This window comes from Rhipicephalus microplus, chromosome 4, assembly GCF_043290135.1.
Source record: "Rhipicephalus microplus isolate Deutch F79 chromosome 4, USDA_Rmic, whole genome shotgun sequence".
NCBI classification, from domain to species: domain Eukaryota; kingdom Metazoa; phylum Arthropoda; class Arachnida; order Ixodida; family Ixodidae; genus Rhipicephalus; species Rhipicephalus microplus.
The window spans coordinates 193,426,084-193,714,441 of NC_134703.1; the positions used below are offsets into that span (position 1 = coordinate 193,426,084).

The 288,358-nt window shown below is 45.2% G+C and overlaps 1 protein-coding gene and 1 long non-coding RNA gene across 2 annotated transcripts; one reads left to right on the top strand and one right to left on the bottom strand.

Moving 5' to 3' along the window:
- Positions 1-15,070: 15,070 nt before the first annotated feature.
- LOC119173000 (uncharacterized) lies at positions 15,071-181,874 on the bottom strand. The gene is made up of 3 exons (XM_037424133.2): positions 181,496-181,874; positions 128,131-128,440; positions 15,071-15,427 (listed from the first exon to the last, which is right to left on the bottom strand). The coding sequence occupies exons 1-3, from the start codon at positions 181,738-181,740 to the stop codon at positions 15,194-15,196; spliced, it is 789 nt and encodes a 262-aa protein (XP_037280030.2). The 5' UTR covers positions 181,741-181,874; the 3' UTR covers positions 15,071-15,193.
- LOC142814707 (uncharacterized) lies at positions 99,727-103,484 on the top strand. The gene is made up of 2 exons (XR_012895033.1): positions 99,727-99,974; positions 100,578-103,484. It is a non-coding gene; the product is annotated as an uncharacterized LOC142814707 (long non-coding RNA).
- Positions 181,875-288,358: the final 106,484 nt, after the last annotated feature.

Below are 288,358 nucleotides of genomic sequence, written 5' to 3' on the forward strand. Positions count from 1 at the left end.
TGAAGTCGTCCCGGTGTCTGGCGTAGTGTGCATGTCGCAGGCTTTTCAACAGGCTTTTAACAGTAAATGTTCTTTGTGCGACAGCTGACAGCAATTAGTGATCATGATGGTGACGATATATGATGTTTAAAAGCGCTAAGGCCGTGTGATGGCCAAAGAGCGCCATGAACAATTATGAGGGAAAAGCAATGTTGTGGTATTGAAGTAATATGAACAGAATAAGAACAATGATAGTGTTGTAGAACAGTAAAGGGGTATAAAGTTCATGCCGTGGGGCGGGTTAAAGCTAAAAAGTATTAAAAACTTGGCGGTGATGAGAAACGCACGGAGGTGTAATAAATTACAATTTTGGTGTAGAGGGCCGTCGCAGCTGCGACCTCTATAGAGAGGTCGAGTTACGGATCTACCTCGAAATGTGGGGTGCAAACTACGGACTTCTTTCAAAAACCTGAAAAGTGAATGAAGATTGAAAAGTGGATTTTTACCGATGTGCATCACAGGGTGTAGCGGAAGGTGCTATTTGTAGGGCAGTGAAACGTGCTTCTTCCTTGGGGCATCTAACGGGTTACATTGAACAAGAATGTGAAGAATATTAGGTTGTTCTCCAAGTTCCTCACACAATGGTGGATCACTGGCAGACAAAATAAAGAATATGAAGAGTGTGTGTGCCCTGTTCTTAGAATTCTAAGTGTTACTTCTGTGTATTTTCATTTTTATAGCGGCGGTCAATTACCGAGTAGCGGCTTAATAGCATGAGGTTTCTTGTCTGTTTGTCTATCCCTTGTGCTGTGTCAATGGCCCCTGAGCTTTCGTTACACAAAAGGTTTTATGTGAAGCACAAGAATCGGTATTGAAGCAATTCAAGTGGTGTCGTTGGTGGATGCAGCCATTCTGTCCCCTAAAACGTTTCCTCGTATATGACGGTGCCCAGGCACTAAGCAGACAACAAAATGCTGTTTTGATGTGTATAGAGTGCATAAAAGTGAGTAAAGCTTCACTAGAATGGTGTTTTGTGTTTTTTTAAATTTTTCGAGAGATTCTAACACCCTTATAAAATCTGTGTATGTTACCGCCTTTTGCAGTTTATCTGTTTTATATTCTCACGATCGCCAGTATTGCGTAAGCTTCTCCTGTAAATTTACTTGCATACAGATTGGCCTACCTCTGCATATGTCACCAAAGTGTTGGACTTTAAGGCATCGGTAAAAAACTGAAGCATTATGTTGTAGTTCGAGGAAGTACGCTTGAATGTGTGCAAATGGCGTGTGCTTTGTCAGTTCTCTGAAAGAAACATCGCGTCGATAAGCTGCCACTGCCATGGCGAGAGATATCTAACAGAAGCCATTGAACTGTGTTCGAGAATTCGCACGGCTGTTTTTTTGGCGATGCCCCTCACGCGGAGCGAGTAGGGCTGCCTCAACGAAGGACGGTTCTGGAACAAGCCAGAATGAGACAAATCATAAATGGGGAAAAGAGAGGGCTGTTGCTTGTCTGCCTTCACCTTGAAAAATTACACAAAAGACACGTAACATCTTTGTAGGTGCAGCGACCATTCATTGGATTCCAAATAAAGGCTCTCCAAAGGGCTAGGGCGAAAAGCACCTGTAGAAAGGCGGATGCCTAAATGGTGCACAGAATCCAGCATATTTAAAGCGCTTGGTGTTTCAGATTGAAAAACGACGGCCCATAGTCTAAGCGAGTCCGAATGAGGCTTTGTAGAGGTTCAGCAAGCACTTATTGTCACTACCCCATGTAGTTCAAGATAAGACGTCCAGAATATCGATGGTGTTTAGACTCCTAATTTGTATATGCCTAATGCGTAATGTGGAGGTTCGGTTTTAGTTCAATAGAACGCCCAGCAGTACGTTCACTCTTTAGAACCTGACACTGACCAGGTTTGGGATGAAGGACCCTGTTTCTGGAAGATAGGACGCAAGTGCTCTTTGTGCGTTCAGTTTAAACCCATTTTCATACGCCCATTCCGATAACTTGTTCAAACCTAATCAGACCTGGAATTCACACATCGAGAGGTTACACAATTTAAAACTGACCTGTACATCATCAATGTATGTGCAGTGAAACATATTTCGTGGGATAGTGAGGCGTAAGAACTTCGTTTCGACTCTAAATAGTGTTAAACTGAATTTGCGGCACTCCTGTTTCTTGGACAAATTTACGGCATAAAACAGCGCCCACTCGGACAAAAATCTGGTCGGCCAGGTAGCTTTCAATGATTGTTAATATTCTATCTCGCTCAATTAGGTGTGACTAGTCTGGATGGATGGATGGATGGATATGACTGTACCCTTTAGATCGGGCGGTGGCTTGCACCAACAAGCTGTATTACTTAATGAACCAGAAACTACATTTTCCTCTTAAAAAGTGACGTGGAGGATTCGTACTTTGTTGTGAATGGTTTGATTTTCACTCATGCCTAGCCTTTGGCCACCAATCAAATAACCTCCTTCTAGCTAATTCTACCCGCTTAAAGTCTATTTTGCCTTCCCTGCTCCTAAACCCCAGTGCTTTGAAAAACTCTGCGCCATCATCCTGAACTATAGAGTGAAGCCCTTTAAAGAACATTATCAAGTGTTCGGCAGTTTCTTCTTCCTCTCCACACGCACTGCACACCGTGTCTACCCCTTTGTATTTGGCCCGATATGTCTTGCTTCGCAATGCTCCCGTCCTGGCCTCAAACAGTAGAGAACTACCCTAAATATTATCGTAGACCCTTTCCTTGGCAATTTCCTGCTTAAAAGTTCGATAGATCTCTAGTGCGGACTTCTTAATCATGCCAATTTACTACATATCGGTCTCAGCTTCCTTCACCTTCTTCTTAACCAATAATTTTTTTTCGGTTTAGCCCCCTGCTGTTTTCCAAGTATTTACCAGTCAGTTTTCTGGTTCGCTTCCTCCATTTCGTTTCGACATTCTTCATGAACAAGTAGCTGAATACCTTCCTACACAACGCTCCTTCCCCATTTCTCTCAATCGTTCTCAAATTTTATCTTGCTGCTAGCTTCTCTGCCCTCAAATGATGTCCATCCCATATCACCTTGTACTCCCTGATTTGATGTATTCCCGTGAGCTCCTAAGGTAGGCCTACTTTTTCCACGTTGCTTGATTTCTAATCCTGCTTGAACTTCTGATCTCATGCACAAGACCGCATTGCCGAACGTCAGACCAAGAACCATGACCCCTTTCCATGTTCCTCTCACAACATCATACCTACTGTATTTCCACAGTGCCCCATTGCTTCATTGCTTATTCATACGCCCAGATATTTGTATTCATCTGTTATCTCTAGCGTGACCTGTATTCTAAGCTCACTACCTTCATTGTCATTAAAAATCAAGACTGCTGATTTTTCCTTACTGAATCTGAAATCTAACCTATCTCCCTCGTTACAGCAGATGGCCACCAATCTCTGCAAATATTCCTTGTTGTGGGCCATTAGCACTATATCAACTGCGTAGATCAATGCTGGTAGTGCCTGTTGAATGAATTTCCCTTGTTTGACGAAAGAGAGGTTGAAGCCCAGTTCGCTTCCCTCTAATTTGGCTTCTAATCCTTGTTGGTACATCACGAATAAAAAGGGTGACAGGGGACACCCTCGCCTAAGCCCATTTTTTACCTCTGCAGGCTTGGATACCTGTTTTCACACTTTATAATTACCTTGTTACCTTTATAGATATCTTTTGAAGGATTAGTGACTACACCTTCCCCGCCTAGTGTGTCCAGTATTCCCCACAATTCCTCTTGAACCACGCAATGGTACGCTCCCTTCATATCCAAAAATGCTAGCCACAGGGGCCTGTGTTCCTTCTCTGCTATTACGATGCACTGCGTAAGTGAGAACAGATTGTCTTCCAACCTCGTGTGTTTCCGAAACCAATATTGCAGTTCCCCCAGCACCCCCTCATCCTCTATCCATGCCGACAGTCTTTCCTTCATAATCTGCATCGCCAGCCTGTAGGCCACTGATGTCACTCTTATAGGACGGTGGTTAATTATGTCAGCTTTGTCCCCCTTTCTTTTATCGATCATGCTCATCCTGCTAAGTTTCCACCATCCATCGGGAACTTCTCCTTTGATTATTATTTTGCTCACTGCTTCTCTCAAAGCCTGCTTAGACTTCGCACCTAATGCCTTTATCAGCATAATTGGAATGCCATCTGGGCCTGTTCATGTACTATTAGGAACCCTTGTCTCAGTTCTTTCCCACAATTGTTGTGAAAATAAAGCCAATGCGCCACTTTATTCATCCTGGTATATTGTGGTGCATAAAGCAATTCTTTGTTGAAAGTTTTCTGTGACGCTTGTTTTTATATATTCAATAGCTTCGTCCTCGTCTAGCCTAGCACATTGAGCTGCAGTTATAAACCTCTGCTCTAGGCTCGTCTGATTTCTTAGGGAGTTTAGATGGTTCCAAAATTTCGCAGCTGCCTTTCTATCTTTTTATGTACTTCTGCCAGCCACTGAGCTCCCTTTCTTCTAATCTTTTCATTGATCAGAAGGGATCCATTCCTTCGACAGCTTAGAAAGATTTTCCATTTTCTCTTTAACATCATGTGTTGTTTCACCCCGCTGCTTAGCATGTTTGTGTTCGCTAGAGGCCTTCTGACGTTTTGCTATAGCTTTCTTAACTTCCTCATCCCACCAACTTTTGGGTTTGTGTCTTCTTTTCCGGGGTGACTTGTCACGTGCCTTAGCAAGCTCTAACTCAAGTCTAAGTAGAATCGTGTTAGTCCACACTGTTTCGTTATCCTCAGTGATTACTTTCTCAATTTGTTTAGTGGCTATTTCAATTTGCCTTTCTGAATAAAAATTTTTCTGTAGTTGCTCATCTTGTCTCCTTCCCACTTTCACTGCTCTTCCAAAACTTAGCTTGATACGTTTGTGATCACTACCCAGACTTCTGGAGCCACCTTCATTTATGTGCATTCCCCTGAGCTTATCATACATCCTATGTGACACCAGTGCGTAATCTATCGTTGACTGCAGCCTTCCTACCCCCCATGTTATTTGCCTTTCACACTTCTCGGTACTGTTGCAAATGATCAAATCAAGCCTTTCAGACATATCCATGATAATTTTGCCTGTCGGATCGGTATACCCATGTATATCTTCTATGTGTGCATTCATATCTCCTAGTATAACTATCTCGCACTCTCCACCTAACTACTGAATGTCATAAGATATACACTCTACCATTGCCCGGTTTTCGTCTCGGGCCTTTGCTCCCGTCCACAAGTACACGAAAGCAAGGAGTGTCATTTGCCCTGCCACTTTCCCTTTTAGCCATAAATATTCCTTGCACTCCTGCTTGACCCTTAGCCAGTCTGTACGTTTATGAATGAATGCTCCAATACCACCCCCTTTCTGCTGCCTTCTGTTCTATTACAATATTCCCACGCGTAGTCCGCATTGTTAGGAGGTTGTTGCATGTCCCTGAGATGTGTTTCTACAAATCCATATACCATCGGCCTCTCCTCCCTTAGCTGTTCTTTTGTCTCTTCCAACTTCAGCCTGTTCCTACCACCCTGCATGTTAAAGTACCTTATGTCTGAATCGGCTGAGCGCTCGTGGCTACGTTTATTTCTGCCCTCGACTCTACCTATCTTAGATAGTGTTGCCACTTTGAAATCGTATCTGTCCATACCATCTGTCAAAGTGTCTCCCTGGTTGTTTTCTTCGTTACTAGCTATCCTGTACCACGAAGGGCCCGCTTGCCCACCAAAAAAGCTACTGCGCGTCCTGCAAGTCACCAACCCACCTCATGACCTAGCCGCCCATCGAAGTGAATTCTCTCTCGTTGAAAACCACCCAATCTATGCACCTCTCTGTTTATTTACACCACCTCAAATACTTTCTCTTGACTCATTCGCCATATCTCTTGGTTTGCGTTGACAACCACTCCTTGCAGGTTGCTATCTCGCACTGGTACCTCCGATGTCGTGCATATTGCTACCTGTACCTGAGGAGAAGTGGCGCGCATGTCATCGACGCCTTTCGCCGGTGTGCTTTTTAGTCCTGTTGTATTTTTGTTTAAGACATCGTTTAAACCACCTGAAATTATCACGAGATTTCGTCTAGCAGGTGTAGTTTTGAATTTTGTGCTCGCTTCCCTCATGACTGGTTCCAGCTTGCGTCCTCGGAACGCCCCCACTGCAACCCTCTTGTCACCTCTTACCCTCTCTTTGATGGCTTCTGTGCATCAATTTAAATTCGAGTCCCCAGCGATTATAACATGCTGTGACTTTTCAGCTGGAGCATCCTGCACCGGGGGGTTACTTGCACCTGTGACGCCGGCTGCTTTGTCCCCTCCCAGCCACACCAATACTTCGCTGAAGCTGGGCCTTGCAACAATTGAACCGGCTGAACCTGTTTTTTCCAAACTTGTTTGCTCTTACTTCTCCGCAATTCTGGTTGCCAGTTTCCTACTGTTCTTTCCGTAGGCCGCTCCTCTGTTCACCTGGGCTAGTGCTTCCTGGGTGGACTTCAGCCTTTCTCCCATAGCCCTTGTTTTCTCTTGCTCTGTCGCCAACGCAGTCTCGAGCTCGGTCACTCTCATCAGCAGGTCACTCCGGGTAACCACCATTTTTTCCATTTTTTCCTCAACCTCACATTGGCTACGTTTTGCGCCAGCCTCTACTGGTTCCGCTTCTACACTTGGGTTTTTTTTCAAACCAGCCCCGCATCTTTTTAACCATGTCTTTCCGACACAAATTGTCCCTATGACTCGTCTCACTCGATAATTAAAAAACTCGAGCCCTGCCCTACAAAACAGGGAAAGTCTAAGCTCTACTACAAAAATTTGCGTGTTCAATGTACGTGCACTTCCCCCACGGGGTGACAAAAGGAAAAAAAACAAATAAAACAAAAAATTCACACACATACACACACACGCACAAACTAATAAATACCTAGTGACTGACCCCCGAAAACGCCGTACAATAAAATAAGCGCTACAGGGATTTTAAATGCTACCTTATAATTAAAAAGGCAAGCTCAAAACATGCAAAACAACTTATCTGCGCAGTCGATCGGGAGTGCTCAAATAACACGTCCATGCACCGTGACAGTCCGAACCAAACCTCATAGTACGCCAAAGCGCCACGTAGTAGTGTCATAGGCCTTCTCTATATTGACGAACACAGAAAGACAGAATTGATTATGAACGAAGTCATCGCTAATTGGTGCCTCAATAGGAACAAGGTGGTCTGTGGTCGATGTAGCCTCTCGATACCCACAATTCTTTAGGTCGAGTAGGCCATTAGTTTCAAGGAAGTGCACCCATCGCCTATTTATCGTTTTCTCAAAGACTGCGGAGATACTATTTAACGCTTTTGGCCTGTAGCAGGACACTGAAGACAGGTCATTGCCCTGTTTAAGATATGGAACGATGAAGGGTTCTCTCCAAATGTAAGGAATCTCACCGGAAAGCCAAATGACATTGCACAAAAAAGCAGTGCTTTTTGAGTTTCAGGGGGAAGATGTTTCAGTATTTTGTATACTACATGGCTGGAGCCTGGAGCGGTTTTGTTGCAGCAGCCTAATGACGCTTTTAGCTTAGCTAAGACAAATGCTTTATTTGATGCCTCATTGTTCGTGAATTTCCGTTCTAATTTTTGTTTTTTTATACTCTTTCTGTATCATTGGAATACTGCACTGTAATGGGATGAGTCGGAGATCCGTTCGAAGTGTGCCCTGAAAGAGAGTTCGCCTGGTCTTCCAAACTCTCCGCTTGTGTGTTCATTAGAGGAAGTGAGTAGGCTAGTCGACCAACCACTTTACCAACTATGTTCCAGACTCTTGCCTCATCTGAGTAAGAATTATTGCCCAATAAAAATTTATGCAAACTTCTTCTTCTGGCTTGTCGGCGCGTTGTCCTGCGTTGCGACTTAATGTTCTCAAATTTTATGACATTTTCGGCTGTCGGTTACTTTCGAAGTAATTTCCTAGCCTTATTTTTTTGCGTGCATTATGGCACTCAGTACCCTATCATGCGAGTTTTTGTTGCAGCATCAATAAAGAAACTGTAATGTAGACCACAGCAGCCATTATGCTTAACATCTCTACGTCCATCCAAGGTAAAAGTCACTTTTCAAAACTGCTCCAATTCGGCTTTGTTGGTAAGCCACTTGAGAACCTCTGGAGTACATGCATTTGCTATCGATGAGCTGAGAACTATAGAAAAAGGGACACTTCCGTATGAACTAATATTAACTTCCCATTTCAATAGAGACGGGAGAGATGGAGATGGTATGGTGAGGTTCATTGTTGAATACATATTCTTAGCGATGTTGTTATAGGCTGGCTCTTTTCAATTCAGGAGACACGCGCCGGAAGAGAAAAAGAACTGTTCAATCAGGCGATCTCGCGCATCACAGCGAGAGTTCCAAGTTTTCTAAAACAAGATAGGGTTCAGCAAGTTCGTCTATGAAGGACTGGAATTCACGTTTTTTCAAGAAGTTGAAAGAGAGCAGATGGCACGAGGCTATTCAAAACAACTGTTCGAACAGCCATCGCCTCTAGAGATGTTTATAGTGGTAGGTGCTTACATGAATTCCCTTGATTGACTATAATGGCAACACCACTAGATGACGCCACAGCACCATCTCCATCCTTTCAAAAAGTAACGTAACGACGTAAAATGTTTGTGTTTTTAGGTTTCAGATGTGTTTCTTGTACGCACAGGACTTTTGGTGCATGTTTGTGTAAAATTTCTTGGATATCGTCGAGGTTCCTCAGCAGTCCTCTGAAGTTCTACTGTCATACTTGTGTCATTCTAATGTTGTAAGCTGCTGTGTATACAAAAAAGTTGCCTTAAGAGACAGCGCCTTTCGGGAGCTCTGTAATTCGGGGGTTTTCTTTCTTGGCACGCTCCAGAGTTCCGCTTAACCTTCGGTGACTGGGGCGCTGGAGGAGTGGTACTTGTATTCATCACCTCTCGTGAGTTGGTGAATCGTGCCCACTGCACAGACTTATTCACAAAATTTTCAGGCCTAACTGCGCTTGCAGTGGTCCAAGGTCTAGCAGACACGAGGTTTTGCCGACCCGGTTTGTCAGGTGGCGGAGCAGGACAGGCTGCTCCCGCTGGGAGCACTGCTGGCGCTACCGCGGCCACACCCTGTGTGACATTCGCGGGTGCAGAAACATGTGGTGCGGCGCCCTGGCGTGTCATAATGGCGAAAGAGGGAACCAACGGGTTCTGTAGAATGGAACGGTGACGTGCCTCTTGGAACGACAGATGGAATTTGACCTGAAGTTCTACTATTTATCTTTTTTTTTCTGTTGGGGCATGATCGTGAGTAGGCAGGGTGATTTCCTTCACAGTTTGAACAATGAGGTGCTTTTGAGGTGCAGTTGTCGGATATGTGTTGAATTGATGCACATTTTGCGCAAGTGCAAAACTGCAACTCTGCTATCCATGCCCGAATTGTTGACACTAAACATCGGCGAGGATCAAAAATGTATGGTCTTACACGGAGCTTACAACAGCCGGTTCAATTCATTCTGGTAGGTTACGGGTTCCCAAGGTAATTATTATGTGTTTTCTACGGATCTGTTTGTGGTTTCGGCTTATTGTTATTTGTTGGACCTTGACCATGTTCTGGTCCTGCCAACCTTGGTGCGGTTCACTTTCGCGCGGCTCAATAAGATTCTCATCGGAAATCACGCCGCGAACGTTGTTCATTGTCCTGTATGGGCACAGCGAAACAGGGGTTCTGCCAAATGCTACATGTTTTGAGAGCTTCTCATGCTGAGCTTTTTGACAGCCCCCAGAAAAATATTGCCACATCCCATCTTTGTCACTTTAAAATCTGGATCTATTGCTTTTGTGAGAGTTCTCAACGCAAGAAAAGCTGAAATTTCTGGGAATGTCTTTTTTCGTTTTGGCTATGAATAACATGAAATGTGGTATTTTGGGAAGGTCGGCTTTCGTTCTTTGAGCATGAATAAGTGCTAGGTGCGCCACTTTTTCATGGAGCGATCAGAAAGGGGGTGAAAAAGTGTTTAGTATGAATAGACTCTAAAGTTCGGCAGTGGTGCCAGCCGCTAACCACCGAGCCCAACCAGGGCACGTGGCAGTAGATGCTAGGCTAGTCCTGTCGACGCCAGCTGTACAGCGCTGCTAGAAACTACTATGGAATAGCCAAGACAGGGCATCCACACAAGGTTAATACTTGCCGCTAGGAAATTTGGAAGTAAATAAAAAAGACAAGATGACAGTGACAGGGCAGACAAAAAGTGTGAGAGGAAGGCAAAGATGTAGGGAGGGAGAGACAGGAAAAGGCGACTGCCGATTTTCCCTGGGTGGGTCAGGCTAAGGGTACCGTCTACGTGAAGCTGGGACCAAAGTGGTGTGTTTCTTTTGTCGGCAGCCTCAAAGGTCCAATTGACCAGCGTACACTCAACCCCCAGGATCCATTTTTCCCCGGACACGGCAAGGCCACACACGGCTAGGCGTGGGAGCCGAAACCCGCCTGTAATCTTAGGTCTGTGGCGTCGCTACACTCCAAACGCCTGCTTAGGCAGACGCCCAAGCGGAGGACAGCTATAGGTTCCAGGTGGTTGCAAAAGAAACATCGTTGTTGTGCCCTTCGTTTGTTTATCGGCACCTGGCCTTGAGTCTCTAACTCCACTGTCATAGTATTGTCCCAATTCCCATTTCCGAAATTTTTTTAGCCCTTGGACCTTCAGGAACTGGTGAGCGTGTTTTGCCGTTTCTTTCACTGTGCCCACCTATCTCTCTTTTAAAAATATTACCAGATTACTGCTGCAATAGTTAAGGAACGGTTTGCCAACTGTTTTGTCATGGACACCTTCGTATGTTTTCTGAATGTCTGAAAGCTCCATTCTGCGGTCAAAATAGTTGTTAAGGCAGCACAAAAAGCGCTTGCCAGTATCAAAGTTCTCAGGCTTACACGATCGAAACTTCTCGCGAAACTTTTCTGCTGCTAGTCAAAAACTCTCCAATAAAGTTTTCTCAGCAAGGTCAAAGTCGAAAGACTAGTACTGGCATGCAGCCGAACACTCTCACTGCCTCCACCACGAAGCACAAACTGAAGGCATTGGCCCACTTGCTGATCTCCCAACTTTGCTCGATTGCGATCTTCTCGAGCAGATGCAAATAAGCATGGAGGCCATTAGTTCGCCCCTAAAAAGAATGAATTTGTCACTTTCTATACATTAGTACGCCAATGGCCACGGCTGTCAACTTCTTCCAGTATATTCTGCAACCCCTGACGATATGCTGCTGGGCCGAAAAGATGCAAAAATTGCTGGAAAGTTCACCCATTTGTCACAGTGGTATCTGCAGCACTTGCAACCAGTTTTATTGAGCGAGATGGGAGACGGGTGTTGCAAACACCCTTTATCACACAAAAACTGAGAAAAGCGAAAATTCAAAAGCAAAAAAGAAACACTCGCGAGCGCATAAAATACCCCAATAGCCGCTTGTACATAGCCAAGCAAAATACAACCGACTAGAGGCCAGCGTAAGTCCGACCCTAGTCCCATCCACTATTACCAAGACAATATGACATCTTCATTATCAAACTTTCTTGCGGTTTACGTCACCTGCTCTGTTTTGCCGGGTAGCCTCTTTGTCGGGTACGTCATCGACGTTCTCTACGGTCGCCTCGGATGCTTCCGCCGAATGAGCCACTTGTTCACATCGCTGGTATGCTGGTCTTCGTCACCGTCTTCAGTATCACTAAGTTAGTCTTAGCTTGCCATAGACTCTCTTGCTGACGAGTCGACTACCTTGCTGACTGGTGTGGGCATCTACATTTCTGGCGTAATGTGGGACAGCTTCAAGTCCAGCAGGAACTGCTGTGCAAGGGTGCGGCAAGAACTGTACCACTTCCCGAAACTTCTGAGGTCGACGGCCACTTTCCGAGCCTCTCACTGTTATAACCTTCAGAACCAGGTTATACTGCTTGCGTCGCTGTAGTGACGCTGGTTTTCCACGTCTTCGCAGTTCGAAGCCCCGACACCTAGTGCTTGCTTATCCTCTGGGATTTTTCATCAGAGTTCGGCTCGCGTTCCATGAACCTCTGTGTCCAATCTCGTACGTCAACGTGGCGTGTATGCGCAACATCGGGGCCTCGCGCACCACCAGAGCTTTCCCATTCCCGGCTCGCACCTTGCGTTCTGTTTCTCATGACAGTCTGCATCCGCACGCATTAGTGGCGGTAATGAGTCATTGGTTGCTTCCGGCGATAGGCTTCACAACGTTCACTGTGCAGTGTCATGTGCCCATAACACTCAAAAATTAGTTCAAAAAAGGACATCAGATGCATGGGCACTCAATTTTAAGCAACGGCGTTGTGAAGTTCGCACTTTGTAAACTATCAAATATTTATATATCTCACTAATTCTTGGATCACGGTGAATAACGCCTATAACGTCTGCTAGCCCATTCATTTATCAAACAATATTAGCAAATTGGCAGTATTGAGCCGGCTGCAAACTGCTGATGCCTGCTCGCTCCAATTTAGAAAAGTAAGAAATGGTGGTTAGTTTGTGGGGCCCCTATTGCGATGTCGGCCGAAGTGGGAAGAGAAACGCAAAGAAAAGGCAGGATGGTTAAGAAGAGGTTATATACACATGGCTATGAGAGAGACAGAGAAAGAATATATATTTACAGAAAGGTAGGGAGGACAGCATGAGCCAGAGCTTGCTCTGATCTGCTATTCTACACAGGGGAAGGGTGACTGGGGAGGGAAAGAGTGATGATTCACGATGGTAAAGTAAGGAGTTCAGAACATGGTCTTGTTATGCTAGGGTTACTCCTCAGACGTGCATCCAGTTCAGTGCCTTCTAACAAGTCGACAACGGCTCCAGGCACTATATCCGTGCTGCCGGCGCCATGCCGAGGACCTAATACAACTTAACCGGTTAGAGGTCGACTAATATATCGTCAAATTGAAGAATCAGTTGCTGGCGTTCACTTGCACTTGGCTATGGTGTGCTGCGCAATGGTACGAAGGCCTGAAAGTGAGCAAGAGCACTTGAAAGTGTTATTAGATCAATATGCATATGGTAACATAACACTAAAAGAGGGGAATTGTGCATACAGATGTCATCTGCCTGCACAAGGCTTTAGTCACTAGAATCGCAAGTAGAAACATTGCATTTTGCGTGGGCATAATATAACGATTTATTGACACGAAGATGTTTTATGCCAGAATCCACTAAGTCATCACTGACACATTTTTGTCAAGAAATTGACGTCGAAAATGCATACAATAAGACGGCAAAACAGAAAACATCCATCAAAGGGTGCCAAACCGATGACTTCTTGGTCCGCGACAACAGATTTTGGACTTAATATCCAAAGCCCTACTGTCAGGCACGCCAGAACCTTTTAAATAGCCCTTCATATGTCCCACTTTCCTCTAGTAGTGTTGTTGCTCGGCGGGGTGGTGTAACCATCTGAGCCTGATGATATGTGGGGCCTAACGTCCCAAAACCACCATATGATTATGAGAGATGCCATAGTGGAGGGCTCCGGGGATTTGCACCACCGGGGGTTTTAACGTGCACCCAAATCTTAGCACACGGGCCTACAAAATTTCCGCCTCCATCGGAAATGCGGCCGCCGCCGCCGGGATTCGATTCAACGAACTGCGGGTCAGCAGCTGACTACCTTAGCCACTAGACCAGCACGGCAGGGCAACCATATGAGCCTAGTCAAGCTCCTGTAATGCGTCGCTGCTACGCGTACGTATAATTCGGCTCATTTTGAATAGAAGTGCAATTTTGTCAATGTCTTTGCACACTGTGAGGGGTGACCTAAGGCCTATTATGAGCCTCACTGATACCATTCATTCGCACTCAAAATATCACTTCGACGCCTGCCTACCCCACCTGGCTGTAACACCAAGGTCCCCACATAGGCTCACCACAAAATAGCGACTCGATTTGCGCTTTTCTCGGCTCCAGACTAATAGATTTTAATATGCAACGAGATGGCGATCGTGACCCAAGTTTGACGCCTAAATTGCGACGCTGTTCTGGGTATCACACCGGTTTTACGGGCGAAGCTCCTTAAGAAGTTGGTCGTGCGCCTTATAAGTATGTAGTTGTAATAGTAGAAGTAGTAGTAGGTAGCCACCTGTCATTTTGTCTTTGGAATGTCCACTGAATGGTGGTACTTGTATGTGGTGAATATATGATGAAAAGATGCGAGATGGCGTTACCTGAAGTGTTTACTTGGTAAATGGACAGACGGACGGACACTAGGATGAAAGCATGAGCGGACTTATGGGCGTTTCACCCCACTCATCGTGATTCACTTCGTGGATATGCTTTGATATTTTTTTAATTACGCTGTCACCACTAGCTACAACAGCTGCCTCAAGGATTTGTCGAATCTTTCGTCATAGACGTCACTCGTCGGGATAAAGATGAGCCACCAAGAGTTAACGAGGGTGCATCTACGGTAAATGTTAATGTCGAAGCGAAACGCCATTAGAGATTGTGCAATCATTCTTGTTAGACTATGCAGTAAACATGCCACTACATCTGTACAACCACAGCTTGTTTTTGTTTTGTGCCGATTTGTATGACAGAGGGATCAACCATGCTTAGGGGCGAAGCTCCTTCAGCCGTGCGTCATACATCCACGATGTAGTAGTAGTTGTAGTAGTAGTAGTAGTTGTAGTAGTAGTAGTAGTAGTAGTAGTAGTAGTAGTAGTAGTAGTAGCTGGGCACCTCTCGCTTAGTCCTTGAAATGTCTGCTGGATCACGGTCAGACAGACAGACAGACAGACAGACAGACAGACAGACAGACAGACCGACAGACAGAAAGGCGGACGGACTGATAGCGGATGTACGCTTCGCCCCTCATCATGATTCACTCTGAATATGCTGCGAGTTTATTATTCAACGTGTTCAAACGAAGATGTACACATTTCATACAAAGGACGTTTTCCTAATCATAAACCGTATCATCATTGTTCTCATCACTACCGCGGCACTTGTAACAGGGTAGGAGAAATGAACTCGAAAAAGGGCACAACGCACAAACTACCATTGCAAGGTTTTCATTGCGAGTACGTTTATTGGCTACTGCTACCATAAAAACACCACAGTATTATTTTGTTGGCCGCTGGAGACTTTTGTTTTCAGCGGTAATCATCGCCTCCTGTGTCCATGGTTGCACACCGCCATGCCGTCTTCAAACGAGCTCGCAGACTTCAGCCCTGGCTAGGCGACGCCGCGGGTCGCAGAAAAAAGCTGCGTGGAAGAGAGGGGTGTTGCGGACGGCCAGGTTGCAGCGAAGTCGGGGTGGTAGCTCCCCCGACGCTGGGGCCTGGTCAGGAGTGCGTGAGCATGTGAGAAAGCACACACGCTGAAAAAATGTCTGGCGATCAAAACGGCTTCGCAGTGGCCGCGGCGACGCTTCCACGGCCTGCGAACATTTTTCAGAAAAAAAAGATATATTTGGCAACTTGATACCCTCAACTACTACAAATTAAAATCGTCCCTAAAATTCTGGCTTCATCTTTATGGGCAGTTTTACAAATAAACTGCGCATAAAATATTGATTACTAGTCGGCGTTCATGCATGCTACACGGGTTCACGATTGATCGATTGATATGTGGCGTTTTAACATCCCGAAACAGCCATATGAATATGAAAGACGCTGCACGGGAGGGCACCAAAAATTTCGACCAGGTGGGGTTCTTTAAAGTGGATCCAAATCTGAGCACGCGGGTATAAAGCGTTTTCGCCTGCATTGAAAATGCAGCCGCCACAGCCGGGATTCAATCCCGCGACCTGCGGGTTGCTAGCATAGGTTCACAAAGGCTGCTGTCCAAATGGCACCGAGCAGTACAACTGAATAAGAGGACATGATGGACTACTGGGTTTCCAACTATGATGTGATAATAACAAGTTGAAAAGTGGACCAGATACAGAAATACTGGCAAGCGAACACTTACTCTACACTCTTAGTCAAATCCTGTCTAGAATACACGCTTGCAGAGATTAAATCCGGTGTTCTTTTCCCCGCTTCTATTGAGTTCTCACCGCGGCCCTGTAGCCGTGTTCAAGAGAAATCAGTACTACGATAACGGCCTTTGAAATAGCCGTGACAAAGATTATGCGGGAATTTATGTAAAAATTTTTGGGCTAAAGCTACGGCTTCTCCTAACTCGAAAAAGCCCGTAGGCTGCCTCTCTTTAGGCGGCTCAAAAGAGGACGCAGAATAAAGATTTTTTTAAAGACGATAATCTTTCTTGGAAACCTTCGACGCAAAAAGTTTGGTCTGCCTGCCTGTCTGTCTGTCTGTCTGTCTGTTTGTCCATTTGTTTGTTTGTTTGTTAGTTTGTCCTTTCTTAACGGTACCGGGCACTTCAAACGGCACCAGGGGATACTCTGAACGGTCGACCACATCCGCAGCGCCCACCAATGTTGCTCAAGGTTTAACGTTCATAATTTTGCAATTTTCAATTAAAAAGCAATTATCACGCATAACTTATACACCATAACAACGCGTATAAATTCTCAATGAGCCTCTTTTACTAGAAAAAGCATACGTAAGTTATTCTAAGGATTGTAGCGTTTACCACGTGGCGCTGACCATGCACTGCTTGCACGAAAAGGGAAGTGTTTCGAACGCTTTAATGAGACGACACGGTGGTGGCACCTGACAGCTGCCTTACGTTCTGCACCTTATCGCCAATGAGGCGGGTGCACACGCTCGTCTCAAAGCCGCGCATTTGTATTTCGTTTTCCAAGATAACTGCCAGATAGCACTCATGTCTCACGTGTGACGTGAATTGGTGCGCTCGTTCGCCTCCGTTGCACTCTCGAGACACTCGAACGCAGCGCCTCCAGAATACCATTCGCCGATTTTCTTGCACAGAACATCAAATCAGCGTTTTGTTCAATCTCTCCAGACGCAAGACTATCGTCTTTCGACGACATTTGCAGATAAACATGCAGATACGGCACCAATTTTTAGGGGTGAAGCTCCTTAAAGCGGCACCTGTTCTTGCCTCGTAGTAGTGCCTAACATGTCTTACGCTTTGACCTGCAAGGTGGTGCCGGTGGGAGATTTCTTCTGTGCGTTGTTGAAACTTAAAAAATTTGCATCGTGAGTGTTAACCCAAAGCCAAATTCCCCTGTCTCTCATTGCCCATTAGCAGCTATTGGCCTGCACACTGAGCGCTATCTGACGAGAAAGGGTTGCTACGTTATACTCGCTGGGTGTAACCACCTTGGTTTTAGAAAGGTTTAGCGAGCGTTGGTCCATAGTACCGTGAATACACTGAACTATTATATACCATGAACTCGAGGTGGTTAAAGGTGAGAAGTAGACACGAGGCGCAAGCTGTAATAAAGTGTGCGTGTGCCACCTCTCGTTTAGTCCTTGGAATTTCCGCTGGATGGCAGTGCTTCTACATGCGGAATAAATGATGAAAAATGCTAGATAGTGGTACTTGTAGTGACTAGGTGGACGAATGGACACACATACAGATGCATGGACGGACGCACGGATGGCCGCAAGGACGGATGGACGCATGAACGGACGCAGGGGCGGATGCATGAATGAACGCAGGGATAGACGCACGGATGGACGTGCGGATGCATGAACAGAGGCACGCACGGACGGGCGGATGGACGCATCGACGTTTACACAGACGGACGCATGGACGGACGGAAGCAAGAACGAATGGACGGAGAAAGGTTTAGCGAGCGTTAGGCCGCAGTGCCATCAATAAATTTAACTTGTATACACCATGAAATCGAGGTGGTTAAAGGTGGGAAGTAGACACGAAGCTCAAGCCGTAAGAAAGTGTGTGTGTGCTACCTATCATTTAGTCCTTGGAATGTCCGCAGGATGGTGGTGCTTCTATATGCAAAATATATGATGAAAAGATGCGAGATGTGGTACTTGGAGTGTTGACTAGATGGACAAATGGGCACTCACACAGATGCATGGACGGATGCACGGATGGCTGCACGGACTGATTGACGCATGGACGAACGCAGGGATCGACGCATGGACGCACGAACAGAAGCACGCACAGACGCGCGGATGTACGCATGGTCAGTTGCACAGATGGATGCATGGACGTACGGAAGCAAGAACGAATAGAGGGATGGATGCTTCACCCCGCTCTCTTTCATTTACCCCGTGAATATGGTGCCATTTTTTTCTTGTGCTCTGAGTGCTCTGCGTCACCACTTTTAATGTGTCTGTAACTAGTAGTTAGAAATTGTACGGTAGCACACTCATTCTAGTCTTTGACATTAACACACAACTTACACGCAGCTCTGGAATCGAACACGGGGCCTCATGCAGTCGAAGCCGAAACCTTACACATTGCGCCGCAGCGCTACCTCATGGAAGCTCGTTCTTTTGCGGGGTATATATCTATGAAGTGCTTTGCAAACGGTCTGCAGAATATACCTCTTTTTGTGCCATATGCATATGTGTGAGCGTGTATTGGGTCGGCGAATCGTTTTCGAGGCTTCATGAACTTGAGACAACCACGCCAAGGGACTGCTACTTCGGTACATAGTGCGCCATAACGTGAGAATAATTTACATGTGTTTATGCATCAATTTCGTGCTTCTCCGTCGAACGTGAATGTCTTGCTCAGCATATTTGAAAAAGTGAAAATAATAAAAAATGTTAGCCCATGGATTACTATGCCAGTTGTTTGTTTGGGGCGAAAGGCAAACAGGATAAGAAAACGGCATCGTCAGAACCCCACTCCATCGACCATGCTTAAACTCAGTAACGTGCGTAAAAAATTAAAAGACAGTATCAAGAAAGCAAAAGATCAGTACTATAACGTCAATTTAGAAAACTTCTTGCTGTCATCCCCAGCGAAATTCTGGCAGCATTTCGCCCCAAACAAGAAGCGTTTTCTTAATATATGTGTTATTGGGACTATCGCAACTAATAAAAAAACTATTGCAGAATCTTTTAACACGTTTTTTGTTCAGTGTTTACTGATGACGATGGAAGTAAACCATGTTCAAAAACGCTTCATGATATCCCACCAATGTGCGACCTTACAATATCTGAGGAAGGAATCTTGTCTCTACTTCTTAACATAGATCCCAAAAAGACGCCTGGTATTGATAGCATACCTAACGCGTTCCTTGTGAGGTATGCTGAATGATGCTCGAAGTTTTTGTGCATCATTTTTCAAAAGTCACTGTCACAGCGCGTGCTTCCAGATGACTGGAAATTCGGAAAAGTTATCCCTATACCCAAATCACCTAACACTTCTCTCGTCTCCGCCTATAGACCAGTTTCTCTGCTTTGCTCATGTGCGAAGGTATTAGAACATATTATATTCAAGCATCTCTCAGTTTTTCTCGAGGAAAATAATTTAATCAATGACTGACAACACGGCTTTCGAAAAGGATTCTCAACCGTCACACAACTGTTGGAAACCGTTCATGACATTGCAGCTATTCTAGATAGGCAAGGCCAAGTTGACATGATTTTCCTAGACTTCAAAAAAGCATTTGATCGCGTGTCGCACTCAAAAACTTCTCGCAAAACTTAAACCTATCCTAAAAAACAGTACATTAGCTTCATGGATTGAGGCCTACCTTTCTTATCGAAATCAAATAGTTTCTATAAATAACGTTCAGTCTGATTCAAGACAAGTGAATTCGGGAATCCATCAGGGCTCTGTGCTTGGGACATTTCTTTTTTTAATTTTTATAGATGACATTGCCAATGATATCACGGTTTCTATTAAGGGATTTGCAGACGATCACATTCTTTATCCGGAAATACGTAGTGCAGACGACCAGGTTCTTTTAAACGCAGCGTTAACAAAAATATCTTCTTGGTGTGCAGTGTGGCAAATGAAGATTAATGAAAAGAAAACGGTAGCTATGACCGTTACGCGAAAGCTGCTTCCTTTCAAACACTCATATTCCATCAATGGTCAAAAACTATCGTTTGTTGACACTTATGAAGATTTGGGGATTGTATTAAGTGCAGATTTTAGGTGGAATGAGCATGTTGCCTACATTGAAAAGAAAGCTTTACAGAAACTAGCATTTCTAAGACGTTCTTTGCGCAAATCTACCCCCAAATTAAAATAATTGCGTATAAAACTTTTATCCGCCCGATCCTCGAGTATTAATCTGTAGTTTGGGACCCTCATAGCCAAGTAAATATTAAAACACTTGAAATGATTAAAAAAAGCAATCCGATTTGTATATAATCGCTACAGCGCTCTGACGTCACCCAGTGAACTGTTAAAAAAAGCTGACTTCGATACCTTGCAGGCAAAACGGCAACACGATCGATTGAAGTACATGTTTCTACTTTACCACGACAAGTTACGCATAGACAAGCACGCGTACATAAAAACGGTTCAACGACGATCAACTCGTTCCGAGCATACAAAAAACTGAAGGAATATTCCTGTCAAACAAAAGCCTTTAAAACACTTTTTTTCCGCGCACTGTCACTAATAGGAATGCTATTTCTGCCAATCTGGTGAACTGCGAAACCGTTCAGTCGTTCATGGAGAAACTTAAACACCAGCAACCCACTTGACTTTGATCTTTCTTTGCGCTTCGCCCTCTATTTTTCCACTTCGTATCCTGTACAGGCTTCTATTTATGTACCACTTTTTATCACTTTTTTCATATCCATGCATTGTATCTTTAAAATGTTGCGATTTTTGAACCGTTATATGATATTTGTTTCTTAGTTCTGTATGATCAGATGTTTGTCATCTAGTTTTTTTGTATGTGTACGCGTAAATCACTACAATTGTGTAAGTACTGGCGTTTTACTTTGATGTACTAGTTCTTCATGGTGTAAGCTCTACGTGACGTGCTTCCTTTCCTGTTGTATCTTCATAATTGTTTCCTTTTTTGTATCACCTACCCCTGCCTAAGGACTCATGTGTGAGGCTGGCAGTACTTCTGAAACAAACAAACAAAAAATAAATAAATAAATAAATATTTACTTCTGACTCTACCATATTTACTTCTGACAAATGCATTTCACTTCTCGTCAACAAGCTAAGCACTGACTTGAAAAAAGTTTCAAGTTGGTGCAGTGCTAACTTGTTAACTATTAACGGAACCAAGACTAAATTTGTAGTATTTTCAACGCATCAAAAATATTCAGCATCCTTTCCTTCAATGACTTTTGGCTCGCACTGTATTTTTCCCAGTCCCTTTGCTTCTTTTCTCGGAATTTTGCTCGATTCTAGGTTGAAATGCATAGGTTATATTTCTGACATCAAAAAGAAAATAGCATACGGCGTCCGCGCTCTGATTAAACTCGTCCATACTTCACACGTTTCACTTTAGTGTCACTCTACTATTCCTTCGTTCATTCTCATAATAATTATGGCAAAATGTGCTGGGGTAACACCTATAACACTCGTTTAGCTTCCCTTCAAGTACTATAGAACCAATCTATAGGAATCATTGCTAACAGTTGACGTTTTTCAAGCGGTAAATGCCTACTTTATGATAACAACATTTTGACCATTTCAGAGCTCCTCAACTACAACTTAGGTATCATATTCTATAAATACATAACCAAGACACTACCTCCTATCTGCTTCTCATCTTCCGACCTTGTTTCTCATAGTAATACTAGATTTGCACGTAACAATAACGTCCTTTTGCCTAAGGTACGTACTAATTCTGGCAAACTAACTGCTGAATTTTCATCTGTAGCATTTTGGAACGCAATACAATCTGTTAATAAAATTCCTAGAAACTTCCATCACTACAAGAAAAAACTAAAATCACACATTATGCATGCATAGTCTTACTGTTTCTTACCACAGCGCTACAATGTGTGAATGTCCACATTTTATGTATTACAACTTTTTGTATTCTTTTTCAGTTATACTCTTCACATTAGTCATTGATTCATTTGGTTTTCTTTTATGTTTGTTTTCCTTTGCTATGTATATGTTGTATGTGTATGTATGTATGTATGTATGTATGTATGTATGTATGTATGTATGTATGTATGTATGTATGTATTTTCGTGTATATATGTGTATATATATATCTGTATATGTATCTATATATATAATGATTTTATAGTTCTGTTGCAATTATGCTTAGTTTATAATTTTTGATTATTGCTTATGTTGCCGCTAACGGTGTTTTACCTCAATTTGCCCTTAACAGGAGGTTCCGATACAGTCTTTGACTTTGGGACTTCCTTTTGTATGCTAAACACATGTCACAATCTTGTATTCGTACCAATAAAAAATCTGAAATCTGAAAATCTGCATGCAGTAAAATGAAGCGAGCACACGTTTTCCAGTCTAATAATGCTCGGCACGCCCGGGCGTGTGTTCTAGAATACTACGTAGAGTGTTTTTGTGCAGGAGCACAGAAAGCACGTGCCGTAATCAAAATCATTCAGCAGCTGCATCATCGTATTCGAACCCACCCGGCAGTGACTTACGCATTCCGCTCACCGTAAGGCCTTGTTTTCTTTTTTTTTGTAGCCAGAACTTCGAATCTACGGGATGATTAGCAGTTCTTTCCTCGTTTATATGATGTCAGCGTGGCAATTTACAATTTTAAGAGCTTGTTTCAGGGCTATAACGTGCATAGCCAACCTAGTACTTGATGATGTTTATAAATTGGTTCTCTAAAAACCATCTTATGATTACCAGACACGCCGTAGTGGAGGGCTCTGGAAATTTCGATCACCAGAATTTTTTTATCGTGCACCCCAATTTGAGACGAGCTTAGGCCTGATACAGTATTTGACGTAACTTCACGTCGAAAAGAAGACACCGCTGTATTGTATACGCAGTCGAGCACATAAAGGGTGTAATTTCTGTGCGCACACAACCAATACGAAGCGAGCGCACTCTGCACAATACGTACAGACTTAGTCCGATAACAAAAAAAAACCTGATCGCCATTTCGTATGAACTACACAACTTCTAAATACACGATACGATGTCTACACCACCAAAAAAAAAGGCACTTCCCACGTACAGTGAGAATCGATGATATGCGAAGCATGAAGGAGGAAGGGTGATAGGTCACCTTAAAATCAACACAACCGTTAAAGGCGGAAGTAAACTATGCCGCACATGACTTCCACGTCATGATTATTATGTTTGGACAATTCATTTACCTTCGTCATCTAATATTGTCACCTGATTCCAACTTTTGTATATATGGAGCTAGCGATACGGCCGCGAGCGTGCTATGAGCGTTTGTAGTTTTACATAAAATCTATATCATGATTATCATATCGGCAAGTGACATTCAAATTCATCGTCCATTCACGTCGTGTAATACCAAATTGGGTATATGTGTAACTAGTGAAATGGCCGCGAGAACGCTATGAATGTAGCATGTAGTCATGTTTTACATGAAACGCATATTATCCTTACCAGGTTTGCACGTGCCCTTTACTTTCGTCGTCTATTCACTTCCCGTGTTACCAAATTTGGTACATGTGGAGCTAGTGCAACGGTGGTTTGCGCGTAATGAAGGGACCAATATACTCCGATGCAATGTTGACGCACGCACAGGCTGGGCGCAGTGACGCCACGCTAGCAAAATACGAGCACTCTATAGTGCTACGCCAGGCGCAACTGGTGGCAACCGGAGTGAATTGCGACAAGCTGCATTTCGCGCCGACGACGTTACTCAGACAGAACCACGTGTGCCTCTCTTCGTGACGGAGGGACGCCGTGTGCTCTCGAAACGCGCCCGTCAGAGCAACGAAGCGCGGTGCGCGCCTGCAAGCATATGTCATGCAGATTCACAATGAAGGTCAGTGAGCATATTTTTTATCACTATTGCGCCTGGCGTGGCATCGCTGGTGTGGCGCGATAAAACGAACGCTGGCACGAACGTGCGCTGGCTTAAGTCCAAGTGTACTGGTGCCTTGAATGCGGCATGTATTATTGTTCTTATCTCACATGGCACGCATCTCATAATTGTGATGTTTGCACCATTCACATACCTTCGTCATCCATTCACGTGACGTATTATCAAAGTTCGGCATATGTGAAGGTAGCGAAACGGCCGCGAGCACATCATGAGTGCGGGACGTAGTCATGTCGTTACATGACTACTTCATGTAACAGATGGGTTACATGACATATGGGTTACATGACACGCATGTCATGATCATCATGTTTGGACATGTCATTTACCTTCGTGGTTCGTTCCCGTCACGTAATACTAAACAGGGTACATGTGAAGCTAGCGAAACAGCCGCGAGCTCATCATGAGCGTAGCATGTAGTCAGGCTTTTATATTACACACATCTCATGATTATCATATTTGCCCCAGTCACAGACCTTCGCGTTCATTGACGTCCCATAATGCCGAATTTGGTTCATGAGAAGCTAGTCAAATGACCGCAAGCACATCATGAATGTGGCATGTAGTCTGTTACATCACAAGCATGTCTTGAGTTTCATGTTAGGGTCTGTCGCCTGTGTTCACCATGCAGTCATGTCACACCATACCAGTGTTGCAATATTGTAAGACAGTAGCAGCGTTGGATTCTCGACCGCGTTTATTAGGCCGAATCGCCTGATCAACTCTTCGAACGAAGACGACGCTTTTTGTGATGATGATTATATACAGATGAAGAAGATGAAGGTCAAACGTTGTCAATATTGTGCTTACACTTATTTCCCCCTCGCGCAAAAGCGGCCAATTAGGCCGCTGTTTATGACGGTGGTGTACGGCGCACGAATGGTTTTAAGCGCGACACCTGAACAACCTCTGTACCATGAAAACGACCGTCGGGAGGCATGACAACCGGGGTTACTCGATAGTTAACAGGAGACGTCTGCTCAACTATAGCGTAGGGGCCGATGAAACGTGAGTGAAACTTATCACAGAGGCCGGGAACCCGCGTTGGGGTCCACAACAGTACTTCGTCTCACGTATTGAAGTGAACTACGCGGTGGACGCCATCATAGCGAGTCTTCCGCTCTTGTTGGCTTGCCTGTGTATTGAGGTGGGCGCGTCGGCGACAATCGGCCAGGCGAGAGATTAAGTGCTCCCTCGATGACGATGACGAGTTCACAGGGACGTCAAAAAAGGAGATGTCGAGTGGAGATGTTGCTTGACGGCCATAGACGAGAAAGAATGGGGAATAGCCCGTGGTGTTCTGCGTAGCGGTATCGTATGAAAAAGTCACGAATGGCAGGATGGTATCCCAGTTGGTGTGGTCGGCGTTGATATACATAGATATTATGTCGGTCAAAGTTTGATAGAAGCGCTCAGTGAGGCAGTTAGTCTGGGGATGGTAGCTGGATGTCGTCTTATGAATCGTATTACATGCGTGAAGGACTTGTTCGAGTAGTTTCGAGAGAAACGCCTTGCCACGATCGCTCAATAAGATGGGTAGTGCACCATGTCTCAGAAAGATTGCCTCCAGAAAAACTGTGGCAATGTCCTCTGCTGATCCTGAAGGAAGTGCAGCTGTTTCAGCGTACCTTGTTAAGTGGTCAACTGCTGTGACGATCCAGCGCCTGCCGCTAGCTGATATTGGTAGTGGTCCGTAGAGGTCAATGCCAATGACATCGAAGGGAGCGTCAGGACACGGAAGAGGTTGTAGAAGACCGGCCGGGGAGGAAGTTTGCGCTTGCGGCGTTGGCATAGCGAGCATGACGCAACATATCGCGCTACGCAGTTGGAAAGGTCCGGCCAGGCAAAACGACTGCGGATGCGTTCATAGGTTTTTTGAAAACCGAGATAACCAGCCTTGGAGTCATCGTGAAACGCCTCCAAAATCTGCGCCCTTAGGGAACGAGGAGCAACAAGAACCCAGCGCTGTCCTTCGGGGTGGAAGACAAAGCAGTAAATGATTGAGTTTTCAGTCTTTAAGTTCCGCAGCTGTCGATGGCTGCGAGCGTTGGGAGGACGAGAGGAGCCTTGAAGGCACTGCATTATAGAGTGACAGTAAGAGTCGCTGCGTTGGTGGGATGCAAGCGTGTCGTTGTTGAAGGTGGAAAAAAAATCGACAGCAGCGAGTGAATGAACTGATGGAGACACTTTAATGGGTGCACTCACAGTTGGCGACGGGCCAGGAGTGCCTATTGAGGATTGTAAAGGACAGCGCCTAAGGGCATCGGCATCGTTGTGTTTCGTGCCAAATTTGTAGATAACGACAAACTCGTATTCTTGAAGACGAAGTATCCAGCGACCGAGGTGTCCAGACAAATTCTTCAACGTCGACAGCCAGCACAAAGCGTGGTGGTCAGTGACGACGGTAAAGTGGCGGCCGTGAAGATATGGTCGAAACTTCTGGATGTCCCAGACAACGGCGAGACACTCCTTCTCGGTGATGGTGTAGTTTTTCTCTGCTGCTGTGAGGGTGTGACTTGCGTATGCGATCAAACGTTTTTCATAACGCTCTGTTCGTTGCAGAAGTACAGCGCCGAGTCCTTGTTCGCTGGCATCAGTATGGAGGAGAGTGAGTGCGGCGTTATCGAAATAACAAAGCACTGGCTCAGACGTGAGGGCACGTTTCAAGGTGTCAAAAGCCATTTAGCATTCGTCCGACTATACGTATGACGCTCCCGAAGAAAGGAGTTGGTGAAGTGGCGCAGCAATGGTGGCGAAGACTCAAATAAAGCGCCGGAAGTACGACCCAAGGCCAAGAAAGCTTCGGAGCTCTTTGACCCGTTGAGGCACCGGGGAGTGAAGAATCGGCGGTAATCTTGTCGGGATCAAGCCGGATTCCATCTTTGCTGACGAGATGTCCGAGTACTTTAACACTTTTGCTAGCAAAGTGGCACTTCTCGCTGTTGAGCTGAAGGGCAGCAGCTGCGAGACACATCAGAACTTCATCTAGGCGCTGCAAGTGCTGTTCGAATGTTGAAGAAAATATGACGATATCGTCAAGGTAACATAAGCATGTTTTTCAGTTAAAGCCCCGCAATACAGTGTCTATCAGTCGTTCAAACGTTGCTGGCGCATTGCAGAGGCCGAAAGCATGACGTTAAATTCGCAAAGCCCATCGGGTGTGGCAAATGCAGTTTTTTTTTGTCATCCTCGTGCATTGAAATTTGCCAATAACCGGAGCGCAGGTCAAGGCTCGAAAAATATTCCGCTCCTTTTAAGAAATCTAAGGCATCATCAATGCGAGGCAAGGAATATATGTATTTTCTGGTTACTTTGTGTAATGCGCGGTAGTCAACGCAGAATTGCACCAAACCGTCTTTTTTTCTTACGAGAACGACAGGTGACGACCAAGGGCTCGAGGAGGGGCGGATGATGTTTTGCTTGAGCATATCAGCAACGTGCTTGTCGATGATCTCGCGTTCGCTGGAAGAAACATGGTATGGTCGACGACGGACAATATAAGTTCCGTCGGTGTGTATGCAATGAGCCACCGCAGAAGTCTGGCTTAGAGCAGTGGAATGTACGTCGAAAGAAAATTTATGCTTAGACAACAACGCCAGTAGTTCGTCTGCTTGCGGGGGAGTGAGATCCGTGCTGATGGTATTGACGAGAGCCGTAGTGGGTGGAGCATCTGTTAGTATTGAACGTGATTCCATCAGACTAGTATCCGAAGCCACTACAGAGATAGGTTGTGTGTCCACGCCGGAAACTACAGCAGTCTCTCGGTCAGCAGAATTAGCTCATTGGTGATATTCAGTACTGCGAGAAATGCGGTGCCGTTGGAGAAGCGGAGAAGACTCGATGAAAGTGAAATCCCTCTGGATAGACAATGGGCTGATGGACTGACTAGGACGTCACCGTGGTCAATGAAGTCAGACATAACCGTGATAACGTGCTCGTGGTTAGGCGGCACAAGGAAGTCACTGGCTGTTCGTAGCCGGTCACGTGATAGTTTCGGGGAAATATCATCCATCTCTCACATATGTATGAGTCGTTGTCGACAAGAGATGGAAGCAGCAGCATTAAAAAGGAAGTCCCATCCTAAAATAAGCATAAAAGCACAAGACTCCAGCACGGCAAACTGAATATGATGCCGGATCCCATCAATGAGAACTCTAACGGTGCACTGTGCTGATGGGCGTATCTGCGAGTCATTTGCGCTACGTAAGAAAGTGCTAGTATAAGGTGTGGTAACCTTACGTAGAGGAGTACACAAATCCGCATGAATGACAGAAATAGCAGCCCCCGTGTCCACCAATGTCTGAACTGATACTCCTTCCGCATACACTAATAACAAGTTGGCTGGGCCCTCTGGAGCTCTTGGTGTTTGTTCGAGCGATGCAGCTTTTCCTCCAAAAACTGCACCAGCTAGTTTTACGAGTGGTAGTCAGAAGTGGGTACAGCCGGTCTCAGAGGAGATGCTGAGCGTCGTAGAGGTGAAGGGGACCGGCGGCGTCCGGGATAGCAGGGGCGAGGTGCGGCGAGTGGAGAAGTCGGAAGAAGGAACGTGTCGTAGGGCGTCGCTGGTACTGGTTCGGGGGTGGCTCCGAATTCCCTTCGTAAACATCATAGCCACGGCGTTCATCCTGATGGCGCTTGCGGCAAAATCGTGAAATATGACCCCGAATGCCACAATAGTAACATATTGGGCGAGCCGAGCGCCAGGGGGCGTAGTGTGCTGGAGCTGTCACAGGCGCTGGTACTGGCGCTGGGACAGGCGAGTGTGGTGCAAATGCTGCTAGGTTGGACTGCGCAGGAACAAGATGCGCGTGCTGAACCAAGGCAGGTGGCATGGCAGCGACCTGCGCATACGTCATGGGTGGTGTTGGTGGCACCGTAGTGTTCAATGGGAGAGCGCCAGCCATGGATGAGAGCTCCTTTTTGATGATGTCGCGCAGACCAGCAGATTGAGAGTGAGGCCGAGGGGCGGGTGCACATGGCAACCCTTGCGCTTGAAGTTCCTCGCGAATCAGAGTGCGAATCAGCGCGCGCAAATCTGCACCCGAGGAAGGCCGGCTGTCATTGGCGTCTGGGTAGTCTGGGTGCAATCGAATGGCTTGGAGTTCATTAAGATGCTGACATGTCGTAATGACGTCCTCAACGGTGGTGGGGTTTTTAACAGCCAGAGCGTTAAACGCGACATGGCCTATCCCTTACATGATGTGGCGAACACGATCAGCTTCTGTCATCGCCGAGTTCACGCGGTGGCGAAGGGCAAGGACGTCTTCAATGTACGAAGTGTACGTCTCCCCGGGAAGTTGGGCACGCCCATCGAGCTTTTGTTTCGACACTTCGAAATAGATGTTCGGTTTTCCGAAAATCCTACGGACTTCTTGAGCAAAAGTAGGCCAATCCGGGAACCTGTTCTTGTGGTTAAAAAACCAAGTTTTCGCGACATCGGAGAGATAGAAAGCGACGTGACGAACTTTTTGAGGCTCATCCCATTGATTATAAACACTGGTCATGTCGTATTTTTTTAGCCATACATCGACGTCGTCGCGTGGAAGACCACAGAAGATGGGTGGGTTGCGCTGCCGGGCGTTGACGATCCACGCAGAAATGATTTTTTGGACAGGGATGCTGGATGTTCCGGGCAGCGGTTCTTGAGCCATGACAGCGGACGGGGGAAGCAAGCGGCGACCCGAACGAAGCTCCAGGGAAACGTGACGTCGGAGAGGACTTGGGGATCAAAGCACTTCCACCACTCTGTAAGACAGTAGCAGCTTTGGAGTCTCGACCGCGTTTATTAGGCCGAATCGCCTGATCAATCCTTCGAACGAAGACGACGTATTTTCATGATGATGATCATATACAGATGAAGAAGATGAAGGTCAAACGTTGTCAATATTGTGATTATAATGTATTCGATATATATATATATGAATGAAACCACCGCAAGAGCAGCAATACCTTGGGAAGACAATCATGACATTTATGACAATAAATTTCATGATTTACATGTTATGACTAGTCACTTATGTTTGTCATACAGTCATGTTATAGCATACCAAGTTTGGTATCGATATCATTGTCTAGACAGCCAGGAGAGTTAATGTCGTACGCGGCTAGATAGATAGATACGCTCAAAATCGCCGAAGTTTGCCAAGAAATGCGTCGCATTTAAAACAAAAGTTCGCGTGTTATCATTTGACTAAATGAGTAAGAACCAACGGAGTGCACAGGCGAGAGCTCCGAATGCAAATATCATGCATTGTTCAGCCGTAAAGCGAACGTACTTGAAAAGTAACACCAGGTACTTCCTGCCATGCACGCGATTCGTAACGAGTATACAGAACAGCTGAGATTTGCGCAGCTTTCGTAGAAAAAGTTACAGCATTGCCGTAAAGGTGAAGAAATGAACGCGATAGCAACAAACTGGAAAGTCACGCGTAGAATGGAAAGCAGATCGAAACGTGCCCCGCATTTCTCACACAGAAATAACGCACGAAGCATACTCACAGGCACGAATGGACGGTCATTAACCGCGAAGCGTTTCTTAGCGAACTTCGGTGGTTTTGAGCGTGTCTATCTATCTATCTATCTATCTATCTATCTATCTATCTATCTATCTATCTATCTATCTATCTATCTATCTATCTATCTATCTATCTATCTATCTATCTATCTATCTATCTATCTATCTATCTATCTATCTATTTATCTATCTATCTATCTATCTATTTATCTATCTATCTATCTATCTATCTATCAATCAATCAATCAATCAATCAATCTATCTATCTATCTATCTATCTATCTATCTATCTATCTAGCCTCCTACGACATTTAGCTCTCATGGCCGTGTTGATAATGGTATCAATACCAAACTTCCTATGCCATAACATGACTGTATGAAAAACATATTTGACTAGTTTTGAAATGTAAATCAAGATATGTATGTCATGAATGTCAGGATTTACATGTCATAATCCTGCCGCTGTTGCGGCGGTTTCATTCACATGGCATGTTGCAAAACTGGTATGATATGACATGATTGCGTGGCGAACACAAGTGTCAGACCTTAGCATATAAAATTGGCAGATCCCACATACAGTGGGAATCGATCATATGCCCAGCACGAATGAGAAGTGTTGATATGTCACTTTGAAGTCAACACAACGTTACGAAATGGAAGTAATTGATACCGTACTTGAATTTCGTGTCATGATTATCATGTTTGGATGTGTCATTTACTTTCTTGATCTATTCACTTCACGTGATAACAAATTTAGTGTATGTGGAGCTAGCAAAACCGCCGCGAGCACGCAATGAGCGTGGTATGTTGTAATGTTCCTACATGATACGCGTGCCAGGACTATAATGTTTGCACCATTCATATATTTTGTGATCTATTGACATCACCTACAACCAAATTCCGTTTATGTGGAGCTAGTAAAAGGGCCGCGAGGGCATTAATAAGGGCCCAATATACTCCAATGTAGCGTTGACGCGCGCGCACGCAGGGCACAGCGACGCTTCGTAAGTAAAACGCGAGCACTTAGATTCTGACGCAAGGCACGACCAGCACCCGTCGGTGTAGCCTGTCGGCAACCGGCGCGAAATGCGACATGCTGCATTTCGCACCGATGCGTTACCCAGACAACCCTGCGACTCCCTCTTTTGTGACGGAGGGACGCCGAACACGCTGAAACGAGCATGTGTCAAACCAACGCAACGTCGTGGAGCCTGCGAGTATTTGGTAGGACCAGCGCCTGGCGTGGCAGCGCCGGCGTGACGCGACTTCATCGCCGGCGAGAGGGGCATCACGTCACGTTGAAATGTATTGGCGAAGTCAGTTCTTACAAGACATGTAGTCATGTTCTCAGATGACACGCACCTCATTATCATCATGTTTGCACCAGTCATATACCTTCGTCATCCACTGGCGTCGCGTAATACCGAATTTGGTACATGTGAAGCTAGCGAAACAGCCGCGAGTGCATTATGACCGTAGCATGTAGTCATGTTACAAGACGCGCATCTCATCTTTATCACGTTTGCACCAGTATCATACCTTCGTCATCCATTCACGTCCCGTAATACCACATTTAGTATAAGTGAAGCTAGCGAACGGCCACCAGCGCATCACGAGGGTGGCATGTAGCCGTGTTATACATGACACGCATCTCATGATTATCAAGTTGGCACCAGCCACATACCTTCATCATACATTCACGTACCGTAATACCAAATTTGGTATATGTGACGCTAGCAAAACGGCCGCGATTGCATCATGAGCGTGGAACGTAGTCATCTTGTTACATGATTGCATGTCATGAATTTATGTTAGGGGCTGTCGTTTGTGTTCTACAAGCAACCATGTCATACCATACTAGTATCACAACATGTCATACGAACGAAACCACTACAACAGCTGCAGGATTAAGAAACGTAAATCATGACAATTATTACATAAATTTATGATTTTTATGTTATGACCGATCAATTATGTTCTTCATGCGGTTATGCTACGCCATACGAAGTTTGGTATTGATACCAATATCGCAACTACAAGGAGAGCTGAAAGTCGTACGTAGGCGGATAGATAGATAGATAGATAGATAGATAGATAGATAGATAGATAGATAGATAGATAGATAGATAGATAGATAGATAGATAGATAGATAGATAGATAGATAGATAGATAGATAGATAGATACGCTCAAAGTCGCCGAAAGTAAATAAGAAACGCTTTACCTTTAAAATAATGATCTTGCGCGTCATGTAAGAACATGACCTCATGCCACGCTCATGATGCGCTCATGACTGTTTCGCTAGCTTCATTTATACCAAATTTTGTACGACGTGATTAAGTGATGAAGGTATGTGACTAGTGCAAACATGATAATCATGCATTGCGTGTCATGAAACAACATGACTGCAAGCCAGGCTCATGATGCGAAGGTGGCTGTTTGCTAGGTTCAGTTATACCAAATTTGTTAATACGAGACGTGGATGGATGACAAAGCTATGATACTGGTGCAAACACAACAAACATTACTTGCTTCTCATGTAACAACATGACTACATGCTACGCTCCTGAAGCGCTCGCGGCCGTTTCACTAGCTTCACATGTACCAAACTCGGCATGACGTGGCGCTACCGGACGACATAAGTAAATGATACATCGAAACATGATAATCAGGACATGAGTGTCATGCAACAACATAACTACATGCCACTCTCATGATGCGCTCGCGGCTGATTTGCTAGCTTCCCATGTGCCAAATTTGGTATTACGTGAGGCCAATGAATGACGAAGGTATGTGACTGGTGAAAACATGATAATCATGAGATGCATGTCATGTGAGATCACGACTACATGCCACAGTCAAGGTGCCAATACATTTTGACGTGACGCGGTGCGCGTGCTCGCCGGCGTTCATTTCGTTGCGTCACGCCGGCGTTGCCACGCCTGGTGCCAGTTCTGCCCTACACTCACAGGCGCTCGCTGCGCTACGATGCTTTGACGCATGCGCCTTTCAGCGCGTCTGGCGTCCCTCCATTACGAAAAGAGGGAGACGTAGTGCTGTCTGGGTAGCGCATCGGCGTCAAATGCAGCACATCGCATTTCGCGCCCAATGCTATCGCGCCAAGCCGACGGACGCTGGTCCCGCCTGGCATCAGACTTTAGAGTGCTCGCGTTTTGCCAACGTAGCGTCGCTGTGCCCAGCGTGCGTGCACGTCTGCGCTACATTGGAGTATATTGGGCCCTTCATGATGTGCTCGCGTTCATTTTGCTAACTCCACATAAACTAAATTTGGTGTTACGTGACGTCAATGGATGACGAAAGTATATGACTGGCGCAATCATGATAATGCTGACAAGCGTGTCATTTTTGAAAATGACAACATACCACGCTCATAGCGTGCTCGCGGCCGCTTCACTAGCTCCACATATAAAAAGTTCGGTATCACGTCACGTGAATAGATGACGAAGGTAAACGACACATGCACGTGATAGTCATGACATGTGAGTCATGTACCGCATCATTTACCTCCACCTCGTAACATTATGTTGATTTTAGAATGACATAACAACCTTCCTCATTCATGCTTTGCATATCATCGATTCCCACTGTACGTGGGATCTGCCAAGTTTTTTTTCTCCATGAAAACCCTCTGAAGAGGCCCTGTCGAATCGAAGGTTTCCGGGAACCCTTTCAAGAAGCCGGCGTGCTCAAGGCTGTCAGTGGTATAGGTGAGTTCCAGATGAGCCATGTCTGGCTTGTCAAGTTTTGCTTGCGACAGGCAAAGGACACTCTGGTTGGCAAAGGTGTCTTACGTGTGACAGGTGGATATTCCGCATTCGTTGATCCTTTTAAGAAGAAAATTACGCTGAAGATTCACTGGGCGCCTTTCTTCATCTCAGAAGAGGCTCTTCGAAAGGCTCTGAGTGAGTTTCGTGAAGTGAAGGGCGAGCGTGTGGACGAGCGGCGTGTTCCTGGATTTGAGTCCACAGAATTGACAACGCTAGTTGTACGAATGGGGCTCAAAGAAGGCGTGGTAATTGAGGAACAACCACATCTGTTCAAGTTTTACACTGGGTTTGCACTTGTTGTTGCGCCTGGATGAGCGCCAGTTTTCATGAAGTGCTGAAGCCGTGGTCATATTAGACGTGTTTGTCAGACGCCGCTCCACGAGGTGTCGTGCTCTTAAAGCACGTCAGGGAGACTGTGCTAGAACGTACGCAGGCCTTATCGGTGCGTCTTCTGCATAGACAACAGCCACCCGAACATTATGGACGCCGAGGAGGCAAAGACTGCGGCACCAAGACGGTTCTCCGCAACGAGGACCAAGTGGGCAACCTCAGTGCTCTGGAGTTCGCCGACAGAACCCGAGGTCACCAACGGGGAGATGACTGAATATCAGAATGCGGTGGAGCAACAGGAATGTGGTGACCACCGTGCCTGTGACATGTCGGAGGATATCAGAGCGCCAAGAAATCGTCTGAGGATGGATGGTACCTTGCGAAGCGAGAGGGCATCCGATGGTAAGCAGCAACGCCGCGAGTGTCCTTCACCCAAGGCCGGTGGTGAAAGTGGCAATATATCTGCACTGTCTCGATTGGCAGCCTCATTGCCTGCGCGCTGCGAACGGCGCAGAAAGTGATCGTGCTCGCCTTGAGCCTGGATGCGCTCTAGCGGTGTTGAGCTAATCGTGTGAGTCTCTTCACAATTGCTGAAAATGATGCGTATGACTGCAACGATTCGCGTAGGCACGCTTAACGTGCGTGGATTGTCTGCAAGGAGTAACCAGGGTCAGGTTAGGCGTCTCTTTGAAAAAATAGTGGCCAAGTATTTTCATGTTACTCTGGAAATGTCGAAACACGAAAGTCTTGCGTGTGGATAAATTGAACAAAACATTTATTTGATGTCCTGTGCGAGAAATGGGTGAATGGTATTCTGAAGGCACTGCGTTAGAATGCCTCGAGCGTGCAGCGGAGGCGAAAGACCGCGTCAAGGCACGTCCTACGTGAGACATGAGCGCTATTTTGCAGTTTTCTTGGAAACTGAAGCGCGTGGCTATGAGACGGGCGCTCAGCCCGTCTCAGAGTTGTTAAGTTGTAGAACGCAAGGCGACGGTTACGTGCCATAACCCTGTCGTCTTAGCAAAGCGTCGGAAACAGTCCCTTTTTCGTGCAAGCGTTGCATCGTCAGCGCGGCGTGATAAGCGCTACGTTCCTTCGAATTACCTATTTATGCCTCTTATAGTAAAAGACGCACACACATAAATATATACGTGTTGTTATGGTGGCTCAGATATGAGCAATAATTGCTTTTTAGTTGATAATCACACAAGTATGAATGCTAAATCTTGAGCAACATTGGTAGTCGCTGCAGATGTGGTCGGCCTATTAGGGTATCAGCTGGTCTTTTCACAGTATCCTGTACCGTTGAGCGTGGACAAACAGACAAATGTACAGACAGGCAGAGCAAAATGTTTACGTCAAAACTCCCCAAGGAAGACTATCATCTTTAAACGACTTCCACATACTTGCTGTCGAAGAGACAAAGGTCAAAAGCGAGGGTGGAACCGCACATATGGTTGGTCCTTTCAGCACGCGTTATCACGTGTGTGTTAGGTACTTCTGCAGGGTGTGCAGTATTTCTTAAAAGAATGTTTTTTAAAAGAATGTTTGCACCAACCTCTCCTTACATACATTTAATAAAAAAAGAATGTTTAGGCATTGTTGAAGAAACAGTGGTTACCTCTTTGTATGGAAGGTTTGTTTTGTGCGATTTTACTTATGGAGAGGCAAAATTCAGAATATTGGTGTGTTTACACGCCAAAAGACCCTCCTGGTCTCTTATCTTTTTTCTAAGAAGAGTGTCTTTATTTTGAGAATAATAGATTACTTGTCGTTCTTGGCAATTTTAACTTTGTGTTCAGTACAGACGATTGATCTAGCTGCTTAGATGGAAAAGATGACAGTGCTGATTACTTGAAAGAGAGTATTAAAAAGTATTCCCTTCAGGATGTTGCTTTCATTGTTGAAGGCGTATTACAGTGTCCTTATACCCGCTTTCAGGAATGTAGCCACGCAAGATTGGACAGAGCTTACGTGGTATTAGAGCTGGTAAACGTTTGTGATGGTTATAGTGTTGAACAAGTCTCATTCAGCGATCACTCCTTTGTTATGTTTTACCTAGGTCTAAAAAGGAGCTCCTAAACGTAAAATATGGGACTACTGGAATCTCAATGTCAAACTACTTAGTGATGAAAAGTTTTTCAGTTGTATAAAAGAAATACACAAACTTGACACGCTTGCATTTAGTAACTGGTCGGAAAATTGGGAATCTTTAAATTGAACTGTGAAAGTGTGCATCATGAAAAGTGCTGCAAAAATACGATACAAGGAACGAGTGGAGGAAAATAGTTTAAAACGTTACTTGTGGAATACTGCAAGGCCGAAACAGAAACCCCTTGATTTTACGACGAATACATTAGAGATATTAAAAACAAACTCGAGCCTATCGACGTCAATAATTACAAGGTGAGGTTTTAAGGGCTCGTGCAGACAGGTTACTTGCTGATGAAATGCCTATTCAAGGATTTCTTACTACGGAAGAAAAGTATGCGGGTGCTAAAGACATCACAGAAATTGTATAGATGGTCAGATAATGACTAAACCAGAAGATATAAGGAATGCATTCAAAGTATAAATTTGGGCATTATTTTCCAATGCTATACTTAAATCAGCCACTTTTGAAAAATATATTTTGAGCCTTTTTATAAACGCTAGAATGCCAAGATACAGACGGTATATCGGTTGATATAACTGCGCGAGAAATAGAAACAGTTATAGACCAATTGCATAACGGGAACTCTCTTTGTCCAGACGGGACAATGGCAGTATTTTACAAGACTTTCAAGGCAGAGTTAGCCACTGTTCTGCGAAAGGTTTTCACTCAATAACAAGGGTAGCTCACAACAGTCATACAAGAAAGCACACACTGTTCTGATCCCGAAACGTAAAGTCCCTGTAAAACAGAAATATGTGTCTGGCTATAGGTTGATTACATTGACGAATGTAGATTACAAAATATAATGAAAGTTCTGGCAACGCGGTCGCAAACTTTCATATCGTAACGCACTCTTCAATGAACTCTTTTAATAGCCTAACGTAGGCAGGGCGAACTTGTGCCCGAGAATAATAACACAGCTAGCTTGTCTCGAGGATTCACTTCGGCCTCCTTTTCTACGTTCTTCTTTTTTTCCAACACGGTAGTATTTAGTGCGGATGCGTGCTAACGTTCTGCTTACTCCTAAGTTTCCAGCTGATGGGTTGTCGTGGCAAGCCTCCAAAATCTCTGGTCACAGAGGTGAAGAACGACAAGCAGAAATGTCGCTGTATTGTTGTCAAAGTTCTTTTTATACAAGATGCTGTTTCGTAGGACAAACGCTGACAAGCCGCGGACAAAAGGTCGTGAAACATTGACAGACTGTCCTTATAGGTACTTGATCAAGAGGAGTATCTCAGGGTCAGATCGCTGCTGATTTGCCATCTCTGGTGGTGTCACAGCTCCCAAGAAAACAAAATCTTCACCATCCTCGGTGGAAGCAGAACCAGCAGGTTCAATCAGAGGACGTGACAAGCAGTCCGCATCACTGTGCTTGCGACCTGACTTGTACACAAGCGTGACATCATACCACTGTAATCGCAAGCTCCATCGTGAGAGCCGTCCACATGGGTTCTTGAGACTAGCCAGCCAGCATAGCGAATGATTGTCACTTAGCTCGAAAAAGCCTACCATATAAATATGGTCGAAACTTGCTGATAGCCCATACCACGGCAAGACATTCTTTCTCGGTCGCTGCGTAGTTCACCTCAGCTTTCGAAAGAGTGCGACTTGCATACGCAATGACTCGTTCTTGTCCGTTTTCTCACTGGATGAGCACGGCCCCAAGACCTAAATTGCTTGCATGCGTGTGGATATTGGTTTCCACTTCCTCGTCAAAATGCGCCAGAACAGGATGGCTTTGAAGGCGCTTTCGTAGTTCATTGAAGGCATCCTCTTGTTCGGCAAGCCATACAAAAGGCATTTTCTCTTTTGTCAGCCGCGTCAGTGGTTCAGCGATTCGTTAGAAATTTTTAACGAACCGTCGATAATAGGCGCAGAGACCTAAAAATCGCCTAACAGCTTTTCTGTCTGATGGCTTCGGAAATCTCGCTACGGCCTCCGTTTTTGCAGGGTCTGGACGGACGCCTTCTGCACTGATGACATGGCCGAGAAAAAGGAGCTCACGAAAGCCGAAATGACATTTCCGCGCTTTTATCGTCAAGTCCGCTGATTTTATCACAGTGAGCACGGCCCGGAGCCTTTCCAAATCTTGCTCAAAGGTAGCAGAGAAGATTACAACATCGTCAAGATAAACAAGGCGCGACTGCCTTTTCAGACTGCTTTTCAGGCTGCGAAACTACGTAATGGAGTCTCATGCCTCTGCAAATGCTTAAATTGTTCATAAACTATGTCAATTATACGAGTGTATACAGCGGAATTCATTGTATCCACATGCATTTTGTGTATGTTTTTGAGTTGTTTCATTGATATTACTTAGTTGTAAATTTTAACGAGAGTGACCTCTAATTCTTAAAATGTGTTATGTAAACTTCTTATGCTATTATGTTTGCATTTTGTGTTTACAATTTCAGGTTGCTGGAAACCAATGTATTGAATATATATATTGTTTGTCAGTGCTGATGTCTAAGCTTTGCACTGTCACGGACTGCGGAGGGACAAGGGCCTTTGTCAGGCTGTTCGCCTTTAGCCCTTCGCCCCTGCATTGAGCTCTGTATCCGGCTTACTGTAAATAAAAATACTACTACTACTACTACTACTACTACTACTACTAAAGCACTCTGTCCATCATCCGTTGGATTGTGGCGGGTACTGAACAAAGGCCAAAAGGGAGTACCTTAAACTCGTATAAACCATCCAGCGTCACAAACGCTGTTTTTTCGCGATCTCTTTTGTCAACTTCTATCATCCAATACCCACTTTTAGGATCCAATGAGGAAAAATACCTGGCATTTCGCAGCCTATCCAAAGTGTCATCAATTCTTGGCAGAGGATAGACATCCCGTTCGGTGACGGCATTCAGCTTCCGATAATCAACGCAGAAAGTTAGGTTGGCCTTTTTTGTTCACAAGAACAACAGGTGACGGCCATGCATTTGATGAAGGCTGGATTACATCGTCTTTGAGCATTTCTTTCACCTGATTACCAATAGCTTCTCTTTCTCTTGGTGACACTCGGCAGGGATGCTGGTGTATTGGCCTCACTGACTCGTCGACAATGATGCGATATTTGGTGATAGGAGTGCGTCGAACCTTAGATGACAACAAGAAACATTCGGCAAATTCTCTTACAAGACACTCGATTTGCTCTTTTTCACTTGGTAGTTGGCCTGGCTCAATGTCGATGGCTGCAGGGACTCCACGTCTTCGAAATCAGACTCATTGGCTTCGAAAGTGCGCAGCTCCGTAACCTGGACGAAATCATTCAGACTGGCGATGACGGTTCCTTTTGCAACGTGCTGCACCTCATTTCCAAAGTTTGCGAGTAGAACATTTGTACATCCGTCGCGTAACTTAACAAGGCCTCGTGCTATGCAGATCCATTTTTGGAGTAATAGAGCAGTGTTGTTATCAGCAAATCCTTCGAATTCACTGAATGTTTTGTTGGTTACTGGGACAAATATGCTCGATCTTGGCGGCACCAAGACGCCATGATATGCAATACAAAGGTCATATACGTTTTCTTCCGTTTCTCCTGTGGTGTCAGTAGCTTTGTTTGAGAAGTTGTTGCGGCTTTTCGATTTCTTAGCGTTACATTTAGTTTGGAGTACTTATCTAACGCACTCGAAAGTGTTTGTCAAGAGATTTGATTGAAACTCTTTTTCCTGTTTCTTTGTATCGTTTCATGTAAAGTGGAAGCCAAAGAGAAGAAACTTTAAAAAGGGTTAAAAAAGATGATCGTACCAGCTAGTGTAAAAAGCTGCACACGAATACGCTGCCAGTTAAAACTTGGCTAGAAAAAAGAGGTGATTTTTTTACTGTATGGTTCTGACTGCTTGTTCTGCCGAAAGCCTGAGTCGGTTTAGCATGTTTTTATTGATTATTGGGACGCATTTTTGTTTTGGGGTGTTCTACAGGGACACTTAGGAAAGATTTACCTTTAACTTCACATGGGATTTGAGTTTTACCAATAAAACCTGGCCTACTAAAGTATTATATGTTCTTTCTCTTTGGCTTACACAGCGTATGGCTAAGCCACATGGCAGTCAGACATTGTGATTTAGACGCGCGGCCAGTACGTGTTTAATGTATTAAACATATGGGCAAGTTGTGAGAAGTTTTTGCAAAACTTTGCTACAATGATGAGCTGCTAAATGTTATAGATGAATTATGTCATTTGAAACTCAACGCCAACGCCTCGCTTTGAAGACGAAGAGGTGCCACGTTTAATTCCGGGTGCCAGAGTCTTTTTTATTGATTTTTCTTGGAGCTTGTGACATAAAGTTACGTATACTCATACGGTGCATGACATCGACGCCCACGTCGACGTCAACGCCCACGCAGACGTCAGTGGCTTAATCGAGCTGAGAGAGTCCATATGATTGCTATCGGAATAAAAACACGCATTCGGAGCAGCATTGGCGAGTCGACTCGCTGTTGGCGCCACTTTCAAGGCCATGGCGCGGCGCAAATCACAAAACCTTCAAGATGGCGGGCGCGTGGCAGAGGCCATAGAAATTGCAAAGTGCTCATCGCTTCTCGCACATGGGGGCGGTGTGGGTATTTGCGATGCGGCGGCTTTATGATTATGGCATCAGGCCCTCTCCTCAGTTTTTCCTTCCTCAATGCGCGTGTGCGTCAGCTTATGCCGGCTCTCAGCATGGTGTAAGAATTACAAGGTGTTGACACTGAGTTCGCAGGGGGCATCTGCGGAAGCTCACGTTTGCTGCGTAGCGACACCACGGACCCGAGATAATGGGGTGGGGGTGGGGGTTGACTTTCTCCCTCTTACGCCTAGGCGTGCTTGGTTGAGCCACGTCTGGGGAAACAGGGATCCTGGGGGTTGAGCCGATGCTGGCTGATTAGACCTTCCAGGCCCCCTCGCGGAGGCAACACACCTCTTTGGCCCCGACTTCACGTAGACAGCCGCCCTAGGCAGAACCACCCTGGGGAAATTGGCAGTCTTCTTTTCCTGCCTCTCTCTCTCTCCTCAGCTTCGTCTTTTCTCCCTTTTTTATTACTCCTGTCTACTTATCTCTTCTGTTTACTTTCGATCGTTACTGACGGCAAGAATTAACCTTGTGTGAATGCCCAGTCTTGGCTATTTTGTGTGAAGTTACACCAACGCTGTACAGCTGGCGTTGACAAGATTTGCCCAGCATCTCTTGCCACGTCCTCTGGTTGGCTTCAGTGGTGGGCGGCTGGCACCGCTGCCGAACTTAAACAAAATGTTATGTTAAATGCATTTTCTTCCAAAGCTGATCATAACCTGAAAAGTTGAGCACCGAAGCAGTCACCGCATTCTTCTCAGGGACCAACTTACACTTTCCAAAGTACCATGTACTACATAGTGTACAGTCTGGTGGAAAATACAGAGCTATTTCTCCATTCTTAGTAGCAAGACACCTAACAGATAAGCTAGGACCTGGCTTTAAGGCCTCTAAGGTGGATAGTGGCGATCTGCTGCTTGAACTGCGAGACAGAAAGCAATGTGAAGCATTCTCATACCAGACATTAATCGGAAACATCCCTATCACAGTCAGTCTACATAGGTCGATGAATATCGTTCGAGGTGTTGTCTTTGATGACGACCTCCTGAACCTTACTGAAGCTGAACTTCTTGACGGATAGAAAGAGCAAAATTCTCTAAGCGTTCAAAGAATAAAAATCAGATGGGAAAACACAGAAAACGCATCAAAACACAATGTACTTACATTTGAATCTCCTGAACTTCCAGAACACATTCAAACAGGCTACACTAAACTTTCTGGTTTGCCGAGGGCAAACCACATGAGCCAAATGTGCATCAAAAGTCCACATCTCTGATATCTGCGGTTCATCATGTCACTGTGCGAACTGGGGGAATGACCACCCAGCATACTCCCAATCATGCTTAGCGTGAAAGAAGCTTGAAAAGTACCTAATTACATTTAAAGTGACGGAAAACATGCTCTTCAGGGAGGCTAGGAGGAAGTGCTCACCATTCCGGGCACAACATAAGGTGGTGTAGCGCATCAGGGGGCAGCGCCGCAGCAGCTTCCGCCTCTCGCCCGGCCCGCGCAGAGTGAGCCGATGGCTGTGGCGGTTGCCCTCAAGGCGGAAGTAATCAAGACTACTGCGCTAACTTGTGAAAAACAGGAACCAGCGACTCAAGGGTCGTAGGTTCCCAAGGTCTTGTCACACCAGGCGAGACCCCGAACTCGAACTGAGACGCCTCACATATGGTCTTCCGGTGCCTCTGAGGAGGCAATGGAAACAACACGGGTACCTCAGGGGCCGCAACACCAGCGCAATTCTCTGGACCGCGCCAAGAAAACAAAAATCCCATAGCGGAGCAGGACATTTGTCCTTCCTTTTGAACCCTAAGATGTACTTACCATAAGAAAATACACACAGCAACATTCTATGCTCATCGTGCCGACACAAATGCTGCATGGGACATCTGAGGCTTTTCTCGAAACCTCCATTACCTACAAAAACTGTTCCGGAAACACAATTCAAAAGTGCTGTGTTTAAAAAAGACCAACGTGAAAGCAAAGCACACAAACTCTGCGGAATCACATCCTTTTTTTCTAAAGGATCGAGATGATCCTTCATCATCTAATGACATCATTTGGTTGTGTCACTGTTATTGCTAATCAAGGAATAGCAATCGCCCTATTGAAAATGCTTGGTTGGTGGATGCTAGTATTATTGGTGAATGTGGTGGAAATAATACTGGATATGGAGGAAATGATAGCGGATATGGTGAAAGCTGTAGTGTTCATAATAGCTTTTGATGGCGAGAGTGGAAAAAAAATGGTGACCGACGGTGGTGGTGGTGGTGGCAAGCCAATGGTGGCAACAGTGCAAAATGCCGGCTGATGATGGCGATTCAAAGCGTTTTTAGTGCATGTCTTGCACTGTAAAAGCTGTCTGTCAGAGGCACGGCAAAGATCGACGTAATGCTCACGGGTGCCGTTCTGTTTGTGGGAAGAAGGAGAAATTGGACGTGGGTGCCAACGGACGTTGGGTTGTGATTGTAGGTACGGAGGCAATTTCTTTCTTTATTAGTCCTTATGGAACAGCCTAAAAGTTGAGTGCTCTGATTAGTTATTTTCCAGTCGAAATTCCACTACCAGACCACTTTTTTTTTGTGGGGGGGGGGGGGCACGATGTGTTGACAGAGAGCCAGGGTGCGTGTAACTAACATTCGTATTTTCATATTTCCTCTTTTATCTTTTTACTGTTATATGAATACTCTTGACCTGTTTCCGATATCGGCACCGCCGTCATGCACCATATAAAGTTCAAATTGATAACAGCACCCCGGAAATCGTGTGTTCTAGCCACGGGTAAATGAACGCCAGCGAGCACTGCGAACGCGGTTGAAGCAAAGGGGAAGCAAGCTGACCACCCTCAGTCGCACAAAGGGCGCATGCGATAACATCACCCGCATGCGAGGCATGTCGCCAATTCATACTCAGGCAGAGCGGAAACGCCCTGTTTGTCTTGAGAAATTCCGGGGCCACGCGGAACGAGAGGGAAGGTGCCATACAACCAAATGGGAAGATAGCCGCCAATTCAAAACTTCAAAAATTATTTTCTTCCATGAAACAAAAACTTCTGATAAAACTTGGGATATCAAAAGAACTGCTTACTTGCTTTCCAGTTGTATATAAATGTTATCTTTTATTAGACCACCACGTGGTGCAAACTGGCCTCAATGTGAGAAATGTTGGTGACTTTGGGAAATCTGTGATTTCTTTCCTCCTAAACTTTGCGACTTGAAGGGCGCAAAGGTAATTTTTTTCAAAATTTACCTTCTATGGAGTAATTAATAATTTCTCAGATATTCAATAAAAGAAAACCAATGCAATAGAAAAACTGCAAACATAACCTCTTTCGGCTAAATTGTTTTAGGTGTATGTGGGAAAAAATTTGCACTAATAATGATTAGCTTAAAACACTTTGCACAGTCGCCAATACTTACTATATAAACTAAATTTGGTATTCAAACAGAGAGTGACACTTTAAAAGTAATTTTTTCCCAAAACCGAACAGCAGCCTTTCGACATTTGGATAAATTCGGAAAGCACTTACGTGACCACAAGTTTTCAGGAGGGAAGCTCCTGAAAGCGGCACTCGTTCGACCCTCGTAGTAGTGTGTAACTTGTCTTACGCTTTGACGTGCAAGCTGGTGCAGGTGGGAGATTTCTCCTGTATGTTGTTAAACAATGAAAAATTCCCAGGGTGCGCGTTAACTAGAAGCCAAATTCTCCTGTCTCCCATTCCCCATTAGCAACCACTGCCATGTACATTGAGTACTATCGGACAAGAAAGAGTTGCTACGTTATACTCTCTGGGTGTAACCTCCTTTGTTTTAGAAAGGTTTAGCGAGCGTTGGGCCGCAGTGCCATGCATAGAGCAAACTAGTATATACCATCAACACGAGGTGGTTCAAGGTGGGAAGTAGACACGAAGCGCATGCAGAAAGAAAGTGTGCGTGCCACCTCTTGTTTAGTTCTTGAAATGACCGCTGGGTGGCGGTGCTTCCATATGCGGATTATATGATGAAAAGATGCGAGATGGTGGTACTTAGACTGTTGACTAGATGGACGAACGGACACACAGATGCATGGACGGACGCATGGATGGCTGCACGGACCGATGGATGGCTGCACGGACCGATGGACGCATGGACGAACGCAGGAATGAATGCTCGAATGGACGTGTGGACGCACGAACAGACGTACGCTCGGACGGTCGGATGGATGCATGGACGGTCACACAGATAGGCGCATGGATAGACGGAAGCAAGAACGAATGGACGGACAGATGCTTCGTTCCACTCTGCATTATTCACCCCGTGGATATGCTGCCAATCCTTATGCTGCCTAAATGAGAGCATAAGGATTGTTTTTTGTAACTGCAACAGACAAGTCAGGATCAAACTGCAAGTAGGTAATACCGACTATGCCAAGCAGTGGCCAAACTGTTGCCAAAATATGCCGCACTTTGCGGCAAGCAGTTGCGTGCGTGCGGCAACAGTGCAGTTGGCCACGCTTGCGTGCGTGTTGCCGCACGCACGCAAGCAGTTGCGTGCGTGCGGCAACAGTGCGGCAAGCAGTTGCCGCACTGTTGGCCAAAATATGCCAACAGTGCGTTTAAGGGAGCTAGAAATACCCCGTGGATATGCTGCCACGGTGAAGCTCCTTATGGCGTGGCTTGTGCATCCCTCGTTGTAGTGCGTAAACACCGGTGGCACATACCCAAAAGAGCAGTTCTTAGAATGTCCGCTGGTTGGCGATACTTGTATATGAAGAATACATGATGAAAAAAATGTGATATGGTAGTATTTGAAGTGTTCACTAGATAGACGGACGGATGGATAGACATACAGGTGGACAGATGGACTGGTGGACGGACAGACAGACAGACAGACAGACAGACAGACAGACAGACAGACAGACAGACAGACAGACAGACAGACAGACAGACGTAGGGGGGGCAGACGCACGGACGAACGCATGGATGGACACACAGGGGGAAGGCCGCACGAATATACGTAGGAATGGACGTATGGACGGACGGACGCACTGATGATCACAGGTGTGGACGGACACACAGACGGACGCACTGACGCACGCAAACAAGAACGAATGGACGGACGGAAAAACAGTCGGACGGACTAACGCTTCGCCCCACCAATCGTCATTCATTCCATGGATATGCTGTGATTTTTTTCTTCCCGAAATATTCTAGTGATTCACTGCTTTCAATGCAGTAAATTAGCAGTTTATTTCTTCGAATCGATTTGAGGTGGTTGCAAAAATAGCTGGTATGTTTGGCGTGGAATGACCCCACTACAAACGGCACTGGCAGCGAGTAATGCTCCCGGCTTGAAGGTGAAGCATCAGTGCTTTTGTGTAAGGAAATAGTAGGATAAAAGGAGAGGTGCAAAAAGGGAAGAGAAGGGTCTGCACACCTGCACCTTGCGTGCGCCTCGGAGAATGCGACGCCACGGTCACGTGTTGCCGCCACGCGATGACAATCTACCAAAAACACAAACAAATTACTCAAAAATATGTGAACTTTGTTTAGCGGAACATTCGCACCTTCCTAACAGAACTTCCGTGTTTTGTCAATTTTTCATAGTTTTTATTCATTAGCTCTTTAAATGAGAGATAGTGAAACTTCTAGAGACTACTACCACACGGAGTGTTTCATAATAATAGAGGGGTGTTGGGACGCAAACATTTCTCATTTTCTTTTTTTCTTTTCGAGGATTACACGCCACGCGCATTACCCCCCTCCCCTTTTTTTTAGCACGAACACACAGCAGTCACGCTTGTTTGATATAACTGATAATGCGGCACAGCGGCATTGTTGTAAGCGGGTTGTTTTGCCAAAAGAGAACATATAAACATTGATGATTCCATCTCATTGTCATCAGTGATATGTCATTAAAACCAGTAGCGATATAATGGTGGGTTCCACAGGTTCTTATAAACTTGCGGAAATTTTTCCATTATTCTTATCCCTCTGATGTGAAAACTCATAAGCTTTGTCATCAAGCATTCCAGGGTTGTCAGATTGCCCGTACAAAAACAAATAAGAAATCAAGTGCGTCGAAAATAACATAGCAGGAGCATAATCTTTTTTTTTATCCTCGGTAAGGAAGTTTATTCGAATCTGTTCGCTACAAAATAAAAAAAAAATTGATCGGAATGGCAGGCAAAAATTAGCGTATACATGCATTGAACAACTGAATTCGTGAGTTCATTTCGTCCGTAAAACAGCGCATACGTATATTTTCATGGTGTACTTAGAATGTTTTTGCATGCGAAAGTTAACTACGACAGCCTCACTATTTCTACGAATTGTCTTAACCTCAAGTACCCAGGTTATTGTACTGCATTAGAGTGCGTAGTGAATACAACGAGCTTATATCGCAACCGCAAAGCATGGTTTCAATATTGTTCCAACACGAAGCTCCTCAGATAGTGGGCCCCTTCGCGAAACCAGAACAACGCCGCGCGCGCCGATCCAGCCGGCCGTGCGTCGGCGGGCTGGCTCGTGATCACATCTCTCCGACGTGGTCACGTGTTATATGTACGCGGCGCGTACAAGGTCGCGCATGCGTGGCGCTCGCCAGGCAACATAGACGCTTGTCACGGCGGAACGTCGTGGTCGAGGACTCGTTAGAAACGACCATGTTCAACCGCGATTTGCGAGACCAAGACGCGTATTCGTTGTCCTATTCCATCGGCTAACCTGTCGTTGCGTGAAGTCGGACAATATGCTACCAGAACTTTGTGCAAGGTGTCGTTAACTTCACTGCTTCGAGTCACCATTGTGTCGGAGCTTTCCTGCCAAGCTGACCAGCGAACAAGTTTTGTGGATTTCACTATCAGGTAACTCCTTTTTTACGGCTCTCGTGAATTTTCCCCGCCTTCAGCCTGTTCGACTGCCGACAAATTCTCATGCCTTGAAGGTTCACGCTGCTTCGAAGCCGCACAGGGGCTTACTCGAAAGCAGATTTTTTTTAAGCACGTGGCTTCAGCGTATTTGAGAATTCTGTGCAAAGGTGTCACGTGCCCCTGACCCGGAAAATGGTTACCAGAAGATTAGCGGTGTGGGCTTGACAGCTGCTGTTACATGTCGCGTTACAGTACGCATTATAGTTGACGAAAATTCCTCTGCGCCCCGGTTGAGTGGCCGACAAAATTGCGCATCCCACCCGTTTTGTTGCAGTTGCGTTATCAGGCGACACGACGCAAGTTGGCGTTTTCCGTGTAGATAAACAAGCCGCTTTGATTAGCAAGGATATGAGCGCTGGGCTGTATCTGCGATAAATCACTTATGGATATTAGCGCGGCATATGCTGCCGCCAGCGTTTATTTTACCGTTTACAGGTCTTGGGCCGGCAGTAGTTGCTTAAGTTACGTCCAGCTTGTTGTCCTATTGGCTATCGCTATTTTCGCAGTGTCCATTAGTGATTTTATCGTTTCCGTTGAGTGCCAGGGACCTATGCTGTGGCACATCGTGGCTCTCGCTATTTGGCTATCAGAAGAAAAGGTGAGTCAAAAAAGAACAAAACGAAAACACCATACGGAAGAGATAGCCTGATTCGAGCGACCCCGAGCGATGCACAGCGCGTTAGCACGGGCATTTCCCAAGCTCATAGGGCGAAAAGGGACGAAGAAGCTGCCTTCGCTGCAGCGGTTTGGCAAGAGTGCCGGCGCATCTACTCCGAGCGGTATAGTCCTCGTTGCCGGGGCTATATCTACTTCCGTCAATGTCTGCCCCTTGCGCCCACAACTTTTTTTGAATAAAAGCAGTTCACTGGGTTTCTGAAAGAAGGGGTTTAATGTTCATTCAGTGGCTGCCGCCTTTAACTGCAGCTACAAACTACAAAAGTCAGTAATATACACCGATTCCCTGAGTGTGATAAAAGCTTTAAAACAGCGAAAATACACAAAGACCTGGTCCTAGTCTGACTATACAAAACTTCATGCGAAGTTTACACGTTTAAACAACATGTCTTGTTGTGCTAGATGCAAGCAAACCACAAGATTTATGAAAACGTGTTGGCAGATCAGCTAGCAGCATCTGCACACGAAAGCGCTTCCAACACAGCCATAGGTGTCCCTGCACTTTACCTGAAAACGTTTATCAAGCAAAAGCTAAGGGAACAATGACAGTGATCAAGGGGTGGGGAAGCAGTGAATAAACATCTCATAAAACCACATCTCAGGAATTGGCCGCCGGTATCTAGGTCACTGCACAAAAAAGTAACACTTACCAGAATAACAATAGGACACACGCATAGTACACACTAATAACCTTTGTCCAGTGCCAATTCGCCTTTGTGTGATAAGTGCAGTGAACCACTCACCATGGTACATGTTTTTTCCAATGCAGTGAAATCGACCACATCAAAAAAAAAATTGTTTCCGTCTATCTTCCAATGACAAGTGCCACTTCATACATTGACAGGCAGTGAACCAGTTTTTTTTTCATTTCTGTCATTGCTTACGTTTTTCAAAAAAGTCGAGAATTTTCACGTCATATACCCTGGCAATCCGTTGCACGACCTCGGAATAGAGGCTGTTGCTGCGGTGTTGCTATTAGAGAAAGCACGGGCCTTCCTGCTTTTATCCACAAAAGCCGTGAGGAGGCATCGGCGCTGTTGGTCATCTTTCACCTGTATATATCACGATGACTTGTAACTCAATGCATACCCATGGATCACATTACGCATCATTTTCATGAATTTACTATATATATATATATATATATATATATATATATATATATATATATATATATATATATATATATATACAATTTTGTACGCTTTCATTTTAGGCCTCTATAGAACCATAACACACCCTGTCACCGTGAACATTGGTCCCCGCAAACACCACATAAAAGACATGGCGCTCTTTGACCACTTAAGGTTCCTTGCACTATAAGATCCCAATAATCATCATCATGTTGAGACTGAGCGCGCCTGAGTGGCCATATAATGTTCGGTCTCGCGGGCGCGCTGTGCTGCGAGCCGTCAGATAGTACCGCGGCCAACGTACCCAGACAGCGGGGCTGGCGCATTGAAAATCCTCGCCTCCCCAACGTTATTGCTCCAAGCGGTTTGAGTAACACCTAAAGTTCGAATTAAAGTTGTCATTTCAGATTAAAAAGATTAACCTTTATCAAGCTTAAGGGTTCAATAACACGAAAATGCCTCGTGCAGGATCTGAACGTCGTCAACGCAGATAGTTCTGATCGCGCGCACTAGTATTTCCGTCTGTTGGCGGTATTGCTCAATGCAAAAAAAAAAAATCATGAAAAAAAATGTTAGCTAGCATGCTCTTCCTCTATCGAAGAACCTCCATGTGGGGAAAAAATGAAAGACACTTCCGCGTTCTTATATTGAGGAACATGTTAAATGGCCCCGAATGGTCAAAATTATACAGGAGCCCTCCACTATTGCGACTCTCGTAATCAAATTATGGCTTCGACACGTAAATGCCCATTAATAAGTAATACCCCTATTGAAAGAGAATTGTTTCTACACCAGAATGGTATTTCATGCGTATCACTGCTTTTATATACACAGGAAATTGGTGAAGCATAGTTGCGCTAGTTCAATGAGAACGCGATATGAATAATTTTTGAAACGCACAATTATTCTATATCAAGCACACAAGCTAAATGCAATTGTTCCAAGAAATATATAAATATTTAATCCATGCAAGTATTTCATATACAGCGTACTAATAAAATACGGTTGTTCCTGGCTAGATGTTATAATGTGAATTCACATATTTGTGACAACGATCACAATCAGACGATCACTGTCAGACGACACCTTTAAGAGACGCACACGCTCAACACAAGTCTGAAGCCGGAACGGCAATTAGATACAAATCACGTTCAGAATAATTTGAGAACCTTTCAAATATTGGATGTCGCCTTCGTCGACAGAACAGCGTTAAACATACGTGAACAAAAAAAGAACTGGCTTCAAAACAGCGCGGTCACACATGCGAACAACAAAACCCAGAATCAGCTGCATGTACGTTTCTGCAAGCGTGTTGTCGAAACCGAGACTGCTGACCCCGCTCGGCGTAGCACCTTCTAAGAAGGCAGCGATGAAGCTGGGAGATGAGTGTTAACGGCCCGGACGTTATCGCCAGCCTACCTAGAGTCCTCGCCTTCTATCGAAGTGAATTCTCTCTAATTGAAAACTACCTCAACTGTTCACCTTTGCATTTATTTTGACTACCTTAAAGTCTTTATCTCGACTCCTCTGCCATATCTTTTTGTTTGAGTCGGCAACCGTTCTTTGCAGCTTGCCATCATGCACCGGTACCTCCACCGCGCTAAGGTAGTCTAGAGGCTAACGTACTCAGCTGCTGACCCGCAGTGCGCGGGATTGAATCACGGCGGCGGCGGCTGCATTTTCAATGGAGGCGAAAATGCTGTAGGCCTGTGTGCTCATATTTGGGTGCACGTTAAAGAAACCAAGGTTGTACAAATTTCCGGAGACCTCCACTGCGGTGTCTGTAACAATATTATGGTGGTTTTAGGACAAAAATCCCCACAAATCAATCAATTATCGGTACCTTCGGTAACGTTCATAACATCACCTTTATTTGAGAAAAAATGGCGCGCATTTCATCGACCCTTTTCGCCAACGTGGTCGCTAGTCCCGCCAGTTTTTTATTCAAAGCATCGTTTAGACTACCCGCAATTATAACGTGGTTTCGTCCATTTACTTATTTGTGAGTTTGGCGCTCGCTTACCTCCACACTGCTTTCAGCTTTTATTCTGGGATTCTACCTATGGAAACCCCCTTGCAACCTCTTACCCTCTTTTTTTTGCCAGATGGCGCTTCGTCGGATGGCGAATTTCCAGATGGCGCATTGCCAGGGCAGCGGCGCGCCATGCGGTGAGCGTGTTTGAAACGATGCGCACAGTTGCGTCGCTAGCTGGAGCAATGAGCACTAGCGTATGCAACGGCGCAACGACCAGAGACAACAGTCTTCAGCAAAAGGAGGAAGCTCCTAAAAATGCTTCATTTCGGTTGAATGATGCAATGACAATGCTGTAATGTCATTTTTACTCGTCAGAATTGCGTATTGCGAAATCCAGAAGCGCCGTTTACACTTGTACGGGCTAGGTCGGTAGGCCTAACCTTTCTTGGAAGTCATGCCGGTAGAACTAAAGGGTGGAAGTCGCGCTCGCTGAGGCTTATCTCGGCGCATGTCGAAAGTAAAAGTTTCAACATTGTAGCGTCACACACACTTTGTCAATTTAAATGTACGCCTCAAGATATATAATGTGCGAGAACTGCCAGCGTTGCGTTTCTAGCGTAATGACATAAAGCGACTGTTTTACTCTGCTGTACCAATGAAAGGGGCAATCGTGGACTAGAGCTCCTTAATTTCTCGACAACTGCACGGCAATGTAACGCATGTACTGTCGCTGTTCACAGCAACCCCTCTAGTCTTTTAAACACTACAATAAAGCAGCACTCAGCGCGCATGTAAACTGATGTATATACATGCGCCCCATGTAAATATTCACAGCCACATTCTACGCTTCATAAATACTGAGGCGTTGTTGACACCGCAGAAATAAAAAGTATTCGCGAAAGCATGTTGATTCGTTTTGGTTTTTTTTCAACCGCAAGCGTATTTCTCTGCACATTAAAAAGTGAAACATTACCATTATCTATCTTTGTCTTGTATGTGCTTGAATTCTTATACATTTTTAATTGACTTATGTTGCCTTCCTGATTTGCGCATGTGACACTTGTTTCTTTATTTTGTCTTTTTTTTCTTGTGTGTTATAAATGTCTTACCCACCCCCTCTGTAATGCCCTACGGGCCCTGAGGGTATTCTAATAAATAAATAAATAAATTACAAAAAAGTGATTTCACATACTACCATGTGATTTTTCATCATGCCACTATCATTCGCCAAGCTTCCATCACGCTACCACCATGTGGATTGTTCACCACGTCATCCGTCAAACGAGTTTTGCATCGCCATCTTCAGCCAGCATTTTCCACTGTCACCACCACTGGCTCGCCACCACTGCCTGCCACCATTTTTTCCACTCTCGCAGTCATCAAACATTACAAACGCTACAACTTCCACCATATCCACTATTGTTTCTACCGTATCTACGATTGTTTCCACCAATATATATCCACCAACAATTCTACCATCCACCAACGCAGGATTTTCAATTAGGTTCCGCTCTTATATAAATTCGCACAAGTTTGAAAACGTCTGCTCAAGATGTACGAGATGCGAAGTCAATGCTGCTGCGTACATATTTGTGCAACGACTCTTGGAAAACTATGCCCGGAACGTCACCCTCTTTTGAATTGAAAGCCTCCTGTTAGCACGCGATCTCGGAGGCCATGCCTTCTGCCACGTGATGTGACCAGCCACCGCGTGAGACCGCTCGCCTCCGTACCACTCAGTCACGTGACATTATCATACCGCTCTCTCACGTGACATCACGTCTGCTCGGAAGCAGGGAGCGGCCGTTACAGACACGCGCCTGTGTACGAGAAGGGGAGGGTAAAATCGGGGGGTAGGACAGCACGTTCGCGGCTCACTTTCCAAGCATAGTTTTTGAGGAAGCATTGATTTGTGACGTGGGAATCTACGGTAGGACAAGTGGATGAGGTAAAGTCGAAATAAGGTAAACACAAGCGGGCCTCGTCCCTCAGATCTAGCGTCACTCAAGTCGACTGAATGAAGACCTGCCTGCCAATTATCAGCCACGCATCATTCACAAAGTCAGCGGCAAAACGGAAGACATCTCCACTGAATATCGACCACAGATGAGGTGATCTCATGTGCACACAGTTACTGGCATCTTGACGAAACCATCGATTGACCTTCCCATACTAAAGTACCCTGGATCAGCAGACAATTTGCCCCTAGAGAACTTCTCCAACTTCTTCAAATGCCACGCTACAGCTGCATCGTGGACTGAACGGGACATGGTCATCAACTTCACCGACTACATATGCATTGAAACTTTCAAGTTCTAGTTTGCTGTGATCAGTGAGTGTGGCGTTAGTGTGAATTCGCGGTGTTTGTTAATTGTCTTGTGTCGTAGCCTCGCCAATGCGCAAACACAGTGGCGTGGAAACTATAGCAGCTCCATGCAACGGACAAGTGCGGTGCATAGAAGAAGGCGTTGGCGGGGATGGCACGCGTCAATGGATGGCTGCAAAGTGGGCTACAACCAATTGGAAGGTGGCGCGGTGGCGGGAGAGGGAAGAAGACGAGGACGTACTAGTGGGCCGTGGGAGATTCTGACTTGGACAGAGCGGAGGAAGAGACGCTGGCGCCAAAGTCTGTGCCGTAGAGCTTCGAGTTGAAGGACAAAGGAGCCGACAGCGTCTGTCTTCAGACGTCCAAGGAAACGGGTGATCTTTGGGGTGAGGCGTTAACTTCATCCACGGAGCTGATTTATGCAGCCAAATCTTTGTGGAGAGCTGAATTTGCCACCCCGGTTGCCAAGTTAGACCCCGAAGAGCCAGAGCAACATTTCAGTTCATACAGTTGACATTTGGGGGTGATTACGATGGGCTGGACAGCATCAAAGGGTCTCCGAAACAAGTCACTCGCGGTTCCTGCTGCCGCGAGCTTCGCCCGACCCGACCCAAGGTAGCCACAGGGACACGACACTAGTGTCAGAGTCCGTGCTGTCGACTGACGGAGTTGAGCATGAAGGGCCCGGCACTAAGTCTCTAGCGGTCAACACAGCGGGTCCAACCAACTTATCCGGCTGCCGGTCACCTACCAAGGAACGACCACAAGTGCCTGCCGCCTGACTCCATGCTGAGTACGTGGACACGGAGGTCACCGGCCTGTAGCGCGTAAAGGATGTAGCCTTGTACAACCTCTGCGCCGACTCTCATCTTCAACCTTTCCGCAAGCGTCCTCGCCGTCAACGCATCCGCACGCCAACGTCTCCGCACCAACGGCTACGCTGCAAATCACCGCAAGTGTCGCCACAACCAGTGACATATAACTTTTCCTTGGGCGTTCCACAGAACCTTATTTTGATAGAAAACTCGCATTTTTGTAGCTTTAACGTGTTTGTTACACATATTTCAGAACGACGAGTCGGGGCAAAAGATCAAAGAGGAAAATATCGTTTGGTTTACAAAGTACAATGACGATGACTACTCGCTTATAACCCACTATCTGACGACCGTCGCACTAAGTCGTAAATTTCACAAGCAGTATTCAAGCATTCGAACACACGGTATGACCAACCACTGCCACACGACGAAGTGGCACTGGAGTTCACTGATAGGTGACTATGCCTTTGTTGAAAAGAAATCCAACCACCGAGCGCACCTCCCTTCTGCTTAAACGTCGGCATTTTCAAAATTGTTGCCCCATAATACGACACGAAACGTTTCTCAGCCACCTGATGCCCTTCATTATTCTTGTCGCATACGTGACCCACCACCCAGTTTCCCATCTCGTGGCTGTTCAAGTGGTTCTAACGCTGACCATTTCCATCATAACGACGCTGTGTTCACGATCGAAACGCTGAAGTGCCGTGAAAATACCCAATGATGGCACAACGACTCGAAGACATTTTTTTGTCAGAATTTGTTTCTATGACTCCACAGACTTTCCAAAATTCGCAGTTTAAACTTAGTAATCACACGTGACCTGTGGAATTCTCACCCAGTGCTCACCAGTCCTATAATTGAAACAATTGAGAAGTAATTCACCAATAAAACATCCCACAGTGAGCTCTCTTTCAGTAGCGTCCGCGTTGAACCACGTCACCGAAGTCTCCGAAGAGCATGCTAGAAATGATGGCATACCACTGAATATGCCCGAGAAGCAAGACACCAGTTCACGATGCATCAGATATCTAGAGAACACGTTGCGAAAGAAACGGACGCCTATTTCTGGAAAGCGCTTCACTACAGCCACCTCCTGAGCAACATGGGCAAAATAAACAAAACCAAGTCTACAAATTTATGCGACGAAAAGAGAGGCTGGAACAAAGGCAACGATCAACGAAAACTTCAACGGAAGCGTGCTCATGACTTCGAGATTAAAAAATAAGATCTTCAACCCAAAGACAATTTCCAGATGTCGGACCCTTTCGAATGAAGGAAGGTTACCAGAGATGCTGCTACACGCGTTCTTTGCGCCAGAACTTCGCCCAAAAACAACACCACAGAAAATGCTAAGAAAGGTGTGGAAGTTCTTTTTTGCACACCGCGAGAACTCTGGCATCATGCCGTTACAATCTGTTAAGAAGCACGCAAACAAGAAGCACGAGGAGTTCACTATCCACCACGAAAAATACGACCCTGAGAACATTCCTGCTGCCGATGCAACAAGGAGTTCTAACCTGCTCGGTTTTACAAGAGTCAACGTCGCCCAGTAGAGCTGTTTTACAATTCACCAAACTGCTCCTCTGGGCCTTGAAGCTTTATTGAGATTGTGGAAATTCGTCCGGATGGGAAAGTGTGAATTTGGCCATTGTTCTGTTTCAATCTCTTCTTCATTTCATTGTAGTTTGTAACTGGTGTCATCTTTTGGAATCATGTGACGCATAGAACTATGCCATGAGAAATGAATGAGGAAGAAGTCATAATTAAATATAGACGTGTCGGATGAGCCGGGTCACGTCTCTGATATCTAGCGTCACATATTCTGAAATAGGCTTTTTAGCTGTATATTTGCAACGCCATATATATGGCCTTGTCTCACCAAGAGATTACTTTGTGCTGAAAACTTACTCTGCGATTTGTAGACGAAGTTCAAAGTACAGGGAATGCTGCTGAAGAAGAAAATCACAGCCCCATCAGCAAGTGAAGTCAGGAGAGAGGTGCATTTACAATCACGGGTTACACTCGAATTAATGGGTTCCTTTCCCTTTCAATTTATAGAGCCAGCACTACTTTTCATTGCAATGCGGTTTCAAAAATATTTGCAGCTGCACTGATGTAATTACAGCTGGCGCAAAAGCAGCCCTCTCTTAGCACACTACGCTTCGCACTCGCCCGGGAGGCTTCCCCAGTTTTGCTTCCCCGGAACCTACCTGCCACTGCGCCGCCGATGCAGGAGACGAGGAGGGCGATGTGGTCCGCAAACATGTAGGCTACATCTAAACTGAAGGTTGGCAGTTCTGCGGTCTGGCTATAGGCGTGTTTGGTTACTTATGGTCAACAATTATTGTGTGAGTTCTATGTTGTTGAGTTCTATGTTGTTCTATGTTGTTCTATCCGTCACGACAAGAGGGAGACCCAGTGTTGTCTGGGTAACCCATCGGTACGAAATGCAGCATGTCCCGTTTCGCGCCTCTTCATGTCAGGCTGCGCCGACGGACGCTGGTCACGCCAGGCGTCAGACTAATAGGGAGTTTCAGAATAGCGCACCACGAGCCCTTGCGGTGCGATCACTGCCACTGTGCATGCGTCGTAACGCGATTCGGCGTTCGCGTTCATGGACTGCACGCAGAAAATCCGAAATCGCGTGTGGCGATCGCGGCTCGCATGTGGCCCGCAAACGCTGGTTTCGAAGCTATGGTGTCGCTGTGATCATATGTTGCGGTTTCCAGCAGGGTACACGCTATTCTAAAACTCATATGGTGCCCGCTACACCCGAATCGCCCGCAGCGCTTACAAATGGTATTCTAAAACTCCTTACTGAGTGCTCGTGTATTCCTAATGTAGCATCGCTGTGCCCAGCGTGCTGCGCGCCAAAGCTACATTGTTGTATAATGGGTCATTCATGATGCGCTTGCAGCCGTTTTCTAGCTCCACATATACCAAATCTGGTTTTACATGACGTCAATGGATGACGAAACGTATGACTGGAGTAAACGTGATAATGCCGACACGCTTGTCATGTGAACATGACAACATACCACACTCATATAGTGTGCTCACGGCCGTTTCGCTAGCTCCATATATAATAAATTCGGTATCACGTGACGTGATAGATGACGAAGGCAAACGACACATCTAAACATGATAATCATGACACGCAAGTCATGTACGGCATCTTTTACCTCCACCTCGTACGTTTTGCTGATTTTAAAGTGGCATATAAACATCTCTCATTCGTGCTTCACATATCATCGATTCTCAATCTACGTGGGATCTGCCAATTTTCTTAGTAGTCTACCCCGCTGAATACCCTATTTTCTTCAGAGCGACGCCGTTTTGCTGCATGTGCCAACTTTTGATTTGGACGTGGTCAAGAGTACGGCAAAAGAAAGCGACAGTGATATTTCTAACGTGCTATCACAACATAGTAAAAAAATACATATGACGCAAGAAGGACATGATGGCAACTTCGACACTTTCACAGGGAAAATTGTGGGGACTAAATGTCGGTCGAGGTCGACTACTCGAAGCATTCTAGAACATTCTGCCCCTAGCTGTGGTCTAGTGGCTGAGGTACTCGGCTGCTGACCCGCAGGTCACGAGTTCAAATACCGGCTGCGGCGGCTGCGTTTCCCATGGAGGCGGAAATGTTGTAGGCACGTGTGCTCAGATTTGGGTGCACGTAAAGAACCCCAGGTGGTCGAGATTTGCGGAGCCCTCCACTACAGCGTCTCTCATATTCATATGGTGGTTTCGGGACAATAAACCCCACATAACGATCAATCGATTCTAGAATATTCTGCTAAATTATCATTCACTTGAGTAACATGACCAGGGCATTCAGTTATCTAGAGCGTCACTGTGCTTTAGTTGACCACCTCATAAATGTTCGCACGCGAGTAACAGGTAAAACAATGCGTCACTATAGCATGATAATATGATTCAACGACGATAATCAGCCCATTGTTTTAAAGTGTTTCATTGTGGTCGACGTTTTATTTTTGGCAACGACTCCAGAAAACAGGAATCGAGGTATTTAGCACCGAAACAAAATGGACCATACTAAAAAAAAAGTTGTACTATTACAGACGAATCGATACCTTCTTACAATATTCTATATAATAAAAATCTGGCATTTGCAATGCTTTTGTTCGTAAATTGGACCAAAACAAGTGAAGTAACAAAAATTGGTTGTCTTCAGTGCAGCGAGAAGATTTTGGCATAGACTGTTGCTCGTAGACCGAAAAAACAATGGCAGATTCCACGTACAGTGGTAATCGATCATATGCGAAGCACGAAGGAGAAATGTTTTAATGTCACTGTAAAATAAGCACAACGTTACGAGGTGGAGATGAATGATGCCGCACATGACTTCCGTGTCATAATTATCATGTTTGGATGTGTCGGTTACCTTCGTCCTCTATTCACGTCACGTGTGCCACATTTAGTATATGTGAACCTAGTGAAACAGCCGTGAGCAGATTATGAGCGTGGTATGTTGACACGTTCTTGCATGACACGCGTGTCAGCATTATCTTGTTTGCACCAGTCATAAATTTGTCATGCATGGACATCACGTAACACCAAATATGGTATATGTGGAGCTTCCAAAACGGCCACGAACGCGAAATGAAGGGCCCAAAATACACCAATGTAGCGTTGACGCGCCTAACGCTGGGCGCATCGACGCTACGTTAGCAAAACGCGAGGACTTTATAGTCTGACGCCAGGCGCAACCACCGTCTGTCGGCGCAGCTCGGTGGCAACCGGTGCGAAAAGCGACATGCTGCGTTTCACACCGATGCGTTACACAGAGAACAATGCGTCTCCCTCAGTTCGTGACGCAGGCACGCCGGACGCACTGAAATGCGCATGCGTCAAAGTAACGCAGTGTGGCGCGAGCCTGTGAGTATATGGCAGGACCGACTCCTGGCGTGAGAACGCCGGCGTGATGCGACGAAATGAACGCCGGCCAGCACGCGCACCGCGTCAGGTCGAAATGTATTGACGCCTTGGCTGTGGCTTGTAATCATTTTTCACATGACACACATCTTAGGATCATCATGTTTGCACCAGTCACTTACCTTCGCCATCTATTGGCGTCATGTAATACTAAATTTGGCATATGTGAAGCTTGCGAAGTGGCCGCGAGCACAGCATAAGTGTGGCATGTAATGATGTTGGTACATGGCACGTATGTCATGATTATCATGTTTGGATGTGTCATTTACCTACGTCGTAAATCTAGCTAGCAAAACGGCTGCGAGCATGCTATTGGCGTTGTAATATGTTGTCATGTTTTTACATGACCCGCGTGTCAGAATTATCATTTTTGCACCAGTCATATAATTCGTCATCTATTGACGTCACGTAATATAACTTTGGTATATAGGAAGCTATCAAAATGGCTGCGAGCGCATAATGAAGGCCCCATTATGCTCCAATGTAGCGTTGACACGCGTGCACGCTGGGCACAGCGACACGTAGCGAACCTACAGGAGCGTTAGCGAACCTACAAGAGAAAGTTGCCGATTGTACTCCCCTAGCCACCGAAAAGCGGCAATTTAGAACGGGCAGTGCTCGACCGTGCGAACGTGGCAGCGGGAGCACTGACGACTGTGTATGGTCGACATCATCATAGCAGATTGCCTGAGTGAGAGCGATCAATGTTCAGGAAGGAAAGGAAGGAAAAACTTTATTTGCAAGGGTTTGGGACAGGGGTCACGAGCCTGATGGGTGGGGCCCCAAGTACAGAGCTCCACTTGCTGCCGCCGTCTGTTTGACGTGACGCAGAAGTGCAAGCTGCACCTCTGGGTCAGAGCTGGTGATCTGTGCCTCCCATTGCTCGAACGTATTACAAAGCTTGTACTTACCTCAAAAGGTATCTAAATTTTGTGGTCGTTTTAGGCATCCCCACGAAATGTGGTAGAGCGATGGTGAGCCGCCACACCACGGACAAGCACGCCCATACAGCGTTGGAAAAATTTTGTGTAACTTTTGAAGATTGGGAAAGACTCCCGTTTGAATTCGGCGGAGATCAATCGCGTCCTCCCCTTCTAATGATTTGTGGGCGGCGCTGTATTTTTGTCGCATACCTCGCTGGTTAGCAAGAATTTCGTGAGGGGCCATTCTGGATGCCTCATTATCCTCCTCGATAGCTTCCTCCTGGAGTGCTTCAAAGGATTGTATGTGCTGTCGAAGCTCTGCTCGGTTCGTGAGCCCTCGAGCACAAGCGTCAGCACTTTCGTTCCCCTCCAGGCCTGCGTGTCCTGGACACCAGATCAGCCTGTATTTGTTCGTCAAGCTCCCGCCTAAGAACTTGATTATTTTTATCGGAAGGCGGCCTCTTAAAAAAAACGGCACGCTTCCTGCGAGTCGGAAATGATAGTTGTCTGCGGTTCATCTCTTTGTTCCTGCGCTTTGATTGCAAGGGCAATGGCAAAGCATTCCGCCTTGGCGATCGAGGACGTGTACAGTGATGCACATGTCACCATGTAGTTGTCGTTGCTAAGTACTGATGCAACTGACCGTTTAAAATTGTACCTCAAAGCGTCCACATACAAAACATTTGATTTGTTTTTGAATGTTTTTCGGAGCCATCGTACTCTCTCCCCTCTGCATTTTCTGTTTGTTTTTACGTCCATGTTCTTGGGCAGCTTTGAGATCGAGATCTTGCTGCGGACGGGATCCGGGATTTCTACAAGAACCTCGTCCATGTTCTGGGGGTATGGCGGAAAGCCCACCCTAGAAGGTATCTCTCTCCCCGCTTTCGTTTGACTTTGACGATTTCTCTGCGCAGTCAGTACCGCTGTCTTTAGCTCAGAGTATGTATTATATATACCGAGGTCCAAAAGCTTTTGGGTTGGTGTGCTTACCGGTAGCCCTATGGCCATTTTGTAGGCGCCCATAATTATAGACTCGATAGTTTCTTCTTCTGATTTGTTTAACACGTGGAAAGGTAGACTATACGTAACCTTACACAGTACAAGTCTTGTACTAATCTATTTGTGTCTCCTTCCTTCATGCCCTGTTTGTGGTATGCTATTCTATGGATCATTCGTGCAACTTGTTTCGTGGCTGATTTTATTATGTTTATTGTATGATTCGCTCGTCCATTACTTTGAACCCATTAACCCAGAATACGTGCGACGGTCACCTCACGTACTTTGCCACCTTCAATGTGTATGTCAATGCTTCCGTTACTTTTGTATCTTTTTCGATGTACCCTGATAATTTCAGATTTTTCTGGGGCACAGCTGAGCCCGCTTGCCTTCGCAAAGTTTTCAACTGCTGTTGCAGCCTCTTGAAGTGTCTGCTCTTTGTTAGCTAGAGATTCACGCATTGCCCATAAGGTGACATCATCCGCATAGAGAGTGTATCCTAACTGCGGAACTCCATCCAGAGCTCGCGTGAGTCCTAACATGGCGATATTAAAGAGCAGGGGAGAGAGGATTGCTTCTTGAGGGGTACCTTTGTTTGGCATCTCAAAAGCATCTGACGTGACTTGTGCTACGCTTATCGAAGCCCGCCTTTCTGTGAGGAATGCCTTGATGTTTTGTGGGTGTTTGTCCCACATCTCATGTTGTTTAATTCTGTTAGAATAGCCTTATGCGAGATATTGTCGAATGCCCCTTTTAAATTAAGGGCTAGTATTAGATGTTCTCCTCCTGTAAGTATATAGCTCAAAACTTCCTCTTGTAATAGAAGAAATGCGTCTTGAGTGGAGAGGCCATTGCGGAAATCTAGAATAGTGGCTGGAAATAGGCCGTTGTCCTCTATAAAGTTTTGGAGCAATCTCGACGCAAAATGAATAGGCTAAAATTTCTTTTCCAATTATCACAAGGGAATATCAGACTCGAAACATCGGCCTTCCTGACTCCGTTATCATCGCGTCCCACCAGGAATTACCATTCTGCAAAGTTCTCGCCTATCACAGCGCGCACTAACAATTTTAAGTATTCTTTTTTTCCCCGCCCTATATCCGACTGGAATAACCTCCCGCATGAAATTCTTTCATCTGACAATGTGCTGAAATCTATTGATCAAATGTTTGACTTGTAAAGTTTTGTATTATTATTTTACAGTGTTTTCAAAATATTTGTATTGTCCTGTTTATTGTTTTTACCTCGCTAAAGATTGTATAATTGTTCTAACGGCTCTGTAACACCCCCACTCCTGCTTGGGCCCATTTGTGGTCTGCAGTATTGTATAAATAAATAATAAAATAACCCTTTCGAAAAGCTTTCCCATGCGTGACGTCAAAGATATGGGCCTGAGTGCCTGCAGGGATGGCTTCGTCCCGGGTTTCAGTTTCGTAATAATTTTGGCTACTTTCCATTCCTCGGGTATCTTCCCTTTGAGCCAATAGTTGTCATTAAAATGGTTTGTCAGTGCCTCTAAAACCTTATCGCTGAGGTTCCTTATCATTGCATTTGTGATTTGATCTGAACCAGAGGCAGAATTTCTCTTGGCTGCTTGGGCAGCCGCAAAGACCTCTTCCGTGGTGACTGGAGCGTCGAGTCTCTCGTTTTTCGCACCAGTGTACTGGATTTCAATACTGCAACTATCAATATTCTTTCCTATGTATCTGTCCTTAAGTGCTTGTACTAACTTCTCCTCTGTGCCCGGAAAATCATGCATTATTCGTTGTGGTGTTCCGTTCGAGGCCGATTTTGATTTTTCAGGGTCAAGCATGTTCCTTAGAAAGCCCAACTTTTTGCAGGGCTCAGAGTGTCCTGTAGTGAACTGCCGAACTGGATTCATCACTCAGTTGCAAGTTTATTAGCGCATTGATTTGCCTCCTCTCCTAAAGCAGCGATTCTGCGGAGAAGGTTCCGGTTGAGTCGCTGGTTTTTCCACCTTTTCAGCATACGGCGCCTGCTTTCCCACTGAAGGAGCAGGTGCCTGTCGACTACAGGAGTCTCTGCTGTTCTTGCGATACGTTTAGATGTTTGTTTGTGAACTGAGATTATGCACTCTGACCATTCCCCAATCGACTCCGGTACAGAGTCGGGTGAAGGATCACGTCGTCTGTATCTTTCCCACGCAGTGATCACCACGTCTCCTATGACCCTGCGTAGTTCTGGAGTTGAGAGGGAAATACTGATTATGTAGTGATCGCTGCCGAGATTCTCTTCCAGGTTTATTCAGTTAGCGTCGTTAACATTACGTGTGAATGTCAGATCTGGGAACGTGTCTCGACTTACGCTGTAACCCAGCCTCGTAGGTGTTGTGGGTAGAGTAATGAAGCTCAATCCTAGTTTGGATACGGCATGTTCTAGACGTGTTCCTTTAGGGGAATCTCTCGAATAAACCCATGTGGTGCTGGGTGCGTTAAAGTCGCCCAATACCACAAGTCAATCTTTCGCCCCTGCAATACCAACGACATTTTTGAACAGTGCACCAAAGTCCTCGTGTTTGTCTTTGGGAGGGCTGTATATATTTATTATTACGGTTTTCACTTTGCCTCTCTTCAGAAGAAGAAGGGTGATTATCTGATGATTTATCCGCAGACTTTCTATGTGCTCAACCTTTCGTGAAATACTTTTGCTAACCAGCGAGGCTACGCGGGGATAATTTGGATCTTGCAAACAATATTATCCTTGCAGTTTGACCATCTTGGGCCCAACCTCCTGCAGACACATTACGTCTGGCTGAATTGGTACCGAGTTCATGTAATTTTAGAGTGCTGTGGCGCGCTTGTGAAAAGTTCGACAGTTTCACTGCCAAATCTCTAAATGTTCTACAATTTTCATACTATTTTTGGCCGTGCTGCATGGTCGTATTCATGCTGTCGCGGCCCGCTTTGGATGGTTTGTCAATAACTGGGGTGGACGTGAAGCGTTTGTTTAGTGCCCTCTGCAAGCCTCCGACAGCATGATTAACATACGGCCTTTGAATTTTCAGTTCTTCTATGACAAACGTTTTTCTTTCCGCCATGAAATCACGTAAAGTTTATGTAAAGTAGCTATGCTTTCCCTGTTTGCTTGAACCTGCGTCTGCACTTGCTTTACTAGTTCATCTGCTTTCTGATTGAGTAGCGAAGGAGTCTTCGTCTATCGTTTCCGCGCTCGTTTCTGCACTATCCTTCATGTGGGCTAGACGCTCTCGCGCCTCTTTATTGCCCGCGGTGGTGTTGCCTATCAATCATGGGTTTTGTATTTTCTTAATTGCATTTTCTAATTTGATTTCCATTGACGAGATGGCCATTTTATACTCTTTCCGCTCCGCAGTCATTTGATTTCTAAGCTGTTTAATTTCTTGTGTTATACTTTTGTTCTCCTCTTGAATTTTCCTATACTGTGAGCTACCAGTTGCAGGAACATTGGGAGGCACTGGACTCGCCCAGCTCACCTTGTTTGGTTGGTTGTTTTGTACGTCCTCCATACTAAGGCCAGTGGTTGCTGCTACTGCTTCTTCTTTCCTGGCATGGGCGGAGCTTGTTTCCCAGCTGCTGCTCGGTGTTTTCTTCAAGTTTGGCTTGCCAGGGGCCTCCGCAGGCTTGCTAATATTCCGCTTTTGCGGGGCCTTTGATGATGATCTCGATCTTGATCGTGATCTGGAGCTGGATCTAGAGGCCTGCCGCGTCTGGAGCGTCGCTTTCTTTCGGTCTGAGCTGAACCAACGAGGAGGTTTTTGCTGGTGTTGCTCAAGTTGCGGGAAATCCTTCTCGGCGTAGGTACACTCTGTTTGTCTTCGAGGCGTCTCCAATCGTGATTTTCGGGGGGCCACAATTTTCAGTTTCTTTTTGCATGATTTTTCTCCTGTAGCGTGCTCTTCACCGCATATGGCACAGTTCAGGGCACATTCATGTCCTTGAGTAGGATCACACGTCCCACACTTGGAGCACACGTTGGCGTTCGGAGTCGGGCACACGTCGGTTTGGGGTCCAGTAGATCGACAAATCTTGCAAACCTGTACGGTAGGCTTGTATGGATAACAGATCGCCTCTGCACCCATAAAATAGACACACCTGGGGAGCACGTCATTCGTAAAAGTTATTATTGCTGACTTTGCAGAGCCCAGCATTCTGGCTCTCTCTATCTTCACCCCTTGAGTCCGTATTCGCAGGTTTGCCATCAGGTCGGCCTGAGTGGTTCCGGGCGGTAGTCCGTGAATGATGCCTCGTAGCACGTCTTCTTGGTCGGCCACGTACGCATTGAAGGGGTGAATCTGTCTTCTGATTTTGAATTGGTTGATCTCTCTCAGCCTGCCCGCAACTTGTTCGTGTGGCGTGGACAATATTATGATGTTCGATCCGAGGTGGACCCGCCGCAAAAAACTTTCTCCTCCAAAGCAGTTCCGGCAGGCCTCTATCACTGCCATAGAGAGCTCGGATCCAAATAGATTTTTCACTGTGAGGCCCTTGTGCGGTCTCACGATAACCTTTATGTCTTCCTTTGGAAGGGGCGTCGGTACTTGGCGTTTTCTGCGCTGGAAATCACGCTTGACTTGGCTGTCCCGTGCTGCGTCGGCAAGCGGATGGCCTGCTGACTTTTCGTTTTACTTCTCTAGTCCCTTCTCGGGTTCTTTCTGGCTTTGCTTATGGTTCTTTTTTCTTCTGCGTGAAAGGACGATGTGCCAGCCGTCCCCCGTCCAAGTAAGAGCCATACCCGCGTCGTCATCGTTCTTGTTATCGAGAGACGTGGCGCTGGGCGCTCGCGCGTCGTTACTTGGTTCCTCATTTGACAAGACGCTACTCGCGTTGCTCGGTTGATTCTCCGACACCAGAGATGTGCCGGGAGGGTTTTCGTCTACGTTCATGTAGACGAAGAATTTCTAGGCGTCCTTATGCATGCATGCTCAGTAGAAACAGGGGAATGGGCCAACCTCAGTTTTCCTCTGCGCAAGACGCACAGTCTGAAAAGGAGGTTAAATGGCACTCACCATTGACTTCTAACTCGGTCAGAAAATGTCGGAGAAAGTCGGTCGAATAGTTGTGAGCCAGTCGACACACACACCCGTCGCCGCACCGCGCCCGGTTTAGCGTCCCGGCGCTGCCGACCGAAGCTGGCGATACGGTAAGCTGTGTTCGTGCACGACGTATTTTCAAACGTTGATAATTTTTTGTGAAGCTGGTCCAGGTCCCAGATTTGGTGTCCTTCAAATCCTCGCAACTTCACGGAAAAGATGACGCACTCTTCAAGTAGACTTGAATGAAATTTCCGCCTGAAAGCGTTTCATAAAGCGGAGAGCGAAGTGAGCGCGTCCTCACCGCCCTACGCCACCTAGCGGATCCCGATCGATGTTTAGATGTGTCAGAGACACACGCTTCCTACGTTAGCAAAACGTTAGCCCACTGTAGTCTGACGCCAGGTGCGGCCGACACGACCAGCGTCCGTAATTGCGGCCCGACGGCAACCGGCACGAAATTCGCGCCGATGGGTTACCCAGACAACACTGTGTCTCATTCTTTTCGTGAAGGATGGACGCCGGACGTGCTGAAATGCGCATGCGTGAAAGCAACGCAGCGCAGCGCGTGCCTGCGTGTATATGGGAAGACCGGTGCCTGGCGTGGCAACGCCGGCGTGACACGATAAAATGAACACCGGCGAGCGCACCCACCGCGTCACGTCGAAATATATTGGCGCCATGACTGTGGCATGTAGTCATGTTTTCACATGACACGCATCTCATGATTATCATTTTAGCACTAGTCGCATACCTTCATCATCCATTGACATCTCGTATTACCAATTTTGGCATATGTGAAGATAGCGAAACGGCCGCGAGCGCATCATAAGTGCGGCTTGTAGTCATGCTGTTACATGACACGCATGGCGTGATTATCATGTTTGGATGTGTCATTTGCCTATATCATCCGTTCGCATAGCGTAATACCAAGTATGGTACATGTGAAGCTAGTGAGACAGCTGCGAGCGCATCATGAGCACAGCATGTACTCATGTTTTTACATGACACGCATGTCATGTTTATCAAATTAGCACCAGTATCATACCTTCGTCATTCACTCACGTCCCTTAATAGTCAAATATGTGCTGAATACAGTCGTGTTATGCCATTTTTCATTTCATATTCATTTAATGTATCCTTAAAGGCCCGAGAGCATTACATAAGGGAGGGGGGCAACAAATACGCTGTGATGGTGTACAATTCAATGTGATCAACGTATCATATACAATACAGTTCTAAATACGCATATCGAAGTTTGGTCCAGAATGACAACAAAAACTAATCAAATAGTGAACAAAAGAAACTTTTGACTGGAAAAATGGACACAAACAATAAGACAAAAAAAAGTTGTGCATACAGTACGCTGGTGGGTTATATCTACAGCTATGGGTTATCGGGTGAAATCAAAGTGGGAATCCAATTTTGCGCGGAAGGATGTGCGGTCAGGTGCGAGTCGGGGAGGCGATTCCAAAGTGTAATTGCTTGGGAGGAAAATGAGTCGTTCATTGCATATGTACGGCTGTTGATTGGTGCAATGGGGACAGAATGAATGATGCGAGAAGATGTTCTGTTAAGAGGCTGTAAAACTTCGTGTCTTGATTTCGGGCGGAAAAAGAAACTGTGCAGGAGGCATAGGCGTGAGATCAGGCGGCGTGACGCGAGAGATGGTATTTGTATTGATTCTTTAGGACGGTGACGCTAATTTTTCTGGAGAACTGCGAGGTTATAAAGCGGACAGCGCGGTTTTGGACTGATTCTCGTTCGTTAGCGAGATATGCTTGGGATAGATTCCAAATGGACGATGCGTATTTGAGCTTTGGGCTTACGTATGTTAAGTATGCTAGTTTTGTAACGTCAGGAGATGCTGATTTTAGATTACGGTGCAGAAATCCAAGCGTGTGCAGAGCGTCTGAGCAGATGGACTGCACGTGAAGTGCAAATGAAAGAGTTGGGTACATGTGCACACCAAGATACCTGTACGATGAAGTCGAATCGAGAAGAAGCGAATTGATAAAGTAAGTATGATGAACAGTGGCTTGCTTACGGGAAAATGACATGCATTTGCATTTGGTTAGGTTTAACGGCATTGATGAGTCTTGGCACCATAGCGCAACTGCGTTGGGGTCTTGTAGTTTAGGGCTAGTTTGAATGTTGTGAATGGGGGAGTATATGACACGGTCGTCCGCAAACAGTCGTAGTTTTCTTTGAATGCTTTTAGGTAGGTCGTTTATGAATTTAAAAATAGAAGGGGTGATAAGCCACCGCCCTGAGGTACGCCTGATGATACGCTAGTTTGAGAGGAGTTACGATTATTAGAAAAGGTGAATTGTTTACGGTTTGAGAGGAAGTATTCAACCCAGAATACAATATTCGGGGCAATGCCAAGTGAATGAATTTTGTTAAGTAGTAGAATATGTGGTATGCGATCAAAAGCTTGAGAAAAGTCAAGGAATATTGCATCTATCTGAAGTTTATCATCCATGCTTTTAGTAGGTCGTGGGTAAACTCGGCCTATTGGGTCTCGCATGAGAAGTGCTTTCGAAAACCGTGCTGGTGTTTATAGAATAAATTTATTGATTCAAGGTGAGTCACGATGTGAGATGTTATAATGTGTTCCAGTAATTTAGAGGGAATGCTAGTCAGGGAAATCGAACGGTAGCTTGCTGGATTAGTTCGTTCTCCGGTTTTGAAGATCGTGACTATTCGGCCTATCTTCCAATCGTCTGGAATTTCACTTGTTTCAATGAACTGCATGAAGATGAGGCATAGAATTTGACTAACCACTGTGACGGTGTTAACTAAAGGTTTGGGGGTTATTTGGTCACATCCTGGGGCTGAAGATATCTTAAGACCAGCGATTAGTTTAGCGATTTCTTCAGGGTTAAATGCTATTTCGGGGGACACAGCGCCGGGGGAATGTGTAGGTAGTCGTGTGGGCTGGACAGTGTTAGTGGTGGAAAATACAGACGAAAAGTAGTCATTTAAAGCGGGGGCAACGTTTTTTGTATCTATAGGTTCACCGTCTGGGTCTAGAAGATCTATGTTAGCATTTAAATTTTTGTGAGAGAGCACACGCCAGAATTTATTATGATTTGAGCAAAGGATAGATAGTGAATCACAAGAAAAATATTTGTCTTTAGCTTCTTGTAGTTCCTCAATATACTTTTTGGCGCAGTGGTGGTATTTTTCCCACGCTAAAGGGTTACTGGATTGACTGGCTGTCCTGTAGATACGTTTTTTTCGGTCTATAAGGCTTTTCAGTTGTTTGTTGAACCAAGAATTATTGAAATCCGATTTTACGCGGTTGGTTAGAATATACTCTTTTTCTAAGTTTAGTATTGTGTTTTTGAATATCTGCCAGTTGGCGTTTACTGACCGTGTTTGATACGATCCACAAAAATTGTGAAGAAAAGAACCAAGTTTGTCATCGATAGCGTCAAAATTTCCTCGTTTGTAATCAGTTATAAATTTTTCAGTTGGTGACCTTCTAATAAGAGGCAGTGATATGCGGTTGTTGATAAGGTTATGGTCACTGAATCCAGGGAGTACTGTTGTGCGTTTTTTGTCATCCGGGCTGGACGTTAGAAGAAGATCTAAAGTGTTATCGCCTCTTGTGGGGCATGTTATAGCTTGGTGTGTGTTGAAATCTTGCGTTAAATCGAGAAATTGCTTGGATTCGTTCGACAGGGTTGCTCTAGGGGTTAGAGTAAAGGCCAGTTTATTTGCGGGAAATGAAAATCACCGTAAAGAAAAAATAGGGGCTTCCGAAAACTTGTCTTTAATCCGTGTGAGTGAATTTGAAAGGAGGATCGAAAAACCTGGTTCGAAGTCAGGCGGCCGGTAACAGATGCCAAAAATTTCATTTACGGCAACATTTGAGACTCGCACCCAAGTTAATTCTAATGTGTCGTCATGAGTGACAAGACAAGATGATAGATTGTTTCTAATAGCCATGAGCACGCCTCCACCCCTACGATTAGCGCGATCATGTCGATATAAAGCGAAGCCCATGTTAGACGGGAAGATTTCGTGGTCGAGCACGCCTACGTGTAACCACGTTTCCGTTAGAAGGACAATGTCGGCTTCTATATCTTCAATAAAGCTGTGTAGTTTGTCGAGTTTAGGCAGCACGCTTTGTATATATTAGTGAAGGCATCATTTATATTTAGCGCTGATCATTGGCTTGGTCGAGGGTTAAAGGTACAGAAGACAGAGGGGCGTCATTCGGTGGTTTTAATGCTCACCCCTTGAGATTTATCAGCTATGGCAAGCACAGTCTGTTTTTTGTATATTTCTACAATTTTGTCGGCATTCTGGTCGTACATGTAGAACTTTTTCTCCACGTAAAGTTTGTCGAGACTCAGTTTAAATGCGCACTTTTGGGGGCGGATGAAGTGCAACAGCTTTGACCGCGCAAAGCGGGTGGCAGCTGCGAAGTACTCCCTTATGGCAAAGTGCGTGCCTTTAATCATGCGACCGCAGCTCAAAATGCGTTCTTTTGTTTTGTAGTGGGCTAGTTTAACAATGATAGGTCGAGTTTTGTTTTCCGAAAAGGTCCCAATTCGGTGTACGCGTTCAATTGCACCTGGTTCGAGAGTAGTTTTAAGCTTGTTGGCGCAAAACGTAGATATCTTTTGTTCCGACTCTAACCATGTTTCTTTAATGTTGGTTTTTATACCGAGAATGAGCTGATTGTTGCGTCGTAGGCGGTTGCTGGCGTCAATAGTTGCGGCTTTGAGCACAGAAGTTTCGCGCGGCTTATCTGAGATGATTGGTTATCACTAGGGTTACTAGTTTAGTGCTCTGGGGCTCGATACCAAGTTTGGTATCGATACCATTATCGAAACGGCCAGGAGAGCTAAAAGTCGTAGGCGGCTAGATAGATAGATAGATAGATAGATACACTCAAAGTCACCGAAGTTTGCTAAGAAATGCTTCGCACTTAAAAAAGATCATGCGCACGCGAAAATGCCGTGCACTTGTCTGCCGCCGCCGGATGAATGGATGAATGGATGGGTGCTACGAGCGTCCCCTTTATAACAGGGTGGTAACATGTCTACCACCAGGCTCGCAAAAAATAAAAATAAAAACAATACTTTTTCTGTTGTTGGCTCAATATCCTATCTACTTCAATTAAGTCGATCCTATTATAACAAAAAACAAATTTATGTTTTGTCTCTGTCTCTTCGGGCGGAACAACCTAATTTCCTACTACTATTGCTTTTTATCTCTACTTTTTTCCTCCAATACTCCTACCGTCTCTCAATTTCTTCTATCACGAACATGTGCAGCTTTCCATGTTTCTCCCTAATACCCAAAGCCTCATGTAGGCTTGTACCCACACGTATACCTGGGTGGATATCGCTGCATTCAACCAGAACACGTTTCATCGTTTCCTTAGCTCCCCCACAGCATTTACATTGTGAATCTCGATTTACGGCTACATTATTTAAGGCGACCCTACCTCGCTTCAAATAGTAAAGTGCTTCCCCTTGGAATAATATAAAACCTCTCCTGCCTTATTTACTTCTTGCCCTTTAGGTAGTTGCTGAGAGCCGGCTTCTTCTCTATCGCTGACATCTCTTTCATTCGCGTGTAGACTGAACAGACTGGACAGCTGGGTTGTCCAAAAACAAATGAACGCCATCGTTTATTCTGCGTCGGTAGTTATAGTCTAAAGTGGAAAGGGTTAGGAGAGGTGAGGGCCAGGTGAGTGTATGCTCGAGGCAATCGTGCATGCATATAGCACATGTGCTTTGATCAGATATGATACATCTTACTTCAACAGAGTTGAAGAAATTAATACCGCTGACTTGTCTGCTGGAACTGCTGGTCCTAACCGAGACGCTCTGGCGGCCGCGTCGGTCGTTGACTGCGTCTCAGTGGTTGAGGCCATGGCTGCTGAGTTTCCATGGGCGAGGCTGCGGGGGTCGATGACGTCACACCTTGAAATGGGGTGTGGTTGTTGGCAAAGTCTTCATCGTCTGATGAACCAACACTACAAGGCTCCTTCGTCACAAGAAGATGCCGACAGTTGCGCCTCAGCATGGTGTTGTTCTTTGTGCGTACGTAGAACGATCATGGGCCGGCTGAACCGACCACCTTATCTATCGCTGCCCATGATGACATATTCACGCGTACCACATCATTGTCGCACAGGCCAGGTAGGGTTCGCCTATGATGACTTCACTGCCGGTAATAAATGGGAAGCATTTCTTACCGGACTTCGGCGACTTTGAGCGTATCTATCTATCTATCTATCTATCTATCTATCTATCTATCTATCTATCTATCTATCTATCTATCTATCTATCTATCTATCTATCTATCTATCTAGCCGCCTACGACTGCTAGCTCTCCTGGCCGTTTCAATAATGTTATCGGTACAAAACTTGGTACGGCATAACATGACTGTATGAAGAACGTATTTGACTAGTCATAGCATAAAAATCATGAAATGTATGTTATGATTCACATTTCATTGACCTGCAGCTTCTGCGGTGGTTTTGTTCAGATGGCATGTCGCAAAACTGGTATTGTATGACATGATTGCATGGCGAACACAAGCGACAGACCCTAACACGAAAATGATGACATGCGTGTCATGTAACAACATGACAACATGCCGCACCCATCATGCACTCGCGGCCATTTCGCTTGCGTCACATACAAAATTAGGTATTACGGTACGTGAATAGATGACGAAGGTATGTGACTGGCGCAGTCATGATAGACATGAGATGCGTGTCATGTAACAACATGACAATATGCCACGCTCATGATGTGCTGGTGGCCGTTTCGCTAGCTTCACTTATACCAAAATTGGTATTACGGGACGTGAATGGATGACGAAGGTATGATAATGACGCAAACAAGATTAACATGAGATGCGCGTCATGCGACAACATGACTACAAGCTACGCTCATGATGCGCTCGCTGCCTAGTCACTAGCTTCACATGTACCAAACTCGGTATTACGCGAGGCGAACGGATGACATAGGTAAATGACACATCTAAACATGATAATCACGACATACGTGTCATGTAACAACATGACTACACGCCACACTCATGATGCGCTCACGGCCGTTTCGCTAACTCACGTATGCTAAATTTAGAATCACGTAATGTCAATGGAAGACGAAGGTATGTGACTTGTGCAAACATGATAATCATGAGACGCGTGTTATGTGATAACATGAATACATGCCACAGTCAAGGCACCAATTTATTTTGACGTGATGCGGTGCGCGTGCTCAGCGGCGTTCATTTCGTTGCGTCACACTAATATTGCCACGCCAGGCGCCGGTCCTGCGATATACTCGCAGGCGCACGCCACGCTGCGTTGTTTTGATGCATTCGCGTTTCGGCACGTCCAGCATCCCTCCGTCACGAAAAGAGGGAGACGCAGTTTTGTCTGGGTAAAGGCTGGTGCACACCAGCGACTAGCAGCGGTCGCGCGACCATTCGCGACTGGCGACCAAAAAGCGTCTGATGTTAACACCGACAGCGGCTGCTTGCGAGCGACCGGAAGTCGCAATACCGGAGAGTCACGTCCTGATCTCGTTATCAGCGAGAACTCCGGAGACCGGCGCCGATCAGCTGATCACCGCCAGCTGAGTGAGCGGAGCAAACCAAGCGCGCCGCATTTATTGCTTTCGTCCGTTCTCGCGCAGCGTCCCAACCGCGTCAAGTTTGATTCAAGCGAAGAACAAGACATTGTCAAGGTGCTGGTCTGCTGTGCCTTGGTGTCAGCGCTGGCATCACAGATGCCTCCAAAGAAAAATATGCTGGTAGTGCATGTGAACATCCTTTCGAACACGAGAGTTAGCCGGCCATGCGGGCCTTTGCCTCCCGAGCTGCGCTGAGACGACGAAGAGTGTTTCCGAGAGTCGTACGTATTCAAAAACGGTCCTTGAAATTAGATTGACTTGCCACAGTCTACAATGCAGCACAAACGCGTCTCGAACGCGGTGTCTTAAGTTGTTCCCAAGGCATGAAACACAAACGCGTTCCAAAGGCGCTGCATTCCAGGCGGTGACAAGTCAAGTTCAAGGCAAAAAAAAAACGGTTCTGAATACGGAAAAAATAGTGCACAATTTATTTTCTCTGTGCTTTTACGGTGTTTAGCTTCTTGCGAATGCCGCCACATAAATTCGACACCTTTCTAGAGCTGCTGCGCCCCGCTGTCTTCAAGCGAAGTATTCCGTGGTCGCCATGGTGCCACAGACCCAGAGGAACGCACTCATTTGTATCTGGCAGCAGGAAGCCAGTGCAATGAAAAAAAAACAAAAAAAAACTAAATTTGAGCATTGCTGATTGGTTACAGCAGCTTTGTGGTTGCAGTCGCACGACTGAAAAATCGGTCAGGAAGCCACTAGCTGAAGCAGTCGCTTTGCGACCGTTTGTGACCGTTCGCGACTGTTCTCGACCAGTCGCAAATGGTCGCGGGACCGCTGCAACTCACTGGTGTGCACTAGCTTTAACGCATCGGCACGAAATACAGCATGTCGCATTGTGTGCTGGTTGCCATCGGGTTGCGCCGGTGTACTCTGGTCGCACCGGTCGCACCTCGCGTGAGAGTATTGAGTGCTCGCGTTTTGGTAACGTAGCGACGCTGTGCCCAGCGTGCGCGTGCGTCATTGCTGCATTGGAGTATAATGGGCTCTTCATGACGTACTCGTGGCAGTTTTACTAGCTCCACATAAACTAAATTTGGTGTCACGTGACGTTAAGGGACGACGAATTATATGACTGGTGCAAACATGATAATCCTGACACGCAAACATTACAACATACTGCGTTCATAGCGTGCTCGTGGCCGTTTCGCTAGCTCCACAATAACGAGATTTCGTATCATGTGACCTTAATAAATGACGTAGGTAAACCACCCATATAAACATGATAATCATAACACGGAAGTCATGTACGGTTTCATTTATCTTCACCTCGCAACATCTCGCTGATTTTAAAGTGACATATGAACCTTTCTCATTCGTGCTTTGCATATCATCGATTTCTACTGTACGTAGAATCTGTCAATTTTTTTTCTTGATGAGAGTGTCCGACATTGGATTCCGGACATCAAAGTCGGCAACTGCCGGACATTGAAGTCCGGCAAAGGTGTGCACAGGTGAAAGAAAACTTAGATGCGCAAGAGAAGCTTCGTCGCGTGTACCTCTACCTGCAAAACGCCGCAAGGACCTGGCTCGAAAGGCGGGAGTCTGCGCTTCAAACCTCGCACGTGTTCTGTCGCACATTTCTGAAAACGTTCACGAGCATCGTCCGCTTAGAGAGGGCCACAGCTTTGCTGGATACCGAAGCGCAGCTCCCAAATGAATATGTCCTCATTTTCAGGGTACAGTTGACCCGCCTATTCCGTCACGCTTACCCGGACATGCCTGGGAAAAAGAAAGTTCCTTTTCTTATGCGAGAGGTCAAGCAGGAGCTCTCCGCGCGATTGATTAGAAACCCACGGAAAACCGTTCACGAATTCCTCTCGGAAGCGATAACAATTGAGACGACGCTGGAGATGCGCACTCTTCAGGTCAATCGCCCCTCGATGCCAGAGTTACGCAGACGTTCAACCACTATGCTCCGACATCTTGAGTGAGAGCATCCGAGCGATCGTGCGAGAGGAGCTGCGCAAGCTGTTACCTTCAGCGCAGCGTCAAGTGGATTCGACAACTGATCTTGTCCACGAGGAAGTTCGGCAATCGCTTGGGATCCCCGAAACACCGCAACCGCAGTCGGTAGCTATGAGTTGCGCCGGCGCAGTGCACCGCGACGCTGCTGCAGGCCCGCGTCAAGACGCTGCCCAACCACAATTCCGCCGACAGCCACCGCCGCCATAACGTCAATCCGCAGGCCAGCGCGACGTCCCGATTAAAACGGGCGTGTGGCGCGACCCCGACCACTGACCTCTCTGCTACCAGTACGGAGAAGCTGTCCACACCTACCGCTGATGCCAGTACCACCAAGTGGGACTTGGTGGTTTCGCCATCGATCTGCCGCGTACACAGCTGGGTAAAAGAATGCACGACATCTTTGACTATACCTCGCCGCAACACAGTGGACGCCGCGAGAGTCTTTGTATTCACCTTCACCCGGTCGCTACACGTCACCTCTCCGCCGGCCGTACACTGGCCAATCCGGAGCCGGTCGCCAAGTCCGTATTCGAGAAACTAAGGGCAGCCAACGATAGAGGTGGGGTCCAACGCTGACAATGACGCTGTGACACAACTGCAGGTTCGAAGCCGAAAAAAGACCCTATGAAGCAACGTCAAAGCAGTGGTAGAAACTGTCGTAGCAGTGATCTTACGCCGCAACCCAACCGCAACGCCAGGTGACGGACTAGCGACATCGACATTCTCATCGACGGCCATGCCGTCATAGCTCTCATAGACAACGAGGCCGACAATTCAGTCATCATTCGAACGATTACGCTAGACTATACGATGGCACGTGTATATATGCCGACGTGCGTCCCCCATTGTCAGTTGATCAAAGGCTGACGATCTGTTTGCTGCTATCAGTGTCAGTGGGCATCGTTGTAATCGGACCTTGAGTTTACGGGCCACAAGTTCGGCCGAGGAAACAGTTTAACCTTGTCATTTATTAAGACGATCAAGACCATGGACTGCTTCGAACGAATAAGGTTTATTAGCAGAAGCGAAGTAGCCCGCGCTCGTTCCAGGCAGGAGTCTTCTTTCTTCTTCCGGCGTTTTATGATGATATTTTACAGGCTCCCACCCGCCCGAGTTGAAATGTGATAAGCTCTCGCGGGCTATTTGAAACAACATTCCTGAGGCTATATGTGGTTCACCGATCTTCTTAGCTCTTTTTTGCCTGTGCGGAGGAGACAAACTCTTGTCATTCCGTCTCCCCCAAGGTAGAGTTTTTCAATCCGGCACATTTTCCAAAATATTCTTAGAGCCTTGTCCTCAACCAACACGATGTCACCCTGTGAGAGCGGTTTTGCTTGTCGCGTCTTGGTTTTGACCGTAGCTCCTCTTTCCTTGATGTATTCTTGATGTCATCTTTTCCACAAAGCGCACACGAGTTTGCGTCTGCTTCGCCATGCGTCTTCAATTTCACCGCTGTACAGTCTTGTTTTTTCGTCTTGAAGCTGTCGCTGTCCTCCTATAATATCTGCTGGCGTTAGTGGCATTGGCTCGTCAGGTTCTCCATATACTTAAGTCAATGGTCGATTGTTGAGTGTTCCTTCAATTTCTGCTGCAATAGTGCGTAGCTCCTCTACCGAAGCTGTACTTTTCGATATTATTTTTCGCATCGACGTCTTCAAGCTTCTTATGAGGCGCTCGTAAAATCCTCCCCACTATAGCGCGCACTCGGCTATCGTATTCCACTGAATTTGTTGGCCACTGCAGTAATTGCTTAAAACCTCATTTTTAATTGTTTCGAGCATTCTGTTGATTTCCTTTCCAGCTTTTATAAATGTTTTAGCGTTGTCCGAGTAGATTACTGCTGGCGTTCCCCGTCGAGCTGTAAATCGTCGGAATGCTTGTAGAAAGCTTGACGATGACAAATTATTGGTAACTTCTAAGTGTACTCTTTTCGTTACCGCACAGGTGAATATCAGTACATATTGCTTCACAATCTGGCACTTGTCCTTTGCGTTAAGAGGTCCTGTGAAGTCAACTCCCATAAGTTTGAGTGGCTCTGCTTCAGTGACTTTGTCTGCCGAAAGTGGAGGTATGTCTTGAGTCGCCGGTGTGGAGTTATGCCTCTTGCAGATGACACATCTGTTCAGAGCTTTTTTCACTGCTTGTCTACCCTGCAATATTCCGAACTTAGTTCGAAGTTGCGCTTGCGTGACTTGAACTCCTCCGTGTAATACCATTTTATGCACGTGACGTATTAGCAGTTCCGTGAAATGCTCATCCTTTGGAATTACTATAACATGCTTGTGGAATTCTTGGCTGCACTGCAATCGTCCCTTTGTCTGATGATTCCATCGTCATCAAGGTAGACTTCGTGTCCAATAATTTCAAATGATTGAGTGTTTGAATAGGCCTCAACATTTGTTTGTCTCAGTGATATTTGAGTCTATCTTATTCAGTATTTATCTGCATTTGTTACCTCTTTTTCTGTGAACGGCCCTTTGTGATTTTCCTTTCTTCTTTTGTCTATGAATCTGAACACCCATGCTCTCACTCTTATAAGCCGTCCGTATGATATATACCTTTCGATTTCCAAGATTGGCTCAATTTCGGCTCTTCGCATGCATTGATGACATTGTGTTTTATGCTGGTCTTTCACGTCTGTATTTGTGCCAATTATGCTAAGTTCTTTTGCAGTGATGTTACCCATTCGGGACCGTTCCACCATAACTTTGACGTTATCAATGCTTTTGCGCTTATTAATCGTGTAAGTAGGTCAGCAGGGTTGTCGCACTTTGAACGAATGACCAGCTTGCTTGAAGTGCTTTTTCTCTAATTTTTGCGATTCTTTTGGCAACAAATGAACCTCTTTTGCTTGTTCTCTTGATCCAGTGAAGCACAATCATCGAGTTGGTCCAGCAGTGTATTTCCTGAAATCTTTTGTTTGAGTGACCTTTGATGTAGTTGCATAATCTTGATGCTACCACCACTGCCATGAGTTCAAGTTGCGCCAATGTCAGCTCTTTAATTGGAGCTACGCGGCCTTTTGCTGTTACCGGCCTTGATTCTTTGCTTTCACCATGGTATACTGCTATCAAGTATGCTTCCGCTCCGTATGCTAATGGGCTTGCGTCGGCAAATAAATGCAGCTTGTATGCTTGTACTGGTTGATTCTTGCTTGCGTAGCATCGGGGGATTTCTAGAACACGAAAGTCCTCCGCGTCAGACATAAGGTTCTTCCGTTTGTCGCATTCATCTTATGGGAGCTGGTCGTCCCACGTGACGTTCGTTTTCCTCAGTCTCTGCAGTTCTATTTTCGCGCGTACTGTAATTGGCAACAACAAACCGAGCGGGTCAAATATCTTCGCTGTGGTTTGTAACACGGCCCTTTTTGTCAAGTACGTTGTATCTGTTAGTAAATTCCACTTTTCTATAGGAAAGCAAATGATGTCCTTTGAGTGTTTCCATATCAAGCCCAGAAGCATTGTAAATCCTCTAGATCGAATATCTATGTGAAAATTGTCCCTTTCGTTTTCATCTATTATTTTGTTTAATCGCTCCTCATTGGATGTCCATTTCCTCAAATTCATCGCTGCCTCTCTGAACACTTGCTTTGCCTCTTTGTGCAACTTGACTGCTTCATCAAGCGTCGCTGCTCCCAGAATTACATCATCCACGTAGATCGCTTTCTGCAGTGTCCTTGTCGTATTAGGAAACCGGTCTTCCACTTGTTTCAAATGGTGTTCAATTGTAGCTGCCAGTATAAACGTGCTTCGTATTGTTCCAAGCGTTACTATTGTTATGTGCCATAATTGCAGTTCATTCATTAACCTTCCTTCAGCGTCATGCTTCCACCACGAAAATCCCATTGCATCATTATCCTGTTCGTGTATAAAGATTTGTAGAAGTGCCCTTTCAACATCTACAACTAATGCCACCTTTTGTTTTCAGAAAATATTCAGCAGCGATAGCATGTCCTCACTCAAATTGGGTCCTGCCTCCAAGTTCTCATTTAAAGACATGCGTTTTCGAGAATGTGATGAGGCGTCAAACACTACTCGAACCTTTGTTGTGGCTCGGTCCTCTCTAATGATCGCATGATGTGGCATGTAGTAGCAAAGTGCATTGGCTGTTCTGATGGCTCTTGGACCTCCTTTGCGACTCCTAATGCCATATACTCTGATATAACTTTGTCGTAGCGATACAGCATGTCTTCATTTTTCTGCAGCCGTTTATTCATTTGCTGTAGTCTTTTTATCGCATTTTCTTTGTTGCTTTCCAAGTTTACGTCCTGTTTCCATGGCAAGCTGACTTGATAGCAACCGTTTTGTTGTACAATCTCGTGCTCGAATTCTTTGACCACTTCACTTCCGGTGTTTTCCAAACTATTTCTTGTGATCCCCATTGACTCCAGGCTCCAGAACTTCTGTAGCTCTTGCTGGAGTTCTGTCTCCGCAGCTTCGATCTTCAGAACCATGACTGCTTGATTATGTGTTAGTTTTTTCTTGCTTTGCTCTGACGGCCCTTGCACCCATCTCAGTATAGTTTCTACTGCCATCAGTCTGTCCTCGATTCTTTGAGTTCTTCTACCAGTAAAGAATTCCCAATAATAGTCTGAGCCGATCAGTAGTTCTACACAATCTGTTGCAGTCGTCTCGGTCCTGTGATCAGCCACTTGCATCTTTAGCTGTTTCATTTTCTCCCTGAGTTTCTTAGTTGGAGTGGGTATACAACTGTGCGAGATAATGTCGACTTGTAACGCGTCAATCACTGTTGTCGTGCTTGTTTCTCGTGATCTTATGGTCACTCGCCCCATGTTCATTAGTTTGACCTTTTCGTCTCCTCCAAATGAACCAATCATCAGCCTTTACTGTCGCAACACCTTCGCACCTATTTCTTTCGCTAATCCCGCTTGAATATACGAACGTTGACTTCCGCTGTCTAATAACAAACGGCAATGTCGGCCACATGTTTCTCCTTCTACGCATGCTACAGCCATCTGCAAAAGCACAAACTTATGCTTGATATTTTCGATTGCGTGTAGCGTAGACGTCATAGCTTCGGCTTGCGCTGTTGAGACCAGCTCTGCCTGCATCACCGTTCGACACACTGACGTGGCATGTCGTCCCTTGCATTGCTTGCATTTTAATTGGGCCTTGCAAATGCGTGCAGTGTGGTTTGGTCGCGTGCATCTGAAGCATGCTCTATTTTCGGTAAGCATAGCTTTCTTTTCGTCCATAGGAATGCTCCTACGACAGTTTTTGGTTGCGTAAGTTTTCTGCTTGCAGAATGAGCATATTCTATCCGCTGAGCTATAGAAGCTTGAAGTTGTGCACATCTGTCCGCGGTTCTTTCTTGGTTTTGCAGTTATCATCTCTTGTTCACGTTGTGTTTCTTAACGAAAAGCCGCTTGCTTTCTTAAGAATAACGTAAGCCTGTCCAGCTTTTCTTCGCACGCTTTTCCCGTTGCGTTGTTTTGCTCGCCGTTTTCTGAAGCTGAGCTGTTTCTTAGAGCCTCTTTTGACTTGAACTGCACTGATAATTCTGGTGGAATTGCTCTTTTCAATACCGGTAACAACATCGGCGCATAACTCTCGGTTTTCACTTTTAGTGACTTGAGTGCCAATATGTTAACTTGAACTCTGTGTACTAGCCTATTTAAGTCATCGGTATCTCGAACAGACCTCACTTTTTTCAAACTCAATAGCTCATTATGTGCATTTCATTGTAATGTTCTCGATTGCCGAACAGTTTTTGCAGTATTTTGATTGCATCATCATAATTTTCCTCTGCCGAGTACTGAAGTCCTTCAATAGCAGCCGTCGCTTTTCCGGTTAGTGATGCTAACAAGTAATTGAACTTCTGTCCCTTGCTCATGTTCGGTCTCAGGTGAACTGCCAACTCGTACTGAGACCAAAAGTGGTTCCACTCCAAAGCTTTTCCCCCAAGCTTTATCATTTCAAGCTTTGGTAGCTTAACTTCTTCAGTTGCTTCTTGTCCTGTACTTGAGGGCGTCACCTGCCTTGTCCTATCGCTTGAATCCGATTGTGCAGGCTGTCGAAGTGTGAATTCTATTGCAGATAAGGTCGTAGTTAATTTCATGTCGTACTCTATTACGCTCTCGAATTCAGCTTCAGCATTTTCTTCTGTCAGAAACTTTTCCATTTGCTCGTTCACGCTCTTTAGACTGTCGCTTATTCCTTTAATCTGTGCCTGCGTTGTAAGCAGCTGCTCCAGGTTAGCTCCATCCTTAATTTGCTGCTCGGCTGCGTTAATCAGTCGCGTGATCTGGGAGCGAAGCGCTTTCCTTTTCTTCGTTATCACTTCGTTGCTCATATTGAGGCGCTTAACAATGACTCCTTGTCAATCGTTCGTTCTGATGCTCGTACTGTCCACCGTGGTATCGTCGCTCGGTGCAGGTCAATCCTCTGCTCCTCCACCGTTTTCTTCTCTGCTGCTCCGTGGCAGGTTGACCTTTCTTGCGGGCGAGGAGGTAGTATTCTGGTTCACGGAACCATTACTAAGATTATCGAGACCATGGACTGCTTCGAACAAATATGATTTATTAGAAGAAGCGAAGTAGCACGCGCTCGCTCCAGGCAGCAGTCTTCTTTCTTCTTTTTTCCGGCGTTTGATGATGATATTTTATATCATTACAGTCAGCTCCCTTCGTTGACGTCACAACCACGTGACAGTACGCGTGAACTATCACGTAGGCTACGCTATTAGTAAGCAACAGCCACCAAGCCGTTTGTCTCTTTAATTTTTGATGTTTCGATTGATTGATTTGTGGGGTTTAACATCCCAAAACCACCATATGACTATGAGAGACGCCGTAGTGGAGGGCTCCGCAAAATTCGACCACCTCGTGTTCTTTAACGCGCTGCCTATTCTGAGCATACGGGCCTACAATTCCACCTCCACCGAAAATGCAGCCGCCGCAGCCGGGATTCGATCCCGTGACCCGTGAGTCAGCAGCCGAGCACCTTAGCCACTAGACCACCACGGCAGGGCTTTTTGACGCTTTGAAAAAGTGCCTATAGAGTACGAGTGTTTATTACTTTTTTGTTGGTGGGATCGTTGCACGGAATTCGCAATACACGGGTGACCGTGTTTGGGTGTTGACGACGATACGTGGTCGCGAACTCAGTGAAAAATTTCTGCGACGCTACTTTGGACTATACACGCCAGTTTAACGTCTCGGTACCCTCGACTACAAAGTTGTTCATGAAGGCATCAGGAACTTTCAACGGCACCGTGCACGATCTGAAGTCGTCCATGTCGTACAGTGAGCTCTCAATTCAGTAAGCTTCATAGAACAGGCCCCTGGAAATATGTTACTTAAGTGAAAGTTCACTGCACGCAGTATATCCTACATAACACAACACACTCCGGATGTCGAATTAAAAGTGACAAATGCAATTTATTTCGAAAATAGTTCAGTGAATTTTATTTGTAGTGGTTACCTTAAGCCACGAGAATAGGCTGTATTATCGGACCAGACACATGAATGTTGTGGGATGACAGGTTGCGGAGCCATACCGCAACCGGATAGCTCACTGCCACAAAATATTATGTGAAATGTTGTTTCCCAAAGCAATGGAACGAAGTTTCTTTTTCGAACTTCAATATGTTTCACTATCGTTTACAACGTCGAACGCGCAATTGTGCTCTCCTTTGTAACGTCACGCATTCCTCTGTAACGTAATGCATCTTTGCACATTATCCGGACGCTGACAGATTTTGAGCTTCTCGGATTAAGACAACCGCTTCCGTTTTAACAAACCTATACAAAAGTCGGAACTGCATGTGCACTCGTTACCTCAAACAAAGATGGCCGAACAATACCTGTGAGATATAGAAAAGTATCTGACATGCGCGTGACTCGCTTTTGCCTCCAGCGCGGTCGTTTTGCCTCAATGAAGGTGCATGCACATACGATGTTGCACAGCCACCGATATTAAGCTGTTTGAAGGAGGCAAGAGTCGGCTACGCAAGCACTGCGGAAAGCAAAAGTTGCTTGAATTTATTGTGAAATGAGCCCGAGATAATGGATCAAACTCGTTCAGTTGAAATGCGATTTTTTTCCGACAATAAAGCCTGCCTAAGGTCAGTTTGCAACGGAGTTTCAAGCATCTGCGTGTGTCTGTGGAAGAATGCTAGGCTGGCACGCAGGGGCCTGGGTTCTAATCCCATTCTGTCCTTGGAGTTTTAGAGTTTAAGCTTCTAAAACCACGGGTTTGGCCTTCTGCTGTGACTGGTTCGTGAGCGCCTAGTTTATGAATGACTCAGCACGTCGGGCTAGTGTGAGTGACAGACAGACGGACGGACGGATTCACGGTTTACAGATAAAACCCTCCATAGCTTCGCCCCACTCATCATTCACTCCGTGGTTACGCTGTGAATTTTTCATTCCGCTCGTTTTTTTTTCTTATTTTGTGCGGTAGTGATTACGGACGCCGGCGGTGGCGGAAGTCTACGGCGCACGCGACCCTTGTTGTGGTCTCAAAACAGGTTTCGCTGTAAAATGTGTTGCAGGGTCCCCTTAAAACGGGAACATAATGTAGAGTGCCTTCTGTCGGCAATGTCACAAACGCATTCCGTCATCTTCGGAGCGAGAACTAAAGGTTTGCAGTCGCATATCTCAGCATTAGAGTTGTTATTGGTTGGAGAGCCATTTCACCTCCGCCCAGCAACTTCTCACTGCACAACACGAAGCTCTAAATTTTCTGCGCACAGACTTTGCCGCCCCCCTCCCCCCCACCACGTCTTTCGAATCTCTTCAATCGACAGCTGACATCTCCAAACTACCGCGCTTGAAAGCACCCGAGCCAAGCCACGACTCCATGCCGGCACCACCTATACTTTCGCAGCCCGATCCTCGCCTGCGCTGTAAGATGTGTGTGTTACTCGGGCGGTTGTGTGAGTGATTGTGTGAGTCTTTGCGAAAGTTGAGGTTGCGCTAAATATCTTACAATAGGACGAATAAGCAACTAGATCAAAAATAAGTTTTATTGGACTCGCCATAATCGGCTGAGGGAATGCCATCCGCTGTCGAAAAATCACTGACCGATCCGTCGTCACCATTTGGCAGTGAAACTGCCGTGATTTTCGTCTCAAGTGTAACCACCTCTTTCTCCGTCTTCAACAAGTCGACCCTCGGCCTCTCCTGATATAATCGTACTACAGGAAACTCACGCCAACGTTTCTCTTTTAGGTTACGTTGCCCACAAACAAGTAGCTCATGATCCTCTCTGCCCCATCCCGTCACAGCCATCCGCACCCGGTGGACGCTCGTTGTCAATCGAGCCGATTTGACCTCACCTGACCTCCACCACGTTTTTCCACCACCTAAGCGACGTGATCAGCCAAAACTTTTCATTCTCAAGGTGTACAACCCCCCTGGTACCACTGAAGATGCGTCGCTCCTCGCCCTGATTGGTGCCACTGCAACGAGACCATCCAAATCATCCCTTATTCTCGGCGACTTCAGCGTCAGGCATCTGGACTGGGGTTACCACCAGGCCGATGACCCCGGAGGAAGGCGGTGGCAACTCGCTGCATGACGACCTCAATTTCTTTGCAGCACTGACAGGGACATCTAAACACGGATACTGGAACGAGCGCAAGCATGATCGAGAGGCACGGCCGGGCAACCTGCTTGGCTTAGCCTCCCTCCTCCCTCACGATTTCGATGAATAAAAATTGGCCCCGTATCTGCATGTAATTTGCAAATGTCGTCGAAAGACGATTGTCTTGCGTGTGGAGAGAGTGAACAAAACATTTATTTGATGTTCTGCGCAAAAAAATTGGTGAATTCTGGAAGCGCTACGGTAGAGTGCCTCGAGCGTGCAGCGGAGGCGAACAAGCTCATCAAGTCACGTCACACGTGAGACATGAGCGCGATCTGGCAGTTATCTTGGAAAACGAAACGCGCGCGCGGCGTACGCGCCCGTCTCGGAGATGATAAGATGTACAACGGAAGGCGACGGGTAGGTGCCACCACCGTGTCGTCTTAGCAAAGCGTTGGAAACACTCGCCTTTCGTGCAAATGATCAGCGCAGCGTGATAAACGCTATGGTCCTTAGAATTGCTTATGTTTTCCTTGTAAGTAAAAGATATACATACAAAATATTGACGTGTTGTTATGGTGCCTCAGATATGCGCAATAACTGCGTTTTAATTGATAATTGCACAAGTATGAACGCTAAACCTTGAGCAACATTGGTGAGCGCTGCGGATGAGGTCGGCCGTTTCAAGTACCCGGTGCCTTTAAGAGTGGACAAACAGACAAATGTACAGACAGACAGACCAAAATTTTTGCGTCGAAGGTCCCCAAGAAAGACTATTGTCTTTAAAAGTTGTCACTCACTCACTCTCCCTCCGATCCCACACAGCCAACCCGCATCGGCAGCAGTGCCGTGACACTACCTGGACCTGAGTTTCTGCCGCAGCGTGCACGACGCGCGCTGGTTCAACACGCATCATTCTCTCGGCAGTGATGACTATGTGCTCACTATTAACATGTTTGCTTAAATAAAATATTTTTCATGGTGTGTTGAGAAAAACTTCAGAGATTTTCTTGAAGTTTGTTATTCTGAAACCTCAGTTAAACCGACGAACGTACACGTGAGAGATCACAGTATATTCAACAAATTCATCTACTCCATTGGTTAAACCATAATCAAGGGTGTTAATTGTCGGGATGTAGGTGTGTCACAAGGCGTCAACGTGGTGCCTTCTCGTAAAACGGTGCTATAGCTTCCACACACCAATAGACATTGTACAAACTCTCGGGAGCGCTACTTCTCTGAAGACGCTTTTCACTTTTATGTTATACTGATACCTATGATAATGGGATCGCCCATGTTTTCCTTTTTGAATATACAGGGTATCCCTGCTTTTATACACGTTGACAACAAGTGAAATGTGAGCAATTTCCGAAAAGTTTGAACATGACGTACCCGCTATGTGCTAAGGCTGATGGCCTCGTACACGTCGATATGTTTGCCGATGTATATCGCACTGCTGGCTGTGGGAGTTAATAATGAAGTTCCTATTACGAGAAAATACTCTTAAACCTAAACTTTTTAGATCTCTTAGAATACTTGAACTTGCTCCAAACTTTGCGTCTACATAGGGTAATTATTTAAAACAAATGTAACTTTCCTTGCGAATTTGCGGCAGCAGGTTTTTGCTCTGTCGCTTTCTCGAACATCATTACTCTACACGGCACACCTTCCTCAAGCACATTATGGCAAAACAGAGCGGACGACGGGAAGAAATTTGTAAAAAGACATGGTGACGTGTCCTGTTTATATTTTTCCCATCGTCTGCACTGTTTCGCCACAATGTTCATGAATCACCTAGCCCACCAAAGAACCCTTCGTTTTAGGCCCTCGCGCTAAAGAATACGTGCAAACAGTCATTGTTACTTCTTCGTAAACCTCTCGAAGCAACATCTGGATTCATGTTTCCACACAGCTCTAGTGCTTTGGCAGTTTTTACGAAGCTGCAATAATGTCTTTTTGGCTGCCACCTGCCAAAATAAAAATTTTCGCTCTGTCTTCCAATTCGAGGTGAATACAGCGCGTACTGACGAGAACGGCCAAACACAAAGAAGGATTCTGTCTTCTGTCAGTCCTTTCTCGTCAATACGTGCTGCTTGCGCTTCGCTATGAACAGCCAACTAGCTAAAAATGTGTTATTGCAGTTATCTCTTCAAATTATTCACGCAAATACCCCTCTGCCATGGCCTAGTGGCTAAGGTACTCGGCTGCTGATCGCAGTTTTCGGGATTGAATCCCGGCTTCGGCAGCGGCATTTTCGGTGGAGGCAAACAGGCTGTAGGACCATGTGTTTAGGTTTTAGCGCACGTTAAGTAACCCCAGGTGGTTGAAATTTCCGGAGCCGTCTAATACTGCGTCTTTCATAGTCATATGGTGGTTTGGGGACGTTAAACTTCACTCATCATCACCATCAACATTCTTCGTTGCAAAACAAAGCAATTGTTAATTAGCACAGTGTTGTGTCTAATTTGTCTTACTTTCGTTGTTATTTCTGTACTGCGCTACCACCCCTGATCAACCTACTCGCAATGCGCACCATGCAATGAAATAGGTGGGGCACCATGCAATGAAAGATGCCTGCGGGAGGAGGGTCAAACTGTGAACTCGCCTAGGAAAAAATAGGACGCATGGACGTGCGCCCGTGGCACTTTCTCTGGATGAACTCTTTATCTTCACATGAATGTATAAGAAGACAAAGTACTTTCTTAAACAATAGGAACTGTAATGAAGAAGTAGTGGGTCTTGCGAAGCTCGGCAAACACATCGTCAGCGCTGAGCAGGAGGCGCTCGGCCCGGACACTGTCATTGCTTTCGCTTGTCTGGCCTACACTCCTATTTGGTCTCAAATAAGAGGTCTAGTTGTCTCAGTTCTTCATTATATTTGGTGGACTTTTCAGGTATCCTCACAATCCTGGAGTTACGAAGCCAGACTCTACCTGCCGCAATGACCACTGAATCTGCCACAAGCCCACCACCTCTGGCTCCCTAAGCCATCGTCTGCTCCGACGTGGTTAATCAGCGATACCCTCCCATATTCAGCGGCACTGATTATCACGACGTCGTCGAATGGCTGGCTACCTACGGACTCGTGAGTGTCTTGAGCGAATAGGACGAAGACACAAGACTGGCCACCGCCGGCATATACCTCAATAGCATTGCCCACTTGTTTTGGTTTGGTTTCGTTTCGTTTGATTTTTTATGGTGCAGAGCGAGCTTCGGCCATCATGCACCAAACGCATGGTATGATTCTCTTAAAATGCTGGAATGCCTCGCCGAGTCATTGCCTAGACAAGGGCCTCGAATATACCAACCAGGTCTAAAAAACCTCGATCGTCTTCTCAAAAGTGGGAAGCCCTACGAGGTGTTCCTGTGTATTTGGACGATGCAGTGTATAACTTTAGAATTTCTCTAAGAAACCTGCTTCTTTTTGGAAGCTAAAAACTTCTGAGTTATCAACAAGCGCGCCTTCCCCTAAAATCAATGCAGGATGAAGAGGTATATATTCATGGTAAAATTTGATAAAATGCTTTTAAATGCGAAGCATTTCTAAGCAAGCTTCGGTGACTTTGAGCGTATCTATCTATCTATCTATCTATCTATCTATCTATCTATCTATCTATCTATCTATCTATCTATCTATCTATCTATCTATCTATCTATCTATCTATCTATCTATCCATCTATCTATCTATCTATCTATCTATCCATCTATCTATCTATATATCTATCTATCTATCTATATATCTATCTATCTATCTATCTATCTATCTATCTATCTATCTATCTATCTATCTATCTATCTATCTATCTATCTATCTATCTAGCCGCCTACGACTTTTAGCTCTCCTGGCCGTTCCCGTAATGGTATTGATACCAAACTTGGTATGGCACAACATGACTGTGTGAAGAACATATTACACTAGCCATAACATGAAAATCACGGCATATATGTCGTGATTATCATGATTCACATTTCATGATCCTGCAGTTCTTGTGGTGGTTTTGTTCACATGACATCTTGCAAAACTGGTATGGTATGGCGAACACAAATGTGTATGGTGAACACAAACGACGGGCCCTAACATGAAAATCGTGACATGCGTGTCATGTGTTAACATGACTATATGCCACGCTCATGATGCGCTCGCGGCCATTTCACTAGCATCGCATATACCTAATTTGATATTGCAGTACGTGAATGGATAACGAAGGTATGTGACTGACGCAAACATGATAGTTATGAAATGCTTGTCATGTAACAAAATGGCTACATGTGACACTCATGATGCGCTGGCGGCTGTTTCGCTAGGTTCATATAAGCCAAGTTCGGTATTACGTGACGCCAATGAATGACGAAGAGATGTGACTGGTGCGAACATGATAATCATGAGATTCGTGTCACGTGAGAACATGACTCTATGCCACAGTCAAAGCGCCAATACATTTCGACGTGACGCGGTGCGCGTGCTCATCGGCGTTTATTTTGTCGCGTCACACCGGCCAGGCGCCAGTGCTGCGATATACTCGCAGGCGCGCACCACGATACGTTGCTTCGACTTATGTACATTTCACCGCATCCAGCGTCCTTGCGTCACAAAAAAGGAGGACGCAGTGTTGTTTGGGTAACGCATCGGCGCGAAATTCAAATTGTAGCATTTCGCGCCGGTTGCCTTCGGGCCACACCGACAAACGCTGGTCACGCCTGCTATCAGACTATAGAGTGGTTGCGTTTTGCTAACGTTGCGTCGCTGTGGCCAGCGTGCGCGCACGTCAACGCTACAACGGAGTGTATAAGGCCCTTTATGATGCGCTCACGGACGTTTTGCTAGCTCCACATATACAAAATGTGGTGTTCCGAAACTTTCTTACATGACAAAATAAATGATTGGTGCTAACATGATAATCTTGACACGCGTGTCATGTAAGAAAATGACAGCATAAGACGCTCATACGTGCTCGCGACCGTTTCGCTAGCTCCCCATTTGCTAAATTGGGTATCACGTGGCGTGAATATATGACGAAGGTAAACGGCACATCCAAATACGACAATCATGACACAGAAATCATGTACGGCATCGTTTACCTCCAACTCATATCTTTGTGCTGATTTTAGAGGGACATATCAACCTTCGTCATTCGTGCTTCGCATATCATCGATTCCCACTATACGTGGGATCTGTCAATTTTTTTGTAATTCTTCTAGTTTAGTACATGACAGTAAAATATGATTTACTGATAGCTCACCTCCGCATTTCCGACAGAGAAGGTTTTTCCTCTTTAGCTAGTAAGTAATTGTGTGAGGTGTTTGCGTCCAATGCGTAAACGACATAAAACTACTCATATGAACCGTTCTCGGTGTGAGCAGGACTTCCATTCTTCTAAGGTGGGTTTCAACAGGTGGAGCTTGGTTTCTGCTTCTGAGTACCATCTAGCTTGCCATGCATTTCTGAGTTAGCGGTGTACTGATTTTATGACATCTTTGTAGGGAAAGCTGACGTTCTTTACTTCTTTATGTCAACCTTCTTCTGCATTCATCTGCCGTCTCGTTTCTACAGATTCCAACGTGGCTCGGTACCCAGCAAAGCTTTATGTTGCGTCCCTGTTCAATAACTGTCATTATGTTGTGTAGGATCTCACTTAATATTGGTACACACGCATATCACGGACTAACAGGTTTTAGTATGCCTATTGAGTCTGCGTATATTGAGTGTGCGTATACTGTTCTCACTAATTTAATTTTTTTTCACAACTATTGAGACAGCGTAGCGTTCTGCGATGAATACGGATGCGCATTGCGGTAGCCGAACTGTATGTTTCCCATGAGTGTGGATTACCACACTTCCATTATATCGTGTCAATTTGGAACCATCGGTGTAAAATGCTGTGTGTCTCGTTATTGTTGCCAGAAGTGCTAGGAATTATTGCAGTATATGCTCGCGTGGTGTTTTTTTTTAAATTGAGTCAGGGTGAAGTCGCACACAGAGGGGAGGCAGTACCGAGGCGGTAGTGCATTGGGTCTCTGAGCAAGTATCGGCAACGTGTCTTTTATAATTATATCTCGGCACTTCTCTTCAAATGTGAGAAGGAGCGGCCTAATTGCTTTGGGTTTGTTAATAAATAGTGTTCTGGATGGGCATTGAGTTACTATAGGGTGACAAGGGCGGTTGGGCAATGATCAAATCTTTAGGACGTATGAGCAGGTGTGCATGATTATTCTGTCGGCAAGTGGTGGTTAATTAGCTTCTAAATACAGACTTGTTATAGTTGACATCCTGAATGCACGGGTTGCGAGACACTGACCTTGATTGTGTACCGGATCCTGCAGTTTCAGATGCAATTTTCTCGCTGAGCCATTTAATATACTACTATATTCTAGGCAGGACCCTACAACAGAGCAGTAAATTTGTGGTAGGCCTGTCTTATCTGAAACCCAGCGTTTGCGTGACAGGACCTTCATTATATTGATAGATTGGGATGCTATTTTCTTTAACGCTTTTATGTGTGGAAGGAATGTAAGCTTCTTATCAGATACTATACCAAAGAACTTGTGTTGTTTCTTTACTGGTAATTCGGTCTGATTTCGGTGTAAGGTAGGGTCTGCATGTATGCCTCGTTTTATAGAGAAGAGAATGGCCACGGTTTCTGTGCGGAAAAGCAGGAACCATTTCTGTGTGCCCATGTTGTTTGTTTGTTTATCGCTAACTTCACTTGTCTTTCATACATTGATGTAAACAGGATGTGCTAGCTATATGGAGGTTATCGACGTAGAGTGAGTATATGATGGACTTGGTTAATACTTTGCTGATCGAGTTCGTTTTTATGACAAATAGTGTTGTGCTTATAATGTACCCTTGTGGCACTTCATTTTCCTGAGTGATACTTTTCGATAGTGTTGAGCCTAGGCGCACCTGGAATGAACCGTTTGATAGGAAGTCTTTGAAGCAGTTCAACATCTTTCCACGGATTCCTAGCTCAGCCGAGTGCTTGAGGATTTTGAACCTCCAGGGGTTGCCTTATGCCCTTTGTAACTCAAAAAAGACGGCCAAACAACTTTTTTTGTGTATGAACACTTCACGGGCGGAGTTCGAGTCGTACAAGGTGGTCGGTTGTGAAGCATGATTTTTTTTTTAAACCGCACTGATGAATATTGAGGAGTTTGCGTGATTCTAAGAAGAATGACAGCCTACTATGAACAAAACTTTCGAAGGACTTTGCAAGACAGCTGGTTAGAGCAATCGGTCTGTAGCTGTTACCATTGGTTGGTGGCTTTCCCGGTTTCTAAAAGGGTATGATGATGGCCTTCTTCTACGCTTCAGGTAACTTTCTGGATATCTACACTTGGCTGAAGAATGCAAAGTATTGCAATGGCGGGTTCAGTGAGATGGCCTTACATTCAGTAGTGTATCTCTTCAGGTCCCGGTGCCGATTGCTTGCCTGGAGTCAATACTGTGCGTATTTCTTGATAGGTAATTAAGTGGTTGTATGATTCGTTTGCATTTCCACTTGTTGGAAGCCTTTGTTTTTCGGTTGTGTGCTTCTATTTCAGAAATAATGTGTACAATGTGATCAGCTCGAAACAGCACAGAAGAATTCACCTAGAATATTCGCCTGTTCTTCAATACTTGTCTGTCCGTACCCGTTCCCACATTTCTTTTGACGTGGTGGTGCTGTTTATGGAAGAGGTGTATTTTTGCCACTATGCTTTTTCAGCATTGCGAAAGATGTATCTGGCCTTTGCTCTAGCTTTTTTCAAAACTTACAAAGTTTTCCGGTGTTGGGTACCCGCGAAAGGTCTCCCAGGCCCTATTTTGCTTCTTTTGAGCTTCTCTGCATTCGTATGTGTACCATGTTCTGCGATTTTCTTTCGCGAGCCCAGATGTCTTAGGGTAGATAGCGGGGCAGCTTTACGATGCAGTTTGTAATACAATCATTTAGTTCTTCTATGTTGAGGCCCTCTGTCGCTAGTTTTCCGAGGCAAGCCTTTTTTTTCTTTTTTTGGAAAAGGGTCCAGCCCGGTAAATGAAGCTTCCAACGTCATGATTTTTGTTGAATGGCTTGAGGTGATGTTGTTTGGCTTATTAGTATGGGACTTTGATCGCTTTCATATGGGTCATTTGGGACACCTCAGTTAAAATCCAGAAAAACAGAGGTTGATAAAAACGATGTCTATGCAGCTCATTTTTCTTGAGCTAGAAGGGCAGGATGTTGGTTTTCCTGTATTGAATATGCATATGGTAAAAAAAACAAGGAAAGAAAGATACCGGGAGCATGTGGGTGAAGCCCCTATTCCAGGCCTTCACTGGCTTTAGCGGCCTGCTGCGCCTGGTCGAGGAGCGCTAGTTGCACTCCCAGATCCTCGCTGGTGAGCAAAGTCTCCCACTGCTTCCTTGCGGAAGTTTTGTCAGCTATTTGCAACGAGTTAATTTCGGTTGACCTGTTCCGACAATCCCACGTTAAGTGGGCGAGAGTGGGCCTGCCTCCGCACTACGGACCACTATCGCTGTATATCGCAGGGTGAATGGCAATCTTGAACGAAAGATTTGTATACGGCGCCAGTCCTAAGAATTCCGGCCGAGTAAAGCTGTGTGTGGTGCACTGTATCTTCGTCGCTCAAGCCGTTGGTTTTCAAAGATATCTCGTGGTAAAAAGAACTGTCGTTGGAGTGGTAGGCCACTCGGTTGGGTAAAGCACGATTTGCGCCGTCCACTCTCTCATTGCCATCGGGGCCTGCGTGACCCGGGCACCAGATAATAGCATGGTCCTGCGTTAGATCTGGTCCTAATAGGCGAATGGTGTTGCGTGGTAGCTTTCCCGTGAGAAGGAGTCTACATGCGACTATTGAATCGGCGAGAACAAGGAACGATCGTCCCAGAACATCCTTAGCTTTAATAGCAAGCGCGATAGCTAAAGCCTCAGCGCTATTCGCGGACGCGGCTCGTGTCGTGGCGCAAGTCAAAAGGCCTTGACCCGGGGCCGCTCCTACGACTGCGAGCGCGTACTTGTTTGTGCCGCATAGGGTGACATCGGTGTACACCGTGTCCGGATTGTTCCCGAATTGCCACTGTAACTTGCGAGCTCGTGCAGTCCCACGACCTTTGTGACATCGGGGGCTCATGTGTTTTGGGATAGGGGATACTGGAAGCTTTTCGCGTAGCTGTTTAGCCATAGACTCCAGGTCCTCTCCCGCATACTGAGGACGGGCTGGGTAACCTACATGGCGTAGCAATTTTCTCCCAGTAGTAGTTAAGTTAAGCTCCTCCCGCTGAGAAATGAGCACCGCTGCGCGTAACTCCTCATAATGATTGCGTATACCAAGGACTTCGAAACGTTCTGTGAACGTTCCAAGTGGTAGGCCGAGAGCCACCTTGTACGATGTTCCTATCAACGCGTCTAGGGCCTTTAAATCGGTTTTATTGATCTGCTGAAAAGGAAGACTATATGTTAGCCGACTGAGGGCAAAAGCCTGAACCAGCCGCAGCGTCTCAGCTTCCTTGAAACCTTTTCGGTGATAGGTGACTCTATAAATTATACGGGAGATCTGCTTTACCATTGTTCTGAGGGTTTTATTGTGTGGTCCACTCGCTTGTTGCTTTGTAGCCACAGTCCGAGGACTCACAGTTTCTGTACCTTTTTTATCTTGTGGTCTGCTAGAAAGAAGTTGACCGGCTCGTGAATGCGGCGGCCTCTGCCTCGGATTCTATTAAATTCACATTTATCGGGACAACAGCTCATTCCGCTCTGATAAGCGAAGTCGTCAATAGCGGTCACTGCGCCTTGTAGAATTTGCTCTTTTTCTCCCAGAGAGCCACTGTTTGCCCATAGGGTAATATCATCCGCTTAGAACGCGTACCCTAGCCCTGAAACACTGTCTAGTCTTCTTGCTAAGCGTCTCATTCCTATGTTGAAGAGAAAAGGAGATAGTATGGCCCCTTGTGGTGTTCCCCTAATTGGGCATTGGAAACGAATCTAAGCGTGTATTGCCTAGGCCTATTGTAGCTGTGCGAAAGGTTAGAAAAGAGCGAACGTATACATATATCTTTTGCCCCAAACCGATGTCATTTAGCTCAGATAAGATGAGCTCTTGCGACATAGTGTCAAATACACTTTTCAAATCAAGAGCTACGACGAGATGTTCTGCACCAACCGTGCTATTGCAGAGTACCTCTTCCCGAAGTAGAAGAAAGACGTCCCGCGTTGACAAATGTTGGCGAAATCCAAACATGCTTGTTGGCAAAAGGCTCTGATCTTAAATGCAAGTGGTGAGACGTGTGTGAATCAACTTGCCGAATAATTTGCAAAAACGAGATACTACTGATATTGGAATTAGATTTTGTAGGTCGGGTGTTTTTCCTACCTTCCGAAAAAGAATAATTTTGGCTTCCTTTTAATGTTGAGGAACCACGCCCTTCTCCCATACGTGTTCATTAAAATACCAAGTAAGTTGTTCCAGGTGTTCATCGCTCAGAACCCGGATTCACAAAACTCACTTACGAAAACATTTTTGCGCAAGAGAAATTTTGATGCGTAAGTCGATTCACGAAACGAAAAAACGTCGTAAGAGGCCATCGTTGTCACATCGGCCGCTGCAAATAAAGCGCGCTGTGACTGCCCGGGAACATGTCAGCGATGGTGATGCAGTTGCTATATTTGCTTACGTCACCGAAAAGTGCTCGTAAGTGGATTCACGAAGCGAAATTGTGTGTAAAAACAGCATGGCTGAGAGAAAATCTCAAGAGTGGTCGGGACCACTCTTAGGAACAATGTGGCTACTTAGAACCTGCTGCCGCAGCGGTATACTTTGGTGCCCTGGCTGGTTTTGAGTTAATTCACGCCCATTAAGGGCTGCCTGATGACTGCTGGTGCATTTTTATTTCTTTTGGCGCTTTGAGCTTCGCGTGTTGTTTACCTTGTACGCAGTGGATGGTGTTGACAACCACCACCGTCCAATAAGTTCGAAGTCGCAGTAATTGAAGAATTCTATTGGGCGTCATTGGCATAAAACTACGCATGTAAAGATTTGTGCTTGGATGGAAACCAATGTTATGCGTGAATGGTCAGTGCATTCGAACGCGACATGACATAGAATCAACCTTATTTGTTATGTTGTTGTGTTGTGCCCCATCTCATCCAATTAAAAGTGCGACTCGAGATCCTTGCCTCATTGGTGGAAATTACCACCAAAGAGGTTAATGGGAGCACATTCTTTGCACGCTATTGGAAATAAAAATGAGCGGAAGTTTTCAGTGAGTGGTTCCTAAAGTTTGTGCTCTAGTGTACTTTCATTGGCTCTAACTGTCCATAGGTTGCGATCTCTGAAATACAGCTGTCGATACACCTTGGGACGATCTAGAACAAAGCGTACTTTGTAAACCAAAGCGTATCAGGGGTGCGCGTGATTACGCATGGAACTACAAACAAATCATGCATCTTCACCTTCACTGTTCAGACACCGATATGGACCGTGATATTATGGCAAGCAATCGGAATGAAATGACCCTAGTAACTTTGTATGACACCGAAAATATGCAAACCCTCACGATTCTGGAGCAAACCTTGCATGAATTCATCCCTGCGTCAAATACCAGCCATTTAACTTGGCGCACGAACATTATTCAAAGGTAGAGCGAGCCACTGACATGTATTTTGTGCCACGTAGCGACCACTTCACCTGAGAATAATAGCGTTGCGAAGGCGAATCCCCTGTCGCATGCTCTGATGCTCTGATCGAAGCAGACGACAAACGCGAGCAGACGACGGCTTGGCCGACAGGCACAGCTTCTGATTGGTTGTGAAGCAATACCCTCTATATCAGCTCACTCCGTGACGTTGCCAAAACACTTCTTTCATCTGGCACGCCTGTCCTGTTCGTCATATCACCCCCCTCGCACGTAAGAGAAAATTTTGTCCCGCCGTGAAAATAGTGCAAGAACTTTCTAAGAGCTCTCTTATCATCTTATGTGCTGCGCAGTTGTCGAAAACAACATGGCGTCGTAAACAGCATATCGGTCGGTGCGACTTTCAGCAAACGCTTCTCGCACGAGTTACTTCAGTGTTTGACCGGATGCGTTGTCATTACAGCAGCTCTTTTGGTGCGTGTAAGCAGTGCGGAAAGCTGTGGCAGTGCAATGGTGTACGGTGAAGCGCAGCGAAGCCTGTGCGTCGGTGTGGTTATCAAGCGGGGATCGGCGTCGATGTATCGACGGCAACTAGCACTCGAGAAGCCTGCAATGTGTGTTTGTGTGCCGGTAACAGTTCGTTCGCTTGACTTTCCAGTCTCTCAGTTTCGTGCTGTGCGACATTTCGGATTGACAGCGTTTTGACACGTTACTTGAGTGACCCCAAGTACGTACGGAAACGTATGAACTACGCGCTCGGTTCTTGCTTCGCCACTAGTTAGCCCGTACGCTTCTATTTACTTGAGAGCAATGTACTGTTCGGGAGTGAAACGATGTTCGTTGTGAACAGTGGTGCTGTGTTGACGTTCCAAGACTTGTGAACAAGCTGTGCTCGTGTGACCGAAAATTAAAAGACAGCGTTGATAACTGTTTTGCCCTGCGAAGTCGTTGTGGGGCAGCTTGGCGCTTTTGTTTGTTAAGTCGTCACTTCTCCTTTTTGTGATAACCATAGTCCTAGCGCTGTGATGTGATCAACCAAAACTGCGAGATGCTACATTCTGTTGTGGATCGTGTTACTTTGGAAGCGCGCCTAGACTGTTCTTCGGTAACAAATTGAGAGTTCTATGTGGCAGCGAGAGCCCGTGAACGTCAAGCTTCCCTCCAGCCCCCCCAAAAAAGCAAAGATTTCACCGGTGCCTTGCTTTGAATGAAGTTGTAGGCCAATATCGCCTAACTACAGGTTTCCGAGTTCGTCTGGCCATCGTTTTGCACGGCACTAGAGCCTTGACAAAAGCCGGTCATGGCCAGTTCTTACACTTTATCAATGGACGTGCACGCCTGGCCAGCCCTGCAATGCTGTCATCGGCAGCTTCCAGTCTGCAGATTACCTTTGCCTGTTGGCCGTACTTGGTTCCTTATGACACCGACGGCTACTAAATGCTGCCATCGGTGAGTTCACCTTGCAGAACTAAATTTCACTGGTACTATAATTCACGCCGTTCTATAACGTGTGCAAGTTTTTAAGCCCATCAGATGTAATATTTCTCTATGGTAAGTTGAAGCATGAAAAATTTACTACTACTGTTATATACATACATATATTATGGAGCAAATACATAAAAGTTTTTTGTGATTTGATACAAGTGAGCTCTTGTTTGATTATGAGGTTGGGCCTGTCGATTGACCACGTTTGATAGTTGGAAAGTTAATGTGAATTTATTTTTCAGGAGCCAGGTTGCACTTAAAAAATTTATGTTACTTTGGAAAATTAGTTCTATAGACGATTACCACTGTGGTAGTACTATACTTCAGTAGGACATATATATTGCGGTACGTAAATTTTACATGAGGCTTCAGTTTATTTCAAAGTGAATATAGCAGATTTTGGTCACTTTAACGAAGTGATAGCTTCCTCAAATAAGTATTAGAAGTGAGTGCTTTTAATGATTGTTTTTAAATATCACGTTTTTGGCTCTTCACAGATCGCAGAGATTGGTTCGTTAAGGTCCTGTGATGCATCGGTTGCACACTCTGGCACATCAATCCTCATCATTACTTGGAGCACCTGTACAAAAATAGGAAGGACACGTTCTCCCTAACTGTGCAAGTCTATGTCACTGCTCGGACTGTTATCATTCAGCGGATGTGGCGTGGAAGCATGCATGGCAGCCTCATCTGGAAGGACTGCAATCTGCTTGGGAGCTTCGAGGGCACAAAACTGCCTAACGGCTGGCTGCAAGGTTAGTTTTTCTTTAATACATACGATTACGTGAACACCACTTACTGTGCACAAATTGAAAACCCAAGCATGGTTGCTTTCAGTGGATACCTGTAATATTCTTACACAAAATTTTTATTCAACATTTATAGAACTTAATTGCAAGTTAATTGAGAATGTTGAAAGCTGGAAGCCTGCAGCTTATGAATGAAACTCCAATAATCTGAGACTCAAAAGCTTGTGCTTTGAAACGAACACAAATACTTTGCTTCCTTATTGAGCTCTCGAGCTTGTGACTCCCTGTGTGGATCAAGTACTCTGGAAGGAAATAGCAAGTGGGTGAAAATTGCCTGGCTGTTCACAACTTGCAAGGAGAAAGACCTATTGAAGAAGCCTCAGATTACATAGGGCCAGTAACTGCATCTTTTACCTAATGTAGCCTTTTCTCTTTCAGTGCTGTTGCTTGTGTTTCAGCCGAACATGCTCACCACGATTGCATAGTGATATATATTTTTCTACAAATTGTACCTGACCTAAGTATGCATTGTTGATCTCTAAAGGCGACGTTCAGTGTGTTTCAAAGCCATGGCTTCTCATTTCTTTGTCTGTGGCTAGCCTATTTCAGCAGCAGAGCGATGCAGCCAGCACACATGCATGCCAAGTCATGGAGCGCTCCTTTGGTGTTCTGTGCAGGACCCAGCATATCCATCCGGCAAGACACTGGTATCACCAATAATGGTGAGTGTTGGTGGCACCTGTAGGAGCATGTTGTGTTTGTTGCGTATGATTATTTCCCCTGATGAAGTGCAATTTCGAAAGGTTTTCTTTATTTAGAATAATAGATGTCAGCAACAAGCACACTCATAATCCACAAGTTCTTTGTGTCTTCTAGACTGCCCATTTGCTCCTATATGCGGTATGGTGAGCTGGTTATGTTAGACAGCCTTAAAATTATGAACATTGGCTGTTGTGTTGTAATGCAGTCTAACTTGTATTTCTTAGTGAACTTATTTGTGGTCTACTTCTCGCACCTAGTGTAAAGTCAAAATAGAAGAAACTCTGTTGGCTTTTTATGCCTGTCAGAAGTTTCATGTCTTCATCTATAACATTGTAGTTTTGCTCTTGTATCATATTAAATATATTTTCAGTCTTCACTGTTTGTGTGTGTGTGTGTGTTGAGGCTTGTCATTTGCTTCTGAAAATACAATATCTGTAAATATGAGCACATAATTGACAACTATACACTCTTGCATGTAGCATGGTTATAACAATTATCTGTATTTTTCTAAGTTCCAGCAGTAACAAGGGGTTCGGTGCTCCACGGTCATGAACAGTGTATCAAGAACAGAGCACAGAAGACCAACAAGTATAAAGGGACTGCCAGTGACTGTTCTCCTGCTGAAAGTTTACAACAGCAGAAAGAGCACATTGTGATATCAGGAGCAGCTGCTGCTTAACTTCTTAGCAGTGCATTATTCAGCAGTTCATTTGCTTGCATTCGAAATTATTTAAATTTTGCATGGAAGATACCAAACTATGACACTAATTTAAAGGCTGCTGTAGTGTTAGTGGGCAAATATTTTTGAGCTGAAGTTTTTAACATGTGTGTTAAGTGCCTGCGTGCCTCTACATTTACATGCCAGAAATCACGGCATCTATGGTCGCCAATGGTAACTGTGTTTGCATTCTTTGTAGTACAAGAAGTAAAGCCATGGATGCAGTAATCATGTACTTAGTCGATGTAATCCTTCAGTGTACACTCATTTGTATAGCACCAATGATGCCATGAGTGTATAGGCTCTGGGAAGTGAATCTATGTGAATTATTTTATTTGGAAGGAAGAGGATCATCACTACTTCTAGTATATCTTAACAGTAGATTTTAGTGCTTGGGTATTATCCCACTGCCTATCCGTCCTTCAACAGTCTACTTATCTACTGTGTAAGTGTAACTTTTTAAATGTATACTTTGCTCGGATAGGTTTGTTCATAATGTAATGCAAGTGACTTATCATCTATGCAGCTCTACTCAGACTAGAAATAAAAGTATTTATTTTTATATGTAGCTATAGCATGCATTCACTTGTGTTTTTCTAGGTGCCTGTACAATTGTTTAGCCCTACAAAAGTGCTGGTATACTCTAATATTGAATCTGGCGTCTTAAAATGGTTTGTTAGTGGAAGTAAGAATGTGTTTACAACCAGTATTACTATCCACATATGAACTGTGAAAGCTCTGTGGAAATTTATTTACATTTATTGAACTTTGTGAAGGCAAATGTTTGTATGTTCTTTTATTGTGGTCCCTGTTTCATGCAAATGACACATAATTACTTTGCAGTGACATAGTGTTAGTTGTTATTTTACACATATGTGCTGAGCAACATCGCAGTTGAGGCCAGCAGCAAGACATACATGCAGTGCACTGGAGCATCACCTCACATAGTGTACAGTCTTTGCCCACCAGTAAACTTAATATTTTTCAAGCAGACTAATAGACAGCTGTATGGGAACTGTGTTGATGCCCAAACTTTGAAGTCTTCTTGAGGAGTGTTTTTCATCATTTTTGTCCAAGTGACGTAGCTACCCAATGCCACAACTGGTGGGAATTTGGTGGTTTCCTCTCTCTGAAAGCACTCCTACCAGCTGCCTCAATGGTATTATGGGGTGAATTCACGAACTGGAAAAATAATTGGTCTTTGTTTTCTTGGCCGAAAGAGTTACTTCCACCGTTGAGCCACCACGACACGCCAGAATAGAAACTTTTAGCTAAATAAAGTTGATTCTACTTTTGAGAAGTGTTTTGGGGAAACGAAATGGCACTTATAGCTGTCAATATAAACACTGTTTGCACCAAGGAGCTTAGTAGCTTATAATTGTATTATTCATGTATTGTCTAGAATTTACTTGCGCTGTGCCAACTTTCAGCCCAAGTGTCCTAACATGCTTTGTTAGTGGGTTGTGAATGAGCCAAGCTATGTAAATAAACAGAGTAATATTGCAGACATGTATAAAATATTGATGCACAGCCCTTTTTTTTAGCAAGACATTGTCAATGGCTTTATTCTTGTGTTTTTTAAAAAAACTGCTTGTCACTGGGCAGCAGCGGAAAACTATGCATCAAGCTTTTGCGAGATGGTTCGAAAAACACCGTGTTCAGACATAACAGTGCCGGTGGATTTCTCTCGTAAGTTACTTTCTGTAGTATATTCAAAATGAGTGTATTAGAATTGTTGTTTTATAGCCATTCATTTTAATATTTACACCTGAGTGTGTGTATGTATGTATGGGTGTACATATGTATATGTGTGTGTGCGTATATGTATGTATGTATGTATGTATGTATGTATGTATGTATGTATGTATGTATGTATGTATGTATGTATGTATCTTTTAAATGAGAATCCGTTTATCATTGGTGAGTAAGTTTGGTAATGATTTGGCTGAATTTGTTTCTAGTTATTCCTCTTTTGAGCCATTATACATTTCAATTTGTTTTTTACTGCATAAAAATAAATGTAACCTTACACAGAATATGTGTGTTCGAAGAAGTTTCATTTACCAACCTACAGTCATGGGCAAGAAATTGGGTAAAATGGAACGAACCTGCGAAGATTAGTTTCGAGCAAAGCTACTCTACATGGCATATCTCGTACACATTGCGTTGGTTGAATATGTCGGTTTCAACCTTTCAATTTTAATCAGAATAAGCAAGCTATCACCCGTGGTTGTATATGTGTGTGATATATATGCATACTGTGATACCGGTTCGCAATTACAATTAAGGTCACAAACCTAGTCAAGCTGAATACACGAATTTTGTCCATGCACCTTTCATCTGCACTGGAACTCTTGTTAATAAAAAATAAATTTCAGTTTAGAAATTTATTCTAGTAACCAAAAGCAGGGTATCTCTTTATCACACAAATCAAATTGTCATTGTTCTGTTCCATTCTGGACAATAGGGGACCCTCTCAGCAGAACTCGATTAACTGCTATAGTTCATTTTAACCATTGACAGCGACATTACACTGAAGCGTGCAGCATGACAAATAGCGGGAGAGAAGACACAAACTAATCACTCTGTTTGCGTCAGCTCTAACTGTCCGTGCTCTTTGGTCTTGCTGCATGTGATGATTCCCACCAAATTAGCACGAAAGCGTGTCCCTCCAAAGCAGTCCATTTGGCTGCAAGCAGTTAGCTCACTGCATGTGTAGATTTTCTTCAAAACACCGTGAAGACTGATTGCTGGTCGAATATCCAAACACGTGAAAAGTAATATACCAGGTATGATATTGGTATTTCAGCACTGGACACTTTTGCGACAAGAGAGGATGGAGGAGAAAATTATGAACCCTGAATTGTTTAATTTTTGAAGGAGCACAGTACAGCGCTTTTGGGTCAAACGGGGAGTGAAAGAAGCAAGTGCGAAAGCCTACTTCTCAAAAAACTAGTACCCGCCACCACGCATAATGTCAGGCCGGGCAACCTCTTGAAAAAAAAAGTGCTCAGTGATTCTGTGAATCGAACTAAGTACCTCCTAGATTGTAGTTGAGCGCTGTAATCGCTCCTCCACTGCAGCAGTGCTTGTGTTCGCCCTATTGCTGATATATCGTCATTCCTTCGAATGAAGCCAAATGCAAAAAAGTCCCGTGAAACTTTGTCAAAAATAGAAAAAATAGTTAGAATGCGTTTTCCCAAGGTTACTAGAAGATAGAAACCGCCACGTGTGACTGTATAACCGTGCGCTATTATTCTTGTACATTACTGTCATTAAGTTGGGATAGCCGGCTATAACGTACGCTACCTTCTCATAGTTTGCCAAATATAGATAAGAAAATAAAAATATATATCGGCCTGTGACAACGCTAATCAACTATCATTAGTTCACTGTCACTAGTGTCACTTTCACTAGATGAATGCTCAGTTTGCTTCCATTATTGTTATTTAGGAAAGTTTTGGCTCATTAACTCAACTCTCTTAATTAGCATTGATTCTCACTCCTAAGGACAGTCACACTTCATCTCACTTTCTGAGTGGCTGTCACTCCCATATAACGCGTACTCCACTTTTTTATGCTCTCCGAGCATCTGACCCTGCTTTGCGGAGACTTTCCCTGACGTCTGCTCGGCCAGAAAATTGTCTTTATTATCTATCAATTTCAAGCTTTCACGAAGCCGAAACGAGAGTCTCTCTCTCTTTCTTCATCCTTTTCGCACGTGTGATAACGTCTCTCGACCTCAAGACTCGTATACACGTCCCTTGCTTCGTTTGCGCACTCAAACAATGCTGGGCAAAATATTTGCACCGTGTTTTGTGAAACGCATTAGCACTGAGACACCTCCCGACGAGTCTCCCTCATTTTACGTAGACATATACCTAAGCGTAAGCGTATGCACGTTCTCGCATTCCGGCTTTATAAAAATGCTGCGGTGCATGGAACCAGCGAAATTGCGCTCACAATTTCATTTGATTACTGCTGTTATCTATTTCCACACAATTCGTCTGCAGGCACCAAAGTCACTCATGTGTCTTGTAATAAGAATATTGTAACAAAGGCTACCTTTGACTATAGGTACAAAACACCCTTACGTTCACCACTATACCGTGCTAGATTGCACCGAATTAGTTAAGTAGCAGCGCAGCTTCAATGAAATGTAAGGCAACTGGTCGCGTTAAATAGAGGAAGACATTCGAGGCACATTTTCAAACATTGCATGCATCGATTTATGTGTGGTTTCATTTATGTGGTACACCTGGAGTGTTGTTTACTTGTACTTGGCGAGATAGTGCATGGACTGCTCTGTGGCTTAAGGCCATCGAGCAATTATTTTTTTAGCTACAGTCGTTAATTAAAGGCGAGTGCTTGGCTTTGCACAGCCCACCAAAACGTCTATTACAACGTACGCGGCATCCCGTAAGCGCTGTAGCAGACGCTCGCGGAACTGAAACTTAGATTCAGCAAATCATTGGCTATCATCGTATACTCTCGATGCTAGACGCTTTGCGTGCTACCTTGATATTATCGGCACACACTTCCTTCTTTCCTTGTCGTTTTATCGGCTATCGTGTGTCCTCCTTGCCCTCTTAAGTGCCGAATAAGTTAAATTCATACCCGCGCTATAGTAATCCCTCCAGATAAGAGAACTTTTGGCTAAGAAAATGCGTAGCCAAAGGGAAAGCTTTGTGAATTCGGCCCCAGATTCCGAATCATCGCGTTTGTTAGTTGGTTGGGTCCGGGGGCAGTATTGCGCTTTGCTGCTTGCGCGGCCACGAATAGTTCTGCCTTGTTGATCGGTGCGTCGAGCACTGCGTTTTCCTGGCCTTGGTATGCTAAACTGCACGGGGGAGTGGTGAGTGTGCCTATTTACTTATCTCGGAGCTTAGCAAGGAGGGCGTCATCTGTTCCTGGAAATTCCCCAGCGAGCGTCTTAGGAGTTCGGCGTGCTTCTGTTTAGGTTTTACCAGCTTTCATTATGCTGCGCAGTATTGCCCATGTCTTGGAGGTGCGTAAGGTTCCTCGGAGTGAGTCGCGAAAATTCTGCCAGCTCGCCGTCTCCAACTGCTGCGCGTATGCGTTTGCCCGCTCAGATATCTCAGCAATTCTATGGCGCAATTTTCTATTGAGTCGCTGTTTTTTCCATTGCTTGGTCAACCTCTCCTTGATTCCCACATATGTAGCAGATGGCTATCGACTACCGTGGTTTTTGCTGTGAGCGCAACCCGCTTAGAAGTTGCTTTGTGAGCCTCTCGTATGTGCGTTGCCAAACCTTCAGCGCTATCCGGTAAAATTTTGGGCAGTGGGACTTTACGTTGAGTTACGCAATCTGGTAATGGCCATGAGACTGCCGAATTTCGGGGGAGGCAATCGACACGTTCCAAATATAATGGTTACTTCCGAGATTCTTTTCTAGGTTGCTCCAGGCCACCTCGTCAACATTATTTATGAATGCAAGTTGAGAAAATGTGTCGGCACTGACGCTGTTACCCAATCTTGTCGGGTGTTGCGGGAGTACGAGAAGCTGGAGCCCATGCGCATCAACAACGCTCGAGTTCCCGGCCTTTCGGGGTATTCTTTCGGTACCCCCAGGTATAGTGAGGGACAATGAAGTCCCCGAGAAGCAGTAGTCGATCCAGGATGCTGGAATTACTCTTGGCATACCGAATGAGTGTGTCGAAATTGGCCCACTTTTTTTTAGAGGAGCTATACACGTTCGTAAATATGGTCTTGGCTTCACTACGCTTGCGCGGTAATATACTTGTGATTTGGTGGTTAATGCTGCTAGTTACCAGATAAGCTATACTAGTCGCTATTTCCTTAAGAACCAACGTGGCGACTTTAGGGTAGTCTGGATTTGATATCATGTAGTAGCCACTCAATTTGACTGGCTTATTGCCAACCTCTTGTAGACAAGTGACATCAGGCTTGACTGCCGCCGTATTAAGAAATTGTTGTAGAGCGGCCGCACGTTTGTGGAAGGTGCGGCGATTCCACTGCCAAATTTCGAGATATTCGGTGTGCGCTCGTGTTTTACTCGCCATGGATGGTGCTATCGCTGTCCGAGGTTGGGAGTTGCTTCAGACGACGGATAGACGGAGCACCCGGGCTGCTTTTTAGCCGTTTAAGAACAGCGGCCCTTATGCTGGCGATAGATTCGTCGACATAACTTTTTAGGTTCTGAAATTCGGCAAATGTTTGCTGCTGAAAGCTTTGCATGCTTTGCAGTTGCTGCATTACTTGTTTTAATGTACCTTCCATAAAATTAGACTCAATCGTAACCTGGAGAGATGTGCCAGTTGCGTTAGAAAGTTTTTTTGGCTCAGTTTCATACCGCGGTTAGCTTTTAGGGAGGCCAACTCTAATTTTATTTCTGCCAAGCTCTCACGAAGGAGTTTGTTCTCGCTAATAATTTTTTTGATATTCTGGATTAGCCTTTATAGGAGTAGTGGGAGAAGCAACTCATGCATAACTCACTTCGCCATGTTCGGACGCTTCCTTGATCGCTGAGCCTGAAGCCCCAGATTTTGGTGACTTGTGAGAGTGAAAATGGGGTAGGGTCTTGTGAGTAGAGTCCTTCCGGGTCCGGGATCTCGATCTAGATCTGTATCTTGAGCGGAACATTGGGCGAGTATCTGGTGACTCCTGACAGTGGTCCAGAGAAGATTACTCATCATCAGAACTGAACCAGCGGGGGCGTTGAGGTGGCTTTGGTGAGGTGTCATTTAGAGTAGGCTGGTGCACACTAGCCCTTGAGGTTCTTTTCTGCGGAGATTCGAGTCGTTTTCTGCAACTTCGGTCGCCTGTCAAATGACCCTCGCCACAAGCTGCACACTTCGGAGAGCACTCATGTCCGGCTTCAGGGTCCCGTTGTCCACAAACATGACACACTTGAGTGTCCGGCAGGAGGCAGACGTCCGAACGGTGACCAACCTGATTGCACACTTTGCACATCTGGGTGGTAACCTTGTAGGGGTATCAAGCAAGTTTTCCGCCGTTGCAAAATACGTACTGAGGTGTAATCCCTCCAAAAATGTTATAACGGCCGTCTTGGTGTTTTTTAACATACGTGCTTACACAATTTTGACCCCTAGGGTGCGTATGCAGAGATTGGCTTTTAGCGCTTCAGGTGCCGTGCGGGGCTCTGAGCCGTGAATGACGCCCTTCGTTGTCCCTTCGCTTGTCGCTACAAAAGCATTGACTGAGTGTGGCCAGCCGCTGATCTTTAGGGTGGTAATACGCCTCACGTGGTCTGCCACTGCATGGTGTGGCGTCGATATAATGAAGATGTTGGAACCTCGCTTGATTCTGAGCAAAAATTGATCACCAGATATTTGTCCGCTGCAAGCTTCCATCACCGCGTCTGCCAGTAGTGGACTAGTCGGGGTCTTGACCGGTAGCTCTTGGTGTGGTCGAATCACTATCTTGAAGTCGTCTTTAGGCAAGAGGGGTAGCCGCCTGTGGGCGAGCCTGTATTTAGATTTTCCCGTTGCCAGTGGATAGTTGTTGGTGGTACAAGGTCGTCGAAAAATCCATGGACTTGGCCTTCTTTTCTTTCGCAAGAGCCTTCTTCTGCCGCAGAGTGATCACCGTTTGCCAGGCTCCATCTGCTTGGTTTTGGCTGTCGGTATCGGCGTTCTGAACGTTTGTTTCATTTGGCGTTGAAAAGCTGTTAGCTGTAGAGTCTTGAAAATCCACATTATCAAAGTCTTGGCGTCGCGTGTCCGTCATCCGCGAGGGTCCGGGACGCGCAATCTCCACGAACCAAAATACTGTTTTGCCTTGTGTCAATGTTCGCACAAGGAGCGCTGACGATCGATGCGCCGCGCTTTCGGCTACGCAGGCTGTCATCGAAACCTGCCGGCCGCACGTAGCCGGTACTTCTCTGACTGATATGTAACACGCAATTTCCAGTTGGTGATTTGTTACACCTTCGTGAACTGACTCGCTGTCATACGTTTTCAGCGGATTTCATTAGTATTCGTATGGGTGTTTTTTTTTAATTTTTGGTATGAATATTACTGCATATATCTGGCACGCCCGCTGTATATTGCAAGCAGAGGTCTGAAAAACGGCTGTCGCTTGGTATCGCCACTCCGTATATGCATTTCTGTGAATGATTTACCTTCTAGTCGATTCGGGTACAGTTCACGTAACAGTTAGAAATGCCGCAAAGCTCAAATGCAGAAACTTCAAACATCGCAACTCAGCTCGTTCGAGAGCGGCCTTACCCAGTGTCCCGTCGAAGCGAGGCCTACATAGTGCCGGCGATCTTTAGTTTAAGTAGGCACAATTCTAAAGTGTAAGAATAACTGTAAAGTACAGTTTAAACATCTCTGAGCCTAACGCAACCATTTCTTCGCGTGTGCGGTGTTCGCACAAGGAGCGACGATGATCGATGTGTCGCGCTTTTAGCAACGCAGGCTGTCACTGAAAGCTTCCTTCTGAGCGCAGTAGCCGGTACATCTCTGACTCGTATGTAAGAACACGCAACTTTAAATTGGTATTTGGTACACGTTAGTGAACTAAGACACTGGCAGACTTTTCAGTGGATTGAATTAGTAATTTTTTCACCTGTTTCTTAGTGGCAGGTATTGATATAACTGCAAATATGTAATCTGGCACCTCGAATGTGTACAGCTATGTCCTCGCTTGCGCGAAAATAAATACTGAATATTCATTCGTGTGCGCGGATATATACTGAACAAGACATTTTAAATCATCTGTACATGTTGGCCAGTAGGAAGTGCGAGAACTGACAATCAAAGGAAATAATATTGGCAGCAGCAGCCGACAATCAGTGGCTGCTTCCTTAGTCAATTTGAGATTTTTCAGAGATAAGATGTGGATGCTTCAAAAAACTTTGCGCCCTTGCTAATGTCCGCACATCATTCGGTGCCCGGAAGCCGTTCGTCACAGTTGAATCAAGACAAAACTGTTACTTGGAATGGCATATCACGTCAATCTTGACTGTGCGACTTGTAAACACAAAGTAAAACGGCGTATTGTTTGGGTGAATAGTCACTTTTGCTACTCTACATGTACGTTCTGGCGTGGCGCAGTGGGTAGTGTACTCTTTTCGAGATCATAAGGTGGCGGCTTCGAATCCAATCAAGAAACATTACATTTTTTTCACTTTTGAATTTCTTATCATTTAATGTGAATGCTCGCTATTTTACTTATATATTTATTCATGACGACTGGGCACCCTCGTTTTAACCCAGTGAAGCCATTTTGCGCCTAGTACTGGGACGCTGCCACTCTATCATCGCAGTACCTGCACTGGTAGGCGCTGGTACCAGCGCATACTAGGCCCATAATCAGGCATGCCGCTGGACGCTGGTAGCCAGTGGCGCTGGTTTTTGCATTAGGTCTGATACGCTTTTGCGTAGATTGTCGTCGTCTAAACAAAACAACCCGAAGGAATGTTTATTCTTTGCCTCGAATTGATCACGCCCTCCACTATTTACAAGGCGCAGAGTTTTTTTTTTTTCTCACATGATCTCTGCTCTGGCTATTGGCAAGTGCCCATGAATCCAGATGATAGACCAAAAACTGTCTTTGCTCTAGACTCTAAGCCAAAAGAGAGCAACGGGGATATAAGGGTTTTTCCTTCCAGGGAGCAATTGCATTGCCACTCCCATTACTCCCCTAAAAGGAGTAACTGCAGGGGGAGGAACCGTTGCTCTCCTTTCAGTTCCTCCTTCGGGAGATGAACAGTTACTCCCCCCAGTTGCTCCCTGTGGGCCAACAGTTACTCTCACCAGTTGCTCCCCTAAGACCAACGGTTACTCTTTACCGTTCCTCCCGCATGTTCACAGTTACTCCCTGAGGACCAACTGCACATGCTTCCAGTTACTCCTTGTGGAAATTACTATTTATCTCGAGTATGCTTATCACACGATTAATACATGGCGAGAGCTCCTTGGAAGAGCACTGCTTGGGGGCTTCTAACACAAAAAGTGGACAATATTGAAAGGAAAAGAAATGCTTTATTGTTTTCATTTTTTTAGGCCAGGTGTGAGTACACATAGAAGTAGACTTCGCCACACCACAGCCAGCAGTAAAAAAGCGCCATAATACATCAAAGGTTTTCTGCGTCTTCCGTGGAAAAACAATCTTGAATTTCTAGCATAGGGCAGTCTGTGTCATCAGTGGTGAGAGAAGGGCAACTTCTGCAATTCTGAAGACTCGAGTATCGCAGCTGGTGTTTCCATCATGATAGCGCAGCGGAATGTCACCGCAGGCATATGTGAAGCATGTCATTGCTGCAAGAAAAAAAAATAAGTGTGAGGTTTAACATGCCAGCATCAATACACAACAATGAGTCACACACTGCAGCAGTGCTTACATTCTAGGATGTCTACTGCAAAACGAAATGTGAAAAAAAAATGGTAGGTTCGGCCAAACGTTACTTGCAAGCTATATAAATGCTGATGTGGTAGACACTCCTCACATGATGTCTCAGATAGCAATATTCTGAAAGAAAATGTGCAGTACCTCAAGAAGCCTTATTTGTAGCAGTTAAAGATACCCTTAGGTTCAGTTAACTTGTTTCCTATACACAGCTGAGTGGCTGAGTGACATTTCGATGGGCCCATTCACCAATGGGCATTCTAAGCGATATCATGTGTGTGGCAAATAACACCAACCGTCAGCTCATGTTAGAATACATATTTAGCTCGTGCACATAGTTGCTCTCGATTCTACTATTCTATCATACGCTGCTGCGTCTTGAATTGTGCAATACCTGTAGGCACAAGCCAAGCATGCAAAGCCTGCTTGAAAGCAACCATTTACAGAGGCTACATGATACTCTTCAGTATATTTCCTTGTACCTGACGCAAACAACTGGACAAAACTATAAAAAAATAATTGTACACCGTGCCACCTTAAAACTGCTTTAAATTTAGGAAACTAGGATGCATTTGTTCACTAGGTTGACGAGTCAAAGCCACGAAATATGTGAACGAAGGAATATATCTTAAGGCATGCCCAGATATTCTGATTCTTCGTTTGACAGTGTCACAGATAGCTTGCCGATACATATATATTTGAGCACAACAATACGTGAAGCTCTTATTAGTTCAACGTCTTGTTGGTTCAAAGACGAACAGGTTACTGCTCTGTTAGACAGAGTGGAATAAGCGCATGGTGGTGTAAAAAGCATTATTAGAAGTTAGCGCCTGGTGTGAATGTCTGCCTGTTTATTTTGTACTGTCTTCTACATGTGCCACAAAGACGTTTGTTGATGTGCTATCATTCAAGCCAACATCGCATATTGGTCAACGCGATGGAAATAAAAACAGTAGGAACACTGCCACCTCTAGTGAGAGCATAACACTTCAGGATCTTGGAACAGCGAGGAGGTCCATAAAAAAGTTAAGCCCACTCTTGCATAACTTTCAACGAGAATTTTTCAGAGTGGGAGAGGTCAACATGCTGTGGCACTTTTAAACCCACGAAACATCTGCACGAAACAGGGTAAAGGCGAGTCAAGAAACGCTGTTATGAAGACCTGCGCATGGACAGCTTTGTGAATGTAGGCCTAAGTGTTATGCTTTGTGCAAGCCAAAACCCGTGTAATAAGGGAAAGCATACTTTTAGTAGCACCAGCGTAAACAAATCTTGGCAGTTGGCTTTCTAGTACAAACAGCAATCCCTGCAATGAAAACATAAACATTTTATCTTAACGGTAACAGTGTAAGCACACACACGGGCCAGCGGAGCCATGTAAAATTGTCAGTGCCAGTGTAACCATGTGGCACGATAAACTATTCGCTGGCCAACACATGCGCCGTTTGCCCCTAAAAAGCGATGCTTTCATATACGTAGTACAAAAAGTCAGCACTTACCAAAATTCACTTGCTTTCTGTACTTTATCACCATTGGGGGCATCATTATCTGCAGTATGACCAAATTTGTTTCATACACCTGAAAAAAAGTAGTAAAGGACATGCATCAAATATTGTTTTATTTGGTAGCATTGAAGTCTGGTTAAGAACAGCCAAGTGGGAATCAGCCTAATTATGTGCGCTTTTCCGAGTCTCTTCTTTCGTCTTTTGAGTTTGCGCCAACGATGTTCTGCACACTAATTGTGTGCATGCGGCAAATCCCAAATGACGTTATTGAGGTTGCCGAAAGTTTCGTCGATATGTATTAACGTCAAAATATGACTTGAACGGCTTGCCAAGTTTTCACAGCGTATAAAAATTTCATGATGCAGAATAATGAGAACGCAAACGTGAACCTAGAGCATATATGATTGTCTTTCACAATATTCAGTTTTGCGAAGGTTTTGCATCACTAAAGAAATCTGAAACATTTGGGTCATTCCTCCTCCGACTGTTCTGTGCATATGTAAAGTGCTCGCTTGATGGTGCGCTTATAAAATAATACGGTCAGCGTAGAGGTGAAGCAAGTGACGCAGTGATGAGGGCAGCTTTTTTTTTTAGGCGTGCGGGGAGAGGGGGGGTCCGCTTATTTGAACTGGAGGCCGGGCAAGCAAATATAATCGTCATATTGGGCTCCCTACGCTAGGCCTGAAAAATTCTGTGCGCCACCGCATGGCTATGCCAGTGAAGTGATGCGACAATGATTTGTTCACTTGCGCAGTTACATACACTTTACAACTCTAAAAAATGCGGCCCAAGGCCCCCAGCCGTTAACGTTACATAAAGCCAATAATAGAAAAGTACCAGTATGAAGGCAGCTACAACGCCGCCCCAATGTTTTTTCAAGCGAGGTATTGTTGCGGAAAGGAACTTTTAACTGCGAAAGTACACTGGCACTTCAGTGGTGACAGAGGAAACAAGAGGGTGTGCAGGCGGTAATAATAGAACTAATTTAGTGCGATACTGCTAGCAATGAATACGATAAATAAGAAAGAGCAAATCAGTTATCTTTTGATAAAGCAACCACTCAACAATGTATTGTATTTGGAGAAAAAACAATGAGCCAGCTGTTCGAGAACTCAACATTTTTTACAAGCTGTGAACAAGCATGAATTTGGGGTTGAAAACGCCCAACCAATGCTAGACTGTAATGACCCACACTGTAAGAGCATTAAATGTTGCTGGAAATGCCACTCACCCGCACGCTGATGCATGCACAGTCCTTTGTCCGACGATTGATTGATTGATTGATTGATATGTGGGGTTTAACGTCCCAAAACCACTATATGATTATGAGAGACGCCGTAGTGGAGGGCTCCGGAAATTTAGACCACCTGGGGTTCTTTAACGTGCACCCAAATCTGAGCACACAGGCCTACAACATTTCCGCCTCAATCGGAAATGCAGCCGCCGCAGCCGGGATTCGAACCCGCGCCCTGCGGGTCAGCAGCCGAGTACCTTAGCCACTAGACCACCACGGCGGGGCTCCTTTGTCCGACGAGTGAACAGGCTTGCAGATAGCTGAAGACGTGTTTACCTTGTGTTTGTTCCATCCAGCAGCAAAATTCACAACAACATTGCACTCTCTAAAGATAAATATACACTAACTTTCACCACGATTAAGTAGAAACGCAAATCTGCGACACATACGCATGATCAAAACATAGCACACAACCTCGTATGTCCATGTGCTCGCCGACCACAAATCATACGAGTATGAGTAGTGCGAACGCAAACCTACAGTAGTGGCGCCGAAAAAAAAAACGTCGAGCAGTGGCAGCACAGGCGTCAGCGCAATGATTTCTCATAATGCAGTATGTTCTTATAATACACTTACAAAACATTAGGTATACTAAAACATATATTTATTTCTAAAAATTGATTTTAATTTTTATTTAGTGCTAGTACACATAAACATTAAATAATGATCACTTTGTAAATTACATCTCTTGCTATACTAGCGCCACACCTGTCGTGCGGGCGCAGATGGCGCAGATTTCTCATTGTGCCCTCAAACTACACATTGAAGCGTGCTACTAAGTTTGACAGCTGATGAAAAGCGCGCCTGGGTCCGTTTTTTTTCTCTGATATATTTGGCGTGGGGCGGGGGTCCTTTCGCACGTGTTTTGGTGCTTGATCGGATTTGACGCCCTTCCCTAGCAGATGAATGGCGTGTCTAGGCTTTTTTTTACATCCTTGTTTCGCACGTGTTTCGGTGTTTGGTCAGCTTTGACGTGCCAACTCTCCATGCTGCTGCGGCGCGTGTTAGGCCCTTGCGGTAGCTGTATCCTCAGGCCTTCTGTGTTCAGCCTGCGCTGCTATTTTATTATCTGCGGATGCTGAAATAAACCACTGTTTTGGTTTAGTGAAGTTTGGCACACAGAACAAATAATAATCTGGCCCATGAATATGAATGTGGGTGGCATGCATATTTGTGTGCGGTGTCCTTCAGGGGAGTAACCGTTGCGTGACGAGAGCATCTATAGTGGTTCCTCCTTCAGTTGCTCCATTAGAAACTTCAGAGGAACAGTTGCTCCCCGTTTTCGAACATGTTAGTCATCTTGTTCCCCTTAGTCCTCTCGGAGAGTAACAGTTGGTCTGAAAAACTAAAAACAGCCGTTGCTCTCATTTCGGCCGTTTTTGGCTTAGAGTGCACCAGACGGCTTATACGAATTTAACGTAATGCCATTCGGCCTTTGCAATGAGCCGGCAACATTTGAGCGCATGATGGACACTATCCTGCGATACCTAAAATAGAACACGTTTTTGTGCTACTTAGATGATGTGGTGGTTTTTTCATCCGTTTTTCCCACGCACACTCGTCACTTGGAACAGGTTCTACGCTTTCTCCTTACAGCAGGCCTCCAAGTAACCTTAAAGAAGTGTCACTTTGAAGCATGCAAACTGATCATTCTCAGAAGCGTCGTGTAGAAGGATGGCGTGCTCTCTGACCCTGCTAAGCTACGTGTTGTTCGCGAGTTTCCGAGGCCCGGGACTCTCAAGGAGCTGCGTAGTTTCGTTAGGCTTTGCTTTTACTTCCGCCGCTTCGTCCAGGATATCGCCTCGATCATGCAACTCTAACAGACCTACTTCAGGGACACCGCAATCTATCTGCGTGGTCTCCAGCCTGCGACACTACATTTGCGAAACTCCGTGAACTGCTCACAACACCACCCGTACTGCGTCATTTCGATTCATGTGCTCCCACAGAAATCCACACTGATGCTAGCGGTGTTGGTCTTGGCTCTGTACTCGCCCAACAAAAACCTGGTTACCAATAATATGGCTACCAAGAATATTTGCCATCCAACTGCGTACGCGACCGGCACTCTTAAAAGAACAGAAGCAAATTATTCGGTAACGGAGAAACAATGTCGACCTTATCTGTATACGGCCGCCCTTTCGATGTTGTTACCGTCTATATCAAAACACGATATCAAAATGAATGCACGCGTGCGCCTTTTGCAGCATCGGGATTGCGAAAATTTGTCAAACAACGTCATTCGCAGGGTACCACTAAAGTGCAGGAGAAGTTAGCAGTGAAGTGTGAATTCTAGTTGCATAGCTGCACATTTCATGAATATGTTCGCTTCGCTGGTGGAACTCGAGCGTGCTGGTGGCATGCGCCGCTCCATGATACCCACTGTAAGTGGCCTACGTGGAATGCGAAGAACTGTGATTTTATTTCGACCTCGCTAGGGGACTTCTACAATAAATAAAATCAAAGGGACTTACAAGACTAAAAAAAAACATTAGGAAGGAGGGGTACTAAAGTGCAACGCCCTTCTCGTGAGTTAGTTGATCGTTCACTGCCGCTCTACTCTCGGTTCGTTGACAACCTTCTGCGTTCAGCAAAGAATCCTCGACGTCACGATGCTTTTTTTCTACATCATTGCTGAAAGTAATGTGAAGAATTCTCTTCGTCAAACGCTAGCGACTGCACCAACACCACGCCACTCACCTTGTTTTTCTGCGCGCGGAGAACATTTCGCTCTGAAACCCGTTCACATGCGAATGGCTTGCAGTGTGCGGCCACTATCAAAAAACGCACAAAAACAAGCGGCTCAGCGTTGTCCAGGTTTATCAGTACAAATCCTGAGCCCGCGCGATTTCCCGCGTACTACGAATGTTTGACTCTAAGCCGCAAAGGAGTGAGAAGGGAGCGAAATGAGAATAACTCTGCATTTCGCCCCTGAAACCAACAGTTAGTCCGTCGAGGGATTAACTGCAAGACGAGAGTGCTATGTGCAAATAGAGGAAGGAACTGTTAGACCATGCAGAGCAACGCCTACTTTCACTGAACTTGCGGCGCAGAGATGGCCTCGAAGTAATGGTCAGCACGTGCGTAAGCAAATAGTTACCTAAAGAAATGAGCTGTTAACAGTTTGAGTTAGATCAAATGGTCTTAAGAACTACGTCAACTTCAACAGAAACGAAGTAATATTGTATATATAGCATAAACATAAGCAAATGTGTCAGCCCCGTCCTCAAAAAAAGGGGGGAGGTGCTCCCGCTCAAGCTGTATCAATGCGCGGCGTGATGTTCTCGTCAAGGTAGCCCTCGTTGGTATAGCTGTTGTAGTGGTGTGTTGTGGATCAGTTATTGTTATGTGGTTGTGATTGATGTCTATTGTGTTGGACTGAATCATCTCTGCTCTGTAGAAAACGCGATCCAATACTGGAATGAAGTGCTACGCTATCAAAATTATACGCGTGGATTGGAATATCACCTCAAAGGTGAGTGTAAACAAGAATGACATCACTTTGCGAGATTTACCTCTGTGCTGTTGATATGTAACCAGCACCGTTTGTTTAACACCCACGTTCTTCGCGAAGAAAACCTGCATGCTTAGTGAGCTCGCGCAACACAGCGTTCAGAGAGCTGCGCCGTCTGCTATAGAATTACAATTGTGCATGAGCTATCAAAACATGGTAGCCGTTAGCTGTTGCAAGTAAAGCTGTTCATAAACTGTTTTGCTTTCAGTGCAGCACAAATAAGCATTTTTCATCAGAGATTTCCGCACAGTAAAAAAATTGACCTAAACTATGCACAATGTGATTTTTTAAAAGGTAAACAACTAGTTTAGGAAGGTCACCTGTTAACATTGCATGTCTAGCTTGGCTTGAAGCCTCTAACGCAGGCCGTCGGTGACCACGTCAGAGATTTCGCTCGTTTGTATCGATGCTAGGTATGTTTCAGTTTTAAATGTCTAAAATGAAGCTTCATTAATAAATAAGCCGCCCAGATCAGTATCGGTGGGAAAGCTTGAAGTGTTCAGGTCGAGAACAGGCTTCTCGGACTTCATAACACTTTTTCAACAGTTCTATTGCATTATGACGGATCTATGAAAAAGCACCTTTTGTCTAATGTTTACGCAATAAAACGTAACTACAAGTGCATTAACAGTTCAGTCTGAAATACTGAATGATTCTGCAATTACAATTTTGGGAAATCCATGAATGAAAGCGTTGCCTCTACCAAGGAAAGTCAATATCTTGCAGCTCTATATGAACACGCTCTCAGCAGCTGTAATGGGGTGGTTGCACTTCTTGATAAAGGCAGGACAGCATCCAATTCATTGAAGCAATGTTTCTTTTATTGACTCTCCCAGAGTGTATACTTTGTACTGATAAAGGGTGCTGAATTGATGTGTGCGCGTGATGGTGCAGAATTGACACGAGTTGCTGAATAAACTTGGCTGTTTCTTTAAATGTTCTCAATTATTTGTCATCAAACAGACATCTTCGCTGAATGACATTACCAACCGTGCTCTGCACTCAATGAAGTAAGGAAGCTTGGCAGAGCGACGGCAACATATACGGGAACATTTATATTTATACATAAGCTCACCAAGCATACAAATGCGCCCGAACAACGTGCGCAGAATTACCTATTTAACGCATTACACATTTTCACAAACGTGATCACCGAATGTTTGCTTGCCAAACACTGAAGGCTTAAAGCAAATAAGGAATCCTTTATAGCTTGAGGACCATTGCAGAACGCGCAGCGTCCAGACGGTGCCTACATATGGCCCGGTAATACTCTAATATGAACTGAGGTGTCGTATAGTGGTTAGCGTATGTGACTGCTGATCCAATGGTCACGAGTTTGAATCCTTTGGGTTTGTTGTGAACGTTCTGCAGTTTATTTCTGAATTTACTTCTTTTGTATTGACGGTCGCGCCTACATCCAGCCATGAAGACGCTTCAATCGAAAGCTTCTATGAAGACGTGGAATCGGCAGTAAGGCACAAACACAGTATACAATACTGATGGGAGACTTTAATGCAAAAGTACGGAAGAAGCAGGCTGGAGACCAGGCAGTAGGAGATTATGGCATCGGTACTAGAAATGCCAGAGGAGAGCTACTAATAGAATTCGCAGAACGCAATAATTTACGGATTTTGAATACCTTCTACCGAAAACGAGGAAACCGCAAGTGGATATGGAGGATCCCTAATGGCGAAAATAAGAACGAAATAGACTTTATAATGAGTGCACACCCAGGCATCGTGAGGGACGTGGAAGTGGTAGGAAAGGTACGATGCAGTGACCATAGTATGGTCTCGAATTCACCTAGATTTGAGGAAGGAACGACAGAAACTGATACGCAAGAAACCAATCAATGAGCTAGCACTGAGAGGGAAAGTACAGGACTTCAGAGTCTTGCTTTAGAGCAGGTACTCGGCTCTTAGTGAGAAGACCAATCTTAGCATAGATACAATGAATGATAATTTCACGAGTATCATTGCGGAGTGTGCAGTGGAAGTTGGAGGCAGGGTAGTTAGACAGGACACTGGCAAGCTTTACCTGGAAACAAAGAATCTCATCAAAAAGCGTCAAATCATGAAAGTCTCAAGTACAACAGACAGAATAGAACTGGCAGAGCTTTCGAAGCTGATTAATAGGCGTAAGGTTTCCGATGTAAGAAGGTGTAACATGGAGAGAATCGAACATGCTCTGAAAATTGGAGGAAGTGTCAAAACAGTTAAGAGGAAACTTGGGATAGGCGAAAATTGGATGTATGCACTAAGGGACAAAGAAGGCAAAATAACTACCAATATGGATAGGATAGCTAAAATAGCGGAGGAGTTTTACAGAGATCTCTACAGTAGCCGGGACAACTACGACTTTAATACTATAAGAACTAGCAGTAACCCAAATGACACCCCACCAGTAATGATAGAAGTAGTCAGAAAAGCTTTGGAGAGCATGCAAAGAGGCAAAGCTGCTGGTGAGAATCAGGTAACATCAGATTTGCTGAAAGATGAAGGGCAGATTGTGTTAGAAAAACTAGCCACCCTGTTTACAAGGTGTCTCCTGACGGGAAGAGTACCAGAGTCTTGGAAGAACGCTAACATCATCTTAATACATAAGAAAGGAGATCACAAGAACTTGAAGAATTACAGGTCGATTAGCTTGTTCTCTGTATTATACAAGAAATTTACAAAGGTAATTGCTAACAGAGTAAAGAAAACATTAGAATTCAATCAACCAAAGGACACAAGCAGGACTTCGAACAGGCTACTAAACAATCAACCACATTCTTACTATCAATCGGGTAATAAAGAAATGCACAGAATATAACCAACCACTATACATAGCCTTCATAGATTACGAGAAGACGTTTGATTCAGTAGAAATATCAGCCGTCATGCAGACACTGCGGAATGAGGGCGTCGATGAAGTATATATAAACATCTGGAAGAAATCTACAGGGGATCAACTGCTACTATAGTGCGTCATAAAGAAAGCAACAGAATAGCAATCAAGAAGGCTGTAAGCAGGGGGACACAATCTCCCCAATGCCATTTACCGCGTGCTCACAGGAGGTTTTCAGAAGCCTAGAATAAGAACAGTTAGGGACAAAAGTTAATGGAGAGTAATTTAGTAACCTGCGCTTCGCCGATGACATTGCATCGCTGAGCTACTCAGGGGACGAATTGCAACTCATGATTACGGAGTTAGACAAGGAGAGCAGAAAGGTGGGTCTTGAAAATTAATCTGCAGAAAACGAAAGTAATGTACAACAACCTCGGAAAAGAGCCGCGCTTCGAGATAGGTAACATGCACTTCAATTTGTAAAAGACTATGTCTACTTGGGGCAGGTAATAACCACGGAGCCGAACCACGAGAATGAAGTAACTAGAAGAATAAGAATAGGGTGGAGCACATTTGGCTAGCACTCTCAAACTATGACAGGTAGATTGCCACTATCCCTCAAGAGAAAGGTATATTACAGCCGCATCTAGCCGGTGTTTAGCTACGGAGCAAAAAGCTGGAGACTTACAAAGAGGGTTCAGCCTAACTTGTGGACGACGCAGCGAGCAATGGAAAGAAAAATGGTAGGCGTAACCTTAACAGACAAGAAGAGGGCAGAATGTATTAGGGAACAAACGGGGTTTAAGGATATCATAGCTGAAATCAAGAAGAAGAAATGGACATAGGCCAGACATGTAGCACGTATACAGGATAACCGCTGGTCGTTAAGGGTAACTAACTGTATTCCCAGAGAAGGCAAGCGGGTTAGGGGTAGATAGAAGGTTAGGTGCGCAGATGAGATTAAGAAGTTTGCGGGTGTAAATTGGCAGCAGCAAGCACAGGACCGGGTTAACTGGCGGAACATGGAAGAGGCCTTTGTCCTGCAGTGGACGTCGTCTGGCTGATGATGATTATGATGATGATGATGATGATGATGATGTATTGACTGTATACGTTCTTGAATACATTCGTCTAGCTCCCATTTCTAAGTAATTTGACCAGAAATTGTAATAAATTGGTTACTTTTTTGCGAAAAGCAGCAACTTATGGGACTAACAGTTCTTCCCTACATAGTCAGTTCCTCCCATACAGGAGTAAGATTTACTCCTTGACATTTCGTTCCTCAAAACTGCTGAGGACTAAACAGTCTGTCCCCTGACAGTTACTCCCGAAAAGACGAATCGTTCATCCTATGGGGAGTTGCGGTTGCGGCAATACAGCTACCCACCAAAAGTACGAACCACAGACCCTTTTTCGTCCTTGGTGGCTTAGAGTGTAAGACTCATGCACTGCAAGAGCACTGGCGAATGCTATACTTACGTAAAACAGAGCCCCGCCACGGTGGTCTAGTGGCTAAGGTACTCGGCTGCTGACCCGCAGGTCGCGGGATCAAATCCCGGCTGTGGCGGCTGCATTTCCGATGGAGGCGGAAATGTTGTAGGCCCGTGTACTCAGATTTGGGTGCACGTTAAAGAACCCCAGGTGGTCAAAATTTCCGGAGCCCTCCACTACGGCGTCTCTCATAATCAAATAGTGGTTTTGGGACGTTAAACCCCACAAATCAATCAATTACGTAAAACAGAGTGAGTTTTGAAAGTTGGAAGTTGCCTATATTTCTTGACGCCTCTGTCGTCTTTCCAGTTCACTTTTCATATGTGCCTCGCTAATACAAGCTAAGTTCAGGGATAACCATCTCCCGGGCAACAGCAGTTCTAAACTACAATGTTCTGGCAATAAAATTCAACTGCAAAGTTCTGACAACAAAATTTAACTAACACTGTGGCTACAGGAAATCTCGCGAAGCTGATATTTGAACTTTGGGGGCTATACTCGAAAGCGCGACTTGCCACACTACTGAATTCACAAAAACTTAACGTCTTGCAAGAACGAATCGGATCTCACTCACGGTTTACTTTATTCACTGATGCGCGAAACAACCAAAGTGCTTAGTGTTCGTTGCTTGCTAACGCATTAACACTGAGCCTATCACAGCCCAACAAGCGAGCGTCTGTCTATTGAACATCCTCGAGTTTACGCTTAATTGCGCTTGGCGGCGCGACAGCCTATGGGCATGGCAAATACCATCGCCACACCTGAAATGGACACTAAAGTGAGAGAATTACTCGGTACAGAGTGATAAACTCTAATCTGATTATTCTAATTACGAAAGTTTTCCCATAATAGGTTCATTGTCAGAGGGGAATATCAAGGGTAAAAAGTTTCAGTCTAAATTTCGCACTAACATTTTTGTACGAAACGTCACTGATTTCAAAAATTACAGCTCATCCATGGAGAGAAGATGCTGGGTGGCGTAAAGCTTCGGAGGATTTTACCGGTAAACCTTGAATTCTCTGCCTGTCGATACACCTACCTACCTGCCTGCCTGTCTGCCTGCCTGCCTGTGCCTGCCTGCCTGTGCCTACCTGTGCCTGCATGTGCCTGCCTGCCTGCCTGCCTGTGCCTGCCTGTGCCTGCCTGCCTGCCTGCCTTTCGTGAAGCTACGCATGGTATAAATATGTCCCCTACAGATAACAACGTACTTCAATATTACCAATCAGAAACCTCGTAGGAAGTTTTCAACGCTGTCAGAATCTATAACGTCACGGTGTTTGGAGCGAGAATCTCGAAGTTGTGTCTCCACGTGTCCCCCCACATTTTGTTTTGTGCGTTTTCTCACTATGCGTAGTGTCGCGCTAAGAGTAGAAATTTCGGAATTGTCAAAATGTACTTGACTTATACGAAAAAAATTGTTTTTTCCTTACCGCTACATTAACAGTCCATCATGTAGGCACGATTTTGCATGCGTAGAGTAGTTAAGTGAGCCCGCTGCATCTCGTTGGCTCTACCTCTAGGTTTCTATGAAATTATATTTTCATACGAACTGCAGCGGGGCCTCAGAAAACCATGAATGCATTCCACTGGATAAAAACAATAGCTTCTTTCTGCCGTGAACATCTTTTTTTTGCTACTGGCACCGTATTGAGGCATATCAAAACCCGCAGAACGTTCGCAGAAATAACAAGCATTGTCGAACAGGCACTATGGATAGATCAAGTAAACATACGTTTACAATAGACTCTAAACCTGCATGAGTACCTCCTTAAACGCTTTTTCTAAACACAGCAATATATATCCACTTCCGGTTCCTCAAAAGAGGCCCTCAAGTCACCGAGCAACAAGCACATCGCAACTAGAATTATGCACCATCAATTCGCAATGTCTAGTTTTCAGCAGAACGCACTGGAAATCACATTGTCTTAAAAGAAAGGTAAAGGCTGGGTTACATGACCATAACATACGTGCGTACTCTGTAACAGCCAGTGGTCGAGACATTCAACGAAGTATTTTATTTTTGACGCCCACTAAAGTGACAGCGCCCGTTAAATTACCAAGCAGCTGCATCGGTTGTTTGAACGAGATGGTCCACCATACAGCGCAAGCAGGCAGATCGCAACCATCGCACGAAAGGACAGCGTTTTAGTATATGTGAATAAATTACTGGTCTTCTATGTATTTACTCCATTTTTATAAGGAGTGTAACAATCAGGCTATGGTTACGGAGCAGCAGTTATTACAGACTTGAGGCAGCTCAACCAAGTGACAACGCGGCGTATATATTTCATGATTTTTTGGCATATACCTGGATCACTTCAGCACAAGTACAAAAACAGTATCATTCGCGTATGACCAAAGCTTTACCGTAAGTACAGCGCCACTGTAAAAGTGAGGGCCTCTCAGTTTAGCCCATTTCCTGTTATAAGGTATGAAGTGTTAATCCTTGGTGGTAATGTTGGTGGCTGCAATGCAAAAACATCGCCGTCTAAAAAGAAAAACGATTGAAGCAAACAAAAGTTGTGGTTGTAACTAATATTAAGCTTCGGCATTCTCAGTAGCAGTCAAACGTTTTTCATTATAGCTACGCCCGAGGTTCAAAGGACTCGAGAAAAAGCACATACACGTTTGTCACTTGAGATGAAATGCAAGGAATAAAAATAATGGTTGAAGTTGGGCTCGAGCCCGGGCGCACTTATCAAAATGCAGTTTTTTATGCTAAACCCGGTTGCACCATTGAATTGCAGAAATGTGCAATCGGCGTCACACCAAGTGATATGCGCACCTACGGACAGTTCAAGTATACCAAATTATAGTAAAGGGCTCAGCCATAATTGATAACCATCACCATCAGTAAGGGCAACATTGTATTGTAGCTACGAAGGTGCGCTTATTGCCTCTTAGACGACTCGTGGGTACACCACAACTCTAATTGCTGAAGGCATATTTGTCCGTACGAGTGCAACCGGGCTTTCGCGTTGTGCTACAGTCGTGTTACGCATGAAAGATCAGTAAACAGGCGTTGTATGGTGGAGCCTACACTCTTAGAAAAAAGTTAGTGATCAGTTCGAAACGCGTGTAATTACTAAATTCAGGAGCATTTTACTACCTTCGCGGCGTACTTTTACTAGCTACCAGCTAATACAGCTACTAATTTTAGCCGTTACTAACGAGGGAGCCTTTCTTAGTGTTTTTAACTAAGCAACTACTAAGCGACCTACGTTGCCAGATCCGTCGTAGATGCCGCAGTACATTTTGCCGTAATAGTGACATCGCAAGCGAAGTTCAGGCATGTTCTAATTTTATTGACTACCTCGGGATAGAATATTCGTGCTACGCAATAGCACACACTTAAATACATAGAACAAGACATGGTGATGCATGGAAAACAACAATTATGTTATAAATTCGGCGAATGCTAACTAGTATGCGGTGTGTGGTGACAAAGCAGGGGTATATAATCTACTGCTGCCACAGTAGCATTCTGCTATGTCGAAGTCTTAAAGATATTCTTGTGCATGCATTTGCATGGGTGTTTTCGTGATCCGCTCATATGATGTATGAGTTCTAATATTCATATCAGCATATAATCATGAGTAAGAGAATTATGTTCATATGAGTCACATGAGCATATAATATGCTCAAATGAGTCCATATCAGCATGTTCGCCGATGATCAATACATAGGTGATTGTGACTGGATCATACGATGATGTCGTCAATTCTCTATAAGTATGTTGCTTTGATGCGCACTTACTCCTGTATAGTTGCATGGCGTAATTAAGAACCATTATTAATTTAGGAGGGCCATGCCCATTTGTTTTTTATCTAACACTTTTTCAATAAATCATATCGATATGGCTGTGCACACGTATATTTACCAAAATTGGTGTAAACCTTTATATGTGGGGGTTGCTAACAATTTAGTAATAAACTAACCCCTCGAGTCAGCACTATTCACTTGTAACTAGGTAGTAATTTTATATCCCGACGACGCAGTGCTTTTACCAAGCCTGTTATTATTTGGGCTAGCGTTGGTTACAAGCCCAAAAGCTAGTAAAGGTAACCGTTTCACAAGAGTTACTTTTACTAGCTGCATTTACTAGCTTGTTAGTTGATTTTGTGACAAGTAACGGGATAGTATTAGTTATTGAATATACCAACGGTCCGTTTCGTGAAGTGGACTTTTTTTTCTGAAGAAGACGGGTTCACTTGTCAAAACGTAGGCTAGAACACACAAACTTTGTTCACGCTTTTCTTTTTTCTTATCCCAAACTTTCATCGTCCTCTTCCTGCAGTTCCTAAAGAAGCACTGACATCAAAACTCAAGATTCATATGTGCCCATCATTCGATCACTTGGTATGCATAGGTCTTCTTGGCGAAATTTGAATGGCCTCCATCGCGTCGAAGTTATTTTATTGTGACGTCAAGCAGCGTAGTAAAGCTAATGAGAAAAAACAAAATATAGACTGCCCTGTGACATCGAAACTACTGCTACGTGTTCGGTGTGATACATTTCACAAATACCATCCTGAGTGGCGATACGCTTGTAACGATGACGTAGGCGATCTCTGAGAGTGTTTGGAGTCGACTCCCAGCCAGGCTATTACTAGTGGCTCTCCTTGTTGTGTTGAAGTGTGGTTGCGACTAATCATGTCACATCGACTGATTTGCGTTGTGCTCCACTGCATGTGAGTACGATCATTCAGAGCAACAACACTTGCCAAAATGTCGAGGAACCACTGCGTAGTGAGAACCTGCGCGTTGAGGCGCGGAAAAAGCGGAATGTGCGTGGCGTTCCATGTCTTACCAAGCCACGAACCTCAACGCAGCCTGCGGGTTGACTTTGTACGCGCCGTTGAACAGAGGGACTTGATGCCTGTGAAAAACAGCCGCATTTGCTCACTTCACGTTGCGGCGAGCTGCTCCAGGGTAAATCCTCTGTTTGCGAAGCAGTTGGATTTCACTGGCAGTACGAGGTCTCTTCTCGAAGCCGGAGTTATTCCTAGCGTGTGCCCCTGCTGCAGCTGAAAGCAGCGATTCACTCGCCAAACGTCCTCGACATGAGGTGTGTAGTTGGTGTTCCTGAGCTCCGACAGTACGGCCGGTGCTGATAAATATAATGTTTAACGCGGAGAACGTCAAGCAAGGATGGTTGCGAATCGTGGCGATAGCGAATTCTAGGTCGCTGTCATCATCACTTGCCGATGTCGACCGCGACGACGGCGAGGACGACCACGTTGGCGACAGAGCCTTGTCTACGCCTTCAGAAACACAACTTGACTGAGCGTACGTGCGCTCCTAGCAGACAAAACGCCAGCGTGACGTCACCATTTTTTGTGAAAGCAGCATCAGCTGTGCAGCAGCCTCGACGTGGCCGCGAGGTAGCGCTTCCAGCACTACAATTTGGCGGGCTTTCCACCCATTTTGAACCGCGTTCGATAGCGAATATATTAATCAATATTACAGAGACTCATTCGTCACTCAGATGTGTTTTAGGTCGCAAATCGCTACTAGGGGGTTGATAGCTACTCGTTACGCAAAAATTTTGACATGAGTCAATTTTATGTCAGTGCTTCTTTAAGAGTGTTACACAAATAACACCAACCAAATTTCTTGTAGATAAATCACCCAAGATGTCAAGTGCAAGCAACGGCGTCATTTGAAAATGGTCGCCTGGTAGCAAAGCTCACCTCCAGAGTTGCTCGTACCGCTAGTGCCGCACGCAGGACACTGTGTGTGTCGTATGCTGCGTCCGGTTCGAGAAGTGCATGCTCGCGGTGGAGGCAAGCCTTGTTGCGCAGGTAGTCGTCCGACTTCTGGCGCCAGACGCCCTGGCCGAGTACCCCGTTGCTCATAGCATGGAGTGTCCCCAGGGTGGCGTAGTTGATGAAAGGCCCCGCTCCCTGGTAGAAAATGGGCTCTAACACCACCAGTGGTGAGATGCAGCTCTTTCGGGGGTCCGCTACACTCTCTAGGAGCCCAGTTTGGCCGGTGAGTGGGCTTGAAAAGACAGAAAGGCACATGTTTATAAATACCACATACTAAACTCAGGTGAAAAAAAAAATTGCCGCCAACTTCTCTGAAGGAATCATGAGGAAACGAAAATGCATTTCTTGGGCCCAGAAGTACACGGCGTTGCAATTTTAAAGCGTAAATTAATCTTCAGACAAGAATTTGTACTGTCGGAAGTTGGACGAGTTGGTAACAGTTCACAACTACATATGAAACAGCGCACGACGGCTGGCCCAAAAGAAGCTGAGAGAGCAGCGGTGTCCCTATCGCTCTTTTTGTGCCTGTCGTCGTGCGCTGCATCTTATGTAATCAAAAATTTGTACGATGACCCTTTATTTACACATTCATCAGCCGCCGAATGGTTGAAAGTGAGGCGCGCGCTTCCCTCCCTTTATATAGGCATCGAAAACATAGCATGGCGCCACCTATGTCATGACGTCACTCATAGAAAGCCTGGATATGCCATCTGATGACACCCCGTATATGCTGCGCTTTGGCTAGCGCACGTTTTTGTCGTATACACCTAGCGTGTTCCCGCTTGTCATAAAGCTGTTTTTCGTTTCTCTTTTAAGACAGGGTATGACATGAAGAAGCTTGGAGTAACACAGCTAGTGGTTACGTATTCTGAAAGTCGCGAGCCCGGACACACGAAGAAAGTAACCTGTTGTTGTGGTGCGCTCACTACCTTTTTGGGTGCGTGTTTGCACGCCATGACTTTCAGAATGAAAGAACTAATAATTCCGACAAACCCTACCGTGCACGAGCCCTTAAAAGGGGCCGTTACAACGCAGTTCCTCAGGACCTGAATAAAGTTCTTTGTCTGTCTGTCTGTGTCCCCCAGTGGAACTCATTTGTAGCACGCTACACTCCCTGCGCCGCAGGTGCCATAGCGAACGATGCTAGTGATATCACGAAAGCTAAGCTGCTAACTAATGTTATGAAATATTTTCCCCACGAGAATTTTCAGATTTTTCATAAATCGAGCCGAAGAATAGCAATAACAGCCGTGCATGCGATCCAAATGCGCAGCTGTCAACGAACACCTGCGAATGGTGAGCGGGGAGAATTGACAAACATGCTTAAAAACGCTCTTGGGACCTGCAGGGCCAATTCGCTTGCCCTCCACTGCTCTTTTTAGATGTGCTCTAATAAGATTGACGGTCATCGGCGTTTCACGTTTTTATTTTAATGGTTCATCTACTGTTCGTCTTGACTTACACTTGTCTACAACATATCAATCTTAGTTTTCAGCGCCTTTTATGAGGTTGTCAATGTGACAAAATGTTTGTTTACTAAGGACCCCACTGTGAAAGTTATCTTAAACTTGGGAGGTATTTTTTTACTTATTTTGTTAACTTAAAGTGAGCCTGTCGCTTTCAGTCATCAGTAAATAATCGACAAACGCACGCGATGAGTTGCGGGGAGCCTTCGTGAGCATACGTCAGCTCGGCGGTTACTGGACTAGACCTGTGTGCTGCTACCGTAATTGCCAGCGGCCATGCGCCGGTGTTTCAACCTTCGGCAGCGGCGTGTCAACGGCGCGGGGTCTATCGGATCGGCGGTGGCACGGCGTGAGCAAAGAGGAGGGGGGGGGGGGGGGTGTACAGTCATGATTGAAAATTTGGTGGGAATAGCAATTTTTTTCTTGAATTTTGAAAAAAATCTGTTTCTCCAATAGGGTGATGTAAATGAAGTGACGGCAGCATCTATTATTAGTACTTATTTACAAATACTGTCTTTCAGTTTTCGAGACCTAGCAGGTGTAAATACAAATGTTCAGCACCTTAGAAAAATCAACCTAACGAATTTTATGTTAAAATGTATTTACGTGTTAAATGGTTATCTCCTACTAACACTCAAGGAAAATGTTCATGACAGCTGCATCTTGCTGGTAATTACGTATGGAGCAGAAAGCTTGAAATATATGAAGTATGTTGTGACTAAACTGAGGACGACGCTTTGATCGATGGAAAGAAAAATGATAGGTGCAACCTTAAGAGAAAATAAGAGAGCAGAGTAAATCAGAGAACAATCCGGGGTTAAGGATATTATAGTTGAAAGCAAGAACAAGACATGAACATGAGCCGGGCATGTAGCACGTCGGCAGGATAACCGCAGGTAACTAAGGGCAGCTTACAAGATCCTAGAGAAGGCAAATGCACGAAGGGGAGACATGAAGTAATTTGGTTCGTTGAGTTAAAAAAAATTGACGGCAAATCCTCGAGGTGAATGATGATGAAATTGGGCAAAGCTCCTTGAAGTAATACCGTGAAATTTTCTTCTGCTAATTCGCTTGGCGATATGCGCACTTCCTCGCCGCTTCCCATCAACAAACGTTTTCAAGATCTCCTTTCGTCCAAGATCTGCTTGCCACGTGCTGCCTCGGCCTCTCGTTCCCGTACGGAAGGATCTTGCCGACGCTGACGTGCCACTGCAGCTTCTTGTTCACGTACGGCAGGATCTTGCCGACGCTGTCTTGTTGATGTGGCTTCTTGTTCCCGTACAGTCGGATCTTGGCAGCGACGTCGCGCAGCGTCCCGGCGCGCTTCCGCCTCGCGTGCTCTCACTTCAGGGTCCTGTCTGCGAGCGCGCGCCACCGCTGCCCTGCACGCCCGCCTTTCGGCATCCTTATCCATACGAGCACACACCGACGGCAACGAGCATCGGCAACTACAGACGTGTATCGATATGGTTTTGATTATAAAACAATTTCTTTAGAAAACACTTGATGTCTTTCCTTAAGCAGCTGGCGTCTTCTTTTTGTTTTGCTTTAGAAACATCTGGCGTCTTTTCGTTTTGCTTTTAGAAAACATCTGGCGTCTTTCCTTCGTTCATTTTATCAATCAACGGCATTCTGCAAACATTTTTTATTGTTTATTCACGCACAGAAGAACTCTCACCAGGCACTACATTGTAGGTAAACAATGGCTGCTACTGCGAATGACAGACAGCAGAAGTCGACTTTTAACACTTCTACTTCTACTGACGTTTCCTACTGGAACATGCCAATGGCTGTTAATGGGGAATGAGAGACAGAAGAATTCGGCTTTTAGTTAACGCGCACGCTGCGAAATTTTTTATTGTTCAACAACGCACAGGAGAAATCTCCCACCAGCACCACCTTGGAGGTCAAAGCGTAAGCCTGGTTACACACTACGACTACGATTACAACTATGACTACGAGGGACGAACGGGTGCCGCAATAAGGAGCTTCGCCCCTAAATGTTCGAAGGTATTTGCAACTTTCACAGATGTTGGCGCCGCCATGCGGCCGCCGTCGTAACTGTCGTTTGGGAGATGCTCGCGCAGCCAGCCGTTCAGTCGGTCTCACCAGGTGTTATGTAGCATCACTTACGCGGTTCAGTTGTGGTTTATATTTTGTTGCTGGCAATTTTTTCTACGAAGATTCTTAATTCGGTAGTCAACTACCGAAGTCTGACGGTACTGCGAGTTGCAGTAGCAATGGTTTACTCTTTATTATTTGCTTACTGTGAGCTACAGGTAGAATAATCACGAAATGTGCTAGGTGCAGCTGTGCACAGGCCGCGCAGTCAAAGACAAGGTTTCCTTCTTTTCACGAGCAGTAATCCTGCAAGAGAGGGAGAGACAAAAGATACGTTAATAATCACACCAGTTCATTCGAAGAATAAGCACGCCCAGGGTTGCCTTCGGGTGGGCGGGAAGACTCGTCGAAGTTCCTCACGTCTTTATTATATCACTGTTTGTGGGTGACATTCTTAGGTCTCCAGGGTCCCCCCTCCTTCTGCACCCACTTGTGCGCACGTGTGTGAGTAGATACGGAGAAGCTGTTCTTACAAATATATTTTTTTCATCAATGTGTTTTTATGTAGACTGTATGGCTTTAAATTTATTCCACAATCATCGCATATTTTCACTTGCTTATTACCTGATTTTTATTGCTGTGCACACACGCGAATCATATTGTGGGATGGCTGACAGTGATTAGTGAAGCAGCCTATCCGCTGATTTTTTCGTTGTTGTCCTTCAGCTGGGAGACTATATTTGATTGAAATAAATGTTTCATTTGAAATAATATATCTGTGGTTACGTAATCAGCTTCTAAGCATGCTTGAAATTCTGGCACGTGGTTTAGTACCTCTTTTATCGCGCTTCATCATGTAAATACAAGCAAGTTGCCTTTGTTTAGAAGTGCGTTAACGCATCGTTTCTCCCGTGCAAAGCGACAACAGGTTCGAACACCGACGTCATGACTTACTGTTTGCTAGATCATTTGAGTGGATGGTTGCACTTTTCAGAGCACCACTGATTATTTCGTAGTCTTCGTAGTCGCGCACCAAAGCTAAAATACGTGAGACAATAAGGAAGGCTGCCACATTTGCTTCCGTGCGAGATGCCTCGGACGCACTAAGCATCGAAAAAGCACAGCCATCCGCTCGTATAACCTATAAGGTAAAAGTGAACGACTGTACCCGTAAAAACAGGTGTGGGTGAAAAAAAAGTAACTACGATTTCATAGAAGCCGGTCACACACCTAAGGTCAGCGAGAATAACCCGTCGAAGAAAGATACACCCCTCCCTCCTTACTAAAGTAAATAAGTCAGTGCAGTACATGAACTCACCTTCATCGTTTCGTTGGTTCTGAATTTGAACCATGGCTCGTGCAAGTATTTCGATGGTCGGCCAGTCAGCACGCACAATACTTAGATAGTGTTCACAAAGCTGTACGTTCATTCCTTCGCACCTCGGGTAACGATGTGACCGACGTTCAAAACTTCTTTTCCTTCAGTATTACACCGCACACGTGTTTCTCAACACCCAGTGTTATACAAACTAGACACAATGACCTTCTAAAGCAAAGCCTCTACAGCATGGTGGCTGCAACCGAAAATACTAAGCAGTTTGAAGTGACGGGCAACCCACCGGCGGCCGCCAGCGCGCCGGCTGCATGATCCCCCAAACGACAGCCATGTTGGACTTACACTAGCGCCCTCTTTAGGCGGTGAAAGGTGCGAATAACGTGGCAGCAGAAAGCACAAGACCGAGTTGATTGCCGGACATGAGAAAGGCCTTTAACCTGCCGTAGGCGTAGTCAGGCTAATGATGATGGTGTTTGTGCAACTCTTTTTTTTTCAATTGCTCAAAACCGACTGTTCGCAGATACCCGTCAAGCTTGAAGTGCCCGCCTACGCTCAGGGTGGTCAGCGAGCCATAATTTGCAGGGTCGAGTTAGCAACGCTGAGTACAAGAATCGCCTTTAATGCGTGACTCAAAATATACACGAACAGCCTTCGAGACCGGCTCAACACAGCACTAACGTACACAGGAGCACCAAGAACGTGGACACAACAATTCCGCTGATTGGCTGTCAAACGAACATACGCAGTGAAACAACAGCAGGAAAGCCAGCACGAAAGATAAGAGCAACAAATAATAAAAAGCCACAGCTTTGCAGCAACGGCGAAGCAATGAGCGCAATAGCAACAAATTGAAAGGTCACGCGCAGAACGGAAAGCAGATCAAAACGTGCCCCGCATTTCTCTTGTACAAATGACGCACGAAACGTGCTCACAGGTATGAATGCACGCGAATAAGCGTCTCATTTGTTAATTTCCCGTATCTGAAAAGCACACGCTTTTAGCAAACCGAGACTGCAATGATTGCAGTGACCTTTGTCCACCCGTTAACTGCAGCACAATTGTTCCTGGTACAGCCCGAGGCCAGCAAAGGCGTACGCTCCTCCCCGCCTCGCCACCGCGATATAATGGGACTTGAGGGAGCGTCGCTCCCCTTCTCTAAGCTGCGCAAAATACGCGTTAGAGTTAACCGCGTAGGAGTTATTATATTACGTAATAAAAGTGTTTTATGAAATTGTTCATTTTAAATTGGGCCATTGATGAAATATTCCTGTTCAGCCGCGTATGCTTATTCCTTATGTAGATGCGCGGAAACTTGGACATATTTTTTGTTCACTTATACATAATGCAGGCTACATTTAGGTGCAAACAGGAGTGTTGACAAAAAAAACAAGTTGATTAAAGACACAAAAGAACACATTATCAATCAAAAAATGTAAAAAATACAAAAAGCTAAACACAAAGCGTTGCTTTCTGTATGCATATAAGTTCGAGAATGATACCAAATAAATCATGCAGCTTTGGATTGCGAACAGCTTATACAACCAAGTTCATATTAGCAGTAATATCACCACAATTATATACTGGTGCAGCGTAAACCAATCTGTCGGGTAATTTATTCCAATAGTCAATGGCAGCAGGAAATAACGACCAGTTGTGCGAGTTCATGTGGCTTATGATTGTCTCAAGATTTTACTGTGACATATTCGAAAGGAGTGTCTCGTGGGACAATGTAAGTATGTAGAGTTATTTATTTTGAAGTAGCCATTGTAAATAAATGTACGAACCGCTGTCGCCATGGCGAAGCCCACCCGTCGAACTCTACTTCATTCCGAATGCACTGCTCTGACCTTAACGATGATTGACACTCCTAATTTCCACGGAGTTATAGTGAACGAGAACCAGAACAAATTGCAACAGCCTTGATACCGATGAGAAAGAAGCTTCAACCGCAATATTAGTCTGCGATGACCTAACGTCTGTACGTTAGCATATTTTATATGCTAATGCATTACTCAGTCGGTCTATGTCAGGCATCCGTCGCGATACGTCCACCACCCTCTCCCATAGCAACAGCTGCGGTGCAGGCTAGCTTCTACAGCTGGAACCGCATGCCGTGTTTCTCGTGACAGAAAAACCCCACTTGCAGCAAAGGGCGTAATTGGCTGCACAGTGTAAGAAAAAAAAGAAAACAATATTCTTCTAACACTGGGTTCTCCCGTTCGAAACACCCCTATGCACGCAACGGGATGCACTGCCTTTTCTCACGTTTCCCGTCGGGAAGGTAGGGGCATTTTACGCTAGTAACGGCGAAGCAGTTCTTTGTGAACTCTGGCGTCCTTGAGCGTATCTATCTATCTATCTATCTATCTATCTATCTATCTATCTATCTATCTATCTATCTATCTATCTATCTATCTATCTATCTATCTATCTATCTATCTATCTGTCTGTCTGTCTGTCTGTCTGTCTGTCTATCTGTCTGTCTGTCTGTCTGTCTGTCTGTCTGTCTGTCTGTCTGTCTGTCTGTCTCTCTCAGTCTGTCTGTCTGTCTGGCCACCTGTCTAGCCAATTACGACTTTTAGGTCTTCTGTCCGTCTCGATGATGCTATCGATACCAAAACTGCAATGGCATAACATGACTGTATGATGAGCTTAATTGACTAGCCATATCATGAAAATTATGACATATATGTCATGAATGTCATAATTTACACTTCATGCTATTGCTGCGCTTGCGGTGGTTTTGTTCACATGACAATTTATAAAACTGGTATGGTATGACATGGCTGCAAAACCATGACATGCAACTCGTGAGTTTCATGTTATGACTTGTCATAACTATACGCCACGCTCATGGTGCGCTCGTCATCGATTTGCTACATTCACATATACCAAATTCTGTATTACGGGACGTGACTTGTTGACGAAGACGCATGCCTGGTGAAAACATAATGATCATGAGAGACGTGTGATGTAGGAACATGACTACTAGCCACGTTCTTGACGCACTCGCGGCCATTTCACTAGCTTCACATATGCCAAATTTGTTGTTACTTGACGTCAGTAGAAGACGAATGTATATGACTAGTGCAGACATAATAATTATGACATGAGTGTCACTTCAGAATAGGACAACATGCCACGCTCCTGACGCGCTCACGGCCCTTTCGCTAGCTTTACATATATCAAATTTGGTATTACGTGACGTGAATGGACGAAGAAGGTAAATAACATGTTGGAACATTATAATCGTGGCATGTCTCATGTAAACCATCACTACATGCTACGCTCATAGCACACTCGCAGCCGTTTCGCTAGTTCAACATATGCCAAATCAGGTATCACGTGACGTGAATAGACGACGAAAATAAATGACACTTCTAAACATGGTAATCATGACATGCGTGTCTTCTGAAACATGATTACATGCTACGCTTATAGCGCGCTCGCGGCAGTTTTGCTTGCTCCACATATTTTATATTTGGTTGCGGGTGACGTGAATAGACGCGAAGGTAAATGACACGTCGAAACAAGATGATATGCGTGTGATGCAAATCTTGACTACATGCTACGCTCGTAGTGCGTTCGTGGTCATTTTGGTAGCTCCATATATAGGAACATAATATCATATGACGTGAATAGATGACGAAGGCAAACGAGATGTCCAAACATAATAATCATAACATGCGTGTTATTAAAACATCACTACATGCCACCTTTGTTTCGTGCACGCGGTCGTTTCTCTAGCTACACATATCGTGTCACGTGAATCTAATTTTAGTATCACGTGACGCGAATAGACGACCAAGGTAAGTCAAACATCCAAACATGATAATCATAACATTCAAGCCATGTACAGCATAATTTACGTCCGCCTCGGAACCTTGGCGATTTTAAAGTGACATATTATCCCTTCTCATTCGTGCATTACATTTAATCGAGTCCACCACTGCGTTTGATCCGCCATTTTTTTAAATTAATTTGTTGAATTCTTATTTATGTGTTTCTTTGTTACTGTTACGACTAATATATACAGTATCCTAATGCCTGGTCGATGAAGATACGCGAAAGTGACATTCCTTGAAACCGAGCAGAAAAAGTGGTAACATATATTCTCGGAAATAAATTCATTCTGCGATTACAACAGTCTTATACCGTTCTCCTATGCTTAAACACATTCCGCCCCTTTTCATAAGGTTTATCATTCGCATCTCGTTTAAGCGCTGCGTTTACCGCTGTAATCATACCGAAAACAGGCAGCCTGGACAAAAGCGTTATTTTCGAACCAAAGCAGAAGGTATTCCACGTACGTGTTTTAATCAACACTGGCTTTTTGATAGGCATACTAATACGTTCCATTGTGAATGGATCATGTAACTGTACGATAAGGCTTCCGTCTCAAACTTCCAGGGAAACAAAGGATGACTTAGTGATATTACTTATGCATTTTCGAATTTATTTGTCAAGAAAAAAAAGTAAAGCAACTAAAAGTTCTGATTTCTGCATTTGTAGGTAGGATGGATGTATGCAAATCAATATTTTAGCTTTTTTTGTTGATATGACTTATAACGAGACGTTGGCGCACCATTATGGCACCGGCTACTCCTTAGCCGTTGAGTGAAACACGTATCTTGAAGTAAAACATGAAAAACAGTGCATGGAAAATAGAACACTCGGGCACAGATATGCTAAGACACACCCATACGCACATATGACAACATAATGATGAGGAAATATTCGAAAGTCAACGGATGAAGTCTCTGATAATGTTCCTCGTTATTATTTGGTCCACCCAGCACAAAACAGCAGACCACACGTCTGGTTCTTGTGAAGATGCATTCGCTTGTGTGTATATAATAGTCGATACGTCATTCACATCACAACACACACATGATGGGTGTCATATGATACTGCACATAATAAGTACATGTGTTATACAAATGAAAGTTTGTTATTTCTCAGTACTTGTTAGCAATTCCGCTGTCTTGTAAAAAAACGTGTTAATGCTTTTAAAGAGTGCGACTGTAAAACTCCAGTTGGCCATGGGCCCAGAAGTTTCTTCACGCTAAACGGTCTGCGGCTTAATGCCAACAGTTTGGATATAAGACAGCGTCTCGGCGTGTCAAGATGTGGACAGTCTATGAGAAGGTGACATACGTCTTCATCTATATATACACATTCGCATTCGGGAGTTTCAGCTCTGCTGATTCTGTGCAAAAGATGTTCTGTGTATGCGGTGCCTAGACTCAATCGGTGATTTGAGGGTTCCATACTTCTATGTAATGCAAGCATAATTTTGAATTAAATAAATGGATCGATGTCATATGAATCGCACCTCTTTGTACTTCGGTAAACCGGAGGATTTTTGCTCATTCTGAAAGTTGTAGTCTTTATATTACCACGCAGTTCATTTTTCGAGTTTGGTAGAGAAACAGTATCGTCTTTACGATGTGCTTGTCGTGCTTCTTCATCGGCAGTGGTGTTTTCAGGAATGTTGCAATGGCCAGGTATCCACTAGAATTTGATCTCATGTTGCGCCTTGTTTGCTTTAGGTGAGCTCTTTCAGCGTTTAGTATGTCATACTATCACTTATTACTGTCTTGTCGGTACTGTAGAGTGATCTTAATGCGGCCTGTGAGTCACTGAAAAGTACCCATTTTCTAGCGTCTGCTGCCGAGTTTATAAACTTTAAAGCATACAGAATAGCAAGAGTTCAGCTGTTGTAGATAACGTCATGCGACATTAATTTAAACCATTCCTGAATATTGAGCTGTCGTATGATAAATGCTGTTGATTGATTCATATGTGGGGTTTAACGTCCCAAAACCACTCCATGATTATGAGAGACGCCGTAGTGGAGGGCTCCGGAAATTTAGACCACCTGGGGTTCTTTAACGTGCACCCGAATCTGAGCACACGGGCCTACAACATTTCCGCCTCCATCGGAAATGCAGCCGCAATAATAAATGCCGTTGTTAAAGTCGTTGTATTACTTGAGCCATCTGTGTAAATGTGCACGTACCCTGGATGTCGCATGTGTATATGATAAAGCGCTACTTGTCGAGCAGTTTGGATGAACATGTGTATCTTTCTGATAATGCCATCCACTGAGAAGTTAATGCTTGGTATTTCAAGCAGCCATGGAGGATAGTCCCTTTCAGAGCTCCAAAATTCATTTCTCGGTAATATATGTACATTACTCTGCTTATCTTTATGAGCATTGCTTTTATCCCTTCGTGAAATTTCCAGTGCCAATCGGTGGTCCTTGTGTTGCGCCTGTAAGCGAAAAAAGTGGCGGCTTGTTTCAATTGTCCTCATGACTGGAAAGGGTGGTTGTCGAGTCTCTGCTATGACAAGGCTGCTGGAAGTCGCTATTGGAACACCTATGCAGACGCGCAGTCCCTTAGCTGAACGTCTTTGAAGTCGCTCCTCTGAAGTGCGGGAAAGGCCGTGTAAGACTGCCGCAGAATATGCAACTTTTTGTCGTAATAAAGCATTGTGAACAGCGAGCATGGATGATACAGATCCGCCTCATGATGTCCCAGCAATTCTGTGGAGTATATTCACTAGCGTATTCACCTCTTTTTCGAGTTTCTTTATGTGAGGTGCCCATGATAGCTGCCTATCAAGTACTATATTACTCCGAGAAACCGATGCTGTGTCACAATCATTAGTGGTTCTTCTTCTAAATTGAGATTGAAGTTCTTTAACTTCTTACGGGTGAAGGGCAATACAGCTGTCTATGAGTGCGATAGAATCATTCCTCTTTCTTTTAAAAAGTTGTTTATAATATTTATTCCGTCTTGCAATTCAATCTGAATTAACCGTATGTCCGTGCCAGATGCCAAAATGCACACATCATCTGCATATAAGGAGTATTTCAACCTGAAAGGCAGTCTTTTAGCTAAATCAGCCATAACACAGTTGAAAAGAAGAGGGATGAGTACGCTTCCTTGTGGCACTCCCTGTCTGACGTCGTGTTCTGCACTGTTTCGTTCGCTCGTCTGAATGAATATTTTACGACCTGATAAAAATTTGGATACCCACCGCAAAGACCTGCCGGACAGTCCGTGTTCCAACATACTCAGCAGAACATGAGTGTGATTGACCGTGTCAAATGCCCCTTTGATATCTAAGAAGACTGCGACCGTCAAACTACCACAGGCGCGTTCATGCTCGACATACGTTGCTAAGTCTAGTATTGCATGCATTGTGCATCTCTGTTTTTGAAACCCGTTAGGTAGTTGGAGAATACACCAGTTCTATGGCACCACCATTGAAGTCGTGCATCAATCATTTTTTTTCCCATTACCTTACACAGACAGCTTGTCAGACTAATTGGGCGGATGGATTCAAGGTTCAAGGGCGTCTTAGCCGGTTTTAAGATCGGAATGATGCGAGCAAACTTCAAAGACTCGGGTACAATTTTTTGCATTCATATATTATTGTAAATATCTGAGAGAATAGTTGTGCCTGTGGGCTCAAGGTTCTTTAGCATATTGTACGTAAAGCCGTTCGGTACAGAGGCCGATTTTTGACGACACGATGCTGTAGCACAATGCGAATGCCTTAACGTAAATACAGGGTATAGTTCAGGATGCTCGGCCCAAAAGCGAGCAATAATTTTCTGGCAGGCTAACGCAACAGAATTATCAAATAAGGCACATTGTGATGCAGCGGGCCTACTGTTAAATTGACAAAATTCATATGCTACCACAACTTCCGGTTTGTCCAAGGCTACAGCAAGAGCACAAAATGGGAAGCTCTGTGATACAGGGCCACTAAATGGTTGAATTGCAAGCCAAATTCTCGAAACAGGTGTGTGGAGATAGAGCGCGCCACGTCAGCGTCATTTACCTAATTTATTTAGTCGTATGCACATTACACTCTGGATTTTTTGTGAATTTCCGTATGCTTCTAAACTTCCGCTGCGTCGATATGCCCTTTCTGAACGTCGTCTGATAGCTCTTAGATGTTCATACTCTCCATTGACTACAGCATAGTCTTTTGGAATCGGGACTTTCTTTGTACATTTATTCGCATTATCTTGCAGAAATTCAGTAAATCTTTCAACTGTCATGAGTTCACTTTCTTGGTTTGTTAGGCGTTATTGCAAAGCTTTGCAGTTCGTCAGTTTGCTGTAGAGTCTGATGTCGTCATTTCGCAAGAAAGGGTGATTTATAAGAATGGGAAAATGGTCACTCCCACGTGTTTATACATCTGTTGTCCATCCCACACCATTCACGAGATCTTGGGAACACATGGTTACATCGATGCAACTCGAGGAATTATGCCCTTGTAGAAAAGTTGGGGAGCCGTCATTTAAAATTGTGAAATTGCATTTGTCTGCGGCACACTCAACAATGTTCCCACGTGCATCACATCGATCACTACCCCAGATTATGGTGCGCGCATTAAAGTCTCCACATATAAATGTATATGAATTAGAAATATTGAAGATATTTGTTAGGTCTTCCACCGAAATTCGGCTTGAAGCTTGTAGGTAAAAATTGATCACTGTTACGCACTGCTCACCAAAGGATACTTTGCAAGCGACGAATTCCGGGAAGTTCAAATCACTTGAGTGAACTTGGTGAGAAGGTAGGTCCTTTCAGACGCACAAATTCACTCTGCTAGGACCACTTCGACGAGATGACTTATATATCACGTAGTTGGAGAGGCGGAAATCATCATTCATTCTTGCCTCTTGGATGCAAAGCATTGGAAAGTTATATTGCAAAAGGAGTTTACGGAAGTCAGCACACTTCCTTCGAAGACTATTGGCATTCCACTTTCATATGCAGACATCTTTATAGCGCTTATTCATATGTTACTTGTCGCAGGTTTGACCCAGATTGTTGACACAATAGTGCTTACAGAGGCAGCAGGGCTTTTACTTCTGGCAGGTTGTTTGCTTCCGGTAGAACAGACAGGATTGCCTTAATTGCTGCGAAAAGCATTGGTAGAATCACTTGCATGACTGATGCAGAGGCATGGTTCCCATTGAATGGTTCAGTTTCTGAGGCCTGTTAAGAACGACGTGACGTTTCGATGTAGCAGTAGGGCCGAAAACTGGCGCTGTCGGGTCTGCTACTTTCCGGTTGAGGTCACGTGGGCACTCGCAGCTTTGACGCGTAGGTTGCGCTACTTGAATGTATACTTCTCGTTAAATACTTTTTCGTTATAAAAGCTAGTGAGTATGTACACTATCGTTCTGAATGTCCTCTGTAGAAATTGGATTTTGCGCGTTAGTTATATATTTAAAGTGAGAATTCAAGCCTCTATTTTTGTGCGCGCGCACGCACAATAACTCATTATAGACTAAGAAAAAAAAGCAGTATGTGTGACTCTCTCGGCAAGTGCCGACTTGCCACGTAAACAAAAACTCTTGGATGATGCACGGTGACTCTAGTGGTAGGTCGAGGTCGGCGCGTCCTAAGAGTCCCCCGACGCTCATAGAAAGAGCTAAAAGATTCTGACGTGAAGGATCCTAATGCTATTTCTGAAAGAGCCTGACGACTCTTGCCGGTGACACTCCTACGTGTGTGAAGGGATACCTACCGAAGCGTCAAGTGAATCTACAGCTTTTTTAAGCTGTTCGCTTGACCCTTGCTTTAGTTTTGCGCGTCTACTCTTGCGAATGGTGAATTATTCATTTTAAGCAATCGAATAATACTTCCCTCTGTGCACAGTGAGTGTAAAAAAGTTCTTTTATAGCAATATCTTAACCAAACTAGTTAAATAACAAAATAATACCAGCAGAGAATTACAGTAATAACGACAAGATTGTCTGTGATTTCCAATGAAGCAGGTCACGTATTCCTCAATAACAAGCTTGTCTGAGTACATCCAACCAAAATCTGTGACTTTGATGTCCATAGTTTTATGTCATTTGAAATAAACTGCAATTATAGGTATCACGTTACCATATTTTGTTCATGTGATCTATAATGAAAAAGTCGTGAAGGCTGCAGAACTTGTGACTTGCTATTTTATCGCTCCTGTTCAGGATGAACAAGCATGAAAATGGAACATTTAAAGAAGAATGAGACATCCTGATAAGAAAAGAAGATCATAGAAAGACTTCGCGAAATATTCACATTAAGAAATTTACAAAGAAATAATGAAGGCTGGCAACTACAAAAAAGTCAACAGGCCGAGTAAGAACCAAATTTTTTTTGGAAGAGTTTCAAGCAAAACAAAACTTCCGAATAGTAGCTTTTGTAAAATGTCACTTGGTGGCAATGTTGCAGTAGAAGAAGATGTGAGCTTCTTCTGACAACAAACTCTGTGGTCATAGGCTACTTTGTGTAGGTGCCCCTCACCCCTTTTTCTAGGTCGTCTTGCGCAGCTAAAGGAAAATTAGGATGGACTGCCTCGTTGATAAGGCGACTGCCACTGTTGTTTTTCTAGTCAGCAGTGGTGATTTATCGTGAACTTCGTTTTCAGCGCAACACCAGAAACACAGACACAAGGAAGAAGCAAATTAAAAAGCAACGACGCAAGACTATCGTCTTTTGACGACATTAGCAGATTACATGTAGATACGGGGCCAATTTTTAATACTTTGAGCGGTACAGGGACACAGGAAAAGCATTCTGTAATAAGTCTTTCATAAGACGCTTTCTTTTCACTTTAGCTACACCAGTGCTTGTGACTTGTCAAAATTGCCTTAGGCAGGCTTCATGTCGCGAAAGCAATCGCCTTATTACGACCTATAAAGCGTTTCACAACAGCAAAAAAACAACCAGTCGTCGCACAAAGCGAATAGCGTAACGAGCCGGCCCTCGAATGCTCTAAAGAATCACAAAAGCTTGTTTTTGTTCCCCTAATAACTGTGGCGCATACCCACTTTAGCCATAATTCCTCATCATCGTCAGCCACTGCATGGACAATTGGCACGAAATTCTTTGCAAGTATTTAGCGGATACCACGCTTCTTAGGAGAATGACGAAAAATAGCATGGCGAATGCCGGCCTACTATCCGAAAGTTTATTAATAATGCCCTACACGCTAAGCCGAAATTAGCAAAAATGGGCTAACTGCAGCCGTTAAACCAACGGACGAACGATTCGTTCAACAGGGACTAAATGCGTGACAGTGCCTGTCGTGCGGAAACGCCCGGCAATGAAAAGACCGACGGGGAGGATAAGTGCATCAGTACGCCTTCGGTCGATGCTGCACTGCAATGCTCGGCGTGGTCGGCGATCACGAAAACAAGTTATATCAGCTATACGCCACTGTGAAACAGAAGCACTATGAAACGAATAGAAGATGTTATGACAGGCAAGTACAACACGCAGTCAGTGCACACAGCAACCGCCCTTACGTTTCCACCATGCCGGCACGGGCGGGCCGAAACCAAATGAAGTTCTCCGCGAACACGCGCTATGCGGATAACTCGCTTCAATGTGCTAAATTAGTTGGAACTACGAAGAACACTGACAACGCTAATAAAAGTATAGCTGTTTGTCAGCGGTGATGCACCTGCACAATCACTGGCCACGACATCAAAGCGACACAGAATAAGTAGGCTTCGTACGTCACTGGTATAAAGCTGGCTGCCGGTGCGAGTGCATTGCTGGCACACGCGAAGGAAACGTCGCATACAATTTATTCAAAGAAAATAATGTCTCCCGCATTCCAGCCCAGATAGACTTTGTAGTTTTCTCCATGTGACAATCGTTGTCAAATATCAAGTGCGAACGCAATCGTGGATTCACGACTGATCGTGCAGCCGGTGGTGCACAGCAAGCGACTTACCAGCAGGATGAAAAACCGTGCCTGCGAACCGTGTCCTCGCTGTAAGTGTAAAGATATCTACATAACTCCGTAAGACAACGCAAACACTGGACACCTGCCTATTGTTAATTTGACACTATAAAATAACGATGATGAAATTTTCACGCCTGCCACATGTTGCCATCGCCGGTGGCCGTTTAGCCGTATTCCTCGTAATCCTATAGCGACGCTGTCGGCAAACCGACATGGTAGCAATGGCGGGGGGGGGGGGGGGAGGGACTAACTGCTTGGCCAGCTTTCCTGCATAAGCGCCGCTGCTATGTATGTGTTTGCGGGCTCGTGCACCAGCACTGCGAACGCTGGTTCAGACGACATGATCGAATAACAGCTGACAATTCTCTGGATGTTCAAGATTAGATGGATCCATCTTATAAGATCTGTGCGCTTCTGTGCTATAAATTAGCCCATAAAAATTTTCACGTTATGGTGCCAATGTATATTGTTTTTGGCGCTGATTATAAGTCGCCCACTGGCAACACATGGGACGTAAAAATACTGTGATACATATATTCGATAGTCCATTCTTAGAGTTGTAGTGAGGCGGTATGTATGTATTTGCGAGGTTTACATTGAAATATTAGTGCAAATATATATATATATATATATATATATATATATATATATATATATATATATATATATATATATTGTTAAGCGGTTTATTGACGGACACTCAGCGATGATTCACGACAGCGACAGTCAATGCGGGGATCGACTCTCTGCACGAGCTGCTCTTCTTCTTAAGAAAAGGGCGACCCACTAGAAGGCGCTGAAGAGGATGACCCACTGTTCAAAGGCTTTACCACAACTACCCCGGGTACGAAAAGGGAGCCGCCTGGCGACCTAACAGCTGGTTACAATGAGCGGATCATGGTAGGCCTTGAGGCGCTCCACGTTAACAATGTCGCGTCCTCGACGACGCATGTCCGAAGATTGTTCGATGGGTTCAATCAAGTAGTTGACTGGAGAAGTGCATTTGACGACACGGTAGGGGCCTTCGTATTTAGGCAATAGTTTTGAAGATAGGCCAGTTGCAGTAGTAGGGATCGAGAGCCAGACGAGCGCTCCAGGGAGGAATGTGGGCGCAGTAGTACTGGCGTCAGCGCGAATGCTTTTTTGCCGCTCTTGATCATGCGCAGTAAAGGTCTTTGCAAGTTCTCTACATTCTTCAGCAAGCTTGGCTGTAGCAGAAATAGGTGCCCACTCAGACGGATCTGGCCTGTACGGAAGTATCGTGTCGATGGTGTGTGACGGGTGCCTTCCATATAATAAAAAGAAAGGTGAAAAGCCAGTAGTGCTCTGAGGGGCGGTATTATATGCGTAGGTGACGAAGGGTAGAATGGAATCCCAATTTGTGTGATCGGCGGCGACGTATTTGGAGAGCATGTCGCCCAGCGTACGGTTGAAGCGTTCTGTGAGGCCATTCGTCTGCGGGTGGTAAGCAGCAGTTTTGCGGTGAACAACGTTGCACTCTTTGAGAATGGCTTGAACGACTTCAGACAGGAAGACACGGCCTCGGTCACTGAGCAGTTCCTGGGGTGGGCCGTGTCGCAGAATGAATCGTTGGAGCAGAAAGGAAGCCACATCGCTCGCTGTAGCCGCGGGAAGAGCGGCTGTTTCGGCGTATCGCGTGAGGTGGTCTACAGCAACAATGGCCCAGCGGTTACCAGCCGACGTTAGTGGAAGTGGCCCATACAAATCGATGCCAACGCGCCCAAATGGCCTGGCAGGGCAAGGTAGAGGTTGCAGACCTACCGGCGACAGGTGCGTTGAAGTTTTGCGGCGCTGACATTCTATGCAGGAGCGAACGAATTTCTGCACGTAGCGGTACATGCTACGCCAAAAGTACCGTTGGCGAATGCGGTGGTAAGTCTTCGATACCCCGGAGTGCGCACACTGCGGATCAGAATGAAAGAATTCGCATATGTCAGAGCGCAGACTGCGAGGTATGACTAGTAGCCACTGGCGGCCGTCACCGTTGTAATTGCGTCGATGGAGGAGGTCGTCGCGAACGGCGAAATGGTGGGCTTGACGACGCAACGCGCGAGTGGATGGAGTGGATGGATCAGTCAGCAAGTCTATCAGTGAGGCAATCCATTGATCCTTGCGCTGTTCAGTAGCAATGACATGAATGCTAATCGAAGAAATGGCAAGGTGAGACACTGAGTTGTTGGCATTGTCGTCAGGCAAGGGAGAGCGCGACAGGGTGTCGGCGTCAGCATGTTGCCTTCCATTGCGGTACAGCACGCGGATGTCATAGTCTTGCAGGCGAAGTGCCCACCGGGCGAGACGGCCTGAGGGATCTTTCAATGACGACAACCAGCATAGTGCGTGGTGGTCGGTGACAACATCAAATGGGCGACCATACAAATAAGGTCGGAACTTTGCAAGGGCCCAGACGATTGCCAAACATTCTTTCTCGGTGACTGTGTAATTAGTCTCGGCTTTAGTAAGCGTACGGCTCGCGTACGCCACGACATATTCCGGGAAGCCTGGTTTGCGCTGCGCAAGGACAGCGCCGAGGCCGACACCACTGGCATCCGTGTGTACCTCTGTAGGGGCCGTAGGGTCGTAGTGACGGAGTATGGGAGGCGACGTCAACAAACGACGAAGTGTTCTGAAAGCGTCGTCGCACTGTGATGACCACGAATGGAGAGGCCCGTTACTTCCGAGAAGCTTCGTCAGCGGCGATATGATAGTCGCGAAGTTTCGAATGAAGCGCCGAAAGTAGGAACACAGTCCTACGAAACTGCGCAGTTCCTTCACGGATGTCGGCTTGGGGAACTCGGTCACGGCCCGAAGCTTGGTTGGATCAGGTAGAATTCCGTCCTTGGACACGACGTAGCCGAGTATTGTCAGCTGCCGAGCTGCAAATTGGCACTTCTTTAGGTTCAGTTGCAGACTGGCGTTTCTCAGACGCGTTAAAACATGCCGAAGGCGTTGAAGGTGCGTCGAGAAGTCAGGAGCGAAAACGACGACGTCATCGAGGTAGCACAGGCACGTGTGCCGTTTCAGGTCACGCAGAACTGTATCCATCATGCGCTCAAATGTGGCGGGCGCATTGCACAGCCCAAACGGCATAACGTTAAACTCGTACAAGCCGTCAGGGGTGACAAAAGCGGTCTTTGGTCGAGCGTCCTCAGCCATAGGTACTTGCCAGTACCCTGAGCGCAAATCGAGGGATGAAAAGAATTCTGCTTCTTGCAGGCTGTCAATCGCGTCATCTACCCGCGGTAGTGGATAAACGTCCTTACGAGTGATCTTGTTGAGGCGTCGGTAGTCCACACAGAACCGCACAGAACCGTCCTTCTTCGTGACGAGAACGACAGGAGATGCCCAGGGGCTGCTAGAGGGGCGAATAACATCGCGGCGAAGCATGTCGTCGACTTGCTCGTTGATTACACGGCGTTCTGTGGGAGATACGCGATATGGACGTTGCCGCAGCGGTGGCTGTGCGCCTGTGTCGATGCGATGCGTAACGGTGGATGTGCGGCCGAGAGAAGGTTGAGCGACATCGAAAGAAGAGCGGAATTCTTCCAACAGGCCCAAAAGCTGGGAACGCTGGCCCTGCGTAAGGTCGTCGGGTATGCAGGGACCGAATATATCATCGGATGATGAAGCAGATGTTGAAACAGCACCAAGCGTACAGGAACTTGGGCAGTGCTTGTCATCGGGTTCATCCATAACTTGCGCGTCTTCGATGGGTTCCACGCTGCCGAGACATTCTCCTCGCACCAACGTAACGCTGTACGGCGATGAGTTCACAACAAAAATAGTGGTGCTGCCGTGAGTGAGTTGCACGGCCGCGAAAGGAACCAGCAAGCTTTTTCTTATGAAAACTCGATGAGATGGCGAGAGGAGTGCAGCGGTGTCAGAAAGGCTTGCGCAGTAGAGCGACACCGCAACAGACGAGTTTGCAGGCACTTGAGTGTCGTCTCTGACGAGTAACTTGCTTGCAGCGGATGGACTGTCGGCCGGCGTCAAAGAAGAGAATGGCGCGAGTTCTATTTCTGCTGGTGCGCAATGAATGACGGCGTCGTGGCGGGAGAGAAAATCCCATCCTAGGAGAACGTCATGAGAACATGAAGAAATTATGATGAATTCGACCGCATACATCACGTCCTGAATCATAAGGCGGGCTGTGCACATCGCTGTAGGGTGAATGCTTTGGGCGCTGGCTGTACGGAGGGAGAGCCCGCAAAGCGGCGTGGTCACTTTTCGCAGTAATCGGCAAAGTTTTTCGTCCATCACGGATACGGCGGCTCCAGTATCTACAAGGGCAGATGCACGAACGCCATCCACAAGCACGTCTATCACGTTCGACGGGCTTTCCTGAGGGCTTCCGCAGTTCGACAGCGTCGCAGCCCTTGCCTCGTGGACTGCGACGACTAGTTTTCCTGGTCGCCCTCGAGTGGACGTGGCCGCATCGGTGACAGTGAGCGACGTCGTGGAGATGGTGAACGGCGGGTAGACGCAATGGGGCGGGACGACGGTGACATAGGCGGCGGTTGGTCGTAAGAGCGGCTTGACTGCCTGGGAAAGTTGGAGGCGACCTGCGGTTGCTGCACACGATTGCAATATCGTGCCACATGACCGACGCAACCGCAAGCAAAGCAGATGGGGCGATTATCAGCAGTGCGCCATTGGTTTGCTGGTCGCATCCATGTCGCAGAACGCGATTGGCGAGCCGGCTGCTGATATGAGTGCATGGTAGGCGGCACTCGGGGCACGTGGGTGACGCCGGCGTATGTAGGCGAGACAGGTTCTCCAAAGGCCTGGGGCCTCGCGACGGTTTCGGTGTAATTTAGCGGGACAGTGACAGAAATCGGTGGGGGTGGCCTGGCAACAACTTGGGCGTAGCTGAGTGGCACAGATGCAGGAGGTGGCTGGTGGTATTCAGGGACGACCTTCGCGATTTCCTGCTGAATGGCTCGGCGGAGCGAAGGTGGAAGTGTACTTGATGGCTGTTGAGCTTGTTGTGGGGAAGCAAAAGCCAGTAGAGAGACCTGGCGGGCAACTTCCTCACGCACGAACGACTTGATTTCGGCGAGCAAGGTTGCGTGGTCTGGAACTGCTGACAAGGCCGAGAGATCAGCATCACGTGGTGGCGGGCGACGGGTCATCAAGCGCTGCCGCCGCAGCTCGTCGTAACTTTGGCATAACATGATGACTTCTGCCACAGTGCGGGGGTTCTTTGCCAGGAGCATGGTGAAGGCATCGTCGGCGATGCCTTTTAGAACATGCGTGATTTTGTCAGCCTCTGACATGTTCAGGTCGACCTTTTTGCACAAGTCAAGGATGTCCTCGATATAACTTGTGAAGGACTCACCGGTCTGCTGGGCTCGTTCACGTAAGCGCTGTTCAGCTTGCAGCTTACGAACGGCAGGGCAGCCGAACACGTCGACGACAGCGGTTTTAAAAGCGGACCATGTCGGGAAATCAGATGCGTGGTTATTGTACCACATTCCGGCCACCCCCGCAAGGTAGAAGAACAGGTTGCCGAGTTTAGCTGCCTCATCCCAATGATTGGGGACGCTCACACGTTCGTACATGGCAAGCCAGTCTTCGACGTCAGTGGCATCCGCGCCGGTGAAGACAGGAGGGTCGCGGATGCGGGGGACACCGGGACATGGCGTCGGTGTAGGAGGAAGCGTTTGCTGGGCGGCGTCTTGGTACATGGTTGGAGGCACGGTACGGGATCGAAGCTCCAAGGGCATCGAATGCTGACCGAAGGTGTTTGAAGGGCACAGCACTCTCCACCAAATTGTTAAGCGGTTTATTGACGGACACTCAGCGATGATTCACGACAGCGACAGTCAATGCGGGGATCGACTCTCTGCACGAGCTGCTCTTCTTCTTAAGAAAAGGGCGACCCACTAGAAGGCGCTGAAGAGGATGACCCACTGTTCAAAGGCTTTACCACAATATATATATATATATATATATATATATATATATATATATTAAAATAGAGGTGTTGTACGTTGAGAAGCTTGCGACGCAGCTTAGCGAAAGGTGCTTTAAGAGGCAAGTATGGCGACCGTTGAGCGGCGTGCGCGAGCTACTAATACTGCGACCGATCATCATCGTGTGATTCAGTGGCAGCATAGTGTCCGTTATTAAGATTCATAACAACTACTGACCGCGAAATAAGGAGCCATCCTGGTGACTTATGGACAAGTAAACACAGGAGAGTTGTAGCAGGGCTTAAGTCTCGACACGTGGACGACAATTTTCTGGCCACGACGACGTTGGTCAGAAGATGGTTCCAGTGGCTCGATGAGGTCATTAACTGGTGACGTTTTCTGTAGTACACGATATGGGCCGTAATACTTGGGGACCAACTTGGTGGAGAGGCCAGGTGTAGCAGAAGGGACATGCAGCCAGACGAGTGAACATGAATCATAGGAAGTAGTGTTAACTGATACGTCATGGTGGTGCTTTTGGCGTCCTTGATTTTGGATATTGCCAGTTGGCGGCACTCTTCAGCGTATGTAGCGGCTTGAGACAGTGTCGTGGACTCTGAGGAGTCAGGTCTGGATGAAAGAATGGTGTCCATAGTGCAAGAAAGTACGCGTCCGTAAAGTAAGAAAAAAGGAGAGACCCCAGTAGTGCTTTGAATGGCGGTATTATAGGCGAACGTGATAAATGGGAGCACTCGGTCCTAATTGGAGTGGTCTGACGAGGTGTACATAGACAGCATGTCACCAAGGTTGCGGTTGAAACGCTCTGTCATTCCATTGGTCTGGGGATGATAGGCGCTTGAAGTGCGGTGAACGACGTGGTACTCACGGAGCAATGCTGTGATGACGTCTGACAAGAATACGCGACCACGATCACTCAGTAACTCTCGAGGTGCTCCATGACGTAATACGATGTTGTAAAGAACGAAAGTCGCAACGTCTTTTGCTGTAGACGAGAGAAGGGATGAAGTTTCAGCATACTGCGTGAGGTGGACGACGGCAACTATGATCCAGTGGTTACCGTCTGCATTGTGGGGAAGGGAACCATAGATATCGATGCCGACACGGTCGAATGGTCGGCATTAGCATGGTAGGGTAATAAGGTACCACTGGCGTGATGAGGGGTAGTCTTTCTTCTCTGGCACGTCGAGCAAGCCCGAACCTATCGATGTATAAAGCGGTACATGCCACGCCAGTATTATCAGAGCCGTATGCAAGAATAAGTCTTCAGGCAACCTGCGTGGCCACATTGGGGGTCGTCATGAACGTGGAACAAATTTTGGCTCGCAGATGACGTGGAATAACGAGTAGCCACTGACGTCCACCGCGTGCGTAGTTGCGTCGGTACAGCACGTTTTCGCGAGTGGTGAAGTGCTCGACTTGCCGACGCAACGTGCGAGTAGAGGGAGATGCCGTCCGCTCAGCCAGGACGACTAGAATCGAAGCACCCCAAGGGTCCTTGCGTTGCTCAGATGGCATGTCGGCGATGGTGACGGTACTGGCATCACAGATGAGGCTTTCGCAGTAGGCCGGGTCAGGGGGTACGGGCGAACGGGAGAGGGCGTCTGCGTCCAAATGTTTTCGGCCAGAGGGATAGACCACGCGAATATCATATTCTTGAAGGCATAACACAAGTCGGGCGAGGTGACCACTTGGATCCTTTTGTGACGACAACCAGCAGAGGGCGTGGTGGTCCGTCACAACGTCAACAGAATGCCCGTACACATAAGGTCAACATTTCTCTATCGCCCAAATAATGGCGAGGCATTCCTTTTCAGTGACGGATTAGTTAATTTCTTTGCTAAATGTTCGGCTTGCGTAAGCAACTACGTACTCTTGAAAGCCGTCTTTCTGCTGCGCAAGAATAGCACCTAGCCAGACACCAATAGCGTCGGTGTGGATCTCTGTGGATGCCAATGGGTCATATTGTCAAAGAGCAGGCGGCGACGTGAAGAGGCGGCGCAGGTCATTCAAAGAATCGTCGCAGGTGGCAGACCAGGCCAAAAGGTCTCTAGAGCCGGGAAGGGACTTGGTCAAAGGAGCGATGACCGTCGCGAAATTGAGGACGAAGCGCCGGAAATAGGAGCAAAGGCCTATGAAGCTTCAGAGCTGCTTCATGGTGGTCGGTTTGAGAAACGCTGAAACGGCTTTAAGTTTGGCAGGGTCAGAAAGGATGCCGTCTTTCGAAACCAAGGATCGTTAGCTTTCGAGCGGCGAAATGACACTTCTTCAGGTTCAGTTGCAGTTCCGCAGTGGAGATACAAGCGAGAACTTTTTTGAGGCGGGTTAAATGGGTTGCGAAATCAGTTGAATAGACGACAATGTCATCTAAATAACAAAAGTGAACGTTCCATTTGAGACCTCGAAGGATAGAGTCCATCATTCGCTCGAAAGTAGCTGGTGTGTTGCAAAGGCCGAAGGGCATGACTGTGAATTCGTAAAGCCCGTCGGGTGTGGCGAAAGCTGTTTTTTCGCGATCGGCCTCTGCCATGGGTACCTGCCAGTATCCCGAGCGCAGATCTAAAGAGGAGAGAAATTCCGCTCCTTGTAGGCAGTCCAAGACATCGTCAATGCGTGGCAGCTGATAGACATCCTTGCGCGTGATTTGTTTTAGACGTTGGTAGTCCACGCAGAACCTGATGGATCCGTCCTACTTCACCAGCATAACTGCAGAGGCCCAGGGACGCTTGACGGTTCGATTATACCACGTTTCAGCATATCGTCGACATGTTCATTGATGACACGACATTCGGCAGTTGACACACGATATGGACGCTGTCGTAATGGTGTCTCTTGACCGGTATCTATACGGTAAACATAAGATGACGCTCTACCTAAGGAAGACTGATTGTGGTCAAACGAAGCTTGAAAACTCTAGAGGAGCTTGTTCAGCTGTTCCTGCTGCCCAGGCGTGAGGTGGCAATCAATGAATTTGCGCAATACATCAATAGGGTCATTGCTGTCAGTTGCGGGTGTATTGACACAAGTCGGTAGAAATGGCTTGTCTTAATACATCGGGTCTTCGAAAATACAATCTAAGGTCTCGAGGGTACCCACACACTCACCGCGTAGCAGGATGTATGGACAAGCAGAGACGTTGCACGCATAAATCACCGCCAAACCATGGGAAAAATTCATGACGGCAAACGGGAGGACGATGGTTCGGTGGTGCGCACTAGCTGTAGCTGGTTGGAACAGGAGCGTCAAGTTAGTGGCGTCAGGGAAAAACACAGGCACTAGGATGGCGGAGAAAGGCGCGATGGGGACATCAGCTACGGCAAACACATTCGAGGGACTGTGGTGGTCGATATCAAGGCACACAGTCAACGTGAGTTCAGCTCGAGCGCAGTCGACGAGGGCCTGATGGGTAGAAAGGAAATCCCCTCCTAGTATGACGTCGTAAGATGAACGTTGAAGAACAACAAAGTTGACGGCGTACCAAACATCTTGAATAAAAACACGTTCTGTGCACTGAGCCGTCGGCGCGATGAAATGAGAGGTGGCTGTATGCAGAGCAAGTTTCTTAATAGGCGTTCTGTTTTCAAATCGCGACACAGTTTTTCACTAATTACAGAAACGACGGCGCCTGTGTCGACAAGTGCACGCACAGCAACACTTTCTACTAGCACTTCAATTTCATTGGGCGGACAAAGAGGAGGTGTTGGAGAGTTCGATGACCACGCAGTTCTTGCCTCCGGAACTGCGGCCCTCAGTTTTCTTCTCGAGTTGGGCTCGTGCGCCGAAGCATCGGGGTGACAGATCGGCGACGGGGCGGTAATGACCACCGAGAGTCGACAGGACGTCGTGGGGACCACGAGTCGGCGATAGGGGAAGATGGTCGCTGGAATTCTGGGCTGCCTGGTAATTTCAGAATTCCCACGGTCCGGAGGCTGGAAGTTGCGACGGCGACAGTAGCGTGTTTTATGTCGCAAAAAACCACATGCAAAACAGATGGGTCGATTATCGAAGGTGCGCCATGGGTTAACGACAGAAGGTGCGGGGGGCGTAGCAGGATGGGGTGCTGTGTATGTACGCAGTGTCGTAGGGTAGGAACACCCGGTGCCCCGCTATGCGCCAGAGACAGGTGGGACACGGGATCTAGCAACGACGGCAGCGTAAGTCAGCAGCGTAGAGACAGATGGCGATGAAGGCAGTGCCTGCTTGACCTGTGTCTCATTGACCTGGCGTAGACGAGGGTATAACGAGGGGCGTAGACGAGGGTATAACGAGGGCGTAGACGAGGGCGTAGACGAGGGGCGTAGACGAGGGTATAACGAAGTCACTGGCTCGGATGCTTCGGCCACAGAAGAAAGTTGACGCGCAACTTCTTCTCGAATGAATTGTTTTATGGGAGGCAGTAAGACGGCGTGATCAGCAGCGACCTCATGCATGAGGGCGGAATTTTCAGCTGCATTTTCAGCGGCCCTGCGCGTCGAGACACGCTGTTTACGCAACAAGTCGTACTCCTGACAGAGCTGGACAACGTCAGTGACAGTCTGGGAGTTCCTAGCGACGAGCTTCTGGAAAGAATTGTCGTCAACTTCTTTGATTATGTGCTTGATTTTCTCGTGTTCGGTTAGAGATGCATCCACCCGCTTGCAAAGATACAAGACATCTTCGATATAACTTGTAAAGGTCTTGTCTCTGCGCTGGATTCGACAACAGAGACGCTCTTCCGCGCGAAGCCAGCGGACGGCGGGACAACCGAAGACCGCGGCGATGGTGGTCTTGAAAGCGTACCATTGGGTGATTTTGCCTTCGTGGTTCTTGAACCAGAGGCTGGCCACATCAGCGAGGTAAAAGCGCACGTTCGTGAGATGGTCGGAGGTGTTCCATTTGTTGGAAGCACTTACGATTTCTTACTCAACGAGCCAATCCTCCACGTATTGTTCGTCGTTGCCACAAAAAATTGGTGGGTCGCGTTGCCGAGGCACGCCAGTACAGTAGACTGTCGATGATGGGGCAGCTTGAGAAGGGCCAGGAGAAGTCATGGTGAATGATGAGGGTAGCGTCCGATTGCGAAGTTCCAGGTTGATGGGAACCCCGCACCTCCTACCCTTTAAATAGAGGTGTATATTGAGGAAACTTCTGACGCAGCTTGGCGAAAGGTGCTTCAAGAGTCAGGTATGGCTACCGGCGAGCGGCGTGCGTGAGCTACTATTGCTGCCACTGATCATCACTGTCTTCTTCAGTAGTAGCAGAGCGCGCTCTGCTGCTACTGAATAACGGACGCGTCCGTTATTCAGATTCATTACAATATATATATATATATATATATATATATATATATATTGAAGGTTATAATTCAATGGGCCAGTTAGTGTTCGTGTAGGTATGGGATATGGCACAACGGGAGCGTTGTCAACATGGATAAATATATTTCCCAACAGTTTCGGGAGGTATCCTCCCTTCATCAGAGGATGAACTCTCTCACTCTCTCTCTCTCTCTCTCTATATATATATATATATATATATATATATATATATATATGTGTGTGTGTGTGTGTGTGTGTGTGTGTGTGTTTCTGTGTTGCATGACAAATATACTGCGTTCTTCAGTGCTAATTTGATTGGAATAAACACAAAATGTTCTCCAATCCGTGCAGGGTCGCCATTTTTTGCCATTCGTCCAGACGGTTCAACTATTAGTCCTACTGGAGCATTCTACGTGGACCAACAATAAACCAGATGGAGTAAGTGCTGGGGGTAACAGTTGAACCTTTGCAGTTGCTCCCACAGTTAGTCTAAAATTGGTTCAAAATCTGTGGCAGCCCATTTAGTCCCCTAAATGACCAATGGCATACCCCACTTTACTACTTATCGGCTTAGAGTGTAGGGGGTTCCAAGCAAGTGTGCTTGCAGTAGTGACCCAAAGTGTGCTTTGGAAAGGCTCTGAATGGCTGCTTTTTTAGGTGTCGCTGTGACTGTGCTACGCCTACCGCGCAGGCCTGGTGTCTTTCGCAATACCCACGGGCTGAATTTAGTGCGCCATGTAATGAAACATGGCTGTGGGAGAAAGGTCAAACCATGAACTCGCACAGTAAAAAAAAGCGCATGAACGCGCACCCCATGCCGCTTTCTCCAGATGAACTGTTCTTTGTCAAATTAATGTATACCAAAGCAAAATACTTTGCGATGAGATTGGATCTGCTATAGGAACCACTACCTGATTTTCTACCGCAGTGTGAAGAGTATAGGTGTGAGATGATTAACTGTCCATCGACTATGTCTTGCGTAATCCTCTGCGCGCTACACTCAACTTCATGAACAAGAATTCGCTTAAGAAGTTAATGGCACTTCGTCGTAATTGGTACCGAGCGTGCTTGGCGTGTTTGCCGCAGTAGTATGCAGCTATAGAGTAGCACGCCACCGTGACTGCTTGGGACCGAATGTTTACCGTTGCGGTAGTTTGCAAATATATTACGTCATCGTCATTATTTACGCTGTCAGCAATATGAAGTTGTTTTTTAACGAAACACGAGCCTTTAACTTGCCACTAAGCAGTGCTTGTGTCGGAGACATGCAGAGATTCTAATCATGCGCAATTCACTTTGCACGGATATTGCAGCTTTTATCAGCGCAATCGAAACAATGATATCGAAAGGAATACACACTAAAATATATTTTCACAACGTCGAAATGGCTAAAATTTGTCGAACAATAACGTCGTTCGGAAGGTGCCGGTCAAGTGCAGAACTTGTTTGCAGAGATTGATTTGATTGATATGGGAAGTCTAACGTCCAATTACTATCATATGAATAGAGAGACGCCGTAATGAAGGACTCCGAAAAGTTTGACCAAGTTTGCCTAAAGGCGTCGAAGTAATCGTACTTCCAAATGAGAGCTTTTTAGCGCGCACAAAATACAAGACAAGAAGGAGACAGACGAGCGCTACCTCTCAACTATTTTATTTTTGTAAGAAACTAATCATAAGCACCTGAGAACCAGCATAGCAAATGAGCAAGCGATTTGACTGGCAAACATAAAATTATATGGCTCAACGAAATTTGAAAAACTGCACTTCCCATCTGTTATAGCCACCGAAGGTTGACCGATGCATTTTTTGTGCCCCTATTTATATAGAAGGCTTCCGTAAATTCACCAGGCTAGTTTATCCCTATATGAGAACCAACTATCTGTATCGCTAACACTGGATCACAATGGCGTCATTTACAATGATCTGACAAGTGTGAAAATGTTTGTTATCGTAGTGAGTCAGCATGCCTCTATAGTCATGTGTTGATGCAGTGGCCAGTTTGTCCTATGTACACATGTTCACAGGATTGTGGCGCAAGATATTCGTCCCATTCTCGGCATTTTATGCACTTCGATTCTTATTTTAGACGACAGTTACTTTTTATTTTCCTTGCTTTTACCTTTTTTGCCATTGGCCTACACAAATGTTGCACCTTATTAGAGGCGCTGAAAATAACTAGGATGCCATACTTCCCAGCAACTTTTATAATGAGTGAAAAAATTATGAATGTGCAACAAAACAGCACTTGCCTTTCATCTTTACTGAAGGGTTTTCTTGAACGTGAAGGCCGCATGTTCTTCACTAATATTCTATTTTTCTACATGCAACGCGAAAAAAAAGCTTTTATTTTGACCTCATAATAGAATATTGAACAATATTTTCGATCAAAGTGCTTACAAGCGTGAAATAATATCGACGCACAGGGTCAAGCTAAGCGCAACGCACTCCTCATGAGCTACCAGTTAGTCTTTCCTCGTTGCTATCACTCTCGATGAGTTGACAATCATCTACAGCCAATAACAAAATCACAGCATATTCATGGAGTGAATGATGAATAATGGGCGAACCATCCTTCCGTCCGTGTGTCCATCCACCCGTGCGTCCGGACAAAAGGACAAAGGTTTGTACAGAAGAAAGGCGGAAAGGATGCATGAATGAAGGGATGGATGCAAGCGTGAACGAACGGATGGTTGGCTTCACGGATGGACAGAACCATGGACGGAAGTGCGAATGGACAGACAGAGTCACGGACAGAAGGGAGCACGAATGGACAGACAGATGGATGGACGCAGCCTTAGACGAATGGACAGACGGGCGAACAGAGGGACTCGCGTACGGATGGACGGAAGCATGCACGGACAAAGAGATGGATGTATTTACAAATGGACGGGAGCATGGGCAAATAGACGAACGGGCGAATGGACGGACGCATGGACGTAAGTACGCTTTGCCCCCCTCATCATAAATTATTGCATGTATATGCTGGGAAAACTACTAACGCCATTTAGTAATAATAATACCAAGGACATAAACACGCAACGCCAAGCAACTCAATCTAGAATTTGCTACATACTACCAATTCTACTGCTCCCACAGAGGAAGGAACAACCCACGATATAAAGAAACCTTCGCCCCTAAAACTCTCGACGTTACAATGGTTTTTGTCAACACGATTGCTGAAAGGGATATGTGGAATTCTCCCCACCGAAGGGCTTTGTCAACACCAACACCACGTAATTCATTCCTTTTTATGAGCGTGGAGAACATTTTGCTCTGAAACTCGTTCTCAAGAAAATTGCTTAGAATTGTTTGCAGTGTGCTGCCATCTATCACGAAACGCGCAAAAAGACGTGATGCAGCGCTGGTTATGATTTTGAGAGCAAATCGGGAGCCCGCGTGACGGCACGTACAATAATTGTTATGGGATTGATGTACTAAAAATCACTCACGAATTTTATACGCACCGAAAAGAAGCTGAGTTTCAACTGAAAAATTCAGGGGTGCTATGCGGAATCAGCCGACTGTCGCCCGATTTTCGCACGAGTTTCGCGAAACTCGGGGCAGTCCTGTGCTCTGTCGACACCCCCTTTTGAACGAGACAACAGTACGAAAAAGTCAAATCCACTCCTCTCGCCCTTGATTTCATTGGTTACGATAGAACCAGCCATCGCGTTAAGGACGGTTGACTATGTTTGGCGGTGTTTTCAAACCAGAGGCATCTCCTTTCATTTGTTTGTCATTCCAATGTGTGCAGAAGTGCGCCCATGCAATAAAAGTGTCAGGAACGTTTTTTGATGACGTTTTTTTTAAGATCCGGGTTGTTTAAATTCATTTTGAAGCTTTCGGTACCTGCAATAAGCCTGATTCAGAAACATCAGCGTAATGGCTTCCGAGATCAGTTCCTGCCAAGCGTCTTAGAACATCGCGACAGTAGCTAAACCTGAGGACACGTGTTGATCATCAAGGTCAGCCTGTACACTCGAGCGCGCTACTCTACTGCTGCGCGTCGTCTTTGCTGTCATCACCCGCTAGCACATGAGCACGTGCGGCCGGCTAAGGAGCTATTGGCTGGATAGTTTACTTGACTAGTTGGACCAGGACATGATATGACATAGCAAATTATGCCAGGTCATAGTAAGGCCGATGTAATTGCGCCACATGTTAATAAGACCGTGCTGATGAAGCCAAGCTATAACCGGGGAAACTAAAGCATGCTAGTTGATTAGTTCACTAAAGTCTGCTAATTAACGCGACGTCAATGTCGAAAACGCTATGTAAAACAACCGTAATTAGTCCTTACTAGTATTGCGATATTACCCCCGTACTCTAGGACGTCCCTTGACTCAACGCTTCACTTTCCCTTGAAAAGCCGATGGTAGTGTCGTCTCTAGGCACTGCAAGACACTACATATAAGCAATAATCTGCTGCGATGCTTCAGTAGCGCAGCGTCATGTTCAGCCGAGCAGTGGCGCAGTGCTCAAGTCTGTCAAGTGAAGGGTGAAAGTGAAGTCGATGAGGGTTTGTGAATACAGAAGGTTAGGGTCCCACTAATGAGGATTACGTTTGATAGCTCCATATTGATCGTAGCTTTGCTAATTGAACCCGAGGTAACTGTCATTTATTCGAAGCTGTAATAATGAAGGCAAGACAGCTAAGTGTAAACGCAGTTAAGGTTCAGTTATTTAGTACAATCAAAATAAAAACAGAGCTGATGTGTCATAACTTCGAAGCCAACCTTGCAGATGAGTAGACGACCAACTTAAAGAGATGCATGAAGCGAGGTTATCACAAACTCTTCTATGATTCCAGGCTTGTACAAGTAGAGTGAGCTCACCAAATTTTTTATAAGCAAGTAAGCTGCCGCTTAGCGTTCACCGCGTCAAAAACTTGGCAGTCACAGCGGCGCCACCATAGTCAGGAATTGAACTGGGGCGTTTTCAGAATCAACAAGTTTATATCTGAGTTCACGTGTCAATCAGTTTGATTGACAGACGCCCGTGGCGAAGATCGAGTAGCCCCCCCCCCCTCCCACGTTTGCTTTTGCAGAGGATTAGTACTAACATCGAGCCGCCCGAATAACTGACACTTTGAGTTGGGCCTACGTAAGGAGCCTACGTACGCGGCACGATACTTTGCGTACGCTGAATGCGAAGCGCTCAACGACACTTCTAGTTCACTGTATTGGCCATACCGAGAAACGTGTGTTTCAACTGGACGTATGGTATAACAAATAAAACAGCTTTTGGGTGTTTTTTAGCACCTTAAAGCTGGGAGGCGAATCATTTTGGAGTCATTGTTTACGCCGGTGTGTTGCGGATGCCTAAGCGAATCGCTGGTTTGTACTTCCGATAGCACCGCTCATCCCTCAAAGTAAAGTATTATTCGATTTGGGCCGGCTTTGTTGCTCTCGGTGTTCGAATCCACCGCTACCGTTTCGCTATCTGCTTCCCATTTCAATCGAGATATCGCGAGCGTCACGCCGCGTACGCTTCGCCTCGCCACGTATACGCACGCCGCGTTTACGCACACTGCGTTTTTTTTTTCGGGCGTATGCGCGAATCTCTGAAATTGATACGTTACGTACTGCACATGCGAAGTTCTCTTTTGTGGCAGTACTGCGTACCTGGGCTCGTAAGGTACGCCTAACTAAAAGTAGCTACTATGTAGGCTTTATTGCGCAGACTTTGCACACAAACACGCAGAAGTAAAAGTGATGTCACCACAGGGCTACTATGTATCGCTTTCAGTTTCACCACGCTCACGACGTATCTAATCACAGCAGCGTGGCCACCATGATGCGAGAGCCCTTTGTGACCACCTGATGTTGCATTTATATGTTATTATTGATAGAAGCGAAACGAGCAGCACGACAGTGCTGCGTGCGCACCCTTGCTGTCTTCGGGAGTGAAAATTTCCATGCTGCTGATGGATCGAATGAACCAGTCCGAAAGAAGACATACGCCCATGAACACGCTTGAGAGAGGCACGTGTTGAGTTGGCAAAAAGATTGCGCGAAAATTACGCTAACATCCTCCACTTTTAAAATATTGACTGACTGAGGACACTGACGTGTTCGCAACCAGTGTTTATTTGATAACCGCCACAATGTCGCACGTGCATTTCTAAGGCTGTGCGCGTTCTTGTGGCCATTTTTATCAACGCTGCTATCACGTGTTCCGCACTGTCATCATGTCATGGCCACCGCAGAGCAAGCTCGCAGCCAACTGGTCTACTGGAGAAGTTCGGGCCATCCTGCATAGCACCCCAGATGTTGACATATAATTAACCTACCTGGCTGCAGAAAATCTTGCGTATCGAAAGGGCGAGTTGCCACGTATTGTCAAAAAAACTTCGCGTATCGCTAGAACGAATCAAATTCATTGAGTCCTGGACGGCCGCGTTATTCAATGATGCATGTAACATGCGAAGAGGTTAGTATTGCTAACGCATAAACGCTGAGGCTCGCGCAGTGAACAGGGCTGCGTCCGTCTAGTGATTCTTCTCGAGAGGACGCTCATAAATTCCGCGTGGCGGTGTGACAGTCTGTGGGCGTTGCGAATACTTGCTTCATTCTGTTATACCACCAAATGTCATCTCAGATGCAGGGAAAACACGGAAAACGCGAACATAAACGAGAAAAATGAGCGCACGGCGGTGGCTGCCACAACGCGCGCCATTGAAAATCTATAGCTTTTATCCTTACTGCAAAGGTGTGTCCTCAATTTACGTGGCTACCTCGTACGTCGTGCAAGCATTGTACTATATACGTTGCTCAATTTACTGCCTGTAGGCCAAAAGCCATTATATACGGTGTGTTTAAGTGTTCTGCACATAAGCTTTCTTTGAAGTTGGCACATGCGGAAGCCCATTGCATAGTCAACCATTGATGGAAACGTATTTTGAAGTACAAGCTAAAGTACAACTCAAAAGACTGTCGAGCACCTTAAACAGTGAAGACATAATGAGCGATTACGAAACAATGCCCTTTCTAAGTTATCGCACACTTATGAGTTATGCAATCCCTCACACAATACTTTGAAACATTTCAGCGTGCACAAAATAGGCGAAAGAACAAAAAAACTGAGAAGACAAACAGGTGCGACTCATAGCTCAGTTTATTCAATATGCCAGGGTAGCTCAAAAGCGCACAGGCGCTTTTGAGCTACCCTGAGATGTATAAGAATGTCCTCAAACTAACTTGCCATACGCTTCATACTGTAGCGCCACGCTATATTTGGCCAGCTAGCCGATCTGAAACAGAAGCGAGCTACGGGACTCGTGCGTCGCGAGCCACGAGGAATTTCGAAACAGCTGAGCTTCTGGCCTGACTGGACGCGGCAGCTGCTAAACCTTCTACGCTTGCATCCCGAATAAAAGCTGAGGCCACGGCATGGTCTCAAGCGCCACTGTTTCGCCCCTCGTACCTCAACATATGTGGTGACCTTGCACCAATGAACAAGCGGCAGTCACTGCAGAGCAGCTGCCTCTGCTACAGTTCCGCACCTGAAGGACTTGGTCAGAACTTAGTCAACACAAAAGCTAATCGTGCAAACTTTTATTTTCATCAACACTGGAAGAAAGGCTCAGAGACTGTACGAATAATAATAAGGAAATGCTTGAGCATGTCTCCTACGTGCTCGTCGATGACTTGGAGCTTCTTTGCTGACACATGATGTCGCCGTAGATGAAATGGCACGTTGTCTCCGATGTCCATGCGGTGGACCATAGACCTTTTTCATAATTGTGAAGTTAGCTTTCCTGCTATGCAGTTTGCCCTAATAATGACGGCTAGTCACTTTGTGCAAACAGAGTGTTCAAGCTTAGTTTTCTTGCACTAAGACTTGGAAAATGTAGGTGTACCTCTCTCGACATTACTCCGCATAATAGACGAGCCCCAGCGTGTTTAACTAGGACCTGGTCTCCATGTGAATCACGACATGTGCCGCCATTAGTAGGGCAAACGAGCAGTGCCAAGAAGCGCACTTGCGAAATATGAAAGGGGTTTTAATGAAAGTGATGCTTTAGTGAACTTACGGGAGGTTGAATGGCATACGAAAGTGGTTGAAGAGCACGACCAGCTGGGGTGAGGTCAATACACCGAGAAAACGGTAGGTCAAATGATGTATGCGCACGAAGAACGTCCATTTCCGCGTTATTAATCCTTAGAAGAGCGGAGTCGTCAGGCACAAGGTACATAGCTTAGGTCAAGGTCGTCAGCATAATCAAAGCACTCATCGTGGTGCAGGTTGACTAGATTGGCAACATGTTGAAAACATGTAGTGTGCTCACACTCCGTCTAGCAGTAAGGATGGCAAAAGAAAGTAACAGGAGGTGACGGTGAGTAGGAAGCTTAGACGGCACGAAATGAACCGTCCTGTCGTGACATGTCACGCAGGAGATGGGAACAAAAGTGAAAGAGAGAGGAGTAACGGTATCGTCTGTGGCCACCAACACTAGACTTGAGCTGCTGAAGAATCTTCTGCAATTTCGCCAGCGCATAGAGACAGCGAAAGTTTTTCGCGGGTTCATTCGATTACGGCATTATGAGATGACAGGAAGTCCCATTCCAATATCATGGCCTTAGAGCATCGAAGCAGAATGATGGACGTAATGTGGCGAAGAATGCCGTCTGTAAAAACTCGAACGGTGAATTGTGGCAAAGGATCTCTCTGCTCGGCGCTGGCTATACCTTACAAAAGTGCGAGAAATGGCGTGGCGACATTGCGTAGCAGAAGACGAAGCTAATCAAAAATCACTGCTACTTCTGCTGCCGCATCGACAATCGCATGAACGACAATATCTTTGGCATAAAATACAATGACAATCGCCGATAATATATTAGGTGTTCAGCTTTTTTTAGAAACCACAGTTCTTGCCATGGAACTGCGCTCTTCAGTTTTCCTCTTCGAGAGAGGGCACCTCGATTGCCAGAGTGTGTGGACGCATCTCACCTTGGCTCCTCAATGTTTTCTTCCAATTCACGTGCAAAGATCCTTCCAAGGCAGCGAAACTATGATAACAGACACCGTAAAGGCTCCCGGTGAGTGTGCTGTGCTTTTCATCAGCTCCAGTTTCCCTTTCCGAGCTACAAGGCCAATTCTTTTTTCAACGGCGGCGCATGGACATAAGCCTAACCACGTCTCGGCAACGCTGAGTGCATCCTCATCGAGGCCAGCCCGGTAAGCTTAACATTATGTCGCTACCACTACCGCACCAGCCGCGCTAGAGGGACACCAGCGTGAACGTAGAGTGCTCGTTGAAAAGTGGAGGCGCTACAAAATTGAACAGCAGCCCCCCTGGAATGCGACTAACGCTGCCCACGAAGAGCGCCAAATACAGAACGCTGAACAACCGCCGCACAGATGTGGGAAACGCTGATGTGCGTCTCACAGTGGCGGAGTGCAGGCAGAAAAGGGGGCCGCAATCGGGCAATGATATGGATACCCGGAAGACTGACGACAATGAAACCGAGGCTCGCAACACCAAAGACAGTGACGCTGAAAAGATAAGCCCGCAGTGGATCATATTCGCCAAGTGGAAGCCGAACAGAAAAGTCAAGCCGGAGCAGCTTCGCCTTGAACGGGTGAGCTGACCTCATTTCGCACTCTCAATCCGGGCACGTAATAAGGTACATGGGCTTGACATACCTACGCAGGCTATAAAAGCTACAATGAAAATGACCGCGCAAAGCTAGGAACTAGCAAAATTTGCAATTTTTTGCTACGACTCTGCTGTGAACAGTATAAAGGTCACAGTAAGAGATGACGAACACGCGGAAAGACTTGCGGCGCTTACGCGATTAGCTGAGAAAACGTGTGGCCGAGTTCGTTCGTATGAAGTAAGCATTGAAAGGACGCCGGCTCAGAGTCGAAAGTAGTCGCGGCGTTGTTGTTGTTCTTGCTGTTGTTGTTGTTGTTGTTGTTGTTGTTGTTGTTGTTGTTGTTGTTGTTGTTGTTGTTGTTGTCTTTATTTCCGACAAATATATGTCTCGTCATCAAAGTGCGTCCTAGCCAGACCATTCGACCACTTGTGATGTGAAATGGCAAAAATGATGGGTGCGCGCCTACTAGGGAAGGCTAACATGCTGCTATTCACGTTTGACACGAAATCACCCCCTCACTGGCTTGTATTTGATTACGATATCGCTAAGGTGCATGCGTGCCAACCCAAGGTCACAGGCTGTTATAATGGTCATAGAATGTGACATATTATCAAATATTGCCCGTCAGAGGAAGTCTGAAGCAATGTGGACGGAAGCACTCCGTGGATAGTGAATGCGATGATGAACTCCTCTGCATCACCTGCCAAAAAGAGAGTGATGTATCATTGAACTCTGCCTGCCCCAGTCGCGTACCCGATGACATAAACAAAATGAGCCAGAATGGGCAGGGTCAAAAGGCAGTGATCTGGTCTTAAGTAGTTCAGGCAGGCACGCCGAAAGAACTTGAACTATCCAGTGACTATGAACAGCAACTCAAAAGTTTGTGAAAAAAACAAAAACACTAGAAAATGACAACGATGCTAAAGGGGATACTAGCACGACTACTGCCCGATCAACGATCTACGCAAAAAGGTGCACCGTTGCGCCAACATGAACCGACTCCGCCAGCTAGTGACACAAAACGCGCGAGTTCAGGGAGTCGGGTTGGGCGATCATTGAGCTGAGAAAAAAAACCGGCAAACTCAAGGAAACAGCAACAACTAGGAAATATGCAGCTCCAGCAGAGCAGGATGCTCTCAACATCAATGCAACTATTGCGCAAGACTCCGCTAATGTGCAGATGTATATCCTGTGCCAAAAACGGTCCACAGAAACTCAATGCTTGGAAAATAATCTACGGGAGGAATTTCAGACAATAACGAATACAACACAAACCCAAATAAAAATTATTTTTAAAGAATTCTAGATATTTTTTCAAAAGCAGGAGGAGCCCAAGCGACGCAGGAGAGCAGAATAAAGCTGGCTACAATACCTACAATTATTCAATAGAACTGTCGCAGTTTCAAACAGAATGGTCCCATATTAAGAAATTAAATAGGAACACTTAAATCTCTTGTCGTATTATTGCAGGATACACGAGGACCGTTTAACATTAGAGGTTCCGTACCTTTCAGTTGGCTACTATATTACACCAGGGTTAAGAAAATGAACAGTCGCAAGTACAAGCCGCTCTATTAGCTAGAAATGACTGTACTGCTACAGAACTGCGAATTCCAAAGCTAAACAACGAATTTAGAGAAGTTTTGGACGTTAAGCTTTGCCCGCGTGGTCAGCGGCCACTGGTTGCAGTGTCCGTTTAATTCGGACCGTTGATGAGCAAGGATCAAAACGGTTTTTTCGTGTGGCTCGGTAAAGTGCAGGCGCAGGCCTGAAGCTTTCCTCCTGTGGTGGGCGTAGACTTCAATGCCAAACATTCATCTTGGGGCTGCGTGAAGACTGACTCGGGAGGATGTGCTCGGAACGAAGCAATTGAAATGTCGGCTTTAACGTGTGTAACAAACCAGATACACCACATAGGGCCACACGCCAAGCAGCAGGACACGACACCTGATTTATAGCTGGCCACTCCTGCGTTTATAAGGCAATAGGACGTATATTCGACCACATGAAGAAGCTGTCATTTGTCTATATTGATTACGCTGGATCGCAAAAAGATCAGGCAAAAAAGGCAAGTGGTTCTGTTTGACTGGAACAAATTTCGAGTAGCTACAGGAGACTGTTTTACGAATTTTGAGGAATTGAGCGCTATGATCGTGGAGGCGCGACCAGAGGCAAAAGACACTATACCATGTGACGACACTACGACTCCCATGGACGTCCATCTTGTAAACATTCGGCGAATAGCCAATCGTTTAAGCAAAAAAAATCGACACAGTAGGCAACGCAATTGAGATTTAATGTCTCTTAAACAGCAATATAAATTGATAAATAAATACCAAGAACTCCTAGAAGCCGATGAATGGCACAATGCCTGCGAGAAGCTTGGACGTGAACGTGGCCTTTAAAGGCTGCGGGGGATTTTGAGGAGTCTGCTCGGTAGAAAGAAAGGTGCGCGTCCACTTACGAAACTCTTTTTGCGAGATGACGCTGCATCGCTGGAAAATCAAGGCATTCACACTTTCTTCCCTCACGCCGCGGAAACACCACCCTGGCCATCGCCTACAACAATGATCGACAGCCGAAAACCGGATCTTGACAAGCCCTTTACATTTGAGGGAATTCATTGCAGTTCTGGCACAGAGCAAAACGAAATCAGCTTCTGGACATAATGGAGTCACTTGGTAATTGCTTAGAAATCTCAGCACTGAAGACCATGACAAACTACTAGCAATTAATAATGAGTCCTTGGAGTCCGGCGATATACCAGAGTCACTTAAACCATCGCTAATCTACCCCCTACCAAAGCCGGGCAAAGACCACACAATGCCAGCAAACCTGCGGCCTATACCCTAACCTCAACCGTCTGTAAACCGATTGAACGAATGTTACACACGATATTACAACACTACATTGAACACCCGGCTCAAAAAGCTTTTCAACCGAACATGGGTACGCATGGCTGCCTATGTTTGCTCCGCAGAGTAATGAACCGCAGGCCTCGCAAACAGGTACCATACTACATTATAGCAGTTGATATGCGTAAGGCTTTCGATAATGTTAAACAACAGGTCATATTGAAGGAGTTGGCAGCAAGGTACCCTAGCCAAATGTATCCAATTCGATTGGCAGCTTCCTCCGAAGCACACCTATTACGCATCGACTCTCGTCTTCCCAGTACCTTAGATAACCTAGGCCTACAATTGTCACCAGAGAAGACCGAATGGCTCAGCGTAGATGGGAAACGACCAAAAAATTCAAGGAAATGGATTATACTACACATAGGCGAAAGAGACATCACATAATCAAATTGGCAAATTAGAAATCTTGGGGCACAAATAGATAGCTGCAATGGCTTGCAACGTTGGTTTTGCATTTTTAAACGCAACTGGAATGCAATGTTGCCCTTGTTCTACTGCATATCAAATAAGTAAGGCGGGGCACGGCAGATTGCATACCAAATACTTTCCAAAGCAGTGGCAGTCGCGCAGATTCAGTACGGGGCACATGTATGTGATTAATCCAAGCGGGATCACAGTGACATTGAAATATTGCACAGGGCAAATCTCCGACCAATTAATGGACTGCCAAAGCACACAAAAAACGAGGAACTGCTCAATCTAGTACCTACACAACCAATATGAAACATCATACGCCAAGCACAATTTTGAACTCGAAGTCGATTGGTAAACACACACCACTGGGAAAACAGGTTATGGCATGGGATAAGCGGGTCCACACGATGCCAATGACTGAGGACCTGCTACCAATTCCACCATGGGAAGTGCCGCTATGTACTCGGAGGAAACAACGTCCTATCGTCAGACGAGATGTTAAAACCAGAAGACTACTTGAGAAAAAAATGGCTCAGAGCAGACCTCAGAACACCATTGACAGTTAAACTGAGGCTGCAATTAGTGACTAAAGAGCCAGCATGGCCTAGGTATGTGGGTGGTCACCAAAATACAATGGCTTTCACAGTTGTCAGCTTGCCGGTAGTACAATTCTGCACGCAGAGTTATTGGCTATATGGGGAGCTGCGAATACTAGTCCCCTCAAATCAGGAGGCATCACTTGCGACAGAATTCATTGTCGCATCCTTACAAATTCGTACGAGTCAGTAACTGAACTGAGAGCGCCTACGACTGAAGATGCTGTAGCAAACGACACTGGAAAAAAATATATAAAGATTTCAAGGCATCGGAACGAATGTTGAGATTTTCTAGACACCAGGGCACACTGGCACGGACGGAGGTAACGCAACTGCTCATACGGTTGGCGCCCAAGCGTGTGGGTTGGACCGCATATACAATTCCCCACACAACAGCTCCACGCCAACCTTAAAATACTAAAATCCCTATTTTCAGATATGGATACTAGGTTCTCTTAGGAGAGCACTGATGCATTACATTCGAACTAAAATGAAATCACACAGCAAAAAGAGACTGTTGGAAGCTACACCGGCGTGTATGCTAAATTACAAAGGTAGATTAACACGTCAACAAGATTTTTTTAACAAAGTGATGGCAAACTCTGCATACACACCACACGTACTAGACAAATGGCAGCAAGCTAACCGACCGTCGATTAACAATATTTCTACGCGATGCACACATTGTCAGACACTGTGCCGGGCACATTTAGAACACCTTGTTTGGACATGCGCGGCGTTCTCAAAAAGGCAGACGGCACATTTACCATCTGCTGCAAGCTAACATCACCACTCTACGGAATTTATTAAAGTCAGACCATAAAGAAGAGAAAGCTTTCGCGATATACGGTAGTCAAAGTGACCTGTTTCGAGTAGTGTAGGAGAGGTCACCTGACCCGTGCGAAGGCGTGACACGAAGTTGCTCTTCATCCTTTATGTCCCTTGTCCCTTTCCCACCTCATCCCTTACAGTGGTCAAGAGTCATCCTTTCCTTTAATGAAGGTCTCACTTCTTCATTCCTCTTCGAAAGGTCCCCGTCGGCGGATGAGTGGCAATGGGAAACGCCGACCAGGAGATGAAAACCACCGGGTGCTTCAAGCATGGGAAAGCAGCAGGCGCGGCGTCGAAGTGCTGAACACCAGTATCAAAGCGGAATGCAATTTGTTGACCAGTCCTTTATGGCCGCACAGATTCGGGAGATTATTGCGGACTCCAGTGACAAAACCATGCTACGTGACCAGCGTAGCCACATGAGAAGCAAATGGGCTGGTTGTGAGGGGTGTGCCACGGGTTGAAAACAGGGAGCGCCAGTGGAGCGAAATATTGCCGAGCATGGTAAAGGAGCTGCGATGGCGGAGGGCCGTTCCTGAGATGTAGTTCACAGCCGAGTGTACAGGTGAAAACGATAAGGTAATCTTAGGAACGTATGGCAGTGTCAGAGAGGGTTATCTTGGCGTAGCAATGGCACCAGGGGGAGCGAGCGGAGCTGTCACGGGTGCCGGTTGAGGAGCAAAAACTGCGATGTCCCCCACTTGCTCCAGTATTACTTGCCGGACGTCATGAGTTAAGATCAACTGGGATGCTTGTGAAAAATACAGTGCACGTGCGACATCTTCTCGAACAAATTGCTTGACTGGGTCGAGAGATGTGTCGGAGCGGGCCACACAGGAACTGTTAGACAGCACCGAAAGCGTGCTATTGGATACGCCATCTCGGCGCGAGAAAGGTGTTTCTTACGCTGTTCCTCTTAGCTCTGGCAAAGAGTTGTTACTTCATTCGCCATCTGAGGGTTCTTCTTTCAGAGCATTTGGAAGGCTCCATCCTCTACGCCATTCATAATATTGAAACGAAGATGTGCGAGCCCACGGGGCGCGGAAGAAGACGAAGAGTAGTGGAGCAGCGCCTGGACTGTGTGGTTGGGTGGAAGCGTTCTAGGCCTGTCTCAGAAGTACGCTGCTATTTCACAACGCCATTTCACCTCATCTGTAAATAAACACATTCACACGTAACAGTTTGGTGGAGGTGCTGGGTACATCGATCTGGACGACCCAGCTCTACCGATTTTGCGACGGAGCAGACGCTTGGCAGGCTTGCCACCACAGCTACCAGACATGAAGTACGCGGGAGCAGGCCATAACAACCTCATTGCTGATAAGCAACGTGCTCACCCGCCAGGACAAGATCGCTGCGGCATGACGGAACGGCAGCCGAGGACCTTTTCGGGGCAGCCGGATGACGATGTTGACGACTGGCTCAAGCACTACCAAAGAGTGAGTAGCAGCAACCGCTGGAGCACTGCTAAGCAGCTCGAAAACGTGGTGTTTTTTCTCGTCGACACCGCGTCTCTTTGGTTCGACAACCATGAGAGTGCATTGACCACATGGGACATTTTCGTGGACGAGCTGAAGAGGTGTTTTGGTGACTCAACAGCTAAGGTCAAGCAGGCGGAGCGAACGCTTTCACGCAGAGCTCAGTTACCTGGCGAAACATGCACCACCTACATCGAGGTCGTCTTGAAGCTTTGCGGAATCGTGAGTGCGACCATGTGTGACGAAGATAAGGTAGGTCATGTGCTCAAGGGAATCGCGGAAGACGTGTACAATTTCCTTATCACTAAGGATGACTTACACACACCTTCCAACCTAAGGAGACACTGCCGAGCGTTTGAAGCGCTAAAGAGGAGGAGAGTCCTACCGAAATTTGGACGTCTTGAGAATGTGCCCACGTGTGTCAACCTTCCATCGCAGGATGACATCTCTTCTCTTATAAGACGAGTGGTTAAGGAAGAACTTGCTCAACTGCAAGCTGTGAACACCGCTGGTGTCTGCCATCAATGTGCATTCGACCAACGGCCCCGTGAACCACTGGTACCTCCGATGTGACAGAGCTACTTTGAGCCTCGCCCGAATTACACCGATCGGTTTGAACGAAGGAGTGAACGACCACTCGTAAACCAGGAACGCAGGCAAGCTGCGTCACAGCGATTTGCTCCTCGACCACCATCACCCGGCTTTTATCAACCGACGAGGTTTACTTCGCCGGGGACGTCTAGACGCAACACCCATACTTGCTACAACTGCGGGCTACCTGGACACATCGCTAGGTACTGCTACCGTCGCCAGCAGCGAGCTCCACGATTCAACGTGTACATGCCCTATGTACCTGCTGGCGAGACTCGACCATTTCAGGGCTCTTTCCAACAGCAACACGCAGCACGTGCTGACTCACCTTGCTCCGACCGCAGCGTTACCCCACCACCCGCACGCCAACAGCGATCTCCGTCTCCACGTCGCCGCTCGGGGACGCCACCACCACTGGAAATATAACTGGTGCGACCGATGGGGGCGAGGCCGCAAAATTATCTTCCGCAAGAAATCCTTGTGTTGTAATGGTTGAGAACAAAGAGGGTGTTTTTGTAGACAATGTGAGTACTGTTGCCCTAGCTGATACCGGTGCTGCCGTTTCCATAATGAGCATGTCTTTTAACAATCGCCTTGGGACGAAAGTAATGTTTCCTTGGAATCGGAGTGCTACGTTCCTCGGCGTAGGGGGAGAAACGTTGAGCCCGGTTGGAGTTCGTTCTGTTTTACTTTCTGCAGGAAATCAAACGTTTCGAGCTGAACTAACGGTGTTTGGACGAGCAACCCACGACGTCATTCTAGGTATAGATTTTTTGCGAGAATATGGTGCAACTCTAGATTGAGGTAGTGGTGGGATTATTTTTCGTCCCATGTTGCCGTCTTCATTGACGAAAGATACCGTTAATGACTGCTTGGAAGTGTCTTCCGTGTCTGAAGACGTCTGCTTGGCCCCACATACCGCAATGTTTGTGCGTGTAAACTCTTCGCGTTCTTCTGCGGTTTCTTACTACGGTTTAGCCCAGCCAAACTTCAGTAACGCACTTAAGAAAAACGTTATTGTGCCTCGTTGCCTCGTGCTCACCGTCGATGGTTGTGCCGATTTGTGGACTGTGACCGTTTCCATGCAGCCCATATATCTGCCTGCAGGACTTAAATTGGCAAGCTTTCAAGAGCAAAGTACTCCTACCATAGGGTCACTCAAACTGTCGGTGGATGTGAAGAAACCCCACGCCAACTCGTACCCCGACAATTCTGCCAGCATTGACCGTATGATTAACAAGTCACTTCCATCAACTAAACGGTTGCTGCTGCAGGAGGTGATCGCATCCTACGCCTCAGTCTTTGACTTTGCCCAAGACGAGGCGTCTACCACTCCACCACCGTCTTCACATACGCAACACCGCATCTATACAGGCGAAGCACCACCGATACGCCAGAAGCCCTATCGTGTATCGCCTTCCGAAAGGAAAGTCGTCGCTGAGCAAGTTGAAGACATGCTAAAGAAGGGCGTCATACAAGAATCATGTAGTCCGTGGGCAGCTCCTGTCATTCTAGTGAGAAAAAAGGATAATTCATGGAGATTCTGCGTAGACTATTGTCGCCTAAAAATGCCATCACAAAAAAAGACGTCTACCCTTTGCCACGTTTGGATGACGCCGTGAACTGCCTGCATTCTGCCTCCTATTTTGCTTCTGTTGACTTGCGTTCTGGGTATTGGCAAATTCCTGTGCATCCCTCAGATAAAGAGAAGACGGCCTTCGTAACACCAGACGGTCTCTTTGAGTTCAACGTTATGCCCTTTCGTTTGTGCAATGCTCAAGCGACATTCGAGAGATTTATGAATACAGTACTCTGTGGACTAAAATGGGAAATTTGCATGTGCTATTTGATTGACGTGATTATCTACTGCAAGACTTTTCAAGAGCATAACCACCGCTTGTCGCCTTTGTTTGAATGCTTACGCGAAGCTGGCCTTGTTTTAAAGTCTCAGCAGTGTCATTTTGGAGAACGTCAAGCCCTCGTATTAGGCTTTCTCGTGGATAAAGAAGGCGTGCGACCAGACCCACTGAAGACCGCAGTGGTTCGCAACTTTGAACCACCACGAACAGTGAAGGACCTGAGAAGTTTTCTGGGTCTGTGCTCATATTTCCGCCGATTTATTAAGAACTTCGCACAACTTGCCTCCCCACTGACGTCCCTTTATCATAAAGACACAACGTACTTGTGGGATGACAAATGTGAGGCTGCATTTCAACAGCTGAAGTTTTTATTGACTTCAGGACCCATCCTAATGCATTTTGATCCTGATGCTTTGATTCAACTTCATACTGATGCTAGTGGGCTAGGTGTTGGTGCTGTGCTGGTCCGACTTAGTAACAGCCGCCAGCACGTCGTAGCATATAACAGTCGGACACTGACCCGAGCAGAGACGAACTACACCGTCACCGAGCTCGAGTGCTTAGCAGTCGTCTTTGCCATTCAGAAGTTCCGACCGTATCTACATGGCCACGAGTTCACAATAGTGACCGATCACCACTCGCTATGCTGGCTTGTGGGACTTCGTGACCCGTCCGGCCGGCTGGCTCGTTGGGCGTTGCGCCTCCAAGAGTACAGCTTTTCTGTTACCTCTACGAGCGGACGATGTCACACAGATGCCGACTGCTTATCCCACCTTCATTCAGTACACACCAATGCTCACGACAATGACATTGATGACTATTTAGTTTCTGTCTCGTCCGACTTCCCAGATACCAGCAGCTTCAAACGTGAGCAGCAGCGCGACCCTACTCTGAAACCCTTGCTCGAAGCTGCACATAACTCCGTCGACAAGCACTTTAATATTTCAAATGGCTTGCTGTATAAGAGAAACTATTCAGCCGATGGCCTCCCATTGCTTCTAGTGGTGCCGGAAAGCCTGCGCCAGGTCATCCTTCGTTCTGCGCACGATGACATAACATCCAGTCATCTCGGTTTCACACGTACGCTACATTGACTACGTGAGAGGTTCTACTGGCCGAAAATGTGGAAGACCACAAAACAGTACGTCACCAGCTGCGCTATATGTCAGCGCCACAAGCGATTCACCACTGCCCCGGCAGCTTATTTGCAGCATACCCCTCCACCGACATCCCCTTCTGAAAAAGTCGGCATCGACTTGCTCGGACCCCTTCCTAAGACCCCATCGGATCACCGATTTGGTATAGTGTGCGTGGATTATTTAACGCGTTATACAGAAACGGACGCACTGACATCGGCCACAGCAGCCGCTGTTTCTTCTTTTCTGTTACAACGGGTCATACTGCGTCACGGTGCTCCACGTGTTGTCATCAGTGACCATGGACGACACTTTATGGCCGATGTGGTTGAAGAAATTTTGCGCCTCTGTGGCTCCTCTTATCGCCACTCCACCCCTTACCATCTGCAAATAACGGTCTCATTGAGACAACAAATCGAACTCTCACGACAATGCTATTGATGTACGTTGATGCTGACCACAGGAACTGGGACGCCGTCTTACCGTTTGTTACTTCCGCGTATAACACCGTCAAACATGAAAATACTGGACATTCGCCTTTCTTTCTGCTTTACGCACGAAATCCACAGAGTTTTCTGGACACTCTATTACTTTTCTCGCATCAGGAAGATCTGTCCATCGCTCAGACGTTGTGTCGCGCTGAAGAAGCACGTCAACTAGCGCGCCTTTGAACATTGTCTTCGCAAGAACACAGCAAGAGTCGCTCCGATGCCAAGCATATCCCCGTAGAGTTTTCTCCCGGTGACTACGTGTGGCTGTGGACTCCTATTCGCAGAAAAGGATTGTACCGGAAGGTTCTAGCAATTCATTTCGGCCCATTTGTGATAGTCACTCGTCTCAGTGACGTGAATTACATTGTCGCCCGAGTGACAGCCAATAACCAGCGTTCGCGCACTACGCGAATTGATCACTTAGCCCGCCTCAAACAGTACCATCATAGGCCTGTTTAACTCGCTCGGCGAGCTTCGTCTGCTGCCGGGGGAAATGAAACGAAGATGCGCGAGCCTACGGGGCGCGGAAGAAGAAGAGTAGTAGTGGAGCGGCACCTGGACTGCGTGGTTGTTTCGAAGCGTTCTAGGCCTGTCTCAGAAGTACGCTGCTATTTCACAACGCCATTTTACCTCATCTGTATATAAACACAGTCACTCGTAACAATATACTTTATCTTTTCCTCTTCAGTCATTTTGGTGTTAATGCAGTGGCAAAAATCAACTATATCTTCAATGTAGGTGTTGAAGTTTTCACCTCGTGGTTGAGTGCGGGTGCGCAGCTACTGCTCTGGTCTATGCTTGAGGATGGCAGAGAGTCCGAGTACATGTTAGTGTCCGGTCTTGAGTGCCGCATAGGCAGAAAACTACGAATCATGATTAGGGAACGAAGTATGGGCTACTTCAGAGAGGTAGAAGCTGACGTAACTGAGCTTATCCGCGTCATTCCACCTAATGGCCACACTAATTGGTGCACGATGACAACCCATTGTCAACATCTGGTTCTTCAGTACTACTGAAATTTTGAAGGTCTCACTGGACACCTGAACAAAATACAGCTTAGGATGCCTGAAAAGAGTTGTTCGGCCCAGCGTTTCAGGTGTCACAGACAAGGGGAGAACTGTCCAGTTTCAAAGTTTCAGGTCTGTAAATACCCAACACCTCCACAAATCTCAAACAGCGTTCTAGATAGCAAATTCGTCAGATGGTAGAGCAGGGCAATGAGAAGCACCACGGAGTACCGATCTGGAACAAAAGCTTTTTTTTACCAACTCGTAGGCCCCTTCTTTACAAGTCAGATTCCAATCGTCCATTGCTGTCAAGTACAGCTTGTTCAATTTCGTGGGGTTTTTTTATTATTTAAATTGCCGGACATCAACTGTGGTACTCTAACATTCTTTGCTGTGGCCGTGTAAATTTGTTCGCGCTAACTAAATGACTTGGTAAATTAGACATCGCACAGTGAGTGTCGATGAGCATTATATTGATGTTATATAGGTGCGGAAGTTTCGATACTTTATGAGGCAATTTCGCACTACCATTTTTTATATACGCAACGGCCACTATAGTGCTGTACAGCAGCTGAAAATTTCGGCATTTAAAATTTTAGCCCGTTTACTCCTAAGATAAGTCTGCAGCAGAAGGAGTTCTTTGTGATGTGGTAGAGTCAAGAGAAGTAACATATTTGCCATAAAGGCGAAAAAATGAAGTTGATAGCAACATATTTGAAGGTCACGTGAAGAATGGCAAGAATCTAGAAACGTGCTCCGCGTTTCTCACGCACAAATGATGCACGAAACGTACTTACACGTACAGATTAACGCGAATAAGCGTCTAAGTTTCTACTTCGCTTTGTCTGAAAAGCGCACTGTTTTGGCAAACAGAGGCTGCGCAACAATTGCAGTGACCTTTGAGCTCCCGGTAACACCACACAGAATCATCCCGACGAAACCCAAATGCTTGCCAAGACGTATGATTCTTCCCACTGCAAGATAAAGGTGCACGATCCAGCGTACACCCCCTTATTTTCTGTACGCGCCACAGTACGCGTAATAGATCGGAGCCACCACACGCTCATAGCACCATCTTGCTGATAACGCTGAAAACACGATAAATCCCCCCCCCCCCCGAGATGCCCATCAACATGGGTAAGTGTAGATACGAATAGCTTGCTGTTTGAACGTTGAAAGAGGTACCTCTCGGTGGCTTAATGCTTAACGCCTCGCATTCATGACGCAAAGGTCGCACGTTTCATTCCGTGCGCTGGAGTCTTTTTTTGGATATTTTTTTTCTTCGTTGCGTTTTTATATATATAAATAGTATACATATGCGGTGCATTACATGAACACTGGACGCCAACGCCCATGCTTACGCCTGTGGCGAAATGTGGCCGAGAGTGTCCCTCTAATTGCCATCGCAATAGCAGGCTGCGCTAATATATTACAAGGTTTTACAACCGGAACAATCCACGTTTCTTTAGCGTGAAGGTGATCGCATCTGCACCGCCGTTGAATATTGCTCTATCACTCGCCTTGATGACGCAAAGCCAAGAATTTATTTCCTGCGATAGTTACAAGAAACAGAAAATCATCTGCATTTCCTTGTTTGCATTAAGTAGTACCTCACAGGTTTCGCATTACTATATATATATATATATATATATATATATATATATATATATATATATATATATATATATATATATATATATATATATATACCCTGATGAAGGCCAGACTCTAGGCCGAAACGTCGAAATAAACCACGTTGTGACCGCTCACGGAGGATCTACTGGACTATATATATATATATATATATATATATATATATATATATATATATATATATATGTGTGTGTGTGTGTGTGTGTGTGTGTGTGTGTTTGTGACGGATGAAGCGATGGTTGATAGAGGTCGAGAAATAAGAAGTAACAATGGAATAAACATGGCATATGAACGAGGCCACGTCGCCCATCCATTAGAGCGTCACACGAGTCGACAGGATGGGGACCTGCCAGCCCCTTCATCAGTCACACATCATCGACAAAGTTCTCCGAAAGACACCCTGACCATAAATAAACTACCAAACCAGCACCTAGCAGTACACATCGACGAGCATCATGACGGAACCATCGACTGACATTCCCATCCCCAAGTACACCAGAGCAGCGGACGATGGACCTCTACAGGACTGGTTCGACTTGTTCGAGCTCCACGATACCGCTACATCATGGTCGGAACGGGAGATGGTCACCAACTTTACCGACTACATTACCGGTAATGCATTTAAATTTTATCTCACCCACATATCTGAAAACGACGAATCGTGGCGAAAATCTAAGAAGAAATGATCATTCGATTTAGAGATTACGATGAATATTCACTTACAACCCGTGATCTGAAGGCAATCGGTCTCAGTTGTCACAACCACCAGGTGTCTTCAAGCAATGAAATAGCCAAATCGAATTGGCCATTCCTTTTCCGACAAGATCAATTGAAACATCCGCTCACCTAAAGACAGTAAGATCTATTTCCATAAAGAGTTAATTTCCCACCGTGTTTTGCTATGGCACAAAAAATGACCTCTACATCATTACTGCACCATAGTACTCGTGTTACCCAACCATCCAGTGCACTGTACTTCCACTGGCTCTTCATTGTACACTTGGCCCGCCACCTGGTTTTCCGTCACTTGGCTCTTCAGTTAGTCACAACGCCCACCTCATGCCTCACACGCTCGGTAATGTTGGTATAGACCTGGGGAACTCTGAATATACTGAGCCAAGCCCAGGGTCTTCCGTCCATATTCATGCATCAGAACAGCCAAGCTCCAAGGTTGCCCAGACAGAGAAACAATGCCAAGCGAAATCCGACCAAATCAAGCGTTTGTCAGTGTCGCCGTCAATTTTCCAGCCACCTGAGAGTCCAACAAACACATTAGGCTTGGAACAATCAACTCTCAAGCACTGCCCTGCACGAGAAGCGTCTATTAAGAACGGCGTTGGAGAGCCTCCAAAGACCTTCCTGTCGATTCTAGTGCACCACCTTCATTTTCTTTCGAAAATCACGACAACCCAACTACTACCAACTATCTACTACTCACATGAGCTATCAAGAAAAAGCCGGCTCGTGTTACTAAAGGAGTACCACCTCATCTAACTCCGAAACAATAGCAATGTCATCAAGAGCTCAAAGAACTCCGGAAAAAAACGGCAGTTACATCAAGCACAACGACGAACTAAAATGACATCACAAGCAGATTTGCGGCTTAAGGATGGTCGTCAGAAACGACACCACCTAAAGGAAAGACCAAGTCAACATCTGAGCCATATTTCTAGAAGGAAACGTCAAAGATGTCTTCTGTACCAGATATCAAGGCTTCATTTACAATCCTACCGATGGAGATACTGCCACACAAAACCACGAAATATACGAAACGCTTCCATTTGCAAAATGCAGGTACACAGACATTATACCATCAACTTCGGTTCTTGCAAACACAAGCTGGAAGTGATGTTTTTGTCTCAGCCACGACAAAGAATATAGCGACCACAACAGAAAACTCGGCGCCTACGACGTCCGACCTTTAAATTCTACATGGACGTGCAACCTCGTTGGTTCTTCGCAGCTGCTGAAGCCGTGTCATGGTCAGTGCAGTTGTGCAGGACGCGGTTATCTTCTTCAGAACGCCACAGTCAGCCTCGCCCACCAAAACTCCTGCGTAAGCCGGACTGCTGCTCTATCTCCTGAAGTCTTTGAAAGTTGACGGAACTCCCCTGAAGCATAGAACCAATTATAAACTTTGACATTTGCGACTTTTCAACTTCTCCTTGTTTTGTACTTCTTGTTCGTAATCCATGCCTTCTTTCAAGGGGAGGAGGAATTACGTGACGTATAAAGCGATGGTTCGTACAGGTCGAGAAAGAAAAAATAACAATGGAATAAACATGGCGTATGAGCCAGGCCACGTCGCCCATTCATGATAGCGTTATATATATATATATATATATATATATATATATATATATATATATATATATATATATATATATATATATATATATATATATATATATATATATATATATAAGGGAAACAAGTGTATACTTAAGGGCTCGTTTTTTGTGTTTTACACAATGTTATTGAGATATACCAGACAATAAAGCCAAGGAAGGTATAGGAGAAGTTATTAGGCCAATTGTAATGTAAATGAGAAGAAAAAAAAAGTGGTTGAAGAGATAACTTGCCGTGGGCAGGATCCGAACCTGCGACCTTCGAATAACGCGTTCGATGCTCTACCACTGAGCTACCACGAGAGCTATCCCCCCAGCTGCTTTATTTTATATATGTATATGTATATATATATATATATATATATATATATATATATATATACATTCTATTTTACAAACCGTAAAAAGCGTTATGCACTTCATCGAGACCTAAGGGACGCTATGTGAATTTGGCGCTTCAATCAGCAGCAGAGCTTACTTGGTCATGAAGCAGCGTGCCCAGAAAGGAATCATGCGCGACCTTTCAAGGAGGGCATACAGGTTGGCGAAGAAGTCGGCACCAAGTTCGGGTAAGAAGTCAGCCGCCATGCGCTCGCGGTTGCCCCAGATGACCCTGCTCTCTGCCTTGTCGCGCCACTGAATGACACCAAGCTCATGGCTGAGCCGTGTTTTTGCACTGGCAACCAGGTCCCAGTGCAACCAGCTGGACTCGATGCGCGACATCAGGGCATGGTCAACTGCTGCCAGCGTACCAAGCACAGTGTCCAAACTTTCGTTGGAATCGGTTACACCCGCACGATTTAGCAGTAGCAGCTCGAGTGCAGCCCTCACTCCTGTCGCATGCGTCACGTTTCGGCAGAACTCACCGAAAGCCTGCATAATAATTCAGTTGACAATTATGTACTTCAAGAAACCGATAATAAAGCAATACTGCTGGAAGATATAAACATGTTATAACGTTTAATGTGTCATAAGTGATGATGCGAAAAGTAAAAGTTGCAGAGAAACACTTGTACAAACCCCTCGAACGAACTGAATGAGTTATCTCTACAAATAAATTGCGCTGTGGATTAGCTCTCACACTAATATTGCGCGGTGAGTCGGCAAGTCACGAAAATTCACAGCATATTCAAGGAATGAGTGATGATGAGTGGGGCGAAGCGTCCGCCTATCCATCTATTCTTGCGTCCGGGCAGACGGCAGGCATCCGGGCAGACGGAGAGGCATGGACGCATGTATGGGCAGCCGGAAAAACGGACGGACGAATGGAAGCAGGGACGGACGGGCGGATGCATGAATGGATGCACTGACGGAAGCACGAACGAACGAACGGACGAAAGCACGGAAGGACAGATGCATGTAGAGAAGCACAGACGCAAAGGCGGATGGAAGCGTGTCTTTCGGCACGCTTTTTGTTCTGCAGCTCGCATTGGGAGGGCCTCTCTACGCTTTCATTCCTCGATGACCCACGTCCTAAGGAGCTTCCACCCTAAGGGCAACTGGACTGTGTAAACAGTGCATATGTGATGTGATGATGATGATGATGATGATGATGAGTGGTTTTTTATTGGCGCAAAGGCCAATTGATCGCCAATAAGCGCCATTGCGATAGACTATAGATATGAACAATGATATGATGCTTGGCTGTAATGGGGCCGTAAAATCCTCGCGCTAATGCGGGTAAAAACGTAAGTATTAAAATCATGACAGTGATGTGAAATATGTACAGTGAGAGTGAATGTCGAAAAGTCATGATAACAAAACTATGGCGGAGATGTGGTCACCACAGGTCCTGCTACAGATCACCTTGAAATGTGCAGTGAAAACTGTGCACATCATTTAAAAAGGTAAACAATGAGTGAATTTTAAAAATCGCATCCCTACCGATAAGCATCCCAGGGTGTATTGGGAGCTGCTGTCGGTAGGGCAGTAAAAAGTGCTTTTTCTTAGGGCGTCCAACTCATTACACTGGACGAGGATGTGGAGAACCGTAAGAGGTTCTACACATCTCGCACACAAATGTCGATCACCGGCAGACAGAATGTATGAATGTGTAGAGTATGTATGCCCTGTTCTTAGCCTTGTAAGTGTTAGTTCTGTGTGTCGTGATTTTGATAGTGGCGGCCAATGACCAAGTTGTGGCTTAATAACATGTAGTTTATTACTTGTGCGTCTATCCAACATGCTTTACCAATAACCTCTGAGCTTTCGTTTCAGGAAAGGTTTCATGTCAAGTACAGGGGTTGGTATTGATGCATTAGCGGCATCGTTACTGGTGGATGCAGCCAGCTGATCTGCCAAAACGTTTCCCTGTATTTCACGGTGCCCCGGCGCCCAGCAGACTACAACATGCTGTTTGGATGAGTAGACTGTGCATAAGCGTGAATAAAGAGACTCAAGAACGGGGTTTTTGCGTTTTTTAAGTGTTTTCAAGGCTTTCACCACACTTGGAGAATCCGTGTAAATTACCGCTTTTTGTAGTTTTATATATGCAATGTGTTTAACAGCTGCAAGTATTGCCTAGGCTTCTCCTGTAAAAATGCTTGCATCAGGATGCAGGACGCCAGTATCTGAAAAGGATGGACCAACGGCTGCGTATGAAACAGAAGTGTTGGACTTTGAGGAAGCTGTAAAGAACTCAGGGCATGTGTACTTTTGTTGTTGTTCTAGGAAGTATGCGCGGATATGTGCAATGGGTGCATGCTTTGTAATCTTTAAAAAAGACACATCACAATCTATGAATTGCCACCGCCATGGTGGCGGGCATGCCGCGAGAGCCATCAGACGATATTCGATTGACACACCGGTTTCCTCAGAAAGGCCCCTCACACGTAGCGAATAGGGTTGTCTCAAATATGGACGGTTTTCAAACAGAACAGAGGTAGAGGTGTCATGAATTGTTAAATGTGAAGGGTGGTCCTTGTCTGCCTTCACTTTGAGATAGTGAAAAGACATGTTACATCTCTGTAAAAACATGTTACAGAAAAGACATGTTGATCTGTAGATGGAGTGACCATTCATTCGATTCCACGTACAGGCTTTCAGCGGGGCTAGTGCGAAAGGCACCTGTAGAGAGGCGAATGCCTAGGTTGTGAATGGGGTAAAGCATCTTAAGGGCGGTGGGTGTCGCAGATTGATAGATTATTGCTCCATAATCAAAGTGAGCGCGTACGAGGCTCCTGTACAAGTTCATGAGACACTTCTTGTCGCTCCCCCACGTAGTGGCTGACAGCACTTTTAGAATATTCATGGTTCTGAAGCACTTGTTTTTTAGGTACCTATTGTGTGGTACGAAGGTTAGCTTGGTGTCCAGAATTAGGCTTAAGAATTTGTATTCAGCATTAACAGACAGGCGTGAACTATGCAAATGAAAGTCAGGGTCGGGGTGTGTGCCTCTTTTTCTAGAGAACAAGACACATGTGCTTCTTTGGGGGTTTAATCGGAATCCGTTTTCCTCAGCCCATTTAGAGACCTTCTTCAAGCCAAGCTGAACCTGCCGGTCATAAATTGCTAGGTTACAGGACTTAAATTCAAGCTGGACGTCATCAACATATGTACAGTAAAACATATTTTGTGGGATAGAAAGACGCGAAAACTTCATTTTGACAATAGAGAGAGTACAACTGAGTACACCACCTTGCGGTACTTTTGTTTCTTGGGCAATTGTTTGGGAAAGAGCACTGCCCACTCTGACACGCAATGTACGATTGGACAAGTAGGTTTCGATAATAGTAAACATCCTGCCACAAACACCAAGATTGTACAGGTCTCTTAATATTCCGAATCTCCATGTCGTATCGTAGGCTTTTTTGATATCGAGGAACAAAGAAAGTATTGTTTGTGGACGAAGGCGTCTCGGATCTGTGCCTCGATACGTACCAGGTGGTCTGTGGTGGATCTATTCTATGGGAAGCCGCATTGGAATGGGTCGAGCAGATTGTTTGTTTCAAGGTAATGTACAAGTCGGCAATTTTTCATTTTTTTAGAAAGTGTACACATGCAACTTGTAAGTGGGATTGACCAGTAACTACTTACAGAAGATGGATTCTGGCTTTGCTGTAAATCGAATATTATTGGCTTCTTCCCAGGCAGAGGGGATTTCATCGGAAAACTAAATAGCGTTATACAGTGAAAGAAGGGTTTTTTGCGTTTGAGGAGGCAGTTGTTTTAATATTTCGTATACTATACGGTCCGACCCTGCAGCTGATTTATTGCAGACATATAGCGATGCTTGTAACTCGGCTAAACAGAATGGGTTGTTGTACAACTCATGTTTAGAGTATTTTTGCTGTAGTTTCTCTTTTTCGATTTTTCTTTTGTGTCGTTGAAAAGCTGCAATATAATGCGACGAGCTTGACACCTCTTCGAAGTGGGCACCGGGGAAGTTCGCTTGGTCTTCCAAGGTGTCCCCTTGTGTGACTATGAGAGGTAGTGAAGATGCGTGTCTTCGTGCTACCTTGCGAACCATGTTCCAGACTTTATTTTCTTGTTTATATGAAGTGATTCCTGATAAAAACTTATGACAACTTTCTCTAATAGCCTGCCGGCACATTCTCCTGCCTTGGGGCTTAATTTTTTTAGAGCTTTCAAGATTCTCGGCTGTCGGCGAGTCCCGTAGCAACCTCCACGCTTTGTTTTGTTGTTTGCGTGCGTTGCGACATTGAGAGTTCCACCATGCGACAAGTCGCTTGCCAGGCAGTCCAGAAGTTTGCGGAATGCATTTCATCGCAGCGTCGGTCAGAAAAGCTGAAAAGTATTGTACATCTACGTCTATGTCTAAACTAGGTAAGCCAGTTAAACTTAAGTGAGTAATCTGCGAGAACTGTTCCCAATCAGCCTTGTCAGTAATCTATCTGGGGACCTGTGGGAGATATTCATTTGATATGGGTGTGCCTAGCATTACCGGAAAGTGGTCTCTTCCGTAAGGATTATTGATCACGTTCCATGTCAGTAAAGGAAGGAGGGATGGAGAGACAATACTGAGGTCTATTGACGAGTAGGAATTCTTGGCAAGGCAGTAGTATTAATAATAATATAATATTAATACTTTATTCTGGCATGTGTACACAACAGTTACATGCCACCGAGATGAGGTAAAAGGGAACAGACGATACTGTTTCCTGACTAGGCCTACATCCCGGCTTGTAAACAACAAAAAAAAGAAGTGAGACATATACTCGTGTAAACAGTTTCATGGACAAAAAACCAAATAAACAAAAACAAGGACAGTGGTCAGAAAAGCAAAAAACATCCAGTACAGCACAATTCATCAGCATCACTGTAGAGAGGTCATGGAATTCCAAGCAATTTCGCTATAGAAGTACGAAAACCTAAAAACACCATTTCGTGTTGATATCTCCATCAGAATAAAGTTGTGAATAGATTTAATGAATGAAGAGGTGCAATAGTATCCATCATAATTCAGAATTCAAGTGGAGCTAACAATGTGCGTAGCTTAACAATTTAAATGCAGTGAAGTACAACCTGGTGAACAAAAGTATGCATCGCAAGTGGCAAAACATATTGCATCAAGCACTTCATTCTGAATCGAAGAGTAATCTTACTTTCTTTTTAAAATGATATACAGATCTGCTTATCTGTGATAATTCTACTACAGAAGAAAAACTGTTACATATATCTACTATTTGTGGTCAAGTGTTTGGGTACCATAATTTGTTCTAGATCGTGCTGAAACACGTGACGTCCTTCGTAACTTATATTCAATGTGACGAGTGAGGTACATATTGCTGAATGAAGCAAAATCTTGTTTTATACGATTATAATTAAGAACCATCACTTTAAGTTTGTAGCATTCAGTGAAACACAATACACGAAAAACAGAACATAAATTGCTATGCCTATGTCTATCTGGCCTTTTAGTTATAAGCTGCAATGCTTTTTGTTGCATGGTAATTAATTTGTGTGCATTGGTCCTATTACATGTGCCCCAAACTAAGTTGCAGTATGTGAGGTGCGAATGAACGAGAGAAAAGTATAGCCGCTTTGCCACCGAATGTTGAAGAAGATGGTTAATACGGCTTATAACACCAATGAATCGAGCCATTTTCAGTTTTACATGACTCACGTGATCAGACCAGCTCAAGTCATTGCGGAAGTGTACGCCCAGAAACTTGCAGCTACTGGTACATGTTATTTCTGAATTACCAAAATAGAGTTTTGGGTTGTGGCGTATTGCTTTGTTTTTAGCACAGAATAAAATGAAATTAGTTTTTTTCACGTTTAACCTCAGCTGATTTACCCTCAGCCATCCCACTAATTCTTCAAGCCAAATATTCGCTCTCTGCTCAAGCTTTTTAGGTTGGGACCAGAAAACAAGATGTTAGTGTCATCGGCATATAGGATAATGTTCGAAGATGAAGGAATGTTTACAATATCATTTATGTTCAAAGTAAATAGAAGCGGTTCTAATATTGATCCCTGAGGCACTCCATATTTTATTGTTCCGTTGTTAGAGCGAGTGTCGTTATGTAGCTTTGTGTATTGTTTACGTGCAGTCAGGTAGCTTTTCATAAGGCTTCTTGCAATGCCACGAATTCCATAAATTGCTAGTTTTGCTAAGAGAATGTCATGTTGAACCGAATCAAACGCTTCACTGAAGTCCAGAAATAGTCCGATAGTAAAGTGTTTCATTTCAATGTTTCGAATTAAGACATTTTTATATAAAGCAATGCGGTTTCAGTCAATTTCCCAAGTTGAAAACCGTATTGATGATCGATCACTTATCACATTATTTGCGGAAAGGAAGCCAAAGAAACGTGTATAAATTATTTTTTCAGCAACCTTAGAAAAAATTGGCAGAACTGAAATTAGCCGGTAATTACCAAATTCTGTTTTATTTCCACCTTTAAAAACAACAGTAACACGTGCTATCTTTAATCTATCTGGGAACACGCCAGTAGCCAACATCTGATTGAATATATAGGTCAGTGGTTCTATAAGGCAACTAATCGAATTCTTAATTGGCAATGGTGAGATGTCATCATCACCAGGAGCACAAGTATTTTTTAGAGAATTAATAATGATTGCGATTTCTGCTTTTGTTGTTGGCGTCAGAAATATCGAGTCATAGTTAGGAATCTGAATGCATGACGTAAGAGAGGTATTATTAGGCAAGGGAATTGAGCCGGCATATTTACCAGCTTCCAGGAAGTGTTCATTGAATTTTTCGGCTAATGCAACACCGTAATAGATAATACCCTTAACCAGCATTTCGACGGGTGTTGTGTTAGCTTTGCTGCCGATGAGAGTTTTAATTCCTTCCCAGATCTGCTTAGGATCGTTACCTATGATTGAAAACTTTTTTTCTGTAGAATGACGACTTTGATTTTTTTAGATCAGCATTTAGCACATCACAAAACTTTTTATATTCAACTAATATCTCAGAACTTCTCGTTTTAAGGAATTTAGCGAACATCAAGTTTTGCCTTTTATTCTCATAAAAAGAGCCTTGTTCATCCAATTTTTACGGGCCTTTCTGTATTTTCTAATTGCCATAACAGGAAAAGCGACATTGTAATGATCAATAACCTTTATAATGAAATTTTCGTACGCTTCATTCGAATCGGTTTCATTGTAGACGTCTGTCCAATCGGTTGTTTTCAGCAACTCACAGGAAACAGCGATATTATTGAAATCATTCGTTCTACGTGAATGGATAGGGGTTGTTCGTTTATTACTTAAAAGGACAAATACAAAGAACGGCAAGTGGTCACTCAGACCAGACGAAAACACTCCGGAAAAAAACGCGTCTCGAGAAAAGTTCATGTAGCAAAGATCTTTTATTGTTGCTGTTGATTTGTTTACTCGTGTTGGGGACTCAATCATATTTGTACAGCCATACAGTAGCATTATTTCTGTTAAGGCCGCTTGAATCGGAGATCTACCCATAACATCAATATTAAAATCACCAAGTACAATAACACGCCATTTATGTGAATTAGCATTATCTAAACATGTCTCAATAAACTGAAGAAAGTCTTCTGTGTTACCTTGAGCTGGGCGGTACAGCGCAATGATAAAAATGTTCCGGTGTATCAGGCTAACACATTCGAAATCTTCGAAAACGCCCGTGTATTCATTCAGGATGTCAAAAGATAAGTTTTGACGCGTGTATATAGTCACACCCCCACTTCGTTCGTCTTTACTGAATTGAGTTACATGTTTGTAGCCAGTAAATTGAATGACGTCTTCCTCCGAGCGGAACCACGTCTCGGTAAAAGCAAGAAAATCAAAAGTGTAGTTGATATGCTTCATTTCAGCTTCGACTTCCTCTCCCTTGTTTCCTAAACTTTGTGAATTTAAGTGATAAAAGGACAGGCTATTGTTTGTACTGTATCCAGAAGTTTTTACCACTTCTAGGAATGAATCAGTAGAAAAATGGGCCATTTTTTTAAAAAAAAAAGTGGGCTCTTTCCGATATAGAAGACACGCACCATAAGTAAAAAGGAACCGTTCAGTCAGGCGACCTCGAGCATCGCAGCGAGAGTCACCCCATAGATTGCTATGAGCATTGAAATCTCCAAGGAGAATATAAAGTTCCGGAAGTTCGTCTATGAGGTACTGAAATTCATGCTTTTCAAGACGGTGTTGTGGAGGTATGTATAGAGAGTAGTAGGTGACGAGCTTATTTAAAAAAAGTGCTCGAACAGCCACCGCCTCAAGGGAGGTTTGTAGTGGTAGGTATGTGCATGCAATCCCTTGATTGGCTATAATGGCAACATCACCGAATGGCACAATGGCATCAGTTCGGTCCTTTTGAAAGATAACGTATTTGCGCAGAAAGTTAGTGTGTTTTGGTTTCAAGTGTGTTTCTTACACACACAGCACTTTTAGTGTATGTTCGTGTAAGAGCTCCTGGATATCCTGAAGGTTTCTCAGAAGTCCTCTGACGTTCCACTGTAGTATTTGTGTCATTTTAGTCTTGTGTGGTGCTGTCTGTACAAAAATGTTGCCTTAGGTTACAGGGCCTTTTGGGGGCCCTGTAATTCGTTTTTTTTCTGGTGCGCTGCAAAAAGCTATGCTTCTCCTTCGGCGTCTCGGGCGCTGGAGGAGGCGTACCTGTATCCATCGCCTCATGTGAGGTGGTGGAGGGTGCCTGCTCGGCATGCACGTTCACAGAACTTTCGGACCTAACTGCGTTTGCAGTGGTCCGAGGTCCGGCAGACTGGGGAGCCTGCTGGCCCTTTTTGTTAGGTGGCGGAGCAGTACTGGCTGCTCCAGCCGGGGGCGCTTGTAGTGCACCCGCAGTCTCATTCTGTGTGACTTTTGCGGGCACGGAAAAATATGGCGTGGCGCCTCGGTGCATCACATCGGCATCACATCGGTGGGTGTTTCCTTTTTGTCTCGTCGTATAATTATTCTTTGGACCTTGACTACGTTATAGTCTTGCAATCCTTCTAATAATTCCCTTTCGGACAGTCCATGCAGGTCGTAATCAGAGACCACGCCACGCACTGTATTCATTGACCTGTGTGGGCCCGCTGGGACTGGGAATTCCCCAAACGCTCAGAGTTTAGGTAAATTGTCAAATTGCAGCTTATCGCGAACCTCCAAAAGGAGGTCATCGCTTCCCAACTTCGTTACACGATATTTTGGGCCGATTCCTTCGGTGAGTGTTTTTGAGACATGAAAATGTGAAATTGCTTGGACTGGTTCGTTCTCTTTTTGGCTATGGACGACATAAAACTTGGGAAAAGACTGCTTTGGTTTGGAAAAAAGAAATGGTTCTTCGGTGCGCCGCCTTTTGGGGCGGCGATCAGGGAGAGGGGGAAAAAAGTTGGCCATACAGATTGTGTACAGTTCGGCGGCAATGGTGGCCACCCACCACCGAGCCCAACAAGGGGACGCTGCAAGGTTGAATAGTGAACGCTTGGAGACGCCAGCCATTCATCGCCGCTATAACCGAATATAACTACCCAAGGTCGGGTAACTACACAGGGTAAACCTTGCCCCCAGGAAATTCGGAAGTAAACGGAAGAGAGAAGATGACAGGACAGATAAAAAGTGAGAGGTAAATACGAAGATTAAGGGAGAGAGATATGAAAAGGCGACTACCAATTTCCCCTGGGTGGGTAAGCCCAGGAGTGCCGTCTACGTGAAGCCGGTGCCAAAGGAGTGTGTTGCCTCTGCCGGTGGGCCTTAAAGGTCCAATCACCCGGCGTCAGCTCAATCCCCAGGATCCCCTTTTCCCCGGACATGGCTCAGTCACGCACGGCTAGGCGTGGGAGGGAGTCGAACCCCCTCCCCCGTTAGCTCGTGTTGGTGGTGTCGATACGCACCAAACGCCTGCTTACGCAGACGTCCTTTAGGGGATATGTAATGTGATGTTAGCGCAAAATATCGGTGGTGTTCCAGTGTGACGTAGCACAGCAGAAGACTATGTTCGTTGAGAGTGTGTGGAGATGTGTGCACGTGCCGGAAGTAGGAGTCAAGTGTGAGAAGGGAAACAAATCCCAGCATATCTAGGCTAGGGCAGGCTATGGGCGGTGGCGTAGATATCCTAGTTAAATATAGAGTACTGGCGGTTTTATTAGATGACGTGGTAGGTGTCGAAAGCCTGCGCGTTAAAATCTCTAGCTGGCGCCAGAGTTTTATGTTGTACGCACTTTATAGACCTGCAGATGCCACAACGAATGTGTTAAAGACGCTGAATAATGAAATGTCAATCCATAAAAATAAGAAAATTGTTCTTCTCGGTGATTTCAACTGCCGGAAGTAGATTGGCAAGGCATTGCTGCCAGTGGCTCACATAATAAACACGTTAGCGTTATGTGAGAAATTGTGTTAAGGTATAATTTGATGCAGGTAGTCCATGAACCAAACAGAATTCATCTAGCTCTGTGTTAGACCTGGCGTTCATCAGTCGTGATTTTTCTGATTGCACTGTAGAAGTGGAGCCATGGCTCTCTGATCATCATCTCGTAAGCATATCATTAAAGCTTCAACAACTTAAAAAGTATAAGCACCTCTATGCACGTTCTTTTAGAGACTTTTCTCATGCCAATGACCCAAACATTATTGATTACATGCAAAACTGTTTGATTGATTTCGAGGGCAGCAACGCTCAATTACTTTGGAACAAGTTCAAAGAGATGTGTCACTATTGCCAGTATATTTTCGTCCCTAATAAAATAAAGAAAGATAAAAAGGAAAAGCCTTGGATGAATTGAAAAATCATTCAACGAAAACGCATGATAAAGAGATATTAAAAACAAAGATGTGCAGAATGAGAAAACAAGGCAGATGCAAGATCACCTCACTCGTGCACTTCGCGCAGCAAAACAATAATATTTCAAAATATCGCTTCCTAAATTCATAAAAAATGACCTTGATAACTTTGGCACTACATAACAGATAGCAAGAAACCAGTTACTCAAATATCAGTTGACGAGAAGCCGGTGACAGATAAGTGTGAGATTGGTCAACCCTTCAACAACTATTTTGAAAGTGTATTCTCTAGCGCAACTGTATGCGCGTGTGACGGCACATTTTCCAAAGTATTAAATGCGAGTTTTGTATTGTATGCTGGGCTATTTAATATGATTCTTAACTTAAAAACCAAAAGTTCTTCTGGTCCTGATAAAATCCCTAACATATTTCTCAAGCGATATGACGAGCTTCTTGCAAACTTTCTTGTAATTTTGTTTCGTGTCTCAGTGATTGCCTATTGACTGGAAGACAGCGCGGGTTGTTCCTGTTTGCAAGAAAAGTGACAGAACACTTATACAAAATTATCATCCTATTTCACTGACATCTCAATGCTGCAAATTTGTGGAACATATTATAGACAACTGTGTTTGTGAATTTCTAGAAAATAATGCTGCACTAACAGAACATCAGCATGGCTTTCGAAAAGGGCATTCAACGATAACCCATCTAATAACAGTAGTGCACTCGTTCGCTTCATCTCTTGATTCTAATGGCCAAGTAGACGTAATATTTCTTGATTTTAGAAAACCTTTCGAGAAAGCTCCGCACAATATACTAATCATAAAGTTTATAATTTTTGGCGTCCCTAAACACTTCATCGGATTGATTTCTGCTTACCTGACTAACAGGAAGCAATATATTGACATTGGAGGTGAACGTTCTGAAGGTTTGGCAGTCACTTCAGGGGTGCCACAAGGCAGTGTCCTAGGCCCCTGCTCTTATTGGTTTATATAATGATATTGTTAGCGTAGTAAGCCCTGGTGTTCAAATTCAATTATTTTCAGATGACTGCGTATTATTCAAAGAAATTTTTAATCTTGATGACCAGGCTGAGTTAAATAGGTATTTAAATAACGTATTCCAGTGGTGCGAAAAATGGGGAATGGTTTTCAACGCTGATAAAACTGTACTGCTCCCTATAACACGTAAAAAAAGCACCCCCCCTATCTTTTACTTACCAGCTTGGTTCTTCGCCCTTTGGCAAGTCGATTGCTATAAATACTTAGGTGTTACAATAACAACTACCTTATCGTTAAATAAACATATAAATATTGTTAGGGTGCGATGCCTTTATTTACAGGAGATGATGAATGCGAGAGTCCAGGGATCTGACGATCACCGCTCGTGCCAACCTCGTTCTCCTCTTCTTCCACGCGCCCCCTCAGTATCGTAGCAATTCCCCCATTGCAGACGATGCCCACCAGGCGAGTGAGGCTTCGTTGCGACGATGATATCGTTTCAGACGGGCAACATGAACGACGTTGGTCGTGCTTGTGCGGCGGCCAGTTGACAACAGCTGAGATATCACGTACGTGACATCGCTGAGACGTTCCAGGACAACAAACGGACCGGTGTAGTTGGCCAGAAACTTTTGGAAGAGGCCGCGCTTGCGAAGCGGCGTCCAAAGCCACACCAAATCCCCTTTCTCAAACCATACGTGCCGGTGACTTCTGTCGTAACGGTTCTTGGAGTGTTTCTGCGAGACGAAAGTCTGAAGACAGGCGATGCGCTGGGCCTTTTTTGCGCGGCAAATGGTTTCGGCGAGAGTAGGTTGATAAGTCTCAGAAAAATGAAGGATAGTGTCAAGAGCTGTGCGGAGTTGGCGTGCGTAGAGCAGATAAAATGGACTGTATCGCGTTGCTTCGTGCTGTGCAGTGTTGTAGGCGAAAGTTATAAATGGCAAAATCGCGTCCCATGTTTTGTGTCCAGAATCAACATACATGGAAATCATGTTGACGAGAGTCATATTTGTTCGTTCCGTCAAACCATTAGGCTGCGGGTGATACAGGGTAGTGTGACGAAAATGGCACGAAGCAAGACGAAGGAGGTCTTCAACTACATCGGCAACAAATTGCCGCCCGCGATCACTGATTATGACACGGAAGATCCAAGGCGTAATTTAACGTGTGACAGCATGAACAGTGAAACTTGAGTGGCCGTTGCCGCAGCAATCACCGCAGTTTCGGCGTAACGTGTGAGGTGGTCAACGCCCACATTAATCCATCGGTTGCCGTTCGTTGATCGCGGAAAAGGGCCGAGCAGGTCGACACCTACGACGTCAAATGGTGAACTCGGCGGTGCTATGGGATGAAGTAGTCCGGCTGGCAGAGATGTAAGACGCTTGTGGCGTTGACATTGCTCACAGCTCGTAACGTATGCAGTCACACTTTTACGCATCTTCGGCCAGAAGAAGCGTTCTTGCGTGAGATAAAATGTCCTAGAAAAACCCATATGGCCAGATGTTGGGTCATCGTGCATTGCTCGAAGTACGTGTTGTCGAAGACTTGTAGGCACAACCAGAAGTAGGTGAGGGCCTACGCCGGAATAATTCTTTTTGTAAAGAACGCCATTCTTTACGACGAAACCACGTTGACCGTTTGTTTCGGAAATAAAGAAAGAGGCGAGACTGTTGTCATGGCGTTGCTCTGCTCGAAAAATTGTTAGGTCAGGAAACGGAGTACCCACTACAGCCAAATATTCATCAATGTTGTCAGCGTCACACTCGGTTGTCGGAAGGGGAAGTCGTGAAAGGCAATCGGCGTCGGCATGATGACGACCGCTCTTGTAACAGACTTCGAAGTCGTGTTCTTGCAATCGTAACGCCCAACGAGCAAGACGACCAGATGGGTCCCGTAGTCCAGTGAGCCAACATAAAGAATGGTGGTCCGTGACAATCGAGAATCGGCGTCCATAGATATAAGGGCGAAACTTGTGCACGACGAATGTGACCGCGAGACATTCCTGGTCTGTGACAGTATAGCTTCGCTCCGGTTTACTTAAACAGCGACTGGCATAGGCAACGACGTGTTCAGCAGCTCCATGGCGTTAGACCAAGACGGCGTCAACACCTACACCATTGGCGTCGGTATGAACTTCTGTGGCAGCAGATGGGCCATAGTGGTGAAGTACGGGCCCTGACGTAAGAACAAACTTGAGTTGCGAAAAAGACGACTCACATTCCGCTGACCACCGAAAAGGTGCGTTCTTGTTGAGTAGGGACGTGAAAAGGTAAGCAAGGTCGGCGAACCTGGGCGCGAAGCGAAGGAAGTAGGAGCATAGGCCCAAAAAGCTTCGCAACTCTCGTACCGACTGTGGTTGTTTGAAGCTGCTGACTGATGCGACTTTCTGGGGGTCGGGTCGAACGCCATGCTTGTCCACCAGGTGACCGAGAACGAGAGTTTCACGGCTGCCGAAGTGACACTTCTTAGAGTTCAGGGTGAGCTTAGCTCTCTCAAAGCAGGTGAGAACAATGTCTAGACGATGGTTGTGTTCATGGAATGTACGGTCTAAAATTATAATGTCATTCAGGTAGCAAAGGCAATTTTCCCACTTTAGTCCACGCAACACCGAGTCCATGAAGCGCTCAAACGTTGCTGGAGCGTTGCATAGGCCAAACGGCATTACATTGAATTCAAATAGACCATCTGGGGTTATGAAGGCCGTTTTCTCTTTGTCATTCGGGTGCATGGGAATTTGCCAATAACCAGATCTCAAATCCACGGAGGAGAATTACGATGCCGAATGTAAACAATCGATGACATCATCAATCCTCGGAAGCGGGTAGACATCCTTTTTAGTAACAGAGTTGAGCCGTCTGTAATCCACGCAGAATCGCTATGTACCATCCTTCTTTCGGACAAGGATCACAGGGGCAGCCCAAGGTCTACACGACTCTTGGATGACTCTTTTCTTTAACATCTCTTCTACCTGTTGAGTAATGATCTTGCGCTCCGCAGATGAGACACGGTATGGTTTCTGCCGGATAGGGTGAGCGGATCTTGTGTCAATCCCGTGGCGAGTACGCGACTCGGGTACACTTATTTGCTCTTCTTTCTGGGCAAAGTCAAATAGAGTAGCGTGCTTCGCAAGGACTTCGTCCAAAGCTTGACGTTTTTATGATGATAGCGACTTGTTTACCATACTCAGAAAGTCGGCTTCTGTATGATACGTTGCACGAAAATGATCTGCTCTCTCGCCACTTAAAGATGCAATAAAACTGGTCACATTTTGTTTGAAGAGGGCGAGTCGCTTTCCGCAGGGTAGCATAACAGGTTCATTTGAAGAGTACGACACCCATAAGGCCGATCGCCTATCACTGATCGACAGAACACAATGTGGGACGATCACATTTTTCTTGGCGCAATTGAGAGGAATGGGCTCCACAAGAACACCAAACTTTCCGGCGTCCGAGGCAGAGGCGTCAACGCGTACGGTCTTCATCGAGCTGGGCGGCAAGACAACATCCTAAATGACCGTGATAGATCCTTGACAGCACCTAGGATCGTCAGTAAATGCTGATAGCATATTCTCTCCATCACCGCAATCTACAGTAGCCCCGTACTCACGTAGAAAATCGATGCCCAAGATGATGTCATGGGTGGAGCTTGTCAGGACGGCGAATTCAGCCTCGAAGACCTTGTCACCCAAAGTGACACTAACAACACACACACCGATCGGGTACAGTTTCTCCCCGCTCACTGTACGAAATGATGCACAACTGTCCCAGCGAAACATCACTTTATGTCCTAGCCGCAATTTGAAGTTAAGACTCATCACTGAAACAGCTGCTCCAGTATCTATCAAAGCCACCGTAGGAAGTCCATCAATAAGCACGGGGACCCTATTTTGCGTCATAAAAACGGGTGGAGGCATAGGCTGATGTAGTGGCAAATGTTCGGCGACCTCACCTCCATTGGCCGCACCACATAATTTCCCGGAGGCGGGGAGGTGACGCGTCGACCAGGAGATGGGGAACGGAACCGGCGTGTTGTGGAGGGCGTCAAGCTTCGCACGGAGGAAGGTGAGTCGTTGCGTAAATTCCGGTAGAAATTGCGTCCTACATGTGTATCACTGTGGGTCGTTTGCTGGAAGCCGTCCCCAACGTACGCGTCCCGCATTGAACGCATACCACTGCGCCAGCGGTTTTGTCGAGAAGAAGCTGATGATCCCTCGTAGTAGCGCTGCTGGGGGCGACGCCTTTGACCACAGAATCGAGCCACATGTCCACGGAAACCGCAGTTATAGCACACAGGGGCCTCACGCACGTCGCCAAACCTTCCACGAGGCGCCATGTGCCCATGATCGTCCCACGAAGACACCATTGTAGGTGGTTGGCGGGAGGCGTTCTGGAAACCACGGCGATGATGTAAGTTGTCGGTTGGGGGCTCTGGCGCTCCTGATTGGGGCACATCATATAGCGTGGCATCAACGGGACACATTGCGTCGTATGGCGGGGAGGTGTTTATAGCAGGTGCTCTCGGCGGGTTGACAGCATCACGTCGTCTAATTTCATCGCGTACGATTTGCCTGATCATTGAGGCAAGATCACAGGAGGATGTTGGAGGGACGTCGACACTTGCAACGGTGGTGACGTTGGCAAGTCTACCAAAGTTGGGAGTGATGCGCCTAGCCTTCAGGGTCTCAAACGTGCGGCAGTGTTGTATTACGTCCGCTACAGACGCCAAGGTGTCCTTGCCGATGAGGAAATTGTAGACATCCTCAGCAACCCCTTTGAGAAGATGCCCTACCTTGTCATCTTCTTTCATGCAGGGTATACAGACTTGCACAATTACAGAATCTCTTCAATGCACGTTGTGCATGTTTCACCAGGGACTTGAGAGCGCTGCATCAAAGTTTGCTCAGCGCGCTTTTTCTTCATCAATGGGTCCCCGAAGCAGCTCGCTATTTCTTTCTCAAACGCTTCCCAGGTCGTTATTGTTTCCTCGTGGTTTTCAAACCACACAACGCCGTCCCTTGAAGAAACAATCCCACGTTGGACAACCGGGAGGCCGCATCCCAACAATTGTATTTACTCACACGGTTGAAGTGTTTCAGCCATTCGTCGACGTCTTCTCCGACCCTCCCATAGAAGCTTCGTGGTACTATGTGTGGGGGCCACGTAGCGCCAGACGAAGAGTGCGTGGTGTCGCCGTCAGCAATCGGATCCATAGAGAGCGGTGGTAGACCAGCCAGTCGGCGGCTTCGGTGTAGTTCTTGAGGTTGCGCTTCCGTGATCGTTCGCCTTGAATCTCTCCGCTGTACCCAGCACCTCTACTAATCTTGTTGCGGTGTGATGCCTTTATTTAGAGGAGATGATGAATGTGAGAGTCCAGGGATCTGGCCGATCACCGCTGGTGCCAACCTCGTTCTCCTCTTTTTCCACGCGCCCCCTCAGTATCGTAGCAGTATTAGTTCCTCCTCTGCATTCAGAAAGCCTTCCTTTCTAAAACAAAAGCTTCATAATGTCCCAAGCAATGTTAACTTACTGGCCTATTATTCTTTAACACGACCTAAATTAGAATACGCAAGTGCAGTATGGGACCCATACACTCAAACTCACATCAAGTGCCTGGAAATATACAAAAAATATACAAAAAAGCCGTCCGTTTCATTTATAACAAGTTCTCACGAGTCGACTTTCCTTCCGAATTAATGAAGACCCATGGCATTTCCCTTCTTAGCGCACGTCAAAAACAGTTAAGAATTGACCTTCTTACTCTTTTTCTGAACCACAAACTTGCGATTGACCCATCGCCGTACCTGAGATCGTTATCAACCAGACCCACAAGGCATCAAAATCTCTAACACCCTATTTCGGCAGGGCAGAAGTTTATAAGTATACTCATACTTTCCACGCACGGTCTCAGATTGGAACGGAACAACGCGGGCATCCTCATAGAATCTACTTCTCCTTTTCTCTAAATAGCATTCTCCCAAAATTCAGGTTTCCGATCTTTTATTACAGCGTTTTTCTTTTCTTTTCGTTTTCTTTTTCACCTTTCTCTGCTGTACTTATTGTATACCTATGTATTTATTATTTTCTTGGCTTGAACGGTGTAAATTATTGTGTTTATTGTTTTTTTATTTATTATGTATTTATATTTACTTTAATCGCACAACATATGAAGTATGAATTTGTGGTGTCTTTTTTCTCTTTTGTCGGGTATATGCGTTAGTATGAAATAATTGCCTATGTCGCTCCTTGTGTTCACTATGAGTGTATAAAACACTCACCCCAAACAATCTTTATGCCAACTATTGTTTCAACTATAACCCCTTGTAACTGCCCACCTGCTTGGAGATAAGGGTCTGCAGGGTGTAATAAATAAATAAATAAATAAATAAATATCAACAGAGTGCATGATGATTAGTGGGGCCTAGCGTCCGTCGGTCTGTCCATGCTTCCGTCTATTCGTGCGTAAATATGTGGGACCGTCCATGCATCCATTCGACCATCCGCCCGTTCGTCCCTGCATACGTCCGTCCATTCGTGCATCCGTCCGTGCATCCGCCCGTTCGTTCGTCGACCTTGCGTTCGTCCATGCGTCCGTCCTTGTGTTCATCCGTGCATTCGTCCATACGTCCATCCGCTCGTCCATGCATCCATCGGTGAATCCTTTCATCCATCCGTACATCTGTCTGTGCGTTCATTCATCCGTGCGTCTGTCCATCCGTCTTGCCATCTAGTGAGCACTCCAAGTACCGCCATATCACATCTTTTCATATTATGTTCATTATATAGAAGTACCACCATCCAGCAGACATTACAAAGACTAAACGTGATGTGGCACGGCCCTACTACAAGAGCAGCGCACGCGCACTCTCTTACGGCCTGAGCTTCGTGTCTAGTTCTAACAATTACCGCCGCTTGTTCATGGCACTGCGATCTAACCTTTGATAAACCTGTGTTTAGGAAAAAGTGGTTAACAACTTAGAATACATTGTACTCTACTATGGGAGAGCAAGAAGCCGTATCCTGGCCCTCACATTTCAGAAGGCCGTGCCGAGTGGCTGGTTGACTCAGGCGCCTTGCTAAAACCAAGGAAATCATGTCCAGCTTATTTAAGGTGACAAGCTTATCTGGTTAGATAGTGCTCAAAGTGCCTTCTTCTGTTACTATTTTTAGTCAGCATCAAATTCATGGCAAATTTCTTTGAAGATTTGGTAAACAATACTCGTCTCTGTAGGGCATTTATTCGGAAAGAGCTATTTTTATTTATGAATAACGTGCGTAGGTTTCCACCTCTATTCTGAAGGATGCGTGCGTGCCGCTCCTCTACTCCAGCCGTAGAGGTGAATAACTACTACTACGACGATGACTATTACTGCTACTTCTACATAAATGACGCACGCATGAGCCACAGTTTAACGAGACGCGATCATGCGCAGTGGGGGTGTGCATGGCGCCATCGTCGACGTCGAAGCCCCACATCGGGAGGCCTATGGTGTCATAGATTGGCAGATTCGGAGTGGCCGACAAACTCTGTGCCGAAGCCCACCACTCTGAAGGAGGGCAACAGGAGAAAATGTACCAATAGAACACACGCGCTCTCTCTGGAGCAAATGGCAGGGTCAGAATGCAACGCGATGTGCGCGTCTCTCTTCTTGCATGAATAAGCACGCTGGGCACACCGACGCTACGCTAACAAAACTTTACCTCCAACGCGAGGTGGTACCGACGTGAGCTGTGTCGGTTGGCGCGCCCAAAGGTGGTACCGTTTCAAGGCACGGGGCACTTGTGACTTTCGGTCGAATTTGCCAATTTTCGCGGAGTAGAAAGAAATCACAGGATATCCTCGGAATGATTGATCATGAGTGGGGCGAAGCGTCCGTCAATCCACCCATGGTTCCGTCCATGCGTCCATTCTTCCATTCTTGCGTCCGTGCGTCAGTCCATCCGTACGTGCGCCCGTTCGTGCATCCGTCCGTGTGTCTGTTTGACCATCTGTCCGTCTACTTGTTTGTCTATCCGTCCATGCGTCCGTTCATTCATCTAGTGAACACTTCAAGTACTGCCATCTCGCTTTTTTATCATATATTCATTACATACAAGAACCACTGCACTAATCAGCGGACAATCCAAGGACTTAACGAGAGTATATACCAGCTTTCAACACCGAGATCGTGATAACGACGCCGTGCAACGTTTACGTTTTTCGTAACATGTGGGCATGCGGATATGTGCCAGAGGGTGGGTATGTGCCACTGCTAGGCGGGTATGCGCTGCAGGTTACGTATTACGATAACGGGACTCACAAGCCACACCATAGGAAGCTTCGCCCCTAAAAGTGGCTCCGCGAAGTGGCTCTCGCGGCGGAGCTGCACCACATCAGCCAATACAGGGAGCACTCTCAATCTGCCAATGTAAGAGAGTTGCTCTGAATGGAGCAGAGGAAAGTATTACTGGAAGTGCTTTGAATCTGCCAATGCAGGACACCATAAGAAATGCTCCGCATTTAAAAAGAAGGGCAGATGGGAATGGGCGTTCAGTGTGGTCAGGTGACTGGGCCCGTGTGTCGAACGCTATAGGACACCGTCTGCGAGTTGGAGCTACGGGCTCCACGTGGCCGCTGACGCCCTGTGCCTCCTACACTTCCCTGCGCCAATACGTACGTCATCATCTCATACAAGGCGTTGCCCAACTCTGTGAAGCCATCGCGCGTCGCCCAGGGTGTACGACTGTTCCAAGAAAGAGCCTCCATCCGCCGAGACGAACTATGTATAACAAGGTAAATTTGCTTTTCAGAAACTTTTTCCAGTTACAATAGTATGGGAAAGTGGGCGAGTTGGTTTGAGGACATTCTTGGAAACATTTTAGCGCGCTCGCAGTGGACGGGAAGACGGAAGACGAAAAGAGAAACAGGTGGGAACTTGCAACTGAGTTTAATAGGAGAAATACACTAAATTTGTACCCCATGGTTTGTTAGCTAGCTCTCCCTGTTTGCTGTGCTTACTATATTTAGTTTGTACGTGTGTGTCCTCGTTTATTTGTTTTTATGAAGAATTGCTCGTAAACCAGCGAGCAGCCTGGTCGCTTGTTGGGACGTTCATGCTCCTAACCATTCTTACATAGGAAAAAAACAGCATAATATATCATGAGAGTGTCATGCGCGATAAGATGACGCTGATTGTGCAATTATTGTGTAGCCGCTGCACCTGAAATGTTCCGAATATCGCAACCTCTAGGTACCGTGGCGCCTCTGAGCAGTGGCGGCTGGAAGGTCTGTTCAGATAATAACAGTTTTGAACCTGCTTTGAACACCAGATGCTGCTGCTTTTTTCACGCTTTTGCGGTCATTTTCAAGCGTTGTAAACGGTCTGGGTATTACCGTAACCCTTCAGTTTCTCAAGTTGAAGGGAAAGTAGAAGAAGCCGACTCATTTCACTGAGAGCCTCGATGCTCACAGCCTATATACACCGGGAAGAAAATTAGGCGTCATGTTCAAATTAGTGCCCCAAAAAGTCATCAGAGGTCAAGCGGGTCAAATTTAGCAGGCAAATAACCAAGGCCCGTGAATGTATGCAGCACCTATGCTACGCACGAGAACAGCAACTTCAAGATTTGAAATTCTCCCGCTTAGTTTGTCTGCTCGATGCGTTCCACTTGTAGAACACAAAGAAAGAACCAGTTTTAAAAGTTCACCGCATCATTACACATCTAAGGCGTCTGCTAAGTGCAACCATGACTTTTAAATCAGCAGCGATTTGTGCAGCGTTGCGCGAGATTGCGCACAGCCGGCAATGTGAAGATCGTACGTGGGGGTTTATTTAGAATTTCGTGCATACCAATTTTCCCAATAAGCTTCCTGGCATTTATTTGCTTACTATAGTATGCTAGTGCTTCCTTACTTTCTCAAAAACATAAATACAAGGGCCACTGAAGCACGAAGAATTGTAGTATTCGCCAAAAGTGTACTTTCAGCTATAGTTTCTTTCAAGGTGATTATCTCAACAGCTGTCACATCGTATGTATAATCGCGCCACCAGTAGGCCGTGAAAGTTGTGAAAACATGAGCGTGAATGTTGGAAAACGTGTACTTGAGCGAACTAACTGATGCAAGCAAGAAACTAGGCTTAACCGTGGAGGCTATAAAAAAATGGCTGTAAGAGAAGAGACAGGAGCCTGAAGCATAGCTCAAAACAGAGCGCAAGCAGGCCGAACGTGATGAATGCGCGCGGAAACAAGAAGCGAATAGGGTGCGTGAGAGAGTCACGCTTTATGAGCGTGGAGGAAAACAGAATTTAGAGTAAACACGCAAGATGGAAGCGTTATTAAACAAAATTTGGTGCTTCTTTCACATGTGCTAGAAGCTGAAGTGCGATAAGATATTACTAGGCACTGGCAATTGTCGCTAATTGTTCCGTGTCATCGGAATCGTGTCTTCTGCATAGAAAATCTGCTTTCTAAGAGGGAACGGGTAACCTCCGAGTTTCCACAAGCTTATTCGAAAAGGTGCCAACAGGACTGCTGTCGCCTGAAGATAACATGACTATACACCCAGCATTCTTTCAGTTGGTCTTCGTCAGAATAGCAAAAGTCACGTAGGTCAAAAGGAAGTCGCGAGGAGATAGAGAGGAGGGAAGAGGTTTATTTCTTACAAGAGTGTTTTTGCGTAAGAACGTCGGGGAGGCTAGGCACTTCCAGTTAAGGTGCTAGCTTAGTTTTGAAGCTCAGCGCAAACAACGCGTCTTTGTTTTGAAAAGGTTTTCGATAATTGTAGATTATTCTGTAAAGACTGGGCGCAAGCCACGAACGCTCCATATTACTCCAGAGCTTGCGTGAATACTAGATGTTAGGCTGGGATATTCGACGGCACATGTATAAATACCGGCGCGCTTCACCCGCTTGTCTGTTGATTGATAACTGGTACTTTGTTCGCCGCTATCAGTGCAATTGTGTTAGTCTAATCTGAATTTTCGTTTGCCGGCCAAATGTTTGGTCAATTAAGCAGACTTATCTGGACCGCCAGTCTGCTCCTTTCTGCCACATCACGACCCACTGATCTATTGTCTCACCCACTCTGCTCTCTTCTTGCCCATTTAAGAATACAGATATCATATATAGTTCTATGACTCGCTGCGTCGTCCTCAATTTATGTTCAACGCACTTCGCATTTTCACGACACCCCAGGTTTCTTCCCGTATAAGTAGCTACTGGTAAATTGTAGCAGTTAAAACTTTTCTCTTGAAAGGTAATGGTAAATTACCAGCAATTATCTCAGAATACGTTTCAAATGTGCAACTCAAAAATTTACTTTGTCTAGGTATTCCATTCTCATGATTGGTGTCTGCAATAAACCCTCTTTTGAATAAACGTACTCTTTTGGTACTTCTGGTGTGTCTATGGGGATAGCACACCAATGTTTTCTTCCGAGACTTCTGAACATTACATTAGTATATTTCATATAATTTTCAGACCAACGGTCCTGCTTTTTTTGTATGATTCACGATAGTTTCTCCGAGTTACTCGACATAGCAATGCTATTGGGAAATCGCCGGTTACTAAAACACTTTTTATTACCGGTTATCGCATGCTGCTTGCAATGGGACTCTCTGAAAAACCCCTTGAAGGCACGATGAATAATATTGGAGGGATAGTATATATATAGCTCCGTTCTTTAAACAATTACTAAAAGAATTTTTTTTTAGGTAGGAAGATACTGACGGTGGCGACAACACAGATATGGCGCCGCGCTAGTACAGAGGCTATAGAGATCGGCAGCTAGTGATCTGAAAGTTGCAGGTCCGACACCGGCCACAGCAGTCGCATTTCGCTGGAGGTGAAGTGGTAGAGGACCATGTGCTGTGCGATGCCAGATGGCTTCAAAAAAAAAAACAGATGATCGAAATATCCAGAGTTCTCTACGGTGGGTCTCATACTAACGCCCTTTTCTTGTCGTGTGAAACCCCGACTTCCTTATCTTTAGTTCTAATTTATTAAAGAAATCAAGTACCAGCGACCGTTCGAATTGTGTTATTTCGGTAGTGTTTCTTGTTTTGTCAAGAACTTTAGTGAATGAAGCCAAATCACCGGCAGATCTGTGGTGGTGTACTATGCATGTCATGTGGGCCATGCACCGATTCATGTGCACCGATAGCCAACATCTTCTAGAGAGAAGAATGTACACTTAAATACCCATAGTAATTACTGGGGTTTGACTATATGACAACGAGTGCAAAATGACCTTATTACCAAGGAAGATAGTGTAGTTAAGGTCCCTAAACTATCTTTCAAGTTCGGTTCTTTGACGGGCTCTTCATTTCAGGCACATGGGCTTCAAATATTTTTGCCTCCATCGCGGATGAGGCCACCGCGGCCGTGCACTTTCTCCTTTGGCCTATATGTTAGGTAACATGATGTAAGTTCGCGGGACTGATTTTCAAATGGGAACATTACATTCTGATAGACAGAAGCTGCTAGAAGCTGGTGTGCTCAGATTTAGTAGCTCCCAACCTGACGTCGTATAACTACTAGGCCGCCATTACAGCATCTTTCACGTTCATATGACGTTTATTGTACTCAAAACCACCAACAAATACAAGAAGTGTAACCGCTTGCTGTGCAACCAGAGAATGCTAAGAGTTAGAGAAAGCTCGAAAAACACTGAGACGACAAGCTAACCAACGCTACAAACTAAGTAACATGAAAGTCAACATAGCGACATGCATCCATTCGACTGTCAAGTAATTGAATGTATGCCAACCACTTCAAGATGTGCCATCGGCTGAGCCTTTCAGCACGGTAAAACATTTGCTCAGTTTTCGCTGAGTGGGGAAAGGCTGAGGCAGTGCTGCACTATTCGGCATTGGCTGGCCCAGGATTAGCTAGACACGTGCCCATTCACATGCTCATGCACAATTTTTACGGCACCACATTGGTATTCACGAGTATTGGCTAGGTATTCATCTGGTTCCAATGGTAATTGTTGCGCAATAGCAGCGCCAAATACCTTAGTTCTCTAAATAAGCTACTGGCCTAGTTTCTATATTCAAAACTTGCCCAACAAAGCTTTGTAAGGCTTGTTTATCTATTTTGTTACTGCGTGAAAATTGTTATTTTTCATATGTCTTGGCAGAATAGATATTCCGAGTTTAAAAAGTACTCCAGCGCGTAATGCGGCATACCAAATCTAGCGCAACAAAATGTCCTATTCAATATATATGCTGTAGAGCAAGAAAATATTTTGGAGTGAATAAAATGTGAAAACTCTGCAATTTTTTAATTGTCAGCTAGTAAACAGTTCAATAAAAACACCATATCAGGAAAAAAATATTAAAAACAAATGAAATTCAGACTATACATTATGAGAATAAAGGACCCAGGAGAAATATAAAAATTATGAATGTTGTACAAAAGGTTTCTATTCACAGAGAAAAAGAAAATCAGATCCCAGGTGCTGCTTCGGCCTTTGCTGTAAGAAAGTGTGCTCATATTTTCGTAAACGTTAAAAACACTAGGGGGTCCAAATTCCCGGAGCCCTCCACTACTGTGACTCTCATATTCATATGGTTGTTTTGGGACAATAAGTCCAATATATAAATAATCAGAAATTGGGCAAACTCCGTGACTTAAAGCTTTAGTGATTGTGCCATGCGGTGAAGCATTGCTTGTTTTTTCTTGAAACAGAAGTGAAGTTGTACAGTTCTCTGAATAAATTTGTTTTTTTCTTTTTGCGAAAAGAGCATACAGGTGTTCCACAGTGATGATTGCATGTGATGTGAATGAATTCTTTATAATTGAGGCGCTAAATGAACTTTGCTATTTCGTCTAGCGTCATTTCGTTCTGCGCTATTTCATCCGTCAATTCACCGCCCTGGATGCGTAATCATGCAAAGCAAAACTAACACTTTCCGCAGCATATGTCTGAGCAAAGACTTGTTAGAAGTGTTTTTCACGTGTAACGGTGTTGAAATGCGACTGCCTTTGACATTTTATTGCAAATATGCGGGCTTGCTGCAGTCATACAAAGAATAATTATTGATTTCCAGTATTTCGGTCCACTGAGAGCCAGCATTATTTTTTTTCTTTTTGTCCCCCAAGAGAAATAAGTAATCTGTAAATGTAAATTTCATTTTCTTCCCCGTTATGAACTTTAAGAAAACCATTATTCCTAAATTTAAACGCCCAGTATGCATTATGACATCCATCGGGTAGCTTTTCGACATTCCCTTAATCTTTAGTCACATCACACCTTTCGAATTGAAACCCATTTTTTATATATTCCTAACTGCCTTTGCTGCTGATGTGTCATCTAATACATAACATGTATAGATAATCAAATGATGATGTGTCTCTTTACAGAACAAGGACCTTTAGTGGAGCTAATTGTTTATAAACAGTCTAACAGCACAACAAAATTGCACAGTTAACACAACGAAGGCAGTGCTGTGTGTTCAGTGTCCAGCTTTCAATTGGTTGTGACACAAGTTGTTACCAAGTATCAGACATAGCTGAAATAAAAAGAAATTTTGGGCTCCTGCTTTTTGATATTATCATTCATTAGAGGCTTGCTGGTATGCAATTTTTCTTGCCGTGCACGAGATATAGCAGAACGTTCTGCTACCACTACCTCTATTTTGTCTAGATAATGTGAATGTATTTCCGTAAAAAAGGCTTTCTTTTTTTCACAAAAGCAATATTAGCAGATAGGAGTACGCTTTAGCATTATTCGTGGCGCTGCAGCGTTGTTCGTCTATCGATGGAAAGTTGCGTTTGTATAAACAAAATATTACCTTGAACCGAGTGCGCTTAGAATTATTAACAAAGCAAACAGCGAGCAGTACTGTAGGACCGCGGTAAGAATTCGTAGCGCGGCAATTTTTGTTTGCTTTTATTTGCTTTGCGGCGTAAGCTTAAGAAGGCATGTCAGCCACGGTCTGCCAGCGTTGCTTGAGTGACAAGCGGTTGAAGCGCGACCGACCGGTTTTGCCACGAGCGCAGACACGCGGCGCCAGCATATTGCCCTGCTTTGTCGACGGTCCAGCGTTTCCAGTTACTACTAACTCAAAGAAAAGGGAACCAACCCGGGCAACGAAAGGGTTGAAATTGTAAACGTCGTTGCGACGGCCCCCTAATTGCCTCTCGGAACTGGCAGTCGGCGCATCAACGGGCCTCTTCCGAGACCCCGCGCACCGCGGTGACTCCTCGCATCGGTTCGGCGTATGGCCCGGCCACGTACTGTTTGCGCGCCTGCAAAATCGGCAGCGCGCGTTGCGAAAACTCTGAAGTCACCGACGACCTTTTTCTGCCGGGTCGGCTTTGGTCCAGTGACTCTCAGAAGCGGGCTCGCGACACGGGCAATGGTGACGGTCGCCCGTTCGACGCCTGGGTTTCCTATTGTTGAATCGGGCATGTCTTCGACTACATCCCCGTTTATCTGGGCAAAGGAACTCGTAAGCAGAAATATGCGCGGTCAGCGAGCGGTTCCTCGTACGGCGCACAGAGGCAAAAGGATTATAGCCCCGTTGTCAAGAAATTGACGTGGGAGAGCGAAATCGCCCTATGGCCGCACTACCGAGTACAGCTAGCTCTGTCTAAATAATTGTGCGCCGCGAAGCTGGCCCTGGCCTCTATGCTTTTTCTAGTTTTGGTTTATTTACGTTTTGGTTGTGGTGTGGTTTGGGGAGAGTGCGTAAGTCCCACGTGCACGAAGGCGGGATCCTCGTGGCGTTTTTTTTTAATGTACCCAATGTACTGTCCAATCAGAGGACAAGCTAGTGATTATGTGCCGAGATGGTGGTAAGGGCGGAGCGCCAGGAAGAGATAAGAAGAGGCCCCGTGGCGCCGCCGGGGGTTCTGAACCGAGCTTGTGGTGTTAGGCACCATCGGCTCCGCCGAACCCCGTAGGGTCGCCCTACAGAAGTCGGTTCATTTCCAAGTTGTTTTTCTTTTCCTTTTTTTTGTAACATTGATGTCCATTGTTTTGTAAAATCTGTAAATACAAGTTTTTCTCAGCCATCTAAAACTTCTTCAGCGTTGCTTCTGCTTCCTCGTCAAGCGTCCAGCAGGCCAATAGCCGCTATTGGGATAGCGGCGTACGGTTCTTCTCCCACTTTGCTACACCACCACGGGTGGTGCGCTTCGGGCGCCGAGTGGGGAGAAGTGGTTTCTCCCACATCGAGAAGAGAACCTGATTTTACTGGCGCAGTCGACAGGATTGGCTTGCTGTGGACGGAGTGGAAAAAGGAAGAAGCTGGCTGAGAGGAAAGACGAAGTACAGATGAAGACGCCAAGTGGCACCAGACCAACGGACAGACACTGCAGCAAGTAGCTGCGGCGGCTGGAAGCTGCAGATAGCCTGGTGTTCCCGGAAGACATCGAGGGAGTGACTGGGTCAAAGCGGTCCTTGAACGAGTTCTCAACACCCAAAAGGCGCGGCCACGACGAGGTGGAGCATCGACCAGAAGCCTGCAGCAACAAGCCAGAGCGACGCCACGACAACGGGACCGAGCTAACGTGAGTTCCCTTTCTCTTTGCTGTATTGTTGTTGCGGGGCAAACAGGCTAGCACCACTTTCAGCAGGATGGAGGGTGGCGATGGGGCGAGTGAGGATGGGAGTGGTGACGTCCCTTGGACGGCACGAGACCAAGCAGATCATGATTTTAAGATGGCTCGCGAACGAAGCCGGCAAATGGAGTTGGAGTTAGAGCTCGCTAAATTACGTCCGGCAAGCCCATCGGGTAGCGTGAGTGATGCTGGTAGAACATTTGAGCGCTGCTCCAACACTGAGTGGCACAAATACGCCAAATTGTTAGTGGGTGCCTTCCCAAAATTTCCCGCAGACGCGGAGGTCCCAATTTGGTTCGAGTCAGTGGAGCACACTCTGGAGGCATATGAGGTACCTCGAAGTTATTGGGGACAAATAGTCTTCCCACTCGTGGCTGAGCGCATAGAGTATTTGTCAACTCGGCTCACACCCGCCCAACATCGGGACTATGAGACCGTGAAGGAAGTAGTGCTTGATGAACTGAAGCTGTCTCCCTTAGAATACCAAAAGAAATTCACAGGGGCACGTAAACGAAAAACAGAGACGTGGAAAAGTTTTACAACAAGATTGGGCAGCTACTTAAATTTTTATGTGGCGTCAAGAGACGTGTCCACCTTCACGGAGCTTTTGGAACTACTGGTAGTGGACCAATTGAAGACCGTGTCGTCTGAAGAGGCATTAAAATACTTGAGGTTACGTGAGGGGGCAGCGTGGTACAAAAGCACAGAAATTGCAAGGCTCTTGCACACCTTTGAAGACGCGAACGGCAGTGCGGAAGCGCAGAAAGGACAGCCGCGTAACGCCAGCAGCAAAGGGGTAGAAAAGACGACCGACCAACAGAGTAGCAGCCCATCGGGCCCGAGTCAGGGTTCGAACACGAGACCGAAGGGTTCCTATAATTCAGCTAGGCAACCAAGGAAAACGGGATGTTTTGAGTGTGGATCGAACACACATATTAGACTCAACTGCCCGCACTACCTTGAAAGGGTGGCGCCGAATCCTAGCGCTTCGGAGGGAAATGATAAACTCACTGCTCGAGTCTGCCTAGATAAGGTAACGCCGGCCGACCGCTTGTGGAAGGTAACTCTGAATTGCAAAGATAAAACTTTGAATGCAATAGTAGACACGGGCGCCGAGATTACGGTAGTGCAGGAAAGCGTGGTCCCTGAAGAATTTATCCAGGCCCATGGCCGCGTAAGCCTCCGGGCAGCATTTGGTGAACGAGTCGAGGCCAAACTAGTAGAGCTCCCGCTAACGCTGAAACAGGGGCAACCGGTGTTCGCCGAAGTTTCACAGGCCACACCGGTCTTGTGTGCGGTCACAGATAAACTAAACGTGAGTGAATGCCTGCTCTCGGCGAGCGATTGGACCGCGTTGCAGCAGAGCCAGTGTGATTACGACAAACAGGACATGACACTATCCCCCCAAAACTTCTCCGACGAGCGAGAGGCGGCCGCAAAACTAGATGGGAGAGTAGTAGAGCAGAATAGACCGACTCCGGATTATCCGCGGTCAGCGCAGGGAAGCGTACTACAGCCCAGCGAGGTCGAACGCACACGGGAGGAAGAAGTGGTTACAGCCGTGGCGGTAGAGGAGGGAGAATCAGGGCCGGAAGGAGAGCGTAACGCTAGAGAGAAAACACCACACACCGCCGAGAACGAGGCAAGTTGCGTGTCGCAAAGTGGCGCTAGTGGCGAGAGGGGCGATTTCGAGGCGTTGCGTGAGGAACAACAGAGTGACGAAACGTTGGGCCGGGCATGGAGAGACGCCGCGGAAGGGCGAGGTGGAATGCTTGTGATTGATGGGTTGCTGTATCACCGAGAACAGGTATTGGGTCAACCGATCAAGCAGTTAGTTTTGCCGATCACCCGGCGGGCTGATGTGCTCAGCCTGGCGCATGAGTCGTATTGGGGCGGACACCTGGGGTTTCGTAAGACGAAAGCGAGAATTAAACTTAGTTTTTTTTGGCCAGGTATAGAAAAGGACGTCCGAGACTACTGCAATTGTTGTCACTCGTGCCAGATCAGGGCTGACAGGAGGCAGACAGACAGAGTTCCCATAGCGCCCCTCGTAAGGCCCCGATACCCCTTTCAGAAAGTCAATATCGACGTCATAGGACCAATTGAGCCGCCGACAACTCGCGGCCACCGCTACGCGTTGTGCATGATAGATCTCTGCACCCGCTGGCCCGAGGTCATATGTCTCAAATCATTGACAGCTAAAGCTACCTGCGACGCAATGTTGGAAATTTTCAGCCGCAGCGGTATACCAGAGGTAGTATGTTCAGATTGCGGGACCAATTTCACCGCCGCGCTGACCCGCGAATTCCTGACGCGCCTCGGCTGTTCCCCTCGGTTTTCGACACCGGAGCACCCGGAAAGCAACGGGGCGGTCGAACGGTGGAACAGAGTGTTCAAAAACATGCTATTCCATGTGATATCTCAACAGGGGCGACAATGGGACAAGTTCGTGCCACTTCTACTGTGGGCATATAGAGAAGTTCCTCACGACACTACGGGCGTGTCCCCGTTCCAGATGATGTACGGCAGAAAACCCGTCGGTCCGCTCGCGATCCTACAGAGGGCTTGGACGGGAGAACAGGAAATGCCCGCGACAGTGGCAGACAAGCCGGCGGAGTATATGCGAAAACTGAAGCAACAGTTGGAGATAGCCGCGGAAGCTGCTAACGTGACCGCCACTAAACAACAGAGGGCGTACGCGACGCAATACAACCTTCGTGCGAAAGAAAAGGAGTTTCAACTTGGGGAGCAGGTGCTTGTTTTTGATAGCAACCGTTCCGGTAAGCTGCAACCGAAATGGGTAGGTCCGTGCAGGATCACAGGAAAGTACCGCCAACACTCCTATTACTTAGAGACGCCGGCGGGTAAGCGTATGCTAGTGCATGCCAACCACCTGCGCCCGTACACGTGCCGGGTCGCTGGCATTGGTGTCATATTCCATGACGACCACGAGTTCGGGGAGGTGGAATACGTGCCGCGTCCTGTCTCCTCGCACGACAGAGCATCTATCCTATCGGCGGGTAGCTTGGCTCATTTGCAGCCCCATGAGAGAGTGTTAGTACGGGAGGTGTTTGAACGCCATGCGGCCTTATTTAGCAGAGAAGTGGGGATCGCGCAAGTCGGCGAACATAAGATAAGGCTTAGGCAAGGGGCTACGCCGAAACGTAGCCGCCCTTACCGCATGCCAGTGGCCTTGAAGGACGAGGTTTCAAAACAGATAGCGGAACTGCTCGAGCTTGGTTTAATATACCGGTGCGAAAGTCCATTTGCTCACCCCCTTGTGTGCGTCCCAAAGAAAGATGGCACGGTGCGCCTGTGTGTCGATTACCGAAGCTTAAATGCCATAACCGAACCAGACGCATTCCCGATGGGATTCCCGCAAGAACTGATTATGAATGTAGGTCAGGCTAGTTATATAACTCTCATTGATCTCCGACGAGGCTACTGGCAAGTTCCCTTAGCGGAGGGGTCACAGCGCTTGACTGCGTTCGTGTCGCACCTAGGCCAGTTTGCTTGGAGGGTAATGCCGTTTGGGCTCAGGAATGTGGCAGCCAGCTTTCAGAGAAGTATGAACCAGCTGTTAGCACCCCATGAGGCGTATGCTTGTGCCTACTTGGATGACATTGCGGTTTTCAGCAGGTCCCTACAGGAGCACGTCCGGCACCTCCACGCTGTGCTCTCCGCCCTAACGTCCGTAGGTCTAGTAGCTAACATGGAAAAATGTCAGGTGGCGTGCGCGTCTATCCGCTACTTCGGACATATTGTGGGATCGGGAAAGCACGGTCCGGACCCCAGCAAGCTCGCGGCTATTGAGGGGCTGCAAGTACCCCAGAATAAAAAAGAGTTAAGGAGTGTTCTAGGTCTGTGCGGGTATTACCGGGGTTACATACCCAATTTTGCTGGCATTGCCAAGCCCCTTACCCAATTGACGGCTAAACATGTTCCTAACCACATCCCTTGGACGCCCGAGGCCGACGAGGCATTTGCAAAACTCAAGGGTGCCCTGTGCAGCGCTGTTGAATTAACCACTCCAGACATTCACAAGCCGTTTTGGCTTTTTACGGACGCTTCCGCTATCGCTGTGGGAGCTTGTTTGGCCCAAATGGCCGATGACGGTACCGAGTGCCCTATTGCTTTTGCCAGTCATCGCTTCACGCCTGCTCAGATGAAATGGTCTACGATAGAACGCGAGGCGTTTGGTGTCATTTGGGGACTCAAAAAGTTCGACACTTGGGTATTCGGGGCCAAAATCTTTGTCGTCTCCGACCACAATCCACTCGCGTACCTCACTCAAGCTTCGCCACAAGGGGCCAAATTGATACGTTGGGCATTGGCTTTGCAGCGCTACGACGTGGTAGTGCAACACAGAAAGGGTACAGCACATGCTAATGCAGACGCGCTTTCCCGGCTGACAAACCAATACTGGGAGGAGGTGCAGTAGCCTGAAAGCCCCGCAGCCGCGATCAGTGAAGGAGGGGGAACGAGTGTTATGTGCCACGGGACTAAGTGATGGATTTATGGTGCAAACATGGCAATAGCACTTCAGAATGATGATGGAACTTTTGAACATCATACAACAGTGTGTGACAATTACCAAGTGTAGTGGTGTGAACTGCGTGTGGTGTCTGTTTGCTTTTACGTGCCAATATTTTTTGTTGCGTTTTTTTATTATGTTGGGTGGGGCAACAGCGCCCAAATGTGCTGGGGCATATGTTGCAGTGTGTGTCATGTTAATGAAAACTCTTTCAGAGTGTGCAAAAAATTACCCACGGCAGGGAATGTGAGATGTTGCATGCATCATAAGCGTTTGGTGGAAAGGCGCGTGGAGCGAGCAGCTCTGGCATGTTTGGTCGGGGATAGATACCGCGTTTCAGCCGCATGATGTTTGGAATAGGCTCGCTATATTAAGAGAGCAGGGCAGCTCACCAAGTAGCTTTGTCATGTCAGCTGGCGCTGGAGATTGGTTTGTCTCATTGGGTGTGTGTTTTTTTTTTTTTGAGCACCGAGACCAAGGGGGGCTCTTTGCGCGCTTTCTTTGCAGGAGAGAATTTGCGCATGCTGCTGCCGGCCAGGTGCAGCGTGACCACTGCGTAGTGGGTGGGACACCCCGGCCGTTGGCAGTAGCTGTTAACCCACCGTACACCCACTGGTTGAGCGCGGTCCGTTTTTTTTGTGTGTGGGTTTACTTCGGCAACACTGTACGCAAGTTGTTGCGAAGTCTTGGATGGGGGGTGTAGGACCGCGGTAAGAATTCGTAGCGCGGCAATTTTTGTTTGCTTTTATTTGCTTTGCGGCGTAAGCTTAAGAAGGCATGTCAGCCGCGGTCTGCCAGCGTTGCTTGAGTGACAAGCGGTTGAAGCGCGACCGACCGGTTTTGCCACGAGCGCAGACACGCGGCGCCAGCATATTGCCCTGCTTTGTCGACGGTCCAGCGTTTCCAGTTACTACTAACTCAAAGAAAAGGGAACCAACCCGGGCAACGAAAGGGTTGAAATTGTAAACGTCGTTGCGACGGCCCCCTAATTGCCTCTCGGAACTGGCAGTCGGCGCATCAACGGGCCTCTTCCGAGACCCCGCGCACCGCGGTGACTCCTCGCATCGGTTCGGCGTATGGCCCGGCCACGTACTGTTTGCGCGCCTGCAAAATCGGCAGCGCGCGTTGCGAAAACTCTGAAGTCACCGACGACCTTTTTCTGCCGGGTCGCCTTTGGTCCAGTGACTCTCAGAAGCGGGCTCGCGACACGGGAAATGGTGACGGTCGCCCGTTCGACGCCTGGGTTTCCTATTGTTGAATCGGGCATGTCTTCGACTACATCCCCGTTTATCTGGGCAAAGGAACTCGTAAGCAGAAATATGCGCGGTCAGCGAGCGGTTCCTCGTACGGCGCACAGAGGCAAAAGGATTATAGCCCCGTTGTCAAGAAATTGACGTGGGAGAGCGAAATCGCCCTATGGCCGCACTACCGAGTACAGCTAGCTCTGTCTAAATAATTGTGCGCCGCGAAGCTGGCCCTGGCCTCTATGCTTTTTCTAGTTTTGGTTTATTTACGTTTTGGTTGTGGTGTGGTTTGGGGAGAGTGCGTAAGTCCCACGTGCACGAAGGCGGGATCCTCGTGGCGTTTTTTTTAATGTACCCAATGTACTGTCCAATCAGAGGACAAGCTAGTGATTATGTGCCGAGATGGTGGTAAGGGCGGAGCGCCAGGAAGAGATAAGAAGAGGCCCCGTGGCGCCGCCGGGGGTTCTGAACCGAGCTTGCGGTGTTAGGCACCATCGGCTCCGCCGAACCCCGTAGGGTCGCCCTACAGAAGTCGGTTCATTTCCAAGTTGTTTTTCTTTTCCTTTTTTTTGTAACATTGATGTCCATTGTTTTGTAAAATCTGTAAATACAAGTTTTTCTCAGCCATCTAAAACTTCTTCAGCGTTGCTTCTGCTTCCTCGTCAAGCGTCCAGCAGGCCAATAGCCGCTATTGGGATAGCGGCGTACGGTTCTTCTCCCACTTTGCTACACCACCACGGGTGGTGCGCTTCGGGCGCCGAGTGGGGAGAAGTGGTTTCTCCCACATCGAGAAGAGAACCTGATTTTACTAGTACATTGATGCACGTAGCCACGCGCGAACATTTTTAAATCCCACGAATACGCAATGAAATGTGAGCTCCTTCCGGAGAATATTTGCATATCCGAACATCGCGCACGTGAAGAGCGAAAAAGGGAACGAAACGGAGCCTTTCTTCTCGGGCTATGCCGGAAGTTAACGCTGTCACAATTCTAAAAGAATATCCGGATAACGCCGTTGTTTACAAAGTGCACCATATTCTTTAATGTTATCAAGAATATGCAAAATTTAGTAGTCTTCTTCGAACTTGTAAGATAACGGTTTTGATATAGCTCATTACGTTATAGAATATGTAAAGCATGTTGACCATAGCCAGGTAACCATCGCCGCACTCGTCGTGATGTTCATCAAAGTTTAAGGATGTTTTTTTTTTCACCATTGAAAGTGGCCAGCTCCTTTTCGTTTTCATGATCGCGAAGTTACGCTGTATAGCTTCCACAGCAACAAACGCAAAAAAACAGTGTATATTTGCTTTTTTACTCATTATTATTATTATTTATTTGCGGGGTTTAACGTACCAGAACCACTCTATGATTACGAAAGACGCTGTAGTGGAGGGCTCCCAAAATTTCGACCACCTGGAAGTCTTTAACGTGCACCCGAGTCTGAGCAAACGGACGTACAGCATTTCAGCCTTAATCAGAAAGGCAACCGCCACAGCAGGGATTCAATCCCGCGACCTGCGGGTCAGCAGCCGAGTACCTTAGCCACTAGACCACCGCGATGGGGTTACTTTTTTTTTAATCACTGTCTAGCAGGGAATTCAGTGGTTGAAATTTTACACTCAGACTTTATCGGGCTCTATTTATATCTAGTTATCGTATCCTTGCAACCGGGTATAAATAATGGGGTGAGTCTTTCGCATCCGTAGTGCGAGGGTATGCCGACCTCCACTTTAGGTGAAGCTGGCATGGAACACTCCAACACTTATAATAATAATAATAATAATAATAATAATAATAATAATAATAATAATAATAATAATAATAATAATAATAATAATAATAATAATAATAATAATAATAATGTTATTACGTAAGACTAGTGTTAGACGCCACGCCGGGGTGAGGCAACCGTTCAATGGGCCTAACAGCAGTGAGACAGCAGCCAGTGGTTTCAGCAACAGCTGCAGCAGCGCGAGCCTCCACCACAAAAAAAAAAACGTCTTTTTCATCCTTTCTATAGCAGAGCCCGTATTTGTCACTACATTGACTCCCCTGTGCAAAAGGAGCCATCCTGGCGACCTATGGCAGAGGCAAGACTCGTGGGTCAAAGTGAAGTTTTAGACTGTCGACGTGCACAGTTTTGCGACCGCGGCGCCGTTCATCTGTAGGTGGCTGAATAGGTTCAACCATGTAGTTGATTGGTGATGTCTGGCGCCACATCCGGTACGGACCGTGATACTTGAGTGCGAACTTTGAGCAAAGGACTGGGGCAGACGATGGCACGCGGAGCCACATGATTGTTCTAGGCGCCTATGACGAAGGGGATGAGCGTCGGTTATGGGAGTACTTCTGGCGAGCCTGATCGTGCGTAGTGAGCGAATGTGCGAGCTGTCGACATTCTTCGGCATATGTGGCGGCTTCAGCCAAAGTCGTCGATTCGGAAGGGTTTGGGTGGTACAAAGGAATAGTGTCAAAGAGCGATGAAGGTTCCCGACCATAAAGAAGGAACAACGGGAAGAATCCAGTTGTAGATTGAATTGCACTGTTGTAAGCGTCAGTAACAAATGGCAGTATGTGATCACAGTTCGTATGGTCATCGTAAACATACATAGAGAACATGTCACCCAGCGTGCGAATAAATCACTCAGTCATACCATTTGTTTTGGGGTGATATGCGGTGGTTGTTCGATGCACGATGTTAAATTTGCGTAGGAGGACTTCTACAGCTTCCGACAAGAAAGAACGCCCACGGTCACTGAGAAGCTCGCGGGGTGCACCATGCTGAAGGATGAGGTTGTGCAGAATGAATAAGCCGACTTCACGCTCAGTGGCCTCGAGAAGTGCCGAAGTTTTGGCGCAGCGCGTAAGGTGGTCCATGGCTTCGATGACCCAGTAGTTTCAATTAGGTGTGTATGGTAGGGGACCGTACAAGTCGATTCTGATGTGACCGAAAGGCTGAGAAGGACAAGGCAGTGGCTGGAGTTGCCCTGTGGTTGTGCGAGGAGAGCTCTTCCGGCGTTGTACAAGGAACATGAACGGACGTACTGCCTAACAAAGTGGTACATTCCGCGCCAGTAATATCGACTTCGTAGGCGAGCATGCGTCTTCAGTCCACCTGCGTGGACGCATTGTGGATCCGCGTGAAAGGAGGCACAGACGTCAGAACGTAGGTGACGAAAGATTACCAGCAACTATTTGCAGCCATAAGATACGCAGTTCTGGAGGTACAGAATACCGTCACGGATGGTAAAATGGCAAGCAGTTCGTCGAAGTAAACGATTGTCGGTACGTTGAGATGTCTGAGACAGGTACTATAAGAGAGACGCTATACGTGGACCCCGGCGTTGCTAAGCAGACATGTCAGCATGTTCAAGTAAAGAAAATTTGCAGCTGCAAACAGACGATGTAACATATTCGTGGGAAAGTAGCGAGCGAGAATGTGATATAATAGGGTTCAGTGAGGTAAAGAGGACAGATGAGGCCTATATGTGCACGTCCTTTGCTATCGGGGCTTCGCTGTCAAAAGAGAACTGGGAGTGGGGTTCCTAACTTACAGAAACATAGCTGGCAACATAGAGGAATACTATAGCAATATTGAAAGAGCGGTAGGTATTGTAAATAAACTCAATAAGAGATACAAAATGAAGGTGGTAGAGGCTTACGCGTATACATCCAGCCATAATGACGCTTCATTTGAAAGCTTATATGAGGACGTGGAATCGGCAATGAGTTGGGTAAAAACACTATACTATACTGATGGAAGAATTTAATGCAAAAGTAGAGAAGAAGCAGGCTGGAGACCAGGAAGTAGGAGATTATGGCATCGGTACTAGAAACACCAGAAGAGAGCTACTAGTAGAATTCACAGAAGGCAATAATTTACGGATTTTTGAATACCTTCTACCGAAAACGAGGAAACCGCAAGTAGACATGGTGGAGCCCTAATGGAAAAATTAAGAACGAAATAGACTTTATAAAGAGTGCACACCCAGTCATCATGAAGGATGTGGAAGTGGCTGGCAAGGTACGGTGCAGTGACCATAAAATGAAACGGTCTCGAATTCGCCTAGACTTGAAGAAGGAACGAGATAAACTGATACGCAAAAGCCAATCAATTACCTAGCACTGAGAAAGAAAGTACATGAATTCAGAGTCTCGCTTCAGAACAGGTAATCGGCTCTTAGTGAGGAAACCAACCTTAGCGTAGATACAATGAATAATATTCTGACGAGTATCATTAAAGAGTGTGCAGTGGATGTTGGAGGCAGGGTAATTAGGACACTGCGAAGCTCTCCCAGGAAACCAAGAATCTTATTAAGAAACGTAAAATCATGAAAGTCTCAAGTAAAACAGACAAAATAGAACTAAAAGAGTTTTCTAAGTTGATTATTAACCATAAGGTATGCGATGTAAGAAGGTATAGCATGAAGAGAATTGAACATGCTCTGAAAAACGGAGGAAGCGTCAAAACAGTCAAGTGGAAACTTAAAAGAGGCGAAAATCGGATGTATGCACTAAGGGCGAAAGCAGGTAAAATAACTACCAATATGGACAGGTTAGTTAAAATAGCGGAGGAGTTTTACACATATCTGTACAGTAGCTGGGACATCCACGACCTTAGTACTATAAGAACTAGCAGTAACCCAGATGACACCCCACCAGTAATGATAGAAGAAGTCAGAAAGCTTTGGAGAGCATGCAAACAGACAAAGCTGCTGGTGAGGATGAGGTAACATCAGATCTGCTGAAATATGGAGGACAGATTGTGTTAAAAAATCTAGCCACCCTGTTTACGAGGTGTCTCCTGACGGGAAGAGTACCAGAGTTTTGGAAGAATGCTAACATCATCCTAATACATTAGAAAGGAGATGGCAAGGACTTGAAGACAGGCCGATCAGCTTGCTCTCTATAGTATAGAATTTATTTACGAAGGTAATTGCTAACAGAGTAAAGAAAATATTAGAATTCAATCAACCAAAGGAACAAGCAGGATTTTGAACAGGCTACTCAAGATTCGACCAAATTCATACTATTATTCAGGTAATAGAGAAATGCTCAGAATATAACCAACCAGTATACATAGCCTTCGTAGATTACGAGAAGGCGTTTGATCCAGTAGAAATGTCAGCCGTCATGCAGGCACCACGCAATCAGGGCGTTGATGAATCATATATAAACATAAACATCCTGGAAGAAATATACAGGGGATCAACTGCTAGCACAGTGCTTCATAAAGAAAGTAACAGAATACCAATCAAGAAGGGTGTAAGACAGGGGGACACAATCTCCCCAATGCTATTTACCGCGTGCGCACAGGAGGTTTTCAGAAGCCTAGAATGGGAACAGTTAGGTATAAGAGTTAATAGAGAGTACCTTAGTAACCTGCGCTTTGCCGAAGACATTGCATTAGTGAGTAAATCAGGGGACTAATTGCAACTCATGATTACGGAGTTAGACAAGGAGAGCAGAAAGTTGAATCTTAAAATTAATCTGCAGAAAACGGAAGTAATGTGCAACCACCTCGGAAAAAAGGAGCGCTTCGAGATAGGTAATAGTGCACTTGAAGTTGTAAAAGATTATGTCTACTCAGGGCAGGTAATAACCGCGGAGCCGAACCATGTGATTGAAGAAACTAGAAGAATAAGAATGGGGTGGAGCACATTTGGCAAGCACCTTCAAGCCATGACAGGCAGATTGCCACTATCCCTCAAGAAGAAGGTATATAACAGCTGCATCTTGGCGGTAATTTGCTATGGAGCAGAAACCTGGAGACTTACAAAGGGGGTTCAGCTTGAATTGAGGACGACGCAGCTAGCATTGGAAAGAAAATTGGTAGGTGTAACCTTAAAAGACAAGCAGAGAGCAGCGTGGGTTAGGGAACAAACGAAATTTAAGGATATCATATTTGAAATCAAGAAGAGGAATTTGACGTGGGCTGGGCATGTAGTGTATGACAGGATAACCGCTGGTCATTAAGGATAACTAACTGGATTCCCAGAGAAGGCAAGCGTGTTAGGGGGAGACAGAAGGTTAGGTGGACCGATAAGATTAATAGGTTGACGGGCATATACTGGCAGCAACAAGCACGAAACCGGGTTAACAGGCGGAACCTAGGAGAGGCCTTTGTCCTGTAGTAGACGTAGTCAGGCTGATGATGATGATGATGATGATGATGTGTACAACGCACAAGGTCATCGAATTTGTCTGGATAAATGACCTGCGTTTGAATGCGCATGTCGACCCATAAATATTGCGTTTTCAAAGTAGACGCTGGCTTCAGTTCTGCAGATTGCGAAACGCATAGCTTCCAAAGACTGCTTCATCCGAGCCGGATGAATATCTGGAGTGTATACTGCCGTAGAATATATTTCTATGGCGTTGCCCTCAAATGTTGTCGAAAATTGGTTTTGAATATTAGTTCTACGTTGGCGCTTCATCCATGAACTGTTTAATTGTACATTTTTCACACAACAACACGAATGAAAATTTGTGCGGTACTTTTTAATACTATCTTCTTTTATGCCAATCCCATCGATCCATTAAGTTACACTGTCCTAGATTGCTTTGAAATATGTGGTGCTACAATACATCCCACAACTTTTTCTAGAAAAAAGTACCACAAAAAGTAGTTAATTACAATCATTCAGAAAATGCACATATTGTTACGGGCAAGATTTCTTCTCCGGCAGCTGGTCTTGCTAACGGCTTAGAGAGCGCACAGTCATGCAGGCCAACGAAGGAAGCTCGAGAGTCCAACCCACAACAACCACGTTATCGTCTTTTTCCTTTTTGGTGCCTATTCAGCTGTGTCGGGGCGAAAGTTCCATACACGTATCATCATTTCGGCCCGAAAGACACCGTCTCGGGGCCTGTTAAATGAACGAGTCCGCATTGTAGGGCTTGAGACGAGAAACTTGGACTACTTCCGTTCTGGGTGCAGCAGCTGACGAGCTTGTGGTAGCGGCAATCTCGTAGGTCACAGGTGTGACCTGACGAATGACTTGGTAGGGCCCAGCGTATCGTGATAGTAGTTTTTCGCAGAGGGCAACACGTCGAGATGGGAGTCACAGGAGAACAAGAGGTCCCGCAGAAAAAACAGCATCCCAATGTCGACGGTCGTAAAGGGACTTTTGTGCTGTCTGCGACGATGATAACCAAGCGCGGGCCACCGCTCGTGCCGTGAGGGCATGGGTGATCCTATCCTGAGCGTACGAAGTGGAGCATGGGTGGTCTGATGAAAGCAGTCTGTCGAAGGGCAGTAAGGGATGACGTCCGAAGAGTAGATAAAAAGGGGAGTAGCCCGCTGTTTCATGACGCGACGAGTTATAGCCGAAGGTGACGAACGGTATAGCTATGCCCCAATCAGTGTGGTCGGTTGATACGTACGTGGAAAGCATGTCTCTCAATGTGTAGTTTAGGCGCTCCGTAAGGCCGTTAGTCTAAAGGTGGTAAGATCGGGTAAGTTGTGACGGGTAGCACAAGATCGGAGTAGATCATCAACCACACGAAATAGAAAGTAGCGATTACGGTCTGTGAGCAGGTGAGACGGAGCGCCTTGCTGGAGAATAATGTCGTACAGCAGGAAGTCGGCAACGTTGGTTGCGCAGCTGGTAGGTAGCGCTCGAGTGATTGCATACCGAGTGGTATAGTCTGTGGCCACTGCAATTTCAAGTTGTAGATGTAGGAAAGTGACATAGCAAGTCCAACCCCACTCGATGAAACGGCTTGGCTGGAACTTCAATAGGTTGAAAAAGACCGGCAGGGGAAGTCGTAGGCTTCTTTCGGCGCTGGCAGAGGTCGCAAGATGCGACGTAACGGCGAACAGAGCGGTAGAACACCCTTTCACAGGTGGTGTGGTACAACGAGTAAATGTTCCACGCCGTTGGGGTGTAAGTTGATGGTGGTACAAAATGTTGTCTTGAAGCAGGTATCTGCTAAGGGAAGGGTCGGCATGACGCGATTGAAGGCGGTCAATGATGGTGAGCAGCAATGGATCTCGGTGCTGTTCGTCGGCCACGTTCAGAAAGTCAGTGACGGCTAAAACGAAGGCATCAGATTCCAATTCAATGGAGCTAGGTGGATCAACGGGGTGCTGGGATACGCTGCCAGCATCGCTGTGCAGCTTTCCAGATTTGTAAACAACCGAGAACGTGTACTCCTGTAATCTAAGTGCCCATCGGCCGAGTCTTCTTTGTAGTGTCCTTACGCGTCGACAACCAGCAAAGCGCATCATGCTCCCTGATGATTGCGAACGAACGTCCGTATAAGTACGGACGGAATTTCGCAAAGGCCCAAACGAGGGCTAAGCGTTCCCGCTCAGTGATGGAATAATTGTTTCCGCTTGCGACAGAAGGCGACTAGCGTAGACTATCACACGGTCGGCGCCATTCTGTATCTGAGCGAGTATAGCACCAATGCCTTGGCGACTTGCATCGGTGCAAAGCTCTCTTCGAGCCACTGGATCAAAATTAGCCAACTTAGGTGGTGATGTGAGTGCGGTATTCAGTGATGCGAAGGAATGATCTTGGTTGTTCCTGAAGAAAAGGCCACATTCTTTTTAAGGAGATCTGTGAGGGGCCTAGCAATATATGCGAAGTTGAAGACAAAGTTGCGGAAGTATGAGCAGAGCCCAATGAAACTGCGAACTTTTTGTGTGGAACGCGGAACCGGGAATTCTCGGCCTTCACGGACTTTGTCAGGGTCGAGTTGAACACCAGTGGCGTCAACAAGGTGGCCGAGTAGTATAATCTGCCGGCGTCCGAATAAGCATTTCGATGAATTCACTTAGAGATCAGCGCAACGAAAAACGTCAATAATTGCCGAGAGACGAGGCAGGTGGCTTTCGAAGGACGGCGACCAAACGATTAAATCGTCCAGATAGCAAAGGCCGGTCGACCATTTGAAACCACTTAGAAGAGAGTCCACCATACGTTGAAAATTAGCCGGGGCATCGCACAACCCAAAAGGCATGACCGTGAATCGGTAAAGGCCGTCGGGTGTGATGAATGCTGTCTTCTCGCGGTCGCGGTCGTCGACCGAATTTGGCCAGTATCCGGAACGAAGGTCAAGGGATGAGAAATAATTGGCGCCGTGGAAGCAGTCGAGTGCATCATCGATTTGGGCTAGAGGATAAATGTCCTTCTTGGTGATCCGATTCAGGTGGCAATAGTCGACGCAAAAGCACCAAGTATTGTCCTTTTTAACTAATTCTACAGGGGCTGCCCAAGGACTCGATGAAGGCTCAATGACGTCTTTGCTCAGCATTTTCTCGACCTCCGTCTGTTTACCTTGGTGCTCAGCATGTGACACGCGATAAGGGCGTTTGTGGAGTGGACTGGCATCGCCTGTGTCGATGTGAATGGTTGTGGCACTTGTGCGGCCCAAGGGACGGTCGTCGACGTCAAAGACATCCAGGTAAGAAAACAGAACACCCCGGAGCGCTGCAACTTAGGAAGGTAGGAGTTCGCTGGTTATCATTTTTTCGAGGAACGCCTTATATTGCGGGGTGATGACAGCTTTCACCATGGTCTTATTGTCAGGGGCAAAAAAGAACAGATTGAACATTCATCAAGGGTGGAAAGATCGGCTAAAGTGATGCCTTGGGAAAGAACTTGGATCGACGTAGACAAGTTCAGAAATGGAAGTAGCACCGTGTTGTTAGAAATAACCACTATAGTATGTGGTAGTGCGATGTGGTGCGTAAGGGTCAGATCAATGAGGGGAGCCACCAGATTGTCTCCATCAGGAACGGATGGGAAAGGCGACAGAGGAATGTACATAGGAGCCTGGGGCGGTAGCCGTAGAGACTCCACGGATCGCAGCCGATTGCGATTTGGAGGAGTGAAATCAGTGCACAAAGTCAATTCGAGCCGTAAGATACCGGTAGAACAATCGTTGAGGGCGGAGTGGGTGGTTAAGAAATCAATTCCAAGAATGACGTCGTGTGGGCAAGCATCGAGGACTGCGAAAGGAAGTGTGGTGGCCAGCAACAGTAACGCGGGCAGTGCACATGCCAAGCACTGATGTTTACTTCCGTTGGCCACTCAAACAGTAGTGAACATTGCCGGTGTGAGGACCTTTTTCAGGCGAGATCGAAATGTAGAACTCATAAAAAATACTTGGCCACCAGTGTCAATTAGAGCAGTAACGGCGTGGCCATCAACGAACACCCGAAGTAAATTGCGTCTTGAATTCATAGCCGGTTGAGGGTTTTCGTTCCAAGTCGTCAACGCAGCGCCACCTCCAGGAGCTGCACTCGTCAGTTTCCCGGGGAATGACCAGAATAAGCCGGTGACAGAGAGCGGCGGCGTTTAGGGGAGCATGACGGTAAACCCTGAGGTGACGGCGAACGGCTAGACCAGTTGTTTTTTGGTGACGACGTCAGCGTAGGAAGGTTCGGAGCGTAGAGATGAACGGCGAGCTGAAGGGTCCTGAATATGGTCATCCGGAAAAGCGGGTTGCGAAAAGCGGGTTGCGTGGTCGTGACGGCGGCCGACATTAGGAAAGTTTGGCCAGAAACACCACCTGTTGCGGCAATGGCAGTAGATGTGCCCAACTCGAGAGCAAGAAAAGCAGATGGGTGGATCATCATGTGTGCGCCACTCTGAGGAATTTCGGTAGCGTGGTGAAAACCGAGGAGTCAAAGCTGCCGCAGCGACAAGTGGAGCAGAGTGGTGGTCAACGTTGTGGACGGGAGTGCTCCTGTGCTGGGGCATGAGCCTGGGGGGCTGGAGAACCTGGACGCCCAGATTAGCAAACTCCTGACGTACGACGGCTTGAATAAGTGAGACTGTTGCCCAGTTGTCTTGCGCACGGGGCTGATAGGAAGCGGGAGCCATGGCTTCCAGCTCCTGGCGAAAATCCTTGCAATATTGACAGGAGACGCAAGTGAACGCGGAACAGCAGAATCTTCGCAAGACGAAGTCGCAGAAGTGTTTGGTAGTCTCGTGAAGTGGTGGGTTACTCGCCTGCTTTTAGCTTGTTGAAATTGTTGGCATTCAGATAATATGGGGCCGACAGTGGTACAGTTATTTCACATTAGTATGTTGAAAGCATCATCAGCAATGACTCTCAACACGTTGCTGATCTTGTCCGCCTCGGACATGTTTTTGTCAGTCTTCCGGCACAGTGCCAGTACGTCTTTGATGTACGGGACGTACGGCTCCTTCGATGATTGAACACGCGACGCGAGTTCCTGTCTGGCTGCCATCTGACGAGCAACTGACGGACCGAACAAATCGTGAAACTTTTGTTTGCATGTGTCCGAGCTGGTTAATTCTTCTTCATGCGTCTCATACTAGGTGCGTGCCTTACCCCGTAGGTAGAATAGAATATTTGCCGGCATAAGCGTCTCGTCCCACCTGTAGTCCTTGCTGACACGCTCGAACAATGCGAGCCATTCTTCTACGTCCGTGCTGTCCGTCCCGGAAAACGTGCCAAGGTCAAGAAGATGAGGAGGGAATTACAGGTGATGGAGCCGGCGCGGATGGCGAGGCCTGAGTTCTGGTTTCAGGCATCGCGGCTGGACAAAGCTGGCGTCCACTGCTGAGTTGCAGAGCCGGGCTGTGTGAAGACCCCACACCTTCCACCAAAAGATGTTATGGGGAAGATTTGTTCTCCGACAGCTGGTCTTGCTAACGGCTTAAAGAGCGCACAGTCTTGCAGGCCAAAGGGGGTCCAACCACAACAACCACAACAACCACATTGGGTGCCAATTCAGCTGTGTTGGGGTGACAGTTCCATACACGTAATAATATGAACGCTGTTTTTGTCTTTCATCCTTCGATATATCTTTCCTAAATATACCGACTAACTTGCTCAGGCAGCCGGAATTCGTAAAATTCCGTTTTTTCAAATAAACTAGAGAAAGTGTGATAGACACTTCACGGTAAATATATTGTCAATACGGACTTATGAAATAAATTGCTACTCTAAGAGGTCAGTTTCGATTCTCGAAAAACATTTTCAAATCTGCGAATGATCACTCAAGGCGAGGACACCTCTACCAGCACCAGCAACAGCGTAAAGTACATTTGAGTCTATCATACAAAACTTCAAGAAGCAGGGCTGTTTTTTATTGAAGTGGTTGTGCACGTACGTATGTGTGCGTTTGAGTGGAGCTGTTTTGCGGATCTATAAGGTACACTTATTGCGTTTGCTTGTTTTCGTGTTATGATGTCATTTCAATAAAAACTTTGTAGCGTTGGAATAACTATATTATTAGAAATAGTAATATTACCAATAATAATAATAATAATAATAATAATAATAATAATAATAATAATAATAATAATAATAATAATAATATAGTTTCATATTAGTATTTTAAATACTAATAAGATAATATAAATATTGTTAATATCATTGATAATATTATGCACTTTATTTCTCACCAAGCAGTTGAGAGAGGCTAGGAGAACCAGGTGCAATGCAGGTTACCCATTAGAACCAGAGAAAAGCATACTCTCTAAAGAGTTTCGCAACAGTTAACATAAACAGCTTTGTTAGCTAAATGAATAATTTCCACAAGAAAAAAAAAGTTTAACAATGCAGAAATTGGATTACCAGCACCAATGAAGGTCATTTCTACTGCAAATAAACTCAATAGGAGCACATCAGTTGCAACAGCTTGTAAAACAAGAATAAACGCTGCTATATGAAAACCATAAACTTCTTTTTTCATTGCATTTATCGAAGTAAACTTCCGCAAACACTGTATTTCAATACGAAAGATGAACTTCAATACGCACTCTTACAATTTCAAGAAAAATAAACTCCGACAACAGGGTAGCATGGTAAATGAAAAGGGATTCTTTGGTACAAGTACAGCACTTGAGCAGGAGGCATGCGGACGTTGAGAACGGGCGGCGACAAACCGGCACAAGAAGCTCAGAGTGAATCACAATAGCTCACATTCGGCTCTTCAATCTAAGGTAGTGGCCTACCTCAGCATATCGCTCTTGTCCTTACAACACCCGGCGAGAAAGGGGAGCCATCGTGGCGAGTCATGGTGACGACAGAAAGACGGGGTTGTGATGTGGCTTGAGGCGACTGACGTGCACTGTCTCGCGGCTGATTTAGCACCTGCCTATTGATAGCTTGACCGGCTCCATAACACGTGTTAAGTGGGAGCGGCTTTGCATGACACGGTAAGGCCCGTGATACTTAGAAGAAAACTTATACTGAAAGCAGGAACAGCGCAACCTAGAAGTAGTTACTTCGTAACTACGGAAGCGAAAAAACAAGGACAGAAAAGAGCGCTGACTTTCAACGAAGATTTAATGCCGGAGTGGTGTACATATATAGGCGAAAAATGAGAAAAACGGGCATGCGTAGAAGGGTGCAGGAACAACTACTGCGATACAATGTCAGCAAAACTCTTGTCTCTTGTTGAATGGGCTGAAAAAACAAATACATGTGTAACTTAAAAAAGATCGAGATATGCAATCTCCTTTTGCAACAACGCAACCGATGGGCAACTTACACATTTACCGTCAAACTTGTTTATTTGATAAGCTTCCATTAACTCACGTGTGGCCTGCGAGTTGTGCTTGCTTAATACCTTGCAACGCTCAAAAACTGGCACGCAGCCGCAGTCTCGGCAGTGGATTCTGAGGTGTCCTTGAACTACGTTGTGTACATTGTTATTGTGCCCTCTTAAACGGTCATTAAGGCACCTTCCGGTTTGCCCTATGTATACCAATCCGCACGAAAGCGGAATGAGATATACAACACCAATAACACAAGGTACAAAGTGCGTTCTGTGTTTCACAGTGCATCTTCCTTTAATAGCAGCTGGATTATTCACCAGCTTACAAAGCTTTGTAAGCTTTTCTGGGGCGGAAAAAATAACAGTGACACCAGCGCGTTTACTGATTTTTTTCAGCCGATGTGACACGTTATGCAGATACGGAACTGCAACATATTTCATGGGAACAGACGCGCTTTGAGGCTGAAATTGCCCTCCTCGATTTTTAATTTGCTTCAAAAGTTTTTTCGCAACAGCAGAAATCGGGGGGCTCGAGTAACCGGTGCTTAAGAGGCACTCTACCTGTGCATTGAAACTGCATTGCATCGAGTGCGGGCATGACCTCTTGAGAGCGTTTACCAGGCAACCTTTAATGATACCCCTTTTCACCAATTTTGAATGACCTGAGTGGAAAGGTAAAAGGGGTTTACCACTTCTCGGTAAAAACAGCCAGCACAAATGATTACTTCTAAGACAGAGTGTTAGGTCTAAGAACCTAATCAATTTTCCAGACGGTAACTCATGCGTAAGTTCAAGAGGATACAAGTGCTTCTTAAACAAATCTAGAAGACCAAGGACAACAACTTCAAAAACAGTATCCAAACAATCAATAAATACAACGAAATCATCAACAAACCTACAGACCTACACAACGAGAGACAAGTCGAGATTTTTTTAATGTGGCTATCCTTATGCGCGAGAAAGATGTCACTCAGGACTGGTGGCGAACAGGAACCTATGCAAACGCCGCTTTTTTTAATTAAATGTTGATCGTTTCAAGATGCAACCGTTGAATTTAAATAAAATGAAAGCAATTCCAGAAAACCATGAACTGGCATACCTGACGCATTCTGGAAGTTTATCGACCCAAACGAATCAATGCATTCTTCTAAGCACTGGAGCAGTTCGTTATGTGGAAGTGAATAATATAGATCTTTAACGTCTATTGAGAAAGCCTTCAGTCCTTTGTCATTAGACAGTAAAAACGTAATAACCGCATCAGAGTCTTTTAACAGGAAAGGATCGTCAAAAGTCAAAAGGTTAAGCTGTTCTTTTAAAAACAAGGCGACCTGTTTTTGCCAGGTCCCCTTCTCAGAAACTATAACCCGTAGTGGGCAGTCAATCGTATGCGTCTTAGCGGTAAAAAATATGTCAAGACTTAGCTTCTTTGATTTCTCAATACATTTAGCAACTTTTTCTAGGCCGAAAGAGCTGCAAAGTCTTTTCACTTTCAACTTAGCTTTTGCTAAAGAAGAGTGGCTGGGTTCAAAAACAGAGTTTATAGCCATGGTGCCTTTGTCCTCAAACAAAAGGGAAGGCAAAAGAGCAAAGCCACCTTCTTTGTCCGATGGTAAAAGAGCTAAAGACTGGGCTTTTAAGAAAGATACAACACTTCTAGTGGGCACTGCACTGCTAGGTGGTTTACAGCGTGTTAAAACGTCCACACCATCAGAAACACATTTGTTGATCTCGCTGTTTGGGGTGCGTCGAGCAACCTGTCGTACGAGTGTCAGTAGCTCTTGTGGCGTTTTTCGAGGTTCAACAGCAAACTTTGGTCCAAGTCCCAAGACATCATGCACTTTTTCAGGAAGTTCAACATCAACAACGATGTGTACCCGGTTCTTCAGCAAGACTGGCTTCTTTGAAGGGACAGCTCGTAGGTTTAGGAGTGTGTGTTGCTACTTAAACTCCGTCGTGATGTCAGCCAAGGCACAGAACTCGTGCCATTTCTTCTTGGCTGTAGGGGGCGTTTCTGAACGTTGTAGCTGCAGATAGAGGCTCTCGCGGCAAAGGCGAGCCTGGCGCAACTATTCTGAACGCGAAATCTTGCAAATGCGAGCACCATGTCCAAGCGAAGGAGTGAAGCCAGCACAAAGGAACGCCACCTCTGCAGGCAAGATCTTGACACGGATGCAGTAGGCGAAGGACCTGGCTTTGCAAACAGCCATGGCGATACGACCTATTAAAACACTTGGAGGAACAAAAGGAGCAAGAAAAAGGGACCGTTGTACTAATAATGAAGTTATGAAGTGTGGAAGCTTGGGCAAGTTGGTAGGACCGAGGAGGGCGATCTCAGCCTCAAAGCGCGTCTGTTCCCATGAAATATGTTGCAGTTCCGTATGTGCATAACGTGTCACATCGGCTGAAAAAATCGGTAAACGCGCTGGTGTCACTGTTTTTTCCGCCCCAGAAAAGCTTACAAAGCTTTGTAAGCTGGTGAATAATCCAGCTGCTATTAAAGGAAGATGCACTGTGAAACACAGAACGCGCTTTGTACCATGTGTTATTGGGGTCGTATATCTCAGTCCGCTTTCGTGCGGAATGGTATACATAGGGCAAACCGGAAGGTGCCTTTGTGACCGTTTAAAAGAGCACAATAACAATGTACCCAACGTAGTTCAAGGACACCCTGAATCCACTGCCGAGACTGCGGCTGCGTGCCAGTTTTTGAGCGTTGCGAGTTATTAAGCAAGCACAACTCGCAGGCCACACGTGAGTTAATGGAAGCTTATCAAATAAACAAGTTTGACGGTAAATGTGTAAGTTGCCCATCGGTTGCGTTGTTGCAAAAGGAGATTGCGTATCTCGATCTTTTTTAAGTTACAGATGTATTTGTTTTTTCAGCCCACTCAACAAGAGACAAGAGTTTTGCTTACAATGTATCGCAGTAGTTGTTCCTGCACCCTTCTACGCATGCCCGTTTTTCTCATTTTTCGCCTATATATGTACACCACTCCAGCATTAAATCTTTGTTGAAAGTCAGCGCTCTTTTCTGTCCTTGTTTTTTTGCTTCCGTAGTTACGAAGCAACTACTTCTAGGTTGCGCTGTTCCTGCTTTCAGTTATGTCCTACCAACTTGCCCAAGCTTCCACGCTTCATAACTTCATTTCTAGTACAACGGGCTCTTTTTCTTGCTCCTTTGTTCCTCCAAGTGCTTTAATAGGCTGTATCGTCATGGCTGTTTGCAAAGCTAGGTCCTTCGCCTACTGCATCCGTGTCAAGGTCTTGCCTGCAGAGGTGGCGTTCGTTTGTGCTGGCTTCAGTTTTCGCTTAGACATGGTGCTCGCATTTGCAAGATTTCGCGTTCAGAATGGTTGCGCCAGGCTCGCCTTCGCCGCGAGAGCCTCTATCTGCAGCTACAACGTTCAGAAATGCCCCCTACAGCCAAGAAGAAATGGCGCGAGTTCTCTGCCTTGGCTGACAGCACGACGGAGTTTATGTGGCAACACACACTCCTTAGCCTACGAGCTGTCCCTTCAAAGAAGCCAGTCTTGCCGAAGAACCGGGTACACATCGTTGTTGATGTTGAACTTCCTGAAAAAGTGCATGATGTCTTGGAACTTGAACCAAAGTTTGCTGTTGAACGTCGAAAAACGCCACAAGAGCTACTGACACTTGTACGACAGGTTGCTCAACGCACCCCGGACAGCGAGATGAACAGAGGTGTTTCTGATGGTGTGGACGTTTTAACACGCTGTAAACCACCTAGCAGTGTAGTGCCCACTAGAAGTGTTGTATCTTTTTTAAAAGCCCAGTCTTTAGCTCTTTTACCATCGGACAAAGAAGGTGGCTTTGCTGTTTTGCCTTCCCTTTTGTTTAAGGACAAAGCCCCCATGGCTATAAACTCTGTTTTTGAACCCAGCCACTCTTCTTTAGCAAAAGCTAAGTTGAAAGCGAAAAGGCTTTGCAGCTCTCTCGGCCCAGAAAAAGTTGCTTAATGTATTGACAAATCAAAGAAGCTAAGTCTTGACATATTGTTTACTGCTAAGACGCATAAGATTGACTGCCCACTACGGGTTATAGGTTCTGAGAACGGGACCTGGCAGAAACAGGTCACCTTGTTTTTAAAAGAACAGCTTAACCTTTTAACTTTTGACGATCCTTTCCTGGTAAAAGACTCTCAGGCGGTTATTACGTTTTTAAGGTCTAATGACAAAGCACTGAAGGTTTTCTCAATAGACGTGAAAGATCTATATTATTCACTTCCACATAACGTACTGCTCCAGTGCTTACAAGAATGCATTGATTCGTTTTGGTCGATAAACTTCCAGAATGCGTCAGGCATGCCAGTTCATGGTTTTCTGGAATTGCTTTCATTTTATTTAAAGTCAACGGTTGCATCTTGGAATGATCAACATTTAATTCAAAAAAGCGGCGTTTGCATAGGTTCCTGTTTGGCACTAGTCCTGAGTGACATTTTTCTCGCGCAAGGATCGCCAAATTCAAAGAGATCTCGACTTGTCTCTCGTTGTGAAGGTCTCTAGGTTTGTTGATGATTTCGTTGTATTTATTGATTGTTTGGATACTGTTTTTGAAGTTGTTGTCCTTCGTCTTCTAGATTTGTTTAAGAAGCACTTGTATCTTCTTAAACTTACGCATGAGTTACCGTCTGAAAATTTGATTAGGTTCTTAGACCTAACACTCTGTCTTAGAAGTAATCATTTGTGCTGGCACAGGTAGTGCGCCTCTTAAGCGCCGGTTACTCGAGCCCCTTGATTTCTGCTGTTGCGGAAAAACTTTTGAAGCAAATTAAAAATTGAGGAGGGCGATCTCAGCCTCAAAGCGCGTCTAATCCCATGAAATAAGTTGCAGTTCCGTATCTGCATAACGTGTCACATCGGCTGAAAAAAATCAATTAACGCGCTGGTGTCACTGTTATTTTTTCCGCCACAGAAAAGCTTACAAAGCTTTGTAAGCTGGTGAATAATCCAGCTGCTATTAAAGGAAGATGCACTGTGAAACACAGAACGCGCTTTGTACCTTTTGTTATTAGTGTCGTACATCTCATTACGCTTTCGTACGGAATGGTATACATAGGGCAAAGCGGAAGGTGCCTTAACGACTGTTTAAGAGAGCACAATAACAATGTACACAACGTAGTTCAAGAACACCTCGGAATCCACTGCTGAGACTGCGGCTGCGTGCCAGTTTTTGAGCGTTGCGAGGTATTAAGCAAGCACAACACGCAGGCCACACGTGAGTTAATGGAAGCTTATCAAATAAACAAGTTTGACGATAAATGTGTAAGTTGCCCATCGGTTGCGTTGTTGCCAAAGGAGATTGCGTATCTCGATCTTTTTTAAGTTACAGATGTATTTGTTTTTTCAGCCTATTCAACAAGAGAAGAGAGTTTTGCTGACATTGTATCGCACTAGTTGTTCCTGCACCCTTCTACGCATGCCTGTTTTTCTCATTTTTCGCCTATATATGTACACCACTCCGACATTAATTCTTTGTTGAAAGTCAGCGCTCTTTTCTGTCCTTGTTTTTTTGCTTCCGTAGTTACGAAGTAACTACTTCTAGGTTGCGCTGTTCCTGCTTTCAGTTATGTTCTACCAACTTTCCCAAGCTTCAACGCTTCAAACTTATACGACAGGCCAGAGGAGTGGAAGGACACTTCAAGAAAGACGAGTGAGCCCACGCGAAAGTTGGACTTGCCGGTCGCTGTCGTGGCGTTGTTTTTCGAGGGCTTGTTCGATGTGAATGAACGCATCACTGACGGTACTCTTCCGCGTGCTGTACATTTTCAGATACGTGGATGAATTCAGAAGCGTCTGGGCAATGCGGCAAAATGGTATCAAGAGTGGTGCATAATTTGTCCCATGTAGAAAAAAGAAAGGTTAAGAGCCTTTTGTTGACGGCGCCGCGGTATTACACGCAAAGGTTACAAGTGCGAGTACATCATCCCAATTTGACTGGTCATACTTGACATGTCTCACTTCCTTCGGTTTAAGCGCTCAGTTAGACCGCTTGTTTGCGGGTGGTAGGCTGCAGAGGTGTGGTGAACCCTCCGAAACACACGGAGGTGTTCTTGAAGAGCTTCGGATAGAAACACAGGCGCTCTATTGCTGAGTAATTCCCGTGGTGCACCATGACGTATTACGGATCGTCGTTATATGAAATTGGACGCACCTCGGGCACCCGCGGAAGGTAGTGAAGCTGCTTCCACGTATCGCATTAGATGGGCCATGGCGACAATTATCCACCAATCGGTTGCCACGGTGTAAGGAAGTGGTACATATAGATCAATGCCAAAAGGCCGAAAGGGCATGCAGGACACGTTAGACGCTGCAGTATATTAGGCGAATGGGCAAATGACACGTTGTTCGCGCAATGCACAGCATTGAATATATTTGTGGAATTAGGTGAACATGCACCAGTAGTAACACTTGCGAAGCCATGGGTACGTATTCAACGCGGCAGTGTGAGCATGTTACGGATCAAGATAAAAATACGCACATACGTCAGATCGCATGTGTCGTGATATCACCGAGAGTCGTTTTTGACAATCAGCTCGATAGTTTCTTTTGCATATTAGCACGTCTCTTATCACAAAGTGTGCTGCTTGGCGACGAAGAGCACGTGGGTATGCAGACGCAGAAAGAAGGTCTGAGAGAGAGGCAATCCACGGGTTCTTTCACTGCTCTGACGACATTCTTGTTACGGAAAGGGCTCCGCTCATAAGGTTTGGTCGTGAGCCACAATGGCATATCGCTCTTCTTTCTGAATACATAATAAGCAAGTTCAACAAGTTTTCTTCTTTTACGGAGAAATTTCTTGAACGTCACTAGATGGCTTCGTCATCGGAGGGTTGTCTTTGTTTAACACCAGGCAAAATCAGCTTTTTCTTATCGCAAGGCGTATTATGCTTAAAGGTGTATCGCCGTGTGTAGCTTCGAGACGATTATCGCTTATTGTATCGATCAGATTCAATTCCACCCATCCAGTTTTCACGGGGTTCGTACAAGTCATTGAAGCGTTTGGCAATGACACGTCAGCCACTTTAGTAGAACTAACTCTGGGAAGAAGTCCTTAGCTGGTTGACCGTGCAATTGGTAGTATGTGAATGCAAGAAACTTCGATTTGGCCTCGTCCATGAGCACGTTGCAACCACGAGACGTCATATTGGAAGCAAAAAGTGCACCAGCTGTGTTGGCAACCACGTGGCCGCAATACTGGATCTGCCGGTGCCGACTTGTTCATTCATTCCAGTATTTCCCGTCCGCTGCTTACTATAGCTTATACTCGATGTACTCTTGTTTTATTTATGTTGGCCTCGTGAAATATCCTATTTATTGACTGTAAAATTGTTCCAGACATGGTCGATGCATGCTCGGCTCGCTTGAGCGTGTACGCCGATTCTAAACAGTGATATTCGGACAAAGTGTCTCTCTGCGATGGTGTTGGTGCATTCATTCTGATGAGCGAGGAAGCGTTACTTTACATCGAGCTCGTTCTAGAGGTGTAATTGTCACGCATAAATGCCTGCCTTGTGCATACTACAAGTGGTGATGAACGAACAAATGAAAGCTGAGAAGTCTTTGCAAACTTACGATTACTTCTTTTGTCGGTTTGTTGCAGAAAACCTTCAGAAAAGTCACGGCGATTGCGCCTTTGCGCTCTTAGGTAAGATAATATTAAGCGCTTTTAAGGCATATTCTAGTTGTAAACGAGAAAGGTAAGTTCACTCATTAGTCTGATGACGGTGCGATTCACTACGAATCTGTTTGAAGCTGGGGTCTTAAGAATGTTTACAAAGTAAAGCATGTAAACACACGGCGCTCTTATATGGCAAGTTTGTCTTATGAAGCGCATTGCTGCGCAGGTACAGCAATACCCACACAAAACTTGGCCTAAGAAACTCTGTTTTGTTTTGTATGTTAGAAGACAGCGCAAAAGGAGACGAACCCACAAAAGAATAACCAGGAGGAGCGCTGACTAACAAAACCTCACTTTAATACAGGGATGCTATATGGAATAAAATCGGCAGAAAACGAACAGCATGTGAAAATTTAAGCCTTCGTACGGAGGAGCAGTAGAGCTTTCGATGAGTACACAGATCCTGAAAGCGATCGCAAACTTACATTTCAGGCACACGGAAACACTAGGTTTGAGCCAAATAGCCCAACCTTTTTTTTTTTCTGTGTCTTATAGGGCGGTTCGTTTACACAAGCGTTTCTCCTTCCAATAAAAGAAGGGGTCTCGGCGAAAAGTCAAGAGCATGCACAATCCTTTGATAGCTGAGACACGGCAATAAATACACGCTTATTCATTTTTTATGATCCTGCAAATTTTTAATAGTGAAACTGTTTAGGCTGGTGTTTGGACCGTTAGGTATTTTGCAGAAACTCCTTGTCGTGCGATGACATCAGCATGCGTCGCCTATCAAGGCATCGAAATACCTAGACTGCCAGAAAAGTGAGAGTCATAAAAGAAAATATAAAGAACAAATGAGTTTATTGGTGAGGCGAGAATAAAAGACCGGTAGCTACAGACCAAAGGCCTGCGTAGTTACCACTCGGCTATGCAGGCACGCTAGCAGTAGAAGCAACTTTGAAAACCATAATATTGCGTCGCAATTTGCAAAAGATGACGAAAGGACGGCGATGAAAAACGAGAAAAAAAGAAAAGAAAAGATAGAAAGAAACAGAAAAAAAAACTGAAAATAAAAACACAAAATACTGTACAATATAGTATACAAGGCCTTCACGTTGAATACCTTCATGTTTGAGTTTTTTCACATTGCGTGCACACTGCTCGAACTTGAAACGAAGCTACTGAGTGCCGATGTAGATGATGCCGTGGTCTCTAAACTACACGCCCACTATAGCGTCGATGCATTCTAAAGGCACGCGTGCAGTGTGTTTGCCAAGTCGATAGGAAAGCGCTCAGCCACCCATTATTGATGAATGAACCTGACTCTCTACTGCACTGCATCAGGAATGGGGAGTTCGCTGCTCTTAGAGAACGCGGTCGAAACAAAGTTACTGCTTGTCGCAGCTCTGACTCCAATGGATTCCGAATAAATCATGGATAGCGTCCACGCAGCAATCATGCGCCAAGTAAAATCGAAAACGAAACACGTTTGCCGCAGCGGTGCAAGTCTGGGTAGGTAACAGGGTAGCTTTTTGTAAAAACTGGTCTCCAACAATGTGATCACTCTGAGGTTGTGCAAGGCTAACAGTTTTTTGCGAAGGTCCGCAGCCATGGCTGCTGTTCGTGAACGATGTTTGCTTCCGTGTTTGCTTCCGCACATTGTTTGCTTCCGATGTTTGCTTCCGCACATTTGCGGCGCCTCAAGCTTGGCGCACTCCAACGATCGTCAGAACTATATAATCGTGGTCAGTTATCAATTAAAGACAGTTATGAGCCTTTGAAAAATATCTATGCTAGTCGGGACCTGACAACACGTCCGAATCATGCCGATTTTCATACAAATTGGCTTGGTACTGACGAACTTTTGTTTATCTTTTTTGAATAGGACATTGCGTTGTTCTATTTTGAATCAACCGTTTTTGTACTTAAGCTGTCGCCGGACAGCGCTATTCTCTCTAAGCAGTCCTCATTCGTTTCGCTCAATTCCTAACAATATGGGATTATATGCAACTTCTCCATTGCACCATTTTTCTATCCATGAAGTGTTTTATCTTTGATGTAACCTTCATTTCCGAGTGCCCGCTCAAGTGTGCTTACTATGACACTTTCGGTATTTTGCACGGTTGAGAACTTTTAAAGTTATTTTCTCACAATACTGCACATATTGTTTGACAGCGTCACAAACTACATTCAATTTCTCTCAATATACAGCAGACAAAAGTTCCAAAGTAGACTTTATATCAATCAATTAATATAATCTTTATTTTTTAACAGTGTTTTTTGCAATTTGTTGAGAGTCCTTTGAACGAAACGTTGTTACAAACAGCTTGAAAGTGCCTGAAGGCTCTTTATGGCAGCGTACAATATGCACAGCGTACAAAAAAATAAAATCAATAGGTTTACGTGAGTTTTAGTGTTAACAAATTATTAGGAATATATAAAGATGTGTTTGTGTCCAACTGTTCTCACTTGACACAATAAGTGAAAAACAAAAACCAGTAAAACAATGCATGTTCATGTAATAATTAAAACTAAAAGTAAATATCATAAATATAAATACCAGATTATAGAATATCGGAAAATAAAAGAATCGATAGTTTTAGTTATTCTTTACTAAGTCTGCCTATTTGTTCTTACACACAGGCGTCATGCATAATTGAAACAAAAAATATTTATAATCTCTTTCTGGGTTAAGGCATGGACATCAATATTCTCGTTTTCATGCTTATTGGGAAGTGAAGGGGCATTGTAGACGATTGATTGCTTTAGGTAATTAGTACGCGTTTTCAGGACAAGTCGTTTGTACTGACTACGGTGCGTTGGTCACTGCCGTTGTAGTCCTGACAGTGATTCTCGAAGTGAAGAGAACTTTTTATAGGAAAAGAAATATGAATAGAGCCAACAAAACTGATAGTCCTTAGTAACTCTGATAATGCCAAATTTAGCAAAAGGAGGTAACATTGTGTGAAGATGTGTAACCTTGGCTATGATTGAACGTGCACAATTTTCAAGAAGAAGTGTGTCTATGTTAGTATTTATCGTGGTGCCCCACACAAGCGTGCAGTAGTTAATATGGGATGCAATAATGCCTGATAAATTTGTTATTTCACCTTTTCATAAAGTAATGGTGACATCGTGACAAGGCACCTGTTGCTCATACTAAAGATTTTGATCATATGTCAACATGTGGTGTTGAATTCAAGACACTATTTAAAAAACCCACCAAGTACGTTATGCTGACTAACAATCTCAATTGTTACAATATCAACTAGTGTTTCGCCGCATGAAGCTACCTGTCTGCCCCTGGTCCTAAACAGGATTGCTTTTGATTTTTTGTTATCATTCTTAAGGCCATTGTGAGGGGGTCATTCCCATAGTGTGGAAATGAGCGCGTTCGCTTTACCAATGGCCTCGCTAGCCTCTAGACCAGAGACAAATAGGCTGGTATCATCCGCGCATAGAACGATGGTTGCCTCCTTCTGCATGTATGTCATGTCGTTAATGTAGATGTCGAACAGAAGAGGGACATAAAACGCTGCCCTGTGGGACACTTGGCTTTATTGCCCTGTTGAAGGCAATACTATTCTATACAATGACGCACTGCCTACGATCAAGCAGATACGAACTCATCAGGGAGTGAGCCAATCCGCGTGCTCCGCAGGCAATCAAGTTTGTGAAAAGATTGTTGCGTTATAGGCGGCCAAATGGCTTACTATAGTCAATAAATGCTCCAAGAACTAGGTTTCATTTTTCTAGATTATTGATAATTAGTTCCTTCTGGACAAGCAGTGTGGTTTCAGTGGAGCGTCTTTTGGGGAAACCATGTTGGCAGTCATTTAGAGCCTTATGTTTCATAAGAAAACTGTTAAGACGAGAGAATACAATTTTTTAGACCCTTGAAAAAACATTTTGCCGTATTGAGATAGATTTTTAATTGCCCAAGTAATTTTTATCACCTCCATAAATATGTTTGACAATTTCACTACTTTTTTGCACTAGGGAAAGAACCACATTATAGGGCCAATTTAGATATGTATGTTAATTGGCGTGCAATAGGATCAATTACATAGTGTACAGGGCCTCCACTACGGCGTCTCTCATAATCATATAGTGGTTTTGAGACGGAAAACGCCATATATCGATCAATTAGTGTACAGGGATAACTGGAGCCCATCGATACCAGTTGCTCTACTATTTTTCAGTCCGAGAAATGTTCGGCCAACTTCTAAATCATCTGTCGGTTCTAAATATATAGTTTACGTGCACTTATCTTTGATCCACGCGTGCTTTTGTCGACTAGGGTTAGTGCGGCGGTAGTTACGTTTGCGAAATATTGGTTGAATTCTTCGGCTGAAAGAGTGCCAGAATTTTTTTTTGTTTAATGTTATTTTCAACACAACAGTATCGAGAGTTTTTGTATTGAGCACACCATTTATATTTTCAAAGTTATGTCTGGTTTCTTTTGGGCATCATAAAACAGGTGATAATAATAGGAATATATGGCTTTTCTTAGATCTTTGTTTATATTTTTCTGTATTTCTTGACTGTTGCAAGGTCTGAGAATTTTCGCGAGCGCGAAAATTTCCCAAATAAGTCTTTTTAATTGATAATTTTTATATGTTCAGGACAATTCTACGATTTTCTAATTTTCTTCTTTAATGTTATTATTTTGCGTGGAATCCATACGTTGTTATGCGACAAAAAATAAACAGGAACTGATTGTAGGCTTCCGAAGCATCCACCTTGAAATACATGGAATACCAGTCGGCGTTCACCACGTACGTGTGAAATCAATTTATACTTTCATTTGATAAAGGTCTGTTCATAGGTTCAGGTAAGAGCTCGCGCGTATCGAATACACAATTTTGGTTATCGCGCAGAAAATGGCGGGCCCCATATACACGTATTTGTTGTGTGTTTCTTAGGCACTTCCACAAAAAATACATAGCATATGTGACAGTAAGTACTAAGCAAAATGCTTGGGCATACAGGATGAACTATTGGGCATTCACTACTACGCATTCGCCACCAAGACTGTTGAATATGACATTTTGTGCCCGCTTTGGTAGCTGCTGAGCGATAAAAAGCGGGATCGCACGCAAGTAGGCTAATTTATGAAGTCACAGTACCCGCCATGATTTTAGTGCAATAACGTGCTTTTTTCACCAAGCTTTCGAGAGCCATGGCTGTATACCACATTCAAAGACCGCAGTTTGAAGCGACATGTTTTAGTATGCATTCTTCTTGCTACCCTTCATGAAGGACAAGGTTCGTCTGCTGCAGCACAGCGCATGACAAGAGTGGGAAATAAAATTGAACTTTAGAAAATGACAGTCTTGCCCAACCGGCTCAGTCTTAGTTCAGATCTCCTGCATATTGAATTTTCTGGCTATCGTTTTGTGATATTTTGTCTGCTACAGGCAGTGCCACCACAAGCGAGAAAAAAGAACCCGTATGTCTTCGTCTGTGAGTACTTTCCACAAAACCCGTGGTACGTACTGTCGAGAGCAATATGAGGGTGAACACGCGAGTCTGTGACGGACGGCTTCAAAACCTATTTCAACCAACACTCGGATGGCACTGTCAAAAGGACAATGAAAAGCATGACGCCTTTCCGCAAACTGCTGTCACTACCACCACGCGTCTGCTTTTATGATGCACCAAACATACGAGGCCAATAAAGCTTTCATATTGTATCGCCTTTTATAGCACTCACGCGAAGCCAGGACGAGTAGCGTTCTTTTTTAAGGAGAATGCTTCATGTGCCTCGTCAATTGTGAAGTTGACCGCCGTTCCACGTCGGCAGTGCCGCGTCGGCGTCGCCCCGTTGGTTGCGTAGAAACAACTAATGCAAAGCGTCTACATGACGTGAAGCCGACACCATATATAAAGCCATTGTGTCACATATTGTCGTAAATTGGGATGTCATTATAACGCCGCTACCAGGTCTTTCAAGTCATATCTCATGATGGCGTCTATACATGACGTCATTGTCTCTGGTAGCTCGATGGCGAAGGCAGTGTGAACACAGCGGGAGGTGCAAATAGCTTAAGAATATATTAGATCCTGGAGGCGTTGCAAAATACGTTACAGTTGCGAAAGCTCTCGGACCAGTACACCGGAAGTTCCGAATATTCACTGAGAGAATCAACAAGATAGGAATCGTTCTCGCCTTCAAGTCGTCTGAGGCGGACGCTTAAGGAACCCAGTGAGTCACTTGAAATGTATGTTCTTTTTACTCTATCTCGACTTTACTTGTACGATGCGCTATCGAACAGGAACCAAACGTAGGCGCACGGACATAAAGACGCAAGTGCTTTACTGACTGTTTGTTCATAGGAAATTTATCCTACTTATACACAATACTTTTTTGGTGGTGTTACCTAGCACTACTCTTCTAAGGAACCGTTTTCAACTTGGAAGAATGAAGCGTTGAGTGAATGAGTATTCCATTGTGGATAGCATTCAGTGCAAAGAAAGACATACAAGAAGGAAAAAAACACGGACAGGGGCAGAGTAACAACTGAAGTTTATTTTCAGAAAAGAAGACACATAAAAAGGAAAGTAACGACATGTGGTTATGATTACTGGTTGGCAAGAAATAAAGATGTTTTCCTTTACTGAATGAAACGGGAGTGTTTCGAGACTGAAATACAGAACCACGAGAGTGATCGTTGAGGCCATTTCACACATATGTCCGGTGACGTATATGTGGCGATGCCGTCGGTGAACCTACATAAAATCGTGAAAATTTTTCTAACACCAAACGTTTATGCATAATAACGTGTCTGCCTTTCCTTTTAGGTGCATGTTTTTTTTTTCAGAAAATATACTTCAGTTGTCTACGCCTGCCTCTGCTCCCTTTCTTCTTCTCCATTTTTCTTTTGTGCAAAATGCCATTTACAATTCTCAACTCGCACAAAAAACACCACTCTTATTTTCTTCCAAGCCAAACATGAGCGAAAGCAAAAGCGGTATTTAGCGCGGATCCATAGATAGCATACCACCCCGCTCTACTCGGCATACCGGTCTTGAACGCGTAAGCGGACCGCGATATGCGTCAGCAACGACGTCCACACCTCCACTGCGCATGCTCGCGCCTCGCGTATCGTTCCACAGTCTTGCGTCTTGTGCCAACCGTTTGTTTCCCCCCTCCCATCATCTCCCGGCTCACAAGGTGGACCCAGGCAGCGTCTACTAATAAAAACCGAGGGCTAGAGCCATTAGCTCACTGGCCACCTCGCACACTCATAAAAAAATGTTAGTAAAAAGCTTGTGACTAAGAGAAAAACTTAGTAACAGCAGCTGTTACTAACCTTCTTGAGGCACTACTAACTTTTCACGACTATTTCGCTACCCACAGTAGCAGACACTTAAAGGCTGTAATGCTTACGACCATTTGCGCACCGTTAAAAACGTTTTGTCACGCACGTATTTATTGAACTTGTAAATGAACCTTAGAGGTTCTTGAAGTCAAGCTAACTGAGCGAATATATGTAAGCGTACTAGCCAGTATTTTGTCTTGTAGGTTGGCATATTTACGGCAGTATTATGCAAAATAAAAATAACTAATTGTTTTTCTTTATATCCTGGAATAAACGTCCCACACTACTTTACCTCTCGCTTTTAAAGAAACTGTACGTTGTATAAATGAAGGCACCTGACTTATATTATACAACCTCCAATACAGTCTTACCAAGGAACCCGCTGCGATCTTCTAGTTCGGGTTTTAAATACTCTTGGAACTGCTTAGGAACTGTACTTCTTGCGTGGACATGTGTATGTGTACTGTTCTCCTTTACGACAATATGTGCGTAATTCAGTGATATATAATCAGTGATATATGAAAATGTTGATGCTCCAAATGGGACTGTTGTAAAACGGGTTATTCTTAAGGGAAATGGTCGCGTCTAGTATTTTTTTCTTAGCACCCATTACTACCTACGTTAGTAGCGGTTGAGGTAGTGTGAAATGGTCATGGCTTTTGAAGAAACTGTATTTACAACATTTACACATAGCAGTTGGTATTGTCCATGGCGGACGCTTTATTCTTTTTCTTCTTGAGAGTTCACGCGTTCTTGTCGACGGCGTCTTTCTCTTCTTCTCAACAATTGATAAATGTTCAATACCCTCCACCCACCACAAAGCCTGTCGGAAGTTTAACCGAACAGCTTCTTATATTTTGATCACGTCCACAATGTACATCTTGGATTCTTCCCACGTTCTATAGCTGCTGTGGGATGCTTTCTTCATAAAAAAGAACAATGTCACCAGCTTTGAGATAGTTGGAACCCTGCGCAATGGCATAGTGCGCAGAGCTCAAGTTAGGCAGGTACTCTTTCCTCAATCTTTTCCAAAAATGTTCCAACAATCGCTTACTATCGAACCACTTTTTCGTGACCGTCGATTTTGATCCTGAAGTGTCAGCCTTTTTTTCGGACAGGAAAGGCTTGTTAAGCGTTTACCGCTTAAGAAATCAGCTGGCGTTAGTATTTCACTATCGTCGGCTGATGTTGACAGGTAAGTGAAGGGCCAGGAGTTAATTACTGCCTCTGTCTCATACAACACTATGGTTAACTTTTCAGGCGAAAGCCTCGCTTTGTCTATAATCTTCTGGAAGCTGGCTGGTCTTGACAGTTCTTATTAACCTCTCCCAGAAGCCGCCCCATCACGCTCCCCTTTGTACAATAAACTTCCGCTCAATTCTTCTTTGAGAAAAGTAGTCTTGTAGCTCTCCGCCGAACAATACACCGGTAAAATAGGAGATTCCCTTTGACGCTTTCTTGAAAGTCTGTGTGTTATCTGTATAGATCACATCAGGCAATCCTCGATGTGCTATGAATCAGTGAAACATGGGTATAAAGTTTTTGATAACATGTCGGCGGTTATTTCAGGAGGTACTGTTCTCTTGACGGCACAAGTAAAAAGTAAAATGTACGTCCTGATGTAACTGCCTTTCACATAGAGTGGTCCTGCAAATTCTATTCCAACCGCTTGAAAAGTATCTGATCGACGTACTTGTTCTCTTGGTAATGGTGCAACAGGTGCACCGCTTGGCATTACGCGCATCTTGACACAAACGTTACAAGCTCTGATAATCTTTTTGACAGTGTGTATGCCGCGTTGTGCCCAAAATTTTCTCGAAGTTCGGCAAGGGTACCTTGTAGGCCTGCGTGCAGCGTTCGCTTATGACAATCTCCTATTATAAGTTTCGTAAACTGATAAAGACAAGACAGCAAAATAGGATGCTTGACTTCTGCTTCATGTGATGATTGCAGTCGTCATATTACACGCAACTGGCGTTTCCTGTGAAGAAGAGGTAAATGAAAAGCATTGCTATATGAGACTTGGTATGCGGCTGTTGTTCCTTTTCAACTTGACAGATTTCTTCCGCATAAGCATCCTCTTGAACTATCTCGACCCAGTTAGCTTCTGCGTCATAGATTTCTTCGGCTGTGAGCTGCACTGAGCCTCTGATACTTGAATCTTTGCAACGTTTTATGAAATGACATACCCACTCAGTTATTCAATCTTAATACTTCAGTCAAGCATGACTAATTTTCCAGATCCCAAATAGGCATGTATGTGCTCCCATGTAAAACTTGCACCATGACTTTAGCTTCAGTTAGGTCTACTTATTCACTAGGTAAATCCTCAAGACTCTTTTTTAGACCACCTATCCTCCATTTCTGTTAACCATGTCCACCACAATGTATTTGTCTTGCGAAGATGCAATGGCACTTAACATGTGAGGTAATCCGCAGGATTATCCGTACCGCGGCAGTGTCGCCATTGGCCGTTCACAAAACATGCTTGCATTTCAGTCACTATATTTTCGATGGAGGCTTTAGATTTCTTTGCGGATCCCTTTATCTAATGTAGTGCGACATTGAAATCTGTCCAAAAGAATGTTTTTAACCTGCAGCTTAAAAAACATCCTTCAGAAAGTTGCCTTGCCTTGCTCCAATCAAAGTGCCAAGTAATTCTAGTCTTGGCAAAGTCACTTTTTGCAGAGGCACCACTCGCGACTTCGTCATATTAGGTGACTATGAGTGACATTCTCTTGATCAAGCAACTTCAAATATTCGCAAGTTTCATACGCCTTCTTACTAGCATCCCAAAATATTTGCAATTGCGTAGATTGACTTGTGATCTCAGTCTTCATCCATCACGCGATAGTCACAGAAGGAAGGCACTGCCGACTCGAGCACCATTTCTTCCACTGTACAGCAATATCCGAAGGTAAGTCTTCGACGTACTCTACTTTTTTTTGCCAAAACTCCTGAAACTATATCTTCGCCTGAATGCGAAAAGGTGCAACCATTCCCAGTGGATCGAATATCTTTGACACTGCTTGCAGCACGTATCTCTTACAAGGTCTTCGCCCTTTCTCCAAGAACCTTAATGTTCATGTTGCCACAACTGTTATCTGATCTGTCAGAGGATCCCACACGAGCTCCATTATCTCGACGACTCCTGTGCTTGCATCATCTCCTTCAGCTGTACTACGGAGATCTCTCGGCGGTTTGGAATATGATGACCGTTTTCTCAAACGTATTCCTGCTCGTTCCATAATAGCGTTTGCGTCTCTATAGATTCTTTCTATTGAATTTTAATGTTCGGCTTCGATAAGAAGGTCATCAATGTTAAATGATGCTGCAAGCCTTGGCCATTTTTTCTTTTCGAACTTTCACTGCTTTCATGCGATGTTGTAGTGTGGCGTCGAGCAGAAATGTACTTGATATGATGCCAAAAGAAAGCCTTCTCATGCGCCATTCCTCTACTTCAGGCTCAGCTTTACTCTCAGAGGGTATTTCTTTGAACCATAGAAATCTCAGTGCGTCTCGGTCTTCGATTTAACGCTTATCTGGAGAAAGGCTTCTTTCACGTCGGCTGTCAGAGCAACACGGTTGAAGCGAAAGCGTATGAGAAGAGTAACAAAGTCGGCTCGTAGCTTTGGTCCCTTCTTGAGATACTCATTAGGGATGAGTAATCAGGATTGTGAGATGGTGCGTCAAGAACTACTGTTACCCGAGTTGTCGTGGACTCGGTTCGGACAACTGCCTGATGCGGCATGTAGTATATGCGACCTGCTTGCTCCACAACTTGATAAGGTACTCTCTCGGCATGCCCCATCTTCATAATGTTCCTGATGATAGCATCATATTTCACTGGAAACTCTGCATTGTTCTTCATCTTTTTCCCCAGATACTTCAGCCGCCTCACTGCTTGTATTCGGTTTTTATCTAGTTGTCCACTACTTTTCACGGAAGCACAACTTGGTAGCGACCATTGAAGAAAGTAACCTCCTTTTCATATCTTTCCAGTACCCCATTCTTTTCTATGGTCGAAATGTTCTCGGCTGGCATGATCTCGATGCTCTCCAAGTTCCAGAACCTCATAGAATTTTTTCAGTAGAGTCAGCAGAAGTACTTATTCACAAGACGCATGCGTTGAGAGCTGATTCCAAAAAGGTGTCACAAAAGTGGCCCTTTCATTCAAAGGCAGAAACCATCGCCCCCAAGCTTTTCAGTTTATGGTATCGCTTCAACTCTCCCGACACGATTTTCCCAAGCTGATCAGCACCAATTAAAAGGCTGATTCCTGGAACTGCAGCTATGCCAGGTCTCACCAGCTTGTCAGCAAGGAGATGGCCTTCGATTTCGACGTCTCTGACAGAGTCATGGTCGACTAGTACTTGTACAACTTCCTTGCAGACAAATGGTACTTCAGTGGCGGTTAACATGTACTCCCTGGTGTCATACCGACTGCGAAGTTTTAGTTCGACGACACAATGTTGTCTCGGGGTGGAACTTGTCTGTCCAAATACATTTAGCTGTAGAATGACGAATCTAAGTTCTTTCAACCCAAGCGTCTTGAATACATCTTCACGAATAAATGTATGCTGGCTTCCGCTCTCCCCAATGCCACGAATATATGCCCTTTGCATTTTCACCATGACCCATGCCCTAAATATTTGCAATAACACATCTGAGTCGACGTACGAATCAGAGCTGGTATGCGGACTGCTTGCAGGTACGGAGCCTTCATGTTCTTTCTTTTTTGGTCTCCACTTGGGATCACACACTGAAAAAACGTGTCTACCTCCACATATTTCCCCTTTGACTTTTATGTAGCAGTCCTTGGCTAGATGCCTTCTTAAGGTGCATCTATAACATCGCCTCTCGGCAGCCAATTTATGTATCTTTTCTTGGTGGTTATTTATGCTGCCATAAACTAGAACTGAGTGCTTTGCGGACCCACAAAACAAACAGTATTCATCATTGGCTTTCGACGAAGATTGCAAGAGCACTACTGTTGGTAGAGTAGCGCTCAAGTTACTTCTATCTTCGGGTGGACGGGTGGTTTTCTTTATTTGAAACTCACGAGCTTCAGTTCTTTCGCGGCTCTCAACTTACACGCGAAGATACTTCAGGAATTCTTGCAATTCCTTCTCGGCTGTGGCTGTCGCAGATGAGTCATGCTGGTGTTGTCCCGAGCCTGCATTGTCTTTCGTAGACGGTGGTCACTTTGGGTTGGCATTTTCCGGTAATAACGACTCACGATGTCTGTTGGCAATGGCTTCAACAAAATTTCCGTCATCATAGTTGTATAACTGGCAGGACCGACGTTTATTTCTTTCGGACCTCTGATGTGACACTGCACATATTCCAACAGCTATCGAAGGATGTAGACGGCTTCCGAAGAATCAACTGCTGGTAGAGTGCGCAGTCAGCGTAGATGGTCCAGTACAGTACGCCGATTATCTCCGAAACGACTTTTCAAAATCTCGACAGCAGTGTGATAACACTCGGCCGTTGCTTGCACCCCAAAAATCGCAGCGGCTGCGTCTCATTTCAGACAGTCCTCAGAAATTGAAACTTTGTTCCTTTTGCAGGTTTTCGTTTTCCTCAACAGTGGTCCTAAACTGCTCCCAAAACAAAAGCCAGCGGTAGAGCTGTCTGTCAAATGTCTGCAGCTAGAGTGTTTGTTGGAAGCTTGATTTCCTTGTGCGGTGTGCGATCCTCGTGTGTCTGGAATGGACCTGCAGGTAAAGACTGGGTTGTCGTAGGACAATGCGTTTGACGAAATTGCCACTACAGATTCTTCAGCTGTCCCAGCATTTGTAGCGCAGCGTCTTGATATGTCAACACATCTTCAAACGCTGTAGCAAACTCGTCCTCTGGAATAAGCTCTTCCATATCGGCGTAAAATTTATCCAAATCTGCGTTGTTGTTGTGTAGCCCTAAATGAAAGAATAAATCTTTGCACTGTTAGCTTTTTTGTCATGCTTTTGGCTTCATTGATGAGACGAGTACTCATCTGTCGTCGCGCCGTTCAGTTCTCTTTCAGCGCTCTCACGCGATTCATCTTGCTTCAACAATGCGTGAACATGCTCACTTCAATCGACTGGTAAGTTTGCTATCACGGCTAAAAGCAGCGGCATATGTCCCTTCAGTATTTTCTTTCTGGCTTTCTTCTAAAGTTGCCGCTGTGCTCTCGACGTCTCGTTTTCCGTTCGAAAGTTGACAATGAGCACTTGTATCGTGTATTTTCCGCTTGAGTACATTGGGTTTCGGCATTACTTTGTGAAATAACTGGTCACAACATTTGAAGAAACAAAGCTATATTTACATTATTTACACATAGCAGTTAGAACAGTCCAAGGCGGACGCTGTCTTTTTCTCCTTTATTGAGAGCTCACGCGTTCTTTTCGACGGCTTCTTTCTCTTAGTCTTATAGACGAAGGGTAATTATTCACTAGTAGTGATGGCTACTATCCTTCCCTTTACTAACTTCACTTACTAATCGGTTAGTACCATATGTGACCAAAGTTAGAAAGTACTACAACCTTCTTTTAAGAGCGTATAGGTAAGCACTGGATCGCACAGTAGCATCTCATCACTCGTTAAAGGCAACGCTTCTCCTTCAATAATAAATAAAAGTAATAATTATCGAATAACAACCAAGCATTCCGAAAGAATCTCTCACCTCAAAAAATGGCAGCGTATCTACCGAATGAATGATGGGGAGTGGGGTGAAGCATTCGTCTGTCCATGCGTTCTTGCTTCCGTCCGTTCCTGCGTACGTCTCTGTAACCGTCCATGCGCCTATCCACCCGTTCGTGCGTGCGTTTGTTCGTGCGTCCGTCCCTGCGTTCGTCCCTGCGTTCGTCCATGCATCCGCGCCTGCGTCCGTTCATGCATCCATCCATGCATCTGTCTGTGTGTCCGTTCGTCGATCTATTCAGCACTCCAAGTACCACCATCTCGCCTCTTTTCATCATATATTCTCCATACAGAAGCACCGCCATCCAGCGGACATTTCAAGGACTAAACGGGAGGTGGCACATGCACACTTTTTTACGGCTTGCACTTCGGGTTTACTTCCCACCTTTAACCACCTCGAGTTCATGGTATATACTAGTTCACTGTATTCATGGCTATGCGGCCCAACGCTCGCAAAACCTTTCTAAAACCGAGGAGGCTACACCCAGCGAGTATAACGCAGCAACCCTTTTTAGATGCGGAGCATCTAATACTCGAGGCTTGTAGTGCGGCGCCGTCCGCAAGCTTCCTCCTCCTCCTTCCACCATCTGTGCATCCCTTCCTCCTCTACACACCGCGCGCTTCACTCCTCCACCATCTGTGCACCCTTCCTCCTCTACACACCGCGTGCGCTTCTCCTTTTCACGAACATTCGCTAGCTGCATAATGTAGCGCGCATGCGCCGTCACGCTTCGAGAACATCGGCAGCTGACGCGCGCGCATGCGCCGTCGCGCTTCGAGAACATCGGCAGCTGACGCGCGCGCATGCGCCGTTGCGCTTCTCCTCCTTCTCGAACATTCGACAGCTGACAGTGCATGCGCCGTCGCGCTGTATATATACTCAAGGTCGGCGCTCGCTCGCTCAGTTGCCGCTCGTCGGTTGGTTTGTACGGCGCGTCGACGTCCAAGGTCGCGGTGAAATGAATTCCAACGAATCCACAAACACAATGATCGACGTCCCTTCGACCAGCGCCACCCTTTCGCATACGTGTGTACGTGTTCACACATTTAACAGCCCCTCCTACAACCACGTTAACCAATTTAGCCATCGACCCAAGTAAGTCGCAATTTAACACCCCATTTCACAACCACGTTAACCAATTTAGCCATCGACCCAAGTAAGTCGCACTTTAACACCCCGTTAACCAATTATATGCTCCGCATCTTCCTCAGTGTTCCCCCGAGGGAAGCTACGGGCAATTTTTTTGTCAGATCTTGCTCATTGTACATGTCAATAGTTGCTAATGGGGATCGCAGCGTGCGCGTTACCTAAATGCCGCATCCTCTTGTCTCTCGTTCCCTCTTAACAGCCATTAACATGTGCATTGAGCACTATCTTTTATTGTTCAACAACGCACGGAAGAAATCTCTCACCGGAACCACCTTAGAGGTCAAAATTGTAAGGACCACTATTTCGGGTATGTGTCACTGGTGATAAAGTACTACGAGAAACGCACAAGCCACGCCTTAAGGAGCTTCGCCCCTAAAAATGGACGTAGGCAGCGTCTGCTATCCTCAGCGACAACATTCTCTGGCAGCATAGCCAAGGCTACGAAGCCAAAGCACGCCTTTTCTCACTACGCTTCTGCATGTAGTTCAGGAACACCAACTTTTCTATACAACATAGCATAGGAAAAAGTATATAAAGAAAGAATGTAAACTATATGATCAAGATTGTTTGCATTACTATTGGGAAGCATCAACCCTGTAGGTTTTTTACTGTTTCTAGTTTTCAGGTATTCTTGTGCCATTTCACCTCCTCCAAGCCCTTCTAAACAACAATAGCTTCGCTTGGTTTCAGCAAGTTCGCATCGAAGCGTGACACTGGCGACCTGCCAGTCTTCACCAACACCCTCTGCTTGTAAGAAAAATTGCGATTGAAAACTGTACGTGAAATAAAAGACCCTTTTGCTAAATTACGTTGCACACGTGAATGATGTTTCGGCCGCCAAATATTAATGATACGATAATGCTCAAGATGTCGTACCATAACACCACTGACGTCGGCGTCTGTGAAGGGAGCTGTTTCCTACACTTTGCCTTGGTAACAGACGCACTCATATGCTTTACCCTGTTGAATGTGCAAAAACAGCGTTTTTGGCCGAGTAAAGATTGCGTTTCACTCAATTGGATTTACGAAGATCAAGCGCTCAGTCATGACTGATTTGTGCCAAAATTTCTGCTTTCCATTGTTGCCTTTGCGTCCCCTAAAAATAACGTAAGCATCTCGAGAACGTTCTTGCGTCTCTAAAAGAAGGAAAACAATGATGCTGACGAAGTATGCATTGAAATTTAGGTGGCGGTTTCTTGCCTTTTCAATGTTCTAATCACTCGGTACATGTTTGGTCGTATGTTTTTTTTTTCTAAAATAAATCCTAAAGCTTCAAAAAAGCTTTGCGCTCTTTCCCTTTAAAATCGAACTTTTGATTTTATTTCCTCCCAAGAAAGTGTAAGATATATTGCATTGTGGTGCCAAAAAGTACAAGCTGCATGCGCTTGCGACGCCGAAACCAAAATCCCACGAAAACGGGCTGACTATTGACGTAGTAGCACATGTGCAGAAGCTCCGCCAACGTAGCTTTGCCTGTGCTGCCACAGAAAGTTGTCGCCGAGAATAATAAAAACCTACTGCTGGAGCTGCTCAACCGTTTACTGCCCGGTGGCCACCCGTATATGTAGGCACATCAGCGACCCACCATCAGTTGAAGACAACGCTTCTACTACATTCAAAAATAAGAATAAAAATTGGCAGATCCCACGAACAGTGGGAATCGATGGTATGCGAAGCGCGAATGAGAAAGGTTGATATATGTCGCTCTAAAATTCGCACTACACAACGAGGCGGGGGTGAATGATGCCGTACATGACTTCGGTGTCATGAATATTATATTTGAATCTGTTGTCTACCTTCGTCATCTATTCGTATCACGTGATACCAAATTTAGTGTATGGGGAGCTAGTGAAACACCCACGAGCACGCTGTGAGCGGGGTATGTTGTCATGTTCTTACATTACACGCGTGTGAGGATTAACATGTTTGTGCAAGTCATATATTTCGACTTTTATTGACGTCACGTAACACCAAATATAGTATATGTGGAGCTAGCAAAACGGCCGGAGCGCATAACGAAGGGCCCAATATACTCCAATGTAGCGTTGATGCACGCGCACGCTGGGCACAGCGACGCTACGTTAGCGAAGTGAGAGAACCCTATATGACGCCAGGTGCGACCGGCGCGACAGGCGTCCGTCGTTGCGACCCGACGGCAAGCGGCGCGAAATGCGACATGCTGCATTTCATGCCGATGCGTTGCCCAGACAGAACTGCGTCTCCCTCTTTTCGTGATGGAGGGACGCTGGAAGCGCCAAAACGCGCATGCATAAAAGCAACGCAGGGCGGCGCGTGCCTGCGAGTATATGGCGGGACTGGCGGCTGTCATGGCGTGGCAACGCCGGCGTGACGCAACGAAATAAACGATGGAGAGCACGCGCACCACGTCGCGTCGAAATGTCTTGGCGCCTTGACTGTGGCATGTAGTCATGTTGCCACATGACACGCATCTCATGATTATCACTTTTGCACCAGTCACGTACCTTCGCCATTCATTGACGTCACGTAAGACGATATTTGGCATATAGGAAGCTAGAGAAACGGCCGTGGGCGCATCGTGAGTGTGGCATGTAGTCATGTATACATGTCATGTAGACATTACACATATGTCATGATTATAATGTTTGGATGTGTCATTTATATATGTCGTCCGTTCGAGTGGCGTAATACCGAGTTTGGTGCATGCAAAGCTAGCGAAACGGCCGTGAGCACATCATGAGCGTAGCATGTAGTCATGTTGTTACATGACACGCACCTCATGATTATCATGTTTGCACCAGTCACGCACCTTCGTCATCCATTCACGTACCGTAATACCAAATTATATATGTGTGACGCTAGCGAATCAGCCACGAGCGCATCATGAGCATGACATGTATACATGTTGTTACATATACGCATGTCATTATTTTCATGTTAGGTCAGTCGCCTATGTTCGCCATGCAATCATGTCATACCATACCAGTTTTGCAACATGCCATGTGAACGAAACAACAGCTAGAGCTGCAGGACCATGAAATATAAATCATGACATTCATGACATACATGTCATGATTTTCATGTTATGACTAGGCAAATATGTGCATCATACAGTCATGTTATACTGTATAAAGTTTGGCATTGATACCATTATGGAAACGGCCAGGAGCGCTCAAAGTCGTAGACGGCTAGATAGATAGATAGATAGATAGATAGATAGATAAATAGATAGATAGATAGATAGATAGATAGATAGATAGATAGATAGATAGATAGATAGATAGATACGCTCAAAGTCACTGAAGTTCGCCAAGAAATGCTTCGCATATAAAACAAATTATTGGTGGTAAGGTCATAAAACTGCTTTTGGTTTCGAACGCATCGATGGCAAGAAGTCCCGCTAGCTTCCACAATTTCGCACATGATGTGTGAAACAAAGTAAAGAGTCGAAGCATCTCTTGCTGGGGTCTACGTGCCACGGCATCGGCGGCTTCCGCACTCATACTACGCATGCACAACCTCTTCCCTCTCCTTTATTCACCCCTCTTGTCTTGCAACTCCAAAGAAAGGAGCGTCTGTTGCCTTTTCTTGCTGCCCCCTCTCCTCTAAACGAAAGCCAGCGGTGAAGGGTGAAGGGAACGCACAACGCTGCCTCCCCGCAGCGTTGTGCGTTCCCTTCACCTCTCTGTCCTCCCTTAGCATCGCCCTCTCTCGCCTGCAAGACCGACGCAGGCAGCATCTGCTAGCAAGTTTCTTGATTGAAAAAAAAGGCAGATCCCACGTACAGTGGAAACGATGATATGCGAAGCACGAATGAGAAATGTTGATATGTTACATCAAAATCAGCACAACGTTACGAGGTGGAGGTAAATGATGCCGTACATGACTTACGTCTCATGGTTATCATTTTTGAATGCGTCGTTTACCTTCGTCATCTATTCACGTCCAGTCATACGAAATTTAGTGTATGTGGAGCTCGCAATGTGGCCGCTAGCATGCTATAAGCGTGGAATATAGTCTTGTTCCAACATGACGCGCGTGTAAGGATTATCATGTTTGCACCAGTCGTATATTTTATCATCCAATGACGTCACGTAACACAAAATTTCTTATATGTAGATTTACCAAAACGGCCACGAGCGCATCACGAAGAGCCCTATATATTTCAATATGGCATTGACGCACGCGCACGCTGGGCACAGCGACGCTACATTAGCCTAACGCGAGCACTCTATAGTCTGACGCCAGGGGCGACCAGCTTCCGTTGGCGTGGCCCGACGGCAACCAGCGCGAAATGCAGCATGTCCCATTTCCTGCTGGTTTTTCTTCATTTCATTTCACCCAGACAACACTGCGTCTCGCTATTAGGGGCAAAGCTCCTTATAGCGGCCCCCGTTCGACCCTCGTAGTCGTAGTAGCAGTGTGTAACCAGTCTTACAATTTGACCTCCAAAGTGGTGCCGGCGGGACATTTCTTCTATGCGTTGTTGAACAATAAAACATTCGCTGCGCGCGCGTTAACTAAAAGCCGAATTTCCTCTCACTAATTCCCCCTTAGCAGCCATAGGCATGTACATTGAGCACTATCTTACAAGAAAGGATTCGCTCGCAGGATTTCAAGCTGGACGGTTGTGCCCTCGCGATCTCCGACATCAGCGTAGCTCCCGCCGACTGGTTCGCCCTCCGCGGTCTCCTGACTCCGTGCAGCTCTCGAATTGTGGCACCCCGCCTTTGGACTGCTTCGACCGGATCCCCACTTTCCTATCTCCTTCTTTTAGATGCGGAGCATCTTATACTCGCGCCTTGTAGTGCGCCGTCCGCGCCGTCCGCACCGCTTCTCGAACATTCGACAGCTGACGCGCGCGCATGCGCCGTCGCGCCGTCGCCCACTCTTCCACCATCTGTGCATCCCTTCCTCCTCTACACACCGCGCGCGCTTCACTCCTCCACCATCTGTGCACCCTTCCTCCTCTACACACCGCGTTCGACATCTACAATTCTCCTAATTCTCCAGTGGACGCGCATGTGGCGTCGCGCTTCGAGAACATTCAACAGTTGACAGTGCATGCGCCGTCGTGCTGTATATATACTCAAGGTGGGCGCTCGCTCGCTCAGTTGCCGCTCGTCGGTTGGTTTGTACGGCGCGTCGACGTCCAAGGTCACGGTGAAATGAATTCCAACGAATCCACAAACACAATGATCAACGTCCCTTCGACCAGCGCCGCCCTTTCGCATACGTGTGTACGTGTTCACTCATTTAACACCCCCTCCTACAACCACGTTAACCAATTTAGCCATCGACCCAAGTAAGTCGCAATTTAACACCCCATTTCACAACCACGTTAACCAATTTAGCCATCGACCCAAGTAAGTCGCACTTTAACACCCCGTTAACCAATTATATGGTCCGCATCCTCCTCAGTGTTCCCCCGAGGGAAGCTGCGGGCAATTTTTTTTCTCTCGCTTGGCTGTCTTCTTCTCCGTCTATTTTCCTTCTATTCTTTTTATCCCTCCTTCCCCCCACCCCTATAAGGCACTGCGCCGTGTCGCCTGAAGGAAGACAGAAATTAGGTGCCTTTTTCCTTTTCATTCTAACCACTACCACCATCTTACAAGAAAGGGTTGCTACGTTATACTCGCTGGGCGTAACCTCCTTGGTTTTAGAGAGTTTTAGCGAGCGTTGTGCCGCAGTGCCATGAATACAGTGAACTTGTATATACCATGAACTGGAGGTGGTTACAGGTGGAAAGAAGACACGAAGCGCAAGCCATAAGAAAGTGTGCGTGGCCTCCTCACGTTCAGTCTTTTGAATGTCCGCTGGATGGCGGTGCTTCTATATGAGGAATATATGATGAAAAAATGCGATATGGTGCTTCTTAGAGTGTTGAGTATGTGGACTAACGGACACACAGACAGATGCATGGACGGACGCGCGGATCCGGATGGACGCATGGACCGATGCAGGAGCAGATGCATTGACGAACGCAGGGACGGACACACAGATGAACGTGCGGACGCACGAACAAACGCACGCACGGACGGGTGGATGGACGCACGGATGGCCAGAGAGACACACGCATGGACGGACGGAAGAAAAAACGAATAAACAGACGGATGCTTCGCCCCACTCTCTATCATTTACTCCGTGATATGCTGCCCTCTTTTTTTGTGATGGAGGAACGCCGGACGCGCTGAAACGCGCCTGCGTCAAAGCAACGCAGCGCGGTATGCACCTGCGAGTACATGGCAAGAACCGCGCTTGGCGTTTCAACGTGTGTGTGGCGCGACGAATCGAACGCCGGCATGCACGCGCAACGTGCTCGTCGAAATGTATTGGCCCCTTGACAGTGGTATGTAGTCATGTTTTCACATGACACGCCTCTCATGATTATCATGTTTGCAGCAGTCACATACTTTCGTCATCCATTGACGCCACGTAGCACAAAATTTGGTATATCTGAAGCTAGCGAAACGTCCGCGAGCGCATCATGAGTGTGGCATGTGGTGATGTTGTTACGTGACACGCGTGTCATAATTATCATGTTCGGATGTGTCAGTTATGGCGTCCATTTGCGTCGCGTAATACTGAGTTTGGTACATGTGAAGCTAGCGAAATGGCCGCGAGCGCATCATGGGCGTAGCATGTAGTCATGTTGTTACGTGACACGCATCTCATGGTTATCATGTTTGCACCAGTCACATACCTTCGTCATCCATTCATATACCGTAATACTAACCATAATACTAAATTTGGTATATGTGACGCTAGCGAAACGGCCGCGAGCACAGACATGTTATTCCATACCACGTTTAGTATTGATACCATTATCGAAACGGCCAGGAGAGTTAAAAATCGTAGGCGACTAGATAGATAGATAGATAGATAGATAGATAGATAGATAGATAGATAGATAGATAGATAGATAGATAGATAGATAGATAGATAGATAGATAGATAGATAGATAGATAGATAGATAGATAGATAGATAGATAGATAGATAGATAGATAGATAGATAGATAGATATGCTCAAAGTCGCCGAAGATCGCTAAGACATGCTTCACATTTGAGAAAAAGCTGCACAACTGTTCGCCACATGTTAACAGACCTCCAAAGTTGTTTCGGTTTAAGATTTCTCCTTTGCGTTGTTGAAAAACCAAATTGTTTGTGTGCGTGTTAATTAAAAGCTCACTTCTTCTGTCTCACACTGACTATTAGCAGCGAGGCATGTTCAAGCAGGAAAAACTGATTTATCAATGCGTGCTTTACGTCTCCCCTGGTTTCTCTCGTGCGCAACGCTGCGATGAGTGCCAAAGTCAACGTTACCGCCGTGTAACTAACAGCGCCCCGCTGCTTCGCATCTACACGTGGTTTCATTTAGTCTGAAATTACGTACCTTTTTAACATTCTTTGGGTAGCTACTCCAAGGGCACTTGCAGGGTAACATGAAATAAATGGGGACATACTACGAGTTCACTCTATGTAATGGGTGAAGTGATGGTTCTAATCTCAAGTGAAGTGGCCTAATAAACAGATAATATCATCACATATGTTGGCGTAGAAATAACCGAATTTTGGGCGTACTAAGGTGGTAGTAAGCTACCGTAACACTTCTAGGACACTTCTAAGTAATACCTCTATTCTATGAGAGAGAGAGAGAGAGAGGGTGATTTGGGAGACTGTTAGTTAATATGTATGGACGACAGATACGCAATGCACACTGCGAGAGAAGGAGGGAAAGTATAAAAGAGTGACCACATAGCGAGGATCATCAAAATCGCAAGAAAAAAAAAGCGAGTACGTGAAGCAGTAAAGCGACAGTCATGCTTGCAAGTCTGAGCTATAACTGAAGGAATATATTTACTCCGTGTGAAAAAATCCTTCGTGAGCAGCTCAAGAACAAAAACATTACGCAAAAAAGCCTGCTTTCGTAGAGCGCCCATAGTTAAGGGATAGAAGGGTGCTCGCCTGTTCCCGCAGCTCCTTGTTTCGCTCGTTGGTGAGGGCCTGTACCTGTCCGACGTGTGCAAGCAAGTGTAGGTAGAGGAAGAGAGCGCGCACTTGGTGACTTGCCCCCAACAGCTGCGCGCTCAGCGAGTGCAGGCTGGCTCTCCTCTCCACGCGAACCAAGCTCTCGTCGTCGGGGTTGACGGGTAGCTCGCCGCTGTGCCTGTAAAATGATCGCCCTAGTCGGGAAAACAGAGTTGACTGGTACAAAAGCATTTGGACATTATTGAAGAATATCGTGATTCCGCAGTTCATGTAGATCAGAGGCACCGTAAGAAATATTTTTTTCACGCCAGAGTGACTTCATGTTCTCTCATTGCCAACTCCTTTCTTTTCGCTGGCACCATTTGCTTGCAGACGTGGTTCGCGGAAAGAAAAGGTGTTAACGGCAACGCAGCAACCCAAGTCTGCATGTAGCAATTCTCGTAAATTTTGGGTAACATGTTTTGCATATATTTTGATATGTAGTGTTCAGGATAGCCTTTTGGCAACTGAGAAAAAAAGATATTTACCATACTCTGCTGTGTCATGCGTTTTTTTTCGGCATTATATATTGCTTGCAGAGAATTACTTTAGGTTCTTCTGAAATTATGGTTAATTTGCACATTATTCCTAATTTTACATGATAAAAAGTCCACGTCCACCCGTGTTTCTTCATTATGTTCAATTCTTGTTGTGCGTTATGTCGGTAGTTGCAGAAATCGCTTGCTGTGCCCTTCCATTTATGTGAATGTAAAGGGACGAAAAGACGAAGCGAATAAATTTCAATCTTTTTATTTCTCCGTATTTTTTGTCAGCTTTTTGTTCCTTATTTTTGCACTGATTACCACGCTGCCAAATAATAAAACTTAAGCTCCCTGCAACTGCCGACGTTACATTTCTCATTATGATGCTTTAGGTTTATGACATTATTTTTTTTCATTTGTCAGCTTAAACTAATGATGAATATTTTAGTAGGTATTTCTCAGGTTGTGTTTCGCCTGCCCGCTTGCCTGTGTAGCACCTTCGCATAGAAAACTCTTCGGAGTGCCTTTAGCCTTTAGGCGTCGTAAATATATGTATCACTATATTGTACAATCGTTTACAAGAGAAGTTCGATGGGTGAGCCGAATATTCTGTCGCACGTGCGCGCGTGTGTGTGTGTGCGTTTGTGATGGGTTGGAGGGCTGGGGGTTGTTCGCGCACATGTGTGTGTTTGCGTGTGTGTTTGTGTGTGTGTTTAGATATTAGCAGAATGAGTGAAGGTGCCGTAGAAATGTTAGTGTCTGGCTTGAGTATATCTCAGCACACGTTCGAAAAGTCCCAATGTAATATGGTTGAACCTGGCCTATCAGGCCTTCCAGCTGCGCCTGACTTCCACTATTAAAACGAACCTCTGCCGAGTGAAAATGAACGTTGTGATAGACTACCGCGAACTCTGTTCCGGCTGGTACTAGTGTGACCACCATTTCAATAATAATCCCGTTGCCGAGCGAACTCAAGACGTTCGCACTCGAGTTTCCTGCCCAAATTCTCACAGATTGTCAATGCCTTGACAAACACCGTGACAAGTTTTTCTGTATGCAGACAATATTCACTGCAAAAGTTCCCAGTAATTGTTTGACCGCTTAGTTTCTGATTCATGTCAGCGCGAAGTGACGACAAAAAAAATGTGAATAACTAGTGAGGTGGGAGAGTTAGGCGTGAAAATTTTCAGGGGAGAAAAAATAGAACCCCCCCCCCCGACTCCCACCCCCCCTCTCCCATGGCTACGCCACTAATATAGTTGTTCCTTTGAAGCATTGCATATCGTCTTATGCCCTGAGCAAAAGACGCTTCCGTGAAAGCACCATGCTTCTCTGTTCGTACAGTTGCTACTGAAAGTTACTATACTTAGCACCAGGTGGTTTTATCACGTGTCTGTTTCTCTGTTTTGTTTAAAGGACCAAACGCACATGTATTTCTTTTAAATGGGCATGTTATCACATAGTGCTTGAATGTAGCGGCGAAGTTGGAAATGTGAACCCAAAGATCAACTGATAAAGATCAACTTCATTGCCTTTCCGAACGGAGAATACATTCTAAACTTAAATTCCTGTATCTTCTTTATCACGGGAATTATACAATATCCGATCAGACTATCTTCTTGAACCGTTCAGGCATTCCACGAGAACTAACCACAATAATACAATACGACTGCCCACAAGCCACAACAACATTCACAAAAACTCTGTTTTTCCGTCATAAATTGCATATTGGAATCCACTTCCATTAATAGCTGTTAACTGTGAGACCGTAGAATCCTTTATTAAAAAGATTAAAACTATAAGTTTTGAACAATAGACGCAAATGTACGAATAGGGATTTATTGTAAGCAGTTTCTTTCCCTTTGACTGATTTGTCCTTTTAGAATGATTCTGAACGTTGCATTATGACACTGTTGTTTTGGCTACTTGGAATTCAATAGTTTCTTTCTTTTCTTGGATTGTGTCGGTGCCTTTCTGTACGTGACATCATTGTTTGTATGTCCTATGTACCACTTCTGCTGGGACCGAGAAGGTCTGCAGTATACTTAAATAAAAAAATAAAATAATAATCAAATTACTTGTTATAATTTTTGCACAGGGTGTTTGAGCTGTAATATACAATATAAATTTTAAACGGGCTGGAAGCAGTTTACAGTGCAATAAATAGGTGGACGTTCCAAAAACCCAATGCATCCTGTCTCTTCGTTACCTGCGAATGTTAATACTTCTGTCACAGACAATAGCCTCCAATTGTTATTCTTTCTTCTTTTTTTTTGTTGAATACTGCAGACTTTACACAGATCCATGCTGGGTGGGAAAAGAAAACGACAAAACAAAACGAAGCCAACACCAATATAGGTAAAACAATTAGCAATGATCCCAATGTAATTAAATGCTACTATGAATCATTCCAGTATGTTACGGTGCGTGGGAAATAGAAGTTTGAAAAATGTGTTCTCGTAATAAAAGCTGTCAAAGAATTAGGATGATGCCGGTGAGTAAGTCTTGATGTTGAAGATGAAAGATAGGGTGAGGGGTTAATTGCTAGTTTCCGATTCCAAAGGAGGTAAAAAAATTCTAAACGTGCAGCTTTCCGTCTCATTGCAAAGTATGAAATGATGTTAGCCTACATTTATTAGTTCGGTGGGTGAGTCATACAGAGAAAATTTGAAATAAATAAACCTGACTGCTTTTCTTTGAACATTGTCTCAAGGAGTAATGTTGCTTTTAGTAAAGGGATCCCACCCTACACATCTATATCAACGTTTCGGCCTAATTCGTGTGTTATAAACAAGTGATTTTACAGCTGTATGAGACTGTTTTAGGTTTTGTCTTAGGGAATATAATTGGCGTTATGCAGAAGAACAAATACTTTGTATACGTGTATCCCACGATAGGGTATTAGTGAGAGTTACACCGAAGTACTTGTATACCGTTTCTTCATGCAATGGTACTGTGCCTGACCTGTATTCAAAAGAAGTGGAAGCTTTCCGGCGAGAGAAACTAAGATAGACTATCTTATCAATACTAAGTTTCATGGCATTAAAAATATACACGCATTTTCTAATGATATACATTGCTATAGAATATTTTTCTGAGAGGAAATTTATGCATCTTCGTCTGGCAACTGGCTTGATTGTCTGACACTGCAGGTATCTAAAGACCGGAGAGGCGCGAAGCTCAATCTGCGCTCACCACTGGAGTTTGCCGTGCCTACGGACTTGGCAAGATAGCAGGGGTTCCAGGTTTGCGAAAATGGCCCAGTGAAAAAGCAAATGCAAGACTTTACGTGGGTATTACTTTACCACACCTAATCTTTCTTAACCCAAACTTTGTATAAGCCCATTCCTAATTGGAAGACACTATAGCTATACCTCGAGAACCGCATTATTCGGAACCTATACACCAGAACACAGTGAGCATAGTGAGTGCTGCCATGGATGGATGGATGAATGAATGGATATGACTGTACTCTTTAGATTAGGTGGTGGCTAGTGCCACCAAGCCGTAATACTTAATGAACCAAAAACTAGATTTATTTTTTTCTCTTTAAATAGTGAGGTTAGGAGTTCGTACTTTGCAGTGTAGGGTTTAATTTTCACTCGTGCTCTGACTTTAGCTACAAATCAGATAACCTCCTTCTAGTTAATTCTACCCGCCTAAAGTCTATTTTGCTCTTCCTGTCCCTAAACCCAAGTGTTTTGAAAAACTTTGCGCAATCATCCTGATCAGGGTGAAGCTCTTTACAGAACATTATCCAGTGTTCGGCACTTTGCTCTTCCTCTCCACACGCACTGCATACAGTGTCTACCCCTTCGTATTTGGCGCGATATGTCTTGGTTCACAATACTCCCGTCCGGGCCTCAAACAGTAGAGAACTACCCCGAGTACTATTATAGATTCTTTCCTTGGCGATTTCCTGCTTAAACGTTCAATAGATCTCTAGTGCGGACTTCTTAATCATGCCGAATCTCCACATATCGGTCTCAGCTTCCTTCACCTTCTTCTTAACCGATACTTCTTTTTGGTTTGGCCCCCTGCTGTTTTCTAAGTAGTTACCAGTCAATTTTCTGGTTCGCTTCCTCCATTTTGTATCTACATTCTTCGTGCACAAGTAGCTGATTACCTTCCTAGCCCAACGCTTCTCCCCCATTTCTCTGAATCGCTTCTCAAATTTTATCTTGCTGCTAGCTTCCCTGCCCTCAAATGATGTCCATTCCATATCACTTCTACTCCCTGATTTGGTGTATTCCCGTGAGCTCCTAAGGCAAGCCTACCTATTCCACGTTGCTTAATTTTTAATCTTGCTTGAACTTCTGATCTCATGCAAAAGAGCGCATTGCCGAACGTCAGACCAGGAACCATGATCCTTCCCATATTCCTCTCACAACATCATACCTATCGTAATTCCACAGTGCCCTGTTTTTCATTACTGCTACAATCCTGTTGTATTTAGTCGTCACGTATATTTTATGTATAATGAGCAGCGTGATGACCATAATACCATAATGAGTAGTACCATAATGAGTATAGTGTCGTGTCATCTGTTGCGAGCATGGCGAAGCGACACCTATGCCCGCCACGTGCGGAGACGCTGCGCAAATAAAACGCGAAACTGAACTACCAGAGTCCGGCTGTGAGGATGTTTCACGCTCTTCATCTCCAAGAATTTTGTGCTGATTTTTGTGAAACGTCGAGGAGACCTTGTTCGGCAGTCCTAAATATCTACAGCACGTATATTGCAGACTTCGGAAGCAAGTTCATCAGGTACGTACTATTGTGACTGAAAAAAACCGCGAACAGCGGAAAGCGTTGCTTTCGACTCAGTCGCACTGTGGCGTGCTTTGGTTGTGGCAAGGCAAAATTTGTGCTGTTAACCGACGTAAACGTAGCGCTAGAATCTCGCTCCAGCTTTCGCTCATCCACTGTATGAGTTTATCATTTGCCACTCATGCCGGACACTCGGAACACACACGCGTTGTGAGAGTGCCAACCAGAACATGATCTTAAGATGCTACGGTGACGCCGACCAAAAGCACAGATTCGCCTAGTGAGTCAAGACATTCCGCAGTTCGATTGAGTCGAACGCTATGTTTTTCGTGCCGTTCAGGTATCTTTGCATCGCTATAGTACGCCGTTACACTTGTATACGTGAGTTGTGCTTGCATCCACGCGTGAGTCATAATATATCCTACAAGTGGCATGCAGCCCGCGAAAAAGTACGGCAATGATTTGGTGCCGCATGATATACAGGCATACTGCACGCAAAACGCTGCTGTAATGTGGAATAAATAGCTGGCGTTACGCTTGAGCAAATGCAATATTTATATTTACTCGTACACCGTTACTGGACTCGTAGTTTTTGCTGCCTATTGCGATTAGATCCACTGGCGGCGCATCTTGGCGTTTTACGTTGCTGATGTAAATCTGTGTAATCAGGATAAACCACACCGGCACGATTGCCGCAGCGTGTTGGGATCTTCACAGACTGTGCTTAGTAATATTAAAGACGATAGTCTTTTTGGGGACCTTCAACGGAATAAATTTTGGTCTGTCTGCCTTCCTGTCTCTCTGTACAATTGTCTGTTTGTCCGCCCTAACCATACCTCAACGGCACCGAACGGCCAACCCCATTCGCAGCGCCCACCAATATTGCTCAGGGTTTAGCGTTCATAGTCGTGCCATTGTCTATTAAAAAGCAATTATTGAGCATATCTGAGGCGCCATAACAACACTTCGAAGTTTTGTATGTCTGCCTTTATACTAGAAAAGGGGCACACAAGTAACTCTAAGGAATGTATCGTTTCAGCGCGCTGCGCTGACAGTGCAACGCGATGCTCAAAAAGGTGTTTCCAACGCTTTGCTACGACATCACGGTGGTGGCACCTGCTCGTCGCTTTGTGTTTTACACTTTATCACCTCCGAGACTGGCGCGCATCTTTCTCCGCGGGCTGCACGCCTCCGTTTCTCAAGAAGCAGCTCGGGTGATGCCAAAGCTAGTGCTAACGCCCTTCGCAGTGTATCTCATCGCTTGGCCGCTATCTCTACTCGGTGCGAAGACACTGAGAACAGAATGCGACGCTCGAGCTTGCCTTTCTTTAACATTGCGGAGGACGAAAAAGAAGACTGGGCTTTGTCCTAGCAGAAAATTGTGGAATTCTGTTCAGAAACGCTTGAAAAACTGATCCAGCACAAATTTCGAAAGACTGCACTAGTTAGGCAAACATGCTGACAGCAAAAAGAGGCCTATCATTGCGAAAATGATCCTATATAAGGACAAAGAGCGCATCTTGTCCGCTGCAAGAAAGCTTAAGGGGTCTGAGTTTTCTATTCGGGAAGACTTCTCTCCTGCTACGCGAGAGGCAAGAAGAAAGCTTATCCAATTCACCAAGGCCATAAAAAAATTCTTTATGTTATCTGTTGACAGATTGCACATAGATGATGTAACATACGTGTACGACAACGCAACAAGCACGGTAGTGCAACTAGGCAGATAGCTAAGGCGTGGTACTCGCACTTGTGAATTCAAGCAGGCACCTGAGCCTCAGAATTTACTGTCACTAACCATATCACTTACTAATATTCGCAGCCTTCTGCGAAAGCACGACCAGGTCTGTTTCTTTCTTGATGACACGGGTTCTAACATAATCATCTTCACTGATACATGGCTTCATGCAGATATTTCGGACATTAAAATTAGTCCCCTACAAAATACCTATAACATTTAACGTTGCGATCGCGTTAACAGGAGGGGTGGAGGCGTAATTAGAGGCATTAAAAAGGCAATAGCCTCTTATCCCTACTGAAAAATCCTGTACAGATAGGACCCGTATCATACGATGTTATTGGATACAGGTGATACAGGGATTATGGGCCAAATGGGGGATACAGAGATTACGGGCCATATGGGGGATACAGGGCTTATGGGGCATATGGGGTATATGGGCCATACAGGAGTTAAGGGTTCATGGGTAATATAGGTGATAAGGGTCCGAGGAATTCTCTGGTCCTGCTGAAAATCATAATATAGTGCAAAAAAGAGAGAACAGTCACACAAAACCACACACCACATAATTTTAAGCAAGCATAAACTAGCTCAAAAACAAGCCCTTCTGCAGAACAACCCCGGTTACTTTGGGCAAGTAGTAAGGGTCATAAGTAATGTTTGTCTAAGCATGGTAATAAGGCTATACCAGTTTATAGTGTAAAAAATATGAATATGCCACAATAGGCAACTTAATGGTGCTTCGAAAGTACAGTAGACTAAACGGGTGGAAGTGTTGTATGTAGTGTAGTGTCGGGACATTTGAGAAAAACAAGACAAATATTTTTGCATCCTCGAATTTATTTATATGATTACTATAACTTACTAAATTCTTTACTTATTTGTTTAACTGTAAGTTAAAACATAAAGCAAAATACCATAAAGAGTACTGACACAAAATTTTGTGGCTAATATAGCCTGCGACATTCTCTTGAACGTACATATATCTACAAATTGGATGAACAATTATAGCTCAGACGGCCAATTATATGAATATTAAAGTTTGCGTGCCTGATCCAGTGCTATATGCCACATCTCGCATCATTGAATCACTGAAAGTGACCTGAAGCTGAGTCCCAACTTCCAGGTGCCACCATTGTTGCTGAGCTCAGAGTTGGCACAGATACATTATTGACATCATAGTCGTTATTGCTTTTGGCCACACTTGTGCTAGCAGGCTACTATTCAGCGACTGCTGTGTTCATGCCTAATGTAAACATGTGGAACGTGAGGATGCCTCAAGAAAATCTTTGCACCCGAACGAGAACGATCAACTTGACGACAACGACATTGTGCTGCATATGCAGCAGCAAAACAATGTGAGCACATAACGCAGGCAGCACAGAAGTGCGTCAGTGTTCTGTGTGTAAGAAGGAAGAAGAACAATACGCCATGGTGGGCCATCTCTTAAGCCAGAAGCGCCGAGCGGGAGCTGTTTGCCCCAGCGCCTTGATTACTGTGTCGGTTGTCACCGTCCACTTTCAATATTGATAGACCTGCTGTGCAAGTGCTACTTACACCTGGAAGCCCCGTTTTATGTGTACCATTTAGCACACTAGTTGGAATTTGTTGCATTTCCTGGCTCATGTTCTCAGAGCTGTGCCAAGCTAAAACTAGTCTGTAATAAACAGACAGCAATTGTCCATCTGTCCCATGCTGCAGCAAGCAATCCACCACATTGTGACTAATAGGCTGTCAACAATGTTAATATTGCAAGACAAAAATTTGCGTCAGTACCTCTTTAAGCAATAATCACTAGCCACAACCTCCAAATTTCTCGCTGTCAGAGCCCCGTTCAGGGGCACTTGTTTGTCCTCTTGATGCACAAATACTCCAATGCGGGGCTACTATGAGGCTCTTGTTCTGAAGCTGAAGGACACTCCACAGGAGCTTTGTAGCCTCCTTGCATTACGACCGCAGCCAAGCCCACTGCTCCTTCTTCTGCCTCTCAAGTGAACCTGCAGGGGAAAAATGTCTCTGTTATCCTTCTTTCTTGTGTGTGGGAGTTAACATCGTTACACTCACCCTCAAATTGTTGCTTTAACACTTAAAACTTACTAGCATAACTACTTCAAAAAATGAAGTTTCAATAGTGAAAATTGATCCACGAGGTTTCACAATTTTGAATTCAAACAGCTAAATAGAAGGTCTCACACAAGAATATGCGTGGAGCTCTAGGCACGTGCATGAGTTGTGATCTGTGGCCTTAGCACAGCATTTAGAAGGGCACATGTCTTTTCTACTGAGAACGAAAAATGGGGTAAAAATTTGAAGTAAACAATAAGTAGGGGTACGCAAATATTCATATTTTTGAATATCTTTTGAATAATATTTGCTATTTGATTCAATTCGTACGACAAATTTTGCTATTTGAACTATTATAACTTACCAGAGACAAAAAATAGAGTCAATGTCTGACTGAAAGGGACCCTCCAAATTTTTAATATGTTTCACCTCATCACACTCGTATTGCATGAAAGCTGAATTTCTGGCTCTGCTACGGTCGCAAATGTACTGACTCTAGAAAAGGCTGATTCCAACAAGGAGAAGATAGGTGTGGCAGAGACAAGGGCTTACTTATACTGCTTTTTGACCTGAAATTTGATCAACTCTTTGGCTGCATGAAATCATGCATATGAACACATCTGTGCATATATAAATTCAATTGTGCATTGCCTTATTCTTTAAAAGGCAACTAGGAAACGCTACCCTACCAACACTTATCAATTTTGCGAAAAGGAAGACTTTCATCTCATAAGAATAAACTTTGGAAGCCTCTCCAACTTTTTCTAGAATTTCACATGAAGTATTTGAAAAAATTCTAGAAGTATTCGAGAAATTTCAGAAAAATATTCAATTTGCACACACACTTCAATATTAGAATTTACTTTGGCACACATACTATAAAGTTCAAGAGAAGTGGGAAAACCAGAAATAGTTGAGCATTTTATTGCACACTCCTGCCACAGAGAATTATTCTTCTTGTTCTTCAAACACTTTGATGATGTTGAAGCAGGCAAAACCATATAAAGCATAGCCAATTAAGGGCACACTTGCACCAGAGCGACCTTTTCCTCCTGTTCTTTGAGTGCCTTGACGGTAACATTTAATGTCCAGCAATTTAAGGGCCTCGATCATCTACTGTCATCACTTAAATCTTTTTCAAATTGTTCTTATAAAGTGTAGCAGATGGCAGATATACAGGAATTAGGCATGCTAAAATGGGCATTTCTTTCACAAATTCAGTATAGTATACACAACACTCTCCATGAAGCAGTTTAAGTGGCCCAGCAACCCTTTTCGAGCATGGTCAGAAAATGCTGCCGAGGGTAGTCGAGGCACCTGAGAGCATGTGAGACAGACATGATGGGGCAACACGCAGCCTTTAATTCATAATTTATTATCAGTCACCTGAAAAACGCTGTTTCCCCAAAACAAATAAGGCTCCAAATTCAACTGACTGCGCTTCAAGTGCAATGTGTACAACCGCAACCGGAGGCTGCCTTATGCCCGTGCACATGTTCGTGATTACACTGAGAAGAAGCCCCATGTTTGAAGGAAAAAAAAGGGGGGGGGATAAAAGAGCTCAACTTCAGGACGCACGTTGATAAATAGGCATAGCTTCTTGTCCCCCAGTCATACCCTCCCGCGTGGCTTTGAGTGAGCTCACTCGAACGAAAGGTGAAAGAAAGCACGTAAAGTATGTGACGAATTCCTGTAGCTCCACTAGTATTTCGCAGATTGCAAAATTTTTTGCAACAGTCGATTTGAGATGAATTAAGTTTCTCTAATGAAGACATTTGATGATTACTTGGAAAGGCTTTTCAGGGCTTCTTCATTACAAGGCAATGCGAACATGTGCCTGTAACTTGATGGTAGGAACTCTTCAACCTGATATGGTTTTGTTATGGCACAACGTAGTCATTACAATTCCAGCTTCCAGTTTTAAATTTAGTCGACCTGTTCCAAAACTTTACCCACTGTACAAACCACACCTTTATATCAGTAAATTGTCCAAAAATGAAGAAAATACAATTATTATGTGAGCAAATACAGTACATGGATATAAAAAAGATAAGTGCAAGCTGCAGGAGTGTAAATGGCATATTCAGGCTGTATGAGGAATGTCGTGGAACTGGTAGAGATGAGTATTAATGCATCAACAGCAAACAAAAATTAAAAAAAAAGCAAAGCTGCCCACTTTGTTATTTATGAGGGCCAGAACTGTAAGCGGCAGTCCCCCCCCTGGGTGCTGCCCCCCAAAAAGCAAAAAAAGTGGATAGTTAAGCCAGCCATAAAATAAGGTGCTTCCACACAAGCATGCAACCACAGCTGACACAAATGAGCACTTAAACAGCATTAAAAAAGAAGCCCCCAAGCATAGCCCCTAATGAGCCCTTTGCAGCTACACGAGCTATCAACAGCTGTTTCTCTGAAGCATGCATGCTCCTGCCCCCTCCTCTGAAAGAAGGCACCGCGCAATAGCCAGCATGCTTCACACCAAATGCTGGTGCAAAAGCCCCCCAAAAAAATGAGAACTCAGGACACAATGTCATGTAGAAGCTGCTACAGTGCTATGAAAAAAGCATGCAAGAAACTTATTCATTTCAAGGCTTTGCCTTTGTTTTGCTATGCATGGATGAGTCATGTCAATATTCCTCGAACCAGGGTGCGAATGGCAACTATTGGCACCCTTGTTCAAGAATCATAGCAATTGAGAATCGAGATTAGCAGTAACCTCTTTTGGATTCAATCTCACTTAACTCTACAAAACAAAACGCTGGTTAAAGCAAATGTGAGTGCTCCCAAGAGTGAAGGGTTTTTGTGCTGTTAGTGACCAATGACCAAGTCTGGTAAGTCAACTTACGAGTCCGTTAAAATATGATTATCTTTTTTACCTATAGTTTCAGTGCTCCATAAAAGCAATATATTGCATAATAGGTGCTCCAGCTGGCACCTTGCAGTGTCTCGTGGCAGTGTAGCGGCCTCCCTCCACATGAAATCGCGCCTTGAGCTCTCAGTTTTCACAGCTCACACATATCTCAATGCACAAGCATTTGTGCACCGACTCAATATTTATAGCTGAGACGCCAGAACTACAAGAGGGGGGGGGGGAGTCGAGGTTCCTTGACATGCCCTCCTGTGAATTTCTTCCCGGGACATTCTCATAAAATATCTGAGGTGCCATCTCTTTGAATAGAGATTACCTTACTGGGTTGCAGTCACTATATAGAGGTCTGAGATTGAAAGGTTGTAACTGGAGCACCAATTATGCAACACATTGCTGTTAAGGAGCATTGAAACCATGTGTGGAAAAGATCATCAACTGGAGCACCAATTATGCAACACATTGCTGTTAAGGAGCATTGAAATCATGTGTGGAAAAGATCATCATATTTTAACGGACTCGGAAGTCTACTCACCAGACTTGTCAGACTTGCAATGAGCAGCGAGTCTGAGTCCACTAGTAAGGCCTAAGGAAAAAATATATTTCATGAGTGAGTGTGAATGATTCGCAGATTTCTTTTTAACCTATGCAGGGTGCTGCTCAATATAAGCACGCAGAGACGGGGTAAATGCAGAAGTGGTTCAGCTGGTAAGGCAATGTGTTATGATATAGAAGAGTTCTTCGGTTGTCCAGAGAAGTGCTACATTATTAAGTAGTACCATCGATCATCTTACATCGCTGCCAAGAAAAACACTGACCAGAAAAAAATTTGAAACAATGTAGTGTGATGTTTTGCATACAAAACAGCTCCTAATAGCACCTTAATAGGGCATCAGTCAGTCTGTCTATGACGAAGATTTTATAGATGATGCTGTGCAGTTACTGAGGAGGTGTTTTGAAAGAGAGTCTCGACACTGAGGAGTAACAAGTATTCACCGACTGCAGCAGGGGAGCTCCTGGTCAATACTGCAGTCTACATGGAGGGACTAGTCGGGCTGGTGATGAAATCATTGCTTGAAGGATTGAATATTCTGGAGTGCCTGAGTTTCATGCTTGCGATGAGTAATACTTGATGATTGTCTCACCATCATTGTTAAACCCACTTGAGTTGTCCAGTGATTTAACTAGCCATTCATTTAGAATAAAATATTGCAATGGCAATTATATGAACACTTTCAACAGCTGCTACCATTGAACATAAGGGCGCAGTTATAAGTGCTGGTGCGTGCTATTTGGATAAATATCACTACACGGCTTGTTTACGTGGTGTGCTCTCAGCACTTTCTATTCGTTGAGACTACCGACAGCACAAAAACCCACTCACTCTCAGCAGCACTGACATTGACTTTAACCAGTGTTTCGTTTTGTGAAATGGAATCTGAAGAGTTAAGTGCTAATCTTTGTGTAGCATTCCCATTTGCTCCTATTTCCTTCATTGCTTCGTGCTTGTAACAAAACTCTGAGCTAAGACTTTATCTTAGGACACCAACCAGCATTTCCTGGCGTGCTAAAACAGGGGTACAACAGCCGAAATAGCATTTGGAGCAATTTTTGGAGCAGCAAAATGTTACTTTTGGAGCACTAAATTCCAAGTTCGGAGCTGGTTATGGAAAAAAAGCACATGCATTTTTATCATGACATAGCGAATTTGGAGCACTATAAAAAAAGGTGGCTTACATTTAGAGAAAAAACATGTATAAACAATTCAACATAACCTAAATTATGTAGTGTGAGCATACTATTTACTACTATTTCAATGAAGATAGTATTTTGAACCACCTCGCTAAGGAACCAATGATAAAGTCCATATTAGCGTTTACTGCACCTCTTAAATCAATTGACAAACTCTGAGAATTTCAATATCAATCTGCCGATATTGTGAGCTTGAAATTTGGAAGATTCGTAAAAACGAGAAGTAGAGGTGGTGAAAAAAAAAATTGGCGCACAATTTAGTTTATTTCTGTAGAGAAGCATAAATGTCACACACTGCTTCAAATGATTGACAGTAGCTTATTTATACGTCAGTAATTATACTGGTACTCAGAATTTAATGGTGTACAAACGCATGAGTAACTGAGCAAGATGTGAAGTGTCCCAGTATCGCGAACAACCCCTTGTAAATCTCAACACGCTTTTTCGCAGGCACCGGTCTAGTGCGGCAAAGGTGACTCAAGCAGCTTTAGAACGAAAGTCAACAAATTTTCTTACCGCTCACCACCCCCCTCCCACCCACCCTTTTCAGCATGGGGCTATGTGCCGCTTCGGCTATCTTGCAAGACGAGTTTGACCAGATAAAGTAACAACGGCACACCCCCGTTGCCCCGGCGACGGTACTAGATATCTATCGCCAAGACCGTGGCAAGGACGCAGCTTCCAGCCAAAATTTGTTATTTGCCCCTGCTAAGGTAATCAACACCGGCATTTACAGCACGTCGAAGCCTTATTAAGCCATATCCGCGTTTCTGGCAAGAGAACTTACATTTTCCGCGAAGGGTTGGTGCAACACATTTTTGTTTTAAAGTTCTGCCATCCCGCCGATAGGTATCTGTTGTGGTCAGCGGACCGATAGACATGCAGTGTTGTTACTTTATCAGGTCGATCACGTCTCACGAGCATAGTGTGGGTGGCTAGATTATTTTAGGTATATTCTAGGCAGTTTACTTCGGGTTTGCACGCTTTTAGTGATGGTGCAAAGCTGCAGGTGGCCAACATGGTCTGCATTGCTCACCGCAATTAGTACACCTGAAAAAAAATTGAGGCTGGCTGGGTAATTTGGCGCAGCGTGGTGCAATTTTAACAATTTCACGGGTTTGGCCCAGCTCGGTGCAACAATCGGGAATTGTATCAAATTGGCGCGATTCGCACAGCTGCTGCACCCCTGCTAAAAGGGCCTGATGTTAAATGGTTCAAGCTTTAGCAGTGCATTTTGGGGGATGTTAAGTCAGCCATTGGAGTCTACCCGGTCACTGCCTCCAATTAAGGGGTAGCGACAATAACTTTTCTGCTCTATGTATCTACTTTGCCATTATTGAATATGACAGCTCTGCGGGTGTATGTAAACACTGCCTTACTTCAGAGCACTGTGTTGATTAGAGAAGACCGGCAAGTCCCAGACTTCCACGTATTTTTTACCCTATTGTAATCATTTTTGAGCATGTAATGATAGCAACCAGAAGTTTATACTAATTTGTTCAGAGACTTGCGTTCTATTGACCGAACCAAAGTATGGTTTACTTTATTTAAAAAATTTCATTTTTTTGCTCCTGTACATAATTATGGACATTTTGCACACTTTCTTTAAGATCAAATGAAAGTTATTCTAAAGGATCAAGTTCAGTTCAGTACACCACCATGTGTTGCTTGAGTACGTGCACAAACAATCAGCATGACATCTTTTGCCATTTTAAAATTATCATACTGACATAACAAAAAATGCCATTTCGAGAAGATGGAGTTCTACTTATGCAATAAAAATTGCACATTTTTTTTTCTGTGCTGACTTATTTTGTTTACTGTGCCACCTGATCTATTTCACTGTGTCTGACTTCGGTAAATGCTTAAACAACACTAGTTCGACAGCCTTTTCTTTTTGCTAAAAAATGCTAAACTTCATGCTTTTCGTCAATTTAGAAAGAAAATAAGCTACAAATATACCATATATAAAAGGGCCATTTGCTTTCAGGTCGCTTTTTTCAGTTGATTAAAAAAAGATACGCAGGATGAGGACAATACTGTAATATCTCAAGCAAGCGCCCCCACATAAGCAAGTTCCATCCTCTCTCTTTCAAGATATTTAAAACATGTACGAACAACTGAGCAAGCACTCCCCCCCCCCCCCCCGCCTTTTTGCCATTTCTGTAGTTTCCTTCACTTCCTTTATTTAGAAGCGCAACGAGGTTGCAGAATCATAGTGAATTCATGCATACTTATTAAAGTGTATCAGTTTCGTTGGAAGCACATGCGACTTTTTCACTATAATCTTGATTTTTTGATGCAAGACCGAGCAAGAACCCCCCCCCCCCCCTCCAGTTCTCGTCACCTTCACCATAGTGGGAGCACTCGCTCAGGATTGCACGGTACACGAAAATTGTAGAAAAAGAATCTGCTTTCATATCTAGTAAACAATGAAAAAGTACTTTCTTCTAACGTTTGCTTACCCTGCTTCCTTCATACACAAAATTAATAACATAACCCTTACAAATATTATTTAGTTCTGTAGCAAGGGAATATGCTGCCCGCTAATATAGTGAACTGCTCTTCTGTCAAATTTATGAACAGAATTCAGAACTTATGTGAACACCTGTATACTATACAATGTGCATATTTCTTGCTCTTACTTGCTTTGTACATAAGTTCGATTTATTTTCCTCACATTTTTGTGTATTCAAGTTCAACCCATTCCTGCATTGGCCCGAGAAGGGGCCTGCAATATTGTAAAATAAAATAAAAATAAGCTACTTTGAAATTCACATAAACTTGGTTCCCTACACTGACAGACACACGTAGTTTCAACCCTGTTCAAGAAGCATGAAGTTGGCAGACTTGTCAATTATTCTGCCCATTGAAAACATCAGTGCTATTGAAAGCTAAATTTCTTAACAGTACACACTTGCCTGACAGCTTCTTCTTGAAGCATGTGAAGCCCTGTCAAGGTGAGGCATCATTGGGAAGGACTGTGGTAGCGGCTCAGAAGTTGTAATACTGGTTGTGATGCAGCAATGGCTGAAGTGAAGTATAGGTCGTGGTGGTGGTAGCAGCAGCTGCAGTGTTTCTGCCGAAGGTGCCTGACCTGGAGGATATCACTGAAACCTAAGGGGTGACAGATAATAGGCATTAAGAAATCATGAAAAAGAATGTTCACTACATTATAGAAATTTGCAACTTAGAGTAATGGACAGCTGAGCTTGTTGGTAGAGATTTATGTTGGACTTCTGTGAACATAATAAGCGAGAAGCGTAGCATGTAAAGGGTGTGTCGTGGGTACTACCTACATTCACAACATAGCTCAGGGGCTAAAGAGAGTGATAAACAGATACAACATAAATGCATTATGGCCACCAATAGACTAGGTACTAGGCGAGATATAATGTCATGCTGAAAAACATCGAGAGGGGACAAGAAGCTGGACTCACATTTGTTTCGTAAACACATCAAAAATTTTGTTGATTACCATACAGGCGTAAAGTAACATGTTCCTTTTAGCTTCGGCCATACCTACATAGGGAAGATGGGCCAGTGTTAACTATAGATGAATGAAAAAGAAGTGAGCGCGAACTACAGGCTCACCGAAAATTCTATCTTTAAATTGTCGAAGGTGTGTTGAAAGCACAGGCCGACCAAAAAAAAAAAAAAGTGAAGCTCACTCAATCGCAAAATGTATTTGCACATATGGCTCATTCAGATTCCCATTTATGGCCCAATCCGAGTTTGAGTGACTCGGCTTGTGAGGGAGTTTGCCGACCTATGACTGAGAGGGGTTCTGAAGTCTGCCATTCCTTTCCCCCAAAGCCTCTATTTGTTGCTCAATCCACTCGTTCCATTGTAAAAATTTTCTCTTTCTGGATGAGGCTCAATCAAACAAGCTTCTAATTGCCAGAGCCATCCTACAGGGCTCTTTTTCTTTCTTGAATCGCTGCCTTCTGCGACTTTTTTTTTTTTGGAGGGGTGGGGTGGGGGGGGTCTTGGGAGTGTATATAAAACCCAAAATATTACCACTCAGTAGAGACGCTCTAAATGCCATAAAATCCAGAGTAAGCTCTCCTAACAGAGCAAGCACCTCCCTACTTTCTTGCTAAATAGAGGTGCTAAATAAGTAGCCTCTTCTCCTCTACCACCATCTTCACTGTTTTCATTTGCCGAGTGAATGCGAAATAAAGCCCTGTATGCATGGGCATTCAAGAAAGTGCTTAAGTAGACGCACAGATGTGCATTTTTTATTCTCAGTGATTCTTCCACTTCCACGTTAAATATTGACCGATGACTGAGCAAGAGCCTACTCTTCAAACTTTGTCGAATTATCATTCACTCTCCAGGAGCACTTGCTGAGAATTTTTCGATAAACACAACATACTACAAAGTCTGTACTTTCCAGTTACACGTACCTCAAGACTAGAGTTGCAGTAACTACCTTACTAAGTCATATATTACTTCATAGGTAGCCATGAATATTCACTTGAATATCATACTGTCTGCTGTGTTGCTGACCGCAACAGCTGCATGTGCTCCTTAATTTATAACTATGCAATAATTGCACATCATATTTGCAGACTGATGTTTATGCAGTGATTTAGCCACATGAATTTATGCAAATCATTACAAAATTAACTGCTTCATGAACGTAACAAACATACAGTCAGCATGAGTATAACTTCAGAAGCTTGCTTTGGCATGTTGACACTCCGGAGCTACATTTCAGCTCATAAAATACAATGCCTATATTTTTCAAAATCAAACTGGCCTCCGAATAAAAAGCAATTAAAATTTCATGATGCAACGCATATGTGTTGTACGATTTCTTTAGTGTGCCTGTCTATCTTATGAGGTCACAGCTTTCAGTTCTTGACGCAAAACCCATGTAAGCATGCCTCGGATAAGTGTGAAATGTGTGCTAGAATTCAATTTCAGGGTGCTGAGCAGTGCAGTGCAGCTGAAATTCATCGAATATTGAGCAATGTGTACAGCACCACTTTCAATACATGACAGCAAGGCACTGCAATAGTGTAGGAAATTAGAAGCATGATGTACAATATTTACAATGCAAACTGACTCGGAATGAAGCAAGTGTAAAACTATGATTTTGTTGACTGAACGGATCAGATAATTCGGTAAAATCATGGGGTCAGAATTTTTGGGCTGAGTAATTCATTTCCCAAAATATTACAGTCAGCTCAATACAGCACAGATGGTATACCATGGTTGGACACAGAGTGAGACTCTAGTGCTGCAAACTGCGTGCAGTCAGTTCCTAAAATGCTGACTGGTCATGAAAACAAAACGATAAACGGGTGCCATTTTGACATTTCTCTGGCACTACCATGATGTACTCCAGAACTGAAGGTGCAATACAAACAGAAGCATTCCGATGAGCGCAAAGAAATTCAAGTGAACCTTCTCCAAGAAAAGTGCATGGCTGCTGTGTTTGGGGAGATAAATGGTGGTGTTTCCTTGATAAAATAGGTGAGGCTTAAACCCACAAAGACTCATGAGATTTGCCATCTGCATCGGCTCCTAGTTAAAGATATTCGTGACCCGCTGTTTCGCTGGCCACGCTTTTGGAGACGTAGACAGGGCTTTTCTTTCAATTGTGTTGAAATCTAGTCATTTGCACAATCATAGTCGGCTGTGCAGCTGTCGAAAATAGTGCCAAACGGGAAAAAATGTTCAGATTCCCTTGGAACAAAGATAGAAAATTGAAGAAAATTTTGTGGAGAGACATGGTGAGTGGTATATGTCTAGCGTAAGGTGAGTAATATTTATCGACAATCCTGCATGGATGGTTTCGTTTGACACATTCGGTATTTACGTACAGGCGCTCCAAGCAAAGGCAGGTTGACTACGTGCCATCAACATATTGGCACGTCGAAAGAGAATCTAGGGCGCCAAGACTGAAGTACAAAAGTCGTTTGGATGTGTAGTTTTCATCAGCACAACCACAATCACTATCTACACAGCTACGACAAGCATACGGCATTTGTTTTAAAATGCACGGCCGCTATGCAACGTGCAGCCAGCTCTGAGCTTGATACAGAAAACAGCAAGACAGAGCAGCCAACAGCCGCACGATATCATGCCAGGGGTGACACCGTGGAATCCACGGCACCAATTGCAGTGATGTATACACAATTAGTAGTGGTTAAGAAGGCGACGACTTCGTACCAGTTGGAAAAAATGATGTGTCAGTAATGCTATGTAGACAAGAAAGGGCGCTCCACTATTCTATATATAGAACAGGTATACAATGTGTTGCTAGTGATTTCAACTGTTCCTCCAAGCATTCATTACGTAGTAAATTTATTCATACCTGATCTGGTGCACATGCGAGCAGGACAGGTAACAAGGCTTAACAAACACGGTGCCTGACTGTGAGGGGAGCATCGCCTATACCAGCTTGTTCACAAAAACGATGCAATGTCGAAACGCCTAAGAAGCTCGACTTTACTAAATAAAAGTCGATGTCATTCATGAACATTTGAACATTTTACCAGGCCGTCACCGCTGAACACGTAGTTTTAGTAACATATGATACTCATTGCACATGGTGAACGTTGATACAAGATACTATATATCCAACAATCTGAGACAGCGACAGAGTGTTTCAATTGCAAATGCAAAAACAGCTGAGCGCCCTCACTGAGGCAAACACGCAAAAATAAGCACATTAGTCAGTGATGTGCATTATTATGCAAGTGTAAAATTAGTTGAAAGACGTGACAACCAAGGCCACGCCACTTAAAAGAAAACACATAATTGTGATAGCACATACAGTCGGTTGTTTGCCACTTCAAATGAAAATATTATTTGGCAATCACAGCACATGCTTCTCTTTTGTGGTCAGTCGTAGGTGCGGCCATGCTATTGTGTGCTAGAAATTTGCAGCATATGCGTCGGGTTACCATGAAGAAAGCGAGTGACACGGATAAACGCCAATACTCAAGGAGTGATGCAGCACACAGAGAACCATTTAAATGGTAGCTGGTGCAGATGGCATGAATCCCATGAGCCTTTGCAAGTTTATGCCTCACTTATTCATGGGATATGGCATGACCCTCACTGCAGTATTGTAGGTCTAACTCTCAAATGTCTACAGAGCGCAATTAAGAATAAGCAAAGAGAGACATAAGACACTGTCTTTTTTTTTTTTCATGACAACAAGGGGCCACAGAGGAAGCAGCGGGAAGTTCAGTCGCCCAACACCATACAGACTCAACTTAGCTATCTCTGATTGCCATATTTTTGCTAACATGAAATGCTGGCTAGGAGGCCTGTGCTTTCACCCAGTCCTGTTCTTCGCTCTGCTGCTTGATGCAGACTCGCTTACTGAACTTCTAGGCGGAGAGTAAAGGAAGTTGCAAGGCAGACAGTTCTGATGAAGCCCTTGATTAACATTTGTTGTGCTGAATACTAATTCACTGAGACTCTTACATTACTAAGTCAAAAGTGTGGTTGCTATTTATTAGTGCTGTTCTTTTTCTTTGTAAGAATCGTCCCGGCAAAACTGACGTATTTACGTGTGGTGCCAGTATTGTTACTAATTATTTCTGTACCATTCTCCTTTCTTGCAATTCCACTACAGCTTGGGCTATGCTAGGCTGCAGTATTGTGAATAAATAAATTAATGAGTTGGTGCTACACACTGTCAAACGTCTGAATCAAAATGGCAAATATGTACAGATGTAGCTGGTATATGTACTAAACGTTTCAAATTAAGCAGTCTTCATTTTCGCTCTGGTTACTACTTCACGACCGAACAGAACTTGAAAAAAAAAAATTGCAACATAGAATGAGTGACCCTTGCCTAGCCAATTAGCACAAATGTACATGAATGAGCGACTATTGTATAGACGTGCGGCTTGTGAAAGCAACCAGGACATTGGAAGTTAGCATTTTGTATATGTTGTTAAAATAAGTTATACTATTAAACCACATTTACCTTCCAAGTTCTGACGTTCTTTTCACAGTCACTCTGGTAGAAAAGATTGTGTTGCACGGCGAGTCGTTTTTTTTCTCCATCTGCACGAGGTCAGTAAAAATAGTTTAATCAGAGAACACATAAAGTTGGAGAGCAGGCTACTATAAATAACCACACAAATGAAAACGTAGAATGTGTGACTATTACATGCGAACAATAAATAAATGCAATGTAGTGCAGGTTTGCCATCAGGAATAGCGACGTCGACTTGTTCATATATTATTAACTCTACCAGTGTCACACCGGACATTTCCAGCCCCATCAGGGCCGACCCGAATGCGGTTTTTGATCGCGATCAACAGTGCCAGCTACAACTTAGGTCACTGTGCAGCCGCACATAATACATTTTGGGCAGTCTGGCAACAACCACCCTTCCAGTCTGGCAACCACTTATGCAACGCCAAATGGAACCTTGCCACATTTTGATCCAGATCGGTCATGATTGCGATCGAAAGATCCCCTGGACACGAGCGCGCGGTATCAGGTGCAGCATGCCAACATACACAACACACGGATAAAATGTGCCACATAAAAAAATAAAACACACACGCGCTCAAACATGTTTTCGTTGTGCCCTCCTTTGTTCGCCTAAACGCACGCCAGCGAAAACGTCATGGAAAATAAAATGACACTCACCTCAAAGAAGGTGGACATCCCTGTAATAGCAGCTCTTCTTGATGTCCTTACCCGGCTCACTTTGCCGATAATGGCCTTTTTTGCCATATCGGCAACGCTCAGCGATATGAAGCACTTCTCGAGGTTGTCCACAACGGCGCGGTAACCGTCTCCGCAAATGACGAACGTGACTTTTGGTGCACCCCGCATTTCAAATGACTTCTCACGGTTTTACTGAACCACATCTGTTTCACACCTGCCGCACAGTTCGAAGAGGCATAGAGGCTGCACACAGGAAACGTTTAAATCCGGTAGCACAAGACAAGCAACAAACCCCTTCGCACAACCTGCAAGCGCCATATTGACGACGAATGACTCCGAAATGGGCTTGTCTTGGCCGCTTGTCGTTAACCAACTCTCCCGCAGTTACAATGAAAAAAAAAAAAAAAACTCGAAGCTGGCGAGAAAGAGAAAACTCATTGACACAATTTCAAATTCATAAACTCACGTTTTTTTTTGCGCACATAAAAAAGCATGTAGTAAGTTTGATTGGTCTCAATAGATTTTTTTTTTCACGCTACCAAAAATTTGTATTTTGGCTTCCGTAGTGCGGCTGTCAGGTGGTGTTGACTTATGGCTCGTAAACATCCGGTCGCGCAAAAATGCAAATGGCAGTTAAGCATTCTGCGATGATCCCGTTGAATCTCATCGACGCAGTAACGAACTGGACCTACCTACAGTGGAGAGCATGTGGAAAAAAAAAGCTTTTTTGAACTTCACTAAGCTTCCCAGCTGATTATTGTTCAGCAGCATGCCGTGACGGCATACGTTAACTGGCGTACATAAGCATACATAATCGCCAAAAGAACGCGACCAGTACACCCAACTTCGAGGAGACCAACAGAAAAAAAACACATAAAAAATAAAATTCGTCCGTGTTAATCTAGATTAACGACGAAAGCATAAAGCGCAGATCTGCGAGATGTTGACTATTTTTTGTTCAATACACAGAGTAATGGTAGAGATATTCTCGTCTGGGCCCTGTAATTAGTGTGTGGTGTTGTTTAGAAATTTTTCACGAACCGTAAGTGTTACATAGATGAGTATTCAGCTGACCTTACTGTATCTGTAAACATTAATATATTCTTTATCTTGTATATGCATATGCCAGAATTCAGCGTAAGTAATAGTGTAAAAACAGCTGAGCTGTGGAGAATTATCTTTGGCTAAGTTGTAAATTATGCGTAAAGCTCTGTTTTGAATAAGGTGGAGCTTCCTTAAAGTGCTGCTAGTAGGAAGAACAATTAGAACGTGAGACAGCTTAACGCACGAGACTGGCCTGCACATCCCTCAGCAACTTTTATGTTAACCAAACTCCTAGAATTTTACATGGCTAGCACATTTTTTATGTTTCTAGAGCTGCAAGTCACTGATTCCTGTCATAGCGCATGCTTCACCCCGTGGCCAAAAAGTGATCCCTCTCGTATTAGCCACGACAATTTCTAGTGTACTTTTTCCAGTCACGCTCCATTTTTACTAACCAAAAATTCTACGAAGATTACGATATTACTTAACGCACATTCAACGCGCAGCTTCTTGTTGAAGCAATGCTAACTGCAGCCACATGCACTCCGCAGTTGTAGAAACATAACATTAATTCGCTACATGTTGCCACTAAAACTGCCAGTGCTCAAGCTTCACGCACACCACTATGTGCATTCAAGGAGCCGCGAACTAAGCGGAACGCCTACAGCCACTTTAGGACAATCGAAGCCTGCCACACTGCATGCGCACAAACTTCATTCATAAGGAACGAAAGCGAGGAGTGGGGAGACAGCCTGTGTGACTGAGGAAGCAAACGAGGCTGCAGTCGCTCTTGATATCTACAGACTCCGCGCTTACTCTCTCGTCTTCGATCTATCGGTTACCCCTCCAACGCAGACAGCGAAGCCGCATGACCGAGGAGCACACACCTTGAGATCAGCTCTCTCACACAACTGTATTATCGGTGCCATAAGTGCATGGTCATCGGCAGGATTCTCTCTTGAGGGGTGAAAATGGCTGGTGTAGGGCGAAAGCACAGCCATAGCTTGGGTGGGTGCAAGTGCTAGTGAGGCTTGAGGGGGACAACTACCCCAATTTTTTCCCCTTACTGACACCCATGCATAAGTGTGCAAAACAAAATGAGTAATATATACTAACAGTCATGTTAATAATAAGTTAAACAAGAAACAAACCAGTATGCTTCTCTATGTGACTCCTAGCTGGCGTAGGATCCAGTGTTTCTCATGAGTGCTAATCAATATTAACATGCTGATGTCAAAGTGACGCATAAGAATTCACAAGTTATAAGACTCAATTGCCATCATATTACGGAAATTCAAGCTTGACATAAGGTATTTCTTGGTTTTGTTTTATGAGTGTAATACTTCCTTAAAGTAAATAAAAAGGGCTAACACTAGACACTTCTCTTCAATTCTTTGAAGAATGAATTCTCTCTGCAGTTACACTACACCAACGTTTTCTTTAAACCATGCTTGCATGGCACTGCAAGATTACGTCCCTCAATAAAATTAGAGAGATGTCTTCAAATGACGTTTTCTAGGTCTTTAAAGAAAACTCAAAACAGGCAAGCAGAAAATGTGCAAGTTTGTGTCACACAATTACTCAGATAACATATTTCAAACAATGCAAATTCGTGCACCACATCATTCGAACTGAAGAGCTAATGGTCAAAATACTCATGTCTTGCAAACAAAAATGGCTCAAGTCGCTGTTTTGAGCTTCCATGCATTGCTTTGAATGGTTTATGAGAGTGTTTGGTGGCACAAGCTTTCTTCCTCCTGATACTTGGCTGGGCTATCACAGAGAAGGCACACAATAGCATATGATTCTCCACGCTATGTTTTGTGCACTTCCATCTGAACCATTGAAAATGGCTCGTTGCAAGCTTACGTGTACAGCATCATCCCCATTGGACAGCTATTTGTAACAATACTCATGTCACAGCACATGAGCATCTTGTGCACAAAGCAAAGCGTGGAGCATTATTTGCTATTGTGCACCTTCTCTGTGATAGCACGGCCATGCGTCAGGAACAAGAAAGTTTGTGCCACTAAACACTCTTGTCAACTATTTTAAGCAATGAGTGGAAGCTCAAAACAACAACTTGAGCCACTCTTCTTTGCAAGACATAAGTACCGTGACCATTAGCTGTTCAGTTGGGATGATGCGGTACATGAATCCGTACAACAAGCTGTTTTCAAGGGTTCAGATAGAAGCACACAAAACAAAGTGTGGAAAATTATTTCCTCTTGTCCACCTTCTCAGTGATAGACGCAGCCAAGTATCACAGACAAGAATCCTTGTGCCACAATAACATTCTCATGAACCATTTAAAGCAATACGTGGAAACTCAAAATGAAAAATTGAGCCTCTTTTGTTTGCAAGACATGAGTACCATTGCGAATAGCTGTCCGATGGGCATGATGCTGTACATGCAAGCATATAACAAGACGTTTCGAAAGGTTCAGATGGAAGCGCACAAAACAAAGCGTGGAGAATTATTTCCTCTTGTCCACATTCTGAGTGATAAACACAGCCAAGTATCACAGACAAGCATTCTTGTGCCACAAAAAACTCTCATGGACCATTTCAAGCATTACCTGGAAACTCAAAATGAAAAATTGAGCCCCTTTTGTTTGCAAGACAGGAGTACCATTGCGAATAGCTGTCCAATGGGCATGATGCTTTACATGCAAGCATATAACAAGACGTTTTGAAAGGTTCAGATGGAAGCGCACAAAACAAAGCGTGAAGAATTATTTCCTCTTGTCCACCTTCTGAGTGATAAACACAGCCAAGTATCACAGACAAGCATTCTTGTGCCACAAAAACACTCTCATGAACCATTTCAAGCAATACCTGGAAACTCAAAATGAAAAATTGAGCCCCTTTTGTTTGCAAGACATGAGTACCATTGCGAATAGCTGTCCAATGGGCATGATGCTGTACATGCAAGCATATAACAAGACGTTTTGAAAGGTTCAGATGGAAGCGCACAAAACAAAGCGTGGAGAATTATTTCTTCTTGTCCACCTTCTGAGTGATAAACACAGCCAACTATCACAGACAAGCATTCTTGTGCCACAAAACAACTCTCATGAACCATTTCAAGCAATACCTGGAAACTCAAAATGAAAAATTGAGCCCATTTTATTTGCAAGACATGAGTACCGTTGCAAATAGCTGTCCAATCGGCATGATGCTGTACATGCAAGCATTCAACAAGCCGTTTTGAAAGGTTCAGATAGAAGCGCACAAAACAAAGCGTGGAGAATTATTTCCTCTTGTCCACCTTCTGAGTGATAAACACTGCCAAGTATCACAGACAAGAATTCTTGTGCCACAATAACATTCTCATCAACCATTTAAAGCAATACATGAAAACTCAAAATGAAAAATTGAGCCCCTTTTGTTTGGAAGACACGAGTACCGTTGCAAATAGCGGTCCAATCGGCATGATGCTGTATATGCAAGCATACAACAAGCCGTTTTGAAAGGTTCAGATAGAAGCGCACAAAACAAAGCGTGGAGAATTATTTCCTCGTGTCCACCTTGTGAGTGATAAACACAGCCAAGTATCACAGACAAGCATTCTTGTGCCACAAAAACACTCTCATGAACCATTTCCACGTATTGTTTTGAAAGGTTCAGATGAAAGCGCACAAAACAAAGCGTGGAGAATTATTTCTTCTTGTCCACCTTCTGAGTGATAAACACAGCCAACTATCACAGACAAGCATTCTTGTGCCACAAAAACACTCTCATGAACCATTTCAAGCAATACCTGGAAACTCAAAATGAAAAATTGGGCCCATTTTATTTGCAAGACATGAGTACCGTTGCAAATAGCTGTCCAATCGGCATGATGCTGTACATGCAAGCATTCAACAAGCCGTTTTGAAAGGTTCAGATAGAAGCGCACAAAACAAAGCGTGGAGAATTATTTCCTCTTGTCCACCTTCTGAGTGATAAACACTGCCAAGTATCACAGACAAGAATTCTTGTGCCACAATAACATTCTCATCAACCATTTAAAGCAATACATGAAAACTCAAAATGAAAAATTGAGCCCCTTTTGTTTGGAAGACACGAGTACCGTTGCAAATAGCTGTCCAATCGGCATGATGCTGTATATGCAAGCATACAACAAGCCGTTTTGAAAGGTTCAGATAGAAGCGCACAAAACAAAGCGTGGAGAATTATTTCCTCGTGTCCACCTTGTGAGTGATAAACACAGCCAAGTATCACAGACAAGCATTCTTGTGCCACAAAAACACTCTCATGAACCATTTAAAACAATACGTGGAAACTCAAAATGAAAAATTGAGCCCATTTTGTTTGCAAGACATGAGTACCGTTGCAAATAGCTGTCCAATCGGCATGATGCTGTACATGCAAGCATTCAACAAGCCATTTTGAAAGTTTCAGATAGAAGCGCACTAAACAAAGCGTGAAGAATTATTTTCTCTTGTCCACCTTCTGAGTGATAAACACAGCCAAGTATCACAGACAAGCATTCTTGTGCCACAAAAACACTCTCATGAACCATTTTAAGCAATACATGGAAACTCAAAATGAAAAATTGAGCCCCTTTTATTTGCAAGACAAGAGTACCATTACAAATAGCTGACCAATGGGGATGATGCTATACATGCAAGCATACAACAAGCCGCTTTGAAAGGTTCAGTCAAAAGTGCACAAAACAAATCGTGGAGAAATATTTGCTAATGTACACCTTCTATGTGATAGCCCAGCCAAGTATCACGAAGAGGAAAACTTGTGCCACTAAACACTCTTGCCAACCTTTTGAAGTAATGCATGGAAGCTCAAAACAACAACTTGAGCAACTCTTGTTTGCAAGACATGAGTATCGTGACCATTAGCTAATGAGTTGGAATGATGTGATATATGAATGCGTACAACAAGAAGTTTTCAAAGGTTCAGATGAAAGCACACGAAACAAAATCTTGAGAACTATTTGCTCCTATTTAGCTTTTGAGCAATAAACACAACCAAGTACATTTTACGAGCAAGCAAGCTTGTGCCACCCAAACACTTATTCAACTATTTAAAGTAATGTGTTGAAAGTTAAACTGTATATTTGAATCAATTTTGTTGTAAGACAGGAGTAGCATTAGAAATACTTAGTTGGCCAGTGGTGAAGATACTTTGATGCAGACGTACAATAAGC

Coding starts and splice junctions, on each gene's coding strand:
- LOC119173000 (XM_037424133.2), bottom strand. CDS start 181,740: ATGTCGCGCATCGAGTCCAGCTGGTTGCACTGGGACCTGGTTGCCAGT. Junction 128,441..181,495: donor GCACGCTGCTTCATGACCAA/GTAAGCTCTGCT, acceptor TGTCTTTTCAAG/CCCACTCACCGGCCAAACTG. Junction 15,428..128,130: donor CGGTACGAGCAACTCTGGAG/GTGAGCTTTGCT, acceptor AAATGTTCGCAG/GCCGTGGAAGCGTCGCCGCG.